This window comes from Larus michahellis, chromosome 4, assembly GCF_964199755.1.
Source record: "Larus michahellis chromosome 4, bLarMic1.1, whole genome shotgun sequence".
Classification (NCBI taxonomy): domain Eukaryota; kingdom Metazoa; phylum Chordata; class Aves; order Charadriiformes; family Laridae; genus Larus; species Larus michahellis.
Genome location: NC_133899.1, coordinates 86,172,686 through 86,426,839, shown reverse-complemented (window position 1 = coordinate 86,426,839; position 254,154 = coordinate 86,172,686). Strand labels below are relative to the sequence as shown.

Below are 254,154 nucleotides of genomic sequence, written 5' to 3'. Positions count from 1 at the left end.
CTTTCATTGGCCTTAACAATTATTCAGTAGTTAACTGGAAGGCTGGAAATTATCCTTCTGCATCTTCTGCTTCAATGTAATCTGAAAGGCCCATTCATCACTCCGTCACAGCTCGTAGCTGGCTTGCTATTTTGATACTACCACGTGCAAGAGAGAGAGCTCCTGGAGGAACGGAGCTGCAGCTCTTTTCCGCTTTACATCTCTCCTTTCCTCTGATTCCACTAATTTTGCAATTTGATTTTTTTTTTTGAGTGAATTGAAAACCCTTGCCTACCATCCAGCACTAGTTGATGATGCTTCTCACATGTCAGAAATTGCTACTGACATTTCAGCTTTATTTTTCCCCTTTCTTTGACAGTATTATAGAGAACATTTATATTTGAATAAAAAGCAAATAATGCATGTCAGAGTACGCATCAGGGAATGTCAAATTGGTTTTTTCCAATTACAACTTTATTTCAAATAGGGTAATGCAATTAAAGGATAATTACTAGAAGTGAAAAGCCAAGGTTATGATCAGAAATGGTTACCCTTTCACTTCGAAGTCCTGTCTTACTGAATAAAACATTCCCGCGGGGCAAGTTACTCCGCATGTCTGCAGGTATCCAGAAGAAACCAAATGTCCAGCGCTACTACTAGAGCAGCTCTTTGTGTATAAACTACCATATTATGAAAAGAGGACAAATATAGATGGCTTTATCACTGGTTAATAATGGCATAAATTCACACCAGGATAAGATATTAACACTATATTAGTAGTGTTTTAAAGGCAATACCATAACATGCTTTTAAATAGTCGTGGCAAACTGCTATTATTTCCTTAATACTGAGCTGTAGTTTGACTTCTTGTTTCTTTGATAAACTATCAGGAACAAAATAGAGAAGAAAAAAATAATTATGTAGTTGTCAATGCTTTGTTGGGTAGTTATGGAGCATGTTTATCAGGGCGCTCCAGGGTAGCCCCAGTGAGGACTGGGGGAGGTTTGTGTCCCCAGCAGAAGGGATTTGGTGTGACAGGCGAGCTGCAAAGCGGAGCCTTCGGGCCCCGAGTGGAAGCTCAGCCCACCAGGGAGGTGCAGCATCCCCGTGCTGCGACAGCCGGCCCCAGCTCCATGCCTGGAGCCCTGCAGCAACACAAACCAAGCAACACCGGTGGCGTGGCTCCGGGTTTTCATTCCTGTGACCCGGGCCAAAACTGAGCTAAATGAGTACTTTTGTACTGCATCCCTTTAGCTGCTTGCAAGACCACGTTCACTGTCCTTTCAGATGGCAAATCTACACACTCCACCTTAATCCCTACCAGAGGGGACCTCCTGCCTTCCTGCGTCCCCCTGTGCCCAAGTGGGACCAGCCCAGAGAGGGGTTTCGGTATGTCCTCTCCCCTGTGGAGGGAGTTTCCCTCTGCAGTTTGGCTCTGTCATACAAGGAGTGTTGTGGTGAGCCAGAAGTTTTCCAAAGTTTCCTTTTTCAGCGCTGCTTTTGCCTCCATGGGGAGAAATACAGCCTTGCTGTATTCCGGCTCACCTCAGGGTCCGTTCGATGGGAAGCCGGTGATAGAAGTAAAGCCGTGCAAACTACAGGGAGCTAAAAATTATTTTCTCGTGACACGAGCATACATCATTAACTAGCATGAAGCATTAATTAGCATTGCCCTTCGTCAGCCCCCTATCACTGCTGGTACCCTGGGGAACGGGGCTTTTTTTTTCAGTTGGGCTCAGAGGTGGCTAAAGGGGGATCTAAAAGCAGCCGATAACTATGGGAGGGGTAGTTACAAAGGCGAGGGTTCTTCAGACCTCATGCAGATAGAGTCGTGGACTTCTGCCTTTTAAAAGTTTGAAGCTGGTGGAAAAAACTGCCTTTGTGCAGGAGCCTGTCCCCGGGAGCCAGCTGGTGTAAGGCTCGAGCGTCACAAACCATTAGTGAGGTTTTGCCAATATGTTTTATTTAAGTGCATGAAATAAAACAGCAATCCTTTATTATTAGCTGCTTTATTTGACTGGTAATAGTGCCTAAAAGGGGCCGGGACTCCAATTTGCTTCACTTTGAACCGCTACTTGCTGTGAGAGCATATATTCTCATTTTCTACAGGAGTGTCAGTGGGACAGTGACTGAGTCTTGATCCCGTTTCGTCCGTCCTCAACTTTTTTATGGAGGTGGCTGACAGGCAATGCAAGCTACATGTAAACTGCATAATGAGAGCAAGACTGACCTTAGTAAATGTTCAAAATTAGTGACAGCTAATGAAAAATGCAATGTCTGTAAACGAGCACGCTAGCTTTCCTTTGCCGGGCTCCACAAACTCACGGTGTCTTCTCAGCAACCAGCTGCTGAGCCCTGGGGAGCGACACACCTGAGAGCCTTGAAGGGTTTCTAACAACCTTTTTGTCACAGAGAATTCCTACGGTGGCTACACGGTCTCTGGACAAAAAGAGAGAAACCCAGCAAGGCAGGGACTGCTCTTGTGGAAGCTGGAGCTTTTCAAGTGAAGGAGTAATTCAAGAGGGGGCTGGCTGGAGGCAGAGGGCTGGGGAAGGAGAGGATGCTCAGCCGGGCACAGCTCTTCATCCCCCTCTGCTCCTCTAATGAGAAACCACAAGGTGAAGCTGAACACATAGAGAATTCATTTCGTAACATTAATATTTCAAACAAGCCTGTAATAAAAATTAAAGATAATATTAATTTCTAAATAATTATATTTATTAAATGATAGCTTTATTTCAAATGTCAACCTTACTTCCAGGACATTTATTCTGCCCGCGTGCCACCGTACCTGAGGCAGACAAAAACGCTCCTCTGTGTACAAACTAGGTGAATGGGGCAGAAAAAGCACACCGGGAAATAATGATCCCTGTGGAGCAAACAAACAGCGGGCGAGCAGCCGAGTTAAAGCGTTTCCCTCGTTCCCTGGAGATATGTCCTTATCTCAATAATTGGAAGAATAATAAATAAATAAATAAAATGTCTTATTTAGCTGTGCTGTTGTTGTTGGAGTCCTTTGTCTGTAGCGTAGTCAGGAAAAACTTTTGGATTGATCTGGAGTGCACAGGCCTATTCTCTATTAAAGTGTATTAATGCCAGGTTCTGTGCAATTAGTGAAAAGTCAATTCCCATTACTAGTTAACAATATTGAGTATCTGCTTTCTTTAATAAAAAGCTATGTCCAGCATAAAGACTATAAATCGATAAGCAGCCGCTTTCTAAATCTATTCTGTCTCCTGCAAAAATGCAGGGAGAGTGCTGGCGTTCGGAAGGTAGAATGGATTTAGGAGGCGATCGCTGCCCTCGGAGAGCTGCGTGCCTGCTGGGGACCCTGCCATCACACAGCCCTGGCCACAGCAGCGTGGCTCCTGCCATGACCCTGCGCTGCTTCGGAAAAGCCCTTGCCCATTTCTAAGCAGCACTACAATCCTTATGTTCATTTAGCAGCATCAGAGACCGGGTTGGCAGAAATCCTCCACGGAATGAAGTCTTCTCGCAGGGTTGAATCACATATATGCTTTGTGATTCAGCAGCTGCTGCAAGTGCTCGGCTGAACCTGGGACAGACCTTGGAGGTATCTAACAGCTCCTACCAGTGGTGGCCAGGGTAGCCAGTGTCCGCTGTGGACAAGCCCTATTGTCAGGGCAGCTAAATCAGGCTGCAGAGTCATAGAATCATAAAATCGTAGAATGGCTCATGTTGGAAGGGACCTTAAAGATCATCTAGTTCCAAGCCCCCTGCCATGGGCAGGGACACCTCCCACTAGACCAGGCTGCTCAAAGCCCCATCCAGCCTGGCCTTGAACACCTCTGGGATGCCCCTGGGATGGGGCATCCACAGCTTCTCTGGGCAACCTGGGCCAGTGTCTCACCACCCTTACAGTAAAGAATTTTTTCCTGATATCCAATCTAAATCTACTCTCTTTCAATTTGAGGCTGTTACCCCGTGTCCTATCATTACACTCCCTGATAAAGAGTCCCTCCCCATCTCTCCTGTAGTCCTCTTTAGGTACTGGAAAGGGCTATAAGGTCTCCCCGGAGCCTTCTCTTCTCCAGGCTGAACAACCACAACTCTCTCAGCCTGTCCTCATAGCAGAGGTGTTCCAGCCCCTGATCATCTTCGTGGCCCTCCGCTGGACCCGTTCCAACAGGTTCATGTCCCTCTTGTGCTGAGGACTCCAGAGCTGGATGCAATACTCCAGGTGGGGTCTCACCAGGGCAGAGCAGAGGGGCAGAATCACCTCCCTCGACCTGGAAGATCTGCAGTTTGCGTACAGCTGTCACCTGCTATTGCATATTCGCTATGTTAATTCCACAATTGCTTTTTGATAGAACTCCATCTCCCGTTGTAGGACTTGCAGTGCTTGTGCTGGATCAGCTGCCTGGGTGGCAGGCACCTTTAATCCTCACGGTGTCTAACAGAGCATTCCACAGGTTTCATACTCAATTTGCTCACCTTCAGTGATCGCTGTGGCAGACAGCTGAAAGTTATGCCGTCATTATAGAGGAGCAGCAGAGAGAAACTGCTCCTAAATATGCTTTAGTAGTGCTGTATCCTAGGACATTTTTTTCATCTTTGTGTATTTATTTCTATTCTCATTTGACGGTACAGATATTTGGGACAGTAACCAAGAGCCATCTGGGTTTCTCACCTCACAGGAACCACGCAGCCCACGGAGCTTGGCAAAATAGAATCACAGAATCATAGAATGTGTTGTGTTGGAAGGGACCTTTAAAGGTCATCTAGTCCAACCCCCCCTGCAGTAAGCAGGGACATCTTTAAGCAGACCGGATTGCTCAGAGCCTCATCAGGCCTGGCCTTGGATGTCTCCAGGGACGGGGCCTCCACCACCTCTCTGGGCAACCTGGGCCAGTGTCTCACCAATAACTTACACTGTTCGCACGAGGGGATGATGTCTGACCAAATTTGGTCTTCTGCTTGGATTTGCATTATGTGGTAAGGACTTTGGGCTGGTGGGCGGATGTCTTTCCAGTTGTAATGGAAGAAATTGCACCCTACTGTGATGGCAGAGATTTCTGCATGGGAGGAACGCCTGAATACTTAGCTGAAAATCAGAGGGAGAAGTGGCAAAGGTCTCTTTGGTGCCTTTAAGCTTCTGTTTGCAGGTTTCAGGTCTGGTTAGCGTTCAATAAATGAAGAATATGATTAGAAATTAACAATAAAAGTGACTAAAGAGGGATGAAAAAAAGCTTGAAAAAAAGCCGGGTAAGAAAAATGAAAACAAAACAAGAATTGGGGGAAGAGTGAAAGAAGATTCATTGTTCTGCTCCTGATACCCGAAGTTTCTTTGGAAACTTTGTGGGAAACCTTTCTTCTTGTGGCCCATGGATCTGCAGAAACCCAAAGGCTGCTTCTAGGAAGTGAACAAAAGCTGGCTAAAAGACGGCTGCTGTCGGTAGCCTTTTATTTGTTAATGGCACCTGCAGAACCAGGGGGAAGGGGAAGAACTGGGGTGCAGAAGTTGTTAAAGGTTGCTAAAGGAGAGAAAATGTATTTTCTTTCCATACAGAGAAGCAAGGAAATAAAACTGCTCTGCCTGTGTTAATGATCATTTGCTAAATATCTGAGCAGTTGGGCTGTTAGTCAGAATGAACGTCAATGAAATTCAGACATGCACAAGACTATTTGTAGAAATTTGAGTTTTATAGACACATCGACAGTACTTTTTCTGAGAGGTATTGAATTTTGATTTAGCCGAGGAAAAGAAATTATAATATGCGATTTAATTACACAATTGTGACTAACACTTTGTTACAAATACTGAGTAGTGAAAATGGAAGCAAAATGCAAGCTATCTGGTAGGTAAACATTTTCTTTTAAACTGTTGACTGAATCTGAATAATAAATAAATTGGGGAAAATTGCAATCTGCTTGTGGAAGTTCCAGAAAAAGAAAAAGGAGCTAAGCTCATAAGGTAAATTATTAATGTTGGTATATTCGCTTTGCTCTAGTTATTTGTAACATAGGAAATGTGATTTGTGTGTGTATGGCATTTTAATATTAACTCAGTTGCCAGCTCAGATCTAAAATAATGAGACAGATCCAAGTCTTTCATTTCCAGAGAAGAATTTTTAATGCACGTGAAATCAATATGACAAAAGATTCTGCCCGAAGAAAGGCTAAAAACTGAGTGTATCTGTAAAGCCTGAGGACAAGGGGCTTCGGACCCGCCATTTTCTTCACCTGTGGTGTGACAGATGCCCACACGCACGTTGAAGTTGGTCGGTAAGAGGATAAAGATGTGTGCTTTCACCTTCGTGTTCAAATGCATGCTGTGATCTTATCTGCAGCTGGTTTGATGAGGAGCATCTACAACGGTATAAACAAGAGTAAAAGCCATCCCAAGCTTAAACACAGCTGCGTACAGCTGCCGGAGCCCGAGCCAGAGTCACGAGCTAGTGGGTGAGGGCTAACATCCTCAATGGGACACTGGTGGGGGAGCCGGCATTTCAGCAGGAACGTTGCACAACCTCTCTTCTTTCCATTTACAGCTCTTCCTTATTATTCTTAAACACAAAATTCCAGTCCCCCTTTTTTTTTTTACGCTCTCTATAAATATCTTCAATTACAACAAGTGCAGGAATAACATTCTATTAAAGGGAATCGTAAATTACAGCTGTATTTTTAGATTTGAGCTTTTTGTTAATTTGGTTTCAATGTTTCCCAGAAACACTGTGATTTTAGTATTTGCAGCTGGTAACTGTGGGACAACTCTGGGCTCTGAAGCCTTATATTTATATCCCGGCATACAAACAGACCCACTAACACTTTTCAGGCTTTGCTTTGCCAATGTGTCTCAGCCTGAGAAGGACCATCTCTGGGACTGAGAAGGTTGTCCAGAGCTTCATGGACCCATCCAAATCCACACAAAGGCAAAGCTGCTTTGCATGTTGTTGAAGAATCATTTGCACTGAAAAAGGGATGATTTTTCTCATTTAATGTCTGTGGTTTAATATCAGTGCATGTGAGCAGATGTACTAGCGATGCCCGTGAAACCAACCATCACAAATGAGCAGGTGACCTCTCCTTGTGCCTTTGCCTACCGATTGAAGAGTGCTCAGAGTGAGGTCCTTCATCACAGCCTCCACTGAGGTCCTACTTAAGATGTTAACTGTGCAGGCAACGTGTCTGCGAGCCCTCGTGCTGACTCTGGGGAGGCCACCAAAACACCACCCAAATACACTACGACACTACTTGATGTACTGAGGCCTCAGTGGGGCCTGAGGCCATGCTGGCTCCATCGCTCGACTCACATGAAACCCCCATGCTCCTTGGTCTAAGAATCCTGATACCAAAGTGCAAGCCAAGGTGCATTCAAGTTTCCTAATGTTGAGCTGTGAAATGCTGATGGTCTGAAAAATCTTAAAGGCCATAGCAGTAGAGATGAGGAGAGGATCTAAATTTTGTTTGGGTACCTAAAATGGCTCCTGTTGGTGTTTCCGTGTAAACTATCATTGAAATTGCTTTGGGGATCAAAGGGAAATGGCATACTGGGGCTCATCTAGCTTTGAAGCTGCCTAAAACAAGGAGAGAACCCCCTTATTTTATAGGGAGGGCAGAACTTCTTTTGGACATTGACTACAAAGCTGGGGAGATCCCTCAAGAGAGTAGAGGTCCTCTTGGGACTGCCACAGCTTGCTGGTACTGCTGTGGCTCCCTCTCTCCCATCTTTGCTGAGTCGCGCCTGGTATATTCGTACCAGAAGGGGAAGGCTGAACCGGAGAACAGGCTCAACCCCGCAGGCTGGCCAAGCTCCCCATGCCCCTGTTGAACACCATCCATGTGAATAGGAACGGTCGTCGTCCTTGCAGCCCTTCTGTGCTCAGCCCATTGAAGGAGGACTTGAGCCTCACGGTGGTCGAGGTCACTTATGGCCTTTTCAGAGACCTCTGCAGCATGGCCTTGCTACGGGTGTGAATTAAGCATAATGCACAAGGGAGGAAAATTAGGGCGTAAGAAAAGCTTGGACTTATCCATATTCGCTGTGGCTATGACCTAGGCTTTTGGCTTTTGGCTTTCGAGACATGGGAAATACAAAGCACTGTGTATAACCATGCATCTTGCTGTAGCTGATTATTTTAGATTTTGAACCAGTGGTCTGCAACTCTTTCTAGCATCATTTAAACAGTAATTGCAAATGAACTGTCGTAGTATGTGGTCCCTTTCTAACAAAATCTGCAAATCCGCATTTTACAGGTCTGCTTCTTCTAATAGGGAAAGCAGGAAACAGTACAGTCTGCAGACTTGAGGTACTGGAAGTAATTTTTCAAAATGTAAAGCTTACTGCATTACCTATTTCTATCAGCTGCAATGCAGTTGCTCCTCAACATCAGTCCCACGCCCGGTGGTTAGAATTTGCAAGGCTAAGCCACACCGAATTAACTGTGTGGTTAATCTCGTGGTGACCAATAGTGTCATGAGAATGAAATATTACTCATCTGGTCCAAAATCTGCTCTCCCTGGGACACGTATGGCAGAAACAATAGCGAGAGTTCGCTCTTTCTTTTGCAACTTGTTCAAGGCTTGTGCCAAGTCCCCTGGAAGGATCATCTATGGGCTTCAGTGTGTAAAAATAGCAGCAGCGTTTGGCAAAATTCAGGTCTGATTTTCATACCGCAGAAGGATAGCGACTCTAAAAAATGCCTTTTTATTTAATCCAAGGGGTGCTGGACCAGAGGTGAAATAGCTGTGGAGTTCGGTCCAGCATCTTTCTGGTTTATAAGGCTGGCAGGGATGTGCAGCTCGTATTGTCTTGGGGTGGATCCAGCTTTCAAACTGAGCTGGTATTGCGGAGCTGCCCTGCACAGAGGCCAGGAGTTTGCTGGTTTCTTAAAGGCTTAGAAGTTTCCCCTCTTCTTATTTTCCACTGACTGACTCTGTATTCCCCAGAGGCTCCTTGTTAACAGCACAGGCCATTGCCAAAAATTAAAAATAAAATAGGAGGGGGGGGGAAGAGGCGAGGAGGGGTGGGAATAACAAGACATACCTGCAGCAGTCCTTGCCGTATATTCCCTCTGTGTCCCACCGACGGTGTCATGCAGAAGGGAAATTGTTCTATCAGTGACTATGTTAGATTCATGACCCCACCACAACCTTGAATTGGCCTTTAGTTGTCGCTGATGGGAACTGAAGAACAGCTCCTGTCGACATGATTGCTGCTCTCCAATGAATCAGAACACGCAGGGCACAGAGCAGCACATTAAACTAGCAACAGAAATATATCACTGTACTTTTATATAGATGTATTGCTTTTGCCCAGGCATATAAATGATTGGGCTATCCACTTATTTTTTTTCCAAGGACTATAAATTAAAAATAAGCTAAGGGTTTTGAAATTATGTTCTCTCTCTCTTTCCCCCCCTCCCCTTCTCTCTCTCTCTTCTTTTTTTTAAAGCTGGGTAGCTATTTTAGGTCTACAGTAAAACATTTTAAAGGTAATCTTACCGCCTATGTCTACTTGACCATCCTTTTTCTAAAAGAAATCTGCTACTGCAGTTCTGGCTCAGGTAATTTAACACTTCAGTGTGATCACACGAACTGTGTGTATCCCTGTGCTTCTGCTGCTAATGAACGCTCACAGGGCTGTATTTTTTAATTTAGTAAGACTAGTACCTGGAATGGCAAAATCTATGTATGTCATGTGTCGTCCCCCCCCCCCAATAAATATTTAATAAAATAAGATTATTTCAATATACCTTAACCAAAGGTCACTTTGACTTGAAAGTTAGTTTGATGTACAGTTGCATAATTTAATGTAGTGCCTCAAAAATTGAAATATTTCACCATTAAGCTGCATTTAATTTTTGCACCTTTCTCTGCTCGCTGATTGAATCATCTTTCTAAATCCCCCATTTAATTCAGAGGTGATATCACCAAACTTGCAGAGATCAGGGTATGTTATGTCCCTTGCATATTTGCAGCTCTTTACTAACAATTTATCACTTACCAGCTTTGCAGCCAGATGTGGAAGGAATAAGCAAGCAGCTTCCCTTGCATCCTGCCCCCACCTTATGTTTCTCTGGGATGAAATGCAGAACAAGACACCACCCAGGAGTCCATTTCTTTATGGCAGGAGGCCGAGACAGGCGGGTGTCACAGTGCTTCTTGCAGTGGAAAGCCAGCAGCAAAGGAAAGCCTGCAGCTGAGCTTTGGAAACCCTCGCGCACGCGAGCAGCCCGTGGTCATGCAAGTGGAACCACTGACTTTCATGAGACAAATTTTTCCTATGAGCATCTTTGGGACTGAGCCTGCCAGATCGCCTTCTGCTAGTTTTTTGAATGTGTTATAACAAGACCTTTATTTTTTTAACTTCACTTTTCTTGGACTCGCTGCTAAAGAAGTTTGGTGTCAACCACGTGTCTGTGTGTCGGATGAAATGAATTTGCCGTCCGCCAACATGTGACCTGGTCAAAGAAAATAAATGAGCTGGTTACAGCTATTTCCCCTCAACAGTCATAAACACCGTAATAGCAATTCCTATGTATCTTCTCACCAAGCTTTGGGTGATTGAATCCTTACTGTACATTCCCTACTCCCAAAAGGTATAGTAAAGTATAAATAAAAACCTGGCTGCATTACTATCTTTTTAAAAGACCAGTAATTTCCAGATCTAATGATAATATGGTCATTCGAAATTTTGAAGCTCTTAGCCAAACGCTATCCAGGATAGCAATGCTTCATCATGCCATGGTCTTGACAATATTTAACAATTAGGTCCTTTTTGGTTTTCTGAGCAGCAGGTGTAATATCAAGAAACACAGATTTAAAGGCTTCTTAGTGTGAGAAGGGTGGGAAAGTGCAAAAAACCCCTAACCATGTAAGTGCCTAGGAAGTAATGAGACCTCCCTCCTCCTGCTCTGTTGCCACCGAGCCACTGTGCTTTAACTCCTCAGGTGTTTAAATGCCTCCCAATAAATATTTCTAAATGCTTTTGGCATAGCCAGAGTTTGCTGAAACCTTCGGAGTGCTGTGCGCTCCAGTACCTAGCTGGTGTTGAAATCTTATCAAGGCCCACAATTAAGCCAGGGATTACTGGCTAAGAGGTGGAGGGGAGCAGCTCCTCCTCATTGTGTTTTCCCAAGAAAGGGAACCGCAGTTGTAGGAGAAAGGATTTACAGGGATGCTCTATGTGGAGACAAACGCTTCGCTCGCGTTGAAGGAAAGCGCAGAGATGGGGATTCAACTGTCCTTTGCTGGACAGTTCGGGCAGCTCTGGGCAGCTCTCCATTGAGCATGACGACTTCCAAAAATGCCAGAAGGCTCTGAGGAGACCTTACAGTGGCCTACCAGTATCTTAAGGGGGCCTACAAGAAAACTGGTGAGGGACTTTCTAGGATGTGGGGTAATGGTAGGTCTAGAGGGAATGGATTAAAACTAGAGATGGGACGATTCAGACTGGATGTTAGGAAGAAGTTCTTCACCATGAGGGTGGTGAGACAGTGGAACAGGTTGCCCAGAGAGGTGGTGGAAGCCCCATCCCTGGAAGTTTTTAAGGCCAGGCTGGACGGGGCTCTGAGCAACCTGGTCTAGTGGGAGGTGTCCCTGCCCATGGCAGGGGGGCTGGAACTAGATGATCTTTAGGGTCCCTTCCAACCCTAACAATTCTATGATTCTATGACCAGTGAAGTCCAGAGTACTGCCCGGAGAGGCCAGCAGTCAGGCTTGGACTCTGCTCCCATGGTGCCACCAGCTAGGCAGACCAGTCCCCCCATGGATTTCATCCCTTCCAGAGCCCAGCTGAAAGCCCGTCCATGTCCGCATTCGTAGGTTAACAGATGCTGATAACCTATCCTGCAGATTATTATTTAAAAAAATGAAATAATTCTATTTCAAGAAAAAAGATACTTGCTTTGTGTCTGAAGGACTGCCCCAAAACAGCTGGCTCTCTCCCTGATACAGCTGCAATTTGCCACGTGGCCTTAGGAAAGTCAAGTAGCTGGTACTTGTTTGCTGAGTGGGGAAATTAGGAAGTTTGGGGCTCTTTTTTTTTTCTGTTTTACAGAGCTGCTGTAAGTCTTGACTCTCTAATAGCTTTAACGTATGCTAATTGTTTACAAATTAGCTTTTGGGCATGACTGGTGCTAAATTCTAAGGCTGTGAGGCCAGCAAGTCTCTGCCAGCTCCAGGGGTGAGCACACCTGCGTGTTCTTTTCTTTATTAAAATACTGAGTAATTCTCTAGTTTGGTCTTAAAAGGGAAGGGAAAAGCTCTCCTGAGCAGCCATGGAAAAGAAAGAAAAATGAGAAAGTATCAGAAACTGTCTCAAAGCGGGGCAGCGGTAGCCAGCGAGCAGTTCGGCTCTCCAGCAAGGTGCTCTGTGCCCAGGACTATTTACACCCAACTGTAACTCAAGTCTTGCCCCTGATCTTAAGCGAGGTGAAGTTTAAGTTATCAGCTGTCTTGTAACCGCCAGTCCCCAAACTCGGATAAACTTAAAATACTTCCACCCAATAAGTATAACTGGCACCTGAAGGACACGTAGAAAGTCATTACTGAAAGGTGCAAACTTTTCTCATAATAAATTAGTTTTCTGACTCCTTGAACACTTTGTCAGCCCAGACAGGAGATTGTTTTATAGCGCGGCTCTGGCATGCTGTTTGCTTATTGATGTTATGAATGTCTGTGATTTTATTTAGGGTTTAGGTTATCGCCAGATGTTGAGATTGTAAAAGGAGGGGGGGAATCAAAAAAAAAAGTCTTGCAATGTCCTCGCCTGATCTACTCAACTCTTCCTCCAGCAGCGCACGTGAAGGGGAAGGTTGACAAATTTCTGATATCAAACCCAGCTGTCAGAACAACACGAGGTAATAGCCGTCCTTGTCAAACGCGCCAATTAATTCACCAGCGTGTCAATGTGGGTATAATTGATAGACTCCACAATCTGGCTGAGTAATGAAACTCGAAAGCATTACTAAGACCATTTCAGCTCCTCAGAGATCCCATAATCTAACCTGAGCTGTCAGCGCTGCCGTGAGGGGCACTTAAAAAAAAACAAACTCAAAACAACAGTTTTCTGCAATAGTAAGCAGAGGTTGCACACAAATTTTCATTTTAAGGGTAGAAAAGAATGGGAAATGAAAGAATATGAAACAATGGCTTAATACTGTGGAGTGACAGTTTTATCCAAATACTCCTTAAAGTAGCATAGAAGATATAACTAAAGGAATTGGTTTTCTGTGAGAATTGGTGTATTCTGGAGGTCTTTCTTTTAATGAGGGAGTTGTTTTTAGAAGAAAACACAGCCATTGTCTAAAAAGCTGCGGCTGTGGGAAGGCAGTGTCAACTCAGCAGGGTCACTAGCATAATCCTTTGTCTGACTTAGAGATGTTTGTTAAGAACTTCTAGAACAACAACAAAACATTTGCCATTAGAGTTCCCTGACTGCTGTGCTAACTCATCCACTTCCAGCATAGATTTTGTTTTAATAAATGGTTTGAGGTCTTCTGGCTTTAGAGGGTGGGTTTTATATTAGTCACTCATTTTATTAAATAAAAATAAATAAATAAAAGCTTTCTTCTTTATCACCGCAGCACAGGGATAAGGTCTCGGACCTACAACCAGACCTACCATGGTGGCACGCGCAACCCAGAACAGCTCAGTTAGGTCAGCTCTGCCTGCAGACGAGTACTCATAGCCACGGACTCAACAACAACATAATAAAATACGGAATAAAATCTTCAGGGATAAATGCAAAAGCCATACATGCTAGCAAGACCAGAGCATGAAAAAGAAGGACAGTGGCTGAGCTTGGCTGTGACGACCCGGGGGTACTGCAAATGTATCCAGGCTTATCAGCATCATTTAAACGCGCCTGAGAAATACCTGCTTGCCACAAAGCGCGGGGGCCGAAGCCAAGCCTGCTTCTCTGCAGCACTCAGCGGTGGCACAAAGCATCTGCCTGGGGAGGGAACTGAGCCACCTGGGATTTTAATGCATCTGAGAGCCTGAAATAAGAAAACAGAGCTTCCAAGAGAATTTAGGACAGCGTTTTACGGGGAGGGACTGCAGTATTGGTTCTTTATGCGGTTCAGGAGATGATTGAAAGACATTACAACCACAGGCAATGATGAGAAGAGCAAGTGAAAAAGGATGGGTGATGCTGGGTAGCTCTGCTTTCCTGCTTCCTGGGATTTATGTACTTACGGATGAATTTAATACTTGGTGATCAAAAGAGTTCAAATAGTGGTTGTATTAATGATTTCAACATAACCTCTAAATCCCAGGATGGCAGTAGAAATCTTCGGCTTGGTCTTAATCTTCTGACACTTTTTATTAAGAGCTAAATTAAGTGCTGTTGCCTTATGATAAAGCAGCTTACGGAGTGTGAACTGTGGTATTGTCACTATAGTGTACGTACACTCTCTGCCCTGATCTCGAGCTCTAGTCAGACAGGCTAGATCTTTCCCAAAAGTGAATTACTGAGGGGGAAATCTCGTGTTTGATATTCTTTTGGCTTTTTTGTTGATACTTGGTTCATTCTTACCCGGTCTTTTTTGTCTACGGCTCTGGGTTTGCAGAGTGATGCACATTATTGCCTACGTTTGTCAGGGGGTGTTACTGCTGCAGATGTCCCTGAGGAGGAGAAGAGCCCGAGTCCTCCCATCCATGAAGACCGTTTTGGCCCACAGTCGCCACTCTTTCTTCTTGTTTTCCCTATAAAAGTTTGGTGCCTGTTAGAGATACTTGCGGGGCTCACAGCTCATACAAGTATTATGCATCTTGTAGCAAAGACCTACTATATTCTGGAGTTTAGGACACCTGTGATCTGCATTTTGTGGCCAAGGAAATATTAATATGCCTCAAAGAAATATGAGAATTATCTCACCATTACTCTTCTTCTCTTCCTCCCATCTGTTCCCTAAAGTATATTGATCTTTGATGTGCTTGTTTTCTTGAGCCAATATGAAGACAGTGTGCCTGAATCAGGGCTGGAAATAAGTGATATTTGAAGCTGTTCTCAAACCTCAAGACAGTTTATTCTGGCTTTGCTGTGTCAATCCCAAAGATGACTCAGTTTCTACATTAGGGGTACTCTTATTTGCTAATTAAAGGTAATGACATCCCCAAAAGACCAAAACTGTCAGCCCTGGTCTTCATTCTGGAGCTGTAAGGTATCATAAGATCCGACACCAAGTGCCTTGAATGAAGGACAGGGACTTTGGGGTTGACTTGCTATTGCACTCCCCCGCACTGCATTATCACGGGGCTGTTAAGGACACTCCTATTGCAGAATCAGATTGTAATACAGAAGCCAGATAAAATCGTTTTCGTAGTTTCTTTGTCTTCCTTACACCAGGGACCCCAGAACTGGATGCAATATTACAGATATGCCCCAACAAGTGCTGAGGGCAGGCGTCTGATCACTTCATCTACTGGCCACGCTCTCTGGAATACAGCCCCGATGGTGTTGGCCACTTTGGCTGCCACGGCACTCTGCTGGCTCCCCGTCAGCTCACGGCCTCCCACGACCCACCGCTTCCTTTCAGCGTGGCTGCTCCCCGGTCCTGTATCACGGGGTTATTCCCTCCGAAGCGCAGCACTTCGTGTTTGTCCTTGCTGAATTTGGTAAGGCTGCTGTTGGCCCGTTCCTCCAGTCTGCTTCTGTCCCTCGGAAACACTCCGAGATCTTTGGATCGAAAGAGAAATGCTAATGTTGTTTTAATGTTCCTACGTGCGCTGTGAGGAAGGCGGGATGTTACGCTGGCAGATCCTATTTCTTAAAATGCATCTAGGATATATCCAGAGAAGAAAAAAAAAAAGGGTTGGGGGAACAAGGACGCAGAGTATCTCTCCATGTTCCCCCACCCCCCCGACCTGAGGTTAGTTGAGTCCCTGTTTGGTATAAGATATATGGCAATAATATCTCAATGTTGTGGCCTTCAGTGAATGCAAGGTTTAAGACTTGAGGGAAAGATGTCCATAAATTCTCTGAGTGATGAATGGCTGGCAGTTTCATTTGAGTACTTTCTGCTACAGATGTTTAACATTTTTTTCCAAGGGCATACGCCAGAGAACAGAATGAGGAGAGGTTTTCATGGGAATACTTGCATCTCTCGTAGGAGGCAGGCATGGTCACCGTGGGCCAGAAAGTCAGGAAGAAAAAAAGTGGGAACGCAACCGGGTTATGGTCTTGGCAGAAGCCTGACAATAACGCGATGTGCTTTGCTGGGCAAGGTGGAAGATGCGACATTCCCAGCTGGCAACTGCTGGTAACTTAATACTCCCAGATGGAGAGGGAAGGCGATGTGATATTCCCAGCTGGTAGCCAAGGCCTGCCGCGGTGCGTTCCCATCCGTGCATGTGGCTTCTCCATACAATGAGAAGGGGTGGGCGAAGTGTAATAAAGCAGCTGGTCTATTAGAAGATAAGCTTTGTGGAGAATAACACAAACATGCACAATCCCCTTAATCTTAAACTTTATTACCCTAGATAATAGGCTTTGGTAGTGACAACAATCAGTTGAAATGCAGAATTGTCTTGGCTCCCGCGGCACCTGCCGTGTCAGTCAGTCAAAAGCCATCTTCTGCCGCACAAAACGGTGGCTGCTCGGTACAAGCAAGCTGAAAGTTTTGTTCATTTATTTTGAAAAGCCAAGGGAAAGCTGGGCATCCTCCCTTTGCAGATTTAAGCGTGCACTCTGAACCTGCTGCAGGGGAAAGGCTAAAGTGATATGAAAGCCCGCTTTTCTTTCTTTCCCTCGGAGGAGTAGGAGCAAGGCGTCTTTTGTCCACTGAAGCCCACTTGAAAGAGTAGGAGTTGTTATTCCTGCTCTGAATTAGGTCAAGTTTCCCAGTATTCAACCAGCAAGAAGAAGGGGGAATACCATGAAATCTGTTTGTAAAATCTTTATCTGTGTCATTTGCAATATCTCTGACATTAAATTAATTTAATTATCTAAGGCACAATTCAGAAGAAGCATCTCTTATTCTCTTTTTTGGTGGAAAACTCGGATCCCCAAAGCCCAATGCACACGTGCGATACCCACTCCTGTAAGCAGGCAGGTCCAGAGAGCTTTCAAATGAAAAGGCATTTTACTTTACAAATGGCCTTGGATTTATTATTTTTGCTGTTTTGGTTTTTTTTTTTTTTATTAAGTTAACTTTTTTTCCACAGTCCTCAAAATATGAGCCAAAAAAATACCTGGTCACCACAAGCTCTTCTTTTGTTTAGAAATATTTCAATATGAACTTTGGTTAAAAGAATAACCACGAAGTGCCAGAGGGTAATTTTGAAATCACGAGAGACAAGAGTACTTCTAACAAAAAAATTTGTGCCAATTGTTTCAACTTTTTAGTGCCCTCTAACAACAATTGCAAAAGGTAGTGTAGGAGCTCACAGTGCAAGATATATAGGGTAGGAAAAGGGGCTCACTTAGGGAGGGGGTGTTTATACGGGTCCAGGCAGTGTAGTTAAATAAGTTTAAATGTTATGAATATTAAAGCTTGATCTAGTAGGTTAGGTTTTGAGTCTTAGATTTGCCCACAAATCCACAATCTTTCCCTTAAGTATTTCACTATCTCTGAAGAAAGTGATGAGTGGAGATTTAAAAAAAAAAAAATAAAGCCAGCAGCATTATTTTGACTTGCAGAACTATACACAGCGAGGGAGCAGAAGGTGCACTGAAGCCTGCATCGCTCCCTGCCTCTCCCCACAGACAGGAGAAGTTAAAGCCGAGCGAGACGAGGCGGCGGCGATGGCCCCAGCAGCTGCACGCAGCCAGCGGCGGAAAAGCAAGGTCACGGCAGACCAGATGCCGTCATGCAAACTGGGAAACAAGGAAACCTAAAGGAGGAGCTTAATGCCATCTCAGCGGAGCTTCAGGAGAAATGCTGCTCCGAGTCTGAGTCATCTCAGGTGAGTTGTCTTTGAAACTCAGCATCTGGTCCAAGCGACTCTGGGGCTTCCGACCAGCTCACAAGCTTTGTCGCCCTTGTGTCTCCGCGGAACCCAGACAAACTCCCCTCCTCCTTCCGATGGTTCCACTCCCCCTGGTAGACACGACCAACAAGACACCTCGGCTTCCTTTGCGACGCTGTATTGATTTTTTTTTTTGCAGTCTCTCCTTCCCCAAGGAATTGACTGCACTAGATCAAATTAAGAACAATATGAGCATTTAATGGGGCTCCTTCAATACGATGAAGTTTGATTGCTTGAAGTTGAAGTTCATGATAATTATTTACACTGACAGCACCCTCACAGGCAATAAAGACTGACCCTTTCCTGAAGGCCTCAGTCTCTCCATCAGGGAATTATTTTGATCCTGCTGTGCTTACCTAGCACACATGCTTCCCATTAAATATGACAATGATGATCAGAGAACAAAATGTATTCTATTTCCATCTGAAGCCGGTATCAGAATTCTGATTTTGTTTCTGGTCTCCGTTAGCAAACAGAACTCCTGTGCCAGACCAGCATTAGCAGCACCGGAGCTCGCCCGCAGTTCTGAGATTAGCGGCAAAACCCCTGACTCTGCTGGGTGCGGGATCAGGCCCGTACCTGCTCTTCCGCAGCTCCACGGCACCACGTACAATCCGTCCGTGATGAAAATTGCAGCATTTCCGCATTGTCTATGAGGTTTGTCCTGCCTCTAAGCACGACTCTTCGAGTCAATAAACAGGTTTACCTGCAAGCGGGTATTTTTCATGAACGACAGAGAAGTTGAAAATAAATCTCTCTTGCAAATTCTTGAGCCCTGTTATTAAAAACCCGCCTGGCTGGGTGTAATGAAGACAGTCCTCAAAGTCTGTGTGTGTGCGCGCTGGTATCCCATAAAACCAGCTGCCTTAACACCTGCGGACGCTCGTCAATGCACAAAGCACCAACACCCTTCCATTTTGGTGAAACACATACTCGTATAAAAGTGAAAACATGATGCTGTTGTATATGTACACACACATAAAAACACACACACGCACGTAGAGTAGTCCTCCACCTGCAGCTGCTGTGACTGAAGCAGTTTAGCTCCTCAGCCCTCAGCAAAGTGTGCAAATTCACAGCAGCCGATGGTCTGCTTCAAAAAGTACACGAGGTAAGTAAGGAAAGAAGGCAGTTTTCTGAATTTTTGTTGTTGTTTTTTTAAATCTTTCCTCCCTCCACAAAACAGCAGCTACATCCATCCTACTTTTCTCCGGAGCACAACTGTCAAAATACAACACGTTTTGGGACAGCTCTGGCCCCACGTGTATTCTGCCTTTTTACAGCAGGGAGAAAAAACAATGAATATGGCTTTCACACAAGGAATATAGTACTTACCCAGATTGTTGAGTCGTCTTTCTGTGGTGGAGAGGATGGCGGCTATAGTGCCCTGATGCAGCCAGCCCAGCATCCCCGCTGTTCCCATCACACTCCTCCTCCCTAGCGCAGGCTTCATTCTCCGGGCAAGTCCTTAGCAGTAGAGCTTTAAAATGCAGGAAGAGCTGCCTCGCATTACCCAGCAATTCCCCAGCCAAGGGACTGCGCAGGAAAAATTAGGCTCTTAACTCGTTGAAATGTAGAAATGACTTTATTTAAGAGAAGGGTCTGTGTAACAGTTAGAAAAAGTGAAAATTCAAATGAAGCTGCGTGAAGTCAGCAGACCTTCACCGGGAGAGCGGGACCTTCACGCAGCAGTAACACAGGCGCTGGAGCAGCACAACTCCACACCCACCGCTTTGGCTGGACAGTTGCGAGGCCGGCAGCCGAACACAGGGGAAAAGTACATTTATAGAATCATAGAATGGTTTGGGTTGGAAGGAACCTTAAAGATCATCTAGTTCCAACCCCCCTGCCATGGGCAGGGACACCTCCCACTAGACCAGGCTGCTCAAAGCCCCATCCAGCCTGGCCTAGAACACCTCCAGGGATGGGGCTCAGTTCCAGGGCACGATTTTGAGGCGTTCCCGTTAGACGGCTATGTTTGTTTCTTATTTTGGCATTCATTTCTTGTAACTTTAACTTGCTTATATCTTGGTTTATCCATTTTAGACCGTACATTAAAACAGATCTTGTCTCAGTGGGTTGCTCTGAAGCCTAACGCCGGCATGGTCAATACCTGCGATGGGCCAGGCAAAAGGAGGATGGAGCTGCCCCCCCACTACAGGTCAGGGTTTGCATTTGGGGAGGGAGTTGGCTATTTTGGAGCAGGGAGGGGTTTGGGGCAGTATGGCTTGATGCAATTAAAGAAGAGGGTTCAAACCTGCTTCTCATTTGAAAAATTAAAAATTAAAGGAGGAAGGCAGGGAGGCCAGAAGGAAGCTGCTCTGCTTCTTTAAGCGACAGAGGCTGCGCAGGTTCAGGCCACTCACAGCCCTGCTGAAAGTTTTTCAGTAATACTGAACTCCAGGTGACCCTCACAGGCAATAATTGCTTTAGCATAGGTTTGACAACAACAGCAAGAAACCCTCTAAAAATATGCACAAGCTTAAAATAAATTTCCACCCCAGAGACCCACTCATGTAAAGAATCCAGTACATCTCCCGTGTTTTCCTTGATTAGCATCACAGTTCTTGGCAGTTCGAAAAATGACAGTTTCCGAGGGATTTCCAATAGCTCCTGCTCCGGTTTCTAAGCTGGCAGGGAGCCAGCCTGCTCCGACAGCGGGTGGCCTTTAAAGGGACCTCACGGGGCAGCTCTGGGCCAGCATCCCCGCTCACTTAGCCCAATATCAAGCTTATTTAAAGGTAGGATATGGAGTAAACTCCAAAATTAACTTCCTGGGATAAAGGCCTTTCCTTGCTCTGTAGCTGAAACCTAGTTCATTTACAATGGCTACATCATTACTTGTACTGCAGAGCACCCAAAAGCTGCCCATCGAACCAATACTAAATCAGTCATCCTTGCGTTGGAAGAATGGAACAACTTTCTGCCCATCAGAAGGAAAAGGGCAAGTTTTGGCCGCAAATGCTGAAGGAATTATTTGTTCTTGAAGAGGTGCCCACAGGACACCTGCAGACCGGGGGCATGTCCACTGTTCCAGAGCACTTTTAGAGGATTTCCCATTATAATGAACCACCTGGAAATTAGCGCTTATCCTGCCAAGGCAGTACATATACCTTGCTGCTACACCGAATCCAGGGTCCAGAAATCCCAAAAGTTCGCTAAATTTGATGGAAAGTAACTCTTCTCCCAGTAGGGAAGAAGAAAGTGTTTTGCTTCAAGAGGATGAAGTTGGCTTTTTCCGGCCCATTCAGTGGTGGCATACGAGGGAGTCCTCTCAAAGGCTGAGGACCTGGAGCCAGTGAAGGTAAAAGCTGTCAGCTGTGGTTTATGGACCACAGGATGAGTTTTGATTTGGTGGGTAATGGAGAAGGGAAACAAATTCTCATTCTCCGTCTCTTTTTAAGGAGATTTTTTTTTCAGCTTGCAGGCTGACTTCCTGCAGGCACAAGTCGCACAATTTAAAGTTAGAAGGTACTTGTCCACTTTGCACACCCTCCTCCTATTAAGGTTTTAGAGGATGGTAAGAAAGGGCTGTTAGGACATTGGAGAAGAACAACAGCCATGTGCACGGAACTGTACATGGCAGTCAGTAAGTAATCCAGGCTCCTGCGTTTTATCCTTGTAGGAAGAATTCAAGTGAAGAATTTCTATTGAGTTTTGATTCTCTATAGGAAACCTATAGAAAATAAAACTTTTCAAGCTTTAAATACCAGTGGATTCCAGGATGTGGTGTGTGAGGGAAGATGAGACGTACTTTCTCTGCATACTACTGTCTGCAAACTGGGTTCTTTTTTTTTTTTTTTATCTTTTTCCTCCCCTCTCAGCCTGAAGCTAGAGTTAGATCCCAATTGTAAACTGAAATATTCACCTGACAGCAGATACGCAGATACTCCAGGCAATCCTAACGCAGCACTTTCTCCTGTGACAAACCAGAGATCTGAATTCTGACAAAAATAAATATGAATCAGCCTACATCCTTCTCTTGTTTTCTGATTAAATACACTTCTGCTCTATCATCACTGATGGGGTCAAATTGGTCCAATGACTTTTGATGAGACAAAGTGGAAGACTTGCTGTTGGCTTTTTTTTAAGTGCCTACATCTTAGAAAAAATCAGCTATCTCAGCTTGCTAAATAACAAAACTCATGAAATTGCTTATTTTAGTCATCACTTGGACTAGTAGTAATTATGCCTGTAAGAGTAAAATGAGGTTTTAATGCTGATTAATGAAACTGCTAAACTGTCAAGACTGCTAGCCACACTTACGGGTCTCTGGAGACTGTCCCCTAAAATAGTTGCCATCGTATGTGTAATATGGCTTTTTCTGTAGGACCAGATGTGAAGCATATTACAGTAGGGACGAGCCATAAGTCCTGGTTGAATCATATTGGACAAACTACCCGAATGGAAAGATAACGTCCAGTGATCATTATTGGATCACAGCAGCTTTCTGGAGTGTAAGGGACGATGATGAGCTTGGGAAATTGCCTAGCTCAGTTAATCATTCCGGCTTGATAGAGTAATACTGGTATTCTTTTATGCTTATTTATATCCTAGAGGAACACCATGCTGCTGTGCATGCAAACATACCGTAAAACATACTGCTACTGCCTACCTCTTGTTCTCTGTCCCATTTCAGGTGCCCATTCCCACTGCTGGAGGGGAGTCCCGTGGGCGGTGGGTGCTGGCGAGGGAAACCTGTGGTGGTCCCCAGCGCCCAGCCCTATGGCTGGCAGAGGACAAGGAAATGTGACGTGTGATTGAAAGGATACCGTACTGCCCAGACCACAGAGAAGTAGGCAGGAAAATAAAAAACCTAATTATGTAATGACACTCCCTGGCCTTTCATGCAGTGACACAATTGTAATTGGGCACATTTTACCTCCTTATGGCCATCTGGTCGTTGGGGCAGGGTCTGCACCCGCAGGAAACCAGTCCATTGCTGTGCTGAGCTCTGGAGGGCCGTTGCCAGAGCGCTCGGGTCCCCTGGCAGGAGCAACGAGGGCAAGACTCTTCCCTGAATAACCGTATTTCCCCATACCCATTAAGTTGATCGTTATCCAATACGGTACTCGGTCTTCAGTATGTTGGCAGGTACTACCCAGAGCAGAATATAATGGACTGCTTTTCAGTTTTGCTACTGCCACTTTGTATTACTCTTTGGTATGATTCTGTCATTTTATGAACAGTTTAACCTATTTACTCATGTGTAAATGGACAACGGTTGAAGATTAGAGAGGCTTCATTTGCTATGAAGAGCTACTATCTTGTCTCAAAGGAAAAAGAACCAGTTGACCTAGATGGCAGGTCATCTGCTTCCTACTGTGGACGTATCAGATTATCATCACAGCGTTGGCCTATGCGTATAGAAAGAAATACACAACAGCACAGCTATACACTGATTTTTAGAGGCCAGAAAAGTATAGACAGCTATTTCAGGAAGTAAATATACAAATTAATACGCAGGATGATCCATAGGCACATGCAGCGTGTTTCACATTCATTTCTAAAATCAGTCCTATAACTGCTGCTCGTCAAACTTACTTCGGACAAGATGTTCTTGTTTGAATGTATATTTGGGGGAGGGAGAAAATTTTGTTATCTCCTTCCTGTATTTTTTCCATTGCCATATTCTTGGGCTTCAAGACTGTTCCATCAGATAGAAGTGCTCTTCTTACAACCCGTCAGGTCTTGCTGTTTTGTCAGTGATTTCACAGCACCCAGTCCTGCATCCCTAACCCGCACGAGCAGCACCACCAGCTTCATAAAAGCAGATCCACAGAAATGAGAAATGCTGAAACTACTAACCCCAATTCTGTAATCGTGCGAGGCTGATTTATTGCAGTAAAAGTCCTCTTCAAATTGTCTGGCAACAGAAACTGAGGTATTTTCGTTATATGGCCGAGCCTTCTGTGACAAATTATGCTACCACAGCTTAATTGGCATTTACACAAATATTCAGGCCTGTAAACGATACTAGTGAAAGCCACAGCTACATCTGGGGTTGTCTGCATATGGTTACTACACTCCAGATAGATAATCCGTTCCTTGGAAAAGTCTGTTTTCATAGTAACGTAGTTAACAAAGGAGTCTCTCAAGTGCCACTGTGTCGGGAAAGCACATCACAGGCAGACGGTAATGACTGCTGACACCAGACCAGCTTTCCTCTTGTTCCATATAAAAGCCAGCAAACTCTAAATCATCAGCGCAACCATGCTGCTTACCTGCCCCCATTGTTCGAGCATGACTTTACAGCAGGGAGCTAAATCTATCAAAAAACAGTTTAAGAAAAAAAATTTACTGCGTGGCATGTAGGCGGCCAACAGGCTGGTCTGAAAAAATTAAACTGGGATTAAGTTTTCAACAAAGAACAAATCCTACCCAAGGAATAGGGCTTTGAGAACTACTTTAAAAAAAAAAAAAAACAACAAAAAAACCCAAACCAAAACACCCGAAACCAACCCTTCCTACCCAAAAAAATCTGAGATGGGATGGTCTTACAATTTTTCCTGTCCAAGCAGACACCGTTGTGAGCTTTATCAGAAGAGAAAGATTTCAGTACACAAGTAGCAAAATACTGTTTGTCTAACATTTGCAGTAGTTACAGCCTACGTGCTTAAGTCTGGAAATCCAGTATGTCTTTAGGATGACCGTTCTGGTATCTATTGGTTATCACTGGCTCAAATCATAGCTTTGATGTGAAACGTTTAGTGGCGTTTTAAATTATTTTGTTTTTCCGAGACAGGATTAGGAAACTGGCTCATTCTCATCGTAAGATCTCTCCAAATAAAGAGCTGTGGGGATCGGAACAGCAGCAAGCTGTCAGATCAGGAAATCGGGATTCAATCCTTTGTTTGGCCCCAGGTCACCAGTGTGACTGTGGCTGATTAGCCTAATTTTTGTCTCCTGGCTCCTCCAGCAGTAAGAATCATAGAATCATAGAATCATTTAGGTTGGAAAAGACCCTTGGGATCATCAAGTCCAACCATCATCTCCACTCTACAAAGTTCTCCCCTACACCATACCCCTTAACACCACATCTAAACGAGTCTTAAACACATCCAGGGATGGTGACTCCACCACCTCCCTGGGCAGCCTATTCCAGTGTCTGACCACTCTTTCTGTGAAGAATTTTTTCCTAATGTCCAGCCTAAACCTACCCTGCTGCAGCTTGAAGAGTAGCACAGTTACCGGTTTTCTGCTTTCCCCGATTCTTGCTTGACTTGGCCTTCACAGTAAAGGGACTCCCTTACCATGTTGGACACGTAACACCAGGTCAAGAAGGTCTTAGCCTTGACTGGACTGCCACTGTCATGCAAATGAGAGCCGCAGCTTTTCGGAGCGGCTATTTGCATAGCTGATTGATTGTCGTGGGGCAGTAAGAACAGTAATTCTTGTCTGCAACTATCCCCTGTGCTGCGGTCTAACCGGTAACTGTAGTAGCTCCAAAGAAATCTTGGAGCAACGGGCAAGATTTTTTGCATAGGACATGTCGCAAAACTGGATTTTTTTAACATACTTCTAGACACCCTAAGGTGATGGATTTAAATGCCATCAAAGTGATGGGGCGCCCAATAGGATTTTTCGAAGATTTTTGGCAACGTAAAGATATCTGAAAATCTGGCCTCAGTTTGATAATAGAAACCCCAATCTAAGATAAAAATAAACCACTCAAGTTTCATTTTAAGCTGATATAGCTATTGAATTTCAAAGTTTTATATCTAGTATAACTGATTAATAAGCCTATGTATTTTGTAGTTTTAAGTCTACAGTAAATTCAATAGCAGCTTGTACTAGAAGTTGTTCTGTTGATTAGGAGGCCTTAATCAATACAATTTAGCTCCTCTAAGGAACTGCCACTCTCCCGGCCTGAGTTGGGCTTGAGCCAGATGCCTTGTAGTGTCAATACAATACAAATAGGCCGTCTCCAAAATTCTCTAGATACCTCATAACACAAAGCCAATAACAATGTGGTGTTACTGACAGAGCTGCACCTTGTTTCTTACAGTAACGTAAAGATTTTGTACCTGCTTCAGACCTTTTAAAGAATCTATGCCAGTGATCATCTTCAGAGAGTTTGGATTAAGCTAATTCATCACTTATTTGCCTGCTGAAGAAAAAATATAACATGCACTTTAACACTTTAAGATGATTGATAAAGGTTTTGCTGTGCCTCTAATAGAGATCGCTTGTTCTGTTACCAAGAGCTTAGTTTTGCCCGTTTATCCTCTCTCTATTCTAGCTTGCTGAAAAATGCAGGAATTGGCTTTGATTTTTGTTTTCTGTCTAGCTGGAAGTCTCCCCTGCCACAAGCCAGCCTGTGTGCCAGGATCCTGGGATGATTTTCATAGCAGCAGCTTTGTTCTCAGGTTAACAAAGGCATTGGTTTCTCCATCTATTCGCAAAGGAAAGCGTAGAAAAGGGAAAACTGTAGTTAAAGAGCTAGAAGACCGCTCAGGAGATGCAGATTCAGTTCTTAGGACTGTGAAATCTCCCGTGTGACCTTGGGCAAGTCGGTCACTTTTCAGCGTTAACTCAAGAGACTCCTTTCCTCCTGCTTTTTCAGCATCCTGCCCTTTAGACTCAGCCTTACAGGGGGGATCCCCTGTTATGTGCATAACGAGCTCCCAAACAAAGCAGATCCATGCTGACTTTGGGCAACACTACCTATAGCGACAACTAACAAAAAAAGAAAAGTTACACTCCAACTGCAGTGACTCTCAGCAGCCAGAAGAGAAAACAGATTTTGCTGAAATGCTCACATACCACTGAATGCTGAAAATGCTTATAAACAGTACGCAAGAAACTTAGTATTTGTTGGGTTGTTCCTTTTCTAACAGTCCACCACTGAAAGCCCTTGGCAACAGACTGACACGCTTGAGCCACTTAAATAGTAACAGTAGTTCAAAAAGAAATTTTAAGGGGATTTGAGGCAGACTTAAGTCTTTTGTTTTATACTTTTAAGTCCACACTTTCAAGTCTACCTTTGAATATTTCCTAGTTCTCTCTCAGGACTCTTGCAGTCCTAACTCCTCAGTTTGTAAAGCTGACAAGTCCTATACAGCCACCGAGCCATCCACCTGGATAAATACTACCCTCTGTTTGAGGAAGAGATGACTGTTGGCCATTCATTCAGTTACCCTAAACCGAGGTACCCGTTTTTGTCAGACGCTCTCCCATGAACAGAAACCTTAGGCACAAAATAAATTACCAAATTGCGTAATAAGAACTGCGGGGAAATGCTGCCTAAAAGAAATGAAGGACTCCCCTTGATTCTATTCTATAAACAACAAGAAGCAAATTGAGCCTGAGGAAAACTGGTAAAACAAAATGAGATGTATCCTTAGAGCCACATCATAAATTAATCATTACAAAACTGGCTGGCTCAAGCCAGAGACGGAGGTACAGAAAGTGATAACTAAATGGGGGCGGGGGGGGGGGAATCAATATGGATGACTGAAAAACAATTCACAGAATGGTAGGGTTGGAAGGGACCTCTGGAGATCATCTAGTCCAACCCACCTGCCAGAGCAGGGTCACCCAGAGCAGGTGGCACAGGAACGCGTCCAGGTGGGGTTTGAATGTCTCCAGAGACGGAGACTCCACCACCTCTCAGGGCAGCCTGTGCCAGGGCTCTGCCACCCTCAGGGTAAAGAAGTTCCTCCTCATGTTGAGGTGAACTTCCTATGTTCAAGTTTGTACCCATTACCTCTTGTCCTGTCCCTGGGCACCACTGAAAAGAGCCTGGCCCCATCCCATGCATTTTTGTGCACTAAAACTCACTCGGATTTCTCTTGCATTTTCTCTTGAAAACTGGAGCTGAAAATGTTAAAACCCAACTTTAGCCTTCCATGTTGCACTTAGGCTGCACCCATTTGTTAGAGTCCCCTTCTTTGTGCTTCTACAGGTCAGACAGCGCTTTGATGGCTGGGACTTCCTGCAAAAGTGCATCGGGTGCCCCACAAGGGCCGACAGCTGAGGTAGGTGTCTAAGCCTGATCATGACGTGATTTTATCTGAGTAGCAGATGAATGTAAATTAGAAACAACGACGCTGCAAAAAAGACCGGTTACGGCAAATGAGGAATCTACAAGGAAGTTAGGATCTATATCCCAAAATAGAGGCAAGGCACAATACACCACTTTCTGTTGTGCAGGCTTTGTCCCATGCAGCTTTTGCAATGCATTTCTCTTTCCAATAAGAAGTTATGTTGGGCAGGGAAAGTAAGGATCCCTGCCTGTCTATAACTGCTAGAAAATATCCTCAAGTTAAAAAAAAAATAAAGGGGGTGGGGGAGAAGGGGTGAAAAGAAAATTCCAGAAATGTAATTCAATCAGGTGTGGTCAAAAGCAAGGTCTCAAAGAAAGCCCTTAGGTCAATTTAACACAGAACGGAAGGGCTACAGAGTTTGGAAGTCTCTCCGCGACTTAAATTATAGATGGTTTCCAGGAGTTTCCTTAATAAAATTTGTCTAGGGAGAAAATATTGGTGTCAGTGAGGGGAAAAAATCTGATTCACGGAAAATGGAAAAGAGAAAGGCAGCTTCAACCAGGAGTTAGTCATCAATCTATTTCTTAGACAGAGTCTTGGCAAAACCCATTCTCCTGGTAGAACTTGCCTGGAGTAGACCAGATTGATTTGACAGTCTCTTAGCCTAATAAATGCTTGACCTCAAGGTCTGCTGAATTCACTAAATTCACTATGCAGAGAGAATTGGGAACCAATCACCTCTGGGGAACATCCTGTTCTGCAGCCCTCCCCTGATAAAGGCCTTGACTGCTTTCAGCCTCAGCGAGATGACTAGATGAAAGCTGCTCTCAGAAGAAGAAAGGTTAATCGACTACGCTGCTGTTAATCAATCACTTGGAAAGATTCAGCACTTACAATAGGTAGGTCCCCCCTTCCTGCCAAGAGGTTCTTGCATGTTAACCAGGGACCATCTCCTCCAGTTTGAAGGATGAGTAATAGACAGAAACGCAATCCAGACAGATGCCAGGTGTCTGATCCAAAGCCAGCTGAAGTCAATAGAAAGACTCCCACCGAGTTCAATGGGCTTGGATCAGACCCGGGAGAAAGACTTATTATCCGAGGTTTATTCTGCATACAGATATTGAGCTACTTTTAGTACTGAAGGATCCTTGAAAAGAGGCAGATTCATCACACTTCTGCCTCCCTGTGAAATCAACCTTCTTCACATCATACTGTGTCCCATTTACTTTGATTGTCAGATATGGCCGACATCCAGCAAAGGAAAAATTACCTGCCTGTGACAGCAAAGACAGACACGTATACATTTCAAAATCTCTAAAGAGTACAGAAAGAAAAAATGCCGAACTGCTAATGTTTTCCTGGCCTTTTTGTAATTGCCGCTAGCCAAAACGATAGCTGTCTCAGAAAAGGAAAAGCTGGATCAATTTCTGAAAGGACGAATGGAAAATCGAGGGGATAAAATTAAAAAGTTCCTGCCGTGGAGAAGAACAAGCTCAGTGCTGAACGACCGGCGGCACGCAAGTTGAAGCTGACAGAGAAACACAGTACAAGAGAAAACACACACCCAGAAAGTACCCATGGCAGGGGGGCGGGAACTAGATGATCTTTAAGGTCCCTTCCAGCCCTAACCATTCTGTGATTCTATGATTCTACCCCTGAAGATTAGGTATTTCTCTTAATTAACAGCTGTAGTCAGCACCAACATCCACAGATGACAAAGCTGTGCCTGCCCTTGATGCCTGTCTAAGTGGAAGCAGAGAGTCTTTGTAGCCTGGTGCTACAAACCCAGGCCCTCGTATCCCAGTGAGAACCGCTTGGTAACACACCCGCTGCACCACACAGCCAACCAGCCGTATGGCCAACAGCCGAAACCAAAAGATACACACCTTTAGGACATCTACAGCTACATGTACCAGTTTACAGTTAATTGCAGCGTCTGGGACAGACTTTTGCTTCTTCAAGGCATCGCTCGTGGCAGCCTCTCACCACCAGCCTTACCCAAGGCAGACTCCTGGCTGCACTTATGCCAGCCTTTACTCATCTGGTTCCATCTGCTGCCAGAAGGCTTCATGCTGCTCAGATCCTGGAAAAAAGCTGCTGGCTTCAAATTTTTGCTTTAGGAATAACCCAGTTTTCACTAGAGGCAGATACCTGAAGCGGAAAATGACAGACCAGTTCCATGGTTGTACCTGTCCTAGCTAGGGAAGAAGCGCCAGGTCTTTCAGAAGGATGGAGTGCAATACAGACACAGTGGCTTTTCTCTGCTCCTCTGGAAGTACGTGGCACTACTAAGCATCCCAGGTGATGGACCTTTCCTCCTTATGTAGTGACAACAAGCAGCAGATCAGTAGAAGAGAATGATCTAAGGCGCACTATATATACAATTTCTGCGTGCTCGAAGAAAACGCCTTATCTGGGGAAGGACAGACATCTTAAATGTAGCTGTGTTCTTTGCCAGTAAACAACTGTCGTTGCCAAACCAATTCCCTAGTCTTCCCATTGCTGGCTGCAAAACACCCACAAGACAGATCCTGCATCTACTTCCAAAAGGAAGGACTGATATTTGGAGACTTTTTTCCCCTTTGGCTCAACTGATAAAATAACCAGCGCTGCAAGCAAAGCAAGGCACATGTCATTAAAGAGTGAAGGTGCCTGTCTAGTCCATAAGGAAACCTCACAAGAAACTCCACGTACAAAACAAGAACTAGATTAAAGAGTTACAGCAGCTTCTTTCCTAGAGAAGATTTTGGTATAGCAGCCTTGTAAGTCGGAAAATTTCAGCCAAACTCCATAGTTATGTGTAATTCGCGTTGCATCAAAATACACAAGCAGCAGTCCTCTGAGTACCATTCTGCTGTAAGAGCCAAAAATTTCCTGCCTATAACCTTTGCATCAAAATAATGTCAAAAGTTAACAACCTGCTAAGATAAATGGGAATACTCGGTGGCTTTCCAGGTCTTGTCTCATGTTGCTGCAGGTGCAGATTCATGAAAGCAATGCCTTATCTTCTCATGTTTGCAACTGGACTTTTCGCAGCCATAACTTCTATATTTGAACGAAGTTCTGTCATTACACAGTTAACCACACCGCAGCAATACCAGCAGGTCCTGTTGTTTGCCGTTCTACTGGCATACACTGGACCACTCGCCCCTGAAATTCTCTTTGTAGCCACACAACCGAGCAGAGATGCAGATAAAAAGTGCTATATTTCACCCGTGCCTATTCATTTCTTAACCCAGAGTGGACGAGCATAAAGCACCTGCAGCTCGGTACTAATGACCAAGCGAGGAAGTACAAAGGTTACCGCCTAATCAATTTGTCCTCGTCTTGTCCGGAACAGTATCCTACAAGGCTCAACTGTGGAAACTGGGTTGCACTGCATTACGACATGTGAAGAGAAGAATCTCTTCTGTCTCAAAGGAATGGCAAGATGGATGGCAGAGAAACGGAAGGAAAAGTCTGAGTGCTTTATCGACCCAACTGACATCCTGTGAATGGTAAGCAATAAAAATTTACTGAGAAATACAAAAGTTCTTACTTACCCTTACCACACCCCCCCCAACTGTTAATGCCACAGAAAAATGCGAAATTCCCTTAAACCACATATTTAAAAATCTTGCAATTTTATTTGCATATAAAGGCCGCTAGATATAATATCACAATAAATTTAAAGAAACAACTGCTTTTCTAAATTCCATTAACAAGGTAACATAAAATAGAACAAAGCTCAATAGCATTTACAGTGGTAGAACAGAAATAACTATCTGCAACAATATTTTGTGCTAGCGAGATTGCATTTACACACAGTGCAAAATAAGAAAAAGGAAATAAAAAGACAAGAAGAATATTTAAATATAAAGGACAACTAAGCCTTATTTTAGTTAGGCTTGATTGTATCCATTTGACTCTATACATGCCTGAACTACGACAAAGATTTAACTCGGGCTCTTGAAGGCCTTGAGCACTTGGAAAATGTGTCACATCCTTCATAATTTAGATGTGCTGTACAGCATAATTTTGCAGATGCTATACTGGCAATATTAAATCCTAGCTTAGTTATAATGCACAAAAAATACATATATATATAAATTCATATTTAAAAGGAGTCCGCATTTACATTTTTATTTTTTTTTTTACTGCATGAAATACCTGCTCTTTGCAGCTTTCACCCCCAGTCTTTTAAAGCTAAAATAATTTAAAAACAAACAATAAAAGGTAGATATCACATACAGGCTGTGGCTATCTATATCAGTCTTTAACGTATAAAGCTGGTAGAGACAAACAACTGAGAAGTCTATTCTCCCCTTGCTGCATTCTGCTGTTAACAGACCCAAGTTCCAGCACGTGCACACATATCAAGAGGTAAATGGACCCCAAAATATTGTTTGTGCTACTAAAAATTAAAAAAATAAAAAAATAAAAAAAATAATCATTGATATAAGTGGAGATGAAAAGCTAACATTTAGACCTAGGGAAAAAGAAGACACTTAAAAAACGCCGACAATAACATAAGTTGTGCAAATTTGGGTGTTTTTAAATGCTGCCTATTTTTTAGCTTATAATACAATATTAAAATAAGGTCTCTCACTTATTAAAAGAAAGCTTGGCTGTCCTTTTGAGAACACTATAACAATTTACAATGGCAAATTTATTGAAAAACAAAATTCATTTTACAAATTCACAATGCTTTATCAATTTAAAATGAATGCTGCATTTCCAAAAAGCACAACCTCTAACTTTTCTTCTCGTTTCTTTTGTACCAGCAATTTACAAAAAAAGAAACAACCCCAAAACCCCAAACCCCACCCCAAAACCAAAAACCCCATGGCTCCCCCAAATTCGCACCCTCCCTCCCCCAATTTTGAAATAAACATGTAAGAGAATGTAAGTTTTATAATTAGAAAATGGCAGTTTATAGACCTTCCCCAGTTCCAAATGTGCAGTAGTGCTTCACGATCCTTGAGGGGTTGGAAGGTCAAATATAATTGGAGGGTTGGTTGGTTGAAAGCTGACTGTACACGTTGAAGCATTGATGTACGTTGTGTAACCGTCCGTCATAATGCCATAACCTGTAGGGAGAATGTGTCACACTTACTGTAATATAAACAAACGATACCGCCCCTGGGCAGGCTCCACTGAAAGCTTGTTGCGGGATCAATGCTTTGGAATAAAATTAAATTAATCCCTTCAAAATGATACAAGCTCTTGAAAGCTGCCACAAAGGCATGATTGAAAAAAAATACAATGTATTGTATTTGAAATAAGAACTGATGCTTTCGGTTTATGTACAAACATTTCCCCCCATGGAAAATCCTCTGTTGCAATTGGATACAGCAGAAATAAAAATCACGCATACTTCTTCTAATTACTTAATTAGTGAGCTGTAGTTTGCATGCCTGTAATGTCTGTCATAAGAAAAAGACAAATCAGGAATAAAAGATTTAGAAGTAACTTTGGTTTCGCCTACAAAAACCCCTCTCTGGGCAATGAACAATCCCAGTAAGCTTTCCCCGTGCCGGCCTTCATCATCCAGTTCCTCATCACAGGATTGCCAAGCTGGGGTTCAGGCTGCCTTGTGAAACCTCAGAAACTCATTAGCTGGTTAAAAATATACGTATGTCAATATTTACCTTTTACATACACACACACGTGCATATATACACACGTATATACATATATATGATATCTACCAGTGAAAATCATGACTAAGGAAAGGCACCTCCTGCTACAAACACTGGAGCACTGGAGGTCAATGGATGACCCCGGCTTAAGCAGAAACCAGAGGTGAAAGTTAAACGGCTGACTGCTTTTCATTGCGAAGGGATATTGATAACTTGTTCCCAAATCAAAGAGCAAGAAGCGAACAGCAATCGCAGGTTTTTCAGCATGCCAAGGACTTGACTCCTCAGTAACGTTCTGGCATCAGTTTCAGGACGCTGAAGACTGTTCTAAACCTTCTGAACATCTGGGCAGCAACGCTTATGTTCACAGTGTGCCTGTGGAACCAGCAGCTCTTTCTCTGCTGGCCTCCAGCTTCTCTGCCACTAGCCGCCCAGGAACAGACCGTGCACTCCAGGAATTTTGGGCAAGTGGAGCAAACTATAGCGAGCCATCAACTGAGTCACACCTGAGCCTTCATTCAGCAAACGTGATGTGAGAAAACAGATGATAACAGAAGTGCAGAGACACTGAGAAGGTAGAAGGTCTCCTCTTAGAGACATTCTCCCAGGGATAAGGAGACAGGGGCTCCGGTTCCACCAGTGCAGAAGGTGGGAGAAAGCTTTGCCATTGTTTTCAGTTGATATCCACAGAGAGCTAACAAAGAAGCTAGAAAAAAATCTAGGAAGAATGTGGCACCAAATGCAGCTTTAAAAAAAAAAAAAAAAAAAAAAACAAACCTAAAATCTCTTTCATGGAGAAAGAGAACTTCCCATTGCTAACCCACAGGGAAAAAATGTTTTTCTTTTAAACCATTACGATACAGTACAGATCAGCGCTGTCTGAAAGCTAAGATAAATACAGCTACCCACAGTGTCTATCCGAAAGAATAATCACTTCAGAATTGCTGCACTGTCCGCCTGCATTACTTTATTTATTTAGACTGGCAATTTTGATTTAGATCATCTCATGGTGGGAAAAGCCTTGTTTGCAGTCGTTCTTGCTTATCAACCAGGAAAAAACCCCACATCACCAAAATGTGTGCAAAGCCTCCGTTGATTTCATGTAATGTGGCGCACGCTCACCTCAGCTGGAGCTGGATGAGAATTAATTGCACTGTAAGATAATGCTCTTAACACTTGGCTATTTCTTTCTGTACCGAAACAAGACGTTCTGATGTCGTCTGCGTAAGTACTAAACAGGATTTAAACTTTTTTGTTAGTAGTCTTGTGAGAATGCATCTGAACGTTCACTTTTAATAGGTGCTACCACCTTTCCTATGGGATTTAAATGCAAGGTGCTGCACGTGGTCCCTCAGTGCTTTCTCACAGCACTGATCCTGTACATCACAGTACCTTCCTCTCCTGTTACTTAACACTATTACAACTAGAAGTCTCATCATCCAGTGTGCCCACAAAGGCTGTAGATAATTCACAAGTTTTAGCTGGAAGTCCTGCTGTATTCACTTATTCTTAATATGCAGGCACTAATACTGTACAAAATACCCGATCTTTTCCTGGGGGCATGAGAAGACTGCTAGTCGTGCTACTATACTTAAGGTCATGTCAGTATTTCCATTATAAACTCTTTATTTACAGACTCCAGGCACAAAACCTCATTGTATGAAATCACAAGGGCTTCGGAAAAACCAACACCACTAGTTGAGAAAGCTGTCCTTTTTTTATTTTTCTTTTATGAAGCCCTCCAAATCTTTAAGCCTATGGAGAACCTAATTAGAGTCAATGGAGAAACCTCCAGGGGGGACAATATAAAGCATTTAATGTGTAATTTCGAGTTCTAGGGTCACAAAGTCTTACACTCTCTCTCAGGCAGAACTCCTAGTGTTTGTCTCTCAGCCACATGAAAGCTACAAAATTGTATTAAATATTTAAGTATCTCCAAAATGGATTTAGTCTCTCAGTCTCTTCCACTGTCGCAAACTGAGCTTATTGTTTCCGAAGCTTCAAACTCTGCCTGATCTGGTACCGAGAGTGGGGAATTATCTCTTCTAAAATATGAGCCTGCTGGACGGTGGCATACGCAGTACAAACTGTATTACAGGATGCTTTTAGAAACGTATGCGGAGTGAGTTCTGGCAATCTCTCCTCCTGATGTCTGACTCGAGATCCTCTCCTTTCTGCTTTTCCTTATACGCCGAGGGAGGTGAGCTGAGACAGTACGTTGCCTTCGCTTTTCCCTTTTTTCTAGCACCTTTCTTGGCGCCTGTGCTAGGAATAATGGGGATCATTTTCATTTTGGCTTGCAAGTGTGGAGAATCTCATCTGTTTCTCGAACCAAGTTTGTCAAAATCTGAATTGCTTTCAAATAACCTGTGTGGAACAACCCTTGCACAGTGAAAGATGTAGGTGGCTAAATGTAGCACACGTTCCTGAAACGGTCTGGTTTAATTCTAGCATAAATTTACAAAGTGCTGTGCACGCAGTCACTTCCCCCAATTCCCTCCCTGCTTTAGCCCAATATGCCATTATCATAGAATCGTTATCCATCCTTTGCAACACACCCTCAAAATGTGCTGCTTTGAAATCAGCCCGAGAGCGAAGAGGGGAGTGGTGCTGCTCCTTACCTTCGTGAATCCCACCAAAGACGTGGAGTTTGGGCCTTACTCGCCTCTGCACCGTGTTCAACAGTTCCACACAACCCACTCTCTGCAGCTCCTTTGGAACCCAGTCTCGAAAACCTGAAGGCAAAATGCAATCAATCAATACTATTAATTTTCTCTATTCAGGTAAGGTTTCACGTAGTCTTTCAGGAAGTCATAATTCATGGAAGGTTTATTACATTATCTCTAGTCGTAACCTCTCCATTAAAGCACACAATGGCTTTTAAGAAATGTTTCACTGTCACTTTGTCTTCCTTAAGATTTCCTTCCTCCATCTGCATTAATATTTTTCTGGATGTGATTTGGTTTTTTAAACTACAGGTTTAAACTCATCTTCCACCTTGAAAACCTGGGACATTTATTCCCGGCACTGCTGCAGATTTTTCTTCCCTTTCCCCCGGCTCTCACAGCACTCCGCTTCCCGAGCCAGATAGGCGGTTACTCCAGAAATAAAATACGTCTGAAAGATCGGCTGCTCTATGACCCGCTACCTCTGCCGCCCCAAAGCTTTAAAATACAGTCTCCCACAACTTCCAGAAGACCAGGGTCTGCAAATGTCAGGTTCCTTCCGAGTCCCCGGTCACCAACTACAAGCAATGGAACAAAATAGCTTCCAACAAGCTCGTGCTAATTCACTACGTTACCGCTCGGTCCTACGGATAATATGGAAAAATGCACAAAACTTGGCACCAGTTATTACAGAACTCTGCTGCCTGGACTAGCGCTGAAAAGGGTCAGCAGGGCACGATGGATGAGGAGGAGTAAAAGGGAAATCAGGGGCCACATCCAACTGTAGCATCGTTCTACTGACTTTAAAGTAATTACACCCTGTGCCAAGTTTATCCCAGGTAGTAAAAACATGTTGTGACATGAACCTGACTGAATTTTGGAGAGAACAAAGAGTCCAGGTTACAGCTCTTAATATTTATGTAATTTAAAAAGCAGCATTTTGCCAATATTATCATGCAGACTGAGACCTAGACCCTCTCCTTTTAGGCACAGTCCTTGCACCCAGTCTGTGTCTGTAGTTAAAATACCGCACGGACCTTTGGAAATTGAACTTCATTATCTCCATCAAACCCAAAATTTAAGTACGCTTTTTCAATTAAAGCATTCATTAGCATCTGCAGCATTACAGTATTTCTATATGAACCCAATTCAGAGCAGATGGATTAGCAACCCATTTAAAATAGCACCCGTGAAACATTGTAAACATGCTTGTGGGGGGTTTTTTTGCTTCTTTGGGAAAATAAACAGATTAAAAGAGCGCTATTCAAAGCGTTGGTTTTCAATATCCAGTGCGTTCCGCTGCCAGTGGATGGTGCATCACTGCTTTATGACAGCAGCACGCCGGCAGCTCTAGTAAGAATAAAGACAATTTGCAGATCGTCTTAAAACATTCTCTAGTAGTATTAAAAGAGTAACCAGGATATAAAAGAAGCAAAAAGTAAATTACCAGTCACAAAACAAACTTTCTGGACATTTTTTTTTTTTTACCCTTAGCTCTGCTTAGATTGCTGACTCTTAATTGTGGTACAAAACATAAGCAGGCATTAATTCCTGACTCTGCGGCCACTGAGCAGCTCTGGGAGCGCTCCCAGCCAGCCTGGGAGCACTTCGATGCTTTTTTTTTTTTTTTAAATAATGGCACCTTGCAATTCTGGGAAGTTTTTTTTTATATTTACCACCGTCTCAAAAGTCAGCGATTTCAGGTGATCATATGACACTCTGATTCCATGGATTTCAAGAACTTACTGAAACTCTGGCAAAACCACAGTCTACTAAGAAGAACAGTAATGAAGAAGAGACTGATACACTTTCTTATCCTCATACACCATATTTATAAAAGGCAGATGCTCGGTTGTTGTAAAACCAATTGAAATATTTAAAACATGGCCCCAGACTGCTTGACACGTGTCTTAAAGAAAAGCAGTAAGTAATGCGCAATGCTATCTTGTGGGGTACAGGGTAGGGAAAAACTAGTGGGAATTTTCAAACAGTTTTAATGTGGTCTTTAATGACTTCAGATATGCCAAAATTGGGTACTCCCGCCTCTGCTGAATGATCACCTTAGTGTCTTTTGGAGACCATCAGGATTTAGTTTAGAACTTAGAATTAAAATGGGGATCAGTGAATTACTCACGTTTACAAGGCAGGCAAAATTTAACTAAATGAAACCTTCAACTAATTAATGAAAAAACAAACTATGCATTCACGTACTTGTGCTCCCCTGTCATTAGTTTGAGTAAGGAATAATTATCTGAGAAAGTAATTTTATTCTTTCACAAATTTGCTATAAGACAATTAATAGCTTTAAAAATACTGTTACATATTTTAAGTTTCCAAGGAAATTATCAAGGAGAACCAGCTCTTGATACTAAAACCGTAAGGAAACGTCATTGTAGTGGAAAGATTCTTAGACATTTTAGTCAACCTCTGAAAAATCATACGGGATTGGATCTCCCATGGAGATAGGATGGGATGTTTGTCAGATGAATATTATTCTTAAATAAAATCCCAAACTCTAATGGCTAGGAATCAGATATTTGATCTTCCTTAGCTTGAGTTACAACAAAAAATGTAATTTTTATTTAAAAGCACCAGGAAGCTCAACACATCTGCTAAGCCTAATCACCACTTTACGCTTCTTCCAAAAAGGCTTTTTAATTCATGGTTTTCAGTTAGGGTGCAATTTCAGCGTAGCTTATAGCATTATTATTTTTGCTTATTTTGAAAGGAAAATTCTCAGGCAAAAGATCACGCACAGCTTTTCTTTCACTTACCAAGGGGAGGTCCATGTGTCATTAGTATATCAATTCCCTCAGGAATAAGGTTCCACTTGTCTAGCAAAGACTGACCTCTGGGTAGGTTAAAGCCCCATCCATTAAACCACGGTGTCCTTTGGGGGGAAAATAAGATGAACTGCATCAGTATAAAATAAAAATCTCTTCCCTTCTCCCATTTTTCTGAATGAAAATAATTTCTGTACTTCAGAGATGACTTGTAGACAGCCTGTTTGAAGGGGATGCTGCTAAAATGAACTAGTTCAAATACATACATACACTAATGTATACGTCTAAATTTAGATTAATATCCTATGCTCTTTTTGTACAAGAGTATTCAGCCCTGGGGGAGTTTATCCACTGGAGAAAGGGAAAAAAGTTAAAATAACACAGACTAAATCCAAAGCTTTCTTACAAAGTTTGGGGATGTTCAAACATAACAACTCCTTCCTTATGCTACCTACCAAAACAAGCAAAATTCTCAAAGATTTTGGAGGCAAAAGACAATTTCTCAGAGCGAAGGGCAGCCAGTGGGTAACAGCTCAACGGGAGGGCTGTGATGGGGGTTACAGTCGCTGTCTGTACTACGGGTTTTCACTAAACCCAAACTTGCTCCATTTAGCACTTTTCATGTCAGAACATTGTCACATAACTCGGCTTTGAACTCCTGAGCCTCCTAGAGGTCCTGAGCACAGAATGACTTTTTCAACAGATCGTATAATTTAAAATTCCTTTAGTGTTTCTTAAGGAAGACGGAGATCCTCAGTCTCCGCCATCATAGCATAGCGTTGTTCTGAGACATTGGTTTATCCATCAACCCAGATGTGTGATGATGAAACGCGGACCTTCTAGGAGTACTTTTTCAGTGTATAACAGCCAAATTGAATGGTTTTGATGCAGGTATGTTATAATAAAGCCTTTCTGTATCAGGTAGGTCCACAGAGCAACTGTTCTGAAGAGAGAGTATTTACACCTGTTACTAACAACGGCTGTTGGAATCGTAATAATTTTAAGAGTTTTCATCCATATATGTGTCTCCTAGAGCTTAGGCAATAGAATTGGACTGGGATGCTTCATTTTCTAGGTCGGATGCTCCCGGTCCTAGCCGGGCCATCTTTCTGAGAGTTCAAGCTGCTCCTGCAGTCAGTCTTCTGCGTACTGCAGTTCTGCAAATAAAAATTGGGAAGAAAAAAAACAACCAAACTAACCAGCCGTAAGGAAAAGCATACCTGTTAAAAAGAGAGAGACCATTAAGATTCCTACATAATTTCATTACATAATCTGCCTCCTGCACCCTTTAAATTATGCATATTTTCAGCTTCAAATATGCACCGAAGTGGAAATTTCCTGCTGAGATTACATCTCTGATTTTTTTTTTTGTAATTATTATTATTATTGGAAGTATTTTGTTCGCCAGAGACAATAATTTGACCGATGAAGATCATACTCAGTTCTATGTATGGTCTGAATTCCTGACAACGGGCAGTATGGGAAAACAGCAGGCGCTGCTAATATAGGAGCAGGAAGGTCACCGGTGTCTTACTAACAAATAAAAGCCACATCCCATGTAGTCCTACTGAACTAACATTTAAGACTACACACACACACACAGGAACTCATTCAAACTAGGAGGCTTCCTGGATGCTGGACGGACGCTAACGAGACAGAAAAATTAGATGTTAGTTAAACATTTTATGTAAGCGATGGGTTCCTAGCGTGCACGGCAATGAAACTTCACCTCTCACTGCCGGCTTGCTCTGCGCCCCCTGAAACATTTAAAGAAGTTCAGGTGTCGTGAAGCCAGGTCAGCGTACCTCGCAGGAGGTTTGTATGCAACTGAATTAAAACTGAAGGATGTGTGTCTTAGCCTTCTTTAGCTAAATCGCAGCGTTTCTGCTTTGCTGTGATTGACCTTTCTGAAACACGGATCTAAATTTCCTTTCCTATAATGTTCCTAGGTTTTAGCGTATCAAGATTATCGTAACCTTCAGGGCTGCAGTTAAAAGTTAAAATATGGTTTGGCTAAACATTCAGCCGCTTAAAAAAACAAACACACAGTGCATAGGTTGAACTTTTCACTGTCAATTAACGATTCTTTCCCCACTTGCATTTCTCCTGCAGATAATACTGTAGTTATTACACCATAGTTAAACCTGAAATGTGAAACCACATCTGTGATCTCTCTGGAGCTCTTTGGAGACTACAACCACAGAAAAACCTGGATTTGTCTGCAGGTTTTTTATTTTATTTTCTTGTGAAGCACTGGGGGAGGAGGAGGAGGGGAACCTGAGCTCCAATATATTCTTCATTCACCAGCCTCTGTAATTAGCTGTGACTAACAGGCACCACATGGGAATCCACTTGTAAGAAAACTTTCGAGAAACCTTCCCCATTATGCAGCATGTGCACACACAAAAAAGACAGTTGAATACTTTTTTAATGCACTAAATATTTTCATACAAAATGAGTAAGTCGGGGAGAAGATCGGGCACGACTGGAAGAACACCTGGATTACAGATTTAGGTTTCGGGCATTTAAAACACGAACCTGCGCTGGATATTCGATGAGAGCACTGTGCCCTGACTCCGCAACCCCAGAGTCCCTGCGTTTCGGAGGCGGCTCCGGCATCACCAGAAAGCCAAGAGGAAAGAGGACGTGGTCAGAACACCACCAGTAAGAAAAAAAAAAAAAAAAAAAAAAGAAAAAAAAGGTTTTATGGCACAGATTCAGGTTTAGATGAGATCAGAAGGAAGGTCACCCGATGTTTGCACTACGCCGTGTTGCAGCGCAGACAAAATGGAGCTGATGTACTGTGAATCCCGCGAGCAGACAGATGAATAGCTGTTTACCCCCAGAAAACTTTAAATGCGCGCCAGAAAGACAAAGCCCGCACTGTCGGTAGCAGCACCCTATCAAGGGATATGGGGTAGGGATATTTCACTCCCCCTAGTGCCCTTTTTTGCATACGTAGGAGTTAAATAGAGTCATACTCAACTTGTAAATAATTTAGAGGGGGAAAATTGCACACACAGTTATGTGCCTTCTGTAACACCTTCTGGAGCTGATTACTTACTGGGAGAAACTTCCTCATATCTAGGAAGAAGTGTCTGTAATGAACTTTGGCTGCACCCACCTGTGCTGAGTTGCAATCAGGTGCAAACAATTAGTAAAGGCTACTCAGTCATCAGTAACAGCATTTAAGAACTGACGTGTTTCTCTTTCCTGTGAAGTTCTAAGTAAAAGATGTCACTTAACTCCTAAACACATTAATAGTATACTTCATTATTAAGTAGCTGGCAAGAAAAGAAAGCGATCAGCTGTTGAATAATGCCACAAGGGAGGTGCAGACATAAAAACCACAGGGATTAGTAATGAGAGATTACAAATGATTTTGTCATTTTACGTTTGACGGACCAGAACACATCCTCATACCCGATGCACGGCATGACGCAGGTCCCGCTTGCCCAGTGTGTCAGCCCGTGTCTGGTAAAGCCTAACTGAGCCTCTGCTCGCCAGAACCACGCTGCACGTCACAGCATCCTTCATGTGCCATCAATCCATCAGGATAATTCCTGATCCCCGGCTCACCTGACAGCTTAGCCCTCCCCTGGCTGCAAAGCTTCCTTATCGTTTAGGGATAGCAGTTACGCTGGCACCAGATGTGACACAGGGAATATCCTCATCAAAGGCAGACACCTGGCTCATCGTTACTCTCTCCAGTTCTTCATTTCTAGGCAGGAAGCCCCACAGATCCCCCTCCACCTGGCATTTTGGAAGTTACATTTTCTGCAATTAAAAGAATGCTTATGCAGTAGGCTGCGTATTATCTTCACACCTCGTGCTGCAAGAGACACAGACATCACTTGACGGAATACGAAGAAGGAGGGGATCTTAGCCTTCACGACAAGACTCACCCTCCTTTTGCAGGTGTGTCGGGAGAACCCCCTGACAACACACAAATCCATCTGCTTTTAATGGCAGAGAGCTGCCTCTCCAGCAGGTGATCGGATCTCCCTTCTGCCAAGAACTTCGTATGGTTTTACCATTTCACTATTAAAACAAAACCAAAAAAAACCCCTAACAGTGATGGAGCATTATTTTAGGACAGAAAATCACAACCGCTCCTTGGGGCACACACCTCAGAAGCAACATCATCACGTGGGGAAAACAGGAGATGCAAGGCCATGGCCAAGTTCATCCAGGTGATACAGGAATTTCAACTCCTTCTGGAACTTTAACACTTTTAAAGGATGGTATCTCCTACTACCTACTTTCATCTCTTCTCTGGCTCATGAATTTAAATGACCTTATCCTCAGAGTTCAACAGCTCAAAAGGTAAACGTATAATGAGACCTTCCAGATTCACGTTTTCCTTTTACCTCCACCAGTAAATCCATTTATTTCAATAGTTACTTCCAAACAGGATTAGAAAGAAATAAATCATCTCACGGGGTTTTAATCCCATGTATTCATTCATTCATTCATTTTTTTAAGACTACGCAGTCTTTTAGGAAAGTTTCGATTTTATCCTTAATCCAATGAGTAAAGTGCACAGGAGGCAAAAATTTCTTTTTTCCTTCCAGGGACCACCAGCCAAGTGGGTGTCTAAAAGGCATCACGAGCAGGAAGCACTTCTACACAACTAATAACAGTAACGACATGCTCTTTATTTTTGCCAGCGTTCAAATCCAACACACAGACCTGGCTCAGGAGGGAGAGAGACGGTTCCATTTACAGGACAAAAACGGTGGGACCGGACACCGATATGGGCTCCTAGACTTGTTCAGTTAAGGGACTAACCCACAAACACGTCCCCAAAGTATCTCTTACAGTCCCGGGTGAAAGCAGCAGACTAGCAGAGAAGAAACAGCAAAAGGGGTAAAAGAAAAAAGAAAAGAAAAGTGACCTTTGTGCATGGAAAAGAAAAGCCTTTCAAATCCTCTTCCCTCCGCCCCAAACGCTGTGCACAAATGTTTGCCGGGGCAGAGCAGCACACACGTGCCCGGCGCCATTCAGTCAATGGAGAGAGCGTGCCCGGTGGGAATAAACAAAAAGGGACTGTAGCGTGGGGCGAGGGAGAAGGGGAAGGAGAGCGCGTGTGTCATCACGGAAACAAAGGGCTGAGCAGGGCAAGTGCACAATGTACTAAGGACGCACATTTTACAAGTTAAGAGCTTCTATAAAATAGGCTCTGAAGCTTGCCTTCTGTGCTACAAAACCTGTTGTGTTTTTTTTTTTTCCCCATTTAGCTCTTTCTTATAGCGAATAGTCAAATGCTTTTTCATAATGTAACAGCCACTAAGAAATCTTACAGGCTCAATGATTTCCTAAATGTGCTCATCATATGCAGTGCTGTGGTATCAGTAAAAGGCAGGGTCTGGAGGCTCGAGCTGCGTTTCATTCCCACTAGGATTTACCTGCTGTGCCTCAGTGTCCCATTTAGAAAGCGAGGACAATAACACACAACCAAAGGAAGCATCACGGGGTCTGCTTCCTTGGGATTTTGCTTACCCTGCATCTTTAAACAGATGAAGCTCTCCTGAAAGTGGGTTACCAGTACTGTGATTATGTTAGACACGTTTCTGTATGTATCTCCTTATTACTGACCTGCACAAAAGCCAAGAAGTCTCTAAAACATAGTTCATCTATTTTTACAGTATTATGAAAACTTGAAGCTTCAACAGATGCTCGTTATTTTATTATATTTTTTTTGCAAGTTTTATCTCTCTCTTTCAACTGACTACAACCTCTGAACACTGGCTGGTTGTCTAAACAACAAAACATTTGAGAAACACAACCCCCACCCATCCACAGAATCACAGAATCATAGAATCTTCATGGTTGGAAAGGACCCTTAAGATCATCGAGTCCAACCAAACAACCTACAATCTCTGCCCTTCAGAGCATGCCCTGAAGTGCCACATCTAGACGTTTCTTAAACACCTCTAGGGATGGTGACTCAACCCCCTCCCTGGGCAGGCTGTTCCAGTGCCTGACCACTCTTTCAGTAAAGTAATTCTTCCTAATATCTAACCTAAACCTCCCCTGCCGCAGCTTCAGACCATTTCCTCTGGTCCTGTCATTATTCACCTGGGAGAAGAGGCCAACGCCCACCTCTCTCCAGCCTCCTTTCAGGTAGTTGTAGAGGGCAATGAGGACTCCCCTCAGCCTCCTCTATGTCTCCACTGTCTGTAGTCTCCACTACGGTTGGAGGGCAAGAGCCCACATGGTGCCTTTTCTCTATGAAGCAGTCCTCCACAATGAGAAGTGGCAGCAACCACCTCATCGCCACAAGCTAGCGTGACCTGGTATTCTCCTTGCACCAGGCTGTTCTCAAATACTATCTCAGGTTGTACAAACTGGTCAACGGAGGCTTTAGCTTAGATTCCTATCAGATAGAGACACATGCTTGGACCTCTGAGAGGTATGAAAGAAAACTCTGGGACCTCAACTGCTGCCATCAGCACGTTCCATGGATGTGCTGATGTGGACCAGATTATCACCTAAACCAGGGACAGAGAGGGAAGTGCAGTTTTAGCCATCCATACGGCTGGAAAATGGCACATGAAGAGAATTCCTTTATCCAACTTGCAGTTCTTCGCTCTCTCGCCCTCTGTGCGTCTCTGCCTTTGCTGCTTCCAGGCTGCCCCAACTTTTCTTGACAGGTAACTGAGCCCTGGTCCCCAAATCTACAGCCTACTACCTCTGTGGACACCTTTCAGTATTTGGTTTCTCCGATGGCCCATATCAGCCACTGGCATCTTCTGTCCCATGTCTTGAATGGTTAGTGATGCATTTTGGAGGAGGAACATAAAATGTTGTACTCTTTTCACAGGTTTTGTGTTAACAATACCAGAGCACCACAGACAGTATTTAAGACCAAAATTTGTCTTCTGAGGGGAAGACTTATTTAAAAAAAAAAACACAAGAAAAAAAATCATAAACAACCCAACCCACGAAAAACTACAATGTACAAAAAACAACAGAAGGAAGTTGTGTAAAGAAACACATAAGAACACACACATGCCAGGGTTTAAGAAACTTGAGGCCAAAGGAGCAGAGAGGCAGGAGGTTACAATGCCAGCAATGTCACAGAGGATCACAAGACACGGAGGACAGCAGGGCCCAGAGCATGGGGCCCCCTGAGGACGTGGAGAAAGAATATACAACGAAGCAGAGGAGGGGATGACGTGAGGAAGCTGGTGGATACTGGAAAGGAGAGGAAAGGAGTATACGAATTTTTAAAGTTTATGACTCAGGCAACCATTGTTTAAGTATCTGAATTGCTCATCAAAGAGGAAATTTCCTCCAAATCTTCTGAGGTTTTCCAATCCCTAACTGTATTGCAATTATTTTATTTAGGGCTTTACTTAATGAGATCTGGGAGATATTTTAATATCCCAAAAATAAGAAAATAATTCAAACTTGACTCAAGGGCTAATTTCATTCTACTTTTAAAAAGAACAGAATTACAAAGGCCTACTAATAAAAGCAAGTATTAGACCTTGCATATTTCTGTGCCGCATATGGTTGAGGATGGCTTGAAGGATAAGACCTGGTGTAAGCTAGCGCCAGTCTCAGCTAGGTTTCCCTGCATGGTGATGGGAACACTGTGGCAGCAGCTCAGGCCTAGGAAACACCACGCCAGGCTGATTTACAGAACCTCTTCTCATTCCAGAGAGGGCACGTTCTCCCCTTCGTTCCCATACTGCATCCCTGTGCAGGGTACGCCCACCCTTGGAATTGTCAAAGGATGCTGTGGTCTTGAAAAGAGCTTGTACACCTCAAATTGTTATGGTAGAATTTTGGGGTCTTTGTAGAAACATAGAGAATTGCAGGATATCTATCTAGAGGAAGGAGCGCTCTGGCCCCGAAGCTCACCACAACATATGGAATGCCCATTCTGAGAGACAGGCCAGGGGGAAAAGTGGAAAGAAAAGGAAAAAAAGCAGCTGGCTGAAATTTTGATTCAATTCTGTTTAACTGTGCATGTTATAGAATGATGCTTGGATGCTTGGTTTCTTCTAGTAAACGTGATTATAATATGCTACTTGTATTACATCTTAAATTAATTTTCTACATGCCTCTTATTATCCATGCAGGAAATGTAAATTGACAAAGCTTCCACCCCAGGTAGATCTGGAAGAGGGTTTTAAATTAAAGTAGAGCAAAAGCGAAAGGGAAGGAAAGACCTCTCCAATAAACGCATATTCTTGCAGATCCACTGGGATAGAGTGTTTGACATGTAAAAAAAGCAAAATCTGTACAGGTGTAATTACATCCAGTAGCTTCTGTTGAATATCTTATATATTTATAAAAGTAGTAGTTGGAAAATACTCACTGAAAGATGGCTGCCTTTAAAACAAGTTACATTTCAGTGAACCGTGGAACACATGTAGCCGGATATAAGTTAGTATAACAAATAAAACACTCAAAAGAAGTTATACCTGCCTGCCCTATTGATGAATTTGGTTCTCCTTCCTACCGAACAGCCTCTAGAAACTTCATGGTTTTGAATGCTACTTAAACCAGAATTCTTTAGCAACGCTAGAGAGTCTCTGTAGCTCCTTCCAAAAGGCTACACTGGTCAGAGAACAACATGGTTGCCTATTCATCAATAAAAGCCAAAGCCACAAACCAGAGGAATTCCAGATACATATTTTTATGTAGTGTTTCAGCACTTTTACGTAACGTTACATCCGCACCCCTTACTGCTCTTCATAATATATGTAACTTCATGACACCAACATGAACGGCAAGTCCTGCCCCAGAGGGTTAGTTTTGGCTAGGGACTCCCTAAGAGCCGCTGAGCCAATGTTCCAGTTCAGTGCTGCCCGGAGGGGCCACAGCCCCCCATACACCCATCACCAGTCCCTGTACCAGCTCCAGACCTTGCAGCTCCATCCCATCTATTTGAATCCTGACGAACAAATGAAGGAGAACACTAGAAAATGTCGCTACTTCTGTAAGCCATGGCACAAAACCCAGTCAGATGACTGCAGAAAAAGCAATATTTGGGCTACCTGAAAACTCAACTTTTCTCAATCTGTTGTAACTTTTCTCAATCTGTTGTTCTCTGAAGATAATCCTCTGAAAACAGCAGTGACTTGGCGTTTTATGCTTACAGGAATACCTACAGATATCACATCTATGTTTTGAGCCACCCTAGGAATGAAACCCATCACCAGCACTCTTAATCTCTCACAGTATAACTATGGTTAGTACACACCTAAAAAGGGCCCAAAAATTATTTGTAATTAATTACAAAGTCTCTCAAACAGTGGGCTTACATTAGAGCCAAATTTAGGTCTTATTTTTGCACTGCTTTAGAGCTTTCCATATAACACTTCCATGCTCTAGCACAGAGAATCAAGAAGAAAAGATTTTGGTCTTTGCGCCCTTATGTTCTGGATGTCTGGTTTCCTGATCTATTTTCCAGAGTTAACAAACCACTTTGTTGTTTCTGAAAAGTTTAAAATAAAAACCAAAACCAACCAAACAAACAAAAAAACCACCCCAAAACCACCAAGCACAAACATGCATCACAATCACAGGAACTCAAAGGCTTTCAAAAACTCCTTTAAAGTACCTTACAAGTAATAATTATTTATCTTCAGAACACTCTAGGTATACACTGTTCATAGAGGCACTGTGTAGAACTAGGTTGACTACACCAAGAATAAATTTGCCAGAATGTATTCCTAAGTGACTTGCTTAAAACAAATCAGACGGTAGACACAGAACGTTGCCTCTATGATTTTCACTATTAGTCTTTAACAATAAGCCAATTATCCTTACCTACTCCAATGATTTACAATCGGACATTGAGATTGCTTATTGCCAGGTGGTGCTGTTTATCTATAAATACCACCACTATTTTTATTTATGTTTTGCTCAAAATGCAGCCTAGCATTCTTCAAGAAGAAACAGAAACTTTCCAGAGCGCCTGGTAGGAAAACCAAACAAGGTTCACATGAATTAGTCCTCCATGCACACATAGCCCACTGTATTTAATTGTAGCAACTCGTAACATAACCTTCTGAAAATTTACAGAAAAGAATGGAAACAGTTAGTTATAATTAGGCCACAGGATGCTCCCAGCTTTTCTTGTTTGTTTGACGTCTGTGCTACCTTCCGTTTCAGCTTACTCTTGAAGCTGGATGTGAAGACACTCACCCTCACTAACCAGATGAAAACAGCCAAAACAACCAAAAGAGTTTCCAGTGTCACAATACACGCTTATTTGGCATTTAGGTACAGTATAAAATACCATGGCTGGACTTGAAGCAGTGACACTGGTTTACTATTTAATTGTAAGTTTTAGGAAATGTCATTTATTTAAAAGATACGCAGTTTTGCTTCATTTGTTACAGCCTTTGCTTTCTGCAGAAATTTAACATCTGGCCTACTCAGAATTTCACCTTTACTGAAAACTGTGATCCTGCTTTGGAGTCTGTGAGAAGGGAAAAATCAGCAGCTCCTGTCTCATCTTCATCCAAAACCATTGCTACTTCATTTGCCAAATTCTGTCAACCAAGAAACTTAAAAAAAAGTTATCTGGGGAAAAGGGTGATCACAGATCTCCAAATGCGTATCACACCTCCTTCGCAGCTCAGGCAACCTGAGGAGACCTGTGTGCAAACAAAGTTCACACGTACAAAAATCTTATACTCGATATTACATGTATACAACCTGTGTGTGTGTGTGTATATATATATACATGTACAAAAATACATTTATCTCTTGTTGCTCTGCCTGAGGAGTCCAACAAATACCTTGAAGAACTGGCACAATGCGCTCCCAAACCAAGGAAGACTCCAAGTGCTGTAGCACTCAAGCATGACCCCAGTAATACAAGCTAACGTTTTCAGGTTATTACCTGGAGGAGCTGTCTTATGTATGAGCTAATTTAGCAAATCAATTAAAAGTAATGCAGTTACTTAAACAACAGATGAACACCAAAAAAAATGACAGAAGAGACTGAGGAAAAAAACCCAACATATTAGGGTCATAAAAGAAGCAGAAGCTGCTGAAGAGACTGCAGAGAGCATTCAGCATCGCAGAGGTAAAAGGAGCATTATTTTAATTGAAAAGGATCTCTTTAAGCATGGGTCACTCGCTTTTGTTGGCTTCAAGATCATTAAACAAGCAGCTCAGATTACATGCAGGTCAATTTACGCAACATTTAATTTTAGGCTCACCCACCTTCACGTTGTCCCTTCAAAGAGGTTTGTGGGAGATGCAGATTACTACAGGCTGAATGAGAGTTAATTTGTCTCTTCTGGTGAAAAAAATCCTAACATGAAAACTTTAATTAGAAACCATTGTAGTAGAATTTTTACCTCACTGACTCCACCTGATCAACGAAATGCTATTTGTGCTTTTCCCAGTTCTCACCTGGATGGAGAGAGGATTTTGACACCCCCATCTCTCCAAGGCAATGTGCAACACCTAATTCCCTTCAAGAGTGTGTTAATGGAATGTAATTAAGTGCAAGCAAGCAGCAGAAAAAAAAAATAAAAAAGACATAGGGAAGATGTCTTTCTCATGAACCACTAGTCAAAACTCCAGGTTTTTTGAAAAGGCTGAGATGTCTCCTAGTTGGATTGTGATGTACTTCCAGAACCTCTGCATAGCCGGCTGACCAGACTGCTCCTCCTGGAACCACAAAGTACCAGCCCCAGTCAGGGGACCCTGTGGTGGGCAACGTGCTGGCACGATCAGGCATGTCTGGTCCTACAGATGCCGTGCCATATGTTCACAACTGCATATTCATCCCCTGGGATCATACACACTCGTATTTTTAAAAAAACACACTTCCAAAGAAAGTTGTGAGCTCATATTCCAAGTTCTCACCTGAAGTAGATTTTTTACCGATGAGTTACAAGCCTATGAACTGGTGGTTTATAATAGAAAGGCAGACTGACATTTAAATAGAGTCGCACTAGAATAATGGCTTTATATTAGTATTTTATGGGAGGCTGAATAACCACAGAGTTAACATACTGTATTTTCTGGCAATAAAAAAATCTGTTGAAAACAAAAGGTCATTTTATTTGATAATGTAAACGAATTAGATTTGTATTGTATGGTCAAGAGCGTAAAGGAAAGATTAATTCTTAAAGGAGAAGTCAATATATCAGGATGGCTAGGATTGGTTTGGTTTTAATTCTTTAACCGTGTTGTAAAGCCTGCGGTTCATAACCCACAGCCATATATTGCTGTACGCGGTAGGTTTTAATACAGGCCCCGGACTTCAGTCTGATCTGATAAAAATCTGAAACTTGCAGTAGGCCATTATGTGGGCAAACTATTCATTTTATATTCACCTCCTTGTCGTGTCAGTGCAGAGGTCATCTAAAGAGGGGGCCTAATTAATCAAACTGTCAGAGCCAATGAGGAGGAGCATGTTAATAGGACTTTTATTTCACCCAGGAAAGCAGTGGTCTGACAGGAACCAGAAAATATGGCCTTGATGTTGCTGTTTATTAGCAATGCTGAGATCAGTGGTAATAGGTGCCAAGCAGCCTATGTTTGATAAAGCGCTGAATGTCAAGAACCTGCACCAACTAGAAATCAGACTGACAAGAGGCAAGAATCTCAGCATATTGATAGCTACCGGAGAGCAGGTACGGTTTGGATGGGATCACAAAACCGGAACCTGCACAGGACACGTTCTTGTTTCTTCAAAAGTAAAGGAAAAAACCAAACAAGACAACAAACCCTCAAAACATCATCCCCGCCCCCAAATAACCAAAACCCACCAGCTATTTTCCTGCGCTTAAAGGTGAGGCTTTGCAACACTTAACTCTTATTTGGCATACGTAGGCAGACACAGCAGCGCTAGCGCAGAAAAGCCCTCAATCGGGTACAACGGTGTTGAACTTGAAGGATGGCCTTGATGGGATCCCATGGTGGTATAAGGCCAGCGCACCGGTGCAGCCCTACATCTCTGTTATCCCTTAAGGGAACCGGCAGGATTGTAAATGGTCCAAGACTGGTTTAACAGCCAACGCCGACGGATCCGGATCAATGCAGAGGCTGCACCAGATGAAGGAAGCACGGCACGGGCAGCAGTAGGTCTGTGCACCTCTTCCCTGTCTTAGATCGGGCGCTCACCCAGTTAAACCCTGGCCCCGCAAAACACAATGATAATGCTAAAATTAAATGCGGCGAAGATTTAATTTCTTACCCAAAGCCCTTCCACAAAATTGATGTTCTTAACACAAAGTGCACGCCCGTAATAAAGAACAAAACAAGCATATCTAAAAGGGAGTGAGTGGGAGATATAAGAGATGCTCACAGTTTTTGAAGGGCACTGGACTCATTTTAGCAGCAGCCACGGCATTTGCTGTGTGGGTGATATATGTAAAATTTTAAATTAATTATTTTAGTAATGCACCCCTACGTGATTTCTCAGTCTGCAATGTATTTTAGACTTCAGGCCATGGTAGGCTTTATAATTAACTACTTTCTGAAGCCATTTTAATTAAATTTTTTTCCCCAACACCATTATTTCCAAATGAATAGAGAGCTAACATTAAATAGCCTTCTAAATAGAGAGCTGCAGGAATCTACTCTTGTAGGATAAAGCACTGGGAGTCACACCCCTAGCAATGCCCCAGGAAGGCTTAAGCAGAGAATGTATCGGGAACCTTGAGCACTGATGGGGCACGCAAGTCCCTGGCTAAGTCAAGATCTTTCTTGGTGGAAGAGGAAAGTTGTTGTGTTTATGGCTGCTGCCATGGATCCAAATATCCTCATCCTGAGCGATCATCTTTTTTTTTTTTCTTTTTTTTTTTTTCCCCCCCTTCCCTGAGGACACTCCATTGTCTGGATCTTCCTCTTAAAGCCAGCTATACTAAAATTGGCATCAAATGAAGCAGAGCTGAGTTCTGTTCAGGCGGCTGTGCCCCATCCCGGCGCTCGCAGCAGGCTGTCGGAAAGGCAGGAGCCCAGGGTAGTCCTGCCTTCTGCGCGGCGGCCAGCTGTCCCTCGCAAGTGGACTAGCACAATTCCATCTACAACAACTAGAGAGACTCGCAGTAAGACGTCTGTTACCCATCTTCACCGGAGTTCGGTTGGCCAAGCACTAAGGTACACAACAGAATTTTCTTTGGCATCAAAACCACTTGGAAAACCTCCTGCCTCCCTCCTGAGCCCTCCCCGCTCCTCCATGCCACGGGCATCGCTCCCTTCTGCTGGCACTGCTGAGGCCGAGGTGGGGTCACTGACATCACCCGTGTTTTAAACAGAATTGGAAGATTTTTTCAGTTATTTGGTTTTACAGCGTTCAAATCTGTAACAGCACAAATACGGGACTGGAGCATGGTACCACTGGTTTTTCAGGGCAGGAATTGCTTCTCTGGTGGCAAAACTCACTGAAAGCTTTACCCTCAAACTACAGTTTTAAAGATAACAGTGCGGCCCTACCGTAAAAGAAACACATGAAGAATAATTAAGACACTCTTCCCTTCCTAATATGCTATTGACAATGTCCTTTCACATGGTTAAAATTGTTTTTATTTCCCCTTACAGCTTCGTACTTTCCAATTTAAACAACATAAGGCATGCCCCCTATACGTCACAGAAAATATGTCAGATTGAAAATAAATGCAGAAAGCTAAAATGTGGTCCCAATTACTACCTTTTGGAGCTTTAGATGGCTGTTTTCACAGCTACGAGAAAAATAAATGTTGGTGGGTAAAACCTTAATGCTTACGAGCCTCATTTTTACATTTCTCAGTAGCAACAGTGTTCAAACCATGTATTAAAATCAGTTCACCATTAGCATATGAAGTAGCACAAATATCTGAAACTATGTTATATGAGTATCTTTTTTACAAGTACTGAAGAGGGTTTTTCTGCCATTGACAATGTATGATTTAGCCATTAACACAGTATTTATTAGTGTTAGGATTTTATTACCTAAACTGTGTTATTAGTTTATGATGGGGGGAGGCGTGTGTGAATTTTTTTATAATTTCACATCTTCATTTACTATCACCGTGTAGTCAGAGAATGGCCAAGCAAACTATTTCTTCAAAGGCTTTGCAAAAGTGTGTATTTCAAATTGCTCGCCTAACTTCACGGCCATGTTGCTCTTATTTCGAAACAAAAGAAAATCTGCACGTTAATCCCAATGACATTGCTATAGGAACCTTATTTACAGTATGATAAAAAAATCGGTCCTTTCTTACAGCCTCATTAAATCTAAGCCTCATTTAACTACTAGGACATTTTTACAATGGGTTTACTGACATACTATGATAAATGTCTGTATAACATCCTTCAACAATAGCCCCGACTATAGCCATAACCACAATGTGTATAAACACTGCATCAGTTTTAACAATGCGCTGTCCTGAATAGTAGGAAGTGAAGTAACACTAAACGCATTTTTACTAACCCCCACATCTCCAAACCCGTGGGTTTGCTCTAGGGTTTTTTTTTCATTGGTTTCTGTTTTGTTTCGGGGGGGCCACTTTGTTTTGTCTTCTCAGTAGGAAAAGAAACATTCCCCTTAAAATTAGGAGAATTAAGATGCTGAACTTTTCAAATATTACAGAATCCCTTTGAAATTTTGACCTAGGCAGAAAGGTTTCCTGAAATTTGATTCTTCAGAGATAAAAGGGTTGGCAGCAGGATGAAAGCAGCCCTACCCTTTTTTCCATGTCAGAGAAATGAATGGAATGGCTTATGAATACATGTAACTCACCCATTCAGGAGCCACGCTGGTGCCTATTTGTCCTGAAATATCAGTGTTAAGTTACTGTGCAAAGCAAAATAACTGTTAGCCAGCGTGAACTCGATCCACAGGAACAACGAGGGCCAGAAGACGGTTTTTAGAGACTTAACAAACTTTTCAAACTTCAAGGTAATGCAAGGAATTAAAAAACATTTCTGTGGGAATCACGCTTTCAGAACACCTTCGTAAACGGTTAGCCATTGTAACTCATTCTTGGCCAGGAACGGAGATCAGGAGTACCAGAACTGTACAACAAACTAAAACTGAACAGGCTCCACCGCTTTCCTGTTCACGGCTGGCCTCTGATTTAATTTCACATCAAATGATATCGCAAAGCTGGACATGGTAAACCTACAGTATTTTCACTGGAGACTAGGGTCTGACATTCTGTCTAAATGAAATTTCCCAGTTGTCCCAGGCACTTTTTATCTTATTTCCATGCTAGCAGTTTGAAATGTCACTACGTATTGCCACAGTGACAGGTGAGCAAAGGCACAAGAAAGCAACAGAGCTGGTTTCTCCAATGAACCATGCCTGGCAAATGTGAAAATTTACTTTTGCCCCTGGCTCCTGGTCCACTCCCAGGCATTAATGGTAACAGAGGTAAGCTCTGCAAAGTGACTTCATGCAGGCTGAAATACAGAGCGGTGGTTAAGAAAACCTGGTATGTGTATATATGTACGTACATACACACATTATTAAAAAAAACACCACTACAGGCCACATCTTGCAAATATTTTTTTACCATGGGTTATCTCACTAAGGTAATACAGCAGATTGAGCCATGTGGCCATAATACATATTTTATGTGTATTAATAGAGGCTTGAACAGTATCACTGAAAAAAATACAGAAAACATCCTTCAGCAGACTTCTGTGTACAAGATGATGCCTCCTGCTCACTCGGATTTCAGAATCTGCAAAGACTTCCTTTCAGTGACAGCGGGGAGAAGACTACGGTAACATTTATCATTACCCTAAACTGATGCATTTCTGTTAACTACAATGAACTGTTCTAAGGACAACTTCAAGATCAAACTCTGAACTCAGGTTTCTCTTTTCTATATCTCTTTTTCTTGCTGTAATGAAATAATAATCTTCTGCCTTTAAAAGGCAACTTCTCTATATAGGCTTGCTCGTCTCATAGAGCTGGTAACCACTAGAAGAAAACTCGATGGGTTTATATTACCAATTAACACCTAAATATTGCTTACTTTCCCTCTTCCATTTGAGTAACTGCTCACTCTGAGTAACACTCCTGTTACCCTCCCCTCAATGAGACAGGGAGACTTGCCACTCACAGCAACGACTCCTGAGCCATGCTAAAAAAGGCATTTGTATGCAGCAACCTCCACCGAGAAACACCCAGCACCCGCATCAATGTGTGTGAAATGCTGGTCTCCTTGAAGTCAATGTTCAAAATTTCACCCATGATTTATTTTTCAATAAGTCATCTCTCGCTGTTCTGCTCTTTGATATTGCTTTGCTTCTGGGAGCACAGAAGATATGAAAAGGTGCATTTCTATTAGCAACATCCACTTTAAAACTTCACATTCTACCCTCTTTATAAGGCCCTGCTGCCATCCATTCTCTGATACAAGCTGTTAGTCAGCCTCCACCTGCCTTTATCCTCCAAAGAAATCATTTGGACCACCACAATACCTTCTGCATGAAAAAACCCAAGAGGTCGTCATGGTCTCATAAACACTAGGAAAGCAGAGGTAAAACCAGAGTTCGGGACCACGTTTTGGCTAGATTCACCTGAAGATGTAAATCTGTACAATTGTTTTCTTTAACAGTACACAACTGAGGCCCCAAATGATGAGAATCTTCCATGACAGAGACGATACGAGTGAGACGTACCACATTTTGGGGATATATTTTCAGCGCTCACCAGTGGGATGCGTGTGAAACCTTCCTCTTCCAAGGATGCTGGTCACCTGCCCCCAGGAGACCCACAACCCGAGGCATTTCCTTAGATTAGCATTCCTTGGCTACTGCTGGGAGAAAGAAGGGGGAAGGGAAGCAGAGGACTGTGGATGGTGACTCCAGTTTATTCTATTCTCTAGTGGTTAAAAGACTTCCTCAGAAAGTCCTCCTCATTCAGGAGACATGAATTAAATACTCTTTGAAAACCAAACAAAAAACTAGAGGAATAGCCTCACCATCCCCTACACATAAGGCCAATAAACCTCTGCATGCATGTGCGCACAGACATATACATAATATAGTCCCTAAATATGTTTTCATATATATACGAGCGAGATACATTATATTACATGATAGGCAATTATAATCAAGTTTAAAAAGTGCATAGAAAATGAGCACGATTTGACACGTTAAAGCAGTTTGTCATGCTCGCATATCAAAACGTACAACTCCTTATCAAACTTTGCTCATCAAATGTTGGAGCAGTTCAACTTCTGCCTGTAATTATGAATTTTTAAAAGGGAGAGCAGTATTTAACTTTCTGTTTCAGTGTCTAATTGCTTAACTGCAACTTTTATTCAGATAGATGAATTTGCAAAGTGTTTAAAATACAAGCTATTGCTGGCTGTCATCAGGAATGAGTTTTCCACAATGCTTAACATTTTTCAGCCTCTAAATCGCTGTCACGATATCTGCACGGAAATAAGTCTATCCCTGCTGTAGCTTTATTTCTTACTAAGCATCAGGAACAAACATGACCTGTTATTATTAGGTACAGTGAATGCGAGTCTATTAATACTAAAGAGTCCTTGTCAGCTAAATTTAGCCATTCAAAAGTCATACGTTTGGTACAAGCGAGTTAGCTGGGCTCCTTTATAGCCAACGGAGAGAGACAAGCCCTTGCGAAGGGTAATTCAACTTGTCCACGGGCTGATGTTCAAAGCAGCTGGGATGGATTGCAGGTGCTGCTTTCTATCCCCTTTAACTAAAAAGGGAGCGGAGGGCTCTTGCTTAGCTTCAACTCTCAGCTTTTAAATACAAACAAAACCCCCATCAAACCTCCAACCCCCCAAAACAACAAAAAATTCGCTATACCTTAAGAAACACCATGCATTATATAAAATAAAGCTTCTGCAAAAATGTGGTGAACAAAAGGTGTTTGTTCACATGAGCGTGCCTGCATATATACAGCATATAAAATCTGACGCCTAAAAAAAATATATATACCAACTTCTGGCAATATTGAAAACCCTTCAGCATGTTTCTTCTTTGAAAGTGTGCAATGCTTATAAGAAGGCAACTGTGATACTGCTTTTAAGCTATTTTAGTAAGGGCCCTTGACAAGCTTCGCATAAAATATTCAGCATTGATGCTTTCAAGTCCACACAATTTAACTTAAAAAGCTCTCCGTTTTCAGCCCGCGTTATAAATAGGGTTATTATAAAGGTGGTGTGTGGATTAGACACTTTCCCTTATCCTTCCCATCTGCCTTTCTAAAGCGTGATAGTATTGGACTGCGTCACAAACACAATCTAAATTTCAAAAAAAATTAAAATTTAAACCAGTTTCTTTTTAGTATTGAAATTGTTTAGTGAAAGTCTTAATAGTTTTTAACAAATTTAGAATAATATCATATACTCTTTCAAATAGTTATATTTATGTCTCCAACAAGTAACAGTACAGCTGAAAAGCAGCCGGAATTATAAGGATCCTCTTATTTATTTAGTCCTCCAGTAGGAAACTACGTTGGCCGTGCCTTTTATTGGGAAGGCTTTTGTTTCCTGAACTAACTTTTAAAATGAAATCGTGGCTTTACAGAACTGAGGAGCCAACGCTACTGCTTTCAGAGGGAGCTGCCTTTCATCCCTAATCTTTTATTTTTATCTGCATAACGAACCGATACCTGCTCAATGTCAGGCAGTTCTTAAAACAATACCCTGAAATACTAGAGAACATCTACACTGTGGAAAACATGGCATCCACATAACTTTTCAGACTATAGCTGCAACAAAGGACTCCTTGCAGGCATAAAGCAAAAGCCATTTTCAAATTCTTTCAGGCCTGGAGACATATTTTTCTAAGCTATTTGGATGCCAAAGGTGGCATCAAGATGGAGAACTGGTTGTATTTCTTAATGTAAATCTGCAATGCTTAATCAGGCAGAATTCCAAGCACAGTATTTAAATTTTTCTCATCTGCTGTCTAAGAACTTTGGTATCGAGCGCGTAATTTAAAGCCTACCGAGATCAGTGGAAAAAATCCTATTGGCTTCAAATAAGCTTTGGATCAGACCCAGAGGACCACAGTCAGAAAGCTATCTAGGGCCTAAAAATGGGTAGCGCGAGTTTTCCAAAGTAGTGATGCAGCCTGCCTGCAGATGCTGAAGACACTTTTAGGACTGAGTGCTTTCCGCATGGATTTTGAAAACAAACAGATTCTCAGTTGAACTATGCCAATTTTGCTAGCTCAATATCAAAACTTCTACTTATCTCAGTTTTTCTCAACTTTTCTACTTTACTATACCAAACTGTACTAATCAGACATTTTCTTTGTTTCTTTGGAAATCTGGTGCCTCTTTTTTACCCCCTTTTTCTCCCCCCTCTCTGTTTGGTATGCTTGGGAATTTTATCCTTGGGAATAGAACTTCATGATAAAATAGAGACTAATAACACTTTTGACTTCTACTTGTGTTATGCAAAGATATTTTAACTTCTGTTGAACTCAAGCTATAGGAAATGGTGATTTCTAACTGGACTTGATACATTATATGGTCATTGAGATATTTCCTATAAATATTTCAGATGGTAATTCTGTTCTTCCCAAAGATAAAATGACTTAATTATCAGGGCCTTTTGCTCCCACTATTCATGGAAACAGCTATACTTTTTTCGCATGTTTAAAGATATTAAATTATGAAAACCAGTTCACATAGGGTAACTATCAGAGATAATTATTTGATAATTCATTATGATGACTACAGTAGATTTATTTATAATAAGTGCCATGTTTTATAACATGGTACCAAAATCAGACACAACTTCATAGCCCAAAAAGCCTCCTTTGGCACTAGCAGATTGAAAATCACTGCAACCTGTCGGTCCAGTCCTGTTAAAATCTAGACCCACTTCTCTCCGCTGTATCGACACTGCATGGCCACTGCCACCAATCTCCTTGTCCAAAGCCACCCAGGTCAGCCTGCTCTCTTACAAGAGCTATGTATGCACGTAGGTAAATATCATTTGCCATTTTCTATGTTTTATAATCTACCATTTAACCTTTAAACATATGTTTACCAAAGCCTCTACAAGCACAATGTCTTATTTTAAATGGACAATATCAGGCATACAATGCAAGGTTTATACGGTAACTTCTGCTTGACTGCAAAATATATCAAAACAGAGTGAGTCCCTGCCTGTCTTGGGGAGAACAACGGTCCTCTGTCTTCTCATCCCAGATCCGACAGTCATTTACAGGGACTGAAACTTCGTCTCCCACTGAAATGAGAAGTTTGCCCATTGATTTAAACTGTATCAAGATTTAATCAGGTGACTATTGGCAAGGCATTTACTGCAGAGTTATTGCAAAATGTATTTCATTCGTGATGACACTAAAACATTGGAAATTCACGAAGGCACAATCAGAAGGACCCGACCAAATGCTCACTGAAGTCAACGGAAAGACAAAGTGAGCTCTGGATCACGCCTTGCTTACAAAGCACCGTCTTCTTTAGAGGTAGCAAAATTTTACACAAAGGGCTACAAGCATGTTACTGGTTACCTATATAAAATCTCCATAGAATAAAATGTAAAAGAGTAGATAGGAATAGTGAAAACACAGAGAGAAATCAGGAAGAGAAGAAGACAGACCACGTTTCCACACACACACACAATTACCGACACACCATTCAGCGGAGGAAATACAATTTTTCAGATGAAAATTTGCAGGATGGACTCCTCTGCTCACTTTCAGCAGCCTCATCGCGTCTTTGAGAAATCAAGCATAGGATCCACAGCCTGTTAACTTCTTTGCTTCAAGTCTGAACAGCAACTTTTCAATCCTGCGCAGTGACAAGCGGGAGCCGGAGAGCAGCAGCGTGAGATGGATTTTCTGGCCAGAGCCTGGGGAGCTGCCCCTGCTGCGCGGCCACCTTGAGGGCGGCTGTTTTAAAGAATCACCGCGCTAATGAAAAAAATCTCGTTTCTGGAACAAAATATAAGAACAAGCAGTTTCTATACCTATACGAAGTTTGCCCTTTCTTGTCAGCTTTTACTGGAGTAAAACGAATTCACCTGAAATATTACCAGAGTGGGGTGAGAGGAAAGTCCAAGACAATTAGAATCAGAAGTATTACATGGAAGCTGCGGTATGAAAGTCACAAACCCCTCCGCCCCCACCATTTATTCCCACTAGAATAACATCTTTTGCTCACACCAGTATTTACCTTCTCGTCATTTAAAGAGAAAAAATGGTCAGACCAACTTTTAAATTAACTTACGTACCATGCCTCCAGAAATGATTAACATTTCTTGAAAGGACTGTTAAGAACCGCAACAAAAGAAAAGCCTAGATTATTGTAACTGTGCAGAATTTCTTCTGGAACTACAGTTTATTCCTCAAACAGCAAGACTGAATTGCTCACACTGTAAGGTCAGCCGTGGCGAAATTAGGACGATCTAAGTTTTTTAATGCACAACTCAGCACGACGCTTCTGTACGAAAGGCCAGCGCTTTCGACAGGTAGGCTGAAAAACGCCATGAACTTCCATTACAGAAGCAAAAAAAAGGGCAACCAACAACGTCTGCGCGAGAGCCCTGGGGAAGACTTACCTGCAGGGCTTGCATGCCATCAGCCCCGACGGCTGGAGGCCACCAGCAGGAGCACCCTCCATCCCCATGAGAGCACCACCGGCTTTCCACAAGTCGCAGCCGGGCACAAGTTCACCTCAGTTTGCGTTAGGCGTGTTCCAGAAAGCACCACACAACTCCAGAAATACTGAAGTTTAGCTTACTGTGTACGCAGTTTTGGTTTGCAAGCAGCGGGTTGGCTTCTTGTTATTTGTTGCTAGTTTTCACTATTCGTCATGGAAAAATGCTGATGTCTTCACTCTTGTATCGCTTGCAAAACGCATTCAGTCTCCAAAAATATTTGTGACTTTACTGATTGGTCGCTCTCTTGCGCAATTTATTTTAAAATAAGTTTACATGCGAAAGGGTATTTGGGACTGCACAATTAGAATAATCAACAACTACAATTAAAATAAAAACACGGCGGAGCGCCATTGAAAATCTTCAGCTCATTGTTAGCACAACCTTCTCACATTGTGTGACTAAACATAAACCCGAGTATCACAAGCAGCTGCAACCCCGAGCACAATGGGGGGGGGGGAAGCAGAAAAGCAGCCTTTTCTGAACCCTGTGTGGCTTCTCTGTTCTCTTCAGCAAGTTTATCACAGACGCCCAGCAGAAATTATTAAGATCCAAACAACAAATTGTGGTGGGGAGACAAACCCACATTTCTGATTTAATTAACACGGATTTTTATTTTGAGTTTTTACATAACGAATTCTAGTTTATATTAAGAACATTATTACAGCTTTGGGCACCTAATTATTTTTAACATTTACCCTCAATCTGTAACTACCCACACAAAGTCTACACTTACTATAATATATTAAAATCATTAATATCCTAAAAAAATAATCAATGTTTAAGTGCTCCTAAAGTTAAAAGTCAAGTCACTGAACTGGCAGAAGTCCCCAGGTAAGCTCTTAGAATCATGGTTTGCTGAAAAAGATTTTTACAGGATTAGTTTCTGCTGTTGTAGAAGATAATGTATTTTTTATTTTAGCCCATACAAGTAGTTCATATTAACGTTTAATTAAAATGAAAAAAAAAAAATAAAATACACTGGGAATCAGAAAAGCAAAGGTACCACCCACAATTTATGAATAAAAACTAAGTATGAAAGACTAGGGCCATTATCTCCGCAATCTTGAAGGACTGGCTTGACCAGGAACAATAGATCAGTTTAAAAACGGAGACAAAGGTAATACTTTGTCTTACAAGATAAAATTTGCTCTGATGAACTTTTCTTTATGGATTTAGAAGTTCTAAGGTAGTTTTATTCTGGTAAGAGGACAAATTTTAAACTGTTCTCTGTGTTCACTCATAAATTAATTCTAATAATTTGCATCCAAAGACAGCTTGAATGAATGACAAAACAGAGTTTAAAAGGTGTAATTCACCTCTTTATAACCAGAAAAACTGTAAATGCATATACAAAAAGTATCAAGTGCAAGAATGTAAAATAAAAATGTAATAACTTCAATGAATAGTAAGCTATGCTATTATTTAAATGAATCATTTGCATGCCATCCAAATTTAACAAGAATGAAACATTGCCAATCAACTTTTTTCAAATATATAATCACTCATAGATTTTTAAAAGTAGAATAGCAAAAACAAGAGTAAAGCTAACTATAACAAAACAAAACAAAACAAAAAATCACTTAGACTTACACCAGACCACCTCGAAAAAAATTAAACACTTTCTTTTACAAACAGGTAACTTGGCAAATGGTAACGTATTTTTTTTCCATCTGCTCCAGAGGTCTTTCCATAAGTAATACTGTCCTACCTAATCTTTCTGCAGCTCCTTTACGGTGCCATCCAATGCTCTACTCCCCACGGCGTGCCCTCGTTCTGCACCTTGCCCCTGTTTATCTACCTTATCAGCTCAGGAAGAAATTTCGGCAAAACTCTTCCTCCGGTCACCGATATCTCTGTGAACCAAACCCATTAAGATATGTCTGCCCCCTACTCATGCTATTTTAACTGTCTGATGTACAGGAAGGAACTGATAAAAATAGGATTACAATGCCCTTACAGATGAACTAGCAGGAGGCTTGATTGTGATTGATGCCTGAATAAATATACAATAACAGGCCCCACATTTCAACACCGCTTTTGATAGAAGGTAAGAAGAAGTGTCGGTTTTCACCGCCTGGACTGCAGGACTCTTTTCTCAAATACCTGGGAAGTGCCTTTGATGGAAGACTGAATCTTCTACTTTCAGTCTGATTTTAAATAAAGGCGGTAATTACTAGGTATGAATGAATATTAGTGTTATTTTGTGAGGCACAAAGGGGCCATTTCTTCCCACGGGTGCTTATGTGCGACCCACCCTCAAGTTCAAATGAAGGTCTAAATTCCTTTGAAGTCTGAGTATCTTCCCCACAGATACCCAGTGCCAAGGTGGCTCTACTGGAAGAATAAGCAGCATCCTAACAGCTCCACGGAAAACAAAACGGGCTGGACTCGGAGCTCGGGGGTGGGCAGAGGAGGGCTGGGATCACCCAGGTCTTCGACAACTCCTCACCTCCTCCGGAGAAGCAGCTCTCGACAGGCATTGGGTACAGACTTGGCTCGGGGAACGGATTCTGTACTAAAGGCACGTTAGCCAGCCCGCCGCTGGGCTCGGACAGCAACAAGAGAGCACAGTATTTCCAGCAAACCATTTCAGATGGTGTTCCCTGACTCCACGGTACTGCAGTACAGACTGAAGCCTGTCTGCATTCTTTTAATCTTTCTTAATAAACCAGTTATTAATGAGTGATGCGTTTGCCATCCCAAACAGAAATTTCAGGAAGTAAACTCAGCGCACGGTTTTTATTAACCTTCCTCTTTTTGGAGAAGAGGGCTTCAAGTGTCCTGAAATCACACGTTATCAGCTCCCACTTCAAGTAACACAGCTATCTATTCCACTTCAACAGGATCTCAAAATACGCCCCTTCTTATCCTGCAAAAAATAGACACCTACTTAGCTTTCCAGCGCAGTGATCCAGCCAAATACTTAAGCAAGTACACAAACTTCGAGCAGGCAAACAGTCCCGTTGGCTCCTTTGAAACCATTCATGAAAGAAAGTCTGCATCTGCTCAGTACGTTGACGGATCACCTTGCTAAAAATAAGTTACGGCTAATGCTCGGCACTCTCACAGTGCTTCACGTGCTGAAACTCCTGTCCAAATGGCAAGCAGCGAGGAAAGCGTATAAATATTATGAGCCTCATCTTGTAGATGAGGAAATTAAGGCAAAGAAAGCAGCTACTCCTGCTCCTTGTATATAGTGAGACTGTGTCAGAGTTGGGACCTGCCCCCCTCCCCGTTCCCTCAGCCATACGCTCCATCCTTCTGGCATCCTCGCGGCTCTAACTGGAAGCCCAGTCACCATATGCAGCAGCTGCCTAGCAGTCTGCAGGTCTGCAAACAAACTTTAAACGTTCAGTTCCACCGATTACTACAGTCTGCAGCAATTAATATAGATCAAATACTATAATTAAAAATAGCCATATCATTAAACTGTGATACATGCCAGCACAGTATCCTTCAAGAAGCAGAAGGACCAGATCTCCTTGAAGATACATATTCTTCTTAGCGTAGTAATTCCACTTAGCGTAGTAACTGTGCTAACTATTAATTTCAAAGGCGTTTCCGACATGCACATGCAGCCAGCTCTAACAAACTAGGGACACCTTTCCAGAGCACACTCTCAATCCTCTAGGCCAAGAGCCCATGACCCAACAGTTCGCCTCCTGAAGAAACTCATGTATTTATGTATCTGCCTCTTACCTACTAGTCTTTCTGAAATAAAGAAATAAAGTCTGAATTAAAGTTATTTCACAGCGGTCACCTACGTGAAATGGCCTTTCACGTACACGCATAAGCGCAAATCACCTGGCTTTCTGATGGGAGGGTACAGTAACTTCTTAGTGGATTTCTCCTCAGAGGTTCAACACGCTAAGACCATACACCAGCTAAGTAACACCGTTTGAAAATATATCGTGCCACTTTCCAGTGCCTGCTTTGTACAGAAAGCACTTTAATTCAAATGGGACATCCTTACGTTTACGGAAGTACAAAGAGACAAACCAAACCTGTCACTGCATCTCTCACTATTCATTATTAGCAGATCTCACTGAGGTACTAATTCTGTTCTGAAGTAATTGCTCAACAAGACGGTAAATCCCATTTATCGTACCTAGCACTAGGCCAAAACTCCACCAAACTCCAGACCAAAGAACTGCAGCAACAAGATGCAAAGAACTTACCCAGGATGAACTTGGCCAGTTCAAAATGTGGAGCACAACTGAAGGAGTAACCGTGTCCTTCCTGCAGTCAGCACACACTCCCCGTTTTATGTTCTGGGGAATGAACCAGAAACCCAGGGAATGAATCAGAAACCCGGCTGACTTGGAGGAATTCTGTATTAATGGGCAACATGGCAGCTCAGGCCCAGCTTTGCTGATTGTGGAACTGAGATTAAGCTGTCTCCCAGCCTCCCTTCCCTTCCCCAATTTCAGTGGGATTTAAATGCTTGCAGGATGCCATCAAAATCACTGTGTTTAAAGTCATTTAATACAGCATCTCACTGCCTGGTGTCACTGGAGAAGTTGCCCTCTGCTGCAGGGAGAAGGGAGAAAGCCCGTTTCAGAGCGGCTGGTGAGGTGCAAGCCCCGCGCTCGCCGCGAGCTGTTTCTGTGTTCGGACTGCAGCGCTCCCCAGCCCCAACCGACCAAAAGGTAATAACAAGTGCTCTGGTTTTATGTTACTATAGCTCTGGATTAGCACAGTCGTAAATCAGGGCCGTGACCCATATTTTAATACCTTTTCTTCTCCTGGTTATGACGACCCAGTGATTTGAACAGCACGCCATTCCAACCAAGCTGTGACAGATAAACTCTCCACACTACCTTTCATAATGTAAAAATCGATTTTTGCACGGAGCCAAATCAAGCCAAACATAAATAAAAGAAACTGAAATTTCCCAAGACTGTTTTTATTCACCTGCTGATGACACAACTTGTTATTCAAGTTCATACAGATGCATGCAATGTAAATGGAAAAAGTCGTGAAGCAAAAGGTTTTTCCTATTGCAGTTTAAAGTATCTTTGAATTTGAATGAAATATAAATTCAGTGGGCTACTAAGCAAATGATACATACCCCCAAGCCACACAGCAAGAAAGCACTTAAACCCATGTTGAACTTAAGCAAACCACATAAATCTTACAAATTTCACAAGGATGAAAGTGTGCACTTAAAATTAAGGCAAGAGTTTGCTGTTGCTTTTGCAAACAGGTGAATGAAATTTCAAATAGAAATATATATACATACACATCTACACACATACACACACACATATATATAAATTACAAAATAACAAAGGTCTGCCCACAATGACTGCTGACAAACAAGCAATAGACAATTCAAAGCTGGAAATATTAACAGAACAATTCTATCTGGAGCACTTTCGTTTTTCAAATCAGATCCCGGAGAAGCAGTGAGAAACGTGGTGCTGATCCATACACCGTGAATTAAGGAGTGATACTGAGAATTACCTCCTAGTAAGTCTAAATTCAGCACAGAATAAAATTACAGTGTAATTGGGGTGGGTGGTGGGTGGGGGTGGAGGAGGTGTAATTGCTCTAAGAAAAGAGAATTACAGCTACGCAGCTGCTAAGATTTCGAAGTGCTCCAAAACCATACCTCTATTTCATCCCATTTAATTTTTGTAAATATATTAAATTCAGTCAAGTCAGTAGATTAAAATAATATAGGTGATTGTATCATCCCAGACTTTGGCAAAATGTGATACAATCCCTTTTCAAAAACCTAAAATTGGCTTGCCTGTGAGGACTATCACACAGATGAATAGTGGCTAAAGGGCTATAAACAAATAGATTGCAGCAGCACAAGGGAGGTGCTAGTGGATTGCCACAGGGATTGGTATTAGGATCAGTTTTATTTAACATCTTTATTAATGATCTGGAAGAACGGGTAAACAGTACATTAATTAAATTCACAGATTTCAATATAGCGAGAGGTGTTATAAACATGACAGTGGGGAAAGAAATTATGCAAAAGGGGTTTAGAAACACTGAGAGAAGAAAACGGGATTCCTTCTGAAAAAAATGCAGGCTAACACATCTGGGAAGAATTAAAAAACGTAAATAATCAGTGAGAGGAAGAAACCCGAAAGCCGTTAAGCTAAAACAAAAGACCTAGGGGCAGCAGCTGACAGCAAATTGTGTATGAGCTTGCAGCACGAATGGCAAAAAGAATAAAACGATCTGGGCTACACACACGGATGTATCACAAGACATCAAAAAGACAGTGTGACGCAAGTCTGGACTTTCTGCAGAAGCAATGAAACATATGGTCGCCATACTACATCAGTATTTCAACTAGCCAAATATCTCCACTCAACATGCACTACGGTTGTGACATCCATGCAGAATTACTGGGGTTTGGTTCTCAGCCTTTTGTGAAAATTTAAAAAAAAAAGGCAAAACAAAAAACCCAAACCACCCCACCAGACAACCAACCAACCAAAATCCAATACCCAGGAACATAAATAAAAGGTTACCAGAATAAGAAAGAGCAAAAGAGAAAAATCTGAAAGGATTACGAAGACCGAGTATATAATGTAATTGACACAGGGCCTGAAAGGTACAAGAATATAAACACCACCAAAGGTACAAGAAACCTTTAGGCACATCTCTTCAAATATGGTACAATTTGGATTTTTTTGAAAATGAAATGAACAGAGAAAGAATATACGTGGAACAGTAGTTCCCATTAATAACACCTACTACACTAAAGAACAATCTCAAAAGGAATTAACCAAACCTCCTTTTTTTCGTTCATTAAAACCAGGCAAAATATTCAAAAATACAACATAGGAGACAATCCCGTGATGGCAGAATGACTTACTAAGTCTTTTCCATCTCTAACTTCAATGATTCCACGAAAGACAATAAGCAGAGAGACAAACCTCTGCAAAATTAAATCACTGGGAATCAACTGGAGAATGAAAATTAAATCACAGCAAAGTATTTTCTTCTTTCTGAGCATTAGCATTAATCACATGCAAAAGTAAAATATTAGTTAATTTGATTCTCTGTGCCTTCCAGACTCTGGTCGAAATGAATCAATGCAGGAAGAGTGATTTCTCTGATAATTGGGGAAGTGATAAGCAGGGAGGAAAAAAGAAGAAAGAAGAAAAAATCCAACTAGTAGAAATAGCTGGGTGAAAATGAAATTACCAAAAGGGGACTAGAGAGAACCACGTTGGGGAGCCTATTTCTTCTGAATTCCTAGTAAAAACAATATATGTAAAATTTCACAGTGGTGGCTCTGAAGCAGCATTATACAAAGATGGCTAGAATTGAAAAGAAAATCCCCTTGGACAGTACAAACTATTACTAATTTGTTTAAGAAACTGTTGTTACTAGTCTGTAAACCTCTGAAAAACATCTTTACTCTACGGCACTTCCAAATGGTTAGCCCTCTGTAACACCTCAAGGTTTGCCGCTGGGAGAAGGTGGTAACACACAACCCCAGCTCCTCCTCAACCGCCACAACCGAGAGCGGGCGCGAGGAACTTGCAAAGCACGATACCTTTGGGAACTCCTTAATTGCTGTGAAATAGGTTACCTGGCTGCGCGTAAGCTGCTCGCTCGGCTATTGGTGTCAGGATCACGTCAGCGATAAGGCACAAGCGAAGGCATTCCATCTGCACTGCGTCAGCCGAGGGAGGGAGGGAGGGAGGGAGGGAGGTGTCACGCTGGCCTTTACCTCCGCTCTTTAGGCCATGAAAGGTCAAACCAGACAAACCACAGCCTGATGAAGGGGTTTGTAGCTGGGGGTGAGGCAGCACCAAGCCTTTCAAATTAGCGGTTAAATGATGGCACGAAGCGGCGAGGGACCAGCTCTCAGCGTAGCCAACAAGAACTCAGGTGTGGACTTCACTGGAAGCCAAGACTGGACCAGTTTTGCTAAGGCTGGTAATTTAAGCTTGTGCGCTAGAGAAATCGAGGCATGTGCCGTGGGAATACAGAAAAAATGGGCACGAACAGAGTGAGAGGCAAGCACAGCAGCTGAGACAAACCCTGCTGCCTCAGGGCCAGGGCTTTTTCCAGACAGCAGCCTAAGTTCTTTATAGTTCAGTGACAGACTTTATTGAGCTGGCAAAGCAATATGTAATCAACATAACAGAAACTTTAAAAAAAAAGAAAAAAAAAAAAAAGGCCAAAAAAAAAAAAACCCACCAAAGGAACAGTATTGGAAAAATAGCTGGGGGTCTGGTTTGTTTCTTCTGATACTTTTCAAAAATAGATACTTTCCTCCTAGAGGGAGGAAATACTGTATTTAATTAGAAGCATAAATCATTACGCTTTTATAGTTAGTAATATCTTCTATAATGAAACTAGATTAGTTTCTCAATACATATGCTGTTTATTGTTCAAATTTTACAATAAGTTCTAATAGTGGAAGTGTTACAGAACAGTTCAGTTTGGGGTATTTTGTTTATATTCCAGTAATTCTTAGATATATGGGTTTTTTTGTTTTCTATATATCAGCAGAAATCTGTCTGGCTTTCTACCTACTGCAGAAAAATACGCACTATCATCTCAAATGACTCCCTGAATGTTAGGGGGATAGATTTATCTTTAGAAATCTATAAAAGAATTTAAAACTTAGCCCCCTACCTGTAATCAAAGCTTGGATTTTAAGCCTCACATTTAAAGATGGGGCAGGTTCTCCTCACTCAAAACGCACCTACGAAGCGGTTCTGCTGTGCCAGGCTCTGTCCTGCAGCTGCCGCCAGGCTCCCTATCAACGTGGAGCCACAAATGTCACTAACTTTGGCAATTTTCTACAGGACTGCAATTATTTCCCTCTTTCTATTTCCCCCATCCTACAGCAACACAATCAAGACAGAAACACAAAGAAAGTGTCGCAGACACATCACTGATTTCATTGCCATTTAAGACAACCCTAGGAGCTCTGTGCCACGGACTGATGAGGAAAGCACACTAAGCACTTGCAACAGAACATCCAAGTAGACCTGTTTTGCAGCCTGATTAATAGAAACAACCTCTAAGGACTAATCACAAGTCGAGCCCTGTTTTGTAGATTAATAGAACAAAGGCACAGGAGAATAGGGAAGGTTACAGGACTGGAATATAAATAAGAAAAGGTGTACACTCTAGGTAGTTTGACTGCTAGTAATTATCAGCGAAAGGCGCATCCTTATGGCGAGGTCTCGCTGTTCTGTGCTAAAACAGCTCACTTCCAGATGGACCAGAGATCAGCCTCTGCATCTCTGAATATTTTATCTGTATTTTAACTCCAAAATTCATGAAACAACGACAAAATCTTTCTCTGAAATAAAGCACGCTTTCACCTCACATTTAAGTATCACTTAAATTTCCGTTGAGATTGGGTGATTACACAATTTGCAGGAATTACTCTTTTCAGTTATACACGCATGGATCAGCAAATACAACATCGACATATAAACGGCTGTTACTCAAAACACTGCTGCCACGGCGATATGACAGCAGATGCTGAGACCCAGCAGAGATCCCACATACCCCACCTGACCCTGGGAGGAGGTCTGCTGCTCTCGCCGTGCCGTCCTGGCCAGCGGATTTTGCTGGCCCTGAGCAGGATTCCACTGCATGAGGAAAAGGCACTTGGCCAGGGAAAAGTCCTACAAATAAATCCCTTTGAAACGAAACGCAGGATAACGTACGTTGTTTTCGTTGCCCGGAGTTTTGCTACTGTTCAACAACAATTAGAAGTTACACGTGAACTATGTGTCTACACATACATCGTACAGGAAACGATGGAACTTCTTGTGCCTCTGAGGAAAACTATTTCTCTGCTTTTGAAAGTATTCCATTTGATTGGTTATAACGAAATGTAGTGAAGAGAACGGCAATACAAACTCTGCGTCTGTGCCTGCTTCAGAAGCGGCACAGGTAGCCCTGGCAGCCAGCACTTCATTAAACACGTGGAATCTGCCGTCCAACATCCTGGATGAAGCGTAAAAGTCCTTCTTACTCTAGGAACGATGGATTTCATCCTTTGTGTTTCAGAATACCTCCCTACCTACAGAAAGATTAAATGATATACTAAACTCTATCAGAGTGATTTATACTTATTTCCATGTTTTCTAAGCTTTCGCAGAAGCTTAACCTCTTCCGGTGCTATACACACAAGAACACAAGCTACGTTATTCTTGAACCTTATAAACCTAGTTTATTGAAAAGAATCTTCAACATTCGGCAACAGAAAACATTCTTAGGAAAGATGGTATTTCCCAGGTTTCTCAACAAATATAAAACCTGAGTTATATTCACAAACAGAAGAGGGAGACAAACTTACCAAGAACTGAAAAAACAAATTAGGGTACCCCCAGTGCTGGGGATTACAGTGTACTGGGACATCCCATATTAAAAACAGGAAGAATTTGCAAGTACAGCTTTTGAATTAGCACTCCGTTTGCCTTTCTCTTCTGTTTTCCTGCAACGCGGGACATGGAAGTGTCCCAAGCAGCCCAGATGGAACACCAAGAGAGGTGTTAAAGAGAACACCTTTCTTGCCGTTTCTTTTTATTACATTCCCAGTTTCGGAAACAAGATGCACTAAAATCTGTGCCAGGAAAAGGAGATTTAAAGATTCAGCCTTCCTCCTTACGTAAAGCTTTCTTATATAAAGTTTGAGGCGATACACAATCCATAAGCACATTCTCAGGGTACAAACTCATAAACCTTACTCAAGAGGGCAATACAGTTAGCAGCTGCAAACACCAGCTTTTGCCAGTAAGATACACTGATTCACATGTGGACAGAAATAAACCGATTTTCTGAGGAACCAGACCATACAACTTGTCAGTCCTACCCATCCGGCAAGTGCTGCTGAAGCACCAAAACAGAAAAGCAGAGGACAGACACATTGGCAGATCTGCAGATACAACACTCAAGTACTCACCAACACTACTCGCAAAAGAAATACGATGACACACGTCAGATGATTTCAAATCATCATCTGGTCATTTTCTAGGAAGAATTATTTCCTTTGTCAAAGCAGCCACAGGGCACAGGGTTTCCAAGCATGACATGCACATCAGTATGTAAGGCACCCAGCTAAGCACATATATAAAAGGATACCAAGTTGTTTACAGAGAAGGCTTTATACAAAACGCCAAAGAGGAGGAATACAGAATGGAGTTACTTACTAGGTGGCAACTCCCATTATTTTTTCCCCAGGCACACTGTATACACAGGTCATAAAACTATGTCCTTATTTGTAACTTATCCTTGTGACTATTTTCATTCCATACTACCCAGAGAACAGGCAGGCAACGAACTGAGGATATAATTTTTACATTAGTGCCATTGACTGTACATTACAAGACGGCTATGTTACAGCAAGACTGGCCAAATTATAGGTCTTCACGCAGGCACACAGTTAATGAGCAGGTACAGCTCACCTGTTGGGTCTGTGTCACATGAACTGGGCTGTGCCGGAGCCGGCACTTTTGGATAACCCAAATCAACTAACTGAGGAGGCAGCAGGGAATCAGCACTTGTGAGGATTTCCTCTACTTCAGGGCATACACAACTCAGCCATGGCACAATGAGGAGCTGCTGACATCTTCCTGCTTGTAAACCACTGCTTCAGCCTTCTCTCTGCCGCACGTATACGAGCACAGCTCTCAGCCATATTAAGATTTTGATATTTAACTAGTAGAGTCAGAAATGTCAGCAACTCTCATACTTTAGAGATGCACACAAACCATAATAAAGACTAGCACCTAAGCATTTTAGAGGTGGTTATAAATACCCAGCAGTCTCATTGATTTCCAACTGAATCCATGAGCGTTGACCGGTTCTGAAATAAGGTGCCAGATCCATTCTACTGAACGGATTCTCATGAAAATCTGACGAATGTAGCTGTCACTCTTGACCTTTATGTCTATGCTCAGATTCACGATCAGTGTTCTCTTATTTGAAGTGCTTGTGCAATTTTTGCTTCATTTCATAGCCTCTGTGAATTACTTTAAGCGTTTTATACACATGTCAGGGTAAAGTTAGCATTCTGATCAATAAGTATTAGATAAATATGACCCAAATCATCTTGAAGGCAGTCATAAGAAATCTGATTCTTCACTGGGAGCTAACAAAATCGAGTCACTTGCTACTTGACTTACTTTCGTAAACCAAGTACAGTTTTTCAAACATCATTTCTCTTCCATTTCTATTGCGTTTTACCACCATCACATAATGTGAGCTTTATCATCCACCTGAAGCCATGTAAATGCTTCCAAATTTTTTCCTCTTTGTCCTGAATCGATAAAGTGAGCCACCTGTAGGGACGTTTCACATTCCTGACAGTACACAGGACAAGAACTACCTTCTCCCTTGTCAACCCCCAATCTCATTCATTTCACCACGTCTTGTAAAGACACTTGAAAGTACCCTCATTTTTCCAACCTAATTCATCAATGCTCTTAATATGTATATCTGTATTTAACTGATAATTATATATATAATTAAAGCTTATTACTAATTTCACTGAGTCGATGAAACTATCCATTGCCCGGACTTGGCACGTTTAGGTACCTTGCTGAAAGGGGGGGGTTTGGGCTACATTTTTGCAGTGTGGGTTGGCACTCGCACTGTGTGGGTACCACCCCATGCAGTCTCTTCTCACTCAGGGTCACGACTCCTGACTTAGAAATGATTCATGCATCCAGAGATTTTAAATCTCTGTTTGGATCTAAATATCCCGCTGGAAGCACACACACGTTCATGCCCATTGGGCTGGTGGGCCTCACCCTCACGTAGTCCTCCTACCCCTACAGCAAAGCCTTGGCCTCCCACTTAGTTCCTCGCTGGAGTCCTGGTTCCTCCGGCTCACCAGCTCCTCCAGAGGACCCTGAACCTCCTCCTGCTCTGAGCTCCTGCAGCCAGGCCCTGGCTGGCACTGGCCCACACGTCCTCCAGCAGCCTCTTTGCCTGGCACTCCAAGCATCCAGCTGCTCCCTACTTCTTCCTGCTCGGGGTATACCGCACAGGGGCAATGAAGGAAAGAAAGGAATGGGGCTTGAAGGGCACCATCCGATGCAAAATCTGTCCTCATGTCAGCTCGTCAAAGCTCAAGCCCCTCTCTGACTTTTCCACTCTCCTACTCTGAAGGTGGCTGTCCTCGATTGAAATAATTTTTCCGTTAACCTGAACAGCATGGTATTTTCAGTGTTGTCTGCCTGCACTAGGCCGCCACAAAGCGGTATGGCACACATACAGGTAGAAGCAAACAGAAAAGTAGGTGTCCTGAAGTGCAGAAGCCACACAGAAGAATTTATTCAAGCAAGCTTCAACACACAACACTGAGTGCAATCCTGTAAGGAACAGAGTATCTCCACGTTTGGGTTAACTCTCCCCTTCCCTCCCCTTTCCCCAGCTCTCATTCTCTGAGAGTTTTCAGCCCCCTTCCCAAGATGAAGTCTATAGTGGCTGAGTTGAAAATTTCAGGAGTTTTGTAGTATTCTCATTAATCCCTACTCTTCCCAACTCCTCACCGGGTGCAAATGCTTCCAGCCTGCTCAGTCCACACGAATGCCGCATTGAGCACTGTGTAACTCCAGCGCTCAGCAAAAGGAAAGCAAACTTCTTGTTCCCGAGAGCTGGCAAGTGAAAAGCAAAAACAAAATCCAGAACAAACCAACACAAAACTACAAAGACTAGCACAACTTGTGGGTTGATGTTTGCCCGACTTGTATATCCTTGTTGAGCAAGCGACACTTCCACCTGTGGACAGGAGACCACCACAAATAATGAGCCCCTCAACAGCACGGCTCATGCTCATTTGGGCTCTTTGCTTTTTTGCAGAGCACCCACTGAACTCCAGGAAAACAGAGCAGGAATTGGAGACACAGATTCCCCACAATCATCTGCGTGGTTCTGATCTGAAGGAGCTCAAATCCCTGTTTCCACCCCAAGGAGAGAACCAAAAGAGTTAGGAGAGCCATCATTTTACATCTGCTTTAACAGGCTAGACTTCCACCCACAAATAAGATGCTGTTTGTGTGTTACAATAGTGATGAGTACTCTAAAGTTCTTATTCCTGCTGAAATCAAGCCTGAAGGAAAGGTTAAGACTTCACGATGTGCCCCAGTGCCGAGATGCAGAGCTTACCAAAGAATTAGCCAGGTTTGCACCATAGTATTAAAAATGACTTATGAGACAACGTATTGAAAACCACAAACATTCCAATATTTATTTTAAAAAAGAAAGAAAGCTTTTAAAAGTAAACAGGGCAAATTTTTTACTTAGAAGTGAATCTGATATCAAAGAGAGTGAAGAAAAATCAGCACCATTCCCAACAAGGCAAAAAACGTAAACAAACCGCTGCAGTTCTAGAGCGGGGGGAATACATTCTTCAATCCTAAAATGAGAGACTCGAAGGATAAGTGCCAAGAAAAACGAAACAGAAGCCTGCACCTTTACACGCAGCCACGCTACAGCGGTGGTGTGTTTGTTTAACACACAGACAGAGGACTTCAGTCTTTGCCAATACTTCTCTCGGTTGCTGACTTCTACTGCATAAACGCCGGAATTCCCGAAAAACTGGTACACCACCAGCAGTCTCGTCCAGTCTGCCCCTGCTTTCCTCACTGCTAAACAGCAATGAAGAACTTTATTGCTGAGTAGTCCAATTTCGATCCCTCCCTTTTTTTAGGTGCAAGCTAATTGCCAACTAAGGGTATGAAAATAAAAGAAATGAGACCCATTCCAAGCCATCAGTGTATCTGAATCCTATCATGTGAGTTGCCAATTGGTTTTCCAGTCCTCACGCTCAATATCTGCTGTTAATTTGCTTGCTATTTCAAGAACTTGAAGACTGTCAGCAAAATCCGTGATGCATTACAAAACTTATAATTAAAAAGAAAAAAAACCCAACATCTGATGCTTTTCTGACAGGATAAACACAAAGTCTGAAAACAAGGGAGAGGTACTAACTTACAGCTACTCGTATTAAAATATGATTGCAAATGAAGCCGGGAAAGAAACAGAGTTATAGAAATAATTTCAAACCGATGCAAAACCATTTGACGAAACCCCCCGAATCTACACTGGGCTAAAAAGGAAAGAAAAAAAATTGCACAACCCATCATTTTTAAAGGAGAGGACTGAAGCCGTCTATACTTTCTTACGGCTGCATTATCTATGCCAATTAAAATTTTGCTTCTGCAAAAGAGTTAAGGCACTTCCTCTAGAGTTACTAAAAAAAGCAAATGAAAGCCTTGGCTTCGCAGAGGTGAGCGATAGTGAGCCGTTTGTTCTTGACCTCTGGATCACCCTACAGATCAAATTCTTGGACATAGGAAAAACCCACTAGTATTCATTAAAAGCAACTGGGAGGCCAGCTTTGTGCTTCTGCTCTCGAGACCTGAACGAGCTACAACCTGACAAATGCGCAGGATATTGCTGAACAATGCTGCTGTTCCTGTCAGGAGGGAAGAGCTTTATTCCCAGCTTCATTCAGGATGAATTGATTTTCATCACAATGATGCAAATCGCAGGTTTCAGTCATTATTTAAATAATCAATTTTTAATCTTTTACATTTGTGCTTTTCAGTTATTTCCATAAAGTTGATTCCGTTAACCATTAAAATGCATTGATTTATATCAAATTAGCTTTTACATGAAACATTTTCTCCTCTCAAAAAGATTCATCTAGCCATGGTTATCTAAACAAATATATATGCAGAAAGTCTTGGGTCTTCAGTTTTACTTTTCACTCTGCTAAATATGGGTGGAATTTGCCCGTATATTTTAATAGCTAAAAATAATGTAAATGACTGCTTTATTAGATTATTTTATACTTATGGCTTATAACTTTTTTGTGTAATTTTTATGCAGAACAGAATTCAAAATCCATAAATAAGTTTATTGCCTCGTTATTCGTGAAATTAACTACCATGAATTTCTACGCACGCAAAATAAAGTTTATCAGAATACTTTTTCATTTCAACTCTTTTTGTCTTTCAAGCAAACCAAAAAAGCTACCTGTGGAGCTGAAGAGCAGAACAAAATAAAACAGAGAAAAATATTCTCCCTGCACAATTGTTTCTGTCAAAACATGGTTTAAACAAATTCTGGCTCCAGTTAACTGCAGTTCTCTGGTGGTTTGAATGCTTTTAAAGCTTCATTAGAAAACAGACGTTGCTAGAATATTTGTGTTCAAACGTCCATACTACAGTAAATTCAGTCCTTATTGTGGGGGAACAATTTCAAATATAATTTAAAAAAACACACGTATTTAAAAATAACAACATTGGAATTTAAATTAAAACTTATATTCACTTATACATGTTCAGCGCCCAAAGCTGCCGTAAAAACAGACTGTCTCTCCTTATCCTCTTACAGATACATCAGTACGAGTTACGCTTATGTGTACTTCACAAAGGGAGTTTGAAGGCTTAAAAATTCATAGATCCCTTACTCCTTGGGGTTTTTTGTCCTGTTCACTCAGTAGCCTCAATCTCAAATTTTCAAAGGAGAAAATGTTTCCATTGGAATCTTTAAGAGTTTCGACTGCATAAACTATCAATAATTTCCCCACCAAACAAGCCAGTTCACAGGGCAAAGTCAGAAGGAAGAGAAAGGAGGGAAATGTTTTTCTGGATCGTTCTCTGTAGACCAAATGGAAAATCTTCAGCCATTTTGCTCCTTTAAGGCACATCAAAGAATCTCCTATTTAAGGTGCGAAAATGTCCTTTACATTCTCCACCTCTGAAAACGAGCAGAGCTCTGCATGATTCATGTCCCACCCTTGCTCTTTTCTCTTTTAGGGGCTGATACTTTTGTTTTCAACTCCCCTCCAGCTAATGCCATTTAATACTCTCAGAACCATCAGGCTAAATTCAAATTTTCTGCTCCTTAGAGGCTGTTGATATGCACCACCGCACATTCCAATTGCAAATACACGTGAATGCTCCCGTGTATTGTAAGTTATTTTCTACATACAAATTCTACTAAATTGTAAGTTAGGAGGCACTACTTGAATTCTCTCAGGTCTTTAGAAAGCTTTCAGATGTACCATGAGTAATAACATGTAATGAATATGGACTGATATTTCTTTTCTGTAGTTACACTGAGTTGGCAATTTACATTTTCTAAATAGATAACTTATAGCCAGTTTTCCCAGTATTCTGGCAATTACTTCTTAGAAACCCCTGACAGGCTGAAACCTCCAGAATCACAGCTGTTATTCTTGGTTTGATCCCTCTTTTTAAATTAAAACCAGTAGCTTTATCAGCAAATGAGAATTTTTTTCCCTCTGGAAATACTTAGAAAAATGCACATAAATTGAACGTGCCAACTTATCTCATTTTAGGGTTGGAGCATCTTCTGGGTTAATGACTAGTGTTCCACTTCTGTGACAGAACTAATTGGGGTAAGGAGGCCATAAATACATACAAAACCCCCACAAATTCTCTTCCTTTGGGGTAATCTGAAGATTTATAGTAGTGGAGTGCAATGTGATTGGAGGGGAAGGAGGAAAAAATTAAGAAGTGCTAACAGGCTTGTCTGATCATTCCGTCTCAGTTTCCAGGCACAGAACAGATTTGGAACATATTTTTCTAGTATCTGATGTGACTTTTTCTTCCTCTCAAAGATCAAGTAAAATGCAGGAAACTAGCTGAATTTTTACGTTCTCCAGGAACTGTCAGTGTAAAAAAAGAGAAAGAGAGAAACAGGAAGGCACCACCACATCTCAATGCTCCAAACACAGACTAGCTGATCTAAAAAGGTGTTTTCAAAATGATAGCCTCAACTCCACATCAACAGTTGCTCAAAACATGCACTGACAGCAGTTTTTCACAGCTGAACACAAACGAAACATCCTTGAAGAAAGAGGAGAAGTTTGTACTTGGTTGAAGCTCAGTGTGCCTTTCTAGCAGTCTAGCTTTATTTCCCATTGATCACTAATTGGAAAAATCCAGTTATCAATGGATTATAGGGAGGACTAATTAAGATTTGTCTTCCATGACTAGGTTAGATTACATATGCCATTCACTTGTTACGGTTAAAACAACTCAGTTCCTTGATGTGGCGTCCCTTAGTATTTCAGAACAAACATTCTAAATCCATGCGTGTACCTGCAAAATGAAAGAACTTCTAAATGCAGCTGGAGACAAAAGGATAACAGATGGCCCTTATGGGTTCGGGAAGCAAAAGAGAGAAAAATAGGCATACCACACAGTTCTCCATTTCAGACTACCAAACCCTCTCTTCCCCAGACTTGGCTCCTACATTCCCCAGATCTCTCCAGCAGGTCTATAGTAGGAGAGTTCAAGTAAACCTGCCACAAATAAATCTGAAAAGATGCCTACACTTTGTAATCGTTGGATGCCTGAAGAATACAAGCCCTCTGAGTCCGAGACATACACATGAAGAAGCTGAACACAATTTTAGCAGCTCACCTCCCAGCTCACACGGCTGCTCACCTTGCGAGTCTCAAATCCACCCCACACCACTCAAGGCCTTTATGTGCCCCATCTTCTTCTGTGTTATATGCTGCTATACTAAAAAAATTACTTTGAAACATCTTTAAGAGATGATTACCTGAAGTAAGATCATGTTTCCCAATTAGCTGATACTGGAGGATTTAGGGTTGTGGGTTTTTTTAAGCTAAGCAATGTCAGGCTGATTTAAACCACTAGCTAAAGGCTATGACTTAAATTAGAAAAATCAGCAGCTTAAGTCAAGAATGTGAGATACAAAGCTAGATCACAGTTTTCTAGCCAGCACTAATTGTATGGATATGACAAAAAAAGGCATCGTCAGAAACATTGACGTGTGTGTTGTTGTATGAATCACCAAGGCCCGGGGGCCAAGTGAACTGCTGATAGAGATGAGATGACGGGAAAATGTCTAATGTCTGTAGAGGTTTGCCCCATTCCTTGGTTCAATCCCTGTCATTCCCCCTTCCTCTTCTACTTTCACCTTTAAAGCAAGCCTGCCATCAAAAATGTAAGTTCTAAGCTTATAATAAACCCTTCTTATAGGTGTGCATAAATTAGCATGTAAGTACTTCAGCTGACAATTGAGAATGCCAAGTCGCATAACGATTATCACCATCGCTGAAGTTCAGGTTTCTGGTAGAGACTCAAAGGACTGCGGCTGTTGTTAGCATGAGAATTTAAAGCAAGCGCTACCCAAGATTCCGCGCAGAGACATCAGGCATCACAATTAAACAACACGTAACAAAAACAAGGGAGAGTCTCCTTAGTACAAAACTGGGCAGCAATTTTTCCTGCATATGCCTGGCACAGGGGTGGAATGTGGTCACAGCTGGCTTGAAATTTTGCTATCACAACTTTAGGCAAAAGAAAAAAATGCCTAGAACTGATCACAAATAATGCTTAAAGCACGTGCTGCCGTGAACCTTGTGTTGTGTGGGGGTTAAATGGTACCATACTAATCTATTAGCGCAGCAGACAGATACCTAAGCAGCACACGCTATAATGCAGCTTCCTGCCCTAATACACCCCGAGATGCCACTGCAGTTCATCCACGAGCACAGAGTGGATACTGAGTCCACAATTTCTAAGGGCATTCAGCAGGCTGAACAGAAATAATTACAATTCTTTCCCTCGTATTTCACACGCATGGCTAAATATAGCCTATTTATCCACAAAAAAATGCGGCAATTGTTTCAGAGGGGTTTACAGTGAAGTTTGATACTGTTCTGCAGGGCAATGCAACAAAGCAGCTTCATGCATTTTCAGCAGGAATGATTCCTGCTGTGGTTCAAGTAATAAACAGCAAAGAAAGTTTAAATTGAGACTTACCATGGGGCACCGTATATTCGGAATCCTTTAACTGTTACCTCTGAATCTTGTAAGTAAATACTATTTGTCAGGAGTGACTGAACATTGTCAAAGTCCTCTGGTTTCAATTTGGACACAGAGGGAAAGCGGTAGTAATCTTGTTTAACAAGGTCTGCCATGAATTCCTTATCAAATGTCAGTTCATGATTCCCAGCAATCACTATTTTATATTCATATGGTAGGTTTCCTGAAATAACAAAAAAAGAGGACTTAATTAGCACGTTTTCCTCCCACACCAGCATTGCCGACACAATAAGCAGACAGCTAGCAGTGACAGAATGAAATACCCAAGATCCGTGTGCATCTCCATGCTGAGCATAAGTTATTAGTACCGCTTCTCTTCCATTGAATGAAGCTGTGTTAAAACGTAAAGTAATGTCACACAAAGCAATGTCATAATAAAAAGCATTAAACAAAACAAGCTGGTAGGCACCCAACCAGCTCCAAAGGTGGCCTAAACCACCACCGCTCCCTTGCTTTCAACTGATGGCGCGCTGATTTAGAGGTGACTCCGAGTCCTACCACGTAGCTCGTGGGACTGGGTCGCCGTCAGTAGTCCTGAGCCCTAATCCACAGGAGCAACTGCAGCGAGACGCCCTGGGTGTGCGAGTGGCTGGGCAGAGCACAGACTGCAGGAGGGTTCACAAGAGCGTTGGGAGGGTACCAGGCCACGCGGTATGGAATTGGGCTGCTGGTGCTGTCGTTTTTTAAATTACACAGTTATTTGGATTAATTTGTACGGAACGCAACAAGAAGCGGCATTTATTCCAGACCTAGCCTGTTCTTCAAGCTCCACTTCACTTGCAAGGGACTTTCACTTTATCATAATAATTCGGTTTAATGGTAGTATCTCGTTTCAGTAAGATGCATACGCATAGAAGAACCCATGGAACTCAAGCGAGTAAGACGCCAGGTAGGAAAAAGGAAACGTGGTTAATTCATTTACCATGAGGGTCACAGATAAAGAGTCCAGGCTTGATCACCTCAACTCAGGGCAACTATTTTCATTGTTTGGAACAAGGCATGGATCAGGCCCACGGAGCCAGATTTTTGGAGTTCAGAGACAGATTTTCAAGTACTTGGTACCAGCAATCAGTGCCAGATCTTCCCAATAAACATATTGGGTGCTGAGCTCCCTTAAAAATATGGTCCCATACTATGATGCCTTCACAGAAGTCAAGTTCTTTTGCAAAATCTGTCCCACTGTGACTTGCCAAAAATCACATGTAAGTTTGCATCAAAGCTAAAACCAGACTCACATCTCCCTTTTGCTGCCTTCACCATAAGCCTCATTTCCTGGTCTTATACCAAATCATTCATTTTGGTGTATAATCCTAATAATCATTTAGGAAAAGTTGGTTTTGTTTTGTTTGTTTCATAAAGGCAGCAAAATGTATGTGGAAATCTATGTGTCCATCTTCCAGTTCTGGTACTGGATGCTATGTATTTCTCATGAATACAGTTCTCCTAAACAGATGTGGCTTTGCTAGTTTAAAACTTGTCTGTCAAGTTTCAAAACTGCTTGGGTTTATGTGGTTGTTTTTTTTTTTTTTAAAAAGTAAAGTTGTAACTATTTACAATAAGATTAACTTCCCCCTAAATAAATCTTAAGGGGAACCAGTCAAACCCTTTGCTTTTCAATATTCACAGCACGGAAAAAGGAATTACACAAGATGTGTATATAAATGTCATCTATGCAAAATTAGTTAATTCTGGATAGAACAACAAAAAGCTATAAATCCCCTGAAAAAAACAAGCAGACATCTTCATAGACACCTCACATCTGAACAAAACACAGATCATACATATTCATAACCCTCTGAGGCGCTGCGTTACATTAAAAGCTGGGGGAATGCAATAAATGCTCCTCTGCAGCTTATGCCTCACTCCTTTCCCCCTTCCCTTCCCCATCCCTGCTACAAGCTGCTCTGCAATTCATTTTTATTTAAAAACTCGATGTGGCAGGTACCTACAACTCCTGCTCTCTGTGACTCCTGGGCACAAGGTAAAATTGCTATTTTCTCGTCTCTCAGGAAACATAAAAGATACCACTGGCATGAAATTTGATACACTTTTCATAACTATCAATCCCCCAAAACAAGCTCGATGTGATTAAATTCTCAGAGAAGTAGGCTGGAGAAGTTAAATTCAGGTTTCTGCCAAGTTATCAACATTTGCCAGTTTTAGCAGAGAAAAGTCATCTTTCTGGGTAAGTGTTCAGGTTTTACGCTGTCTCCCATGTATTTTGATAAATTTGAAAATCATCCCATTTTCTTAATATCACGTCCAATTAAGGAACATTTTGCTTGAAGTCAATGCTTTTTTATCTTGACACCTTAGGAAAAAAAAGGGCTTAATTGGAAGACACACCGGGCACAAAAAGACAAACCAACGCTGGCATCAGTGATTATTAAAACATAGGAATGTAACATTATACATGTTATACAAGCACCTGAAATCAGTAAGGAAAACCAAACATTGCAGTATTTACTGCAATTAGCGTCAAGACAATTGTTGATTTTATTAAGATTATAGAGAGGCTCTGCTTGGTTAGGTCTGAAGAGCCAGGAAGGGGGAACAGCCTCTCCCAGGTGCCGCCGGGGAGCGCAGGGCACGGCCACGCCAACGAAACCCAAAAAACCAACGCCAAGACTGAGGAAAAAGGCAAGACACCTTGCCAAAGACCCCACGGGGATCAACGTTCGTCAACATCTACCCGTAAGCTCAGCGGTACTGCACAGCCCCCGCCGCGAGCTGGAGAGTAACCACTGCTGCTCTGGATGTGACGGCTACGGACCCAGGTCCCCCCTCCAGCAACGAGAGGAGACGTGCTTCACTCCATACTGGCACATACTTTAACCAGGCTCCCCACCTAGTTCCCCAACTTTATAACCAGTCACGTTTTGCTTTCCTTTCCCGGAGCTGGCTCGGGAGCTAGCGATGAGCAACAGGACTCATCAAAATGCAAACACATGAAAAGGCAGGGCCAAGCGAAGGGCAGCAGCGAGAGGAAGTCTCATCCATTTCTTTCCTCTTCCCCGAGGAAAGACTATATAGCACTAATCACAGTAATAAATTACCTACAATCAGATTAGCTATTTATTCACTGCATTCAGGTTCTCCCTTCCTGAAAGGCCCTGTTCTCTCTGATACAATTTATGAAATATTTTCGGATGTTTTCTTTTGGCAGTCCTGCCCTTTGCCTCTAATCTGCTGACCTTCTGTGTTTAATATGGAAGCATAAACAGTCACACACAAAACCTCCTACTCCACGGCATTTTAGTTTCGTCTTGACCAGGTTAATCCCTGCATATCTACACCCGTGATGTCTGTACAGAGCGAGACGCCGTAGCACAATACACAGGTTGAGAGGCATTTCCTCATTTTCCTTCACTAAATTTTTGTTAGCCACATTCGCTCTTTATTAGTCTAATTACCTATTACATTTTCCATCATGCATCAGTAATATTATGCATTCTAATTTATACTGTGAATCTGGAAAACAGATAGAAGAATTGCCTTCCAAACAAGGAAAAGAGCTGAATCCATTTGCTGGGAGGAGCACTTCAGAAACCCCAATTATCAACTCCCAGCGTAATAAGTGAGTTTAAATTAAAAATACTTAAATGTTTAACAGGTGAGATCAAAAGGCTAAGATTACAGGAGCTAAAAATGATTAGGGCACCAAGTCTGTGAAGCAGAGTCACTTACAGTAGAGTATTTGAAAACCTATATATTTATGTGTATATACGCAGGGTGTGCGTGTGTGTGCACCTGTTTATCTTCAATATGTTTATACTATTTTGGCTAAGATGTTTTTCAACATCAGCCCTCAACACTAGAAACAAGGTGCACAATTTCATCATTGATCAAGAAAATATTGCAATTAGGCAAGTTGTTCTCTTCCAGAAGAGAAAAGGTCAGTATCGCTTTTGCTTTAATAAAAGCAAAGATACTTAAATGTGAGTAACTTGTGAAACTGGACTGTTTATAGTAAATACATTAACCTGGGAGTTTTGGAAGATTTCTGTGACTTCTGGTTTAACAAGTCAACCCTCAAGTTATAGTCCCCCATACCTGTGTCCCCCCAGCCTTCACCCTCACTCCTGTGCCACCAAACCTCTTGCCAACACAAGGATTTGGTGGCCACAGGGCACAGGGCATCCGGAAACTGATACAGCTGAAAACTGATGTAGCAAAAGAAGAATGAGGCTCTGTGAACGCTGGTAAAACAGGACTTTTTTTGCTGGCTGCAGCAACTTATATCACTTCAAAGTGTTAGCTGAACAACAGACTGACTTTAAATACACCTATTACATGGGACGAGCCGGGGAGCTGGGAGGCTGTTTTCTTTTTTTTTTCCTTTTTTTTTGAAGTTGTTTTTAAGTTGTGGGTTTTTTAAGTTCACCTTAAGTACTGGATCCTAGTAGTCCTTAATCTGCTGAAAACCATTCCCATTTTAATGGCATGCTTCATACGAGTACAATTTAGTCACACAACCCAAATTCTGTAGAGCTGCCAGACATGAAAAGGGGTCTGACTGGCAATGAATATTGACTGCCGAGTCCCTATAAAAATAGAAAATCACATTATTTTTTGACTACTGTTACCTACAAAACCCACAGGGAATTAGGGTAATAAGAAATAATGTGATACTAGCTGTCTATATACTGGCAGGAAGCTGTATTTACACACAAGTGCTTTTGATGTGAAGCTCTGAATATGCATAGGCATGCATTAACTATTCAAACCACACGACACTTCCATGAAACGTGAATCGTTTTCATGCCCATTTGAACGCCTCATAGACCCTTTGGCCATATGTTGAGAAATGGGCCGAGAAACCTTGAAGTACAAATCTTAGTCCCTTCAAAAAGAGGGAAATCTGTACAAGTGAGATGCCTGTGCAAGTGAATCACCTCGAATTTACAGTGTATCATATATGCTTCAAAAGTGCAAAACCGGTCATGGAGCATTCACCTATAACCAACCACGTACACGTCCAGAGATAAACATTGAAGGAGCAGATTTTGTGTCGTTCCTATGGACTTCCAGTCCCCACAGCAGCACAGGTTGCCACCAGTTGTCTGGCCGCAGGTGCCCACCGATGGGCAGCAGGTGAGGGCAACCAGCAGAACCTGCTACTACTGGTCATCAGCTCTGCAACTCTTTGTAGAGGTCTCTCATGGAAAGGCCACTGCATCTCAGGGCCATGGTTACTCTCTCTTCCCAGCATTTACGGCACAATCACAACACAGGCAGACCCCTTTCAGCTTTTTAAAACAAAGACAGACTCTCAAAGGCTCCAGTTTCTCCTTCGGCAGCAACAAAAGAGTTAGACTATATAAGTAAAGTTATATGGACTCGAGCTTTCACATGATAAACTGGGCTTCTCTCACCATCAATCAACCGCAGGTACTGAGATCCAAAACCGGGTAGGAAAAACAAACATCTTGTCTAGGATGATATTGACCAACTGACTGCGAAAATATTCTGGCTGTTTTCATCAAATAGCCTTCACAAAAAGTCCTCCACGGAATAGCTAAGACTGATGTCAACCAACATACTGGCTGAAAATGTAACCCAGGAATTTCTATGCATTTTACCTTTCTGTGTCTGTAGAAATCTACAGAATGAAACCATTAAAAACAAAACATCAGGCAAATTAAAGAACATGCACAAACCCAGAACATGCTTCTAAAGAAGTCCAAAGAACTGAAGTTCCAGATCTCTCAAAATCTTGATGAAAAGTATTCCACCAGCTTTTAAACTACCATCAGTTCAGATGCCTCTTTATTTTTCCCCCCTCTCCAAAAGAAAAATTTGGAGAAGGAAAAATAAAGGCAAAACACACACGGGCAACACAGCAAGAGGAGTGGATGAACGGAAGTTTAACTGTTTTGCCTTTATGCAAAGCAAACATCAGACCACAGCACAGGGAGAAGCAAAGGCTGAGACCCTTGAATTCCTGTGATAAATCTAAAGCTTGTACATTAAAGCTCTCCTTTGTTGAAAACGCTGTTAGACACAACAAAACAGAAATGTTAGGTAAGTGCAAGCTCTGCCTCTGACCTTTCACTCTGTAACCGTCAGGCTTCATTAATTTTCACAAGGCCTGACAGCTCTAGCGTTAATACTCACACTTGCGGATCGAGCCACACAGCAGGTTCAGACTGCTACCTTCTCCTCTGAAACTCATGCATTAGGATTTCTTCCATGCTGGCAATGGAAAACCAAGTCTAAGAAACATTAAACACAAAAAACTACGTTACAATAATGCCAAGGTTGAGCCATAAACCCATGAAAGCAAGGAAGTGTCGAGCGAATCTTGCCTCAGCACCTGTAACTCAGCTACGCAGCGCCAAGGTATGGCGGCAAACACGGTCCCGTCCCAGCGACCGCAGAACCCGCTGGGGCGCCTTGGAGAGGTCTGACACGGCTCCTTCTCTCTCCCGTAGGCGAACATAGTGAATTGCGCACAACGTTGGGCCGTAACACCGCCAAGTGCAGTATGAGCCCCGCGGCAGGGCCATACGCACCGCAGAACCTAGTTAATCAGGGATCTGATTTAATGATGCTCTGCATTGGTAACAATTCCTTGCTTTTATGTATTTATGTCTCAACCGTAACATTATTCTAATGTAACTGTTTGTGATTAATATCCTTCTCCTCTCTTAAAGGAAAAAACGCAGGACACCATAAGCGACTATCTTCTGTTTCACTTCAGTGTTCCACAGCTTAACATTATTCTGACCTTACGCGTGCTGGGTTTGATCTCCCAGTTGTTTTGAATTTCACTGAGCTACTGCTAATGAAATAGTTTTTCTTGAAACATGGAAAGCTTCACTGAGGTTTTATCAGTTAATACATAACATTTATTTGTTTTGAAACAGACAGAATGCGAAGGTTTTGTTTAGCCTAACCTCAAAATCAAAAAAGCCTCCAGATTTTGCAGCTCACAGCACTGCCAACTTTAGGTGTAAAAAGTCCCCCCAAATTGACTTTAAAATTATGAAATTTGAAACGGAAGCAGCACAGATTTCTCTGCTTGTTAGTCCCTGGAAAGGCTTTCTTCTCAGGCTTGTAATTGTGCAACCTAAAAGATGGAGCTTTCCAGGAAGGAGAGAGGAAAAAAAAAAAAGAAAAAAAAAAAAAAGCTGACAGCTATGAAGTTTCGCTTTAAATTTAGAAAATTCTGAAAACAACACCCTCCCTGCAAATCACAATAGCCTTATTTTTCCCCCTTAATTTAAAACAAAAATGAGTCTTGCAGAAGTGGCAGTTCCTGCTACTTTTCTTCTCCCCGTAGCAAAGCAATACACAAAGAACTACCACGACCGCTCTGGTGCTATGTGCACGCTTTCAACGAGGTGCTTTAAGTGAAATAGCACTCACTTATAATAATACATATACGCTTTTCAGGCAAGAATATCTTTTGTCTGGCAGAGCTGAAGGGTGTTCCTCTAAACAGAATGCCCCCTGTAGCCCCCTGTAGTTTAAGGTCTATAGTGCACATCTACTGCAAATACATAGAAACGTGCTGTATTTTGTCCAACAGAATTTTACGTTTTCTCTTGTGATCAAGATCTTAATGTACCAGGACTGACAAGTTTTAGATCAATTTCAGCTCGGTGTGGTTTCAGATGGCTCCAATCTTGAATTCTGAATACCAAGGCTGAGAACGGGAACATAAACTCTGCCTTCACAGTGCCAGCAGGGCTAAGTAGAAATGTTCTCCTTGAACTTGATTAAGACTAAATTGAAAAGGAACATTTTTGGTTACTATTACATTAGGCTAAAATACAGAAATGAACCCTAATACTTTCTAAATCTAATAAGAGGAAGCCATCTCTATTTCAAAATTTTCAAAGCATTCTCTATAAATGCATCACAGATCAATTTACATGGTACTTTTGCCAATAAGCAAAACGAAATCACAGGTTCCAATTGGCTTAACTCATATTGGAAAGTGCGAAAGCAAATGCTAGAAAATGCAATTACTGCAAACAAACTCCATTTTCTCCACTCAGGAGGGAATTTCAGGGAACATTTTATTGCCCTCAAATAATATTTCTAAAGGCATCAATACACAATTCTATTTTCTTTTTGGAGTCTCCACACTATATATAACCTAATCCTCTATAAAGAAACTCACCAGATTTTGAAATAATATATTGGTTCTTGATATTACCTTGTGCACCCACATATTGTATCAATTTAAATGATTTTTTTCTCCATGAATCTTCAGAATATAAAAACCAACAGTGACTGTCTGACACAAACAGATCTGGACCTACTTCCCATAACGTACCCTTTGTAATTTACAATTCCAATTAAGTCTTTTTTTTCTAAAATAAATGAATAAAAGCCATCAAAAAGGAGGTCATCTTGAGAAACAATTACACAGAAAGTAATTAAGCTAATCATAATTATCGCAGACAATGTCTCGGTATTTTCATGTACATGTATTTCAACACTGCAAAAGGCCAGCGAATGCTAAGGACAAGATTTTCCAGACGAAGTAAAATTTTTATTTAAAAGAGAAACAAGTCTGGATATCGATTCTTCAGTAATTACTGAAGGAAAACTTACTGAAGGAAAATGAGAATTATGAATACAGGACCCAGATCTAGATTCTGCCCCAAATTTTTCTGCCTTATTGACAAGGGACTGTTATGTGAGCAGCAAAACTTCCTTTTCCATCCACAGGACTGAAACACACACCTCTATCCGGATACTTCCAATATCTACCTACATATCTTAATGATAAACAAAGAAATCAATCAATCAGGAAACACAGAGAATCACCAAAAACATTCTCCCATTTATCTCCTCTCTGAACTTGTTCCCATTATTTGTTTTCTCATTTTTAAATGAAAGTCTTTGAGACTTATAAATGCACAAAGCAGGAGGCACACGCCTCCTTCTACCCCGCAGCCTGCTAAAGCTTAGTCAGTATTTCTGAAAAAATTCTTCCAAATTCCCCCTTTTTTTCTATACCCCAGGAAGGCGATCAGAGAATTCCTTATGACAAGAAAAACCTCAAATACATAAACAAGAAACTTCTGATAACTTTTCCAATTTTCCTTCTGTAATATAATTTTTTTTTCATAACTTCTCAGTTGTTATACATGGAACTGAAATTCTTCCTTTCAAAACTACAATTTGCGAGTACATTATTGGTAAACTACAAAACATACGGAGGCTCAGAGTTAACTGACCACCAATACTAATGTAACCGGGATAAATTCCCATAACGGTAAGGGAAAAAATAATCAGCAGGGACAACAGGAAAAATTACAAGGGAAATAAACTGGAAGGAAAAAGAAGAAATAAGATAAAATATTTTTTTAATATCCCAGTTTTAAAAGCATGGGCTGCTGTCTAAAAGCAGGACACCAGCTTTTTAATAACTCCGAGAATGTAACATTCTCCAGTGTGCTAAAGCAATTAGCTGCCTTTGAAACTGTACCCTGTGATCACGTTTTGTGCTTTTGCTTGTCAACACTGAAGTATAAGAAGCAAGTTTGATATTCAAAGATGTTTTGAAACGTATTTTCCAATGGCAACGCTGATGTTTGTTGGGAATTGTTTCTTCCTTTTTTAAGTCGGGAGAAATCTAAAACCTGAACTAAGCTCCGCTCCCAGAAGCTGCCCAATATCCATTTGACAGCAGGAGGTACTGTATTTCACAACCACCTCCACGGTCTTTTCCTGAAATTTTTACAGAGGATAAAAACCAAAGAGAAAGCACGCAGAAAATGCAAACAGAAATCAGAGTCAACTAAAAATATCCAGGCAGGTCTTTATGAACCTCCAGTATTATTTTCCGAATCCCGCGTTTAAATTTATTATTCTGAATAAACCTAAACATTCCATTATAGTGTTTCAAGATGAACTTGGATACCAGGAATCTCCTGAGCCCTGTAAGGAAATTCCTTTTAATAACCCAGCCCGCAGAGAGGTTTCTTAGCTACTAAAGGAGACAACCGAATCACTCCAGCTGTATCATGTTATTACAAGGAACTGAATTCTTCTCATGCAGTTTTTTTTTTTCCTAGCCTGAGCAGAATGGCACACGGCCTCAGATACCTTCCTCGTAAGTTTAAGCACATCGAGTAACCCCGAACACTAAAAAGAGAGAGAGAGAGAGAGAAGGAAACTTTAAGCCTGACAAAGGTGTAGAGCGATAACTATGGAAATTGGTGCCAGTGATTTCTGAGTTCCAAATCTCACCCCTGCGACGATTTCTTGCCACCTCCTCTCTTCTCCTGGCTTTGCAGAATTTCAATTACCAAATCATATATACACGACAGCATTGCAGGACCTCATGACAGACAGTTCAGACTGAAGTATTTTAAAAATCCAAGATGCTGCGCTCTTTGAATTTCAGTGGGCAAGCCTACATGCTGAAATACCTAATTGTCCTTCCAAAGAAGGAAGGACAAAACAGATGAATGAAAAATAATATATGTAATGTAAACTCCATTCTGCAATATACAGAGTTTGCGTGCTTTATTTGTGACTGAATTCAGGTGAAACTCTTTTATCTTTCCTATCCTCGTTACTACAAGTACACAGGACCTCTGCTGCAGCCATCTCTGCTCCTTAATAAAATAAGGATAATAACAAGCACCTAACCTACTACGGTAGCGAAATGTTTTTAAATCAAGTTAAACGGATATGTGCGATTTATGATACTTGTATCTGTGCTTTTGAATTTAGAGTAACATTTTCACAAGGTGCTGCAAAATCTCATTGACGCAGCAGTAGTTTCCTTGTGTGTACAGAAGTACACGGAGGATTTTTGGTACATGAATACGTATTTCTCTGTAATTAAATGCTATCATTAACTGTTGGGGCATGCAGCATTTGCAATTTTTTATCTACTGTGCTTTCTGCAGTGTAGAGTCTCTCTTGACTTACCCATTTTAGCCATCATTTCTAGACTTTAAACAAAAAAAAGGCAAAAACAGGAATGAAAAAACTGCCATAAAAAGGCACGATATGCAGGCCTTAAGTTTTGCTGAATAAAGTGACAACTACAGTTAATCAGAGCTGGTCATTAAGGCAAAGCACTACGAGAACAGCTATTTCAGTCACTTACACAAAGGTAACAATTTATTTCTTATTTATACTCCTTTCTGCTAAGGTTTTGCCCTTTCACCTCAAAGGCAAGCATCGTTGTTTTTACAGCTGGCTTGACGGAAGCATTTGTTTATGAATGGCTGTATTGCTTCCACCAGAGCTCTACGCGCATCCTCTCTAGGAACTCACCCCGATGCCGGGACCCGCTCCCACATCTCCAGCCAGAGCTGTCGGCCACCAGCCCAGTGGCTCTGCCTCCCCCTGGCCCCAGGGACAGCGGTGGCCACCTCAGCCACCCTTGGGAATTACTCTGCCAGGGGTTTTAAGAGGGAATGTTAGTCCACGACCTTTACTCTCAGGACCACGAGTACGGCTACAGCTACATTATGTTATTCCCGGCGACCACCGAAGCTTCAGCAGGGACGGAGGAGAGCAGAAGGAACGACCTCCTTCCCCACAAGGCTCAGGAGAAGTCTTCTGCACAAAAATGCAGGAAACCTCAACACTTGCCTTGCGGTTTTTCTGCTCGTCTGCCAGCAGCGAACACAAATGCCGAATGCTGCTTAGGGAGCAGGGAGCCTTAAGAGTAACGTATAGGGGAGAGCAGCTCAGGTAAAAGTAAGGAAATGGGGGTAACTGTCATTTCCAGCTCTGTTTTAAATTAAAATTCTCCATGTTTCTGTGGCTGGTCACATCAAAAAAATTTTAAAGGCAACATTCAGGAGAAAAGGAGCTATTGCACTCTGATACCCAGCACAGCCTGTAATATCAAAGATACTGGTTCATTAGAAAAGATGTACATAATTCTGAGGTCTTTAAGGTTCACTTATCAACAGTTACAGGAAATTCAAAGTACAAAGTGCTCCTAAGCTCTCATTTCTTAATTTTATTAACTCGGGAAGAAATGAAGCTCTGGAAAAAGCAGGTGAATCTCCCATACTTTACATCCCTGTGCTCTCTCCTTTCAAGCCACCGTCCCTCCCCTAGTTTGATGTTATTTTGTTCTCTTCCATGTTGGCTCCACATCTTCTCACCTCTGTTCCGACACTGCTGTCCCCTGTTGTGCTGCTTTGTTCCTTCTCCAATAAATGTACCACCAACAGTACGCGAGGGTCTGGAAACCGTCACCTCACAGCTGGGGTGCAGGATGAGGAAAGAGGGACCAGAACAGCCCAGTGAAGGGAGGCACTGAAGTGACCTGAGCCTCGACGCGATCTCAAGTCCTGAGAAACCCAGTTCCCAAAGCTGTGGAAGGGCCACCACGAACCGGGCCGCACACGAGCCGAATACCGAGAGCAGCCCGAGGCCATGGGATAACCCAGCCTTGCACTGGGATCTACCGAGAGAAGATGCTGCCGGCGGGTCTTGTAACCACCCTGCGGAGCAAGCACCGTTGCTCACGCTGTCATGCGCAGGGTGACAAAGCAGGACAAAGAACACGCAGATTCCTTTGGACCTGGGAGAGGGGTTCTCTTCTTTTTCTCCCCACCAGTGGTACCAGATTGCTCAGGAATACAATGCCCATCCTCTGAAAATAACATACTCCCTAAATACAGTCAAAAAAGATTTCAAGCTCTTCTAACAGGCACGATGAGGACCAGTGCGAGAGGTGGAGTTGCACAGGTCCTTCTTTTGCAGCCCTTTTGTGCCAAGACGCATCATTCCCCATATATAAAATGCATGCAGAATTTGTCCAGGCTCAAATACTCATCTTCAGCCTACTGCAACAAGAGGTTTAATTAACAAGCTACGCAGGCTGGTTATAGTCAGCAAGGAGCAACAATCTATTTTCCTTTAACAAAAAAAAAAAAAAAAAGTCAGGAGTTCTTGGAACGTTTATTAATGCCCTAGTATAGGCAATTACTGTAAGATAAAGGTCTGTCAGTCTTGCATTAACATAAAGTGCTGTATGTTGCTTTTCTACAGCATAGTAATGTCCCCAACAGTGCAAATAAATGCTAACATTTGAGTTTTAAGCTTGATTCGCCACCACCACCCCCAATCTATACATTTTTAGCAGATCTTCACTCTCTGTGGCTGTTTGGCCACGGAAAAAAAAAAATAAAATCATTTTATACAAGCCAAAAAAATGCAGGATGGCATTTCACCGAGATACCGTTTCGTAGCTCAGTTTAAGGTAATCTCACACATTTCCTAACATGCAGAACTGAAACGAGGAAAGGGGGGTGGAAAGCACAAAACCCAAAGATCATTCCTGCCGTCTGCTAGGTTCTGTAGTTGCATACATTAAAAAAAAAAAACAGTGGTGACTGATTAAAAAAAAAAAAAAAAAAAAAGAGACTTTATAATAGACAGGACACTGCCAACCAGCTTTAAATTGAATTACACAGCCTGCTAATCTTTATGATGAAATAAAATTTCTTTGAACACTACCCATTACACTAAAATCTGCAGTGCTTTCTCCCCCAGCCCCAACCTCTCTCTGCTCAAAGCTACTCCTCCACCCCGAAACCATTGTTCTTCCTAAGCAGGAACGTGATGCTCTACTAACAGAAAGACTTCTTCTTTTAATTAGATATTGTTAATGCGGTGTGCATGATGTGAAAATTTCGCAGAGGGGCATTTTTGCCCTTTGTATTTTTGACGCAAGATTTAATTCGTAAGTGACAAAAGAAATTGATGGTGGACAAAGAACACATACTTTGACTGCTTTCCACTGAAATCATTCTCATGTTACGATACGCGGCTGCGGCAGCAACGCTGGAGGAAGAATCTGATGACAATCTCTGTAAAACTTTCTATTTGGGTGGCATTACTTGTTTCATGCCTGGTCAATACAACAACCATAAATCTCTGTTCTGTTTTAAAGTGGATTTTCGGGAAAGAGGGAATTGAAAGGAAGAATTATTTTGGTTATTTTATAAATTTGTTTTGGTTATGGTTTGTTATTTGAAACCTGATTATCCCCCGCCTTTAAGACAACAACGGTCCAGGGAAGCAGATCCAAGAAGTGACTGCGCAATTATTGTGACTGAAAGCCCTGTCCAAGAATTGTGCAATACTTTCCAGTGCTCGCTGGCTCCTTTCTTTCATTGAAAATTACCAAATGAATATGTTAGGTTTAAACACATACAGAGCTGCTCCTTCCAGAACTCTCTTCGAAAGTACATTTCACCGGAGCCAAAGCTTTCTAGTGGCTGTCAAATAACACCTTAATGTTTGGTTTGACTGATCCCGGGAGGCAGCACGCAACTCGTATAGAGAATCTTACACTGTATCTCTCTCTACTAAGTTAGCGACTACAATGTAAGTAAAAAGCTGCAAGGTTCTTTGCATGCCATTAAGAGATAGTAAATAACAAGAGCAAAACAAGAAACAACTGATCAGATATGAATAAACTTATACCGCTCCTCATGCACAAATTCCACTTTAGTCAGTGGAAACTTTACTATCTCGACACTCGTTTCTGTACAATTTCTTCTATTTTTACCTTTTAAGTTATACTTCTAGGGTTCTGTTTTCCACAAAGCATCTAGTATCTGACTCAGAGCAGAGGATAAATATGAGGAAGCAGCTATAATAACCACAGCACAGAAGCAGAATTTTGCACTTTTTTCCCTTTTGCTTTCACATTTCACTATAGAGTGCTACATCAGGAATACATTAATCAGCCTACTACCAAAAATCCACGTGGCTATATTTTCCCACTATTTTACAAATAGAATAAAATGTAACATTCAGATTATTTTTTTATTCCTCTGAGAAGGAAAAAAAAAAATTAAAGTTGTTACTAATGTATCTAACAAGGTGTATGCAAATAAAAGCTGAGCACTGATGATTGATTTAGTCAAGCCATACGGGAATTTAAAACTGAGTACAAATGAGAATTTAACAGTGATATTAAACACAGTTCAAGTTAGAACAAAATCAAAAGAAATACTCTTAGTAGCGATACTGCGATAAGATCTAAACTTGGAAGAAGCTTTTAAAAACTCTACCATAAAGACAGAGTGCGATACATACCCCAGAGAACCAAATACGTAAAGAAAACCCACCAAACCGAAAAAACTTGAAGACTCTAGAGTTCATTGTATAAATGTGGGGTTTTTTGAAAGAAATTGCATCAAGATGTTCCGAACTCATAACATTCAGCATCTATTAGCAACTAGACTTAATAAGTAGACACAATAAGAGTGGCTGTACAGGCTTGCCAGTGCACCTTCAGCTCTCCAATATTCTCCAGCTCAGAGCATCCTAAAGGATTCTATGTTCTCCGAAACAGGCAGCCAGCGTGGTCTGGGTCCTGCAAATCACACGGCGTGCTGACAGTCTCGGACGGACAGCAGGACGGCAACACCAACAGAAGGCTCGACTCTCTTCAGCAGCCAGCTCAACCTCGTATTAAAATAAGCGCGTGTCCCGTTCCAGCGTCTGAAGCCTGAAGAAGCTCCTCACCAGAGTCACTCACAGAAGACATGGCTGTTTTCTAAATTAGACTAATAGCTTTTCCAGGGAGTTGCTTCCCTCTCTCCCAGAACAGCTGTGCAAAACTCATACACGCTTCCAGGATTAAAGCTACCTCAGCGCTTTCTTTCACTTGCAATGATTGCAATTTTTTTTTTTTCAAGTGCTAAGACTTTTGTTCATCAAAATGGTATTTTATGTTTAGTCAATTATTCATTCTAGCTACAACAAGTAGAGCAATATAGGGTTCAAAATATGCTCCAGATGGTAAAAACACGAATCCGAAATAAATCAATTTATAAAAATAGGAAGAGATTTGTTTTCATTGCCATAATTTTACTTTAAAATATTCATACGCTTCCTTCTGGTTTTAAATTAGTTCAGAATACTTTGAGCTAATATCCCTCTGAATTTGGAGGAATTTAGAGCTTTCTGGTTTGTCTTTATAAAAAAGTGTCACGTCAGTTGCTAAAACAATTCACATCAGAAATATACTTTTAAGGAGCAAAAGTGCTGAAGACCAAATACTTTGTCATAGTGAAGCTGGTTTTAGTGTACATTAGCAAGAGGAACACAGCCACACAAAACCCCAAATGAAATACGCCTGGAGAGGAGATGAAGCCTAGATAAAATGAGGAAATAACTGAGCCAGACCAGAGAGACTGAGAAAAGATACAAGAGGAATGTGACCCTGAGTTTTTAAACAGTGATAAGAGAAGAGCTTGATCTTACTATTACACTGTTTTGTTACAGTTCTTTTTTTTTTTTTTAAAGATTAAATTACACTATCTTCAAGATCAAACACTGTTTTGGCAGGTGTCTGGCGTACAGTTTTGAATAGAATTTCAGGTTTCTACAGTACTAATGCAGGAACCTAAGTGCAGACTGGAACCAAGTGTCTGTCCGTACCTCCAAGAGCAACGCCACGTTTCCAGTGCTCTTCCCATGTTGTCATCTATTCCATGCAACAGCCAGCAATTCCAAGCTGAAGCAGCTATTTTCAATAACTAAACATTGACACAAAAGTGAACTTTAAAAGAAACTGACAAGGCGTTTCTGAGGACCACATCCGTACGTGCAGAGCGTAACAAGAAAATCGCCAAGTTAAAACACTACAATCATTCTTTTCTTCTCACTTAAAGTAATGGGATGGAGGAACTACACCACGGGGGAAAAAAAAAAAAAAAAAAGGTGAATTTTTTTCTGTTACCTCTATCAACAATGTTTATACTTAAGGCAAGGATTTCAGGTAAAGAAAAATTTGTTCCGGTACTAACCCATGTACGTTTGGCCACTATTCACACAGTTCCTCAAGTCATTATCCCACAGAAATGAAAAGAAACATGCATTCAAAACAAAAGCGTGACATGAAAGAGAAGACATTAAACAGTCAAGTTGCCAAATCCCAAAAGAACTCAGGAAACACCTAGCCATATTCGATTCTCAACTCCACAGACGTTAACCAGCAGTGATTTCACCTACTGCATCTATCCATATCGACCGCTGTAGAATTTTGCCTAATTCATCGGGTAATAAGCCTTATATTAGAAACACTGCATGAAAAGAACCCAAAAACCAAACACCGCCCCCCCTGCAAAATGGCACACAGTCAGGCCATACTAGACAAAAGTTTAAAGATCAAACCTGGCTATTTGAGAAAAATTACTAAACCAGATGCAAATTATTCACACAAGTAAGGATACGCTCAATCGGGCCGATACTAATTGAGCACAATAAACATATCGTCACTCATTAAAGATCTATCTGCCTGAATTTATCTTTGCTTTCTCTTCAGTTCTTATGAGTTATTCAGTCACTTCCCATCACGCAGGAAAGGAAATATTGCACTATGAAGACAGAGCTATAATTAGATATTCCTTTATTTCATTTCCCATATATGACTGAATGAGAATGGATGGGAAAAATATGAACAGTGATAATAATAGTATTGTTGAAACATTCAGTAAGAAATATATTGGGCATAGAATAACATTTTAATTCTTCCCCAGCATATAATGCTGTGTTTACTCCAAGGTCAGTTAAGTTACTATAAGAGATTTTTAATGAAAACAATTATAAATTTAAAATAACTGTGTTTAAAGCATTTAACAGTCAGTAAGGTCAAGTGATTACAGCAGTTACAAGACCCGAGGGACATGTTCACACCAAAACAAAGTAAATAAATTACCTCAGCCAGCGCATGTAATCACTAAGTGACCACAGAGGTTATTCAATGTATGAGTCCAGACGACTTTCATGCAAAACCAATAATGAAAATTTATCAGCCAAAGGGAAAAAAGCATAAGAATTAGTAAAAGCTGGAGGAAGGGCTGAGAGCGAGGAGCGGGAAGGAGGGTGTGGAAAGCGTGTTCAGTGATTTGGCTGCAGAGACAAGGAAGAAGGATGAATGTTAATGAAATGGATGGACAAGAAGATGCTGAAGGTATTGCTCAGGTGAGACACCCGAAGAGTTGCAAAGGCATGCAAGACCCACAAAAGACAAAGCCTCAGGGTTGGCAGAAGCGCTCTCAGCCCTGTAAACTCCGGCACATGGGACACCCAGTGAAGTACAGGCGAAGCAGGGGTGCAGAATAATCACATTTTCAACTTTTCCCTTGGCTTTACTGCCAAGAAAATTACGGACAGTTACTGTGTCTTAGTTACCTGATTATACAACTCTAGTGCAGATGGGGCCCCGTTGTTTTATGGCAGAGCAGGTGGGATACGCTGCCGAATGAAGCCTACCTGCGATCTCGCTTCTCTCCCTCAAGGTATAAACGATACAGATGCCTTGTCTTCATTACTGCTTTTACAACACAATTGCCAAGGGAGAAACCACGTGCACAAAAGATCTGCAAACCCCTATCTATAAGGACAATGCTGTATTTGGTGGGAGTTCTCAGTGCATTGCTTTAGAATAAGGCTCCTACCTACGATGAGAGAAGATGCCTCCCACTATAGGACAGAAGAAAAAGGAATCCTCCTTGGTCCTGCCTGCCACTGGTATGTATTTTTTTTACACTATTACATATCATCACTTCACAGCCCTGACAGTATTAATCTTCACAATATACACAGCAAATAGTAAAATGCGATTATTCCCATTTTGCAGATAGGAGCCTGAAATAAAGTGGCAAAAGGGCTTGCCTGATTGCATAGCGTTTTGATTGCAGGTGAAGAGAGGACAGCACTGGGGCAACTCTTCACCAACACGACAGGATTCCACAGGGGGATCAATCTGCTGCCTCACCTTATGCCAGAAACCTAATAACTGGTATTGTCATATATATGAAAATGCAAGTGGACACTGTGCCTGTTAATAAAAAATAAAAAAAAAAAAAAGGAAATGACAAAAGAAGTTTTCTCTGTATCTGAAACGTGAAAGCCCAAAGCCAAAGCCAGTAAGTCCTCAGACAGTCAAAGCTTCCAGTTTCAATGACACTGATTGCCAAAGAACGCAAAATCGGCTTTATCAGATAAATACTATGCAGACTTCTACAAGAACTATATATATATATAGGTGCTAAGAAAGCCCCATGATAAAATACTGAGGCTGGAACAAAACCTATTCAAAGAGTTATAATTCTTCTGTTGGAAATGTTAAACCAAGGATGCAAATTATAAAATAACATCACCATGAAACACCTGTTAAATACAAGCAATGGTCAAGTTGCTGCTTATTCTCTAAGACTCCCTATGAAAGGCTAAAAACACACTAGCAGCATACTTGTTTTGGCTTTCAGCAGTTCTGAGTTCGCGTTTTCAGATGCCAAGCACTGGGCATAGACTCTGGCTGTATCAAAACAATACTTGTGAAATGACCCGAGGTCTAAAGAGGAACTTTGGCAACCAGACACTGCTTTTAGCAGTGTATTCAGGGCAGACTTTGCAGGTCTACGCTCTCCAGAAAGTGGTTCCTTTCCTGGAGATGCCTGGCATCCCTAACGTCTGACCCTCGGTGAACAGCAGTGCTGCCCAGCTTCTCTAGGAGGACTGAAGCTCGCTGGGACCAGGCCGCCCACTCCCAGGGAAGCTGTGCAGCCTCCCACTGCCCTTACCTTGCTTCCTCCTCCTCCTACTCCTCCTCCTACTTCACACAACCAACACTTATGGGGTATCATAAAGAACACACAAAAGTTGAGGAAGATGATTCCTACTGTGTCTCTTCCCTCAACCTATGTACATATTCACCTCCTTCTCGTACAACTTCTTACTTCCCGGTCCTGCAGTTACATTCTTAGAAAAAGGATAGTTTTGAGCCCATGAAATCTAGTACTGCTTTCTAGGAAGTAAGAATTACATAATGAAATTACAGTAATACGGCAGTATCTGGAAGCCCCAGTCCCACATGCACAGCAATAAAAAGAAGAAAAGGTGGAGGTCAGAAGGAAGATAAAGAGAAGAGTGTGGCTAAAATGCAAAGGAGGGTGAAAAGATAGAGAATGTGGAAGCTCTTCTATTTAAAAATTCCTTTTATAAGTCCAAATATTCTCTACTTATCTCTTGAAGGGTCAGCCAAGGAACTCCAATGGAATAAAATGATGCTATTAAAGGCATGTAGAGATGTGGCCATCATACAGCAGGCAAGAGTGAGTGCAGTGATGGAGGTAGAGCGTGATGACAAAGCTATGCTTTCAAAGGTTTTTATATAATGCTGTGAATTCATTCTAGCATTTCTTGAAGATCAGTTGCTTGAGTCACCTGGTGAGATGGTGACTAAATATACATAAATGCCAGCCTACCAGTGGCATTTATAACAGGAGCATCCTGCACAAGTTCCCCCCCTTAATTTTGGTATTCTGCTGTTGCAATTTAACTGCCCTCAACTGTAGCCAGACACTGTCGTGACACTGGGATCAAATACAGCAGAATATGAAAGGCATTCTACCGAAGAGGCCTTGAGCACCTGCGTTCAAAGTTAAAATGCCAGTACTCTAACTCAAAGGGGCAATCATGTGAATACCAGCACCAAAAAATTCTCCTCTTCCAAACAGTATTATTGATTTTGCCATCCTATATTGTGGGAATGAGGACTCTCATCATTTCCAAATATGTTGAAGCTTTCAGCACTGCTTTCAATTATGGTAAACCCAAAGTACAGTGAGCAATAGTTTTGGCTGTGGACATAAAACCCCACAGCACCAACTAATAGGATGCTGTACGCATTCGTTATGTGGTGCCACCACCCTCCCAACGCACGCAGAAGGCTACACAGTCTTTGCTGCGGAATGACGGAATCCTTTCCCCCACGATTATGCAGAAAGACAGCGAAGTCTCTAAATTTGTCTTAATTAACAGAATCAGACTGAGGCTAGAAACAGCACATCACATGAGGACAAAGTGAAGCAAGGGTAGGGGGGGATTTTCAAGTGCTCTAATTCAATTAGGAGGCAGTGACTGACACTTCGACAGGAGAGGTTAATTGGGGTCACCAAAACGCAGTAATTCCTTACCTAACCAGTCATTAAACTTCTTAACCTCTGAGGGCAGTCCCAGTTCGGTGAAATCGCCCGTGTGGAGAAGGATGTCCCCATAAGGCATCTGGATGCCATCTGTTCTGGAGTGTGTGTCTGAGACGCAGACAAATCGCGTGTGGCCCGCTGGTTTTGGAGTGTCATATGGGATAGGGTCGACCCTAAAGCAGACACATAAAGATCTCGTAACAGTTACAAGGTTAAAACCCTCACATCTATTATTTCAGATCTATTTCCATATAAGCTTGCATACACACACATACACAGCCATTTACACACACCGTGCTGAAAGAAATGACTCTGTAACACAACACTGCCAAAAATCCACAAGGGTACCAGAATGCTTCTCAAAATGCTTACCTGGTAAGGAAGGAAAATTAAAAAAAATGCAAAAGATATGCCCATACTAAAGGCAATTTAAACACCGGAAAAAAACTGAGAGACTTTGAAGTCAGATATATTTTTTACATCACCTGCCTTACACATGAGCACGTACACGGGCCATTAAATAACAGGTGTCGCAGGTGGGCCGGCAACAGGCTCTCACTTGAGCTGAGCAGCTTAGCATCTGATTTTGTTCAAGGGCATAAGCACTCCCATAGATTCCAGCAGGAACACTTCTTTACACACAATCAGGTACATTCAGGAGTGCTTTGATGAAGCCTGGAAATTGCAGAACTGAGTCAAATGACAAATTCTTACTCTCATGCAAAATCCTGAGCTCACCTTCCCAAAATCTAGAAAGTCAGGAACTAACGTGGTGCAGCACTCAGCAACCATAGATAAACATTTTTTTCTATAGCCACTGATGTTAAAGATTTAGTTCGATTGGTTATTTGCAAGCCACATTTGTTAATTATCCACTATATCTGACCCATCATAGAAGTTTAGTTTTGAGGTGTTTTGTTTTTTAAATTTAAGCAGAATAGAGAAAAATAATAGGGAAGAGATGTGCTTTATGCATACTCCATGGTTAGAAGTTCTAATTTGTAACAGAATAACTTAAAATACAAAAGGCAGCCCATTGCCTACTTTGGAATAGCAATTATTTCTCTGCAGAGTTACCGTAATTTGATTTGCTCAACTCAACATTTGAATAGCACAGCATCTGGATTAACACCAGGGAAAACCTCATCCCAACTCCACAAAACTTCAGCCCATTCCATTGATGTGCCACCTTCACCATGGCTAGAGCTTAGCTTCAGCTAGAAATTTTGAGGTATTTAGGAGTTATGTCAGTGTAATAGTCCACTTACGTCTCAAATCATCAGAGCAGTGAAACCAAGCTCTAAGTGTTTTAAGGCACCCAAAATAATGCTGTTCTAAGACTTATTGGGACAAACTGGCACAACAGACACTCAAAAATCAGTGCCTGCAATTAAAAAGAAAATTAAAGGGGTTTTCTTCATTTTGCTCTCCACGCCAAATGAAAAGAAAAACAAATAACCAGCACACATCACTGTGAATCTGTTTTTCTTAATTCCGCACAGTTGTATATACAGTTGTATAATCAGTAATAGAAAATAAAGCACAAATCCTAAGAAAATATAGACTTTTGAAGTATACCTTTATTTACTGAACTGTATTTAGTATTTTTAGTAAACTAAATTAGTATTTAGTATTTACTATACGCTGAACTGCATGAAAGATTCAGCTCCCGACGTAGGTGAGAAACACCAAAAGCATCCCCCAGGGACCAACTCAGCTCCCTACACCGGGGAGTTTATAGGTGTTCAAGAAATCAAAGCCCATACGGATATGTACTAAAAAAAACCTAATGGGTTGAGATAAAGTTTAATAGAAACAGTAACAGAAAAGGAAAAATAACAGTAACAATAATAATAGTGACACAGGTCATTCTCACCACACTGGCACTGTCCAGAGCAGCGAAACAGATTCCCACCCCCCAGCTAACCCCCATTTATATCCTGAGCATGAAGACTATGGTACAGAATATTTCATTGACCGTTCCATCCTTCCGCCTATGCTTCTATGGGAAGATGAAAAAAGTCCTTGAATAGTGTAAACATCACTTAGCAACAACTAAAACCAACAGGTATTACTGACATTCCTTTCAAAGCAATCACTAGAAAGAAAATTAACTCTTTCCCAGCTGAAACCAGGACAACTTACTAATAAGATTTTACTGAGTCTTTTAGATTTGGTAGAATGTTTACTAACAGCTAAATATTTAGCACGGGGGGGCAGATATTATTTGTTAGACTGCATTTTCCTAGGCACCATAACTAAGTATTTCCAATCAAACTGTATTTACCATAAACGTACCACATTTGGTTGCCATGCTCCACTGAATTAATTTGCAAAGTTCAGGCTCTACAAGACAATGTTTGCTTTAATTTGGTCTTCGCTTTAAAAACAGATTTTATTGCAGGCTAAACTGTATGGGAAGGAGCAGTTTGGTAGATGTTTGTTTGTTTGTTTTGGTATTGCACCTCCTATTCTACCCAAAGCACCAGGTACGATCAGTTGAGTCGTGCAACTGGTCAGCGGTACAGAAACCCGCTGCAGAAATCTGAACTCCAACAACCAGTGGATTCTTCTCTGCAAGGGTCAGAAATTAATAAGGTTATTATTACAGAGGAAAATTCATTTACCCATTCAAATCGCACTGGCAAGCTGGGCAAAACTGTAATTATAGTCCATAGCGCTTTTGTATTTGGTGTCTTCCTCCCAATTATTGAAGGCAGGCTGAAACTTTTTCAACAGTATGTCACGCAGTACACAAGAGGGTCTCTGAATCAGCACCTCCACACCTCCAAGTATATTTACTCCAGACAACAGAAAACATGAACTAACTTCCATCAGTACCACATACCTTGTTCAGATCATCTCTGCTTGAGCTGTGCCCAGCCCCGTCTGCCTCCGGGGCGTCCAGTTTTGTTCACACACTTCAGCTCTGCTTTTGCTGTTCTCTGCAGTTTGTTTCCAAACAAGCCCTGTTTTGCTTTAGGCAATCTCTACTACAGTATGACACCGAAATCTGGTTTAGGATTTTTCTATTCATGCAACGACTGACTTACAGAAAATTCTATAATTGAAATTCATTAAATTCCTGACCCTTCTTTCTCCTCTTTACAAACACTATGATGTTGCCAAGTAACCTTTTTTCTATACCATAGCTTAATTTCTTCTCTTATTCAGTAGTGCTTGCCTACTAAGTATCTGAAAGTGAGATACTGATGGTTATTGTGTTCAGCCCATAAATTTATCTTACTCAAAACAGTCCTTCAATGGAAACTTAATAACAGTGCTATTATTGCCAGTCCTAAAGGCTCAAGGTTTGTTTTTTTTTTCATTCACAGCTACAGCATGGCAAACGGTAATGCCAGATTTTTCTTTTTCACTACATCATGAGAGGACTGGCCTCTGAACTCGTGAGACAGCTACCCCAGCAGGCGAGGCGCTGCCCTTTCACAGCTTTTGGTGACACGCTGCTCACTAGTAGGATTCTACCTGGGCTGTGAACATCATCCCTTCTTCTGGTGGCCTGCTCAGCTCACGACCCTATGTCTGGGGATTACAGCCTGGCTGAAGACAGCTGCGTGCCAGAATCAAGGCATTAAACTGAAAGAGGGGAGATTTAGATGAGATATTAGGAAGAAATTCTTTACTCTGAGGGTGGTGAGGCACTGGCTGTGGTTGCCCAGAGAAGCTGTGGCTGCCCCATCCCTGGAGGTGTTCAAGGCCAGGCTGGATGGGGCTTGGAGCAGCCTGGTCTGGTGGGAGGTGTCCCTGCCCAGGGCAGGGGGGGTTGAACTAGATGATCTTTAAGGTCCCTTCCAACTCTAACCACTCTATGATTCTATGATTTCTAAAAGCTCTGTAACAGGTATGCATCTGGCCCTCACTGCAATTCAACAAGAGAAAATAATTATTTCAGCTCTGCCCACCGCTGATCTCTGCTGAATCACAGAATCATAGAATTGTTAGGGTTGGAAGGGACCTTAAAGATCATCTAGTTCCAACCCCCCTGCCATGGGGAGGGACATCTCCCACTAGATCAGGTTGCCAGAGCACACACCTAAGAAATTCAACATATTCTTTACCATTTGCTCCAAACACAGTACATCCACATAACTTTGAGACTCTTCATCACCACCAATACTCTTATTTTTTGCAGACTGAAACACTTTCCAGATTATTTGATTACTGCATTTGGAAAAGCATGCTCATGGGAAGATGTAGTAAATGGTATTCCAGAATAATTTAAATGTTCATACATTGGGATTAATACAGCAATCAGGAAATGGAAAACAGCCTAACAAAATAGCCAAGTATCAAAACAAATGAGGATTTTTTGGCCTTATGTTGGTAAATGATTTTGGGCATCTAACTTCCTTTACAGACAGCTGTTAACAGGTACTTATCTATCCTACGATATTTTGCACGTTCAAAAAGCAGGCACTTAGGTGTTTTTTCAAAAGTTTACGTAAGACCCAGAACGAAATCCCTTAAGACAGTTGAGCAATGACTGCTTTCTAAGATCATGACAGTAATGTAAGATCTGTCGCATTTAATGCATTTATGACAAGGGTGTAGAAATCAGAAGGGACAATGTAATCTTCATGCAGTTCTATTAAGGACCTTGTTTATCAGATAATTACTTGGCTTTACTAAACTGCCCTTACCACCAGTTGTTTTCATTTAGAGCAAGAGTCCCTCAGGTACCAACCTCGGATTCACAGTTCCTCACACGTTGCTGCAGCTGAATCAAAGGACAACACAACCCAGGCTCTGATTTGCCTTGCTCGGCTATCACTAATCAGTATCTTCCTCCAAAACCGCGGTTCCCATGGCACTCCCAAGCCAGCGGAGCCGTGGGTGTAAGCCAGCCCGCTGGGTGGCCCCTGCCCTGCCGGCACCCACTGCTGCTCCCGGGCACTGCGTGGACTTGGACTTGTACCCTGTCCTCATCCAGTGCACCCCCAATTTTGTCACGGCTTTACGCTTTAAAAAGCGGAGATTAAGTAAATAAACAGCACCGAGGAATGCAGAAGTTATCAATGGATAAGGTAAGGAGGGCTGAATTCAGCAAAACATTGGGCCTTTCAGAGGTAAGGAGGCAAAGGACTTGATTTAGGATGTCATGCTATGGAACAGACGCATTAGCTGTGGATTTTGGCCCGAGCTTACGCTAGTTACTCATAATGATGTTTTATAAATCATCAGCATTAGAAAGTACCTCCGAGACAGAAAGGGCAGTCAGTGCAGCCCTCCAAGAGCCATAGCTGCAGGCAGAATTACACCAGGATCCTGTTTTCAAAGCAAATTTAGAAAAGACACAAGCACCATTTTTCTGAAAGAAATAAAAGTTTGGATTCCAGAGGGTAATTCTGCATGGGTGAGTTCAACTAGTGAAAATGCCGCGCTCAGGCCGGGTTAGCTGGTCCCTGGGAATGCCCACAGCCCACAGCTCCCCTGCTCTCGTGGGATTTGAGATATGCAGACCCCAAATCCCCTCTTACAGAACAATTCCCAAGAAACCAATTCATCCCCGAAAACTAAATAAAAATCTTAAACATTAAGCCAGGAAGAATTTCCAGTTCCTGAAGTGGAATAAATCACCCTGGTGAATGCTGCACCTACGCCGGACAGAACACTCACAGCGCAGAAGACCACATAATTTTACTCTTTCCCAGACTCACCAGATGCATGAAGAGCCCCGTGACACACGGGCCCATGTCCTTCCCAGGCTCTGTCACATTGTACACTGCTGTCTTTTCATCTCTTAATAATTCCTCCATTGGGTCACATGTGACCGAATTTGTGGGTTTGTTTTTTTTTTTATGACATCTAAATTAGTATTCATTATCGATCCATTTAAGCCCAGACTTCAAGTCTGTGTACCACCTAAAATCTCTCTGTGTTGTTGCACTTACTCTGCTGGTTTGGGAGTCATTTGGAGACACACTATCTAGTAACTATTCTATATTAAAAACATATCTGTATTAATGGCTTTTAAAAAAAAACACCTACTCATACTCGCTATGAATAGTCGTAGTTTTATTTACTTACAGTTTAGCTTCCTCTTGCAAAATCTTCATACTCTTCCTGCTACTCTCATTTTCAAAATTTGTAAACCAAATACTTTTTCAAAGAGCCAATTAGCTTGGTATATTTATTTTAGGAATAAAATACAAACATTTTCTGCAAAACCATTTAAAAAGCTTGTTTCTAAGTGCTCTTTGTTCCTCCTCCTCAGCTAAGGCAACGAAAGATAATTGTGTTGAAACTGGAAAACAAAAGCAATACATTTTCTACATCTTCAAATTTTTCTTTCTTTGAATTCATACCTCTGTTTCCAGACATGCTCCCTCTGGCATGGGAAGTTCAGGAGAAGAGAAGAATGGGAATTTCTGTGAAAACTCCTTGCTACCGTACCTAAAGTCTTTGTTCCCATAGCCAAATCTCACAGCTTAGTTACACTGGGACATTTGTTATTTCTCGTAGAGCCAGTCCCAATTCCTGGAATTGGGTGATCGTGTGAGACCTGTGGCTTAATTATTTTCATCAAAATATATCAATAAATCTCTCACTTGAAGAAGAATGCATGAAATGCATCTGTATGCCCTGCAGATGTTCAAGAAATTGAAGGAAAATAGATGTGTAATTATTCTTATTTTTTAAAAAAAATCTCAGGAATATTAGGCCAACTTCAGCATTTTAGAAACATTTAACATACGAGTTTAAAAATCTTCGGCTCAAAACATTAATGTAAAGTCTTTAAAATGTAACATCATTTAGTTTAGTTGATCAGGCTGATACGAACATGGATACGTTACTAAAGACTTCATGCACTATCAGATTACCAACCAAAACTCCAGCATCATCAAGTGTGGAACAGATACAGACCCCTGTTCTTCATGAAAACTTACTCAAAATCTTTTGAGCCGCTTCACTCTCACAAAGCGACAAGGGGTAGAAACTCTCTGTGCCACAGCTGCTCTGGATGCGGTTACCCAAATTTTAAGGCAGCTTGGAAGATCCAGGCACTTTCTTTTTTCCTCTACTGAAGCATTCTTATTTCTTACAGTTATCACCGTGACAGCACCCATCGCAACACCCAACATTGCAACCCCCTGACGTGTCCCGGCTGCAGGACGCTGGTAGCCAGAGCCACAGCAGTGACAGCGCGCATGGGGACGCGTGTGACACCCCATGGCCAAGCAAGCCCATCCCCTCGCCCACCACCACCAAACACCAGTGAAAGGGCCATCGCCACGCACACACCAGAGCCAACAGCACACAGTCAAGACTAAGGCTCTTGGATGAAAAATATCCAGAAAAAGGCAAATTACACTAAGGGAGGCTGTAAGACTGTTGGGGTGGTGACTGAGACCTTGGGGTTTTTTCCAAGGACCCACCAAGCCCCAGGGGTTTTATCCAGGGCTGTCTCTCCTTCGCCACAGGCTCAGCCACCCACGCTCAGGGCAAGGTCCAGTTGACTTTGCTCCTTGAACTGGCCCAGCTACCCGAGTCCAACAGGCCCTGGCATCTCCTTGAGTCATCTCACCATGGTTGCCCGCAAACACAGGGTAGATGCTGGTTTTCTTGGCACACCTAAGTGCAGACTGCACTCCTAAATGAGACTCTACATGATGAGGGCCCGGTGACAGAAACTGATTAAAAGGGAGGGAAAAAAAAAAAAAAGTACATGCCCAGAAAAGGGGGAGGAGATGAAGGACAATACCACATCCAGCTGCCAATCACCATTTCCATTTTCTTGCTTAAGAAATCCTAGTACCCGTGAGGAAAGCCAGACACCACAGGTTACCATGGCTTTCCTCAGCCAGCAGGGTAGCAAACAAACTGGAAAAAAAGGCAGGCGGGGTGGTGGGACTGGAAGGAAACCCAGCAGAGCAAACGCTCCTAGTATTGGCATGCCACAGAGGTGGCAATGGTTGCTTCAGCTGGATGCCTGCTGTCAGGGAGGAGAGGCAAAAAACAACAAAACAAAACGTAAGCAAATGACTGCAAGTCAGCAATCTCCACAGGGCCACCTCCGCATCCCCCTCCAGGAGCTCCTTTCCTACACCCCAAATATTGGCAAATAGGTTAACTTCTCAGTATTTATAACCGATTTCCTGATTTTGAAAGGGAGACTACACAAACTTTGATGAAGGGACAGGCAGGCTATCTGATCACGTTGTAGCCTCCAAGGAAAGGTGGACTGCCTAGAAATTCTTACAGCATAAATCCAACGCATCATATAGGCATCCAGACATCTCCATCCAGAAAAACATATACATGCACATACACAGAGCCGATTTTGTGATACAACACATGCTGAATGACACAAAGCCGAATACTCATTTCCTCTCAATAAACACAATGAATGTCAAAACATAGCATTGCTTTAGTTGGCTGCTGTCAGCTATTAATTGCTTAAATCATACATATTAGTGCTTTTGTTAACTCGACTCCATCTTCCAGTATGGTCAAACACCAAGAAAATATCTGGTTTCCTCTTCGACTAAGAAGAAACGGGATGCAAATACCTCTCAACACTCTCGCTGGTAGATTTTATTTGTACAAGGACACGTATTTAAGAACGGACTACTCCAAATTATCTCAAAAGCCACACCTCTTCTGGAAACCTCCATGTACACATGTCACCCATCAAAACCTTAGAGAGAGTTCTGGAAACTGTAAAACAAGAGGTCTGATATTTATTTCAGAAATAGCATTAATTGTGTCTCGGTGCAATGAGGAAAAAAAAAAAATTACATTTACAAACCCACACAGGGATTCAGCGCACCGCTCAGCTGCTTACTGCTAACGTTTCCAACAATTATAGCTGCAGGGAAATGATGGATCTTTTTATTACAGGTTTTGGAGCTGTTTTACTTCCAGTGAGATTTATGAGATTAAACAGAAAAGACCTATATTATCTACTGTCATCATTTGGGCAAACTTAAGAAAACCTGGCTTTATAAGGAATTTATAATAATACATCTTCTCAGTCCAATATAAACCTCAACTAATTAAGAGTCCGAACTCTTGTTAAACCCAGTTCTGGTCAGTAATAAAACCAGAAAGAGGTAAAATCCCAATTTTCTATAGTGTTCTTTGGGGGCAAATAGTCAGCTGGTCTTTTTTTCTGAAGGACCTAACCTCCTTTGATATTAATGGGAATTGAGAAACTGAATTGCTTGAGCGCTTTTGAAAATCCTATTAATCGTCCCTTTGCAGATGAGATTTCTTTTTAGTCAATGAAATACCTTCGAAAATTTGGGTATACACGCCTTTCCAAAGGTTAGACAAGCAAAACAGAACTGAAAACAGTATCAACACCAGTATCAGCATCACTCTAAGGCCCAGGCAAAACTTTCCCCTTTAAATAAAACACTAACAAAACACCAACCAGCCATTTTTATGCTGGTATGGTTTCAATTAAAAGTCATTAAGAAGCACTTTTCCCACATTCTTTTGCTGTTTTTGTTGGGGGACTGCTGTAAATTCTGCCTTCCCCCCCCCCGAAAGAACTCATTTGCTGACAAAACTGCACCTACTAGGAAGGTATGTTGATAAACTCTCTACACCAAAGGCACATTTTTATTTCCCTACTATAAGCTCTACAAACACCGGCTCATTAAATGTACTCAAAGTATACATATAATCTGTCATCCCAAACCCTGAAAAGAAGTAAATTTAGATAGAATTTTAATTTAAGGAGAACAAGATTTGAAAAATTCACATTTTTGTAACCCAGCAAGAGTGAGGCTAAACTGATGTGTGGTATCCCTCCAATCATTTCAATTGCACAAGTCATAAAATGGGGCGGGCTTATTTCTAGGGTGGAAACCACAGAGAAGGCTCAAGCCTTTGCTTCAATAGTAAAACAGTTTTTAATATTGTAATGGCAAAAAAAAAAAAAAAAAAAAAAAAAAACCACCCCACCCAAAAACAAATAGAAGCAGACCTCCAAGACAGATTAAATTTAATTGGTTTTACTCTAACTTGACACATCAAAAATGCCATCTTTCTCAGAAATTAGGACGATTCTGGTCAGAGGGACAAATGTAGGAAACTAACGAGACGATTTATAATCACAAGGTTCTGTCAAAAAAAGGAATTGTATAAGCATGCATTGCAGCATAAACTCCATTTTTGATGCCCACTTGCATTGAGATAAAATCTAGAATGTCCTAAAATGTACAGAATTCATAAGCATAACCCAATACTTTTTCTTGGAGATGACAAATTCAGCAATAGACAATAACTCTTAAGTAATAAGGCAACGGGACTTGAAGGCGCACAGAATTTTAAGGAGAACTGATTATCTTTTAGAATTTGCTACAAATCTGCATTCTTCTCAGAAACAAATACTCAGTGGTCAGACACCCACAGGACTGACCCCGAGGGTGTTTGCTGAGAAACACCTGAGGTTGGTTCTGATTTTTTTTTCCCCAATATATATTTGGTCTAAAGTACAGTAACTACTTGAAATTTCAGTGGCTTGCAGCTCAGGAAATACAAGCGTTCTTCTTTAATCCACAAGCTAAGTATACAGTACAAGTACGAAACTCTGCACTTAGCCTTCTCAATCATTCTACTTTCTGACCGGAAGGTATCACCCTCTCCGGGGATGAGATGCAATTCAATCTCCATGCAAGCGAAGTGCTACCCCTCTCCGAAACAGAGCGCTAATCATGAGGCTCTCTGCTGCTCTGCCTTATGATTTGACTTCCACAGGGGTGATGGAACCGAGTCCAAAAAAATCTGTTCAAAGGAGGGACAACTCATGCTGGGCAAACGCCACCGGCTCCCATTTTTAAGTTGCTAAGGGCATAGAGTGCCATCAACATGCCTGTGAAACTGTCACTGATGTTAGTAGGAGATCAGTGAACAAACAGAGCGGAACGTGTAACTCGAATAAAAAGAAATTTCCTAGTATTCGTGCAGCATGAGGTACTATTTTAAGGAAATAAATTGGCAGACACTGTATGTTATCAACAAAATCCATTTGTGGATCTGAACCAGTTTAAAAATCTCTCCCCATTAGGGCGTATATTCTCTCCTGAGTCTAAACCGTAACAAAGTTTTTGAAGATACTAGTAATAAAACGCTTCCCATTGAAATCTGGGCATCTAACACTATTTTCCTAATAAATAAAACTCTGCACAACAGCTACGCTGTCTTTAAAGGCCTTCTGCCACTCAGTCTCTCCTATATGAATTATTTCAGCCCTTTTCAAAGGTTTCAGCCTCTAGCTCCTCTTAAGGTTTAAGAAGCTTTTTGCAGGGAAGATGATGAAATACAGATGGCAATTTAGCTCTTCTTCTAAAGTTAAGTTCTAGGTTTTAAGAGGAATAGAGAGGAGACTACTAACCAGCTTCTACCAACACCAAAACACAGGTTCCTACTCAGCATCCAGGTTACCAAAAAGCTCGGTATATTGAAATGGTTGATTGAAATTATGTGCACTTTCATATTATATAGTCACGCAGCTGGCCTGATATTTCTGTACTCCCAGTAATTCTATTGCCACAAATGTTGACGCCAGTCATCTTAAGTTCAACTTGAATTCTAGTTTAGACTGGTGAGAGATCTGAATCAGTCTCAGGATGTATGGAAAAACATGTATTTACTTCATATAATTTTCTTAGATATGCGCTCAGCCCTTCACAGTAACTTTGCAGGAGACACAGAAACATAAAAGACTTTGGGCATCAAGTTCTACTGGAGAGAATTTTGCAATTTTCTCTTTCTATCCTTTATCTTTCTAGTGCAATTGTCTTCATTACAGCTAACATCGTCTCCCTGACATACATGTCTAACACGATACCCGGTCAGACAGAACTGGATTCAGTCATCAAAATGCCGCAATTCCTTGGTCATTGGCTTGGAGAGGGCTGTGGTGCGCTGGACCGTAGATACTGAAAGCAGGTTCTTTTATTCGTAAAAGATTGTGCCAAATGCATTCCCAGCTAAAAAGATGATACTAGATAGTTTTCTCCCTCTTACAACTTACGACAAAAAAGCCACAGGTCAAATAGTATACATTCCACAGTATTTCAAGATACAAACATTAGTTCACGGGAGAAAGAGCTTGCTAGATAAAGCTATGGCAGGGGGAGAAATAAAATCTCATGCCTGCACTAGCAGAACACCGCACGAATGTAGCTTCAGCCGGAGATACTCCTTAGAAATGCACAATTCCTTCTGGCTTACTTTCTTCCCCCCTTCCTTTTCTTTTTCAAACCTCGCTCATTATTTGGTGTTCTCATACACTTTCTCCTAAGCCATGAGTAACTTACATACTAGGGGCCGCTGAACTCGGCACCAGTGCCTTCTCACAGAAAATAAAAATAATAACTTACGGATAAAAACCAGCACGGAGTATTTTTGTTGCACCATCACTATAATTTGTCTATGGCATTTATTTGACATACATCACATTTATACAGTATTATGAGAAGTACTGCTGCATATACGATCAGGGGAGTTTATCAATAATGTAGTTAAGAGGGAGAGGTTTTGTGGGCAACCACAGTGTTATAGGTTATCTAAGAACATTTTTGTTTTGCTTATACTTCTATTATAAAAATTAATGACTTAAAAAGTCCTCAGTGGGAGTATCCAGGACGTTCATATTCATCAGAATTGTTACTGACTTCTGCAGTTAGCAATTACTCTTACTGTGTTAAACCATTTATTTCCAAATATGTATCCCCAAAAATCAAATAAATCCAAAAATGAATTATAGTCAAAATAGAAATCTACCTCAGGGATACTTTTAGAAAACTCAATTTAAAAATGCATTTGCTTTCGCTTCTACACCTGTAACAAAGGCAGGGGAAAAGAGGGAAGAACAACAGAATCATTTTGATTTCAGTATTATCTACAAGTCAATTCCAAAGCCAGACAGGCTGAAACCACTCAATAGGCAGCTTCCACATGCGAGTAGTAGTAAGATATTATCATGTGTGACTCAGAGGTTGTTGCTAATTGTACAAACCTACTTAGTAATCACTTAATATGCAACAGAACACAAGCCCCTGAAAGCTTTGAAAACTAGCTCTTTCCAAATCCATATGTTGTGCGCTACCAAAATTCCAGTTCACGTGGCAGATGTAGAAGTGCCCCGCAGAAAGTCATTTCTATGCCAAATACAAAAATCAGATACTTTGTAGCTTTGAAATTTAGAGAAAGAATATCACCCTGAAAAGCTCCGGGAAGGAGGGAAACAAGCTGCACCACGTAACGCTTTACGATACAAAATGAGATGCGGGCAACGTAATTTCACTGACGTGCTTCAGTTACAAGCGATGCAAATGCAATCTCACTGATTACACTTCAAAACAAACGAGGGAATTTCATTACTTCAGCCGATGCATTAGACACGTAAAAATTATGACACATCCTATCTGCAGCAGAAGCAATAGAAACCACCATTTCACATTTAGCTGGGAATAACCAAGGTGGGTGAAATCCATCCCGCTGTGGTGGGTGCTGGTGAGGCATAAACTGAAAAATGCAACACTTAAGCTCCCACAGTCAGTGATACACAAGGTCTCACGCACAGAGATTAAATCCACCAAACTTGTCCTTAATAAGCTTAAGACAGAGAAATAGCTCAGATCCCCCAAACCAAGAGTTTAAAAAAAAAAAAAAAAAATTAACCAAAAAAACCAACCCCACACCTTTTTATGCAAAGTAATTTTTTCCATTGTTTTTATCTATCTTCTGGTTTCTTGAAGCACGAGAACATGAGGAGGTTACTCTGAAGCAAGACAGGCTATGTGAATTAAGAATGCCATAGCGTTTCCTATATGACTCCCCAGGGAGTCTATTTATTAGGCACAGTCCTGTTTTCTGATTTAGCTTAAGCACTTTTCCTGGAGAATACGAGTGTCCACACCAAGAGGCTTTTCAGAGTACCAGCTGCAGAACAGCCTTTTCTGCAGGAACTCTCTGAATCAGTTTCCCTATATGGATACACATTTGTCTTGGTTTTCATCTTCATACTCCTCTTAGTACTTAAAAGGAAAAGAAACGTACAGGTTTTTAACATGCATTCCGATTATAAAAAAATTAAGGAAAGCTTCAGCTACTTGAAAATTCACAGTAAAACTGACAAACTGGCAAAACCAAAATACATAAATACGCGGAATAGCAGGGTGCACTCAGCGTAAGCTATACTAACTTGGGTGGGTTGTTTGGGGTTTTTTTTTTTAAACACTGAAAACCATTTTTGCTCTGACTAAGAATATGTGTAAAATTGTACCCACCGACCCATCCACAGTAATTTTTCTCAGCACGCAAATAAAATGCCACTTCTCTTCCTTGTCATTATGGAGCAGGAAAAGATACCTTCCAGGGACAGACTACAGCAGAATTCCACAACAGCTCTGCAAGGCTATGGGGAATTGCAAATTAAAAAACAAAACAAAACCAAACCAAAAAAGTTTCTGTGAGTTTTCACAAAAAAAATCCTTACTAAACATTCTGTAAAAGATATTCCCTAAAACTTCCCACTATCTTTGACACACTTGTAACTGTTACGGTATTTTCTAAGTAAGGAAACAGGCTAATTCACTAAGTTGCTTAAGGAGACCAAAAAAAAAAAAAAAATAATAATCCATACCCGACAACTGTTAAAACCTGGAAACAGCTGTCTTAACCATTTCTTCCTTTACATCTGGAACCATTTGTTTTTTAGTTTTCTTTACATTTCTGCATTCTGGCGTTGCCACTGAAATTTCCAGTTGGACAGCACGAAGGGCTTGTGCTCGTGCTTGCTGGAGTCAGTAAAGCCAGAGGTCACAGTGACCATAATGGTACAGGAATGTGAGCTAAGGGAAACTATTTTCTTCACATCGATGCTTTAACAGTCATCTATATTAAAGAAAATTAGCAGTTAAGATTCTTGGTTCTTCGACTAAAGTGACTAATTTCCTGCAACCTTTCTCCTCCTTCCTCCCTCCAAACTTTTTGGCAATCAAGAACAGCCTTACAGACTGTTTCATAACGAATTCTGCCCTTAAGGGCAAAACTGGCAAGATACTTCAGTCTGCTCCAGAAATCCCTTCTGCAACTGATTATTCCATCTAGTTCTACTCTACTGGTTTACTTTGGCCTATAAAATCCCAAGCTCCTTCATCTTCTGCAGACTGTGAAGGCTTGAGACTGACTATATCCCTAAAGGGAAAAACCGGCTTTTTCTAGAATTAAGAGGCTCTGGTGAGTCCTCCTTCTGGAAAACTGACTGCTCTGAACTTTTCCTCAAGAATGGTTTTGTCTGAAGACTGATGGAGAAACCAAGCAGTAACATGCTCAGAAGCTTTCCAGTAGCAAATATTTTTGCATAAGAAAGCATCTCTGGCGCTTGCTTTTTTCCCATTGGTATTACCTATAGTAACAAGGATCACGTCTGTGTCTCTCCTTGTCAAATAAAATGTTAGATTTTTTTTTAAGTAATGATCATCTTTAACTGCTGAAGATAACATCATGCAATTCCAAAAAAACTATGCTGATCTTGCCCACACAAATGACATTTTCTTGTCTGAAACATCACATGATGACTTTTTCTTGTCTGAACCACCGCAATCTCCCAAAGCCTAATTCTCACTGAAGTAATACCTCGCTGTTACTATGATTCAATGCTTATACACCCTTTACGGTGTGTCACCAAGAGAGCGGCAAATATAACTTAGTTTAACAAGCGCAGGTGTATACTTTTTGTAAATCAGCTAATTAAAGGGGCTGACAATCACTTCCATATAAATCAAGGACATCCCCTGCGTCACGATGCCCTGCCTTATGAACCGCTCTCTCTCCGTGCACACCCCAAACACGATCCAGTAAGTCGCTCTGCCCTTGACCTTTGCTAAATAACCGTGCCCAGAGAATGGCCTGAATTAGACTTGCCATTGAACTATTTCCCAGTACGAGGCGACCTGCCAGGTGTACGTGCCACCAGCCCCCAGACCTCAGCAAGCAGGGGTACGCCTAGCTGCGCTCCACTCCCACAAGCCAACTATCCGAAGGGAATCTAACCTCGCAGGAATTTAACAAGGTCTCTGACTCGTGGCATGTGCCACTCACTTTTCAGTTCCCAGCCTGGTGGCAAAAATGCAATTCCAATCCAAGCGTGATGGGTACATGCTTATATGTGGAGGGACAACTGCAGTATGGTACAAAGGGAATTCAGCCCTGGGACGTTAAGTATGGCCTGCCACCAGTTTAACAAGATGTCAGAACTGCACACAGAGGATAACACAATGTACAGCCACTCTTACTTTTGATGTAAGTGCAGGGAAGTGCTGTTGACTGTATAAACTCCGCTGTGATTTTTCACGCCACTAAACAAAACAGAGGAAACTTTTGACCATGAAGACCTGTTGTCTCCTTCTGGATTTTCCCTGGTGGTTCCCAGCCTGTGATTCTCTCTTTCATGAGTGTCCCACCAAGCTCTGACTCATGGGAGATAACAACTTGTATGGGAAGCCTATGAAGATGATCACCTTTACCATCCACCCTATTCACAGACCTGGTAAAGGCCAGTACTTGCAAGCTAACAGTGCAAAACACACACGCACAGACTTGGCCCTCCTTAAAAGCCAGAGTGAGTCATGAGCCATTTAATGGGTACTTGTTGAGAAAAAGGGAAAAGAGACCTTCTTCCTCTCCCACTAACCCTATACTGGGACCCTAGAGACAGGTAGGTGGCTGGTCTCATCCTCCCAACCACTCCTCGTTTCCAGGCCTGTTTTCAGTCAAACCTCTTCCCAATGCCACTCACGGTGCAGCTGCACGGACGACTGCCATGAGCCAGTACTACAAGTCAAGGTTTCACCTTCAGGCGTCACAGCCCAGGAGGGAGGGAGTATTCACAGGACAGCCGTGCAGACCTAGACCTAGATCTAGCTGTTCTCCTGTGCCCAACCTTGCCACTTCTCCTGGCAGAACTGCTGACTGGGACCAGCCCTGGAAGTTGTGTGGCCCCTCGATGTGCCGATGGAGCTCACCAGTACCGGCACAAGTGAAGCAACAGGAGCACTGGGGCAGAGCAGGAATGACGGCAGTGAGCCGCTCCTTTCAGCGGAAGCTACATGTTGGATCAACACTGCAATTTTCCTAAATGTTAAGTGGGATCTTTTTTCTTCCAACTAAGATAAAAATAGGAAACTCCTCGCTCTAATGAGAGTTTACTGTATTTCCAGACAGTTTGATCTTGCATCGTATGTTCGACTTCTAGATGACTCCTTTTGTTAGAGACAGTATTAGGCTTGGATGGGAAACAGAATTCCTAAACAGACAAATTAACAGCAAACAAGCAAAATGAATGAAGAAAGAAAAAAAGAGAAGCAATTAACTTTAATATACTGAGATAACAAGAGCCCTGACTGGGTTTTCTTTATTGTGCTAAGGGGATGTGTATTTCACAACCTTCTTCACACCTTGCTTTCCCCGGTTCCGTTCTAACCATCCATGCTTTTTTGTTACTCCATTTTTTTACGTCTCCCTGGAACAAAGCTGTATCCTTACAGAGTCTCATGTATTTATTTGAACTTTAAAAGCAGCAAGTGATCATGCTGCATATGAAAAACGGAGTTACGCTCTGCTCAGTTTTACAGACTTAGTTTCTTTTCTTTTTTGTTTTCCTGCAACCACTTCATTTTTTCCTGAGGGACACACTGACATGAATGCCACATTAACTGCCAACTCTGCGAGAAGAACATTTCAATCACCCATTACAACTAAGAATCAGACCTCTAAAGTCCAATGGCCAGACGCTGTTTCGTGCCCTTCCCATAACCCTGCAGCATGGCTATCGCTGCCACTTCTTATCTTATCCTCATTTCAAACATTGTCTGCTATGGTCAGACAAAGAGCCAGACCTAAACAATGATGGCAAATGAAGACTTCCTCCCAACGCAGTCTTGAACTTCTAATGAAACCGATCACTCCTTAGCGAGATAACAGACCACACTGGGGTTTTACGGGCTTTAAAAACCCAAGTCAAGAGAATGTCAAAAGGAAGCGAGCTTCCAGAGAATGGCAAAGCTATTACTGCATGTAAACGCTCTCTGGGAAACGGGTAAGCACCAACTATCTGTGTATGTACAGACATCCACGCGTGTAGAAACGACTACACACCGTGTGGATATTTTTTTTTATTCCTTCATTTTTTAATGACAGAAAAAAAAAAGATCAGTCAAGTTCTCCTCTGTTACAGCCGGTGAGCAGAAAAAAAAAAAAATTTAAAGGAGGTTTTTTTGGCTTATTAGATTTTAAAAGGCAGCTGAAGCAGCTGGGAGTTTTCCAGAGTAAAGAACTCAACGTTTTTTAATTTCATTAAAATTCAGACAACTCTGCACTAGAAAATGATGTCACTTAGAGAAAATTATTTTTGCAATGTTTTTATAACAGTAAAAGATCTGGTATATATGAAACAAAACAAAAAACCCCAAACCCAGGAAGGAGCAAGTCTTTTGCTTCCATATTTTTTCTCCATCTAGCTGCTTGCTGTCAGGAGTATAAGCTTTTTTACCAGCATAATCTGTGTCCTCATTAGGTGGATCTGTTAACTTGATTAACATTAGAACTATACCAGCAAACTTCACTAAAATAGACTTGGCCTCTGTTCAGACTAACTGCCCTTTCTTCCAGGGGAGTCACAGGTAGGAGCCGTAAATGAGGATTAAGAGGTTTCAAGGAGAGAAGAACATGCAGTCCAAGCCTCCACGTGACAAAGACCGTCCCTCCTTCATCCCATCCAGTCGGGGCAGATTTAAGTGGGACCACACTGCTCTCCAGGGGCCTCCGTACCAGGGAAAGTCCAGAGCCGCCATCCTAGAGTCCAAAACTTCTTTTCAGCCCTCGCACTGGTGCCTTGCGCCGTCACTGGCCGTGGCAGCACTGGCAGGACAGTCGGCAGCTCAGTGTTCCCCATGCTTCGAAGCACTACTCTGGCCCACTGATCTCCGTAAGCACATTCAGGCTCTGCAGGATGTAGAAATTACCTCAGATCATTCTTGTAGCTTTCCACAACGCCGGGGAATTCTTTACACTTTGTTTGGAAATTACACAAAAGTCTGATGTGGGTTCATTCTAGCTTCGCAATTCACCTACGCGCTGAACTCTAAAACCATCCAACACCACAAGACACACAAACCAACAACTTGGTACCTAAGTCTCGTGAAGTACTTTTGCAAACGAACCGCTAAATCAGCCATACGATAACCGCAAAACCCTTACTGATCAGAACGGGTATACGGTTTGATAACCTCGGCCTTCAGCAGCAGCGCCAGCCTCTGCAGCTCCCCGTCCCCTCTCGCTGCGGCTGGTTCCTGCTTCCTCCGTCTCCCCTGTCGGGCCAGTACGGAGGACAGACGGTGAACAGGACTGGAGAACTGAACTGGGCTACACGGAGTTTCTCTTCCTCTCACTCCAGGGGCTTATTCCAAATTCCCCAATTATGTTACACGTACAACACAGACACACGTGGGAGAACAAAACAGTGGAGCAGAAGAGCGAGGGCTATTCGAGTTGGCAGTACCACCACCCCCAAAAAAAAAACCTGGGGGCAAAAAAGCCCTCATAAAACCACAGCTTCCTACACTTATTGCCATTATGAATTGATCAAGCAGTGACCTAAACAAGCTCTCAAACCACAGTGTGTGTTACAAGGGATGTTAGTTTGAGCAGCTTACAGCAGCCCCAGGTCACAGCTCCTTGAGAAGGCAGGGTGCAAATCAGATTGCTGACCCCTTTGGGAGCTCAGCATCACATCTGAAGGCAGTGATGAACCTTGACTAAGCGTGCAAGTGAATGCTTTCCTACCTTCGCTTCATCAGTGATTAAGCCATATAAAAAAGGCAGAAATACCACAAGGAAAAAGCATTTCAAAAAGGTATTTTGCCCTTTTTAGCAATATAGCTCAGTTTAGGAAAATATTCCACGGCATCTTAGTGTTTCTGCAAGGATAATAAAGACTTAAGCTCAAAAATCTTGATCCTGCTGAAACTTGTGACAAAACTTCACGCACTTCACTGTTTCAAAACAATTTCCCAGCAACAAACTGGCCTCAAATTTACATGATGGGGTAAGTACATAGCTCAGTGAAGACACAAGTTATTAAAGTTCTACTCGCTTACTGTTTTCATAAACATTTAGGTCAAGTGTTGCAGAGCGGCATCACAGAAAACTCCTCCAAGCTTCACTCCAAGAGAGTCAGGAGCAGCTCAGCTCCTTCTTACCGAGTGCAGGGAGCAGGAGGAGAAAGCAAGTAAACCTGTCAGTACAGGGAGGCGTCGATATGCCATTCCTCTGTAAAAACATCAGCACTGTAGAACCTTAAAAGTCCTTTTCAGACATTGTGTCACTACTAACAGCTAATATAACAGGAAATTTTAAGTCAAATAGTACACTAGCCAAAACACCACCAATATATACATATATAGAAAAGTTGCCAGGCTTAGCACAAAAATGAAAAACACCGCTGAAACATAGTGCAGTTTGTTCATACCATGCGCGGTCTAGAATCATGCATAATGTAACAGTGCAACTGCTAACAGCAGGCTCACAGAAGATAATTTACGCTTGTTTTTATGGACATGAGGAACTGATCTTTGAAGTTGTCCCTAATGAGATTCTGCTTGGCCCTAACAGCATCCTGAGAGAACGTGCTGGTTTTCTCCCCTGCATCCGGTGCATATTTATAACGCAGAATCCAGACCTATTTAAATTGCACGTGTGGACCGGTGTCCCCCCATGCCATCGCAAAGCCAGATTCTCACAGTGGGGGAAATACCTCCTAAAATGTCTCAATTTACCTTCAAGTCTTCTTTGTAATTACCCACACCACCTTTACTAATTAGTAAAAGATACACGGGGGTTAATGAATAAGGGCTTTTTTCTTCGTACAGTTGAACTGCTAACTTGATTAAGCTGCCAGGTCACTGGCAGCCGTACCACACGTTGCAGAAGACATGTCATAAGGCTCCTCAGAGAAAACAGAAGTGTAGCTGTGTAATGGATCAGAAGCCTTTATTTCAAAGACACAGGCAGCAGCATCAGTAAGACAAATAGAAAACATTTTTTGCTAAAGCAATGTAGTCATTGCTTTAATACTACACCCACCTGTTTTTAAAAGCCCTTTCCGTTATGAGATCTGCAAGAATCATTGAACCAACCCCACTAAAATCTCAAGTTGCAACTGATGCACAGCCACAACGCCGCCTACAACTAGGAGATACCGTAGTACAACTACCACAAATTGGCAACAAACGTAATGACATAATGTTCACGGAGACAGACCTCAACTCCATCATGCTCACAGATGAGCATGACGTCTGTAACTCACACGTATAGTAACACAACCCTTCTACAGTACTGGACCAAAAATGACCGCAAAAGTTCAACATTTAAAAACATTTATTTAAATGCTGCCTAACGTAACTTCCGTATGCAAGGCCTCGGAACACTGCTGCTAACAAGTGTCATTGCCCACTCTGAGCTTCCTAACCATACTTCTAGATACAGCCACCCATATACCATGGCTCTTGACTAGCACTGTTTCGAGCCAAAGTATTCAAGTAACCTAGAGCTGATTATCATTTAGAGGAATATACCGAAGTGCAAACTAAGGCAGTTCAGGAAATGTTTTTATGTGCCGTTCAATTGTTCCTCCTGCAGGATAACGGCCTTCAGGAGGGTGCTAAAATCAGAAGGCTGGGGATGGCAACTCCAGCAGCCACCCATGTGGCTGATACATAATATACCGTCAACAAGTCAACATTTTAGCTCTTAGTTCTCTGCCTTTTTCTGCTTGGAAAATAGAGAGGGGAAAAAAAAAAATTCCGTAAATTCTTTGAACATACCTGTCAGCCCTGTTCATGCCCTACAAATGCACACCAGTATATAGTTTAAGAGTAAATGACTCGGGAGAGATAGCAGGATACTTGATTTTTCATTTAGAGCTCATTGTCTACTCTGACCCTAAACAAACAGATATTCTACCCCCTGGCAGCTGTTTAGCGCCTTAAAAAAAAAAAACACAAAGGACTCCGCTCTAGTTCCTATAAAGACGTTCATGTAACAAAGACCACCACGGAAACTGGCGTTCTCTGAAGAAACTCTAGTTTGAATGGAGGCAGAGACTAATCTACCCTCCCGCTTCCACGTGAAGTCCCTACAGGTAAGAGACGGCAGTCGTTTGTGGGGAACTTATGAGGGAAGCTCTAACAGTAACTACAATAGCTCTGTGTGCATACGTGGAGAAAGAGAATTTGTTCCCAGTGCACTGCCTGACACCGCTCACAAGCGCACTAAGCCCCATAGAAGAAAAATTGTAAAGAATAAAAAAAAAAAAAAAAAAAAAAAGTGTGCCTTTAAAGCCGTGAGGTTCTGGGCACAGCACTGAACGGTTCAAATGACCCTGCCTCAGTACGTTAACGTACAACCTCTTGGTCAGCGTTGCCAGAGTCCCTTGTGAACAACTACAAGGCACGAGTCTGGAAGCTCAAAATCTAAAAAAGCTTTTGTTAGGAAAATAATAAAACACATACAAACCTGAAAGGCAGACTCCGACACTACTGCTGCAGCAATAATGTGCCACATAGTACTGCTACGCTTCATGCTAGAGCAAGATTGCCTTTAAACACACATGCAGACAGTAAAATGGTAACAAATGAAATACAGCTGCAGGTGCAAGGTGTGCTAAGAACTACACTTTAGGCCAACATCTTATCTCTGGTTATGTCTGGGTACTTGAGACCATTTATCCATTTCTCATCTTCCATTTAATTTGTATTAGTCACCTCCAGTACGTTCCTCTTGTATTTTATTGGGCAAGTGTCTGGACCCTAAAGAAATCGCATTGCCTTTTTATAACTAGATATCCAGAAAATTGCCACTTGTTGTACCAAATCTTCTACAGACCCACATTTAGTCTGAACTAATTGATAAAAAAAAAAAAACCTCTACCAACTTCCTGACTCTGTTTCATTTTACACCTTTTAACTCTGCACTGAATAAAATGATTCATAAAAGGTCTTTCCCATTCTGTAGAATGATGTCTTAAAAACCTAAGAGAAACACTGACTGACGATATCTTGCGTATCAGAGTAATAAATGATGGTATGAACAGACTACTAAGGAAGCCAGGTGATCCAAAGTTAATTTTCAACTTAAATTAATATTACTCTTGCCAATCTAGACTGAAAGAAAGGATTCTTCTCAGGAAAATATGCTCTGTATTAATGATGACTAAAATGAATGAGCCTGAAAACAAAAGAAAGTCCCCCTAAACATAGACCATTTAAATTCCTTGAAACTAATACCAGGATTTCCTTTCTCTAGTCTACTTACATACATTTTAAAAACAACCTCTTTTCTTGAAGGCATAAAATTTATGGTAATAGGTAACTAACAACAAACGATGAAAACTCCACGAGTTAAAGGTCTTCATTTTGTTGCCAAGATGATGTATCAGGTTCCGAGAGGAACAGTACGTGTGATCCCTCCATTAACACAGCGGCACTCTCACAAAGCAGCAATGCAAAGTAGCCGAGCAGAACACCGCTAAAGGTCACCGTGCAGAAGACTGGGGGGAAAAAAACCCACCCAACATATACCACGCCTAGGGGATTACCATCATCATATTAATTCTCAGAGGGTGCCTGAAACTTGTATTACAGTATTTGATCTGCGCAGCCTCATTATACAGACAGCATTTCTAGCAGAAAAACCACCTAAGAACTTTGTGCAAACAATTAAAATACCCTCCAAAAGGTCTAACGACTTGGAATATGAGTCATAACTCTCCTTCAGTAACCCAAAGAGGGTGTCCTAAGTGGAAGCTTTCAAGGTAGAGAATAATAATGACAGCAGAACAAAATTTGCTCTTCTTGTAAACGTGCCTTCCCCTGAAAGCTTTAAACATCACTACTCAATAAAAAGATGATGAAAAATCAATCACACATCAAAGAAATATAATCAAGATGAAAATAATTAATTTTTTAAAAATATCAAGTAATTTCAAAGGTTACACCCGAGTTCTATACAATTTTTTTAATGTATAATTTTGTATTTATTTAGTTTTAATTTATTCACTTCTTTCCACCAGGAAGAAGAGTGAATGCCTGGCTGGCTTGAAATTTACAATATAAACAAACAGTAAAGATGAAGTTTCCCTCTTCTTTATTATCTGTTAATTATCATAATCTTATATGTACATTGTTAACAGCCAGAGAAAAAAAATCTCTGAAAAGCATCCTGGCTTAAAATTGAGGGAGCCACTTCATCGGGCATCTCTTAAGTGACTGGCCCTGTCCCACTGGAAGCAATAACAGTGTCACTAATCACTGCATTTAACAAGCACAGGACAAGGCTCCTATTTATTAAATATGCTGGACCACATGAAATTTTAATTCTAAACAACGATTTTCCCCAAAACTACTGCTTCACCATTCACGGGAAAGAAAATAACCCTTCAGTAATTCTCACTGCTGGCCAAAAGTGAATGTGCTTTAAGAAACAAAGAAGCCCGGAGTAATTAAAAAATAATGACTTTTCTTTGTGCTCCCTATATAAAGGGAGCAGGAAGGAAGATATACTGGACTAGCACCTTTTTCTTCCCATAAACTGATACAATAGCTAAACATTTAGGAGTAATATGCTGACCCTGACGCTCCCAGTCACTACACTCAATTCCTTATACCAGAGAAATTGTAAACGTGGTAAATAGCAAGTTTCCTGGCTTACAAATACATCAGATAAAAGTCCCTCTATCACACTCCTTTTTCCTTCCCTCCCCCATTCTCTCTCCATCTGCTGCCCCCCTGGGAAGGGAGTGCTACACTTAATGGCTGTGTGCTTTTAAGTCTAATGCGCTGGATATAAGTTAATGCCCAGTACAGTAAGTGGGGACTCCGCTGCGAGGAAGCCTCCAGTCCTGTTTTTCCCTTGTCAACATCCAGTGGAATCTCTGTAGCCCTAATGTCAAGCAGCATGCAAGGAGGAGAGGGTCGGGGAATACGAAATCCACAGCCTGTGACAAAAACAAATCCTGCAAGACACCACATGGCACAATCATTTTAATAATCTTTTGTTAAAAACATTAAAAAGTTAGGGTTTTTTTTATTCGTGTCTCCCCTCAAGATAATGATTTAAATTTAGGAAATACACCCATTATAAAATAGGATGTATAAAAATAGGGGCAAGCTTTCCCCTGTCAGTGAAGACTACACCAGTGAACTCTGCTGACAGCATTCTGATCTACGAGAGCAGAGAAAGAAATAACACAGGCTTGATCCATCAGAGTTATGAAGAGGACAACCGAATTTGGGGATGACGGGTTGACCTGCTCTCTAGTTATCCTCTCTGCCCCCACCCTGAAAGCTCCAGCAGCACCACGCAACACCAATGCTCACCCACCAGCACTTTGTTCCAGCCAGTCTTCACGCAGCAGATCCTGCAGGATACATACAGCTGATGTGCTGGGAGAAATCTCCAGGTTTACGGAGGTTAAGACCAAGTTTTATGGTCAACTCTTCAGGAGAGAAATAAAATTACTCAACTCCAGGTACCTAACCTTTATTGTTTGATATCCAGACGTGGGGTTTTCCGCTCTAACCACTTGGTACTGCTCCAGGCGTGTTACCTGCTACTGTACACGGTACTGGGTACAAGATTATCATATGCTGTCTTTTTGTTTGAAAAAGGCATCATGATAAAAATCATTACATGAAGCCTGTTCACATTTACTACAAATAGAATTGTTGTGACTTCAGTGTTTCAAACACATACATGTTTTGGCCACAGCTTCCTCATTTTACAACTAAAACAACCAAGCACAGTATCACAAAACTTGCTCTCTGCAGTAAGACCTAAAAATTGCGATCTTAACGGCCTACATCAAAACTTAAAATGGGCAAGACCCCAATTTCCAAATCCCATCAAACAACACGCTCTTTTTATCTTCTGAAATATCTTCCATGAAATACGTGCAGGTATATATACAGACACGCTTACCTCCTTCCCCTATTTTGCCCTGCTCTGCATGCGTACGTTACAGAAAAGACCAGAGAGCCAGTAAGAGGCCTTCTGCAAGCAGCAACAACCATCGTGAAGTCCACGCATCTACAGTTGCATATGCCAAGTATGATTCAAACCACTGGAAACAAGAAGTCAAGGCTTCAAGGACCAAAGCTCACAATTTGCTGGAATCCTTTCTAGGGACTCGGAAAAACCTGGCACGAATTAAGAGGTGAATGATTTTACCATGCGAGACTGAGGGGGCTTCCTACCCACCACTGGCACTCCACTTTCTCAAGCAGCCATCACTGGGGCAGTGCAGGTAAGCAATCCCGAACGCCAAACTTTACTGTATTTTCAAAGAAGTAACTTTATAACTTGCTGTAAGAGATGTATGTTTTAAAGAAATCTCCCTGCCTCACGGTGTTTCTACAATGCCTAAGCACATTTATCTTAAGTTACGCCACGACATTTTACAGAATTCAAGACAAAACTCCTCAGGTGTTCCTTAGGGAAGACAAGGTGCTGGCCCCTCCCTCCATTTCTAAATTCTTCCACAGATACCCACGCTAGGCAACTGCCTGGGAAATTAAGCCACCTCTGTTGCATCAAGATTGGAAATGTAAACTCAAAAAGTTACAGTGCAACATTCCAGTAAAGAATCGATGTTTGTCACCAACGCTTCAGCACTTCTGAACCAGTCCTGCATCAAACATAATCAAGCTGCACACAGTAATTTAACACAGACCTCTAAATCCACTTTGTTTACAGGGCCTTCCTTTTGCTTATTTGTCCAACAAGATATTCAAACAAGGATTTTTAACATAAAATAACAAGGTGTGTGGTAGGCAGGTGCAGCACTTCCCTTGCGCTTGGAATAGCCACGTGTGACGGGGAACAGGCTCTCTCGTCACTGCTGGCAGGGATTCTGCTGCTAGGAGAAAATCATGAGCCACAACCTCTGCCATGGGATCTGCAGCGTGGGACCTGTCTTAACTCCCTGTGTGGAAATCCACGCTCTAGAAGTTGTTTTGCAGGATAGATTGCACTCTCACCCTTCAAGCATTAAACAAAAGCAAGAATCTGCTGCTTCCACAATGTCCCCACTGTCCCGATATTTAAAAGAAAGTAAATTAGAAGCTTCCAGTGCCACTACAACACCCTGATTGCAACGTATATCCATCTTTTTTGTCTGCTTCACAGCAAAGATCTCCCTCAGCGAGCAGTCTCCCTCCAGCCCAAGGTACTGTGGCAGGGAGTGCTGCTGCAGGAAGCATCCCTGGTCAGATCCCATCGCACAACTCCCACAACACAAGAAACACACAGTATATTGCGCATAGACGTGAAACCAAGTCAACTGTCACTCAGTATGACCGACCACTGAACGAACTACACAGGTAAAACTATAACGTAGAATGAGATCGTGGAATGAAAATTTCCGTTTACAGCTCTCAGCTACTGAAATGGGGCCTTACAATTGAAGTACTTGTTACTGAAGGCTTCTTTACATGATTAATACAGCATAAAAGAACATTAACATAGCATAAAAGAACATTAACATACGCGTGCATAAAAAAACAAATAATTTTCTTTCTTTCTCCCTCTCAGGGTTTACCACAGGGGACAGACTGACTCTACAAGGTGGTGTTTTAACAGCACGATTTCATCAATGAAGAAATAAGGTGAAGAAATAAATGTCCATCTCCTCCTTTCCTTGCCCCTCGGCTGATCCGTAAGCTCACTGCCCTCTCACCTGTGCTGCCCACCCCCGTAACCCACCACTGGTGAGGCTACACCAAGAAAGAAACAACTGAAAGCAGCTAATTGGAAAAAAAAAAAACAAAACCAAACAAACAAAAAACCCCATCAAAAACCACATCAAACAGCACCGAATGGACATTTTTAACCCAGACCATTTCAGTGGTATGACCTATACACCAGCCTCGCAAAAGGCCCTGCCAACGCTCCTGGGGAGGTAGCAAAGCATGTGGCACAGGGAGCAGCCGGGGAGCGGCAGGTTCAGCGCCGAAATCTGCGTATGGAGGAACTTCCAGCCCTGCAAGTAACCTACAGGTACGGCTTTCACATCCAGCCAGCCGGCGGTAATTGCCCGAGGCCCGTTCCTCGCACGGAGGGGCCGACTGATTGACTTGGGTAGGTATGGAGACTGCTCGGGCAGCCTCCTCCCGCCAGCGCGAGAGGTAAAGGGTTTTATCACCAATTTAAACCAGACCTGGCTTCCATCTTGGGACAGGGCAATCTGGAAATCTAGTAACTAATAGGGCAATGGTGACAAAAAATTATTTTAAACCTGTCCTACATTTATAATAATAATAATATTGGCACTTTTACAGCATCAGCCTTCCAGGGATGTCAGAACATTTTTTTTAAAGGCAGGTTGATATTATTCCTTTTTACAATGACAAAAAGAGAGGTCAAAAATTTAATGAATTTTTGAGTGAGTTTAGCATAACGCGACTACACTGCATAAATACAACACGAGGGGCCTAAATCTGAGTTTTAATTACAAAACTGCAATCTCCAAGCTGTGCATCACCTCTGCATGAACTTTCAGCATGCTCCACTCAAGCATCTCAAAATGCTTTAAATATAAAAGTATCTTCAGGAGAAAGTTTTAAATTTAAGTTCAGAATTTATTTTATGCTTAGATTTTGCAAAATCAGTAACTCAAAATCATTAAGATCAGTAGAAACCTGTCATTATTTAAACTCACACTGACATATGCGCTACCTCCAGTAAAACAGATTTCTTAATGACAGTTAAAAATAGCATCTTTGCAACTCGTCTTGCATTGTTCTATTGGAGGAGAGTCAGAAAATGCAATCAGTTAACGGCCCACTTCTTGAGTGGGGACTATTTATTTTGGGACAGCTGTACGGATTCTCACCTCCAGCTGTTTTCCTCCCGCGCCGCAGGGAGAGCTCAGCCGCTTCGGGGCAGCTGCTGAAGGGCTACTGCTGTTGGCTTAAGAAAAAACAGGTTTGTTTTACTTAAACGCGCCGGGTCGTGAACTGCGGCGTTTCATGGTGCCACTGAGGGACCAGCGAGGGAAAGGTGACTGAGACTGCACAGAGGTAAGCTGACTGTCAGCCGGTAAAAACCCCCGTGTCCAGAAGTAAAGCTCGAGCTTTAACTAGAGTCATTCAACATACTCATGTTTTCATGATTAGAGCTTAAAAGTAAACCGATTGTTTCAGGAAGTACTGGGTTTTTTCCATTTATTTAGAAAAATAAGTAGTGAAAAGGAACTTAGGAGGTCATGAGCTATGTATGCTTTTGTAAGAAGCATTATCGATGGACAGAGCAACACTCTCCACCAAAACTACGATCCGCTATCATATCAGCATCAACCGAAATAGCCTGCCCAGTCACAGCAGGTATAGCTAACCAGCTTAAGACTGAATCTCTGTATTCTCTCAACCAGTGTTATTACATGTACGAACTCCGCTATTCTGTAAATGTCAAATGAGTCCATATTCCACTACTGCCAACTCTTTCCCCCTCCCCCTAAATATCACACACCTCACATGAAACGGAAGTTGAGAATATTACAAAGCAAATGCATGATTTCCCACTAATCTCAGTGGGAGTTTATAAAACCCATTAAATGCAGGATGGTTTCCCCAAGAAAAAAAAAAATACGCAAGATCCTATTTCTCAAGGTTAGTAGTCTAATAAGATCTCTGGGTTTTAACAATTTAAGGCTTCGTCACAGCTGAAAGTTTCTCCTTCTATGATTATACAGCTATATTTTTATATTATTATTATTATATATACACATTTACACATACTCATACACTTAAATACTTTATTCAACTATACATATATATTTCTACTGATATAAAACTCTGTTTATACTCTTTGTTTTAAAATCAGAATACCCACATGGGGAATTACTCCAGTACAGAAAAGACAGTAAAATTATATAGTTACAGATTGTTCAATGTATCTCTAGGTATGAATAAACTAATTTAGAAGACTTCTGCTCCGGCACAGAAACCTCTGTCTTCCTCATTCCCCTACTACTGAATTTAAACCATACCAGTGTTCTAACGTGTACTCCAAGTATGCTAAAAACAAGCCACCGAGCCATTCTGGTGAGACTGGAGGAAAGCTAATGAACTCCTCTAAAGGGCTCAGCCTGCAGCAGCTCAGGCTACAGCTAGTTTATCCCCACAAAACTCCCTCGCCCGCACCAGCTGGGCCTATTTAAACAGGCATTTTCCACAACAGATACAAATAGTTTATTTCACCCCCCCCTTTTTTCCCCCCCAGAAAGTAAATGGGGTGTTGTAACCAAATAGGAAGATTTTTCACTCTGGTTAAAACCTACGAAAATAGTTTTCCACTTGGATTTGTCCCATTTTCTTCTGAGCTCCTTTCCATTGGTCTGAGGAAAAAAACGAGCGAGATGGGAAGGTTCCACCAAACTGAGCCTTAGTAATTCCTGTCAATTAAAATGGTTTAAAGACCCACTGTGGTGGCTGCTGCAAAGTTGCAGAGTTAAAAGAAAAAAAAAAAGTCTTACCAAAAAAAAAAAAGAGAGAACAACCTAAGCAAACGAAGAATATACCAAATGAATTAAATTTTCTTCTAAGTTTGGTCATTTTTACTTTTTTTTCTACTGTTTGTTTACAATAGTAGATATTTTCTCTCTCTCTCTCTACTTTGAGGCTGTGGTTTCGCAGGATGAAGCCCCGAAGCGTACCTGCTGCCATGCCAGCTCCTCCCGCCTCTGCCCTTCCCGTCCCCCGCCGGCACCCTACCGCTGCTCACTGCTATCGTTGGCACCGCTGACCGTAGCCTCATAGGGAACATCTCAAGGGTCTAAACAGGCTTAAAAGCTTTCTCTTCTCTTTCCTTTTTTAAAACAAACAAACAAACAACCAAAAAAAACCCTAACCTGATAATACTTGACAGCACTACACCGAAGGAACAAGAAGCATTTGTCTCCTGAAGTCACAATTCCCAACAAAAAATGGGAAAATATGAAGACTTTCAGAAGAATAATAATCTTTAAGAAGCAAAGGGAGGCATATCATAATTGTGATTATTTTGCAGCTGCCCCTTAAAGCAGGGAACTAAGGTGATGCAGTTAATTAAAACTAACTGAAAGTAAACATGACTTGTACAAAGCATTCAAATACAGACATTTTATAACAACTTCAGAAACTAAGTGAAACCTGCGGGTGGGAGCATTGCTTCAAGATGACAAAATATTTAACATGATATCCCTTTATCCAAAATAATTGTACAGTAAAAATCGCCTTTAGAACACCTGTTCAAACATTAATTAGGAGAGAAATAAAATATAAACACAGGACAAAACTGATTGGAGAGTCATACTATACCAGAGCTTAAGTAACTGACAAAACTGCTGTCACAGACCAAGCAAAGGGAGCTTTAATGCACTGTTATTTACCTGATTTAAACAGATTGACTGAGAAGTGCTGGTGTAAAAATACATATAGAGATGACAAAAGAGAACTGCATCCCTGCTGATCAAACTACATGGCACCGTCATGTGAAAGGCAGAAAATGAAAGCGGGAGAACAAGCGCAGGACACGTGTCCCACGGCACAGGCGGAGTAATGCCAGTAGTGCCTTAACCACCAGGTTTACGCTGGTGACGCTCCGCAGACTCTCCATCGACTCTGCGCGAGAGGGGAGTTGGGCCCGAAGGATACCAGAACCAGAAACGGCTCAGTGCATGCCAAGAATCCAGTTCTCACCTTTGCACATCAAGATGCATACCCACGAAGAAATTACTTTTAAAAAACCTATTTTCTTCAGGAAATATTTCCTTATGCTGCATCCAGCCACCGACGTACAGTATGCAGCAGGGCCCTGTAACAATATATCGCCCTGCTATTCACATACATGTCATAACGCTCAGTTCCCGTGTTGCTTTTGCTCCTTTCTTATCATCCCATGATTTTTTAAATAATTTTTTCACTAGAGAAGAATAAAACTTCCTCAAGATCCCTCTTAGAAAAAGGAAAACTACAAACGCATGTATTACTTCAAGACAGCAAAAAAATCAAAGCAGGCTGTAAAACCAAATCAAATCAAACAACCCTGGCAGCTGCAGCAATGTGGCACTGGCAAAGATACAACAGGGTAAAAAAGAGCATGGTTTCTTTGTTAATACTGCTTTTGGGACTGCATTTTTACCAATTTTCCGTTCAGGTTTCTCGCTTGATGACATCCCCTCTCAGAAACACGCACAACGCTTCCATTACAAAACATTGGGAAGGCAAATAAGGACCCCTTCTGAGGCCACCACACCATCTAAGTCCCTCCTCCCCAGAAATAATGGTACGGTTCTCGCCATCACACAAACCCGCAGCCACAGTCATACCACAGTCATATCATCTTCACTTCCTCGCTTTCCTCCACCCCCAACTCTAAACACCCGGAAGGATCCTGTTATTTTTTCCTCAACAGGATTTCTAAAACCCATCATTTGCCACCCAGACCTACACCTGAGCTCACCTCCTGCTCCGCAACGTTGTCTTCTTTGCTTCCATTGTAAATCTGAGACTAAACAATCCCCTTCCAATTGTTCTAAATTTTGACCTCCCATTTAGTATGCCACGCCTTTCCTTGAAACCAAATTACTGATTTTAAGAAAGCTACAGTATTTCTGAGTAATTTCCGAGTTAAAAATCCTTTAAAATACTGTCACTGTATTGTACTTTATAGTTTCAGTATTTATTTCAATGACACATTTTCTTCAAACCAGTAAAATATCTTTTTACGACATCTGTCAAGTCCATATCGTTTAAGACATACACAAATTAGCTGTATAAATGTTTGTGAGTTTTTGAAACAAAACACGAGCAATTTTTACAACGTTGAATGCCACACTCAGTCGGCCCTAAAATCAGCTCCCACTGAAATCAATGTCACTAAGAAGGGGCTCTTTTAAACTGCTTTCTGCATTTCTTTTGTTTGTTCTGACATGTCCTTAATGTCAGTCAGAAGTGCAGTCTGGAGTGCAAAACATGCAACAGAAATTTGCTGACAAAAGGTCTGAAAAGGGCATGAAGAAATGGAAACTTTTCTAAAAGAAGAGTTACATCATCGCCGTAGTAATAAATCAAATGTAATTAACGAAAACTTTTTCCACCTTGAAAAGCCACAGGCAGGACAGACGCTCTTCAGCATCCTTCCTAAAGTTGCCTTTAGGAAGATTGTAACCACAAGAAATCCTATTAGAAGGTGCTGAACTCCTACATTGTGACTCTTCCGGCAGGCTTCTACATAACAAAAATGCAATGAAGTACCATACAACTTTTTCCCCCTTATTATGCAAAATCCTTATCAAATTCAATGGTGTGACATCGTCCAAAATCCTGACTAACAATGGCGCGCAGGAGGTCAAGAGATGTCGTCTTTGTTTTAGTTTCACGTGCTTTGCAGTCTATTAATGTTAACAAAAAAAAAAAAAAAAAAGAACCTTCACAGAAATAACCGATAAAGATCAAACTTAACTAAACAATGGGAAGGAAATTCAGAGTTAAAACTGGTACTTAGCTCTTAAGGCAAACCATTGTGCCTGGGCACCGCGCAGCGGAATGATCCCGCGGGTCACACAATCCCCAGGAATAACAAGGTGAGGTAAGAAGCCGGCAGCTCCCCGCTTCCCATGCTTTTCTTGGTTTAAGCTCGGGGCAGGGACGCCGGTTTTAAGGAGGTTATTTGTATTTCTTGGGAGGAACCACCGGGCAGCCCCCGACTCCTTTGTGCGGCGGGTTACGAGTGGAATGCAGCATGCGGCACACGTTCCACTCGCAACCGGGAGGACAAAGGATTCAGTGATCGGGGGGGACAATTAGTCCCAATTAGGCCTATTTCGCAGCTGAGTGTAAGGGCTGGGGGAAGGGAGCTTAAATTTTAAAGCAATGGGTCCCTCAGGCGAGTTAAAGCGAGATCAGTAAAGTGACAAGTTTCAGAAAATGTACCCTATTAGTCATCGTCGGGGCAAGTTTCCCGAAGTCGGTGGCACGGCGCCTCAGGCAGCAAGAGTTATCTCCAGGAGATGATGGAGCAGTGTTTCTCAAACACGCCGTGGAAGAAATTTGATAACCATTTTGCCTATTAGCTAATGTGACTAACCAATTTTTCCAGTCTTCAACCCACTCCTCCAGCAGCCATCTCAGCTCCGAGGCACACTTTTGCAGGCGCACAGGCAGGCACACACAAAGGCCACGTCAGGAATACTCACATATGCACATGCGGAGGCTGGAACCTGCTCTGATTGATGTTGTAGTGCGTGAACGCCTGCGTTGGGTTGGAGCTGTATTCATCCACCGTAATGGTAACTTTGCCTTGTGAAGGAATTCCATGAGCCATCCTTCCTCCTTATGGACATGAGCAGCTCACAACTTCCCAAGGCCAGGAGCGGGGTAGGGCATCGTGTTCCAGGCGGCTCCCGACTCCCAGCAGCTCCTCATCAACTCCACGGACCTCTGCCAGGAGAGAAAGACAGCACACACTGCTAGCAACTCAAAGGAGACGTGAACATTCACAGACACATCACTCCAGCCTCTCCCCACTTCCATTCAAAGATCTTTTTCTATATTTTTGATGTACCCATCCCCCAACTCTCTAAGTGTTACTATTCACATTTTTTCTTTAATTACCTCATCATTTAACTCCATCATCATTAAACACATCCAAAGGACGAATGCTTAAAGTAAGGCTCTACCTTCGGGGGGGTTGGGGAATCTGTGTTGAAAGCTCCAGTTAAATACTCCACATTTACTATTCTTTATTTTAAATAACATCTTGTGCTAGTTGCAACCATGAAAATTAACAAGTGGACCCAGTTTTCTGAAGGACAAATGGCTCTCCCCAAACACGCACGCCTGTTTTCAAGGCCCTGTTTCAGCTTTACAAAATAAGTTACATCTGAGAGACTTACGAGAAGCCGATGCAAAGCAGAAAGAAAATTTTGCAGTTGCAGAGCAAAAGGTACACCCAAATACTTTTGAATCAAAGCATTTATCCATCCTGAGAACTGCTAGTATCCAGACAACATTAGCAAAATATCCATGTTTTAGCACGCTAGCAATGAAACTGGTTTGGATTCCTCACCAGACAGTAAGTAATGATTTATCTGACAGATTTAAGTGCGATTTTCTGCATAAATATTTCTGCATAAGATGAAAGAAATATGCTCTTCCCTCTCTAGGCATCCCTATCTTTTTCACTTCTTCAAAGTGCTCTTAAACATATTTTGCATTAAGACTGGAAGCGTTCTATAATATGAGCGCAAGCCCGATAGCCAGAAACTTCCCAAACCTGATCTCTGTTGAGTTCCCCGCACAGAATCTGAGCTTCAATTTCTTCAATCGATAAACTGGGGATACCTCAGCTGCCTTCCTTTCAGAGGGACTTTGTGAGAATTGATCAGCTGATGTTCGAAGAACACTTTCAAGCTGAGCAACTCTTTAAAAGCCCAGTTTACGAGGCAGAGCCTCAGCTGGGGCACGCTGTCCTAGCTGCAAGGACTTGCATGAAACCAGGACACTTTGCATCAGTTGATCCCCCCGACTTTAGTCGCCAGACACAATAGTGGATTTTTTCATATCTGTGTGTAATTCACAAAAGTAAACCGGTGCTTACTGGGAAGACAAAGAGATAGGTAAGCAAAGAGAATGACTTGAGCCCTAAGCATCAAACTAAGCAGTATTTTTCCAGTGTGATTTTCCTGGACTTCTCTTAGCTCCCAGATAGAAATGTGTTTGCCATGTGTAACGTTAAACATTTGGAATCTTTGATTTGTATTCAAAATATATTTTTAATACAAAGACTAATTTCCAGTTTGGCATGAGGAATGATGAAAATGCCCTGCAAATGGCAGATGGCCTGCTATAGGCCATTTATTTTACTATTTTACAACCTCAGGCCTATGTAGGCTTCCATATGTTAGTTGGGTTAAGACATTCTGCAGCCTTCATTCCAGTAATTGGGTTCTATCCTTCATCTTCTTTATCATTGGAGGGGGGAAGAAAAAAAAAAAAGGCAACAATGAAACTAAACCATAAAGTTCCCATTTGAAACCCAAGTCACTAGTGAGACAGTACATCTCCGTAACTAAGGTCATGGTCTGGTCTTTGCACTAATCCTCTCTCCTAAGAATAAGCACAATAGTTTCAGGAGGAAAAATCGGCAAGGTGAGCTTTACTAAACCAAATCTTTGCTGTGTTGGAAGTGATGTAAGATGTGTGCAACAACTGCTCACAAATCGTAATGTAGTGGTTACCATACCAAGTTTGCAGCTGTTTCCTTAATTTCCCTTACAATTATATTTTAGTGTTATTTTGCATAACAGTAAAACACAACACCTGCTTCAAATTGCAGTCCTGTTCCAAGTACTGTAATTCTTTTGAGATAGGAACTACCAAGAGTGTGCAACACAGAGCAGCATAATTGCCTTGCACTGAAAAGTAAAGACAAATGAAAACATCTTCCTGTTAGAGAAATGACTGTCATTAACAAGAATGCTAGCCATCAAAGCTCCCAGGAAAAAAAGATTTAAGTTTTTCTTTTACCCAGCAAGAACTTCAGCGTCTGCATAAATTAAGAAGTAGTGTGAAAATTACATGTCTAATGTTATTTTTTCATCATTAAAAGCTACAATATAAAACAACACGTTAAACCAGTAACAAAAATATACTTGGGCTTTCAGAAAAGCTAAATCACACTATTTTCAGTAATCTAGCATAAGAAAGGTCAAAACATTGAATTTCATATTATAGTTCACTCATGGAAAAAAATCCAATTTGTTCATGAGAGTGAATTATACATAAAGATAATAAGCATTTTTTACAAGGTTTATAACAACCCATGTAACAAAAAGAAATTACAACTAACCGGCATAAAACAAATGATAAGAGGATACTTGAATAGCTGTATTAAATACTTTAAGGTTGATTTTCAATAAGATTATAAGTATATAAGTTGCAATTGCTTTCCATTGTTCCAATCTTTAATCTTAAGAATAAATCTCTATACTTAAATTAAGGCAAAGCCGAACAAAGCATCCTTTTAAAACGAAGTTCAACAACAAATGCTGGACTGGAAAATAAGTAAAATTTGAAAGTGGCTTCTGTGTCCATTCTCTAATTTCCATTTAGTGCTCTATAGAGTACTGTAGCTCACCTACCAGAAGCATCTAATTATTACCTTCTTTACTGTGAACTTCTGTGAAGAAAATATCCAAAAGGAGCTGAGCACTTCAAAACTTCAAAACCAAATTTATTTTAGGCCCAAGATTTTTAAAAAAAATAAAAATCAAAAGAGCTACTTTGAATCACTACTGTTCTTCTTCCTCCAACTGCAATCACTCTTTGAAGATTACATACAGGAGATGAGTACAAAAGAATAAAAGTTGTATTATTTTTCACATCTGTCAAGTAAAACAACGTGCAATATCTTCCACGCCTTATGTGTCAGTTTTGAGTAAGAATGACTATATTAAAAACCTAAACGAAGATTTATTTTTTTTTTTAGCATGTTACGTTTTCCCAAATACAGCTGTTACCCTGGGAGCAACAAACCTTCTCCAGGGTGGATTTGCACCGACAGCGAGAGGAGATGTGCTATTGTACACATCTGCCCAGCTTTACAGGTACACACCGGCTGACACAAACTTCAGCGCAGCTAATTTTATATCACTATACTACCGCCGTGTCAAAAAAAACCCTTATCGCTAAATATGCACAGATAAGTAATTTTAAAACGCAACGTTCCATTTCAGGGGGAGGTAAAGGGGCAAGCTCTCCGTATGCACACGCACACACAGGCACGCGAAAAACGCATTTCCCCCCAATAAAAGATTTACGCCTTCCTCATCTGAATGTCAGAAATTCGCCTTCTGGCGGGTCTCGCCTCGGAAAAGGGAATTTTGAAAGGCAGGAGGCGGAAAGGGTTAATTCCGTGTCAACACCTTCTGTGGCTACATCCACTATCCCGACACTGTTACAGCAACAAAACACGTTACACCCACCCGGAGCGCGGGCACCGGCCGCCGCAACACACACACGCACCCCCCCGAGATCCGGCGGCCCCCCCCCGCACCCCCGATGTGTTACCCCGCGCCCCGGGGGGTCACTGAGCAACTGCCCCGACAGCCCCCGCGATGCTGCGCCGCAGTTTGCGGCCAACTCCGGGCTCCAGCCTCCCCACCGAGCCCAAGGCGGAGGCACCGGGGGGAGCTGCACCCCGACCCCCCCATCCCCCCGCCCCACACACCGACCTCCGGTACCTGGGCTCCCCGACGCTCCCCACCTCCGCCCGCCGCCGGCTCCCGGGCCGCCCCGGCCGCGGCCCCGCGGGGCGCCGGGCTCGCCCCCCCCCCCCCCGGTGATTGATGGCTCTTGGTGGCCAATGGCTCCGGCGCGGCCCCGTCCCGGCGTGTGCCGCAGCCCCCGCCCCGCGCCCCCTGCCCGCCCCGGCTCCCCCCCCTCCGACCCCCGCTTGCCACCGAGGGGGCATCGCTGCGATTTTTGTGCGGTACGTGCCATGGCGCACAAAGTTCACATCACAACCACCACCACCTCCCCCCCCCAGTCGCTACAGAACCGAAATGATTTTTTTTTAGTGGGGGGAGGATGCTCGGGGGAGGGATGCAATAAACTCCACAGCGGGGGCCGGGGAAGAGAGGGGGGGATGCCCGCTGCTTTTTATTCCGGCAGTGCCAACCGCGCCGTCCCCCGCACCTCGCCCCCACCCCCGGAAGGTTTCCGAGTGCTTGAGGCCTCCGGGATCAGGGTTTCAAAGCGGGTTCTCCCGCCGGTGAAACGGAGAGGCGAAACTCCGCCGGGGAACGGCAGAGCAGAGCGTTACCCTCCTTACTTTTGCGGCGTGTGTCGTGTCCCCCCCCCCCCCACCACCATCATCCACCCACCCCCGCGTCCCTCCGCGCCGGGAGCCCCGTCCCCCCGCCGGCTGCTCGCCGCTGCCGCCCGCCCGCTGGCCCCAGCCAGCACAATGCTCCCCGGCCTACCCTCCCAGCCCCGCCGCGCCGCCCCCCGCCCCGACCCCCGAGCCGGCAGCCGGCACACCGCCTGCCGCCCCCAGCCCGCTTCCAGCCCTGCAACCCCCCCCCCCCTCCCCGGCACCACCACCACCATCCCCTTCCCCCGGCTAAGGAGCGCGGCGGAGGGCAGCGGGGGCACGGCCTGGGGGAGGAGGGCAGGGCAGGCTGGCTCGGCGCCGCCGAAAAAGCCGCCCGGGCTGCGGGGAAACGCCGCCGCCGCCGCCGCCTCACCGACCCGACCCGACTCGACCCAGCGGGCTTCGGGGCGGTCACGCCGGGGGGAGGCAGGGAGAGCGGGGCGGGCGGCCAGTTTTATCCTTATTATTGTTTGCGGGAGGCTGGCCCCGCCGCCGCCGGAGCTCCTGCCCGCCACCCCCCCTCCTCCGCTCTCGTCCATGACACGGCACCTCTAACCCGCCGCTTTGTGCGCCGCTGCCCCCCGCCGAGCCCCCCCCCGCCCCCCCAGACACCGACCCGGGGCCGCTCACCTTCCCTCCGCCGGCTGCCGCTGCGGGCGGGTCGGGGATGCCTTCAGCGCGGGCAGCGGGGCCGCTCCATGGGGCTGCGGGGGCGCGGCCGGGGCAGAGCCTGCGCCCGACCCCGCGGCGGTGCCCGGCGGCGGCGGCGGCCTGGGTCCGGGTGCGGGTCCGGGTGCGGGGCGGCGGCGAGGGCGGGCGCGGTGCAGTGAGCGGGGCTGCCACTGGGGTCAGGGAGCAGGCACCAGGAAACACGGCGGCCACGGAGCGCTGCTCGCACACACACACACACACAGACACACACGCACAGCTCCTCCCGCTGCCTCGCACTTCACCCCCCCGGGCAGGGAGGGAGGAGGGAGGAATCGCTGCTGCATTTCCCAAGTGCGGCGCAGCCTCCCCCCCGCCGAGCCGGCAGGAGAGGCCGGCGGGAGCAGCGGCTCTGCCGGGGTCAAGGTGGGGGGGGGCGGGGGGATGTCGGCTGCCACGGCCCCGGGGGAGCGGGGAGGGCAGTGTCGGGACCCCGCCGGGACCCCCCCCCCACGCCGCCCCGGGGCAGCGCCCGGGAGGCCGCGGCAGGCGCCCGGCTCGCACCCGGTACAGACCCGCCGCGCACCGCCGCTCGGCTCTTCCCCGGCCTCACGAAATAATAAAATAAATAAACAACAACAACAACAATTTAAAATAATAATAACAATAATCCTCGAAACAGGTTTGGCCGTCTCCCGCACCTTTTTCATCATTAGGTATTAATGCGGTGCTCTGCTCCTTCTGTAGATAAGCCAAGCTCGGCGACCAGGAAAAAACATAAAGAAACAGTACTGTAGGGTTAGCCTGTGAGGCTGAACATTATCTTAGGGTAATTGGGGCTTTTCTATGGAGAGGTAGAATCAGGGAGGTTGCTGTTGTCTTTTTTTTTTTTTTTTTGTCTTCCCCCCCCCCCCGAAATACATAGCAATTGTGTCAACAGCCACGACAGTAACAATGTAAAGATTAGAGGTGTTTGTTCTTTTACTTTCAAGACAGCAAACGGAAGGGGGGACTTCCACAGTCATACACTTACAATGGGGAGAAAAAAGAAGAAAAGAAAAGAATTCCAAATAATTCGGAATAATCGAGCTGACAGAAAATAAAAGCTCCTAACAGGCCTCTAAGAGTAAGTAGTGTCCTACATATTTTAAGTAAGTAATTTTGACTCTGGCCAACCTTTGGATATGCATGGCAAGTAGGCAGGTTTTTCTTTGTTGTTGAAAACAATGAGAAGGGTCCCCAGTATTGCCAAACAGAAATCCACTAGGATGGACTGTCCTGTTTAGAAGCATGGCAAATTAAGAAAAATCAACCTGAAAAAAAAAAAGGTTAAATAGTATAATTTTTTCCAAATTTGATATTAGACCTTTCAGTCTGATTTTTTTTCACTATTGTCATTTCCCCTTTTAATAGAAGTACCCACTGTGAACTGCCAAAGGAAAATTTCTGTTTCAGACAAAATGACGCAGTGGTGAGTCCTCCTCCTCACCAAATCAAAGCAAGATTTCCAGGGAATCTTTGCCTGGAATGGTGTCTGAGGACGCACTTTAACAAAGGTTTTCAGCTGACTTACTCTGACAGTGCTGTAAAAGAAGCAACCCAGCATTCAGCCCCCTTACCTCACCTGCACTAGCCCTCGTGTGGGAACCCCACGTGGGAAACCGATCCAGTTAGCACCAGGGAAAAGCAGCCTGTTTCGGTGTGGGTCAGTCTCCTCATTCGATCCAGTTCATAACTGCACAAATGTTTCTGCCGGAAGAAGGCAGGGAGCGAGATGAGCAACTGAGAACACAAAGAGGACAGGATAGCTTCATTGGTACCATTGACAGCTTAAATACAAAAACATGGGTGGGTGAGGGTGAGGAGGAGCAGGTTTGATCCTGAACCTACCGCATCCCTTCTCTGCTGTTGCAGCAGAAGGACTTTTCCTGTATTTGTGTCCTCTTACCACACCTAGAGCCCCCAGCACTACAAAAATGAGCTTTTAGCACAGAGGGAAAAACAGGGTAGAAGCCTGGGTAGGTGATTGGACTGGGAATTAGAAAGCTCAAAGACCTTCTCTTTGATACCTTCTATGGTGAGAGACAAATCAGTGTCTCTGTGTCCTAGTACTGAAATAAGCCTTTACCTAATTCCATTAATCCTTATATAAAGCCAGGTATGTGGCCTGAAAGTTAGCGGTACTTGGGTTTTGCTCATGTGAATCCAGAGTGGGACCTGATTGTAAGGTCACATCTTTTTCACAGTACTAAAAGTTCAGCAGCAACACCAAGCTGTAATACAGTCATCGGGAGCAATGTTTTTAATATATGCCTTGACAAACTCTGAAACATTTTCTGTCAAGAGCACATAACGAAACTCTTCCTTTTTATAAACTACTTGTTTTCTGCTTCCCCGAGAACAGGATGCTTTCCAAAGATGTACCCACTTTCAGAAATCTGTTGGCCCTGGAGTTGCTAAAAGAAGGAAAAAATATTTTTCTTAAATGGATTAAAGGGTTTTCTGAGGAAAAGAGTTGCATTTTGTTGGCTTTCTGCTCTAATTCACAAGCGCAGCGTCAAAAAGCAAGTCTGTAAGTACAGAAAACATCTTTATTTTGGCTGGAATGTGTACTTATTAATATACACTTGACAAGAGGATCTCAGAGATAAATTTGAAAACTTAAAAAGTAAACAAGCTGGGTTTTTGTGTCACAGGACTGATTTTTCTAGTTGGGTGAAATTCAAAACAGTGAACAAGCAGCTTTTGTTTACTTTAATACTTCCTATTTGTAATGTTAAAAGTGTACGTTATACATGAAACCTTAGTCATATTCAGAGTTTGCTCTGGATTTTGTTTTTTCATTTTTACAAAGCCAAAGTGAGTATCATCAAATGTACAGATGCAGCAGATGCATGTTAAAAAACAGAAAACACTATCACAAAAACCATACAGATTCTTCAAAAATCTGTTACGTGATCTCTAATACACCGTGTCCCGTTTCTGCCAAGCACAAGGAAGAGCTAACAACTTTTGAGACACAGTGTCCAGAGTGAACTACAGACACCCGTCTCACTTTGTTTTTTACTTTGGGAAAAATCTTCCCTAAGTATATGTGAAGTAATACAAGAAAGGTATCATTTAAAGTCCACCTCTGAGAACTCATTCCTTAAATAATAAGATTTTTTGAGTGACCTTCTACGCAGAAAGGAATTTTAAAAAACCCTAAAACCCTTTCAAAGTGTGTATCATGACATCGGTCTGTGGTAACAGTACCGGCCCAACACAGACCCTACCTGGTCAGGAGGTACTACGTCACGCGATGCGTTACTGGGCTCCACAGCCTGCTGCATGTTGCTCGTTGAGGGTCCTCCCAGAGCAAGCTACCTCAAGAATATTCCATCATTTGGCCGAAGGAGGGAAGACCTGATTACAAGACCGTGTCTCACTGTATAAAACAATCAACAATGCTACTTTAAGGGTCTTTCCACAGCTCCCCCTCTGCTCTGCTTCCCCCACTTCTGCTCCCGTAATTCAGGGATACAAACCACACAAGAAGAACAAACTCAGGTTTTAAAAAAGCCTCCTTCCAAAAAGGCAGACGGGGTTTTAGGGCAGATCAATTCCCCAGTCTAGTCCACAGCACAACCTCTTGAATGCCTATGCTGGCATAATACAGAGTGGCACAGTTTGCAGCGCAGGACCAAGGCTGGCACAGGGTATGCTACAGTTTCCTAAAAAGCTAGGTCAGTGTTTCACACTATCTTTTTGTTCAGACACAGTATCAAAGGGGTTTTGTTTGTTTTAATACATGTATTTCCTGGATTTTTAGCCATTTTAAGACCAGAGCGGCGAGGGTTTTCATTTGTATTGCAGACAGAATTCAGTTTCAGCCTGCAGCGACTAGAGCACGCTGGTACGCTACAGTTACCTACAGTACCAAACAATGCATATTTTGATTTGTTAACATTTTAAGAAAGTAGAGTTTGATCCAGTGGACAACGACTGGAGGCAATCTACGCTGAAAGTCACTAGACTCACCATATCCCAATACGGACCACTGCAATTCTGACAAAAACTGCATCTTAACAGGCTTGTTCCCCTCATTAAAGTAGAAATTCTTCAGTAAGCCTGGAACCGAAGACAACTGGAGAAAACTGTGTTTAGGCTTCATGCCCCACTGAGCAGATATTACTTCCCAAATCTGCAGAAGATAGTTGGATAGATTAAAAGTTCCCCATTGCTCTCTCTCTCCATTTGTGGCCTGTAAGCCACAGAGCATTTAGTGCGCATGCTGGCCATCACTAGGAAAACAACAGAAAAACGTATTAGATATAACAAACAAACAAAAAGCCCCGCCCCAGGACCCCAATTTTGAAGATACAAACTGTTTTTTTATCTCTTAGAGCTTCTTTCCCTTAAGAAAATCACAAACTGGAACTAGTAGCTAATTAAACCCTGAACACTGATTTTAAAAAAAAATGCCTCTTGGCTTTCGATTTTTGTAATCTCTGCTGTTACAAATTTTTATCAGCCTTTTTCTCTCACAAATACGGGCCCATACACTAACCTGTTCAATGCTCCAGCAAACGCTGCATCTTCAGGAAGAATCCGTGGCCTCTCCACAGAAGCGCACCAGCTTTTTGAGAAAGAGGACAATTCTCCAAAGGAAGTGAAACTGGAGCCTCCTATCAGAATCTGCAGAGAGAGAGGAGCACATCATTCCAATGCTGATAGAGCATCAGGTAAGACTTCTGAAGGAAATATCACTAGTTGTCCTCTGGGCATTCTTTTTATATTCGATGGACCAGAACATTGTCACAGGATAATGGTTGTCTGCTGCCTTGCCCCTATTAAATTAAATTAAATATTTGATTGGAACTTTCCTACTTGCTCTCTGTAGAAATAAAAAGTGATGCAAAAAAGCTGTAGGTGAATCATTTGCCCTTCTAAAAACTCCCAGTGTAACTGCTCGTCAAGGTACCTAGAGAAGAAACCGTTCCTTTTCTTTTTTTTTTTTGTTTGTTTTGAACATTCCACCAAACATTCTTTTTTCAAAGTTGAGAAGGATGAATGGGTGATTTATTCCTTCATAATAGAGCAGGCAGTGACTTCAGTTTGTATGTATATAAAGATGCGGGTATTGTTTGATGTGCAGCAGTTACTGCAAAGACATTACAGCAGGAACTCCCAGATACCGAAGGCTCAGGGCACTAAAGGTTTTTGGTGGTCACCTTCTGGTCAATGAGCTGTGGCAGGGAATATGCAACTGTGGGAGTAATGTGAGGTGTTCAAATATCCTGTTTACTGCATACCAATTTACCTGTTTAGGAGAAGGTGGGTGCCTTTTTCCTCAAGTGGTCATTTTATCGCTTGTCTACAATGCATTGAGTCAAAGCCAATGCATGAGAAAATCTTCAGTTTAATGCAGCTTCAGTTCAGGTGCTCAAAGCTCACAGTACCAAATAATTCCAAAACTTCAAGTTTTGTCAGGAAACAGGCATTTAGTACTACAGTAAAGTGCATTACAAACCTCTCTTCTCCTTGACCTTTAACTTACTCAACAGCTCCCTTCCCCCTTCATCGCATAGATCATCTCATCCTGTGGCAGTGTCCACACTACAGCTCTGTTCCTGGATGTAAGACGAACTGTGTCCCCATGAGTTTTGGGAAGTCACAGAGATATCAGACAGCTGCCTGTCTATGCTCTGCCTCTACCCATGTCCTTCTGACTTCAGACAGAAGACTCCATGAAGTGGGTCTATATCACATTGAGTGCAATCTGCAAGTGGCAGACTCCACAAACTGAAATTTCTGCAGACAGAGAAAAATTCTTCCCTCTGTTCCTGAGAGAAGGTCCCTCTTGCACTGAAAGTTAGGTATGAAATTCTCAACATCAGACAAAATTCCACAAGGAAAGCAAATTGCAAAACTGAAACAGACCTTAGCTCACAGTGCAAGTCAAGCAATTTACATGGTGGTGCAGAAGGGAGAATATTACTCCTATGCTGTCTTGAAGATTGAAGGCTACAGGTTTAACAGCAAATTCATCTGATGATGGTGACTGTTGTCAACAGTTACTCAGAGTTAGCCTCTTTACATCTAAACAAATAGGCACCAGAGCTTCACTTCATGCCTTGCATAATTAACTTTACGCTTTTGACAGACATAAGAGCCACGGTCTCCAGCTCATCTACATCCAAGTCCCAAATTACCTTTGGGCCAGGAGTGTGGTCCCTTTATAGAAAATTGTAGGGAATTGTAAGATAAACATAATGAAAAACCTTTAAAGGGGTCAGGCGTTCCAACATGGAGATCTTTGCAATTTGAGCACGAAGTTAAGAATAAGACTCCCTAAAGAAAGGAAAAGACTTTCACAGTCATTCTCAGGAGTCATGTCACTTTGAATGTCCCCAGTAACACTGCTGATCTGAAGGTACACGTAAACCTAGAGCCTGAAGCCAAAATCTTTATTATGTGTTAACTATCATAATTATCAAACTCTGTTGTACAGAAAATACAGTTCAGGATGCTTATGAATCCTCCCATTCTGTGGTGAAAGAGCAAAGCATGAATTCACATGCAGCGCGCTCTAATGTAAGATTTCTGGAAAGAAACGGATAAGATCTTACTGTGTAATCTCTGGTTAATGTTGATTTTTAGCCCTTGATTTGACATTTTAAAATCAATATTCCATAGCAGTTATTGTCTAGATTTTTAATGCGTCCAGGCTGAAAACACTTGCTAAGAACCGAGGGAGTCTACACTCTTTGTCTCAGACACCCTAGGAAAAAAAATCCTGTATTCCCGTTATTGTCTAACATTTGAGTACAGTGTTGGCAAACTGGTCCCTGCATGTCTTTGAGGCATATGGAAATTGATGATGAAAGTGTCTAGTGTAACTAGAAGTATAATTTGATGAAAACTGAAGCAGTGAACTGTGAGCAACTGCTAAATCAGTGTCATCAAACTCTGCTTGAAAAATAATGAAACAGAAATACCACTAGGACACGAGAAACGCAGGGCAAGGACTGTGAAACCAGAGAGTAAATACAAAAATTAAGGACACCTACAAGGTATTATTTTAATTGTTATTTTTGAAACACGTGCCCAAAATACAATAGAACATTCCTGTCCAAATTCACTTTATGGAGACAGTGACATCATGTCTCCTCCAAATTGTTCAAGCCCAAATCTTGGCACAAGCTCTTCCAATAGAATACCACGGTTGGCCCTGGCACTCTCGCCTGTCTACCCGAAACCATGTGCAGAATAAGAACAGCGCCGTGGCCAATGCAAACCCTAGTTACAGCTCAAGTCCCTTGGGGCGATAGAAAAAAGACCAAAATAGAAAACATATTACAGTTTTAAAGCAATAATATTGCTAAGGAAAATAAAACAAATGCAACCTCAGAAGTAAGATGACATTTATTGCCTAAAAGTTAACAATTCCTGGAGCTGTAAAAGTACTCTATAAATAAGCCCTGAAGATGGCAGGGAAAAGATCCCGATATTGCTTTATTCTTATATTTTGAATGAAAACAAACCAAACTTACATAGAAATCTGAGAGCAAGAGGACAAAGGAAGAAATTATTGTATGTTTTAAGGATCTGCCTACCTCAGTAAAAACATGCTCAAATTACTGAAAAAAACAGTAATGATTCTACTCAGTTGTACCCACGTTTTGAGAGAGCAACATGTGTATGTACGCTCAAGAAAGGGATATATGCTTGCATATTCAAAGACTTGCCAGAAAATTTGTACAAAAAGATCACAGGGAGACAGAGACAGCTGGAAAAATTGGAGCAGGGGCTCCGATTTTCATGCCAGTGTTACACCTAATGCGAAGGGAATGCAGATGATGGACTGCATGCTATATGTTATTCCTCCTGCCACTTAGCAGCATGCTCGCAGAGCTGAACAAGAACCGGGAAATAAAGAAAAAAGAACCAAAGCAAAAATCAAACAACAAAACAAACCAAAAAGACCCAGAAATGACAGAGAGTGCTCTACTGTAAATGAAAATATTTATGTCAGGATATTTATTACAGTCACATCAACATTTTCATTTACAAAAGGCAATCATCAAGATCAAGCAGTGGATACTAAGCACTGATTTCTTTAAAACGTAGTCTGATTTGGAAATTTAACTAAACTATACCCACAATTTCACTGTGGCATGCGCATAGAGAAACCATGAAATGGAAAATATCTATAAACAAACATCTCTTGAAGGTCCTATATCACGCTTTAAAAGAATGATAATGAGAAGTTTCTGCACATGGATTTATCCAGATTAATTATCAATAAGCCTAATTAGAAACTTGTGCTAACAAACACAGAAGGCTTCTTTCTATTAGTGAATATACAGATAGGAGTCTTAGTAGAAAAAGGGTAAGTGGAATCTTGAGAGGATTTTCTGGTAATACATTCAAGTTTCTAAACTAATCTAGGCATGATTTCCACGGGTTTTGATGTCATCCTTTCCCATGAGGTGATCTCAAAACCTATGTGCTAAAAAGTCATTTTCTCTGTCAGTTACTGTTAACTGAAACCGAGCACTTGAGGAGCCGCCTTCTAGCAATGTTTCCCCCCCCGCAAGACCTATTGACCACAGTTCCGCCTTTTGTGATGGTATTACTGCAAATTCAAAACCGTGATCTTATTGTAAAAAATGCCTTCTGAAAGAAAGCCAGTTTATAAACTCAGTTTATAAAGCTCAGTGAGAATTTAACCAGGGTACCTTTCTGTCCACCTCGGGTTCCCGGGGACTCCTGTTGTGCGGTCAGATTTGCGCACAGCGTGGCCTTTGGCAGTCGCTGAGAGCAGCAGAGTCACAGGGCCCGCTTGTAGCAGCCCCATTGTCACAGTGACCCATCCATTGAGACGTCTCACCTCTGGAAAGGAGAAGTGAAAAGGGAAAAAACTTAAAATACAAAGATGGTAATGCAAAAGACAAAGGAAAACTAGGGGTTCAGATCCCAGCTTTCCACAAGCCTCAAGTATGGGGCTAAGCCCGCAAAACTCTATAGCTTCTAAAACAAATCCAGACACAAAACTTCCCCAGATGTCTCTACCCAGATGCAAGATAAACTCATAGTCTGACAATGACTCTTTTTCCATTTAGAACAAGCTGTTAACCTTAAGAAGGTCAAAATCCAGAATAAACCTGGACAAATGTATATTTAAGCTTCTGCCCAAGCTTCAGACTAAAGGCTGTACTTTACGTTGTTGGGTCAGAGAGCAGAAGCTACAGAATCACCTTCGTCCCACTAAAATCCTTGGCTTCACTTCTAGCTAAATTGATAAAATTGAAAGGAGCAGATGTTCTGCCCTGCCTTGAGATCAGACCCTTATATTTGAGACGAGACATCAGCTGTTGATATAAAAGCTTTTTTTTAAGTATACATGTTTTTTAGCCAGCTATTTCTTATGCAAAACCTATTAAGCCATACTATTTCATCCATTGTTGTTTGTTTCTTTCTGTTCTTTCAGGTTTACCCTATCATAAAGCACTCTGTAAGCTTAAAAAGAAAATTTACCACATATGGGAGCTATGCAATGGGCAAATTACTTCTTCATATCTGGGGGTCTCTATTAAAAAGAACAGTGTGAGCCAATGAACAGTAAAGGAAGAGATCACTGCTGTCAGTCCACACTTTAATTCTTTCAGCTCAGAACCTGACTATGCACACTCATGTTACTTTGAAACATTCACTTATCTTCTGATGGATTTTCAACAGCGTGCTCTTTTCCACATATTTGTCGGATCAGAACGCTGCAGTTACCTACGCTCAATACTGCCAAATTAACAAAGCAAAAATCAATGATTAAAGCCCACAAGCCACAAGATTGCCATAGTCTGCAAGTTGCTAAATTTCCTTTTTTTTTTTTTTTATACTTTGTTCTTGTTACATTGTTGTAAGAGCCCCTATGCCATTTTTCTATATTTATAGTAGAATGTGTGTACGGATAGCATGTATAGTTATAGAACACTTCCGTGGCATTGCTGCTGAATGAGCTCTGGGCTCCCGGAGATCCGTGTGACCCGAATGCTGCACCCACAGGGAGCTCCACCGATTTTTGATATCTATCTTTTGATAGCAGGTGTCAGAGCTATGGAAGAGAACTCCAAGGTTTTGGACTCCGGGCTCTGCACATGTTGTAATCAAAAATTTATTTCTTTGTGTGGCTCACAGGAAAAAGAGTCAGGCTCCCAGGATTTTAGAAGTCTGGGTTTAAAAATGGAAACAACGGGAAAATATGCTCCTAAAGTGTCCAAGAACTGATCCAATGGCCACTGTCTTAAAATACCTCTGGCCATACTGATACTGATTTATTACTACTGTTTTGTACTTCCCGAAGAGGAACGACAGGATGAGAGTCATCAGATGAGATATTTCATCTGACTTATCAAACGGCAATGTTTTGTAATGACAAACTGTAGTTCCAGAATGAGAGGAGTTGGAAGGGCTCAAAAGGTGCTATCAACTAGGTACACACTCTACCGACTAAAATTCCTCTTTTAAACACAGGGCTGAAGCACAGGCTTCTCGAGGAGCCAAAGGCTCCGTTCAGGGCTAGCACAAGCCCACTTTTTCAGTTCTCCTCAGTAGGACTGGAGCTGGGTTTTGAGAAGGAGAATTTGATCAATCTCTAGTGCCCCAAAAAGCATCCCTCCCAGCATCAGCATCGTCCCATCACAAACCAGAGCTTAATTTTAGATTTCTTTCCTCCTACCAAATCCCACCTTTTCAAAGACAATTTGGGATTTGCAAGAAACACAGGATCAGTGTCCACTAACTAAATATTTAATTCAAACTTGCACCCACTGAAAGAGGCGTGAGTTTTACTGTTAGTTTCAGCAGAAGCATGGTGAAGTTGCAGACTTACAAACCTGCGCCTATTAAACTTTTTTTTTTTTTTTTAGCTTGGAATTTTATGTACAAAAAGGTCACTTCAAAAGCAAACCTAAATGTAATGTACTTGCAATTTAAGACTCCCTAACAAGAGCAGAGTAAAGGTGTCACTCTGTAACAGAGGATGTTGATAATGGTGTCATCTAAGCTGCACAAACCTATACAGAGTCTCTTTTAACCAGTAGCTGGTGCTAAATTCAAAGTTCTTATTTGTGAACTAAAGACAGACTCTGCCAGCACTCAATGATTTATGCTGCCCGCTCCAGAAGCCATGCAGCTTCAGGAATTTTTGTTGTTAAACTCCTCTTCACACACCAATTTGAAAGTCTCATCCAACAGATATCAAGGGAATCCTCGCCAGCAGTTCATCGGTACGCAGCCTCCTCTGCTGAAGCCGGGATTTCCATTTGCTGTGGAGAGAACAAGACAATTGTGAAGTACTGGACCTAAACATATTTTATTAACAAAAGACTCCACTTGTCACTATTTTTAATTTTGTCTCTCACAGCATTTATTTGGTACAGAAGGATGACACACGCTACATTTTAAATATCTACACTGAAAATGAATATTAGAAAATCCTATACTGTGTTTTACCTGTCAGAGGTCATCAGAAGCTGTATTTCAAGAAAACTGAAGGCATCAGATGTAGTTTGCCCAGTAGATTAATACTGAGCTGTGAACTTTCATCCTCTGCAGCAAGATTTCCATCCAACTGACACAGAACTGACATGCAGTAACACTTACAACCAGGGGGATCCAATTTAGACAGAGTTCAAATGGTTTCAAGCTACTCATAGGTCACAGAGGTAAAGTATGCATAAGAGAGCTGGCTTTAATCAGGAGGTTTTCAGTAATGTCACACCAGAAGTGATAGGCCACGTTGAAAATGAACTGGATGTTAGGCTTGAGAATTAAATTACCAACTATGTTTTAATATTCTGACTACAGTCTTTAAGACATTCTCACAAGCCCCAAACAGTATGTGGTGGGGTTTTTTTTCAGAAGAGTAGAAAAAGACGTGGAGTTTTGCACAGGCATAAAAAAAACTTCTTTCCCATGTGTCATCATATCTGTGACGTCTATCTTCAGAAGCTTTTGGGGAAGAAACATGATCCAAAACAAAAACAAACCAGCTCCATTGTGGGTGACAGTTTGGAAATAAACTGAAAAAGGACTCAAGATTTTCTCCATAATGGAGTATGCGAACGTAGGAAAATTGAGAGGGACAGGAAGGATTACAGTGAGAGAGAGGATTTGGGAAAGGCCAATTTTAACGCAGTTATCAAATGCTGACCTACTTGCGGAACAGGCAGGTGGAATCTCCGTTTAACGTTTCAGACAACGTGAAAATGAGAGGACTCATTGAAAGACATGTCACTGAAAGACAATGTGTTATTCTCTTGAGCCTTTTAAAGGCTATATTCTACCCAGAAACCCCTAAATCTGTCAGGTGTTCTCATTTCAAGTTTCCCTGATCAGTTTGGCTGTATCCAAATGAGCCCTGTGCTCTCCTTTTCATGTGGATAGGCTGAGCGCTTTGTCTCCATGCCATTAGAGATGCCAGAAAGTAAACTGGGAAACAGCTCGACAATCCAATGAAAAGCATCACACCTTTTGTACAGTCTTCCCTACTGGTTTCCACCCTGTTTAAGAACTGCTTCTCAGCAGAAATAAAAAAGCAACTACTGCACAAAGCCTAGCAGACAAGGTATGTTGAGTTTCTGAAGATTTTCATTGAGTTTTGTTATGAAAAGGATTAAAAATCCGTACTGCCGTGCCCATCTACAATATCCTCTCTGAAAAAAATTTAATGCCACAAAGAGAGAGGGGAACCTGAAGAAGTCTGTCACTAGAAATACAGTGCTGGATCTTGTGTCATATTACAGCAAGCGTGTCTCAGCTCATATCAGCAAAGCAGAAGGAAGGAACCTGGCAGGGTAGATCCAGGGTTTTCTTAATGAATACTCATCCAGAAGTAGCATCACAACCAACAAAATTACACTTTCATAACCCATTAATTTCACTGCATCCCGCACTGATGATTTAAAATGTATATGAAGGAAGGAAAGACTGAGAAATTCAAAACCAGTGTTTTCTCAAACAGGATAAATTAGGGCTTGTTGAGTTCCTCACTATTAGAAACCAGATTGTTTGCAGTACCTGGCTTGCTCATTTACATCTATTTCAGATATCTCCTTACAGAACTCTAAGATGTATAATACAGGCATAACTTTAAACACTGGACTAGGTAAAGTGTCCCCATCTAGGTTAGTAAAATAAATATTTTATTTTTTTCCCCAAACTAGGAGGCTTTTAAAGACTGATCCATCACTGCTCTCTAAGTCCATATCCACTTTTCTTCCTCGTACTGAATGAACAAGTGGTTTATCACAGTCAGAAAAGCGTTCCCTTTATGAAGTTCTGACTTTCATTTGTTGCTCTCACTCAGTGGCCAGACCAGTATCACAAAATTAGATGTGCTACTCTTCAATTCTAATTACACCGCACAGCTCAATTTCCTACACGTTCTCAACTTCGTAGAAAATATAGCTGTACTGCATGAATAGTCCACAGAAGCCAAATATTAAGAGATTCTTTCTTTTTTTCCAGCCTGCCAGGTCATAAAAATCTTGAATTATGAAAAAGTAATTTTTCTTACTTGTCATTGTCATCTTGTCTTAACAAAATAAGATTCTAAAATAACAAGAACTAGCACACGTCCAATCGTGCCAAATCCTCCACATATCCCGTTCAGCCCTTCCTACGTTCACCCTGTGTAACTGAAGCCTTTGATTGTGTTTCCATTTCCACATCTAATTGCACAATTCCAAGCTGATGGACTGAAGAGCACAGGGACTGCACCTAAGCAGAAGTGCAACACACTCCCGTGATTAAAGCATCCTACAATTAGGTGAGATGCAGCTTTCCTTCTTGATTTTTGCTGCAAAACTATACTATGCTGCTTTTTGCCTTTTAACACATCCTAATGACTCATGGCATTTAAAATGGAGTTAAATATTTTTCTTAACACAGCTGTATATGTTTTATTTCATATGTTTGCCAAGATTCCTTATATATTCTTCCAACTATTACAGTCTTCCTTTCATGTTTTTAATTTTTAGTTTCCAGGGTTCCATAAAATATAAGTTGCTGAATGATGTCTACGCTCATGGCTGGAAGTATCTCTTTATTCCACCCCATAGCTGCACAGAACCTTGGACAGACTTTAACACCCATCTTTTGGGGCTTCTTTTAAGAAGCTGGCCTTAGACTCTAGCCCCAGGTCTCCTCCTTGCTTCCCCGAAGCACCCCATCATTAAAGCACTAGCCAAGGTTCTCTTACCTTCTTCCACTAATCACGGGTTTTATTAGCTGTCTCCTTAGAAATGCAAAAATCCCACAGCAACTGGAGAATTTAGCAGATTTGCGTGTCTTCCTACCAGAGAACGGTTGATACATCTGAGCTGTTCATCCTCCTTGAAGGATTGTATTTATTTTTACATAGTGAAATACAGAAAGATAACATATTGTTAGGATGCATCTCAGATCAATTGAATGTGAAATGGGAAACACATTTAGTTGTCCTCTTGAAATCCTTGCTAGCAGAATGCCCTTATGTGGCAATGAACGGGGCTTCCTTCAATCTGCCACTAAGTGACTCCATCTTATCCTGCTCGTTAATGATCTGGCTTCAGTTATTCATCTCTCTTACCAGTGCAACACATCTGGCACAAAGGCTTTCATGCTAAAGAAAATCCAATTAGTGCAGAATGCTTCGGTACATCCCTTCGCCAATGCAAACTATCATGCTTTCACCATCGTATCCTCTACTCTCTACACTGGAAAGCCTGTGAATCCTACAGCTTTGCAATGAGCTACTCACTCCTTCAGCAAAATTCTTAAGCAAGAAGATAGGGCTCATCTGGAAGGGAGCAAGCACTTCCATGAAGGCTGACCTAAAGCTGTGGAATGAACTGCTTTAGAGGAAAAGAGAAAATCTCAAATATTCCCCACCATCTGCTCCAACTTCAAGGCACATTTTAGGTGCTTGCTTTAAATTTAACATTAAAAAGGAATCCATACACACATTTAAAAAAAAAACAAAAACAAACCAAAACAAAACTAAAACAAATATAAAGAGAAAATAAACACAAACACTACCAACACAAATACCCTACGGGAGAAGATTACTCCATTGGAGATCTTCAAAAATAAAACATCCCCCCCAAGCGCTACTGAGGAGGTGCAGGAACATGGAAGTAAGACAGTTTCTAGCCCTTTCGAAGGGCTGCTTTGAGTGCCATTTAAGGAGTGAAGCACAGCAGAGCACAGCGCCGTAATTTTGCCGTAGAAATAGAGACGACAGAATGGAAACAACTATGCCTTAACGTCAACATTTTATCCACACCAAGCATTGCTCACAGATTTCTCCTCACACTGCTTTTCATTCATTGTCTTCCCTGGCTCTACTTAGAGCTTACGCTTCTCTCCAATGAACTGCCCAACTTATTTTACGTCAGCTAAAAAAAAATAATACCGATTAAGAATAACGTTTTCCTCACTGAATTAAAAAAAATACACAATACCCATTCCCATTAAACTGACACTGGATAGTGATGCTACATAGGATTCGAGATGTTTCATGTTTTTCAAGTGATTAGCATCAAAATCTCTCTATAAAAATAAAGTAGTGACAATTATAACAGTTAAACTATCTCCTCTGTGTGGCTATACACCACCTTTAAAAAAACCAGCAGAGAATGTTTATTTTAGTCCTAAATATGATTTATCTGTTGATTCTTCAGCATTCATATTTCAGCAGCTGCCAAACCGCTAAGCTATCCCACGAGATGCATAGTCAAAAACATCCTTAACCGTCTCCATCTCCAGAACAACAGAGTACGTGGATCTGAACACTCTGGTTAGCTGGCTCACAGTGACCAAAGGGTCGACCGCCTGGGAAATGACAGGAACCATAAGGGTTAACTTGTGGGCTACCTCAAAACACATTCGTGTTCTTTTGCAATAACCCACCAAACTTAATGACCATCAAATAATGGTTGCATGATCTGAGATTTGGAAAACCTAGACGCATTCGATTGCTTTCTCTGATTAGGTCTGTACTTATTTGGCATTACCAGAGATATCTCAATCCCTAAATAATTAACCTACAACCAATATCTATGAAATTGCCTCACTAAGCTCACTATCCAGGACTGTTTGCTGTTAAATTAGTAGAATAAATAATTTACACCAAAAAAGCGTGCACAAGATAGTGCCAATAAACCTGGGGGAACTTGTTCATTATTTGCAAGAAAATTGGATGAAACACAATTCCCCAAGTACAAGCCATTCTGTAGAGTAAAAGGTGCATTAGGATTATTGCAGCATGTAGGGAACAAATGAAGCCTCATGACTGTTCTCTTCAGAGTTACGCTCTCTTCATTAGCCTTTTCTCCAGAGCTATAAACACATGCAATATACTGTACACAGGAGAACACAGGAGACTGAACGTTTGCATATGACGTACATTTCTTATAGGAAAAAAATAAAAATGACAGAGGTATTGTAGATCTTTACTTGAATAAGCAAGGAGCTAAAAGAATAATGTTTAATACTGAAGTGGCATCTCTGTATCATTTGGGAAATTCTCAAACCATCTTCTCCACTGGCAAAGGTTACTGTTGCTAACTCTAAATGCTCAAGAAAATTGCTTTGTAAATTTGTAATTCGCAGGATTTCTTAATCATTTCAAGACCATTTCAAAATGGACTGTTGATGGAACTTATCTCTTGCAAAGTTCTCGGGGTTACTCATGCAGCACTTGCTCCAGCACACAGCGAGTCAGTGAGCGTCTGTGCTAATGTCGCTGGGAGCTGAAACAGGCCCCGCTGGCGAAGAGCAGCAGTACCGACTCCTGTTAAAATTTCAGAAATAGTTTGAAAATACTTATTCTAAAGGCACATTCAGGATTCCCGACTAAAAATTCACATTCGGAAATAAATAAATAAAATTCGCTGAGAACAATTTGGCACAGAAACTAGTGCTGAGGCCAAAACAGAGTTTATGACTTTGGCGTGGGCCCATCTCCCATTAGGTTCCTGAAAACTGCAAGCTCCTGCAAACTCAGATTGTTCGTAGCGCTCCAAGGCACGGCTTTCCCTGCACAGCAAGGTACGAGGATGAGACTCCTTCATCCTGAGCTTTGGTTCCAGAAGCAGCGCTCCCCTGCCCTCCCTGGGTTACACAAGCCCCTGAAGAGATGCCCAGGCAGGAACGCCCTAACCTAAAGAACCAGCTCCAAGCACTCTCTGCTCTTCAAGCTCTGTTTTTCCTACAGAGAGAGGTGGTCACTAGTCTCATGTTGTTGTTGCAGCCCCAGGGACAGAGCCACAGACACGTTTACCACACCCAGGGAAGGCGCAGCAGAGTCCCTGGCTGGATCCAGCCCCTTGGTTAAGTCTGAATTAAATGCTAGGTCTCAGCCTGATTTGTGGCGGTTTGTTGTTTTTTATTATTTGATAGCAAGTATCCTGGGACGTGTTTCATGACCTTGCTCTGTATACATGCTGAAAACACAACAATCTTTTTTATAAAAAAAAGAAACATTTCTCCCTAGGTTATGAATCATGCAGTTGCATGACCTGGGTCCCAATGCTTCCTGCAATCTATCTTATTTACTACTGAAAGAAATCATAGATATGAATGCCAGCTTACCTGTTCTTCCAGAAAACAATACTGGGTATACCAATTTCACTCCTTTCACTCATCTTTATCCCAAAAGAACAACAATGACAAAAAAAAAAGGGTTAGCCCTGTGGAGTAAAAGGTGGCCCAATGTCATTGTTGCGTGCAAGGATCAGATAAGCACCTGGTTTGTTCTGTCTGTGAAGACAGCTTTATCCAAATAAAGCATAGTGCATTTTATCATTCTGTAATGGAAAAGACCTGTCACTCTTTGAATATCATCATATGGTCGGTGGCCGGCAGATAATGGACTGTTAAGTGTCAAGGTGACTGGCTTTGAATGTGCACAAAACTAAAAATTATAGACCTGTCATTCCATAGGCAGGCCACAATTAGCTGTCTATGCAACTTGAAATTTCCATTTTGCCAGCTGAATAATCAATTGGCTACAGTTTCTCAATATAGATGCATTTTTAGGCTCTTTGCACTCAGGATTTTATCTTTTTTAGAAGGTTTTTCAAATAACTGTGCAGTGCACTTAAGCAGATGGGGTTAGGAGTGAACTGCGCAGTTATTTCCTCCTCAAACACATACACAAATACATTCACCAATATTTTACAAACACTTTTAATGTTAATTTTTTCTAGCTATGCTCCGCACTACAACGTTTTTGCCGGGGATGTGGTGCTAAGGAACACAAGCTACACAAAATTCACAGCTTCAGACTCCAAAGCCTTTTTGTTTCTATTAACAACATAATATTCTTTTTCTACGTTGTGCTATCAGTCCACCCTGATACCAGTTAATAATACAACATGACTTAGAAATAAAATGGTTTTGATGGTCAACTTCAAAAAGGGAAAGTATTTTCTTTTCGGAGAATTTTTTTTCTCCAAAGTAACGCTTACTAACAAAATTTTAAGATGGTTGGGGCAGAGACCTTATTTTATGCTGCTAAAATAGCAGAGACAAATACAGAGATATATCAGTAAGGACTCTTACACTCTGCTTTGAAAACGAGCAAGCAATGCAAATAAAAAAGTTCAGAACCCCACGTGACATATTAATCTATGTACTGTAGCCCTCTTTGTCCTGGACAAGTAGCAGTCATTTGCTGTCTTACAGGCTGTCTGCATTTGAGAAAGAAACTGCTTAACATCGTGCCTGAATGTGAGAATAGGTTTACAAAATAGGGAGCTCCATAAATTCTGGGTTTATAAACACAGTATCAGGACAAGTGCTGCCTCAATGCCTTTTTGATACAAAAAAGTCCTTCAAGGATACGCTATCGCAAATCTCCTTTTTTTCTTTTTCTTGTTTTTTTTTTTTTTTTCTTTTTTCCTTTTCTTTTTTTAGCTCAGCCTGATTTGTAGCACATGATGGGCAGAATTCCTCCCAGCTGATGTGGAAATGCTACACACAGGTTCTGGCCAAAGCCACTTGGAATAACGGAAGGACGTGTGGGATTATCACTGGACTTTAAACCAGGCTCCAATATGTAGCCTCCCATTTTTATAGTACTTCATATATTGATAAAGCCTCTGCATGTAGTTCCGGGAGGTACACGGCGATACTTTGGTAATCTGAAGAAGTCTATGTCTGAGTCTGTAATTATATGGCATTTGGGCTTTAGTGATGCCTGGCTCAAGTGATAATGGCCTGAGGAGCTCCTGGTCTTCCCTCATAGACACACGCTCATTTCCTTTCCCCCAGCACAATTTACTCTTCCCGCATTTGTCCGATTTAAGTGCTCCCCCCATCCTTTTTTGATGATGACTTTTAACAGCAGTTATTTGAACAGTGTAATTTACAGCAAGCCATAGAAGTAGCCGTATGTACAAAGCTGAGGACGTGGCAAATTACAGCCAGAGAGCAGGAACAAGCGGCTGGAGGGAGCAGAGGGGAAAGTTCTTAAATTCACATTGCAGAACTACACTGTTAGCCTGAATTTCCTCCCTGCTTTTTCTCCTCTCTCCCTCTAGAAATAGAAGGTTAGGCCATTAGAGAATTCAATTGGTTCCAGATGGACCCTTAACCCAGCTCTTCTAATAAAAACATTTTCCTGTTAAACAACCTGTGTCACATGGAATAGATGAAATTCATCTTTAGTATACTGCCACTGAAGCCTGGAAAGACAAACCTGAAGTATGAGTATCTGTATCTCAAATATAAAAGGGTAATGCAACAATGATTTATCTCACAATTAGGCAGTGGTAATTAAAAAAGTAATACTGCAGCAGACATACAATACAAGCTTCTAGGAAAAGTTATAAAAAATTATAGCCGTCTTTTTTAAAGGCAGCGTTCCTTTTTTATGTTTTCTATTAAATTCTTCAGAAAAATCAAAATATAACACTTGACAGGATGACTCCTAAATCATCTCTTTCATGGGCTACTGCCATTGTTAACAAATTTTGTTTTGTTTTACTTTATATATTTTTCTAACATATAAATCTGAGAGCCAGTTTCACATGTACAGAAATCGGTGACAAAAATCTCCAACTTTTCTCATCAGACCATGATCAGTCCTTTTTGGGCATTAGAACAAAGCCTTTACTGTTCTAGATTAATATTTAAGGTACTTGGAAAATAAGAATAGACTGTGATTTTGCAGTCGGTAGCAGGTTGCTTAAGTACCTCCCATCCTCCTTCCTCCCAGCCTTCGTTCCGCCCCACGTGCCAACCAGTGTTTTGGCTGGCACAGACGTTTGTGTTGCCATGCAGTCAGCATATATTTTATCTTTTACCAGCTGGATCTATTCCTTGATCAAGTTCGCTGTACCGCTGTGCAAACAGTTGTGGCAGCAAATGCAAGAGCTGGGAACAACCCGCCAAGAGATGCCCAAGCTGCTTAAGCTATGACGGTTAGGGAATAAATGCTCTCAGTACCACAGCCTACGTAGCCCGTCTGTCTATCCCAGGTCCTTAGAGAGCTTCTATTTTGTTCCAATTCCTTTCAAGTATATTTATTCACACATCACCTTTGCAAGAAGTGCTGCAATTCCCAATTTACAGCTCTGGAACTGATCTGCATCAACGTTTTCAAAAATATCTTTCAGAGAGACTTAAATTCTGAGTGTCTACAGTGCTTTCAAAATGAGCTTTTAATTGACCTAAATGCTTTCGAAATTATTTGCTTAAAAGAGCAACAAAGAAATGGGTTCTAGGCTAGCATCCTACCCAGTAAGCTGTCCTAGCACTCTTGCTTTGTGACTTTCTTTCCATTTTCCCACCAGAGATAGCTGTGATATAATTTATTACGATCATGAAACTGATTATGCATTCTGAAGTCAGCAGATTTACCTTAAAATAACACAGTGCCTCAGTGAAAACCATTACATGTTCACAGTGGAATCTGTCTGGGCAAATGAAAAAAAAAAAAAAAATATTACTTGCCTCAGATTACACACACACACACACGGTTTGGCCCACTGTAGAAATTAAAACTTTTACAGAGTCAGGGTTAGTGGATTTTCCCTCCATGTTTCCGGAGGGACCTGCACTCAGGATGGTTCATTGTCTATTTGATCTTTCACTATTTTGCTTTGAGAAAAGGGCAGATTTTGCATGGCAGTTAAGAGCATTTGTGCGCTGTCTCGGTCGGTACAAGCAGCCTGCATACTTTGCTATATGCTAGCAGAAGTTTGAAAGAAAGAGAAAAAAATCGCACCTGTACCTTTTTTCTTCCTATCATCTCTTCACCTCAGAAGACCACTGTGTTTTCCGACTGTCCAGAGAAGGCTGAAATAGCTCCCAACTACTTTGGCCTTCAGTCAGACCAGAGTCACACACACGTGGTTATCTGCTGCCTTGTAGAAACACAACTTGTTTTCACCAAACAACGCTTTCCTATGGAAGTTTCTTAGCCTTGAGATAGGAGAGCCCTACGTCCCTGTAATTCCTGTTCAGAGCATACGAAAATATCTTGGATCCTCAGTTATATGGAAACTTAGGAAAAGGGAAAAACAGGGTAACCGGCAAAATGGAGACAGGGCATTTGCACAAAGGGCTAGATATCGAATACAGAACAAGCCCCCCCCCCTTCTGTGCTTTTGCTTCTTGCAGCGCTGTTTGTGATCCTTTTTCCCGTTTGTACTGGCAGGCCTCTCAAATTGGCAGGGCGATACCGTGATGCGAGGCATTCACCAGGGTAACTGCTGCTCTTCTCTGGGGAACCGGGAGGAAAAGAACCACGTCAGCATCCCCCCGCTGCTGTCGGAGGTGCTACGCGATGCATTGCCTCTAGCAGCACTGGATTTTATGTACAGCTGTACCGATAGTTGGAGAAGTTACCATGACATCAAATCACCCCCTCCCTCCATTGCACTACATGGCATTTACATCTCCCTTCGAGGTGAAAACAGATGAAGCAACAAATACAGCATGAAATAAGCCTGGACCTACCCCTTCTCCACCTGGAGCTCGGCCATTGGCTTCGCTGGAGCGGGGACAAGCCCTTTACCTGCACCAAGATCAATATAACTTTGAACAAAAACAAAAGAATATCTGTTAACTCTTGGCTGCTACGCACACCTTACGGTTGAAGTCCGGCCAATTAAACTCTCAAAGCAGTAATGCTGTCAAGGCATCCAGCTGCTAAATGAGGTGCGGGCAAAAGATTTTGCCTAATTTCTGAGAATCAGAAAATATTAGCTAAAAACTAACGCTCTCTACATTCTGCTGCTATTTCACCTCAAAAGCATTAGGTCTCCAAAAGCCAACGGCTAAAGGAATGCAGTTTTCTTTCTTAAAGCTGAGGGTACGTTTAGACTCTACATAAAACTACCATAAATAATATAGTGACTGCACGTGTCGAGTTAATATTAAAAAGAGGGGCTGTGTGATGCATACCAAGTAGCGACGTTCTCCATCTAAATAACAAAATACCGGCGGGTTTCACCCTGGGAAATTCACCCCACTTTTTTCGGGAGGGGAGAGTGGGAAGACTCCCTCCTGATAACCACGGTGTGACACCGAGCACAGGCCGGCTACCGGGGGCTACCGCTGAACGGCAACCGGCCGCGGGTCTGGGCAGCCCTTGTGCCTGCTCCAACCGCAACCGGCGCGCTGACAGACTCCATTAGCATTAATGCTGCTCTCTTATCTCCCGGTGGCCGGCCGGTGACGGCTGCCTGCCACCACCGACAAGGCCGACAGCGCCAATCGGCTCCGGCACGGCAAGGTCACCGCGCCGGCCGGGCTCGGGATTGGCTCCGGCGCCGCGGCGTGTTATTACTGTCTGATTTGATCGGAGGCAGGGGGTGGTCTCCAATCAAACAGAGAAAAGGTCCTGGAGAAGGTAATTAAATCCTGTCAGAGGCAATTATCGGTTCCAGGGCCATGACTCTGGCACTGAATGCAGATGATCTGAAGCTCTATTCTTGTAGAAATTCAAGAGGGCTTCTGGCACGGATCAGTTAGACATAAAGGAAACAGCAGGCTTTTTGCAAACAATGCGGTGCTGTATTTTGAAGCTTTTTGCACATCTTTTTTCCTCCCTGCTCTCAGAGTTTGGTTACTGCTGATCAAAAATATTTCCTTCTCCCCGCATTCTCATTAATTTAATAGATAAGATTTACTTATATATCATACACATAATGACAAGCTACATAAGAGAAATTTTGTTCCGAAACACTGCCCACTTAAAATGTCTTTCATCAAGACAAAACCGCTTTAGACAATAGAAACATATCAAATTATTGATGTTTTACTGGAAAAAACGAAAGCATCAGAATTGGATTATCTATCCAGAAGGGCAATGCCTCATCTCTAAATCCTATGGATGCCAAAAGGGAATAAATAAATGACTTCCTCCTACCGTGGTATAATGATGCCAACACAAGTGTATCAGAAGTGCCCTGACATGTTGAAAAAGGCATGCATTTCACTGACATAAACAATACACTGTTTAAATTTAGTTCCACAAAGCCTGAAATATTATTTACTACATATTCTTTTCATTTTACTCTGATGTGACAAACCAGAGCTGGGAAAAATCTGAAATTTATACTAGAGATTAAAAAACGAAACAAAGCAACACAAACAAAAATAAAAATCTCACAGTACTTTAACAAAAGCATTTTCCTGATTTTATATAAGACCTTTTTTTCCCTCAAGTGTGCATCAATTTGCTATTTCAGAGCCAGATTACAAGCTCAGTTGTGCCACAGTAAATCAGGATTGACACCATTAAAGTAAGTGGAACTACTTTAGCTTTTACAGAGAGCAGAAGCGGGGCCTTTGCCTGCCTCAGCCGGGGCTGCAATCACTTCTTGCATCCGTGCACGAGGAAAAAAAGGGAAGGGCAGGGAAAAAAGAGCCAGGGTGTGTGAAAGGCCATGTTGGGAAACACTCCCACAGACTAACTGCGACTGTACGTCTTCCTGAACAGGCTTCATTCACTGGTAATGCATCCTGTCCCTGATTAGGTTTAATTGTCTTAAAATATCATGCATTCAATAAAAAATAAATTTTTACTAAACCCTTCCTTTCACTCGGTTCTGATTTGCTCAACTGACTTTGTAAACTGCTGTTCAAATATGAATGTTGCTGCTGCTGAAGCGTTTCACACGGTATTAGTGTAAGTTCTCTGTTGTTTCTGTGAGGGCACTGGGTTTTTTGTCTGGTTGGTTCCCCGCATCCCCCCCCAGCCCTGCCGAGGCCATGCGTTTGCACGGCATCATTTAATTTAATTTCATATGAACGCACACCTGGGGAGAGGGGATTACAGCTGCAGTTTCACACCTCCTCGTGCAGGTAAGGCATAGAGCTGCTTGAAAGAAATGAACTTAAGCTTTTCTCCAACGTTTCAGTCACCTCATAGTATAGGAAGAAGGTGTGTGTGTGGTGGGTGCTATAAGTACTAAGGAGGCAGCAGATTATTTCCCCTCAGAAGCAAGCACAGCAGATGGAAAGACCTTTCTCCCTCGGACCATGCCGGGAGCCAGGGCCTTCTCTCAGCCTGACCCACAGCTCATTTGGGGTCCTCTTCCTGCAACCACATGGATTCTCGTGAAGCGTCTCCTTTTGGACAGTCAGCCCACCCTAAAAAAAAACACCCAAGAAAGAAAATCACATGTAGAAGCATAAAAGGAGACACTCTACCATAAGTGTAACAGAGCTAAGGCTCAAATCCCGTGAGTCTTTATAAATCCACCTGGACGCTTTCACTTGTAGAGAGGAGGGCCACTATGACTTTAGCAGCAAAGGAACATCTCGGTCTCTGTAATTCATTCATTCTTGAATTTCAGTGTGAAATTACTAAGAAAAGGCATCGCAGTTGGTGACAATCACCACAGTAGTTTCTCAAATTCAGGGCATTTGTCAACTAAGAGTTGAACGAAGCATGAACTCGCTTTACACAACTATCCAACAGCTGTCAGAGAGTGACGACTCCAGTGGCTACCAGCTTCCAGCAGTTTGTAACCAGTGACAGATTGCCTATCAGCAACTAGTCAGGCCTACCCCCTCCCCAAATATCCATCAGTTGGTATGAGCACATTTTTCCTATGAGCCCTTCTGGAAAAGGAAAATTTTAATTCAGGCTAGTGTCTGTGAAGGAAAGTACTGTAATTCCTAGTTTTAAAGGGTCATTTTTGAGCATACAATGGCAAACCCCCCAAGCGTCAGTTAATGTTGTCTGCAGCTTTACAGTGCCATCTCTGTCACCGCGCTGTGATAACACCCACCGCGCTTCAGGTCCTCAGCCTTGTCAACACAAACATATTATACGCATATTCCTGGGCCGTTTTATAAAGGCCTTAGAGAATTCAAAAGAAACTTAAAAAATTACCGATGGTTTATACAGGATCGAATGATATTATTGAGAGAACAAGTTGCCTTACAGGAGCTCATTTGCACTATTGTTATCGCATACTCTCGCATTGTCTATAAAGGCACATCAGAAACAAAAGATTGAGGTAGGTCCCTGTGCTACCGCTGTCAAAGCTGACTTCAGGATTCCATACATTTCTTGTGAAGTTGATAAGATCCTGATTATGCAAATGCTTGGCTATTAGAAGCTAAGCACAATGCCTTAAATTCCTATCTGTATCTTAAAACATGCTCATTCATCATTGGACTCTCCTCATATATAGATACGTGTGTGCGAGAGAATATATTTCTGTATGTTCCTTTATACTTACATACTTTAGCCTTGTGAAGGTTATTGAGCAGTAATTAGGAGAAATAGCATTAGTCGTTCTTACACCAAAATATTTGATTTTTAATTCACAGTCAGGGCACGTGACTAGTTCTTATTTGTATAAAAGCGAATCTTAATCATCTAAGTAAACCTAATATTTTGTTTATGATGCAAAAAGTGTTTTGTTTCACGGACGCTCTACAGCGTTCAGTTCAAATCTACTATTTCACTTATTAGGAAATTTGAGCAAGCATGATAATAAAACTTGAAAAAAGCAGCAACAGTGAATAACAAGTTGATTACAAATAAATGCTTCCTGAGCTTTTTTGCAGTATTTGTTTATGTGTCATTAATATTAATACTCTTTAAAACATAAAACCAGAAAGGTCAATAAAATAGTTGATTCTACCAACCAAAGTAGTTGATTCTTTTAGACAATGCACAGTCATCACATTACATACGTAAATTTCAAGGAGCCAATATCCAATTTTCTGTGGTTTCTTTCTTCCCACACATGTCACACTTCAAATTCGTTTTGACAACTAAACAATGTTTCCTTTATTTCATTATAATTCCCTTATCTAGAGGCAAAGCTTCATGACAATTTCGTAGAAAGAAACATGAAAAGACTTTCTGGTAGATAGGTTCCTTATTTGAAAGATTTCTTACAAAGATACATCGGCAAACAATCCAGCTGCATGGGCTTTTGCAGACAATGTCTAACTTTTACCTTACCTTGCAAAACCCACTGTAGATCCAATTCTCGTGATTAATATTTGACCTCCTAAATAAAAACCCCGCCCCCCACCCCCTCCCAGGTTATTCTTGATACCTCATTTCTGCGTGTTTTTTTTTTCTTGAGGCTGAGGCATCTGTGTTAATACCCTACCATCAGCATATACACTTTTAATTTACTAAATGCAATAAAAAAATATCAGTTGTCACTTGTGTAAGATATATTCACTCATACTTTTTTCAGTTTACGTATAAATGTAATTTCATTCATTAAAGCATATATATTTCAGAACAGGACTGCAGACGCTGCTTACTAATGCAGAACAACAAAGTGAATTAATGGTTTGCCAGGTTCCTATCACCCAGCGACTGCAGAAAAACTGAAGGCGCTTACCAGAAGAAAACTGTCAAAAGGAATTGGCAAGACAACAGCTTTTTGCTTCTAGGACAAGTTTTCATGCCAGACTTCAGACCGAGCATGCCTCAGAAGTAGTCACAGAACTGCCTGGCAGTGGTTCCCAAAAGGGATGCCTCACCTTGTTTTGACGGGTGATGCTCAAGAGAAATTTAGTCATCGCCCTCTGACTCCCACGTCCACTCCTGCAGTGCCAGAGGTGTTAGGAGGGTTGTAGGATGCAACCCCATAACCTGAAGGGAATTCAGACCTACTTCTGAGCCGAGGAAGTCTGGTTTCTTCCTTGCCCTTCAGTGCTCTATGAGGAAGGCCGGAATTGGCCAAATATTCTGACCTATATCGGCACAGCAAAACTGCAAGAGGCAGAAGGTAGGTATAAAACCAGCAAACTAGAAAGCAGTAAGAAAGAACTCAGGAAAACAGTCATAGGATCTTTAACAATCTCGACTGGTATATCCCCTGATTTTCTGACACAGCTGAAAATGACATCGTTGGTGTTCTCTCAGTGCCATGCCGTCACGTTCAACGTGCACTCTGAGGCAGGTGGGAAGACAATTTAATGGGTCCCAAACACAGGGCAGGAAGGAACCTCCTAAATCAAAATTAATTGCCTGCTATCACAAGCCACATCATCATACAATCTGGTTTATAAATTAATCATACTTCATCTTAACAGTACGTGGGCATCTCTCTCCCATTTCTACCATCAGACAGCATTTCTGGCATCTCCCTTCTCCAATCCTTAGAGATCTCCTCATTTCCAGCCCAAATATATGCATCTAAGACCAGGTGATATACAGTTTGTTCTTGTGCCAATATTTTCCCTTCTCTTAAGCAGCTGTTTCATCCCTTCTTTAACACACTTGTAAAGAGCAAGCAACCCCTTTTAGAGCTTCATTTTGCTAGGCTTAAACAACCCAAGCCATCTGAGTCTCTTCTCAGGAGAGAGGTTCTCCACCCCATCGATAATCCTTGCAGCCTATTCCTACACCTCTTTCAACTGGAACTATATTACTGAAACAGGGGCAAGAACAGCATGCAATAATTTAAATGACATGTAGCACTGTCACGTATGTGACCTGAGCAGTTTCCTTTCCCTTTTGGGAATACTTCTCCAGGGGCATCAAACTATTGCTTTTTTCAACAACCCACATCACAGTGGTAGCTCACCCTCATCCTGTAATATGCTAATACATTCAAGTTCTTATTTTTGTTGTCATTTCCAGTTGATTAGCTCAGATTTTGCAAAAGAAACCCTTATGACTAGTTCTTAAAAAGTATAGCATCATCCTTTGTAGTATTAAACGCCTTCCCATTTCTATTAACTTCAGTCACCAAATTATTCCTTTGTGAAGTTCATTTTTTAATAACAATGACTTCATAATTTGAGGCTTTGCAATAAATTAATTATGCCGTACCTGCTTTTTATTCCAATATTATTAAATAGCAGTGATTCAAAGGTGGCATTTAAAAAAACTCCATTCAATCTACTTCCAATCAAAATTTTCTACTTTTAGAACAGATTTTTGTAGAATTCTTCACCTACCTTACAGTTTTTCTCTTATTCTCTCTACCCCATCCTTCATGTTTTTTCCCAGAAGACATATACAGAATGGTTTATTGAAGTCAGGATTAAACAAAAAAATACTTCTAACAAAGATTTTAATTATCACAGAGGTGTGGTATAATTTATCTTTGTTGAATTCAATGTATGTTATCCAATTTTATATCAATCTCCAGAACTTTTTGTTTGTTTATTCTTAATATCTTCTTCTAACCTCTAAAGTTCTGGTTACTGTTAAAGCTAGAACAACAGACAGTTCCCTAGGACCATTCTCACCACCATGCACACACTTCTTAAACAAAACTTATATTCTCCTGTCTTTTGGCACCATATACAGTTTTACTGATCTTTTAAAAATAAAAAGGAACTACAGGAACCATAGTTTCACATTATTTTTCAGAGTTAGTCAGTTTTGGGTTTTTTTCTCTACCACTTTCTCCCTGGCAAATTTGTATGTTATGCTTTCCAAGTTTTAATTTTATTTTGGCTTTACTAAGATTATATTTTCTTACTTTCTATTCTCACAAAGAACCGTGTGGCTTCCTTGACAACCCTGCCACCACCACCCAGCTCCAACTGGTTTGGCCAAAACTAGATTATCCTCAGTCTGCACCTCATTTACATTAAATGCAAGTCCTACTTTTTCTCACCACCTTCTTTTCTTTAAAAATATGGATAAGGAACTATTTACCATTGATTCACATTCAACATCTTTCCCAAGACTAAGACATCTTGACTTTGGCACTTGTCATGTCATACTTACTAGCCAGTTTTCCTACCCATGACAGATCTCTTCCTCTGTTCATCAGCTTCTTTCCTAATTTCTAGTGGGATTTTTACTCTTAATAATCTTTTAGATGGTTACCCATCTTAACATCACAAAACTGGACCTCAGAACCTTCCTTACAAGTTTACTCCCTTTTGCTTAAGATGCAAATTTCAAACATCTTTTAAACCAAAAGCAGAGAGCAATTCCAGGTCCAGAGTCCTACCGTCCAAGTGACTCCACTGAATAGCTCTTTGCTTTGATTGCTTTAAGTCATTTCTTCAAAAACAGCCTGAGATATATTCCTATTTAATTTGAAATTAATCAAAAAATTAACCAAGGCAAGGCTTTTCTCTGCGAACAGCTTATTATGTACTCACTGCTCACCATAGCACAGTATCACTTCTTATTTCTTCTGTAACAACTTGATAAAGAAACTCATCATTCTCACTCTGAATTAAAATTGGGTCCTACCACCAATTTCTCAGTTTTTCACCCATTTTTATGTGGGACGTTAAACCTTTTCACCACCACACAGTTCTCACAGTGCTTTGTCAAACCATGTAACAAAGTTCTTTACTCACAACCAAAACTTAGTCTGGTACTATATAGCTCACTGCTGATACCGTTCCATTAGATCATTGTTCAATCAACTCTGAAGTGTTTTATTTCCAAGCCCCTTGTTTTAGCCATTCTATCCTTTTGTTTAATTTACAGATTCATTAGGACAGAAAATCACCTATCACTTTAATTTCTACCTTTCCTAAATGAAGCATACTCTTCAACAGTCGTGTTTCAGACACCACCACTTACCCACCTTGCTTTTAGACTGTCTATAGTGTCTGGTGTCCAGTTCACACTAAATACGTCTATTCATCTTACTGTCGAGGTCCTTGGCATTGCTTAGCCCATAAACATTTCAAGTGTTCCTCATGGCATCTGCCAGTTTTCTAATCAGATTAGACAGTTCTCTCAATTACCTTGCCCCATATCTGACTATTGTTATCACCACCATTATGTCTTTCGTGATTAATGTTCGTAACAAATGCCACAAGGCTACGGTGAGCTAGGGGAATTGTCATAAATTCTTCTGAAGTTTCATTTTCTTTTAATGATAGATTAGTATAATTTTCATCTCCTTAGTTTCCATTTAAAGGGTAAAATTATTTTACACAATTATCAATAGTGCTTTATATCTGTATTAACATACTCAGGTAAGGTGCCATAGTTGTCATAGAGATTTTCTTTATATTATTTCCCTTTTTATAAAAGAACTTCTATGATTGTCACTCTCAAGCTTGAAAAGCGAGCATACAATATGGCTGATAATGTTTAGCTCAGAGTCTGCGCAATGCAGCCAACCCCCACTCATGGCAACGGGAGCAAGATTTCATTCCCACCAGTGGTACAATTAAGCATTAGACCTACTGCAAGGTTTGATGTGTGCGATTAAACACATTCTTATTAGTTTAGTTGGCATCTGGTGGATCCTAATAATTGTACTATTAAGTCCACCTTTGTAAATTCTCTTGGTATTATGGGTATTACTTAAGCAGAAGCCCCAAGCAGTATCTCATAAAATTGATTTAGGATGAAGAGACTGGACCAAAGAACAGGGTACAGGAAAATAAATTAAATCATTTTTGTTATGGACCTTATACTAATCACCTTTCCCAATGCAGACCTCAAAAAGAACAGAACTGATGAGCAATTTTAGATCTGCTCTCTATGCAATGTTAGTTTATTACTACATGATAGAAATATTTCATTTTGAAACAGAGTGTTTCTTCTTGGGAGGTAAAAGAAGTATAGTTATAGCAAAGGCTAAGGGCTGGGGTTTTTGAAGAAGTCTCCTTTTTCTGTGATGCTTCATGACCCTTTTACCTTGAAGGACCCCATCAAATGACTCAGGCTGTCAAGAGTATGTTATAAAGTTTGAGTCTTCCACAAAAAAAATAAAAGTAAAGAAAAAAAGTTAATTGCAGGCTGCATGCCTTTCAGGAAGCTGTTATATCTCTGGATTTAAAAAAAAAAAAGTCTGCTACTTTGGGACTAGTGTTTCTGGAGATGAGCAAAGGTGTTAAAAGGAAGTCTCATTAGAAAGACACAGTCCTCTTATCATTGAACTTCTCAAACAAAAGAATATATTCGAAACCACCCAGGTTTAAGAGAGAAAATTCTGCAATATTTACAGTTCTGCCATGTGACAGGTGTTCATCCTCATGTACAAAACCTACACACAACAAAAGGATGGGAAGAGACATAGCCAGCTTCCTGCTTTGGTCTGTTCTGACACGTCTGTATTTCCGCCTGACCCAAATCGATATCCAAAAGACTATCTGACAAAAATTAAGGTAACATTTGACAAGTAATTAAAATAAGAGAATTAAATTAAGGATAATTAAAAATTCTGCAGTATTTCAAAGGTTGATTTTAAATACTAACTTCTGCTTTTATAAAAAGCCTTCTGTCTCTATTTATTATAGAATCATAGAATTGTTAGGGTTGGAAGGGACCTTAAAGATCACCTAGTTCCAACCCCCCTGCCATGGGCAGGGACACCTCCCACTAGACCAGGTTGCTCAGAGCCCCGTCCAGCCTGGCCTTAAAAACTTCCAGGCATGGGGCTTCCACCACCCCTCTGGGTAACCTGTTCCACCCTCATGGTGAAGAACTTCTTCCTAACGTCCAATCTGAATCATCCCACCTCTAGTTTTAATCCACTCCCTCTAGTCCTACCATTACCCCACATCCTAGAAAGTCCCTCACCAGCGTTCTTGTAGGCCCCCTTAAGATACTGGTAGGCCACTATAAGGTCCCCTGGGAGCCTTCTTTTCTCCAGACTGAACAACCCCAACTCTCTCAGTCTGTACTCCTAGGAGAGGTGCTCCAGCCCTCTGATCATCCTCATGGCCCTTCTCTGGACACGTTCCAGCACGTCCATATCTTTCTTGTAGTAGGGGCTCCAGAATTGGACACAGTACTCCAGGTGGGGTCTCACGAGAGTGGAGTAGAACGGGAGAATCACCTCCCTCGACCTGCTGGCCACGCTTCTCCTGATGCAGCCCAGGATACGATTGGCTTTCTGGGCTGCTAGTGCACACTGATGGCTCATGTTGAGCCTCTCGTCCACCAGCACCCCCAAGTCCTTTTCTTCAGGGCTGCTCTCAAGCCAGTCACTGCCCAGCCTATATCGATGCTTGGGATTGCCAAGACCCAGATGGAGGACCTTGCACTTGGTCTTATTGAACTTCATGAAGTTGGCATGGGCCCACCTCCCCAGCCTGTCAAGGTCCCTCTGGATGGCATCCCTTCCCTCCAGCGTGTGAGCCGCCCCACACAGCTTGGCGTTGTCGGCAAACTTGCTGAGGGTGCACTCTATGCCACTGTCCATGTCGCTGGTGAAGATGTTAAACAAGACCGGTCCCAGTACTGATCCTTGAGGGACTCCACTTGTCACTGGCCTCCACTTGGACATGGACCCACTGACAGCCACTCTTTGGGGGTGGCCGTCAAGCCAGTTCTTTATCCACTGAATTGTCAGTCCATCAAACCCATATTTTATCAGCTTGGAGACTAGGATGTCATGCGGTCATCTCAGAAAAGTTTTGCTTTAGTCTGATCATCAGTGCCTACTGCTGTCATTTTTAGGGTACTGACAGATTTTCTGACAATGTAATTCCAATGTAGCAGCAGCATCATACTGGAGATCCCAGAGGTGGACTGGTAAAGCAAAGAAGGTCACAGATGTGAAGGAACTGGGTGTCTCAGATTTCCCTCTACTTGAATCGTGTATATATAAAATAAACTCAAATCTACTGCTCGAAATAAAAGCTTTTTCAAGTTATTTCAATCAAATAATATTAAAATACTTATTTCAAGTATAATATGCTCCCTCTCTTATGGCCATATGTGCAAATACAAAAATTGAGCACAAAGAAACCCAAACTGACTGAGGATAGTCAACTTTTTTATTGCGCATTCACTAATGTTGCCTTAGTTTCTATTATTCGTCTGAGAATTGTTTGAAAGTTAAAGGAGCTTGACCCCAAGACAGTTACTGCAATTTATACAAGGATAATATTGGCGTAGTTTTTAGTAACAAGTTTTTAAGGAAAATAGGAAGAAATTTTTATTTGTCTGTTGATAATTTTCTGAAAGTTAGCGTGTTGTCAGAACAAGAGAGAAGCCCTGAGAAGAGGTCTTTGCAACAATCTGCACTTCTACTTTTCATTGAGAAGAACACCTGTACTGGGCAAACAAATGCAATGCAAACATTCCAACCTGTGGGGGTTGGGGGGGCACCCTCACAAAACCTGTGGGCACAGAAAAGAGGAAATTATCTTCAAAATTCTCTGCTAGTACAGTTTTGTTCTTGGTAAAATGCAGTTAAACACGGAATCACGGAATCACGGAATCTTCAGAGTTGGAAGGGACCTCTAGAGATCATCTAGTCCAACTCCCCTGCTAGAGCAGGATTGCCTAAAGCACATCCCTCAGGGCTGCATCCAGGCGGGTCTTGAAAATCTCCAGAGAAGGGGACTCCACAACCTCCCTGGGCAGCCTGTTCCAGTGCTCTGTCACCCTCACTGTAAAGAAGTTTTTCCGTGTATTTGAACAGAACTTCCTATGTTCTAGCTTGTGCCCATTGCCCCTTGTCCTGTCACTGGGAACCATTGAAAAGAGCCTGGCTCCGTCCTCCTTAAACCCACCCTTTAGATACTTGTAAACATTAATCAGGTCCCCCCTCAACCTTCTCTTCTCCAGGCACACACCATAAACACAAAACACACCAAAACACACACCATAAACAAAAGCATTAATCAAAAAGTTGCATTAGAATCCCAGTTAGTGCTGTTGCAGGAAGTTGTTGAAACATGACATAAAATAAACCAAAGTTTCTTTTACCTAGGTTTTTTTCATACTCATGGTATTACAAAGCCATTAAATACTTGTAATAGCAGTAGCACCCATGTGGACCATAGCTCACACACAGCTTAGGCAATTAGAAGCTGTTTTATTTGGAAAGAATACATTAATATTGGCCGGGACAGCATAAGGATAAGTCATGGTGTTACTTGTGTGAGACTGACCGTGATAAGGAGATTATACGAGCTTGGCAATGTGATAAGCCTCTGTGGACTGAATAATTTCAGAAGCCTGGGAAGACTGAAAGCGTTTATGCTGTACTGAGTAGCACGGAACGCAAAGACCCCTGGGCCAGGGCTAAGCACGCTACCTGCAGAACTAGGAGCAGAACAGTCACGTCAGTGTAACGCTGTACCACAGCTGGTTACCCATTTTGGCAGTTCACTGTGATCATTCAGAAGGAAGGAAGGGGAGGGGGAGCAGAATAATAAAAATCATCAACAAGCGATGGAAAATACATTATAAGAACCAAACGTGTTGAAAAAAACCCCAACCCAGTAATATTCAGTAATAATTTATCTGAAAATTCCTCCTGCACGCTTGTAACTTTATCTGATTTATTCAACTTTGCGAACAGAATAAAAGACTTGTAAGGCAGACACACCAGGATATTATTTTAGAAAGCCACGTACAAATGGCAGAATCAGCATCAGTGATTTGTGACTACTATTGAAGAAATTAGAAATAATTGCAACCTTTCATTACAAAACCTGTCATTTGGTATCTGCAAGCAATTTGGTGTAAAACTAATCTTGACGACTGAGTCATTGCCAAACCTAATAATTTGCTGCATAAACTTTAAACCAGATAATTGCTCAAGGTGAATGCAAGAATCTATAACATTAACTGTTACTATATCAAGATCCAATCATACAGGTCTTGATTCAAAGAAACTGGGACTGTAGGATCAGGCTCTTAATTATTTTTTCTCTTTGAACGTAACATGGGTTAATACGAACTTAAATCTCATGGAAAAAAAAAATCCATCAGTGAAAGACATAACAGCATTTCCGTTTAGCAAGCTTATTTTGGATTACTCACACAAACTACTGAATTGACAAACAAGCTCGACTGGGTTTCAGGATTTTGCAAACTTATACAACAACTGATTCAGTAAAAACGACAACAAACATAACAGCACAAAGTGAAAAATCCATTACTATTTATCACAAATCAGATTAAGCCCAACAGATTTTTTCAATATGCAGACTGCGGATTAAGCATCCTCACCACATTTCTGGATTCTACATCCTAAACAGTTGGCTAGCCCAACATTCCTCTTTGCTATCCAAAACTCTAGCTCTTATTTGATGATATTTTTCCCCTAGAAGAGTTCATACTCAGTTTGCAATTTAAAAAAAAAAACAACATTTTTTATCATTTTGTACATATTATTTTATACCATAAAATATAATTACTCTGAACTTTCATCAGTTTCTTGTAAACCTGATGTAAAACCAGCATTTGCTATTAGTATCTGTCCTGGAAGTGATGTCGGAAAGCTCCATCTACAGCCTATCTTGTTTTGCTACCTACCATTGTTATAAAATAATTACCACACACATGTATTTGTAGCATACCTATATGTACATGCCATTTTTCTGTCAATTTTGTTTCAAGGATTTGGAGAGAAAGTCGGACTGGCAAGGGATTTCAGATGCTCCCACAACATGTGAAAATAAAGTTCAAGTCACAGCACGGTGCAAAGCATCATTGGAAGAGAAAAAGAAAAGAACTCTGTCCTACAATGTGTTGAAAGCTTCCCAAATGGTGAGAGTTATTTCAGAAAGTTTATTTTCGGTAAACGAAAGCTTTTTCAAGGAAGTGGTAACATAGGATTACACATTACAAAAGGTTGCTTTCCAAGGCAAAGTGGAATTATTTTACTTCTCTTTTCAACATATCCTACTTCTCTGTGAAAAAGATACTAGAAAATGCCAGCTGGTGGACAGTACGTATGTATGCACATGTGCAGATTTGATTTTTCAGTAAAACCCAAAGCTAGAAACTTGTTCCTTTAAAACATAAAATTACTAAATGAAAAAACCTCTCCTTCAAGTGAAGTAATGAGTAAAAAATATGCCGGGTTTGCACACAAGAAGTAGAAATATTCCTTAGAATACTATTTTTTCCACATTTCAAGAAGCCTTGAAATTTGAAACTTACCAATTCTACCCCAAATCAAGCAGCTGCATCCTGAGGACCAAATATGTCCTGTTCAACTAAGCTTTAAGCTCACGAGATCTCAGAAGCCAAACAGAGTTCCTCCCCCTCCTCTCCTACACCTCTGCTTGAGCACAGCTCCAAATTCTGAAATCCACATTCACCAGAGGCATGGCTGAAACTGCACGTATGCCTGTGGTGGGGAGAGAAGTTTTAGATGCAGCCTTCTCTCTGACATTTCCTAGCACGTGCCTTTTTAGCGTCCCAAAGCTCAATACAGTGCCTGCTATCAGTCCCAAATGAGACATTTAACTCTCCACCACGAGTTCAACGATGACCCAAGACTTCCAGGCCATACAGTGCCATCCACTTCCACGACCGAGCCCCAGCCTTTTGGCCCTGTACCGCATAATGCACACTTCCTTTGGCCTTTATGCAATTCACTCCAAAAGAGACTGCCCTCTGAAAGGGTGCAAAGTAATTCATACATATAGGGTGAACAATCAGTTCAACGTTTGCAGGGACGAAACAAACCATTCCACGGTGAAAAGAAGTTAGAGTCAGTATGTCATTAAAGACACACAGATATCACGAAGATTGTTTCCCCAGCATACCTGACTTGCACACATTGCCACAGGGCTGTTTGTATATACTTGAACCTACGTCTGCTTGACAGGTAATCGTCGCTTCTGCTGCATCTTTCATAGAGATGGGGAGACCAAGGGAAGAGAAGAAAGAGGAGACAGAAAGTAACCCTGTCTTTAGCAGATGCCGATACAACTTGGAAGCTCACCAGCAGGTAAAGTCAGCTAACAAGGACAGTGAACTCCCCTGAGTGCAAGTGTGAGATCTTCTACGATGAGCCTGCACTATGTTCCTGTAGAAAATTTGTGCCTATGCAGCAACGAAGCAACCCGTTACTGCAAGAGACAGAATTTACAAAGTGTTTCTGAATGAATAATTGGGAAATTAATTTGACTGTGATGTTGTGATGCAAAACTTATTTTTGTGACTGATTTTTTGCAGTGAGCTTAAAAATAAAATTAAATCTAGGATTATTTTTTTCATTATTATTACTGCTACAAGTCTCACAGAGACTATAAATAATAGAGCTTTAGTAGTTACAATTAAGAACTAAGTCCCTGGAGGGAAAAGGAGCAATTTTTTACATATTGAAGTTGTCCCTAGATACAACCAAAGCAGGTAAAAGATTTGATTTCTCTCTTACATTTCCAGTGCAAATGACCTCTGTATACAGCCAGGCACCTACATCAAGTGTAAAGTTAGCCCTGTTAATGCAAACAAGTTCTTTATTGATCTACTGCAGTGAAGACTTGAGCCTGCACAGTAAAATAACAAGGGGAAAAAAATCCACGGACAATTAAGGAAAAGGATTTTTTGGTTTGTTTTAGTGTTTGTTAGAGCTCACTACCATCAAAAGCTACTTCAATAAATTTCACATAAAAGTAGAAATCTTCAACCATTTTTCCCTTTACCATGATAGTCCAAGTATTCCAAGGTATAAATGACTGAAACAACAAAGAAAACAGATCGCAGTTTTATCTCATTAAAGCTATTCAAAGAAATTATTTTCCCCCTTGAACACAGTGGTGTGAATGTAACAAACGGGCACAGTGTGGAAGGTCTGGGTCATGTGGGTAAGTAATAAACTACTGCTTCTTTATGAGACAACAAGAAAATACATACAAAGCTAAAAAGGGAATCTTTACAAGGAAAATCGGTAAATGAGAGATTGACTTTGCCCATTTATTCCCCTAATCTTGTCATGCTGTAATCACATTTCAAGTTAGATTTTCCCTGCCCCCTCACCCAGAATTTAAGCAAGCAATGCCTTAAATCAGTGCAAACGGACTCTGGCTTTCTAGACCCCAAGAGAGCATGGCTGTTCACTAACATATATGTAAAAATAGTTTCATTTTGGGCAAAGCTCCTCTTTGTGCTCCTGAAGATTAAATGATTAATAGATTTTGGATGGTCAATCACAGTGAGATTAATTTTACTTCAGTTAGAATTGGCGCGTGTCCTCACTGCAATTCAATGAAAGAAATCCAAGTTTTCTTCCTTTTACTCTAAACAATGTCATTACCCCAGAATTAATTTCATTGTATAAAGCATGAAAACCTGTGAGATACCGCATCAAACATCTTCTTCACTGTTTCTAAGTAAGAAGGACAGAAAACTTGAGGAGGCTTCTGCATAAGTAGGAAGAAAAAGAAATACTTGCAAAGAGCAAGGTGGTCTTCTATCCTAAAAATAGCTGCTACGGTTCCTTCTACAAACTTTCACCGACAAACATTGCGCTTCAGTTGCCAATGCCAGAATACACAGAAACAGGCTTCAAAGTCTGTATGGAACTTCAGACCCCGCCCCCGCCCCCCCCCCCAAAAAAAAAAAAAAAGAGGGAAAGACCATGTTTTTGCAAGGTTATATTTGCATAATTAAGATTCTGTTGATAAAGCATACAGGAAGCAGAAGTCCAGTTAGTAAAAGGAGTCTCAAAATATCTATTTTACAAATATTAAAGTTAATCAACCTAAACTCCTAGAAGTCCAATCTAATTGCTTCTATCATATCTGGCATTGCACTTCAGCTCCTGAATTCCTGAGCTTCCAAGAGCAGACTTATGGAGATGCTGTGCTGTTTGGTTTGGCACTATTCGCAAGCCTTGGCAGATGATCAAATAGAGGGCACAGAAGAGCAGGAAAAGCCTTAAGAAACTGTCTGGGCTGCTGCCGTTACTGCCTCCATAGAGAGAAAACTAACTACTAAGCACAAAGTAGCTGTATGTATTACTCTTGTTTAATTTTATACTGCTTTTCTCTCTATATTGACAAAATAAACATCAGCATTTCGACAACAGATACTAACTTGCACCCAGCTTAATTTACATCTCTTCGCTCTCCGACAGGTAGAAATTTTATTTTTTCCTCTTCGCAGTATTTTGGAATATATGAGTCACTAATACCATACACTAACTGAAAACTCAAGACAAAACTGTTACAAAAGGCAGCAGGAAGGAAATTGGACAATTTAAAAGGTACTTTACAAAACCACAAAGTATATTATGATTAAAACTGGAAGATTTGAAACACTATGTCTATAAATATCCAAGGGACATAAAACTTCATTTCTGCAACAGGGTTTAGATTTAGAGCAGTGTTTTGAACTTCAAGAGGACCCAATAATAAACTGAAGAGTCCTGAAAGGCTGCCAAGAAAATTCTGCTCGTGTAGAATACCAGGGGGAGGATGTCCAAGTCACCCAGAGGCAGCAGAAAGTAATCCCGAGGTCCCTACATGACTGGAAATTCACGGAAATGCCTTCCATGTAAACAGGAATCACCAAATATCAATACAATCACAAAAGCTTTTGCATGCAGTGTTTAACTCCTCCTAAGATCAGGCCATGTCAAGTGACGGGGCCCAGCAAAGACAGAGTCCTTGCTTCCCAAATCCGGGTCCTCCTGTTCGTTCCAGCAGGCAGCCAACACTCAAGACAAACCACGCTGTGCAGCGACATCTTCCCCACCTCCGCTGACAGCACGGACCCTCCGAAACCTGCATGGGCGTAGGATACTTCCACTTCTGCTGAGCGGTGCTCCAGCGGGAGCAGGGAGGAGAAAGAGGAGGCTCGCGACTGTAATGGGAATTAATGCTTCGAGCAGTTTAACTCCTATTCAGATTTCGGCTTGGAGAGCCGCCAGGTTACCAGGGAAGCGAGTCATACAGAGCAGCTGTTGCCCAGTTATGATCTTCTCTCTCCCCAGACTTCCTCCACGTACACACAGCAGATCCTTGTCTGCAAGCTGGGGCTTCTTAGGGCCCCCCCGGCAGAGAGAAAGAGCTGGGGCTCTGCGCTCGGCTACAGCCTTGGCTGTATTTCCTCCCCGGCTCTGCACTGTGAGTGGAGAAAAGCACATTATGCTCTGCGCTGTAGGGCAATGCTGGGTGACGCCTTTAGGGGACTGGGCAGTGGGGATGAAACCCAAAATAAACTTTTCCAGTTTGTGCAAGAAATACACAGCCTCTTCTAGCTCAACACTTATGAGAGGCAGATGACTCCCAAACTATGGTCCAGCCGCCAGCAGACACAGAGCCACCCTTTGTAAACATGGCATCACGTTCTCCTACAAAGCTCAATATGGCTTTTATGCAAACGAAACTAATCCTCATAGAGGATTACATAAAAGCATCCCACAATATTCCTCCTTTTTCAAGATTTTGAGATTACTTCCCCTTTCCTCCTCATCTGCCACCCCTTCATGCACCATGCTTGGGGACAGACATTGTACCTTAGCCAGCATGAAGGCAGAAAAAGTGTCTTCTCCTGAATGACACTTTCATTTATTCCAAGACCTTAAAGTCTTTTATGGTCAACTATGCTCAGATTTGCCACGTTACAGAAACTGAAGTGAAGCTTCCTAAAATCAGATGCTTTGTCTGATGTCCCTTTTGAATTAGGAACACAAACCTGAAGGCTTGCTGAAGACTCCACTTGCATATGTACCTGTACAAGTGCATTAAACTGAAGGCGTCACCTTCTATAAACTATACTACTTTGAGAGGTATTCTCATGACAGTTCGAAAAAAAGAATGCATTTACTGATTTCCTTCAAACTTTCTTTCTGAGGGCACTGTATGATTACTGAGTTTATTGTGCTAAGGCAGAACTACCCAAGTGAGCAGCATCCAAGAGCGATGCATGTCTGTACAGCTGCTTTAGACGAAAAAATTAATCTAGTGGCCAAATTCCAGTTGCAGTTATGGTCCCTTAATGAAATTATATCTTAATGGAACTGACCTACTTATACATTAAGACTACTGTACCTAAAATATAACACAGATGGAAACATATTCTTTGTCATTTTAGCTGCAATTTGCAATATTGACTTTAACCCTGGATCAGACCTTGATCTAACTAAGTGCACTGTGAATCCAAAAATCCTGACCTCCAGACCAAACATTTGCTCCTTATTATGAGTGCAGGCAGACCGCCTCACATTTGGGTGACGGATGTGACCCCAATCTCTCAGTTAACACTCCGGTTCAAAGAGTAATCCTGCCACACACAACTTTATTGTTAGGAAAGCTATACAAGAGTGCTCACCTACACAAAGTAATGACTCCTAGTTCTCAGTGACACCAAGAACCATCAGGGTATTTTCTTGTGAAATAAGAAAAAAAGCAAACACAAAAGTTAGGGTGCTAGTTTGCAAACAGAAAAAGAAATCCTGATTCCTCCATATCAGTGAACATTAGGGGGGAAAGAGTGGTTTAATTTTCTTTTAAAACATACTGAAGCGTTCAACCTCCCATCACAAGGCCCTCCCGCCCCAACTTAGAAATTCTTGAAAAATTTAATCATTGCAAGCAGAAGCGTAGGGAACATCCAGAGATTTGTAATGCCTATGTGCTGATCCTCCTTACAGTAAATGAAACCGAGATCTTCCACAGGTATTTAGGTGGCCATTTCCTATTGGTTTAATTAGGTACATAAATGACTTTAAATCTATTTACGTTTCACCACCCCTCTTCCTCCCAGTAAACGAATGTAATATCGTCTCCTTGTTTCAAAGAAGGTTCATGAGAATGAACTACTAAGATCACCGAGTCATTTAAAATTATATTGAGTTGCTTAAATAACTGTGAGGTCCTGGGCCGCAGGGACTGTAGGAACATAGACATAGATAAGCCTCATACAGTGTTATAGGCTTACTACCTGTAGGGAATGAGATTTTGAAAAGTAACTTAATCACAACAACAGGATTTTAAAAAAAGGAAATTGTGATTCTAATTCTCCTGCGAGTACGGGAGACAGGTCCTCTAATTCTCCTCTGTGCCTTTCAAAGCATCTCTCTATTAGACTTTTTATGACTGAACTACCCCCTCTTCACAAAGTTGACTCCACATCTAAGCCACGGAGCAAATCAAATGTAGTGGACCCTTTTAATCCAAGAGAGCCTCTCTACGTGACTAGGAAGAAAGACTCTCTTTAAATGGATCTATTTCATTTCATAGGCAGTTATAAATGTTCATCTCTCTTTCCTTCTGGCAGACATGAAGAAGGGAGCAGTACTGACTCAAGACTCATGCACTGTACATCATTTTACATTAAATCATTAGAAAGAAATAGGACATAAGAAGAACAATAGGAAGCGGAGGCAAGTGTTCTGCAGTACTACAATTACTACAATCTTCATTTTTAAAGAAGAAAATCCTTAGGAAAAAAAAACCAAACAACCCAGGATATAATCAAACTCACATTTACCAGTGTTTCAACCGATTCATACAAATGGAAGCAGCATGGTCCGCAAGGAACTATATTTACTGAACTGCCAATACTTCCAAATTGGAAGTGAAAATACAAAACATCACAACTGCAGAAAACTTAAGAGCATTATCCAAGTTGTTAACAACTGTAGAGGACACGTTTATGCAGGAGACATGAAATTAATTCATTGGATGTCCCTGGACTCTACCAAACAGCAGTAAACTTAACAGAAACTTTCAAAATGCCAAACGTGAAAGACCACAATCATTTCTGACTTAGCATATGACCTTCAATCGGTCATTTTCCCCTTGGGCCATCATTTCTGGGTTGTAATTACTTACACTTTACAGTGTTGCATGGACTTAACATGGTGAATTCAGTGCTGGAAGTAGCTCAATGGTCATTATGGATGAGAATGCTTTGCTTTGGGTGTCTGATCTCAGGAGATGGTGCTAGAAAAGGAAACTACTTTATCTTCACCACGACACAAGAAAGTAATAGGGCAAAATCCTAAACATTTCAACTGTTTTTGCGTGCCTCAGTAAGTCTTCAGGATAAGATTCTGAAACAAAGACTAACATTTTTATTTAGTAAGTGATTTCAAAATGCTACAGACAGACAAAAAGAATGCTACAAAAGAGAAAAGGGAGGAAAAAAAGAAAATATTACCATCTCATAGAAAAAAAAAAACTGTGTTCTTCACACAGTAATTCTCCCTACTCTGTAACAGTTTATTTTCTGCCTACATAATGCCTTTATTTTTGAACAGGATGACCCAGCAGTTCTTGGGAAGGCACCCTTCAAGACTATGATATAACTTTTTCAGTGGTGCAGGTAAGATTAGAGAATTCTGAACTTCAGTAACACAAAACCTAACTTTCTGAACAGATGACAATTAAGAGGATTTGAAAAGATCTAAAACATCATCAACCATACGAGCAATCGTAAACAACCCACCAAACACTTCTTCCAAAAAGCAGTCAGTAAAAGCAAGACTGCAAGACTACCAATGCACAGAAGCAGAAGAACTTTCTCTTCTGTTTTCATGGAAATATATACAAATGAGAAAGATCAAACAAGAATGCCTGCATTTTGATAGGTGCCCCAGATGCCAAAAAACCCCATTATTTTTTGCACAGTAGCTATTTCACTGTGACTGTGCTTCATAATGGTCTCTTGTACGTAGCTCCAGAACACCTCCAGTTACCACCTTCCTCCAATAGCTTCTCTGGAACCCCCAAATCTAGAGGGAAGACATGTAAAACATTAAAGGAAGTCTGTGAGAGGAAGCAGCAAAAAAATGCACCACGGTGTACTTCAGCTATTTTGGAAACATATATTCATTTGCCCTTCAGATCAGCACAGCGGTAGCCTTACACACCACATGCGATTCTCGAGTGATATATTGAAGTCCTCCTTTTCCTCAAACCTTCCTTACAGAAGAGTTGCTGTGTGCAGCAAAGTAGAAGTATGTGTACCTCAATGTCATTTCATGTTCTAAGCAAATATTGCTTTAAATTATTTTACTAACACAATAGATCATTTCTTCTTACATCTGTCTATCTGCCCTTAGACTGAGGGTCCTGTAAAGCACAGGCAGGAGCTTTTTGGAAAGCATTCAACTGCCCCCATCAAAATAATGACTTTTGCTTAATGAGAATTAATTCAATTATAATAAAGCACAGAGGTGCTCTGTGCAACAGAGATGCTCTGGCATGATTTTACAGAGATGAGTTGCAGTGAAACTCCAAAATAAATGATAATGCCAAAGGAAAAATTCTTCACTGTTGTCAAACTGTTCGGAAAGCGTTAACGTGGTTCATTCATTTTCAGCTGCAATACCATGTTGAAAACATACTTTTGCTAGTCTGCAGTTGATTGATGTACATTACTCATATCAGGCTAATGGCACTTTATTTTCCAACAGTAGCAAGTAATGAGTGACCTTGAGTGCATATTGTTTTGCTGAAAGGTTTTGTTGCTCCGTGTACTCTATGAGCACCCCCAAGGAAATGAGGGCCCTGTATTGGTGTTTTTCAGCAAACCTCATTTCTTTCATGGCTTTCTGTAAAAGAATTTGATACAGGGATAGAAGCTAACCTCAGTGAGTAAATGAAATATTGATCCACACTACTCTGGCCTTGCCTTCACCTTGTCCCAGGGCTGTGAGTTACTGACTTTTCCGTTTTGGCTGTAATAGGAATTATTACAACAGGCCTGTGCGAGTAATTACTTGGCATGGCAAAAAGGAGGGTCCATCATATATTTCTGTAGAGACGTTAGTTTCCATCAGCCCAGCAGTCTGCTTTTTTGGCCCTGTCTTTCCTACTCTTGATTCAATTCTTTTAACCATCATTAATCAAGTTCCTTGTCAGTAGAAGTTTATCAAAAGTATTAAGTGAGCAAGGTTGCATGGCCTCCTTAAAAAAAAAAAAAAAAAAAAAAAAGCTCGAGAAAAAGAAGCACCAATGCAGGGCAGTAAATTTCGAAATATAGAAGGCTGGTTCCATGATATATATGAGTGTCTCTTCAGCTGGAATGAGCAGTTTGTTTTAGTGATAGATACGGTAGTTTGAGCCGTGATAGAATCCTTCTCAAGTTTATATGTCATAGACTATCGTTTATGAGAGACCATGTGTTTCTAAATGGTGAAGGTCACGGCTGATGGCAAAAGTAAAAGCAGTGGTGATTCATTAAAAATAGTTAATAGGGCCTGTTGTTGACAGGGATAAATAGCAACACACTGCTTTTTCAACCCACAAGCAACTAGTTTAGGCAATGTTTCTTCTGTGTTTTCCACCACTCCTGATTGCCAGACAGCTGTGAACATACATAGAGACATAAGCAAGATTGCTTCCACCCTGTTAATAATAGATGCAGGATGGGTTCCCAGTGTGAATGACTTCTCTAGATACAGATTTTCCAACCAGCGGCTTTGGCAGACTGACTAAAAGTCCAGCTTGCAGTGATTTGTTGGCTACTAGTAAGTTTACACTGCACACTGAATTCTTAGGGACCAAACGCATTTGCTAACTACACCGCTGGGATCCCAGCCTTCAGTTTGAACACCAGCTAACGTCCCGGTAGAGCCCATGTAACATCAGTGGAAGCCTTGCTTGCATAAAGAACACTAAGATGGGACTTCACATCATTGGAATGGCTAAAATACTAATGATCTTCACTGTATCCTCAATCGGAAAAATGTCATTTCCTGAAGCTATTTTTGTGCTATTCAGAAAACGAACTCTTAAAATCCAGTTAGAAATTATAAGTGGTTGTTGTGGTACTGTTCCTTTTTTGTTTTGCTTTTACTTTACTTTTTAAATACAAACAAACAAAGAGCAATCATCATTAAAACAGAGGTTTGGTCCACTTAGAAAAGCTTACAAATATTTTTTTCCAAACAGATTTGGGGCTGCATTTGAAAAAAGAGTTTGTTGAATGTTCTCTTATGAACACAACTCTACAGTACATACACATGGATTGCCTATAGGTTTTTTTTGTTTGGTTTGTTTTTAAATACAGAGGTTTATGCTACTAATACATAGTCATTATTGATTAAAAAATTCATCCAGAACAGCGCAGAGGCAGCCAAATATCTCTTATTAACTTCATTGCAACAATTATATATTGCACTAAGATTTGTTGCATTCATTTTTAGTGACTGATCGGACAGACTGGAAAGCTGGAGAAAGAGGTGGTTCACATTTAATTTCTGATCCTCCCTTGCTAACTGAATGCTTTGTTCTGTCTCTCCTGGCATTTCCCTACCTTTCTACCTAGCTAACACAGCAGGTACCACAAGCCCAGGGAGGGATTCTCATTTATTTTAGAGGAAAATTATGTTTATCATTCTGCTTAAGTGGTTTCCTCCATGATGGTTGTCTCCACCGTTTAGAGAGTTCCATTTCTTAGTTGATCTTGAAGCACTATCAAAATGAACATGATTAACGACTTCCCTAGGAGTTGATCGTGCTCTGCTTGAGTGGACACTGGAACAGTAACAGCAGCACATAAAAAAAGAAAAAGAAAGAAAAAACAAGGAAATCTACTGGTTAATTAAAAATAGTAACACAGAGAGCAAATGAAAGAATGAATCCATTAAGGCTTGGTTAATTCTGCCATCTCCAGTCCTTTGTTCTTCATATGATACATATGCTTTGCAGCTGCCCAGATCGGAGCTGAAATCCTGTAATTACAGATGCTCCTTCACTTTACTTCCTCTTGTTTCACTGTGGGAAAAGAAGTTTGATTTTTCCTTACTTGCTAGCCTAATACAAATGCTTTTTTAGGCAAGCAGGGAGATAGGTCCATGTTGTCTAGACAATAATCCTTGTTAAGTGCAGTTTTGTCTCAAATGTTTTTACTTTTTTTAGGCACTGATTAAATGCGACTTCCCTTGGCCAATCATCTGCAGAAACAACACCAGCCTCTAAATTAGAGGCACAGTGAAAAATATTTGATTACTAAGTAGAAAGGTAAATGAGACATCCGTTGTGATTATTTTAATGCTCATATTTTGATACTTCTGTAAAAGGATCAGTTACCCTAATATAGTCATCTTGAGAAAGACAGTCTGCAGTGGTTACAAATTGACTTTTTATGGAGAAAATAAGACTATTCCTAACCTATTGCACCGATATTATATTTTGTTAATATTTTATGAAATAAAAGTCCTCCCATTAAGGGTGGCAAATTGCTTTATAATTATAGCACTTCGCACACTAGAATGACTACTTCATTTTATGGAAAAAAGCTCAAAATACAATTTCATTATCCACTCTCTTTTCATCCTACTAAAGGTTTCGGCATAAAGCACTGTTACATGCATCTCAAATCTCTCCTTTTCCAAATATTAGTCCAATTAAAAAAAAAGAAAATTATGACTCTTGTTCCATGCTGATCGCCGCTAATGAAATAGTTGTGTACGGTGGACATTCGTACATAGACCTAGATGAATCAAATGAACTAAGTGAACAACTATAAAATATGGACCTTTTAACTTCTACATCTAAAGGCTGATTTATACACAGTGTGAGCACTGAGTTAACTCCAGTGGTTTAGAAACACATTTAGTTAAATCTGTGCAACTCCCTGGTGCAGTCTCTCTTAAATCAGTTTAAGAGAACCTTAAATCGATTTGGCCTGGTGTGGTTTATAGACCTGAATTGGTTTCTAAACCAATTTAGTTAAAATTGGTATCCACGTTGTAATCAGACAGCCCCCAAGTCAATCACACTGATTTTAGTCCGAATCAGTGCACGTCTGCACTTCTCAGATGAGAGCAAAATTGCAGCACTGAAGGTTTTTTTTCATCTTTCCTCTTTGAACATTTTGATAAAACAATTAAATTCTTCTGCTGGAAAGCATCAATAGTCTGGCTTATGCAAAACCATCTCTCCTACCCAAACACACCAGTGACAGTTTTGGTGCCCAGGACTGCAAACTCAAAGGTTATTTTATTTCCAGTGGTGTGCTTTGTCTTCTAGATCACCGCTGCAACACTCGATCTTACACTAACCATACTGCAAACGAAAACTCAGCTGATGCATAATCCTGGGAAGTGCTGTCACTAAAATATCCTGATTCTAGAGGCACTAATTTTAAAATACCCTAATTTAATCAGACAAGATGCAGAAACAGCTATTGATCGTAAAAACAAAACAAAACAAAAAAACCCCAAACCAAACAAGCCCCCCTCCTTCAACTGCAAGAACTTTGTGGAATGATCTCTAGCGACAGTATTAACTCCACACTCACAAAGCAAGCAACAGTAGAACGGAAAATCATCAAAAACTCAGCCCCAAAGAGCTGCTTTTAACTGGCCTCATGAACAGCAAATAAGTCTGAAATGTAGCCTTTGAATGCTGAAGATTTGAGACAAGTTACATGTCAAAGTTGGAATGAACTGATTTTCCTTACGCAAGCCCAAGACTTAGGGACAGGAAAAGGATCAAGAAATCAGAGAATCAGAGAAAATCAAGCATCAGAGAAAAGAATCAGTCCTTCAGTATCGTGAACCCTTTCCAAACACAACATAACACACAATACCTTCTTTAATATAGCAACATTTCTATATATTTAGCTTCCCCCCAACCCCCCGCCCCGTAAGCACAGAGAGCAAATCTTTTATTTTTACTTTTTTTTTTTCTTTTTCTTTTCTCCTTTTGATCACTGCCATGGAATCTTCTCCTACAGTTTCATTTCTTGTTTTCAGGTTCCATTGCTGACCAATGAGGTTCAGTGCCTGGAGAAAGCGCAGGATGCATCTTCAGCATCTGCAGGATAAACGCCATTTCCTCCATACGTGGAGCATTGCCCCTGCACCACATATATTTAATAAAATCTACTATTTATTTGCCAAGAGGATGCAAAAATAGGTTGCCTTTAATTTAACTCTTCCACTACAATTATGTGTTATGAATTTCAGCCCTTCGGAGCTAGTTCATTGCACAGCGATACTTGGTTTGTTTAAAAAGGTAAAATCTCCCTGTGGCACAACTTCTAAGGTCAGAGACTGAAGAAAACATGTCATTATTTCTGCTATGAAAATTGGTCTACCTAATGGATTTTCATTTAAATATATCTCTGAGTTAAAATAATATTAGAAACCAACAGAATTCTAAACTTTGGACTAAGGACATTAAAAACTAGGTGCACCTTTCTATTCCTTCTGTCCCTCTCTGTAGATAAAAAGTAGTCAAGGTTTTCTTTTAAAATAATCAAATGATACATTAATAAGTCAGGATTTTCTGAGATTCTTCTGTGATAATCATTTTATTATTATATATTCACCCAAAGGCACATGTAAAAAATATTCTGGGGTGAAATTACTCATGTCCTAATTTTTGCGTAACGTAGTTCAGCACGATGCTGTCAGTCTCTGTTTTAAGGTACCTTACAGCAGAAGTGTGAGGGGTGGTGAAAGGGCAACCGAGAGGCTGAGCTGGCAGACGAAGCTGAGACAGCATACAGGCATTCGCATGAAACTTGCCTTTGTGTGTGCTTGAAGTGAGTTATGCAGGTCTCATTTATTTTAAATGGTTTGTTACTGTCAGGGACAGATTCCAGTGTTTTTTCGATACTTATTAGAACTTCAGGATCCCTGCCTACCGAGCATGGAAGGGATATTAATGAAGGAAGATGTCCTTACCTGTTCAGATTATTAGAATCCAACCCAAAGATCAATTACTATTTTGGTCTAAATACCCCCTACACAAGACACTTCCACATCTCATTCTTTGTTGCATTTAAAGACTGGACCAAGAATGGCTTCAGATTTCAATTACAGTGTGGGAGATGAGAAGGGTTTGAGCCATCATAGTAACAGTTGAAAAGAGAAAGAGCGTGGAGCTATTTCTTTCCTGTCTTGTCCTAGCTTGCAGCCCCCCTCTCACATGGTATCTGAGCTCCGGGATGACATCACTGCAACATGAACCCAGACCTTTCCCTCATTCCCAAAATCTATTATATATTACAATTTTTACACATAAGGACCCTTCAATTATTTCTGCACTGGCTCTGTACCAATATAAACACTGGCAAAAACTCAAAACGTTGTTCAAGGGAATGATTAATTGTATAAGTGGTGTTCTGAGATATACAAAAAATATTCCCTCATTTGAATTACCCTCTCAGGCTCCTACTGGCTGAGATGACATTGCGAAAGTTTATAGAACATCTTGACTGATTTAAAACAAAAATGTCAGGCACATACACACTAGCCAACAGTCAGAAGCAGGTTAAACAGATATTTTTCTCTTTGCCTTCCCTTATATGACTTTGAACATTTATTTTTCTGTAAGCAAAACTGTTGATGCAGGCAGTTGTAAGGCCTCATCGACTTTTAACATCATGTAGCGCAACAAGTTTTGCAGCACGTCTGCTTTCTGCTCCCACCCCAACGGGGTACCAGCCCCAGCGAGACCCGAGGGCGCCAGCCTGCTACTGCACTGGCCAGTCGTCGTTCTTTTCCACTGATGTGGCCTTTTATGAGTAATTTACGCAGAGTCAAACTTTAATCTGGAACTAAGGATTTGGTGATTCATTCATTAGTGTACACTTACCACAAAAGGCAAGAATGAGTCTTTATTTTCATCATTTGGGGGAAGATGATCATTCTGCCACATATACCTTGTACGCTTTGACAGTACTAACGTCTTAAGATTAAAACACACCTCGTAAAAATGGTGAATGCACTAGAAGGACAGCATGGACTTCTTACCCAGACACAAGTCTTTTTTTAATTTAGTCTTATTGCTACCTAGCGTATGGTCCCCAACAAGTTAAATCTGAATTGCTTTGGCAGTCGTCAAATGAACCGAAGTATGGATAACTGAAATGGATAGATACTGCTGTAGTTTTATAAGTAGATCTACCTGGGACACATGCAACGATGTTCTCTGTTTCTTTCTGCCTTTTTTTTTTTCTTTTATTTTCATTTTAATGACACAGATTTTGCTGCTATAAACAAAAAGGTGATACAAATGCATATTGATATGCAGCACATATCCCAGTTCCTCTCAATGGCGTAGTATTTCAACGAACTGCCAGAATGGTTAAAACGAGCCACTATTCAGAGTTTCCTATTTCCAGTAGCAAAAAGCACAGGAGCAGCTCATGTCACTTAACTCCAAGTCTTACTTTACCCTTATGTTCTGCATTACTTATACCCCATTACAAAAAAAATCAGGCACCTCTTGAAAGATTATTTTGTGGAAAGAATATCTATCTAACTACACTGTCACACTCCAAAGTAAATATTTGTACTTTTTGGTAGCTAACAGTGCATCAAAGCCTACAGGGTTTCTCTCCCCTTTCTCTTTCCTGTTCTCATTAAAATATTTTTTAATGAAAATGTCATTGGCATGTCACATCATTTCACCCGCAGTCAAATCTCAGATGCTCATTATGCTTATTCTTGAGACAAATGATAGACTAAGAAAAAAAATATATTTTTCCTCTTAGGAGAAGTAGGATAGTACAAAAAAAAAAAAAGATAAACCAACTCATCAGCAAACCCCATTCATTTCAGAACATTGTTTCAAGTGTTCTAGCATTAATTAAATACCCTAAAATTGCAACCTTCTCCTTATTCTAAGTGTTACCATCATTTTCTTCAGTATACATTTGTATTTGGAAAGCAAGCTTTATTTAATAAACAGAACAAGACCACAAAATTATAACAGCAAAGGCTTAGAATGAGAGAAAATTTGATTCAAGATTAATTAGACTTAGATGCAGAAAAATGTAGATCCACAGAACAAAAGTACATGTAAGAAATCAAAGGCCTGGAAATCTAACAGTGCTAGCCAATGCTCTCAACCCAACTGTTTAATTAATATTTTTCAAATCATCGTTATTCCTAAATGAATCTCCACAGCAATTATTAATCCCTAGATAAAATTATTAGCACACATACATACGTATTCTTTCTAATCAAAAGAGTCATGCAATCGAGAATTGAAGGCACGAACAAATAGCAGAAGCAGGTTGAATTCTTAGAATGTTAAGGCCTTGAAATTTTGTCGACCAGAGAAAACCCAGCTAAGCCTTGAAATAAAAATGTAACTTGCTTCTGCCACCTGCAAGCAAAGATGCTTTACTGTAAAACTTATTTACAAAATGTTGGAGGTGTTTCAGGGTAGCCCCACGGGATAAGAAGATTTAATCATAGCAATGAGAGTTGTAGGCTTTGTGGGTGATCCAAGTCATTTTTCAGACCGTGAAAAGACTGCCAGTACCATCAGTGGACAAAATTATTAGAGCAAGAAACTTGCACAATTTGAGACAGAAATTTCATTATCTTAGTTTTAAATTACCCACATTTAAAAAGACCTTTGACTTCAAAAAGCACAGTAAATGCAGCTTTTTCTTTGAGTTCACTCTTCAAGATCATAAACCTGGGTCTTGTCCTAACACGCACACTTTTTGGGGAGAGAATCTTTTTTTTAATTTTTGTTGGGAGCTCATTTCTGACAGGCGCATGTTGGGAAATAAGATGCAAGGAAATAACCTTTTCTGCCAGTAATATTCGCAGCAAGAAAAACATGCAAATGCTACCTTAAAATTGGCAGGTTATTTAAATTATTGCCTCATGTAAATTTATCAATGGGAAAACAGAAAGTCAGATACAGCTTTTGAAGTCTGTAAATTGAAACCTTTATTTTCAGAGGGTTTTGGGTCATGGCATGGCCCAAACCAAATTAAAGGTGTAGGTAATTATGAAACAGAAACTTCAATTCAGATTCCATCTTTCTGATCCACAAAGCCCATTTTTTCCCTAGTGCTTTCCTTTAAGCCAAGTAATTAGTGCTTTATGAGAGAGCCTAGTAGTAAAACTGAAGCTCCATCTGTGACTGTTTATACAAATTACGTACCTCATCATGTATTACTAGTGGTGCAAAAGAGAAAGATGTATGGCATGTATTGCATATTCCTGTATTCTCTTGGTATGATGCTTTTACGAGCTGTATTTTGTTTACAGACTAAAAAGAAGGAAGTAAAGTATTGCCAAGAAGTAGTAGTAAATTACCACCAAAATTAAAGTAACCTTTCAAGACCATTTTGTTGCAATACATATTTAAATAACAATTTTGCAGGCTCTCCTTTACAACCTTCTTAAGACAGGGAGATAATACTTTTATACTACGAATGAGGTAGAGTTCCTACAGAAACAAATACATAAAGAAAGAAAACCTCCCTTTTCCCTCCCTAACAATTTTCTGAAGCTTGATTTTGAAACATTGAGGAAAACCAAAACGAAACTGTTAGGTGAAATACTGATGTATTGTAAGAAATAAAACATTTTTAGAAGTCTTGAATTCAATGGCAAACATGCCAGCCAGGGCAGACGCTGAGGAGGATGATGAAGTTTTCCAAGACTCAGGCTGTGCCGGCAGGGCTGGCACAAGCAGTCTTCTCCCTCCCCACCCCGAAGAGCAAGGTCTTTGTCTTCTCAGCTGCCTGCCAGGCTGTGTTTAACCAGCACAACCTGGAAAAGAAGCACCCCAGAAACCTGTGTGAGCATGAGGGGACACAAACGATCAGCCTGGCCTGGAAGCCACTCGGGCCAGCCCAACTACCAATAGCAACGAATTGTTAAACTGTGTCTCTAAGATTTTCACATTTTAGTTACAGAAGTTATAATAAAAAGCTTGAATGGTGCTATCACACTTTTCAGATTATCTAAGTAAGCCAGCTTTTAAAAGTTGTGATATACTTCTATCCAAAGAGACAAGTTTCATACACATTTATGACAGTACAGAAATAAAGCTAGAGCTTCTTACGACAGAAGGCTCAGCTGATCATTAAAGTTTGGATGCAAAGCCAAAGTGCTGTTAATTCACACTATTCTACCCTTAACTATACTTTAATTAATGCCAGTGTGGCAGACACCTTCATACCCCAAGAACTTCCTTTGTATCCACATAAGTGCATCTACTGGCATCTTACCACCAGGTCTTGTAGCTTCAGAAGCAAACCGGTCCCCTTCCCACAAACACACTCTGACACCACTGATGCTTTTCTTTTGCTGTACTGCCTCCTGCGTAGGGGAGTGTTTTTACTCGGCACCTGAACAAGCAGCACAGTTTGGTTTTAAACCAGGAGGAAGTTTGTCACAGCTAAGTAAATAATGCATAGTTTCTAAAGTAATACATATCTAGCCATATTCTCTAGTGGGTTTTAAATGAGTAAACAGAAATTCACTTTTAACATGCAAACAAACACTGTAAGTTTTCCCCACGTCTCCCATCTCCATTTTGGCCACCACAGGGCCTTCACCCTTCCCCGAACATTGCTTGTCCAGAAGCAGGCTAACGACTTTATCACACAGCAATACAAAAATTACAGCATTTTTGACTGAGATCATACTTGAAGATCAAACCATTTTTAAAAAAAGGCAGCAAGAGAAAGCACAGTGTTCCCAAAGCACGGCCTCCTCCCTCCACGGGTACGCTAAGCCAGTGAGGGGTGACGGGGACATAGGGGCCGCCAGTGGGATGGGACCTGCACCGTGGCCCTGAATAAGGTGAGCTCCCTTGATTTCCACAGAGCTTTAGAGAGTGACAATGCCACCCATACATGCAACAGTGTATGCTGACTGAAAAGCAGAGACGGGGGCAGAGTCAGCCTCCCTGTGCAAGGCATGAGGGAGGTGGAAGATGCAGCCATGTTCTCTCCCAGCGTTCTTCCTCGCCCACCTATGCCCATCCCTCCACAGGCATGGGGACCTGCGCCTCTTCCCCGCAAGAGCCGTTAGATGGCATAAGATGGCAAGATCAATTACTGATCTTGCTAAGTCACAGGTGATTTACTGTTATCATTTGGTTTTTAGGCACTGCAGCATTCCCATCCCTGGGACGTTTCACCTCTTCTGTGAATATGATTTCCCCCCTCATGACTGTGTCCGCCAGGGAAGCAGCTTCAGGCCTGTGCACGAGCAGCTGAGATCAAGACGATGGCTACAGGGCATGTTCTCTGCTTTGCCTCATTCCTACAGACCTGGCACACTGCAGTTGGCACGAACACCCTCCCCTGACACAGCCTGGGTGACTCTTAGAGAGGGAGAAGTCTCGATGGCATCTACAAAGCTGCTGCTGTCCCCACTGTCCCCCAGGGAAGCTCCCCAGGTACAGACAGCAGCTTCGGGGCTGCAAGAAACCCCATAATGTTGCAATACACTCCAACTTTGCCGTCTTTTTGATGTTCCTAACCTTAAACATTAAATGGATCGCATGAATGGTTATTTTTCAGCATCGTATTCCAGACTCCCAGATCTCAAAAGGCTGCTCATACATCATGCAGTATAAAAGCTAATACAATTTCAGAGGGTGTAGTACATGGCCAAGGTCAGGAACATTTTCTCTCTGCTGGCACTTTCTGAGCACTTAACAAAAGCTTGTCTTAAACAATAGGTGTGTTATGATAAAGACAAAAGAGACTACGTTCCTGACGAGGAATGATGTTGTATCTATTGTTTTAACCTTTGCAGACAATGATATTTAAGAATTGAGAAGTCCAAAGTAATGCACAATTAACGGTCTAATCTGCACGGTGATTTATCACTAGTTTTCGCACACATCAAGTGCTACTTACGAATGGCCCGCTAAATATCCATTTTTAGATACAGATACAGGAGTTGTACCCGGCAGATCCCGTGCCTAGTTTGACTGCGCAGCTACAATCCCAAAAACATTAGGAAAAAATGAGCATGTGGAAACTGGAATGCAAGTATTTAAATAATTCAGAACTACAGTATTCAAACCCAAAGTTCAGCTTGATTTATTCTGAAAAAACACACCCAAGATAAAGGTCTTCTATTAAAATGAAGCTCTAGAAAGAAAAACCTTGTAATTACAAATCTTCTATTCCCAAATAATACTGTTTTTTCTAGGTAAATATTCGCAATTTAAGGAAAATGTTACTTTGCTATCGGTAAGGACTATTAGCAATACATTTACAAATGCTACTTGAGAAACAGCGGAACATAATTAAATGCAATATTACCAAATAAAACTAACACATTTTGGAGGCATCTGAATGTTAGCCTTCCTCACGAAATAAATTTAAAAATAAATAAATAAAACATACAGTACTTTGCCCACACTGTAATTTGTCAACTGTTGAGGAAATTGGCATGTCTTTTCTGCTGATTTATTGGTTAATCCCAACAATTCATTGTGGAAAAGGCCAACAATGAATTACAATGTGAGGAAAAATTAAGCAGTGCATTTAAAAAGTGTTTAACTATACAGCTCTTAAGGCGAATTTCAAAGTTCTCATAGACCTAGCTAAAGTATTTTGGGTAATGCTGTAGATGATAATTTAATAGTTTCAAATACTCTCTCTCTTCTAAGTTTTATATCCTGTATAGTAGCATTGCTAATATTGTTTCTTAGATTTGATTTCAAATACATTTGAAAAATATATAAACCTTGGGTTCCCAAAATCTAAAACATGAAGGAAGTGCTGGATATATTATACTGATTTCTTAAGTACTGGGACTCTGGATATTTCTATTCATCAACTAAGCGAATTATGCAATTTAAGCCAACGACTAATCCTGCTTATTGTAATGGGAATACCTCTTGCTTAGCATTAAACAGGTTTTGCAATTCTAAAAAAATATGACTAGACACTTTTAGAATTACCTAATTTTCACACAAAATAACCTGCATGCCTTTAAAATACTGTTAATTTAAAGTAAGTTTTCAGGTAAGTGTTACAAAAGTCATGGATACAGAGTTTCTTAAATGCCGAAGAGGAAGGAAGTACAGCACCAGGGAAGACAGGACCTCACGTTCCCCTTTCCGTGTTCAGTCCCACGCGCACATAGAGCCTTCACACTGTCAGAGTCGAGTTTGATACTGGTTTTCACACCGTGCTTCTATGCCTGTTTTCTTCCCCTCTTTTAAAAAATAACAGCTGCAGGTCATATGCTTAAAATGTTGGTAATCAGACTTTTCTTTCCCTTAGGCTTTACCATGCAAGAAAGGGAAAAATAAGGAATACCTTCAGCTGAGGTACTAGGAGCTATGCAAATTAAATCCCACTTGCTGCTTTGGGACATAATTGAAAGCCTATTTATAGCCAATGGGAAGCTTGAAGAAGTACAGCAGGTTTGTAACAAACACATTTTGAGGGTAAGCCTACGCTGTGCAATACAATATAGTGCAGAAGAATACCAGCGGCAGCTTACAGTTCACCTCTGGTTTACACCCTCAGCTTACACCCTCTTTTTAGGTAACACTTTTAAACAGGTTATTGGGCTCCACCTTAACTCCATTTAGGTCTTCTGTCTCCTGATGCTTCTTTTGGAGAGCTGTGCCGAAATCTCAATAGCTAGTTTTCAGCCTGAATTTATTCAAAGCAAAATTATGCACATTTGTTCTCCCACCAGATCTACATTAGCTTTATTGTAGTTTCAGGGTATGCAACGAACATGGTTGTTTATGGGTTGAATCGCTTAATTTTGGCCCTAAATTATCTTCGTAGTAACTGTACCCGATGCTCTGTAATTACGCCCTTGGTTGCAAATTTCACACTGCACCTTGGAATTTCTTTAAATTGAAGTTCCAGGGCACTTTTCAATTCCCTAAATTCTTCAGTCTAGTTCATTTAATTGATCCTTAATTGATACGTTCCTCCAATTCTTCCCGTCTGAAATTACTTTGGTGTCTATGGACATCTTTCCACGTAATTTAAACCAAATCACTCGTGATCACTTCTTTCAAAGTTATAATCTCCACATACCTCATAACTTACTAAAATTAAATCTAAAGTATCATCGTCATATGGTCGGCTCCATACAGTACATGCAAATCTGAATTTTGCCACCTTAAGAATAAGCATAAAAAGCTTTCCAAGACAGAATTCACTGCTTCTGTCTCTTCTCAGGCACAGAGCATCACCTTTATCCTCCTACCAGAAGTAAGCAAGCAAATCTTGTCTTTGCCATGGCCACCTACTCTTCAAGGCAGTGAAGTCACCAGGAATTTAGTCAAGAGCCGTAGCCTGCTTAGCTGTGAAATGTGAGCTCCAGGTGACCTTGCTCAGCAATGCTGTCTTGTCATCCCATTTTGCACTCCCACGCTTTGGCTCAGCAGTAGTAAGAAGAACAAACAGCAATGTGGAGGCATGCACAGGCTGAGTTCATAGATTACAGTAGCGCTATACTACTGCCTAGAGAAAAGCCATCCGGGCATTGCGTACAAAACTGAACAATGCACAGCAGAGAGTAGTACTACATGAAACAGATTTGGGCTTTCAGGAGAATGGCAGTTCCATTGATTAACTAGCACTTTATCTATATTTAACAGTTAGCCAGATGATTCTTTTAATTGGGCAATAATTCTATACTATGTATTCATTTCAGAGAACAGACAGGCTTATTTTAAAAAACAACAAAAATAAATCAACAAAACTCAAACCAAATTTGAGGGGGACAATATCAGGCTTGCCTGTGACATGTGGTGTCGTGACACACCAAGGTTAGAGGGATGGGGCACTAGTTGAGAGCCCTGAGCCTGTTGCTCTGAGACGTGCTGGCTACACTGCAGCACACTCTAAGTTTTACAGAGATGAGCCAGGGGCTTCTGAGGTAATAGAAGGCAAGAGAGAAACACCAGTGAAATACCTCAAAGGAATTAAGGGGTGTTCCTTTAAGAATGTGACACAGCAGACAGCCCAGCTGAAGTGCCTCTACACCAACCCATCCAGCATGGGCAACAAGCAGGAGGAGTTGTAGCCACAGTGCTGCTAGAAAGCTACGACCTAATTGCCGTTACTGAAACTTGGTGGGACGAATCCCGTGACTGGAGTGCAGCTATCGATGGCTACAAGCTCTTCAGAAGGAACAGGCGAGGAACGGGGGTAGAGACATTGCCCTCCACATGAAGAAATGGATAGAATGTGAAGAGATGTCTCTGAAGAATAGCCACAAGCAGGTTGAAAGCTTATGGACAAGAATAAGAGACCAAGGCGAAAAAGGGACCTTTGTGGTTGGTGTCTACTACAGGTCGCTCAATCAAGGGGAGCCTATTAATGAAGCCTTCTTACTCCAGCTACAGGGGACATCATGCTCACAGGCTCTCATTCTGCTGGGGGACTTGAACCTCCTCACATCTGCTGGAAAAGTAGCACGGTGAGCTGTAGGCAATCCAGGAGACTCCTGTGCCACTTGGGCATGCTGCTGGCTCATATTCATCTAGGTGTTGACCAACACCCCCAGGTCCTTTTCTGCTAGCTGGCTTTCCAGCCACTCTTCCCCAGGCCTGTAGCACTGCATGGGGTCGTTGTGACCCAAGTTCAGGATCCAGCACTTGGCCTTGTTGAACCTTATACCACTGGACTTGGGCCATCAATCCAGCCTGTCCAGATCCCTCTGTAGAGCCTTCCTACTCTCATGCAGATCAACACTCCCGCCCAACTTGTTGTCATCTGCGAACTTACTGAGGGTGAACTCGATCCCCTCGTCCAGGTCATTGATAAAGATATTAAACAGAACTGGTCCCAATACTCAGCCCTGGAGAATACCACTTGTGACCAGCTGCCAACTGGACTTAACTCCATTCACCACAATGTTCAGTTAGCTCTAAAAATTAACCCCATTTTTCACCCTTACAAGACAGGCTAATGTGTTAAATCTAGAAGTAGCTGAGCAACGAGAACACAAAATAGAAGCTCTTAAAACAAAAGAGCTACTTTAAATGAGAAAATTTGGGATTTGGGTTGGGTTCTTTGGTTTGGTTTTTTTTGTGGTTTGGGTTTTTTGGTTGTTTTTTTTTTTTTTTTCCTTCACAAACTCGGGTACCAGTTTTAGGTCCCACCTAGCCCAGAGTACTTGCCGGGAACCCGTAGTATCCTCCATCTTTCAAGAAGGGAGAAACAGGCTTGTGTCCATTGTCCCATGCAGGCAGACTCGGTGTACTAGCAAGGACTGACAGGAAAAGCTGATAAGAAGCTTTCAATTTTGCTACTCCCACACTCTGTATTTCACCACGATATATAATATTCACTGACCCATCCTCCATCATTGTCAGATCACATCTACCACTTGGATGGCATGAGATTTTAAAAAGAAGAGGCACTTTGCCACTAACCACTTCAGTCAAAGGACTTCTACTATTTTTGTGACAGGAGTGCAGACCTGAAGGTGCTGAACTTCCTGCATCAGAGCAGATCTTGAGCATCCCAAGTCATCAGAAACCACGAGATCAGTAGTGAACTTTATCCAAACTGAGCCACTGAGTCTTCCTGCCAGGGTACTGGTTACTGGCCAAGAGACCCGTGATATGTAGCTCCCTGGAGGGGTTGGTGGTGCCTACGGTACATAGAGGTAGGTATATGTGTATTTGGGACAAGCTGAAGGCAGAAAGCAAGTATGTGGAGAAGCTCTGGTTAAAAGACTGCCCACCTAGAAGACTGCAACGTGCCTCATTTATGCAAAACTCTTTCTGCCTCCTAGGAGTGTTTCTTGAACAAAGAAAGGAAGAACAGGCTCAACTATAGTCATATCTGACTATTGGCAAGTACTTAAATGGACAAAAACGGATTCCAAGTAGAATTCTACCACTCCAACATTTTTACTCTTACCCAAGATCAATAGGCATGCAAAGGGCTTTGCTGCATTACAAATTTTAGTTAAAGCAAGCAGATCCTTGTTTGATTTGCTATAGATACAGTAGTTAGGTTGCAAAAATAAAAACTCACACAGTTTGGTGAGCCTGTGTGCAAAAACATGCAACAGTCATACATTAGAGCGGCTTTTCTATGAAGTCTTAGAGGCTTTTTAGGTGCTTTAGCAGTTCACTCTTGAGACCAGTACACTTTGATCAACCCAGGAAAACACACTATGGAAAAATTAGCAGATTAGGCTTCTTATTACGCTGCACACCAGTACCAGTGACTGTTGCAATTCTGAAAGTAAATAGCTCCTGTACAATTAAAAACATTTTTATCTGTTGAGCCTTTAATACACTCACAAACTGCAAAATTTGGCAAAATATCACTTTAACCACATATTTTTGCCTGTTGCTGAAGAGGACTGTCACTTTTAAAAAAAACAACAAAACAAGAAAACCCAAGCAAGTAGACACATGCAAAATTGAAAATATTATCTAAGTTATTTACTGGAAGGTTTAATTTGGGCCACCCCAAGACTACATGCGTCAAACCTAATAGGAAATTTTTGAGAAACCCATTGAAACAGGCTTGGAGAGTGAAAAAACATTTTTGAAGATCAATTTTCTAACTTGTTAGTGGGGTTGTCAGCAGCGTTGTCCAGTAACAGCAACACAAGGCCAGATTCAATGTATTTTCCTGCTTAGAAAAATCTGAACCTTCATTTCTCTCTCCACAAGCCAAAACCATACATAGCCTCTGCCTGTGTGCTCTCAGCTTCTGCTGTTGATGCTCCTTCAGTTAGTACAAAATATGTAAATATGTACCGAGACAAAACCAAACAAAAAAAAAAGCCCAGCGTATGAAAGAAAGGGACTCTATTGCCTGGTCTTACAGTCAGTTTTCTGAGAGACGCAAATTCAAATTCTTGTGGGAAAAGTAGTGAAGCAGCAGTCTTCTTTTTGTGCTCATCTAAGTTTGAATGATATGCGTTGTTCAATTTTCCCCTCTTTCATTGAGATGAGAAAATAAATAGTTAAGATTTCCTCCAAACCAAAGTAAGTTTTCTGCCAATTTTTTTTCCCCTCAGCAGCTGACCTAAACACTATTAAAAAAAATAAATCAATTATTTCCAGATACTTAATTACGATTGTGATCTGGAACCAACAGGATTACGAAGAAGAGGACATATAAGTATTAAGAACATCTGTTAGCTGAAATTGTCTAGAAACTAGATGGGACCTATTATACCCCACCAACAAATTACACGCCCAGAAATCAGACTGGAGTGTGTAGCATCTGACAGGTTATTATTGGGAAACCTATTGGCAGCTTATCAGCAGGCAATACCAATACTGCCTCAGGGGAACTACGCGGTACTAATTCAGGAAACCCAGAGAGATCGCTCCGAAACAAACAGACAACACAGCAGATGAGAAATACTGAGCAGCAAGAGCTGGTAGCATGATAACCTACCTCACCAGGGTACGAATCTCACCAGAGGATGAACTGAAGAGATGCACCCGAGAACTGTATGAAGGGACGAAGTAGCACTCTCAAAGAGGTACTTGGCTACACTGGCAAAACTACCACTCAGCAATTTAAAAAATAAATTTTGTGACAGAATACATGACACCAGAGCACAAGCTGCAAAGCTTTTGTGTGTGACAAAATGATCTAATTTCACTTGCCAACCTGTATTTGTAAAGTCCAGGGCCTCTGTCTTGCACACATGCAGAGACTTGGCTTTTAAATGAAGTGATGTCATTTATGTTACGTGTATATGCTTTATGTAACGCTGTCATTTCATAGAAATCCCATATTTATGTGACATTATTAATTCAGATAACTACAAATGTATTTATTCGGTAAGAACAAAAGCTATCTTATCTCCTTTCCGTATTACTTGAACTCCTTAGCTGCTTTGTATTTCCTACATTGAGAATTTTATCATCTTTCCAAACTTGAGTTTAATGATCACTGTTCATTGCAATAGGTCATTTCCTTGGTCCTTATTCTGCTGCTCCAAGGGAGTATATGGGACCTAAAGCTCTGCTATTCCAAGGGAGTTTATGGGACTCAGCTATAGGGGCAGCTGGGAGATCCTCAACCATGGGGACAGTGCTTCATGGGCCAAGTCAGCCAACTCTGTGCCGTACTTCAAACTTCTGCAAGAATACTGGCGCCCAACAGCACGAGAAAGGCACTGGAGGCAGGGAGGGGGAGAAGGGTAAGGCCAGCACAAACTATAACACGCAGCTCCCACCTGGGAAACAGTCCCTTGGCAATAGCTGGGAGGTGGCTGAGGACAGTCCAGCAACGTTGTTCAAATATCAAGAGCCTCCCCAGAGAGGATCAAGGATGGCAGAAAAGATGTTTTGTAGCCACGCATAGGGCACAGTCAAAGAATAATCCCACAGAAGGTATGAGGTACCCAAATTCATTCTGATTTTAATGCTTATTGATTTTATTATAGCGCTCTTACATGTTGTCTGGTAGCACTTTATAAATGTTTTATGTAAAATAAATAATTCAAGAAAGAGACTGCTTTCTTCAGTAAAGTTTATGACATCATGAGAGCTATTTTTTGTTCCTATGCTGACTGCAATGATGAAAGAAAAAGGAAAACTGGGATCTAGACATTTCAAACGTGAGCACTTTCTAAATCACAGCTGCTTTTTGTGTTGCAGCAACACTATGTTCAGGACTGTATTAGATATATAATACAAACATAGTTCTGTGCCTTTCTGGTGCTGCTTTTAACACTTTTCCTCCCCTCTGACCCTTGATTACAACACAATGTCTTTAAATACAACAGATTGCATTTTGTTGTATTTTAATGTTATTTTGTCTTTATTTCCCCATTATTTATTCTCCTTTTGTTCCATTGTCTTCAGTAGCACTTGCATTATATCAAAGGGAGAAACTCCAAATTGAAAAAGCCACTTTTCAACCTAACTGAATAAATAGGCACCTGATTTTTAACACCTTCTGTCTACTGACATGACAACAGCCAACCAATCATAATGGTTAAAATCTGATTGCCAAACTGCTTCTATAATAAGACCATATCCTTCCTTATATACATTCTCCCTGAAACACCTTCCAATCAATTCTTGTGAACCACACTATAAGATCAAGAAGTTACCTATATGATATCTTCCAACAGCGGTGTCTCAGTGTCAATGGATTTTATGTCAGTACGTTAACATTTACACTCATCACTAAAAGGGAATTAATAGATTATAAAACATATCTGTATTTCTTACAGCTGTAAACCTAGCTCTCAATCCTCCTGCATAGAATGTTTCCTGATTACAGAATCATTGTGGCATATTGTAAATTACATGAAATGAATAAATGCTGCCTGGGGCACACACACACAGACAGTGTCGCGCAAATCTTGCTGCAAGTTATCATAAAGTCAAAATACTGCTCACCTCCCAGGTGTCTGTTCTGGAGGGCAGACGGAGCAAAACGGGGGAAGGGACCGGGAGTCAGAGGCTTTCTTAATTTTGTCCAGAGGGAGTTTGCTTATGCATTTTTCCAGTGGTCTCCAAGAAGAACTCCTCTTTCTTGAAATTTAATAAGCATATGGTCAAATCTCCTCCTTACTTTCACTCCAAAAAATCATCACAGAGCTTTGTAACAGAAGCTTGCTGGACTACAAATAGGCTCAAACCTCAAACAGTAAGTAAATAAAATGAGAGCTTCTATTCACTTCTCAGTGAAAATATTGAGTCATTAAGTGTCAAATGCCATTCACCATCTTTCACTACGCTGCTCACTAGATCCTACTACTTCAGCATGTTTCTTAGCTCTGACTCAGACAGCACTGTTTTACAAATGTTAAAAGTGCTAAAAATGCCAGGTGAATGAAAAAAGCGAGCTAAAAGAAAAAAAAAAGAGCATTGCTTCAGAGAATAATGAAAGTCATTAGCACATTTTTCACCATTATTGTTTAAAAATCCAACAAATTTGGTCTTATACATCTATACATTATATCCTTGTCATATACTTAAGAAGTCTGAGGGCAGCTACAAAACAAGCCCTGACAAAGAGCGGAGCAGGATTAACAGACAGTTGGAAAGCATGATGGATCTTTACTGCAGCTGATAGAGTCGCACACATCAGTGCTGAAACAGAGATATTTCCAAATCACAGTGCAGTTGGATAAGAATCTTCTCATTTCAGGTACCACCAAAGAGATTACAGCTGGCAGCAGTAGGAAAGAGATCCTCCTGTCAGAGCGCAAGGTGTCTTTCTGAAAGAACAGGAACTCTATGCCAAAGCCTGCAGGGATTACAGGACCAGAAGGAATAGTTATGATCGTTGTTTAATCTTCTAAATATACATAAGTCTTTCTCTCTTGTAACTTGCTCTTATCCATTCAGAACTTGAACACAATTATCCAATGGGCAGTGGTAGATGATGGGCAAATGGTACCAACTGATACTGGTGAAATGGCACAAATACAGTTCCATTTGTCACCAAACCTACAAAACACATCTCTGGTGTTATAACAAAGTTGCTATTATTTCTTCTGTCAGAATTCAAATGAAAATTTAAAAAAACAACCCACACCACATTATTTTTTAGCCTCCTGATGCTTTACTAAGGGTTCATATCTGGGGTCTCTGATCTACCTCTAGACAAGATGTGCACTTTTTTTTTTTGACTGCAGATATCATTCCAAGCTGTCATTAACACTTATAAACTAAATAATTGAAGACTAGAAATGTATATAAACATTAGGAAATTACTGGTGTGAAACGCTTCATCTTCACTGACTGCAAATGTGCATGGCCCATGAGAAGGAGAAACAAAAAGGCTGGCACACAACTGAACAAGAGCCTTGTAGAGCACAGCTTCTTCCTGACTCATTTGAGAGAAAGTCAATGCCTACAGGTAGCTCAATTCACCAGACCATGTTGCCTTCTCATGCCAATGAGCAGTAGTCCCACAGCAGGCCGTGTCCTTCTGCAGATAGCTATCTGCAAACAGCCAGGTAACCCTGATCTACATTCTACACTCAGTCTTGAACAATGGTCAAGATTTTCAACAAACAAAAACACTAACGCCATCACCGTGACACCAGGACACATATGGCTGCTTCTTATTTCCATGGCTCACCACATTCTCTACAGAAATGGCAAAGCATTCTATGTAGCTTGTAAATGACAATAAATGTTTACAGCTAAACCAAATTTACAAAAGTCTGGGTTTGGGGTTTGTTTTTCTTTTTTATTTTCCCAAATCTAAGATGACAAACTAACTTAAAAATGAAACTTGACACTATTTGCTTTCTCTGAATTGGTTGCCCTAAAGTTCTCAAGGACCATGAAGTGGCAGTGCAGGTAGCCACAAGAATGAACGAAAACCGGAGCTTTGCTTGTTTGTTGAAAGAGAACTGCCAGCATTAATGTTTTCTGTAGGAATCAATAAAACATGTCTTACAGGTACAAGCTTTCTTGCTCAAAGCCCACTGAAAATATTTAATATTTTAAAATGCAAAAAATAATATATATGCATTTTTACTTAACAGTGGAGTTAAGTCCACTGAAAGAGTGTTTGCTATTAGTAATATTACATAGCACACTAAAGGCCTCTATTGAGAGAAGGACGCTTTGTGCCAGTCTTGTGCAGCCAGAGACAGGAACCTATGAAGGGTTTCTAATCTAAACACATAAGGTATGAAAGAGTTAAAAAGGTATGTTGATTTATTAATGCAAAGTTTTGAATACGCATGGCACTGTATGAACAAGCAGTCTTCACACTTTTCACAACCATTTGAGATATATATATGTGTGTGTGTGTAAAAATCAGATAGGTAACACACATTCAGAACTGCAATGCTTTAAGATAGTTCTGTATTGGGATAGAAAACTACCATGAGGAACAGTGCAGAATCAGGTCCTCTGTGTTGTAAACTGCTTGACATAATTTTACATTAAGACTGACAGAGTTTCACCCTGCATGTTTTCTTTTTCATTTGTCATGTCTAAAAAGGCAACATTTCTGCACAAGTTGCATTCAGACACAATTTGGCATGTTCAATGAACTCACAGATCCCATCTTCTTTCTCTGGATACTGAGGCAGTTTTGATGTGCCCTTGTGCTAGCAAAGGGTTAAAACTTTTCTTATGTTCCTACTGGGTTGTAAAAGAAACTGCTGAAGCTGATCAATGACCACTGTTAAGACCTGGAAACCAATTATAAACCTGAAATTTGTGATGAACAAAGCTCTGAAACACTAGGATGAAAACTACTGAATTAGTCCAGTTCATTAAAATCATTAATAGTCATGAAATGAAAACCACCAGAGTCCAAAAAGGCTTAATGCCCTATCCATATTAATTAGATGGGAGCAAATCTGAAGTGAAAAGCAGCACATGCTTTGTAGAATTAGCAATTGCTCTCTACAGACTACACAGATCTCTATTAAAATTCAGTTTAATTAAAATTGATCACGTTAAGAAACTGATGTGGTTAATTAACTGAATTCCTGGACTTCTTTTCATACATTTCACAAACGCATTGTACACTGCTTTCCTGGGTGACAGCTTACGTTGCAGTGAAAATCTTGATTTCACAGGTTAATGCTGCATGTTCCATGAGGCCTAAAGTTCCTGTGTCCCCCCCCAGGAAACCCTGGCAGCACAGAGAAAACAACAGGCCTTAGAAACTACCAAAATCTACCGCAAGAAAGCCTGGCTGGAGTCTAAACAGTTTAGCTTGTAGACCAGCGTGAAACTCTGAGCACACACAAGGAAGTGTCGTAAGAGCTGTGGTCTCATAAGGTCTATCACTAGAACTAAACAAAATATACAGGAAATATATAAATAGACGCATACGTTGTATCAGCAGAGACTGACATAAACAGCCAAAGGATCTGGTCCATGCAGTTAATGAATATAACAAACATGCAGACTGCAACCATTCCAGTGTTGGAAACATGTTGCCCCCATGTGTCTCACCAGGATGCATGAAATAACAGGGCTTCGTTAAAGGCTTAATCCTAGAGCTGCCCAGGAACACAGAGTTCGCACAAGCTTCAGTAGTCGATACGGTGATTCCCAGAGGGTCAGCAACCCGGTACCTCCTAGAGTTTGCAGTATCATTCTCTAAACGAGGTAACCATTTCCAGAGTTTTAAAGTGCACTTGGCAGGGTTAGGTTAATGGTTGGACTCAGTGTTCTTAAGAGTCTTTTCCAACCTAAATGATTTTATGATAAACCACAAGTGCCTTACCAGCTTCAGGAGAAAGGCTGAATTGCATCTAATGAAGATTCATTTTTATCATATTGTTGTTTGAAATAAGGCATTGTGAATTGTGCTAATCTATTTTTGGTAGGAAGATTTCAGTTTTTTTTTTTTCCATGCCCTATTCATTGGCGTCTGTGGAAGCAACTTGGTTATGAAGTACTGCTCCAAACAATTCTTGTCTTTTAGAACATCACTTCTTAGAAAATATCAGCAAACGGTCCAGTGCCTGCCCCTTATATCATGCTGTACAAGAGGACATTAATGCAGCTACTGTTTGAAAGAAGGTGGATGGATGAACATCAGTACTGATAGAGCAGAGAGGATCATGCTACACCACCTACATCATCTTCTGAACTGCCACCCGAGTGGCTCCCCAACCTTTCAGGGTGCAGTGACACATGGAATCTCAGAGACTCATAAGTAATGATACTTCTGGATCAGCTTAGGGGAGAATTCAAAGATAAAACCCAAAATTTTTAGAGGAAGGAAGACTGTGGCCTGACAACTCTTGAAGGAGAGTGGGTCTAAGAATGGAAAATTGGACAAAGTCTAGATGGAGGCTAAAATAATTATCAAGGAATTATAATACAATAAATATACAACTAAGAAAATGATTTTACATATTAATTTTATATATCTTTGATTCATATTCAAATCTATATGAATAGTGGCACTGAACTTGGTACAACCACACCTTGTTCTTTATTACTTCTGACCACTATGTAAATGCTAAAATGGTATTTTTTTCTCCAAATATATTTTTGTTGACAATCACTATTACCATTCAGTGACAATGCTGTACTTTACATACAGATGTTGCATACAGGCCACCAGTGCATACGGATAGACACATATATGCTCTTATCTACGTATGTTTATATAGAACCAACTGCATTCACCTCCAGCACTATTTTTTTTCTTTTAAGAAAAGCAAAGCAACATCTGACTAGGATATAAGATACACGACTGACTCTTAATTCCCTCATGGCCAAACCCTTGTTAATGTCTTGGCCCGTTTCAGCAAAATGATCACGGTTCAAGTAATGTAAAACACACGCATTCAATCGTTTTCCTTTTCCCTAAAGGCAAACACTTTCTTATCATGGTGAAACAGGAGTCGTGTACTGTTGTGTTGGAGAGCCAAAGTTCTTTTAAGCCTCATCAGAAAATTGAATACTTACTGCAACCTATCATTTGGAACTGCAGAGTAAAACAAAAGCATAATGCAAACAAACACAGGAGGTTCAGTCAGCATTATCTAGTATTGCATAAGCCTAAACAGCTGCCTTACAAAATGAGAATACACAAGCAAAGACCCAAAATCAAATAGAAGAATTTAACTCCAGGAAAAAAAAATAAAGCTATTCATATTTAAATCAGGATTTCATAGTCAATAGTTTGAAAGGAGATGCTCTTGATATGCTTGCCTCGGAAGAGGGGTTATTTTAGGACAGGATTCTCCAAGTTACCACAAAGAGGGCAAGGCCTTAACACAGCAGGTGTGCACTCTTTACTTGAGCAGCGTCTTTTTATAATGCGCCTTTTATAATAAAAAGGGAATACTCATATTTTGAAAAAGTTGAATGACAGTACCAGTACAACTAGATAAAATAAAACAGAATAAAAGAAACCACATAGTAATTAAAGCAGGTTCTGCAGTGTAAAAAAAAACTCTTAGAAAGTGATACCCAAAGTTGCCTTACCCATGTTTCTTAGGGACTGTCATATCAGATCTTCTGTTTCTCAGGTGGGCTTCAAAATTTCCTGGGCTACCAGGTCAAACTGCATCTCTTCCCTGCACAACAGAAGAATGAACAGGAGTTGTCCCTTTCAAAGTAAAGAGTCAGGGGAACTGACAGGAGTCATGAGAGGTGACAGAAAGGGAATGGGAAATGTATGAGGATCAAATCCATCCTCTACAGAATGGGCCAGAGCCCAAACCCTGAGTGACTTCCCAGGCACTCACTGCCTGAGGGTCAGTGTTTTCTGGAGCCACGCTGGCCCCCATCTCTCATACCCTGTTCCTTGGAGCTGCAACTCCAACAGCTCCCAGCATGCCGTGGCTCCCCAGGCACACACAAGTACCACACGCTGATTTCCAAAAGGGCAATAGGAAGCCCTTCCCCATCCATCTAGGCATCCATCCTTTCCCTATCATCTCTTCCCTAAGAAAGGTAAACTCCAAAAAACCAAGATCCAGTTATACAAAGGGCCATCTTGCCGCTGCTGTCCTACCAACACCCTTTTCTTGCTCTAAGATGGTTTAAATACAAACATTAGATCCATTTCAGCAATGGATGACACCACCTCCTGTCAGTAGTGTAGAATGGAAGATGGCATCAAATGATGACCGGGAGTAATTTTCCTTAGTAATTAAAAAAAGTTCAAATTCAGATTACACTTTCCAGTACCTTCAGCCGCATAAATGAAGAATCACAGTTTATTCAGCCCTTTTCAGCACAGCCTTAGCCTGTAAGTACTTTTCTGGTAGAGCAATCATTTGCACAGTACTTGTTTTATATAAGTTTCAGGGGAAAGAGGAACAAGGCTCATGAAACAATTCCATGCCACGAACAGGCACGCCACTTCCAGCCAGATTTCATAATAAATACTTATGAAGGAAATTACACCCAACAAAACTGAATGATACCTAACACAGAGATCAAATCTTCATCTATTTCATAACCACACAAAGCTCCTATAACTCCATTAAGTTAGTGGCTTACTCCTGACTTACACATGAAACCAACAAAAGGAAACCAAAACCCCTTGATCTACCATTGTAAAGGCAACATGCGTAGCAGCTCGGTTTAAACAGATTAGGAGGACAAAAAACAAACAAAACCCCACACCATTTTCTTTCACATTTAAGAGACAGAAATATCAGAAGCAAAGACATGTTTACCAAAAGTCTAGTTTAAAAATCAGTAATTGAAAAGTATTATACTCCTTTATGTTGTCAACATCAGTCAGACTATTTTATATGACTTTCGTATGCCTCATACACAAAGTATGTAAATTCAATAACCCCTCATCTGGGTTTCTAAATACATCTTGGGCCCATTACCTGCAGCAGAAGGTACAGAAAGCAGACTTTGGCTGGGGACAAGGTAGAAGACGATGTAAATCATTTAAATGAACATGTGGAAAATGGAGGCACTGCCAGAAAAAGTTACTGCTGGACCTCATTTCCAAAGTCTGCCCAAGTGCTTTAAAGGGCAACTGCAGTACAGAAATTCTCACAGCTGACTTTGGAAAAAAACAGGCAATATTAATTCTCCGTAAAGCACTACTAAAGCTACACTAGGGTACAGTTTAGCCCAATATCTTGTCAACTTGTTAGCACCAAATCAATGAATATATAAAAATTGTGTGTCTCATGCCTTCCTATGCAGGGATTTAAAGATTGGATGGAATATTAAGGATGATTTCATTGTTTCTTGATGAATTCCTAAGTAGGTAAGGTGAAGTAACAGCTGCAGTCAAGATGTAGATCTCATATGTACTTCTCCCTAGTTTCTATTTCATAATTTCTTCTTATTTTCATTATGATTATATGATTTCCATAATGATTATTTGTTTTCTTGGGTACCTATAATAATTTCCAAAATGATTATTTGCATTCTTGGATACCTTAAAAAAGTGCTGTTTTCATACACTGAACATTAACTACTTGCTGAAAGTTCAGGCTCATCAGGATATTTCAAGGGAATGTTTATCTTGGCTGTTTTCTAACTTGAGGAAATTCTCAGCAGTGTCTGACAGACTTGTTAGTGTCCTGCGTTTTGTCATTTTCCTTATTGTCACCCTTCATCCTACAAAAAATTGTCAAAATTTAAAATTATTGAAGTGGAAACAGTACAAACTAAAATTTCAGGAAAAGGAATTAGTAATTGGATTTTATATGTGAAAGTCTCACACACTCTATAATTACATTTCAATGAAAAACCCCTATTCTTCTTGCAGATTGGAAAGGTAGTGTTTGCTTTGGATGTACAAAGTACATAGATGCTTCATGCCAATTATGTACCTTGTCACGCTATTCTAAAAGTAGAATTATTTTATTTAGCTAAACGCACAAAATATTTTTACTGGTAAAATACATGAATTATTCCTACAGTCAGATTAAAACCCACATCTTACTGACAAATGGGAAAAAAATGTTTAAAAAAAATTACAAGGTAATCACCTCAAATGACATGCAGAATGCTGGATGGGAAGGAAGATGATACATACAAAGTGCCCATCCTCAGTAAGTTCAGTTACAGTTCATCATATCATACCAGAGCCCCTGTTTCAATCATCTATTCTTGTGCTATGCATGGAACAAGGAGCTTTGAAGCAACCTCTTGTGTTAATTTTGCATGAAAACACCATCTGGCCCTAAACAACTATCTAGGCTATGGATCTGTTATAGCCTAGATATGGTCAACATGATATTGAAAGGTCAAAGAAGGGTCTAATTATATGCCTTAGTACTTAGAGGCCATGGTCACTGGAGCATGAACATAATCACTCAGGCCAAACAAGACTCATTTATAATTTTAATTATCAGTGAATCAGACATCTCTCAAAGAGTTGTTCCATGTAAAAGAATTATATGAATGTTGCTCAAAATAACTGTCTTGTCTTGTTTGTGTCTAAAATAACCCCTTGAGACACCCTCAGCTAATTCCCGGTTGATATATTTAGAATCCATCAATCTTCTCAACCACTGCATATTAACATATTTGGGGTATTGTATAATTGCACACAACAAAAACTTTGTGTTACTACAGAGTTTTCAAAAATCCAGCATTCCAAACCTAAGAACTATCAGACTAGGGCTGACCACATGATTCCATTCACTCTGTTGTGTGCAATGACGCAACATGTACAAAACAGACTGTAATGATATTTTAATTAGTCTCTCACCTTTCTCATTGCACATAGTAGAGTATTTTGGGGGAGGGAACTGAGCTGTAATTAAAGGAACCCCCACTTTGACTGTTGGGAAAAAAAAAGAAGTTATGTTTTGAAAGAGACCAAGATGATACAAAATGAAAGATAGGTCAGTTGATAAGCTGACTTGTAAAGCGTACACAACTTCCTCACCTGGCATGGATGCTATATGATGCTACATAAATCACTGTCCTGGTTTGAGAATCATTCAAATCAGTTTTTTACCCACAGATGGTCACAAATTCCTCAACTTTCTTTTTGTCAGTCCTGCCTTCAGGCATGGGGTTTGATTTACAGAAGTATCAATACAGTTCTGTAAGCTTTCAATATATGAAGTGCTTGTTGCCACTAAGTATTCTAAAGTGAACGTCCTAGGCATCTTACATTCACTATCCAAAAATCAGTGAAGTGTTTCCCAGCTCTTCTGAAACAACCCTTGTAAGCACTGTCTTCCCACCCGACTCATGCCCAACTTTCATCAGTTTTACTTTACCACTAGACATTTGCTGTGTCCCCCACCTCACCTCTACCATCAACACGTGACCAGCTGGAAAGACCACACAGCTCACTGAGGCTTGGGAGCATAAACAGCGCTATTAGTGCAGTGGAGCCATGGGCACTGCTGGAGGCATGGCTGTGTTGGATAATGTAGCTGTAATGATCAATGAAAAGCTCATGAGAAAGTTGTTAATTCAGAGTCAGATAGAAGCAGTAGGCACTAAGATAACACTTCACACTAGAAGATAAAGTACTATGTACAAATATATTTATACAGACTATAAGGGACATGAGTTTATGGTGTTAAAAATGGTGTACTGTGATTCCTAAACAATAAAAACCCACTACTACTACTCCAGGAAAAAGACACCCTCAGTTTCCTTCTATTTTGAATATAGTCATCACTCACATCACTGATAAAAGACTTGAGTCTGTTTTGATCTTCAGCATTCACGTCCCTGTACCTCAAACCAGGACATTGTCGATACGTTTTGTGTAATTAAGAGCCCAGGAAATGCTTATCTGCACTTTCTTTACATGGTATATTATGTACTACTGCCCTATTGACTCAATAAGCATAATAACAGTCACCCACTTGTCCGCTGGACATTTGAAGATCTGTGAAGAGACATCTCTACAGCCTCTGTCACAGGGATGGCTGGGCTCTTATCCCTCCACATGATCTCTGCTGGGTCATGATGGGGAATGAAGCCTTACCAGGTCAGGGGATGCTTCCTGGGGAGCATCCAGCTGTAACGTCAGCCCACCTTCCCTTTCTAAGCCCAACTGCCCTAATCACCTGCTCTCTGCCAGGTTTCTGGTATAGCCTGGCTGCACTTCAGACAGTGTGTTGTGTCCAGGGTGCACCTTCTCCTGCTTGATGCCTTCATCACTGACTGCTTAGAGGGCTTCCTTTTCCCAAAGGCTCTCAAGGGGCCTTACAGCCTTAACCAGAAAAAGAAAACAGTCTACATCTCAGCAAGTTACATACGCTCACATTTAACTGACATGAACTTCAAGGAGACCATTCACACACTTAAAAGTTAAGAAAGTACCTAGTATTGTGCTGAACCTGGGCACTACGAGGGAGAACACCCTCTACCACACAGCTAAAATGGCTCCATTTTCCACAACTTTATACTCATTAAAGACCCCACCACCACTGAACCCAGCACTTACACCACCACCAAACTGGAGTAACCTACACTGTGTATACTGTGTGGATTGGAGTATGCTCAGACATGCAGAAGGCTCCCCAGTCCTGGTCACCTCATCACCAGATTTGTTGACAGATTGTACTTCGGCTGCCTTCTTGCTCAAATATCCCATCTCCTTCCAGGGGAAAGCGACAGCAATGGGAGACGGTGGGTGCTCAGATCAGGTCTGACCAACCCTCAGCAGAAGTCTCACTATCCACAGGCTGCATGCACAGACAACACCAGCGTCACAAAGTGTCACTGAATGTACTCGCCCCACAGCATAGACACAGTCAGAGTGACCGCTACTCTAAGCGCCATCCATACATAGTCTGTTTGCAAAACAGGCTTTCAACGGTAATAAATGCTTAGCTTTACAAATTAAGTCTTAGGGAAAAAATCTCTCACACACACAGTGTCAGTACTGTATTGAATTTGCAGATCAAAAAAGGAATGCTTAACACATTTGACTGAGTTTAATACTACGCCGTATACTGCCGTTGTTACCAGCCATTTTGGACATGCACAGGTTAATGAGGATTTCTCCCACGCTTACAAACGGCTAGATAGCAAAAGAAGAGATAGTTGTATAGTCAAAGCAGCTGGAGTAAAACGCAGAACTAGAATCAAAGACAAAGATACTTATTAAACAGAAAAAGGTAATAAATTGGATCATTTGCTTCCATATTTATGCTTTCAATCGTTAATCAAATCCATTTCCATTTCTAATTTTACAATTTTTCTTTTCTTTTGACCTTTAATAAAATGTTTCAATTGATCAGGGTAATAAAAATGTGAATTATATGAGCTGGCACAGACAAAGAAAGACCGGAGTAATCTGCGTTCCAGATATAACAAGGAGAATGCCTGTGATCAAGTACGGGCTAAAAGATACCTCAAAAAAATCCAAGTATCATATTTTTCACTTAAGAATTCAACGAAGAACAAACTTTAAAACAAACAACCATAAATAACCAAAATAAAATATTTGGGGGACAGTAGTTGTCATTCAATTGACATACAGGATCTGTTTGCTCATTGATACAAATTTATTTTTTTTAGCACAAATAAGAACATATTCTCATCTGTTCTTGAGATTTATTTCAACTATATCCCAAACACTAAATTGCTTAAATTGTTTCAAAACATATACACTTAAAATTGTTTTTTGGGTTTTCTAAACACCAGTGCAGAACTACATCAGCAAGAATGTAATCAAAGCAAACAGCCTGCTGAGCCTGCCAACCAGTAATATTATTTGTTTCAATAGCTTTCCTTTGAATAGCAAGTATTGATTTTCTACATCAGAACTCATACAAAGAGCATTAAAAGAGAAATTATACTTCCTATTTTTTCTCCATCTTATTAAAGACCATTGCTTAAGACTAACAATACGGTCACCAGAGATTTAAAAGTTTGAGCTGAATAGATCGACCATTCAGGAATTCTAGGAAATTTTTCTTCTTTTTTAAGAGTTCTTACTATGGGGCAATGCCACTTCTGCCAGAAAGGATGTTTTTTTTTCCCTTGAATAGAGGCAATTAGCTAAAATGCTCTATTCCATTACTATCTGGCCTCAGTTACCTGTGTTTCTCAAAGTATTCCTCACATAAAGTTCAGGTAAGCAAAGGCATCATGAAGGAAGGAAAGAACAAAAGCACAGAGCAAAGGGTACCAGGGGACTGGTGGAAAGAAGAGGCTGAACTCTGGGAAAAGAGATCAAAGTCAGAGGTGTGTTCCGGGGGCAAAGGAAGGAGCAGAGTACGTATAGGAAGACTGGAGAAGCAACAGAAAGGTTGCAGGAACATTTGGGAGAGGTGACAAAGGGAACTATGGCTACTAGGAAACAAAAATTTAAATAGATTCAGCACTTCAGAAGACTTCTCAGTTCAGAAAAATATCTACATACAGGTGGTTCAACAGTTTTTGTTACTCCTCCAGCAGCATCCACAGCCTTCCATACTAATCAACAGTCACAACAGCCTTTGATGACTTACAGTCCTCAGTTAGCAATGCTCTTTAGCATCTCTCTTTCAAGTAATAGCAGCAATTTTTTGACTTCCAAACTTTGTAATATCTTTTCTTAAAAAATGCCAAGGGGCTAGAGTGCTATTACTGAGTTGGAGAACAAAGACTGGGCTCATTTTTAAATTTTGACTTCAAAAGTACCAACATTTATTAACGTGCTCGTTATCTTTAGCTGAAGGTCAATTTTCAGTGGTTGCATTTCCATCATACTACAATAATTTTAGTGCACTGTTGCCTTGGCATAAGCGTATTTTGATTAGAGTTAATAGAGCCACAAAGCAAAGATTTGGCCCCACTATAGTTACACTATTGTTTCCAACATTTAGTTGAACAAGGGTGACAATGACTTCCTTATATCTAGTCTGGATCTACCATCTTTTATTTTAAAACCATTACCACTTGTCCTGCCACAATAGGCCCTGCTAAAAAGTGTGTCCCTGTCTTTCTTGTAAGTCCCCTCTAAGTACTGAAAAGCTGCAATAAGGTCTCCTTGGAGCCTTCTCTTCTCCAGGCTGAACAACCCCAACTCTCTCAGCCTGTCCTCATAGCAGAGGTGTTCCACCCCTCTGATCATTTTTGTGGCCCTTCTCTGGACCCACTCCAACAGGTCCATGTCCTTCCTGTGCTGAGGGCCCCAGAGCTGGATGCAGTACTCCGGGTGGGGTCTCATCAGAGTAGAGCAGAGGCGCAGAATCCCCTCCATCGACATGCTAGCCGTGCTTCTATTGATGCAGCCCAGGATATAGTTGGCTTTCTGGGCTGCGAGCGCACATTGTCAGCCCATGTCCAGTTTTTCAGTCCTCAGCAGGGCTGCTCTCAATCCCTTCATCCCCCAGCTGGTATTGATATTGGGGGTTGCCACCACCCAGGTGCAGGACCTTGCACTTGGCCTTGTTGAACCTCATGAGGTTCACAGGGGCCCATTTCTCAAACTTTTCCAGGTCCCTCTGGATGGCATCCTGTCCCTCAGGTGCATCAACTGCACCACTCAGCTTAGTGTCATCCGCAAACTTGCTGAGGGTGCACTCGATCTCACTGTCTATGTTATTGATGAAGACATTAAACAGTACTGGTCCCAATACAGACCCCTGAGGGACGCCACTTGTCACTGATCTCCATCTGGACATTAAGTTGTTGACCACTACTGTCTGGATGCAACCATCCAGCTAATTCCTTATCCATGGAACAGTCCGTCCATCAAATCCATCTCTCACCAATTTAGAGGGAAGGATGTTGTGGGTGACTGTGTCAAAGGTCTTAGAGAAGTCCAGACAGATGACATCCATAACTCTTTCCTTGTTCACTGGTGTAGTCACCCCATCATAGAATGCCACTAGTTTGGTCAGGCAGGACTTGCCCTTGCTGAAGCCATGGTAGCTGTCTCGAATCACCTCCCTGTCCTCCATGTGCCTCAGCATAGCTTCTAGGAGGTTCTGTTCCATGATCTTCCCAGGCACAGAGGTGAGGCTGACAGGTCCTCCTTTCTACCCTTTTTAAAAATGGGTGCAATGTTTCCCTTTTCCTAGTCACCAGGGACTTCACCTGACTGCCATGACACAGCAAAAAATGAAACTCAAATATCATGGAGAGTGGCTTGGCAACTACATCAGTCAATTCCCTCTGGAATCTGGGATGCATCTTGTCTGGTCTCATAGACGTCTGCATGCTCAGGTTCTTCAGGTGGTCATGAACCTGATCTTCTCTTACAGTGGGAGGGACATTGCTCCCCCAGTCCCTGTTTTGTGGTCCATCCACTTGAGAGATGTGGGAAGACAGGTTGCCAGTGAACACTGAGGCAAAAAAGTTGTTGAGTACCTCAGCCTTCTCCTTGACCGTTGTTACCAGTTTGCCAGTTTTGCCTATCACTTTCTTTGATCTTCCTTTTCTGGCTGACATACCTGCAGAAGCCCTTCTTATTATTCTTTGCATCCCTCACCAAGTTCAGCTCCAGCTGAATGGGGTCAGCTTTCCTGACCCATTCCTACACAACCGGCAGCGTCCCTATACTCTTCCCAGGATACCTGTCCCTGCTCCCACTGCCTGTGCATTTCCTTCTTGCCCTTTAGTTTGACCAGCGGGTCTTGACTCAGCCATGCTGGTCTCTTACTTTCCTTTCTTGATTTCTTACACCTGGAGATTGAGACCTCTTGCGTTCCATGGAAAGCAACCTTAAAGATCTGCCAGCTCTGTTCTGCTACCTTGTCCCTGAGGGCAGTTTCTGAGGAGTTCCTATTGACTAACTCCTTGAAGAGCTGGAATTTTGCTTTCCTAAAATTCAGGGTCCTGACTTTACTCTTCACCTGACCCATATCCCTCAGGACTGCAAACTCCATCAATACTACACACTAACTTATTTTAAGGTATCATTAGCTCAGTAGGGCACTATCTCCCCACAGAAAAACTCCCACATTTGTGCTTGAGGAGGAAACAAGTGACTAGAAACACCAAGTAACAATATGCTATTGGGACTAGAAGCCTCAAAAAGAGAGAAATGGGGTGCTGGAATCCAATTAAAGGAGAGCAACTTCACCCCCAGCTTAAGCAAAATCTAGGAGGAAGCTTCGATTACTACAGCATGTTAGAGTATCAGCACCAGTTCTGGACTAATAAAAGAATATTCAAACAAAAAGCATATTAACTCAAAGTGCACATTTTTATTTAATTAGAGGTAAAACAGAAAGAGCAGTAATAGGTCAATAATAATGACTTATTACTTCCTTTATGTGGCACATTTACAATAAATGGTAATTTACCATTAGAGAGACATTTTAAATTTTTTTCTGCTAAAGAAATTAACATTAGTCATGTGGAGAAAGAGAAGGCACTCCATTTCCAGCTTGAAGATTTGCATTCAACAAGGCAGTCTGAGGATATTACAGCCCCCGTTCCCCCTTTAGCAATGCAGGAAGAATTAAAGCATAACTGTGTATGACATCATTCCAGCTGTACGCTGATGGGCTACAGATCGTTTCATCCATGCTATTTGAAAAACATTCCACTTTCCAGTCATTAGACTTGCTAAATGGATTCACCTGCCATACCCTTGGAATCGTTAAATAAAGAAAAAAAAAATCTTTGGCACACAAGAGCCTTGCTTTAGTTTTATTCTCATAGCTGAGATACTATTACTTTTACATCTTAAAAATAACAAAAAAATATTTTTCAATTACTTCATTGGAAAAAAATATCTACATCTATGTTCCTTCTTTTATTCTTGCTCTAGGTTTATTTCAAAGTTTCTGATTAACTATCTTCACAAAACAGATACAACAGGACTTCCTAGACAAAACTTGTCATTACCAAGGCTGTACTGTGCCTTAGTATTTTTAAATAACTGCCTGTTAGCCTGTTCCAAAGCAAAGAGGATCAGTTTACTGATCTGAAGTCTACTTCTGGTAAGTTCCTTAATTATTTGACACGAAGATAGAGAGCTGCTATTTAACACTCCTTCCAATCACAGGAAAATATCACACCATTTGTGCACTCATTATGGCTGCACTCTTAACTTCAGACTCATTTAAAAGCTTCAACTCTACAGGTGGGATTTTCAAAGCTGCCTCTAGGTCATTAATTTCTAATTGGACACCCTAACCCTCTAGGCAAGCTTTGAAAATCTCATCCTAAATAATCAATATTCTACTTCCTAATAACCTGGTCTGAAAAAGAGTCGACAGGACAAAACATTTAGCAAGCGAGGGGGACTGCTGTGAACGTGGCAGGAAAAAAATAGATCGTATATCCTTGTCTTAATAGTAGGATTATTTCCTACTCCCCACAAGGAGTGAAAGGGACCAGACTGACAGAAGAGGGAGGAAAAGAAGGAATCTTCACAAAACCCAAAGAAACGAATAAAAAAAAATCAGAAGTCAAAGTTTCATAGATCTCATGAAAACAGAAGAGATGCAACAGCGCTGTGCACTGTTTGGGTGTATGTTCAGAGTATGTTTAAAATAATATGGTCCATATGGCAAAACCCCCCTGTTTAGGACAATATTAAAATACTGTATAATGCCACAAAGCAATGTATTTGATAAAAATCAAAACAAATAATTAAGGTATCATTACAAATTTAACCCCATATTTTTGAAATGCAGAACAGGATTTAAAACAGCAAAATTAATATCAGATCCTATTGGGTTAAGTATGTTATAACTAGTAGTTAAATATAAAATAAGATTTCATTCAGGATATACATCAGCCTGAGTGACCTAATGAAAAGGAGAGAACTAATTACATTAAATCTAAGGCAATAGCAGGAAAAAAAATCAGTGAAACATTTGGGAATATCTCACCAATTCAAGACTGTAAATAATTTGAAACATACCTCTCCAAATATACCAGAAAGGGGGAGGAGAGAACGTAATCTAATATAGACCACCCCTCCTCTAATTAGAAGGCATTCGAACAATTGAATTTTCTAGGAGGAAAGAAGAAAAATAACCTAGCCCAAAACCCACACTCATTTAAGATTTTAATTATTAGTTTCTCTGAGTTGCCTGTATTCTGTAACAGTTATAGAACTGGGTAATAATTACTTTGTGGAGTCCTTCCAAAATAAAATATCCTTAACCACCTTGAAGCAGAAAAAGGATTCTGTCTATGTTAACATACTGTATTTAAAAAAAAAAACAACAAAAAAACCAAACCAAACAAACCCCAAATCTTCAAATTTTGAAATCAAGCTCATTCAGTGTAATCAGAAGGATACAGCTTTTTCCCTTACGGTTCAGCCCATTTGTTCTGCCTGCCACTCTGAGACCTAACACAGCTTAGAGCACTGTAGTTCTTATCACAAAAAACTTGATCCTTAAAACACTAGTTACACATTGGCATGTACTGGCTAGGTAGCAAACTATCTTTGATGTTACACTGGGCAACAGAGCGTGATGAACAGCAATATGGGCAAAGCAAAATCTGGCAACGAGGATGGCTACAAAACCCATTTGAGAATGCAAACCAAACAGCTGCATGTGCCAAATGTGCGTGTGTGTGTATATATATGTGTGTATATATATATATGCACAATCACTTAAGGCTTATGGCTGAAGGGTACTCAGTGCATTACCATATTTTCATACATATAACCTTAAGTTATAAGGTTCTGCTTCTGCAGCATAGGTCATAATAGGCATCAGAGCAGGTTACACAAAAGTTTAACTAAGAGTTGTACTTCTCCAATCTGGTTCCCAGATTCAGATTTTCTAACATCTCCTTTGCCCCTACCTTGATTTTTGCATAAGTAACCTGATGATATGGATTATACATGCAAAAACACAGTAATAGTTATACATCTTCAACTAAAATTTATTTTTTTAATCAGCCTTTTTTTTGGTAATAGGTGTATCAAACACAATCAAGATTTTAATACAGTATCTGTCAAGCAAATTCAAGTTTCCCTACTTTAATAACTTCACAGCTGACTCCTGTTATGTTCTTGTAAATTACATATTTCACATTTAGTCTGATTGGAATTGGTAATCTGAAATATTTAAAAATATTCTGCTACTACTACTGCTCAGTAGCTGATCTGTAAGTCAGCAGATGATGTCTGGAAAGATGTAGTGTTATAAATTTCAAATATTTCAAAATACTTTAAATAGATTTCTGTATTTTGAGCACAACTAAGAGATGCATTTCTCACTTTTATTTTAGAAACTCACTCTGTATGCATTAAAGGAAATTTTCCATAATGAAAGAGTTCAGATTATACAGTGAAGAGGCGGCATGGACTGAGCAGGTGGAGTTCCTGAGTAAGGTCAGCATCAGGATTTAACGTGCACAATTCTTTTTGTGACTTTGTCCAAAGACTTAGTTCAGACTCAATTAATTCTACATTCTCCTCATTTCAAGCTATGGTGACGCGGTAACGTTGAGACTGATCATATTGGGACATTCTTTGAATTCCTCCCACTCATAAAATACATTAATGAAGCTTTTCTTTCTAGTATATCAATAGCTGGTGACTTACTTTCCTTTCTTTGAAGAGGTATTGCTGCCATAATGCAGATAAAACTCTAGAGCTGCACCCCAGACCAGTAACTGTTTTTTTAATAATCCTTGGTGTTGATTTCAATACACTGGAAATGAGTTTTGCAGACTGGTTACGCAGATTGTTGGGATCCCACATTTCATTCAAAGAGACTAACACTGGGGCTTTCAAAAGGTGAGCAACACTGCATACCATCTGACCAGTAATTTATTTTTCCTATTTCGATACTGCAGTTTTGAGTTGTGAACGAAAGGGATTAGGTCTCTGCAGCGATCCCAACTGGAAGACGATGGTACATCGAAGAGTTAGTGATCCACCTAACAGTTAACCTGAGCAGTCTCAGACTTCTGCTCTGCTGCCTGTACAGCCTGGCCTTCAGGCCTGTGATGTGCTGCACATATCCCTTGGCCACACGATAAACTTAGGATAAATTTAACGCTAATTTTAACAGAGGAGCCTGTGGGCAGCTCCCACTTGGTACCAGTGATTATGCCACCTGCCTGGCCTTGCCTTTATCTAGCAAGTGCAGCAACAAGTTCTCATGGGAACATCCTTTCTGCTTGACAGTAGAGATGATTAACAGAGTTGTTTTCTTGTTAGTAAGTGCTATATTAGCTTGAATGACCAAAATGGGGCAATGCTTTCCAAGGACAGATCTGTATGGCATGCTGTATGTGGATCAGAGGCCCATTTTGATGCTGCACAGCTCCAGGTTCCCAGCATCTAAAGGGATGTAAGATTTTACTACACTCTTTCTCTTTTTAGTGTTAGCTTTACTAAGTATCATTTTAAATGACACTTTACAGAGTCTGAGTGCCTTTCCTACTGGGATCGTAATGGATCAGCACCTCCTGGTGCAAAACAGTCTCAAAATATATATTTCTTCTAGCAAATACAGGCTTATTCTGCACTCCTCATGGCCACTGAATTATACTTGACCTTTGATTGACCAAATAAATATTCTTCACACGGATGGTGTACAACTAGCAAGCGAATACTTTAAATGCATCCAAATCATCAGGAAATTTGCAATATTGCCATTTCCTGCTTTTCATTGACAACTGTTTCTGCAGACAGCTGTACAGATTCAAGTTTCTCTTCACTATTCCCAACACTTATACTAGCATCCACTTCTTAATATTAGGTTAGCCTTTCAAAGTTTTAATGATAATTTGGAGGAATAGAGTGAAAATTAAGCAACCAGTTAAAGCCTGAGAACTAGAGTGAGAAATTACATTATTACTACTTGCCCTGAATGCCCAAATATGCTCACATAATATGGAATTAATTTTTTTTTTTTAATTAAAGTAGATACACTGCTGCAGCCAGCCAGACCTCAGAACACTTTAAAGAAAGCGAGGCAGGCACTTTACAGAACAGCAACAGGATTTTAAGTTAATTCACCCCAGTGTGAAATATTATACTATCCGGGAAGCAGCCATACTTAACTCAGCCTTAAACCAAGCAGCCAAATGGACTTGATTACAACTATAAGATGAAGTGGACCACGGTGTAGTGCAAATGATGCATACATGCATCACTTGTACCAGTGCTGATCCACACGCAAAACACTCTGCATCCCAGGCATTCGCATGTTGCACAGGAAATTGCTTTACACAGTCATTCATAAAACACACTATGTTAGAGTTAACTTTAACCCAATGCTTGATTTCTTCTATGAAAGTGGGTGTAGCCACTGGAAAGATAATGGCACTTTCCCTACCTAGGACAGTAGAAACGCTTCACAACTGCATAGACAGTGCTCTGGATGAAGAAATCCTTCGTGTCTTACACACCATCCTTAGTGGGTAGGTGGGGAGAGGAAGGAGTGAGGAGACACCACGTTGTGCATCGGTGATAACACAGGCAAAGCCTTGACACCTTTTCTGCTGTCACTGATGTTCATGCACTAAGGTACAGGGGGCTACTGAAGAACAGAGTCCCCAGAAGAGCACGTATCCTTTGTACCAGCTCATTTTCCCCCCACATCGTTCTAAACCACCTCAAGCAGTTCCTCTGTGAATATATACAATTTTCCACAGAGATAAATAGGCAATTCAAATCTAAAGGCCCATGACCATACACTTTTTATACACAAAACGCTTGTAATCTTGTAATCAATATGCTATTTAACACAAAGCCAGTGCAGCCCCGGGGGGAGGGGGGCTGTGCTGTGAATATTCAGTTCGGGTGATAAGGTTTGCTGCTGTCTTTCTGCTTCATGGAAATAAACAGCACCTTAACATTACTGCTCAACAATGCTATCTGATGGTCACAGCGCCTCGGATTCATCAAAAACAACTACAGAAAAGAGCAGGTAAGGCAGCCCTTGAAAACAGAGCATAAGCACACCTGTTGGTTCAGGCGTCCACATCCACACGCTTGGAGGGGATTCACTGCCACACTTACCACAGCACTGACATGGATTTTCGAAAACTTGTAGCCAGCTGGGAAAGACTGAGAAATTAGAAATAAAAAATACAGCATTGTTTGGCAGAACTAGAAAGGCAGGCATGCTCCTAATAATTTCTATTATGAAAGTGTCACTATGTAGGAACAACAGTTATGGACTTTCAAGCTTTAAAAGAAGTCAGAGAAGAAGCAGGATAGCATCTACTGAACACCATTGGTTTACAGAGACTATTTCAAATCCAACTAAATTACTAATCCATTCCTTTCATTTGATAATGTTCTATTAGGTGAATGTAAGTAATGTAACTTTTTTTTTTTTAAGTGAAGCATCTAACGCTAGCATCTCTTTTACATTTAATTAGACAATAAGGAATTTAAAAGCCAGCTAGATAAAGCTAGAAACAGTAAAAATAACTTGAAATCTTCACACAATTTCTAGATGTGTATTTCAGCAAGCTGCTGCCTTGTCCTTTCTACTGATAACCACTGGTGGAGACAGAACAGTGAATTAGACAGACAATAGCTCTAGCACTGTGTAACAACTGACTTGAAGCAGATTATTAAATACAGAAGTTGTCTCATGTGGAATAGGAGGGTTGTTATTTTGGTTTTAGTTAGCATTTTCATTTGTAATTAGGAAACTTGTGAAAAAAAGTACTTGTGATATTTACAGCTGGTAGCAATTTGAGATAAATGCCAAAAATGCATGAGAATACAAAATTTGAAGAAACTAGGTAAATTAGAAACACATGCAAACTTAATACGTGGCAAATATAATCCAAAGCACAGAGTAAACAAGCAACACAGAAAGCAAACTAACTGTGAAAGGAGAACATTTCCTTGTGAGCTCTTCCAAGTCATACTTAGCGAAGTTCAAGTACTGTCTCGGTGTTGGCCACCTCACCTACTGCTGAAAGCTGAACAGGCAAAACCAGGTGATGCGTCCATTCTTCAGTTTCCAGTTCAGAGCCAGGCACATTATAACGTAAACCACTATTGATTTCGGTTCACTTTAATACCCCGGACTGTGAACTGTGGTGGTGGAGGGCTCCAATTCATAATCCCTGTCAGATTTAGCTGCCACAGCTAAATCCACAGAGGTTGTGAATAAGAGACCTTAGAAATCATTTCAAAGTGAAATATGATCCAAATAGGCAAGTGGAATTCGAGGATATGTACAGTGAATCACGAGGTAAATTATCAACTTCCTCTCAAGACGGACAGAGGCAGTTTAATTGAATGGATACCACCACGAACCAGGAGCTCAGACACACTGCCTGGGGCCACTGAGGGGCGAAATGAAGCTGTGGCAGTTGGCAGAAATATGAGCACCTTCCACGTTTTGGACACTTGTTCTGACCTCTGCATTGCAACACAGCAGCCCTTCAGGGAACCAATTCTCCCCACGTCTCTTCCCTCACCCCCAGAAAAAACTTCCCCAGAAGTGAGCCCAACCACTTCACTAAGCCAGTCCACAGTACAGCCCCCAGCAGATGTGCTGCACACTCTGGGTGGGCAAGATTACCAAAAGCAGGACTGCTAAAAGTGACATGCAAACATTGCACAAAACAGTTGTGGGTCTCTTGACATTTTGCCTTTTCGTGCTTCTGTTTCCCAAGCCTACATCTCTTCAGACCATAATCTTCTGTGTACATCCCCTCTCTAAGCTATGATGGTTCAGTTCCTTGGCTGAGGTCAAGGATTTAACTGTCTACACTGTACGAGCCTTCTTATGGATTAAATGAATCATGGTAGAGGTTTATTCTGTTATTCCACCGACAGAAGTCCACAGTCAAGACATCTTGCCCAGTGGTAGCTATTTATCTAACTACTGATGCCTTCAATATGAGATTAACTCTACCTCAAGTCACTAGAAGAATAACTTGGAGTAAAGGAAAAAAGAATAAGAACATCAGATTAACTCTAAAAAAAGTTCTTTCTATACATGAAATAAAGGTGCCACATCTTTGATTTTTTTTTTTTTTTTTTTTTTTTAAGGATTAGGCAGACGCCTCTAACAGGTGGCCTTTAAGTAAAGTTCTACTAGACAGCAAAAGTTGATGATTTAGCAGATCTAGTCCATCAGCAAGTCTTACTGTCATTACTACCTCAAACAGTAACGGCAGTCTCTGCTGTCTCTTGGCATCCAGAAATACTTGTCCAGCATTACATGACTAACCAGAAACAGACTGTAATTCACCCCTATGCCTAGACTACTATTTAAGATTCTGAATCAAGACTAAAACAATATGATTGAATCAAAAGGAGATAACAGGCAGTCATAACCTCATTTTGTTTGCATTTACTTTCACAACATTTTACAGTCTAAACTTTGGCTGGCAAGCACTGCTGTCATCTACACAGAAACAGTTGTAAGAAATAAATATGCCCAAGGACTCTCTGCATGCCATTATAATGTGTATAAGTTTTGAAAATGCAAGCTACAGCTCACATATACATAGAGGAAACCCAGGGACCCGCCCAATTCATAGCCCTGGGGAACCTGGCAGTTCACAGGGGCAGTATCAGAAGATGAGATATTTACAGTGACAAACTGGCACCACTGAGGCAAATACTAATGAAGCAATGTCAGAACAGTGCCCACAAGGCTCAGGATTTTCTACAGGTATTTTAAGAGAAACCTATGATCTCTGGTATCAAAAGCCACAGGAAGATCAGTAAGAATTAAAATTGACAATGTGCCAGAAACCACCTACTATAAAACAGAAGGTCACTACAAATCCTCATTAAAGCTGTCTCACTGCTTTGGCCTGATTGAAATTTTTCAAACAGTTTATTATTACCATGAAGGTAAGGGCTGCAGTTGCCCTGCCACAACCTTTTTCCAGGACCTTTGCTAGAAAGGTAGAATTGAAACAAGGTGGAAATCTGAGAAATTGCCTGCGGACAGCAAAAAGCTGCTTAATCAACTGCTCCAATCTCCAGCAAAGAAGAAACTCGTACAGATGCCAAAGAGGTGTTAATGATAGATATTATAAAAGGGAACTGCTACAGTATATCTTCCAAGGACTGCTACAAAAGCCTTGCTGGCAAAAGATCAAGAAAACAGCTTGCAAGTGCAGGACCATATCTAAAATAAAAGTACAGTGTGACAGGTTTAAAATCCATAAGCGACGCTGAAGTACATAGTTCAGAATCCCAGTGACCCAGCTGGAACTGAAGTTGTTGAAAGCCTTGGTATTTAACCACCACAGGAAAAAAAAAAAACCCAAAGCCTTCTCTCATCTTCCCACATCTCCTCTCCACTAGACCTTATGCCAGGAGCCACCGCAGCCCAGATTGCTTCTCTGTAATCAGTTGGTTTCCACCACCACGCTCGGAAAACTTCAGCAGATGTTAATTGTGAAGAATATTCAACCATAACAGAACAGTAACATCAAACAACATAAAATAAAACCACCAAGCCCACTACAGATGCTTGAAACAATGGGATGTGCTAAGCAGCTGGGTGGGTGCAGATGGCAATGACGATCTCACATGAGCTTCCCTGGACTTTATTTTAGCAGGCAATGTGGCCATCCGTTCACAGAGGTACAGTGAGTTCCTCCTAACTCAGTTCCTCTTGCCTCTTTGCTCACTGTGCTTCGGTTCCTTTTGCTCACCACATTCCTTGTGGTTCTCTGCAGAGCTAGAAAGACTTTCCGTTCAGCCTTGTTTATAGTTCTGATTTAAGGAAAAACTTCACAGAAGTTAAACTCTATTAGCATAGAGTTTACATCTTCCTTCTAATACCAGACACTCACACAAAGGCGTTTAAAGGCAAGCAGTAAGAAAAGGGAAAATACATGGTACAGAGAGCTTTGTTTTGCTTGATTTTAAACTTAAAACTTGCCTTAATTTAGGTAGGGCTAAACCAGAACACAGCTTAAAACTGATCAGTAGAGATAAAATAAAAGAAAAACCCAGAATTAAGCCTCATCCTGAAGTCTGAAGAAAACTAGTATCTCAATAAAGCAGCCATCTTTCTAGGTCAGAAACCAGAAAGAATATCGGGAAATGTTATCAGATGGTTGCTCCTTCAGTTCCAGTGGAGTGTCACCGTACCCCCAAGGCCCAGCCAAACAACAAAAATCTCCCAACGACCCAAACCTCCCCCCGCACCGAGCAAGGGTGACAAAGGAGAAGCATTTCAGTATTACCCTTTGGGTTAACTCTGAGAAGGATTAGCATTTGTTCACATCTTTGGCAATCTCACTTCTTTGGAATGTTATTGTTATGAGTATTTCGTGCTCTAGAAGTTAATACAGTGAGGAGTTGTATTCTCCCTTATAACCTTGAAGAAACTTCGCTTTAACCATTTTTGGCTCAGATGAAAACTCCTTGTCAGGCTCACGTGAGCTTGCTGAGAAACTAGATGACAGACAAACCTTTCTGTACTGTGTACTGCACAATTATTTTTTCTGAAGTGTTGTGTTTTAGGGTGGATGACAGTTATCCCACTTCAGTTTTGCTTTTCCCACTACCTAAATTTGGTTTTTTTCTAACAGCTTTACTGGTTCCAGGCTGGAGCAAGCAATCTACTTCCTAATGGTATTTCAACTGAGCCAAGGTTAGATTAAATTTGATCCTACTAAACATTTTCTTTCAGAAATAGTAAACCTATCATTACCAAATATACATAATAACAGAAAGTGGCAGTACATAAACATAATTCTGTAGGGAAGCTATTCAGAAAGGAGCACGTGCTGACACTCAAGTCCTGAGGAATGGACTGGTGCGAGTATTCTGAACTCTTGAAAGGAGAAATAGTGGCGCCTGGAAGAGGTGGTGTGACAATGAGTCATCAGAGGAACAAGCAGATGCCAGAAGAGATGGAGCGAAGGGAAGGAGATGCACTAGTACTTCATATATAGATAAAGTTCCACAATCATGGAATTGACTAAGGAAAATGGTTGAGTTCTTCGTAAAGCCTCTTGTGAGATTATGACTCAATGAACAACAAGGGAATCAACAGTGGAACAGGTCATCAGTGACACATGAAGAGGAAAGGTGGAAAAGCAAATAACAGCTGAAAACAACAGCTCACATTTCACTTCTTGGCTACCTCCAGTATTAAGAGAAAAGAAATAGATAAATTCTGGGTTAAATCTGTAACCTAACATACTATCCTCTCCACAACAGCAACTGGTGCCAAAGATCCAGGCAAGATCTAAAAAATCCCATAATAGAAATCTGCGATTTCCACAGACACTTTCTTTTTGTCTTCAGCTGATGCCCTCCTATAACTTTGAACACACATACACCACCTCTGTCATAACCCCAGACAATGACATTACTTATACAAAACACCTAATTGTCTCCCTCCTGAAACCTTCACCTAGCTCTAGTTTACCTTTATAGCAATGAGAGCTGTTTGAATGCTACATTAAAAAGTATTTTTCTGCCTAGGGATGGTGGAAAATTTAAAACATCCAGCATCTACCTTACTTGTATCAATATGATAGCCATTTCACCTAAAGAAAGAGAGGATAAAAAGTAAAGGTTATATCACTGTAAATACGTCAGATCTGCATATTTTGCACCAATTCTGTCTTTGATTTATACAGCTGTAAAGAAATATGGGCTTCATTATTTTGTCCAGAACGAAACAATGGTCAGTGGCATTTCTTACCATATTGTCCGTTTGCCCTCCAACAGATGCTTATTTATTTCATATTTACTATAAAAAATCATCAGGGTTGTCCAACTGAGCTGCCTCATCTCTTGTTTTGAACCCAGTGCTGTACTATTTGGACGTCACAAAACTGTTTTCATGTTTGGGCTCCTGCAGAGCTAGTCAGAACAGTCAGGCGATATTCCAGTACTACACTATAATAAATGCATTAATAAAAACTTTAAACACTTTCTTATAACCTGGCTTCCCTCAGACTTGAGCCAAGCAAAATACAGAAGTGCACTGGATGTGTGCTGAACACAGTGACGATAGGTGTGATTGGTACACAAATCACACAGTAGGCATGCTGTGAGCTCATTTTTCTGAAATGGAGATGTAGGTCCCTGGTCTGGCATCTAGAGATGTGAAACTTTGCAACAGAGTTATAAAATCCATCACAGCTCTCACACAGAGCCAGGTCTATATTTCAGTTCTACTGGTCTGGACATGAGGAATATATGGATACTACAAATCTAGCTAAGAAAAAAAATCAAAACACGTAGATAGGTATCTTCAAATTCTCACCATGAGAAGAATATAAAGTATGTAAAATGCAGTTTCTCTGCCTGTGTTTTCAGTTCAACTACTCTATACTTGACTACAGGGTATCATGATAAATGATATTTTGTTTTGAATTCATCCATTCATTCATTCAGTAGGGTTTTTGGCAAAAGGAGCAGCCTGAATTCTTTTTACGATGTTGCTCAAAGTTCCTTCAAGTTTCATCTACTTGCAGAAGCTCAGCGCTTATATCATGAGAAACGGAGAAGGACATGAAATTACCTAATTCCACAGCTTTGTCCAAAGGAACAAATCTGCTGGAACCCTGCAGTTTTCCAATACATGGTCCTCTTAGAGCATGATCTATTACTTAGATATCCACATACAAATCAAGCAATATTGCCTGATACTGTTTCACCTAAGAATTATGTCTGAAAACTTTTCTAGGAATATAGTTCACATAATTACCCTTTTGCATGCATGCAGGAATTCTCACAAAAATCAGCCAATTAGCAATACCTGCGGGAACAAAATATATTTCATATCTCGACATTTTCAAACAATAAGAAAAGTTCAGGGTTTCCTCCTGTTTTCATAGCAGCAGGAGCCTGGGCCCTGGTCATCTGAAACATCACATGGGGCTCCAGATGCAAACCATCATCTGCTTACTCAGACAGGGATTCCACCACCCCCAGTTTAACTTCCCTGCCATGGCACACAGATAACTGAGCATAATGTCAGTATTTCTGTTAACAAATGGAGCAAGAACATGACTGACAACAGGAGCGGGATACATGGGTGGAGATCAATCCTCCAGTGCCTGGCTGTGCCTTTGTGGTGAGGTTTAAACTGATAAGCAATTTGGGGCCAGCACTTTCTCCAGGTCAGCTTGGAATGACAGACAATAAAATAAAAACAGCGTGGGGGAATTTCTGCTTCCCGTAATCATCTATGAATCTCTTTTGTCACAAACCCAGGTATTTCAGAGGCCAAGACCCCAACAAAAGTCAAGAAACCAAAGATGCTATGTTATGTAGTAAAATGCTAAATGTTGCACAAATATCTTGAGCCCGTTACTCTAGGGGCACTAGGAACCGTTGTGTAGCCCGGCTGCAGATGTTCTGCAGACCTTTCGGGATTCAGCATCTGTATGTGGTTCCCTGACACTGGGAGAGAGTGTACTTGGGCCAATAGCGCCATGCTCCCAACTTTGTGTCATGAGCTTCTCTTTGTTGCACAGATCAAACAAGAAACTGAAATAAATAAAGAATAGCAGGAGCTAAGAATCATCATAAACCTCCTCACTTCTGACTCAAATTGAAAGCAAACTATAACCTTGTCCTTGCCAACAACACGTATTTACAAGCTGGTCCACAGAAGAAAACATTTCACCTTCCCCTTCAAAAAACATACCCTCCTTGAGATAAGGAGCAGACAAGATATTAGCATCTCATTGATTACACAAACAGAAGGCGTTCAGATGCCAGGATTAGGAGATGATACAAGAAAGCATCTTCATAAAACAAAATAGGTAACAATGAAGACAAATCCATTCTGGTAGAAGTTTGGTCTTTCTTGCATGAATATATGTATATTTTGATAAGCAAGATAAAGACGACATAGTTACATTGACCATAGGCAGAATATATTTTCATTTGTCCATAAACTGCAAGCCAAACTAGAGCAAAGACATTGCATACCTGGAAGCTTACCAAATACATTTTTCCTGAAGTAGAAAAGTACATCAATAATATTTCCTCAAGTCTTTTATTTCTCACTTGGTAGTAGTTACTTTACTTACTCAGCATCACCATTTCATCTTTGTAAAGACACATGCAGACCCAAAATAAGCTCCTACTTTAGCACAGCATTTAAGCACATGTTGAATTTAAGTACAGTAAATTCAGCTGGGCTGTTCATATGCTTAAGTCACCCTTCTGATTTCTGAATTCAGACATACACAGCAGTATCACTGGGAACAAGACATCATTGAGCACATACCTCACCTGTTCATTGCAACTGAGAGCAATGGTTCAGTCTGACCTTGTCACCTCCTGACTGCTTTGGCAAGTAGCTGAGCACCCTCATTTGTGCAGAAGCACAGGGTAAATACCAAAACACTTCCATTGAGGAGGGAAAAGACACTCCTCCAACAGAAAATACCACAGCACTGATGCTATACAACAAACAGCAGGAACATTTTACTATAACATTAAAAAACGTTATTAGAAGTGCCTAAATGTGAAAAAAATGCTTAAGCATAAATGCTTAAAATGAATAAAGAAGCAAAGGAACCGCCATAAAGGACAAGACCATTTCCGTACTTTCCCCCCAACAACATGCAGTATTAAATACCACAAATGAATATGTAAAACACTCTGGCCTGGGCAATTAAATGGCAGCCCAACTATAGTGAAAAGCTCAACAGTTAAAGGCTGGCTTCTATTTAAAGCACAAGAGTTTCTCTCTCTTTTACTTTTAAAACTCTGAGACATGCCTGGCTGGGTTCTTCTGTGCTCCACAAACAAAGGAGGAGGCCTGTATTAGTTCAAAAAGGCTCAAACAGAGAGAAAACTAGTACATATATTAAAATAAAAAAGCTGATAACAAATAATCTGCCTCAAAGTTCACGCCAAGCAGCAGCAAGTACCACAAGTTGTTGATAACAGGTATTTTCAACCTCAGGTCAAGGATACTTGCTATATGCTCTGTCAATACACTGTTAACCATGATTGATTTGGTCCAGTGACAGATAATCTATTATGCACTCATACTTCAACCCCACTAAATCAAAGATAGTTTGTCTAGCAGAACAAAATGACACAAAATAGGAGAAAGCACAAAGACAAAGTAGTGGCTTTCTTTTCACCCAACTTATCCTTCTATGAGAGAAGGAAACTGAAAACTGATATACAGCAAAAAGTTTAGCAAAATGCAAATTCAAATCTTTCCAGAGGATATAGGGGAGGAAAAGGAGAATACTGTAAGTAAAAATATATACCAATGAAAGAGAAGCAATAGAAGTCCTAGCAAAATCTCAGAGAGAGTTGCAAGTAAGCTAAGAACAGAGTGGGGGAAGTAAACTTGCCCTTGGAGTCAAGCTGTGTGGATATATTTATACAAATCCTTGGGGAGGGGGAATAGAACCAGACTCACTGTTTATCATCACCTACAGTACAAGGGGGAAAAAATTAAATTAGATTCTCTCAGATTATCAATTAGCATAACTTAGATGCGTTTCTATTATGACCTGGGATAGACTTGCAGCTTCCACCCTATTGTCCGTCCTACTCTTTCCTCATTTGATGTGGATATCTGCCTATAGACAAGATGTCTAGAGATAACATCTTGCTAGGTGTATTCTAACACTGATATCCTAAAGCTAAAGACTGCTGAGTGCCTAACACAATCCACTAGGCTACATGAAAATCGCGTGCATTCATCCTCTTTCATTATTCACTCTTAATATCCTGGTGTTCACAGTATCAGTAAGCTACGTTAGAAACAAGCAACACATTTCTGCGAAGCAAACGATCTCCATTACTCTGTCACCCAGACACCCTTTGTTGGTCACAGTGACTGAAAAGAAATGGACTGATCAAATATAAAGAAATAGCAGAGGACATAAGTAAACAAAGAAGTATAAGACAGGTGCCTTGTGTATGTATAGAGCACTATGTTGAACATGAAACATTCTGCCGAGTGGCATCCCTTCTGTACAACCATCCATTTTTACACCAATTATGAAACAGCAGCTAGTTGTCCAAAAATGGATAAAAGTGTGACAGGCAAAAAGCCAAAGGACTGTAAAGACATCTGCAGTGTGTGATTATAGCATGGCCCCAGACCAGAAGCATGGTATAGACTCTCCATCCAGTTCTGCCAGTCCAGAACTAGAGGGATGGGACACTGTTAGCCCACCTCTGAGCTGGACTGTCCTTCGCACACCAACCAATACCTTTCACAGCTGCACAAATCCATTTCTAGCTGTACTGAAGCACTTGATTGCTATGCAGGGGTGTAGAGGGTTATTAAATAAAATCTCCCCCTCGGGCCTTTTCTTTTAAAGGTCTACATGGCATGGGCCAAAACTAATTTTCTCATCCAACCACATCTAGTAAGAATAGCTCAGCCATATACTGAAGCTATGAAATATTTGACAAGGACAAAAATCCTTGGAGAACAGTGAAATATTCACCTGGAGATAGTGTTCATCCCCCTCGCCATTAAATATGGGACAGAAATAACTGGGTCACCCTGCATCACAGAGTAAATAAATGCTATTTTACATTGTATTATATAAGTACAGTATATATGAATTCAATGCAAAGTCATTTTACCACAGCCAAGTAGCCTGCAGATACTTTGGTGTTTTCTCAGCTTTATTATTACCTTCCTTTGGTGTATACAACACATAGTTGGTTATTTGTTTTCTTTTTTAATAAAGTAAGTATACTGGAGCTGCGTATAATTTTCCTCCTCAAGCTTTGGAGAGTGCCGTCAAAAGAAGGAAAAAAGCCCACCAAAGCAGTAGTGATGGTGACCTATTTCACTTATGTGCAGCCAGCAGAATCAAATTTACTTCAGCTTTAAATGCATTGCCAATTTGAAAAATTTAACACAAGCTTTTTTCCTTCTATTAATGGAGATCATTAATAAGTAACATTTACAGATTTCTTCCAGCCTTCACAGCATCTCCAATATGCAAAACCCAATATTCTTGTACAGGCTGAACTACAGAAGACCTCTATAGACACCCACATGGATCAGAGCTTCAGCTTGTATGAACCTACGTACCTTCAGGGGTTTAAGGAAACCATTTCAACTTAACCTGGCTGAGGAAATGGCCCACAGCTTTAAAATGTATTTATTTTCATACTCTGACTGACACTTTGCATACCAACTTTAATCTAAGTACTTATCCCATTTTATGCATCACTGAATTAAATACCCATGTGAGAGGGGAAAGAATTGTTCTCAATTTACAGACAAAGTGTAAGGGAATTATGTGTTTGCTCTAGGTTACACAAGAACTCAGGACCAGGGCAGAAATAAAACTTGTATTTCCTGACAATGAATGCTGTATCTGATCAAGAAGCCATCCAGTCCTCTACTTATAAATAAATCACACATAGGTTTTGACCATGTGCAGCTGGTGCAAATGAGCACAGCTATTTTGATGTCAGCACAGTTATGCTTCATTTTAGTAGTTGATCTGATCCAGAGTTTATTTACATGAAGAATGACTAAACACATGAGAAACAGAAAGCTTAAAGGGCTACCAAGATGATTAGGGGACTGTAACACCTCTCTTATGAAGAAAGGCTGAGGGATTTGGGTCTCTTCAGTCTGGAAAAAAGACGGCTGAGGGGGGACCTTATCAACACTTATAAATACTTAAAGGGTGGGTGTCGGGAGGATAGGGCCAGGCTCTTTTCAGTGATGCCTGGCAACAGGACAAGAGGTAATGGGCACAAACTTGAGCATAGGAAGTTCACCTCAACATGAGGAGGAATTTCTTTACTTTGAGGGTGGCAGAGCCCTGGCACAGGCTGCCCAGAGAGGTGGTGGAGTCTCCGTCTCTGGAGACATTCCAAACCCGCCTGGACGCGTTCCTGTGCAGCCTGCTCTGAGTGACCCTGCTCTGGCAGGTGGGTTGGATTAGATGATCTCCAGAGGTCCCTTCCAACCCTATGATTCTATGATTCTATGATTAAACAAATGCAAGTTGTATTTATATGGTCAATCTAAAATTTACCTCATTATGAATGAAGCTCCCCCAAAAGAAAAAAGCTTAGACACAAACAATTTAATGCCACAAGCTAGTTGAAATAGTCATTTTAAAATCTGCCCCTGCCTCCCCTCAGTTAAACTAGGCTTATGAGAAGAACATCAGGGGATATACTTGTCTCTTATTACCATAAGAAGAGTGACCTCCTTGGCTGGATGATTTTTAAAGAAATCACATGGCAGTGATACCATCTACCCACGGTTAATTACTTTGGTGTGCCAGAGAGGCAAAGAGAGAGAAGAAAGGTCTTACTACACCAAGTAAAGAGTGATTTGAGAATGATACCTACTGTCAACTTTAGCAACGCAAAACAATTTAGCCATATGTATTCACGTATATTCACTTCACTAGAAATTGTAAATAGAATGCTTGACTCAATGGAGAACACTCATAGGGCACAACTTGAAGGCCATTTCCTATAACAGGCAGAGAAAAAAGAAAACACATTAAGAAAATGGAGCGTCTGAGTACCATATAAATGGAGAATGCCCACTTGAGCTCCCTGCTTCCTAATCAGTCCTTCAGCCCAAAACCACATAGACTTGTTCTGCGTTTGGTGACTGTGGTGGAGCTCTATCCTACCCCAAATATACCTTTTTAAGAAAAGGCTTACATCACAACCAGATGTTTCTTTTGTCCAAGAAAAGAAAAAAGGGGTATCACAACAAAAGGCACAGCCACTTGGAAATAGGCCACTTCTTCTGAAAAGTAATATTTCATTAACATTTGATCTATGAATACGTCAACCCACAACCAATGTTCCAGCCCATCTGCACCCTCCAGCCTTACAACTCCAAAAGCAACACCTCAGAAATAAATACAATTGCTGTATCTTTCACTGTATGCAAAGGGGCTAATGAAACCACATTTGAAATACACCTAAGTCATTGAAACTTTAGTGCAACCATATATTAAGATACAAGTATCTTATCCCCTGGCCAAGAAGGCTTCAACATAAGAGACATTAAACCATAAAACCTTTATTAACTGGCCAGCAGAGTCACTGCGTTCCTGCCCGTGTCCACGGCACACTCTGCTCTCTGAACTTTCACAGCCCATGGAAGTGCTCGTTAAACTCCCAAGGGAATTACACAGCACACCGCACTGGGATCACGCCAAAGAGTATATATATTTTAAGCGTGCGCCCACCTAGGAGAGGAGCTGTATTTATGCATTTGGGAACAATTAGGATAAATCTGGTGGCAACTTCAAAAAAAACACAAGTCGAAAAAAAACACTGAAATACACGAACTGGAAAGTTGTGCACTTTAAGGACCAATCTTCTAAGGCCATGGAGGGGTGTTAGCAAGCACCTGAAAGTCCTTCCTCAGACAAACCCAATAAATCTATTCCATCGTTCAGCATTCCCCTACCACCACTCGCCCTAAGCAACCCGAGATCTGTAGGAGTTTGCAGGGAAAAGGTGAGCAGCCCAGGCCATAAACTGATGAAATCCGTCAGAAAATCCTAAAGATTTTTTTCCTTTTCCCTCCTAACGGAGCAACTGCACGTCTGCGTTTGACCGGCAGTTTGGCAGCTGCTTGAAAAGATGCAGAAAGCGCCTGTTTAAACCCCACAGGAGGCAGCCCCCGCCTCAGCCTCCCCTCACGCTTCTCGGGCTGCCCCGCCGCAGCCCACACGGGCGGGCGGGCGGGCTGACTGACTGACAGCACCTCCGGCTCCCCTCTCCCACCGGGCGGAACGGAGCCCCCAGAGCGGAGCAAGGGCCTTGATGGAGGGGTCCCCGCCTGCGGCCGGGCCGACCCGGCTCACCAGAGCCCCCCGGAGCCGCCGGGCCCGGCCGCTGCCGCGGGCGGCCCGGGCCGGGGCGGCGGTTGCCGGCGCTGAGGCGCCACCTGGCGGCGGAGGGGCCGGGAGGGCGGCGGGCCTGGCTCGAGACTCGTCCCTAATTAGGGGGAGCCCCTTCTCTGTAATTAAAAATAAAATAAACCTTTAGGGCAGATTAAGATCCAGACAAATGAAACGCGCACCCTTACCTCTTTAAAGGGAAGAGCAGGGGGCGGGGGGCCTCCCCTGGCCTCAGCAGCACCAGGCAAATGGCAGCAGGTCCCTGCCAGCTGTCGAGGCCTGTCGTCGCTACAGCTCAAAAACAGCAGTATTTTTGACACTTCTCTGAAATTATTGGGTCTTCCCATCCGTCGAACGGTCCAAAAACAATGTTGGGCAAGAAGATTTTTGGGAATGAGAGAGTGTCATTTTGCTAACAGTTATTCTGCCCCCTGGCCCACATCTACCCAATCACTCTGGCTGTTCGTAAATCAACAACAAAAGTGAGAGGTATTACAATAAAAACGTTATTTAAAGTGAAGAAAGCCTGGAAGGCCTGAGGAGCTGCGTGCATGAGGCACGGAGAGGATTCAGCTGTGAAATGAGGGGGAGGTCTGAGGCACAAGAAGTAGAGGGAATAACAACATGGTGGAGAGACGCCAGAATATGATCAAGTTCTGTGGTAGTTATAGCATGTACCTGATTTCTGGACTCCGAAGAGATGCTCTCCAGAGTATTATGTCTTATGTGCTCTAGCATTCAGCACGCTTGGGCCTTGGTACCAGCTGCGATATGTTCCTACTACAATCATAAAAAATGACTAATTCAGTCTGAAGCATGTTTATATGCTGCGTCCATCTTGTGCGGGATGGAGGCATCGCATGGCACAGCCTCCCTGTTCACCAAGTGGCAATTAAAAAAAAAAGAAAAAAAGATTCATGTTGGCTTCTAACAGTACTTTCTTTTTGGTTTTAAAAGTATCCTTTCTCTGTATTATCACCATAGGCCACTCTGGTGTATTTTCCATGTGAGTTTTAGATGTCAGCATAAGGCAAAAATCTATAATGATCATTATTCTGTATCTTAAGGACTGTGAACAAAAAGACTGCCATCACATTATTGAGCTTAGGGTCTCTAAGCATTCTTGGCGTTTTGTGTGTGCTGTTACAGAAATGAAATATTAGAGTAGCAAATACTATTTCCTGACACTTATATTTTAAAATATTTACATGTAATATGCTTGTGTTCTGTTGTACTCTCCCTTGATAATGATAGATGTGTTTCAGAAATGCACTAGTGCATTTCCTGTCTTAATAACTGTCTTAACAACAGTTGTAGCTTTTAATACACGATAGAGAATCTTACAGGTACTATGATCAATAAAAGCAGCTTGAATCCTACCAGTCCTTTTTTTGATGAAAAAAAATTTTTTTAACCTTTCATATCTTGGGGTCTTCCTCCTGAGCCCACTCCTGCAAGTTGCTGAATGGCAGAAACTCTGAAGATTGAGATGGAAAGGAGTTAAATGAACTAATCTCTGTCTATTCAGGCATCATTTCCATAGAAGAAGTAATAAAATTATCAGATGGAATTGGTACAATTTACTGACTTCTTGTAGGCACCGGGGACCGAAAGCATGCTCTTCTTCCTACAGAAAAAGCTACAGTTATTATCAGAAACAAGTTTTAATAGCATCTTTAAAGCAATAGCTTTAATAAAAGTAATAAAATAGTTTTAAATTAATAAAAGCTACTGTATGAATCAAATAACATTAAGAACCTGTATTACATATAGATGTATTAAACATGCCAATATGTTAAGGTTTCATATTTCCTTAAAGAGGCACTGAATCAGACACTAACTCAGAGTAGCTGGAACTCTGAAGAAAGGTTCAGTTTCTGCTTGAACCTGATAAATGAGTAATTTTTATGATTTAAGAGAAAAGAGAAGCACAAAAAGCCATGGCCTTCTATGGCATGGAACTTTTCTTTGCATTTAAGATTTTGCATGAATTTAGTGTATCCAAAGTAGTCAAATACTATAAAAAAAAAATCCACCAGAGGTTCTGGCAAACACCTTGCTTCTTGGTTACACTGCTTCCTCTATGTTAGCATTGTTCCTGCATTAATCATTGTATGTAAATGATGTTGAGATGCACACTGATCTTTTTTTTTGGAAAGTTCAGTAACTCTCCCAGATTTTTTAAACTCAGAATTTGGGCTTCAAGCTCAGATACTGACTGTGTAAGAACACATGAACATGCTTTACACAGTATGAACTGATTTCAAGTGGAACTGTTTCTGGAACTAGATCTAAACCCACTGAACCATTAAACCCCCTGCTGATTTATTGCACTGGGCTTTAAATTACACCTATTCCATACAGTGTTAACCAGATCTGTGAGTCTTTTCTGACAGAAGCCCTGATCCTGCTTTTGAACGTGCATTTGATTTTAAAACATGTAAAAGCTGAGGTCTAGGTTAGGTACATGCTTAACAGCAAACATGTGATCTTGCGGTTCTCACAGGTTCATTGTTTATAAACAAGTCCAATATTTTCTTATGTAAAAATTCTTTCCAATACAAGGGCATTAAGGTAACTGCTGGTACAAAAGATTGCTTGGGCATGACGCAGGTTGATGGTATCAGTGTGACGCAACTATTACTTGGCTGTTAGGGCCATGATACCGTTGCTTCCCATCACTCTATCACATCGTTCTCATTCTACTTTGCAAATATTGTATGCTTTGTATCCGGAGCCAGAACCAGCTTTACGAAGTATTTCTAATGCTTTATAAGCTAAGCTTTACAAAGCTCCATCTCAAAAAAAAAAAAAAGTTTAAATATTAAAGAACATATATATAGCAGCAATAGCACAGAAATACATGCCGAATTTAATTATTACTGGAATTAATAATCATGTAATCAAGACATAACAAATAGATAATGCAATTTTGCAGCAAAGAAACCAGCCACATTAGTCTGTCTTGTATAATGTTTTTAAAAAGCTAGAAATGACTGTCTATAGATCTTCCTGCAATAACTCTACATGGTATATGGCAAACATACATAAATAAGATATTAAAATATTTTGTATTAATTATGTATTAAAGTAAATAAGAGAATAAGATATTAAAATGATTCTCCAATATAAAAAGCATTCATTTATTGATAATTTTTGATTTACTCTTGAAAGCCTTGCTCATAGGTGAAAGCGCACTACTGCTTCTCTTGATTTAAATACAATTACTTCTATAAATAAAAGTTAATTATGTGAAAAAAGATAATCAAAGGATAGATTTCATTGTCCTTTGTTCATTAAGCAGCATGTTATGTATGGTTATTTGAAAAAAAATCACTAAACAATGATATTATTCAATTAATACACAACAGGAAAATTAAAGTTATGAGATCGTGGTTCAGTAATGATTTTCAGCAGCTTCCTAATTTAACTTCATTGACAACAAGCTGTATAGTCTCATTCTCTTTCTGGTGGGAGTCATTCTCTTAACCACTTCTAGTTAACTGATGTAAATAAAATACCTGGAGAATACCCTTGAATGCACATACGAGTGTGCCAAGGTCTTCACTGCCCACACCTCAGGGTAGACAGTAACTGACTCTAAAAATTTACCTATACTTTTACTTGCAGATTATTTGATATATATTGGTGGCTCCCATTATCTGTAGAGAAATATGTAGGATGCCATTATATCAGCCTGGTATAAATGTTTATGTCCAATAAAACTGTGCTGCAATGAGTACAAATCTCTATATCATCACTTGAAATCAAGTGTTTTAAAAAGACTGCAAGACTACAGTTTTTCCAAAATGAGAAACCATGCTTCCTCCTCTCACGTCTATATGATGTTTTCAGTTTTATGCCTAGGAAATTTCGGGAAATCTCTTGTCTGTCAGGGGGCCCAGCCTTCTGGAATAATCAAAATTATGTTTCATTAGAGGAACTCCTCTTATTAAAACTACTTTCATTCATGATTTTTAAATAGGCAATTCAAAAGACTGGGCCTCACTCTCCTCTCAGTTACATGAGAATAACCCCATCAACTTCAATTATCGTATAATAGTATGAAGATCAGAGAATTATCGTTGTCTACTTGCTGCTATCTATGTAATAGAACACTGTGGGCATCAAGTTTAGCTTTTTTTTTCTGTAGAAAATGATTTCTCTTTAATACTTTTAATAATGAGATCTAACATAGTAAGAATCAAAGTGACTTTTAAGAACTCCTTATTTGTTCCCTTTTGATTAATTTTTTTTCCTAATATACCCCCAAAACTTTGACCAAAATCTAAAATAATGAGATCAAAACTATTTAAAATAAAACACAACATGTCTAGACTATTGAGTTATGTCTGTTTAAATCATACTAAGTAATAAAAGATGAAGAACCATAGCTTCCAGCCAAGTCTTTTGTGTATTTGGAAAAGCTTTATCAAGCCTATGTTAAAAATCGCATTAAACTACATGAAAATTTATGCCATTCCCTTACCGCATTTCAGTTGTGTTTTGAAAATCTATGTATGTTATCCACAGTAGTGAAATTTGCCCTATTAGGAAATCCCAGTTCTTGAGTCTTTGGTGTAAGGGTATATCACGTTACATGTTGAAAACTGTTTTCTTATGATAATAGATGATTTTGAGAAAACATATTCAAAGAAGGAAATAAAAGAGTAGCCATTTCTGCTAAAATAAATAAATCAATTGAGACTACTGCAGATGGAAAATGGGCTGTGATCTAACACCAATTATGGGCACGTGTATCCAAACATCCACTACGGGGAACGTGTATCTTGTTTTTTCCAAATTCTAGTGTTTAGTCTTAACTTTGGATATGCTCTCCTTCAGTATATATTTTCAGACAGTAGGGGAAAGGGTTAGAGAATTTTCTCCCTGATCCCTTACTAGTCCTGAAAGGAGGTTGTAGAGAGGTGGGTGTTGGCCTCTTCTCCCAGTGAATAATGACAGGACCAGAGGAAATGGTCTGAAGCTGCGGCAGGGGAGGTTTAGATTAGATATTAGGAAGAATTACTTTACTGAAAGAGTGGTCAGGCACTGGAACAGCCTGCCCAGGGAGGGGGTTGAGTCACCATCCCTAGAGGTGTTTAAGAAACATCTAGATTTGGCACTTCAGGGCATGCTCTAGTGACAGAGATTGTAGGTTGTTTGGTTGGGCTTGATGATCTCAAAGGTCCTTTTCAACCATGAAGATTCTATGATTCTATGATTTTAATTCTTCTTTTTTTCTGATTTTTTTTTTTTATCTGAATAATGCCCATCCAGAATATTTTGCTGTTTTTCTGTGTTGCATGAAGAAACTTGTAATGGAGGAGGCTGGCATAGCCATGACTTTGAATTTTAACTTTCTAGTTCGGCTGTTCTGTTCAGGGAACAAATTATTTCAGCTACAGATTCTGGAAATAAATATCTGTATATTCCCCTTTGGATAACCAGTGTTGTGTAGCCTTACCTAACGGAGTTCAAAGGATTGCAGAACACTTAATTACTTAAGAGAAAACAAGAACATTAATTTTGTCAATTCACACTTATTTCCAAGATTGCACCTCTTGCTAGGACTCTATGGTAACATAAATACATAGATAGCTTCAGTGCAGAAATTATGATTTCTATCATAATAATTAACAAATGATCTGGAATAATTTAAAAAAGCAACCCATCAGTAGTCAGAACAATGGGAATTTGGCTAGAGTCTGTTCTCTAAAACACTAGTAGATTTCCAGTATTTTCAACAGAAAAAAACCAACCTTAATCCATTTAGGATTTTACTGCTTTTGGAAATAAGACTTTGTCATGGAAATGCAGCAAGCGGGAATTCTATGGGAAAAAAACCCCAAAGTGTGAACAGCAGAAAGCTGAAAGAAGAACAAATTGCCTAATGAGTCGTAGTTTGAGCTGAGTTTGAAAGAGAGCCTTTAAACTCAGAGATGACCTGAAGAGAAGGGAATTTTCAGAATAATGTGGTAAATGGATCCTAGAATCTGTATAATACAGTAACCTCATTCTAGAAAACCAGCCTGAAAAAGAAACAAACTTGGTTTCAACTACAAGTTTTCAAGTCATAGTGTATAGTTAACTTAATTGGAACATTTCTAATCTACCTCTGGTGAGGATCTTGCCTAGTATCTCTAATTCAAAAATACTTTTGGATATGATGCTGCTGATTTTATAACATTTCTTAACTTTCCAGTAAAGTTCTATGATTACATTTGTTTGTCACTGAATCTTTGGCTATTTAACACAAGACAGGATTTGCATGATGACTCTGAAAATTCATCGTAAGGAGGTATACCACCTAGATTTAGGTAACTACTTGAAAAATCTAACTCGTGTGGCTGATGTCCTTCAGCTGTATGTACGGTAAATAGAGACAGGATCCCCCGGGGGCTACTTTGGAGAATCTAGACCGGGCTCCAAACTCTGAATATTCCTCTGGAGGAACCTCTATTAACTGTACCTCAGGCAGACACATATCCTTCAGTACTGGGAATACCTCCTTCCTAACATTCCAGTCGCTTACTACTATTTAGTTTTTACATCCCTAGAATTAATTTGGTACACATAATTTAAAATATATACAATTCACAACTATTTATGGAGACAGAACGTACAAATACTTGTTCATAGTCACATTTACAAGAACATTTACAAGAACAGCAACTAGCTTCCTAAAACGTGCTCATTGCACAGGGGAGTTCAGGTGATGTCAACTACGCAGTGATTTAGATTAATTTTTAAGTCCCTCAAAAGAATATGCCTGTAAATTCTAACTGATTTATAACATCAACTAATTATAATGATTGGATTTTATTTTTTTAATAAAATAACTTGTTTAATGATCGCCAAAAACAATCTAGCATGTCCAAGGAAAGAAAAAAATATGGTTAAAATTTTCAGAGAAATGAGAAGAAATACACATTTTATCAGAGTAGAGGCATTAAGTCTAATAATGATTTTAAAGCTTATAGAGGCAGGTCCCTCAAGATCTCATGTGAGTTATGAAATCTAATTTTATTCTCATAACTCTGTAGTAAAGTTTTATAAATGTTATAAAAAAGGTTTTTACTAAGAGTGAACAGAAATCTGAACTATCTGGCCAAGTAATAAAAACGCATTCCTTTGTTGCTAAGCGTCAGACAAGAAGGTTTACCTGAAAATTGATCGATAAGTCTTCCTTTTCCACTTGAGTGCATTCATTTTTTTCTTCGTAGGATAATAGGGTTTTTTAATGGTTTTTCCATTAACATCTAACTTAACTGCCAGGAAAAAGAAGGCAAACATAAAAAAAGAAGAGAGATAAATAGTCAAGAAAAAGCTTAGTAATCTTTGATGATGTGTTACAACTTTACAATGGGTTTTGTTGCTCTCATTTCTTACTCATTACAAACCACAACGTAACTCTGGGCTTCCTCCAGCACTGCAAAAGGGGTTGTAAAAGCATTTTAACCATGCTGATGCTGGGATAATCTTGAGTGACAGCTCTGATATCACCTGAAATACAAAATTTGAAAAGATACTATGGTTCTAAGAAAATAAACTCTCATGCAGGATTCTAGGTGTGTGCACTCAGAATGACTTCTGGGTACCTCCCCTGAACACGTCTGTCCTGGAAAGATTACAACACGTTGCTGGAAGACGGATCATTAGTCATACTTTCAACTGCTGATTATTTCGGATGGAAAAATCTGATTTTTAAAACATTTTTAATAAAGAACATGCACACTTTAGAGAATATTTTTTGCTGCATTTGTTAGCTTTTGTGTCTGGATGTCTCAAAAATCCTTTTTTTCACTCTGAATATTGCTTTTACAACTGAAGATCAATAATTACTTTCTCACCATCGTTGAAAAATAATGACATGTCCACATATTTGATCAGCTGCAAATTAGGCCTCCAGCTAAATGGCACCCCTTGGACAAGTGAGCCAGGATGTAACAGGCAGATTGTTTTCCTGTCAGACACGCCTGCACAGCGATGCAGACGGAAAGCAAAACATACTTTTTTCGTCATCTCCTCTTTTTTTTAATGAATATAATAAACATAACTGAGGAGACTGGTGTACTCAAAGTAACAGGTGTGCTTCCCTGTTTTGCTGGGTAGGGAAAGACTGATCTGATAACACTAATAGCTTAACTGCACCACATTCAGTTGTGGCCAGTTTCATATTGTCCCAATCACACCTTGTGAATTTTAAAAATAACCTGTAAGAGTTAAAAGGTACCCTTATACTCCTTCTTTAATTAAGAATTTTATTCCATCACTACATATAACTTCATTCATATGACGAGATTTAAAGAAAGCACTGCTTCCATTTTTGCTTACCCCTCCCCAAGATTATCTTATACATGGTTGATGTGTTTATTATAGTGGAATGACTCCATACCTTTAAAGACTGTCATACTATACTTGAAGAGAACTTGTTTTAAAAATATGCTTTAGTTATTGAATGTCTTGAAAAAATACAGTCTTTCCTTGTTCCTTCTTTTGTTGCCTAGGAAGCTGGAAAAACTCCAGTGATCTCTGGTATTACTGTCTTATAAATTAGTGCAGTATATTTCTCTAAATTTCATACACTGCTGGATGGTTTTGGCAGTACAGAATGGATAATGTGAATCAAGGTTAGACTTTAAACTACTTTCCCATATGTATGGAAGCTCTGAAGAATCTCTATTTTAACCAGAGAACTCTTCTCGTATCTTATTCCTTACATATTAATTATTCTGAAAGGAACAACACGATGACAAAAATGAAAAATAGGAGAGAAATAGGAAATGCAAAAAAGCAGGATACTCTACAGAAAAGAATCACATTTTGTAGCACTTTTGGTGAATAAAACACACATTTCAACTAAATCAATTAGATCCAAATCCATGTAATTATCCTGAACGCAAACCCAACTTGAATTTAACTTGCTACAGGAACTATGCAGTTTGCCTGTTTAAAAAGACAGATTTTATCACCAGCTAAAGGCAGTTCAATTAAAATTGGAGGCTTAACCACCCAGAAGCCTGCTGGCACTGTCTTGATGAGCCGTAATTCTAATTGGAAACTCTTTGCAGTCAGTGCACAACAAAGAACCGTAGCTGTTTTTCAGTGATGCCCATGTTCTTTGCAGGTGTTACCTACATAGCACGTCCAGAAGGAGGTTACACGAAGTGCTCCATAGATGAGGGGGGAATGGAGAAGTCTGGATCCACCTGAACTACAAAGCTGGTTCGTTCTTCTTCCATGAGAAGTCTTGATTTTCATTTTCCTGTATCTTCGAAAATATTTTTCCTTCCGATGTTTTTACTTAATTACCTTGCTGACAGAGTTAAAAATCTACAGTTAAATCTACAGAGTTAAAAATCTATTCTGTACATTCAAGCAAAGGCCGGAGGGGATTGATTATACGCTGGAAAGCGTTTACAAGGAGGTGACTAGCTTGAAGCGTGTTAAAATGAAAGCTGTAGTAATGGTAAGCAATTATATTTGAATCTATTTGTATATTTTAGAGCTTATAATAACTGATTCAGTGCAGTTGTAGCTGACAGAGTCTTTATGATAAATATCACCAGTGCTGTTATTAGTGTTTGATTATTGTTAAACAACCGCTTTGTTAATCTTTGGTTTCCTCACTAAATGTTCATAAGTTCAATAGTAATGTAGAAGAGAATACTTTATTGCCTCTCTCTGCTCTATTTCCTTCTCATCTTCCAGCCACTGAATTCAGTGTAAAAAGCCCTTGTGCCCTTGTAGTGTAAACTTCACAAGATAGGACCTTTTTTTTAAAAAAAACAAACCTGAAAACAGATAATAACTAACACCAGAGAGTTCCAATTTTAGCTGAAACATTATCACAAGCCACTATTCTCAGTTCATTAACTGTGATACTTCAATAATTAGAATGGAAACATATGACAGTTTTTTCCCCTCTATATTATTTATTTCAGGGTTTGAACAGATTTTTGTGATACTATTTGCAATTGTGGTAGCCTAAATATGTTTACTGTGTTATGCAAACGTAAGGTCCAATATTTAATAGCGCTGCTGACGTTTGGTTTTTGTTTGTTTGTTTGTTTTCAAATATCAAATCGTTTATCAAAAATCACTTCAAAAAATCTTCAAAGATTTTCTTAATATTGCATTTTTGCCTAGTTTCAATATTTAATACACCTATCAGTAGCCACAACTGGTATACAAACGGCCCACTTTTGTGTGTGGTGTCGACACTGTTTTGCTTTCATCTTTTTCATCTTTTTTTCATAATTTCTAAGATTCTAGTAGTAGGCTCACCCTCAGCTGACACAGCATTTCTCCAAGCAGAATTTCCTTGTTCACTGTTGGGAATTGCAGCTGAGAAAGGATTGACTAAGCTCGGAAGGAAACAAGTGATCTAGCAGTACCATCAGGAATTTCAACATCGCAAGGTGGGAAAGATGGGGTAAACGACTGAGTTTAAGAGAAAGGATGGAATGTCATAGAAAGAAAGAGGAGGAATATGGAAATGGAAGGAGACAGCTTTTCAAGTAAAAGGGCTGTTTCAACTCTAAGTTGCAGATGAGATGTTAGTGCTTTGAACCCATCTCACTGAATCACCTTGAACATTTTCAGTAGGTTTCGGGACATTGGGTAGAAGACAAAAGGTTAAGTCTTCCACTGTATTTCTTAAGTAATTTCACTGTTTTTAAGTCTACATTCATTCCTCAAAAGATTTCTTTACATCAAAGGAAGACAGACAAGTAAAAATTCTAACTGGTAACTTTTTAGTGTTGTACCGTTTTTTCTTGTAGGGATGATCATGGTAACTTTTTCAATCTCATCTTTGAAGGAGAAACTATTGATGTATTTTTGGTCCTTTAAAGTCGTCTAATGTAATATCTTTACTTTTTTCAGGATCTAATAATAATGAATAAGAGCATTAATCCTTAAAGGGGATAATGTCAAGTTTTCTTCTTTCTGTCTTTTGAAAATAGAATGTACCTTGGAATCAATGTTTCCTTTATAAGAGAATACATTAGGAGGGTTTAGAATTTTAATTAAACATGATGCTCAAACTAATTGCCCTCTAATGCTACTACTAATGTTTGGATGAGAATACATAGCATTTTTGTTGCTTTTCTACAGCAATGTCCATCAGAAAGGGAGGTTACTTCAAATAACAAGAATTCTTAAAGTTATGTTGTTTACATATTCATTCCCACAGTTGGCGCGTATACATTTTAGCTTTTTCTCCCATTCACAGTACGACACCTTGACATATTCAAACCACACCCTTCTTAGAATACACCCTGTGTCATCTCGGGTCTATTACACAAGGATTTGGAGACCCCAAGAAGGAGAAAGAGGGAGAGAACAGGACATGAAGAACTCTTGTTATTGCAGGACTGCTCTATCAAGTGCAACATCTGTCCTAGATTCTTCTGCAATTGTGTTGCAGCTGGAGAAAACGTGGATTGAGCTCTGTCTGGCTTAAATTGTGCTCTAGATACACAGGCCACAATGCCTGAAAGGCATTGACAGTACACCTACTGTCCTCTCTAACGATCTGTGCATGGAGATAACCATTTCCATAGACCACTGTGTCAGGAACAGCTGTGTGGAATGACTACAGACACGCTCCCGACGTCAGGTGAAACTCAAGCATTAATTCGGAAAGATTCCTACAATGCAGTTTCTCCCCCAAAAGCACCGTGTATGGTGAGTCATCCATACTGATTTGTCTCTCTCGTGTTCTCCTAGAAAAGGTAGTAGCTACTGGAAGCTACTTTCATAAAACGATGCAATAATGAGTAGGATGCTGATCCCTCAAAATGTAGCTTTCCAAGAGTCCTGAAATACCAGGCTAATGTCCCAGTGGGGACTGAGTTCTTAATATAATAGTCTACCAATGACAGGCAGAATCTCATTGTGGTAAGGTGGGTTTCTGACTGAATTATCAAGCCTCATCTGGTGAGTAATCTGTCTTGGGGTAAGACTGATAACATCATTAACAACTATGAAGTGTTTAACAATTATGGTACTGAAAAATCACATAAGCAACTGAGATTAGTGTTTTATTCTCCAAGACTTAAAAATTTCATTAATTTTAAGCAGAGAAGAGTCTCAGTTCAAGTTGGCTAAAGATACAGCTGTTTTTAACGGTTCTGTTGCATCATACTTTGACCCTGAGCATTACAACTTGTTTTAGCTAGAAAAGACAGAATATTTCCTCAGAAGTTTTAAGAGGTTCTGCATTTATATTGTATTCACACTGCGTGTCAGCTTTGCTTGTATTGTAACAATTTTTTCATCCATGTACAGACACCTGCTCATCAACACTGAAAAAACATCGCATGTCCCTTAATGAAAAATATTCTCTGAGGAAATCCTGTAGAATCATGTGCAATTCTGAGATCCATTCTTCTGAAGGCAGCAAAGTAATTCTCCTAAGATCTGTTCTGTAAAATATATATGAATCTCTGTTTTTCTATGGGTACTTTACAGTACTGATTTTTGTATTTTCCTTTTTTCGTGGGTGTAAACAAGTACATTGTAGCAGCGATTCTTACTGCCATGCTGGTTTGCTTGCTCAGGTGCTGGTAATAGGCTTAGGCTTCAATTTAGCAAAGTACGTGAGCTTAATTTCATTGTGGTGCACAATGGACTTTGCTAGATAAGGCCCTCGGCACTGAGCAAATCCTTTCTCCTTCTCAAGTTTGAACCTGCTTGATAGTTACAGAGAAAGTCCTCCTCACGAACAATTTTATGGAAACCAAGTCCTTGAGAATATAGCTAATTTTGATGTTGCTATCACTTAGATGCTGTGGTGGGGTTGATGGTTGGACTCAATCATCCCAAGGGTCTTTTCCAACCTAAATGATTCTATGATTCTATTCTATGACTGTGTCGCAGCTGTTAAAAATGTGATAGTCATGTCACTATTTCTGCTTCTGTCCAAGCTTTTTTCACAAATGTGGTTTCCAACCTGATACTAAGACTCCGAAAGCTATCGGTTTCTTGGCTAATCACATATTGAGTCACAAGGCAGCAGCCACATCTGCTGCTTACCTTGTTCTTCCAGCAGAGACAGGCACTGCTAGTAAGAGCTACAAGTAAGCCAGGAGTTTTGGCATTAATAGATTACAATAATCATAACTGTGTCATAACATTAGTAAATATTTTTTTTGTATTCTTAAATTAGCCATTGTTTAAAATAAAATTAAAAATCAGTAGTTTGGAACAGCATTGTTTTCTTAACTTCTTTCAGCATACATGTAGATGGTAACGTTTTAATATTAGAAAACTATCCCCAAACACTCATGATTTATTAGGGAAACCAAAACAGCTTCTGCCCCTGTGTGAGTAATCACATATTCTTTATAAAACAATC

At 41.1% G+C, this 254,154-nt stretch overlaps 1 protein-coding gene across 5 annotated transcripts; it reads right to left on the bottom strand.

Moving 5' to 3' along the window:
* Nucleotides 1-31,511: 31,511 nt before the first annotated feature.
* Nucleotides 31,512-166,308, bottom strand: MPPED2 (metallophosphoesterase domain containing 2). 5 transcript variants are annotated; one of them, XM_074586240.1, is made up of 13 exons: nucleotides 166,265-166,308; nucleotides 153,180-153,274; nucleotides 150,689-150,842; nucleotides 146,515-146,642; nucleotides 145,986-146,248; nucleotides 145,241-145,392; nucleotides 143,590-143,747; nucleotides 136,639-136,882; nucleotides 102,360-102,541; nucleotides 81,355-81,580; nucleotides 38,967-39,082; nucleotides 36,148-36,261; nucleotides 31,512-32,974 (listed from the first exon to the last, which is right to left on the bottom strand). In XM_074586240.1, the coding sequence occupies exons 8-13, from the start codon at nucleotides 136,764-136,766 to the stop codon at nucleotides 32,856-32,858; spliced, it is 885 nt and encodes a 294-aa protein (XP_074442341.1). In that variant the 5' UTR covers nucleotides 136,767-136,882; nucleotides 143,590-143,747; nucleotides 145,241-145,392; nucleotides 145,986-146,248; nucleotides 146,515-146,642; nucleotides 150,689-150,842; nucleotides 153,180-153,274; nucleotides 166,265-166,308; the 3' UTR covers nucleotides 31,512-32,855. The 5 variants fall into 5 exon arrangements, with proteins under 5 accessions (XP_074442341.1, XP_074442340.1, XP_074442343.1 ...); XM_074586239.1 differs by lacking the exons at nucleotides 143,590-143,747; nucleotides 145,241-145,392; nucleotides 145,986-146,248; ... (2 more) ...; nucleotides 153,180-153,274; nucleotides 166,265-166,308 and adding an exon at nucleotides 141,948-142,526; XM_074586242.1 differs by lacking the exons at nucleotides 143,590-143,747; nucleotides 145,241-145,392; nucleotides 145,986-146,248; ... (2 more) ...; nucleotides 153,180-153,274; nucleotides 166,265-166,308 and adding an exon at nucleotides 140,686-140,764.
* Between the last annotated feature and the right edge of the window lie 87,846 nt (nucleotides 166,309-254,154).

What these genes read in the sequence shown, in the direction of transcription:
- MPPED2 (XM_074586240.1), bottom strand. Translation starts at nt 136,766, where the DNA reads ATGGCTCATGGAATTCCTTCACAAGGCAAAGTTACCATTACGGTGGAT. An exon ending in GAAGTTTAATGACTGGTTAG is followed by an intron (nt 81,581 to 102,359) that starts GTAAGGAATTAC and finishes TTGTTATTTCAG; the next exon opens with GAAACCTACCATATGAATAT. An exon ending in CGAATATACGGTGCCCCATG is followed by an intron (nt 39,083 to 81,354) that starts GTAAGTCTCAAT and finishes TTCCCCCCAAAG; the next exon opens with GACACCGTGGTTTAATGGAT.